The sequence below is a fragment of the Numida meleagris genome, chromosome 2 (genome assembly GCF_002078875.1).
Source record: "Numida meleagris isolate 19003 breed g44 Domestic line chromosome 2, NumMel1.0, whole genome shotgun sequence".
Lineage (NCBI taxonomy): Eukaryota > Metazoa > Chordata > Aves > Galliformes > Numididae > Numida > Numida meleagris.
Genome location: NC_034410.1, coordinates 125,851,767 through 126,118,381, shown reverse-complemented (window position 1 = coordinate 126,118,381; position 266,615 = coordinate 125,851,767). Strand labels below are relative to the sequence as shown.

Genomic DNA, 266,615 nt, shown 5'->3' with positions numbered 1-266,615 from the left:
ATAGAGCTTGTATCCCTGGACCCTGTATCCCTGGAAGCATATATGCTATATAAGATGGTGTGTTGTCACAATAAAGTAGAAGCCGTGAACTCATATTGAGTGTAGAGCTTCCCGCGCTGTGGGGGGTGACCCTGTGGGAAACTTGGGGAGTTTCCCAACACTAGACAAGAAATTTAAACATGAATATGTTTGAAAGAGTGGCTTTTTCTCCTCTTGCTTTCTTCTTTTCTTTCTTCTTGCTGAAGTGAAGCAAGAAAATACTTTAGATACTTTGGGGAGGAGCTTAACTCTAGTTTGTGTAATTTCTGAGGCTTGTTCTGTTAGAAGAATGTATTTTCTTGTGGGATGGTAAGAGATAAGAAAGTTAGTGTTGACACACCACAAACACTCTGAAAGGAGCCTTTCTCTAATTCCCTTGCCAAATACTTTCTCCAGCTGGAGAGTTCTATGTTATGCCTCTTGCATAATGTTTACTAGGTGGTTAAAGTATTTGTTTTGATCTTTTAATATGTTTGTATTACTTAAGATATGTCAATAATTGCTAACTCTACTTCAGCAAAAGAGCACCTGACATACTTCTAAAAAATAGCTGGGATTCTTCATCTGCTGAACTAACCCAGCCACCAGGTCACCCAGGTTAGCTGGTGAGAGGAGAGACTGTTCTGGGAATGGAGTTGTGCTAACTGGCCACATTCATGCCACTGGAGAAATGTTGCCAGAGAATGTTTGTGAGGCCTCACCTTGCAGCTGTAACTCATGGTGGCTGTTTGAGAAGAAAATGCTGACTGTAGTAATCAGCCCTCTTGATTTTTCTTTCTTTTACCCTATTGCTCCACAGCTGAGATGTAGGGTAGGCAAAGAAACAACTACTTCTCAAGCTAGGATAGTGTATTTATTTGGGTAGATGCAAAATCATGTATATTTGCCCTGTCTCCCCCTATGCAACCCGCAGCATGGAAAGTTTGTAGCTCTGTTTAGTGTTGTGTTGCTGCACTCATGTCTTGTGCCTTTCTGAGAATCAGTGTTTATTACCTCAAAGACAGAGCCATGCTCATGTAGTTGTGCGCTTTCACAGGTGTGCCAGTCCCAGCTGAATCAAACACGTAAGGATTGAATGCGTGGCCCATGTACTAGCATTATGGCACTGTGGTTTAGTGATGGGCCTCAGTAGATCAGGCTGATGGTTGGACTTGATAAAGATCTTTTCCAATTTAAATTATTATAGAATAATTGTCTTTCTGAGATATTATAAATATAAGCGCATTTCACATTTTCTGCTGTCGAGAGAGTACTTCTGGATAATTAAATGGTTTAGCAGGGAAACTTCAACCTGAAATGTCACTTCTCTTTTCAGCCAAGCTGTGCTTGTAGACCGGACCATGTACGTTGCAGGACAGATAGGTATAGAACCTTCCAGTGGGCAGCTTGTGCCTGGAGGTGTAAGGGAAGAAGCTAAGCAGGTAAGATGTGTTTTAACAATAAACTTTTAATGGGGTTGGCTTCTGCTTAGTTAAATGTAGACTCATGAAAAATTGAAGAGACGTAGAGAGCATATTGCGTGTCCTCCAAGGTGAGGTAAAAACAAGAAATAATTTAATTCCATCCCTGTCATTTTCTATCCAAACAATCTGGAGGTCAGGGGAACATCTGTAACTCATATAAGAAGGAATCAATATTTTGAATAAAAGTTTGACCCCAGTGTCTGAGTCAGAGAAAGATTTGTTCATCCAGCAGAAGCTGTGAGGTAGTAGATAGGATGAGGTGAAGCTGCATTGTGCATTTCTATCTAATAAATAAATGGTTTAGTATTAGGAGTTTATTACAAGTTACCTTTTTACTAATTCACTTTTTAATCTATTTTTGTTTTTTCTCTGACTGTTGAAGGTGTGCTGGGTGAGCTACAACGTAGAGGTAGCTAGAGTACAACTCATGTTTATATACTTACCTAAATATAACCTAGCTGATACATACAGACTTCTGTCTCATTTCTCATTAGGCACTAAAAAATTTGGGAGAAATCCTGAAAGCTGCAGGCTGTGACTATAGCAATGGTAAGTGCTGATATGAAGGTAGCAAACAAGTGATCAATTACACTTGGATTTAAAAAAAAAAAAAGATAACCTTGAAAATAAATGAAGAAACTGTTTGTAGTGTGCAATTGTTGTCAATAGATAGAGGAAAAGAATTAATGTGCAAGTCTTTATGTGATGGGTATCAGTGAGATAGTGCCTCTCACCTGAAGCTTCTGTCCGTGGTACTATACTTTAACTCAAACTGAAGCAGCTCAGTAGAGGTAAAGCTACAACTGACCATGGGCACTTTAGGCATCCTAGACTTCACTCCAGATAAAAAAAAAAAAAAAGGTCTATGTCTGTGGTGTTCACGTTCTAGGCATGTTCAGTATCTCTTTTTTTTCTTTTTGAGGTGATTCTTATAATGGAGCCAAATTTAGAATTAGTATTGGCTTGGGCAGTCATGGGTAAAAAAAAAAATTGCATAGACTGTCTTCAGATGTTTTATGGACTATTTTGGCAGCAGGTATTATATGATATACTTTCTTTGCCAACACTTTACATACGAAAGCTTGTTTTAATCAATCTTCATCACCTTGGTCCCTTTTAAAAGAATTGGGCTTATAATGAAATCTAAAATGGAAGACCTGTTTTGAAAGCATGTCAAGGATATGCAAGTTTTATCTATTAGATATTCAGTTTTTCTAGGTGGTTCTGCAGGTGGTAGCCCTAATGGTCAATATCTGTTTGCAAAACTTTTCAAAATATTTGAGATAAATGGTTGGAATAAAAGCAAGAAATGCACTGAAGACTTTAAACTTTTGTATAAAAGAGGTACAAATAACTGCAATTAACATAATTTCTAGTTGTGAAGACTACGGTTTTTATGGCCGACATAAAGGACTTCAATGATATGAATGATGTCTACGGACAATGTAAGTAGACTTGCTTCCTTTTTTACCAGTACAGCTTGCAGAATTGATTATATTCATTGTAAGCAAAGCATTTCAATAACTCAGCTAATGTAGTTCCAGATTCTTTGAGATTTCAATAGAAATACAACATGAAAACAAAACATTTATGTGCAAGCACCATGACAAATACAGGCTAATTATGCATAGATTTGTCCTCCCATTCCACTAACTTGCTTCATATGCTGTTTGAACTTCTACACCTTCTAGCCTTGATGGATGCTGTGTTGTCCCTAATGAAATTCTGCTGTAGTTAGCCTTAATATGCTTAATTTCAGATTGTGTATCTTCATTTCTTTAAAATCTGTTTGTGTCTTTGAATAATTTTTGTGTTATTGTGTTGGGAGAAAGCTTACCTTTTATGTAAGGGTAAGCTACCCTGCTGTACTTGGTTAGCCATACATTATTTCATTTCCAAGTTCATGTAAACTGAAGTGAGTGATTAGTGAGCTACGCTGTGCAGAAGAATTTGGGAGTCTATGCACATAAGCTCCTTATTTATATAGTTTTAGGTTTTACTTAGTTAGCAATATCTCATCTTGAATGAAGCCTTTTTAGATGAACAATCTTCTGCATGTCATAATGGTATTGAGTACCTTAAGCAAAGTGAAAACAGATTGGCTGGATACTTAGTTACTTGTTGCCAAAGAGCCCTCCTACCTGTTCTTAAAGAAAGCAATTGTTACTGTTCTTTGGTGTATTAACCTGCCTTGTTCCTGCAGGAACCTGAATGTACCATTTCTGAACTCAGTGTTAACTTTCTCTAGATAAAAAAAAAAACAAACAAGGGGGGTAACAAATGTGAGGAAGGAGGAGTTGGGGAGGAGAGAGCAGAGACAGAAGATTATTTGTCTCATATTCTTGAATTTGAAGCTTGATTGGGTTTTATACAAATGATTTTGAACTGTGTGGTTTATCAAGCAAGTTTAAATGATTGGTGGATTTTTTTTGTTTCAATTACAGTTTTCACATCACGCTTCCCAGTCAGAGCAGCCTTTCAGGTTGCTGCTTTGCCAAAAGTAAGTGTAATTTGCCTACAAAAATGAATTCTGAAAGTCTTTGCTTCTGAAACATTACGACAGCCTTTCTTATTCTGTAACAGCTTTGATTGTGATTATTTCACTGAATATTCTTAAGTATTTAATTTTTGCTTTTAAGTATGTCAGTCTTATTCCTGCATATAAGAGTTCTGAAAATATGAGAGAACCTGGCTGTATAGTGAAAGATGGCTACAGCCCTAGAAATAAGGGTTTCTAATACTTTAGGAAGAACAAAGTGAACTTTTAACATTGCTAAATTAGTAATACAACTATCGGGAATATATAATCTTCAGATGTCGTTCTTTATTCTTATCAGATCATGTTCTATATCCAATTGCTCCATAAAATAGGTATGTTAAGTTCCTAATACGTTTCTCCATTGCTTTCTGACAGGGTGCCCAGATTGAGATTGAAGCTATTGCCATTCAAGGACCCATTCTTGATGTATAAGCGAAGACTGAATATGCTACACCAAGCTTACCTGGAAAGGTGCTTTCTTCTTGATTGTGGCCTTACAGTCTGTAAAATACAAGCTTGCAGTGACTTCTCCAGGCAAAGCCTGACTCCTGTGGGAGTGCTGCTAAAATCGGTTGGGTTTGATTGTAGAACAGGAGCCTTATTTTGTGATGGTATTCAGGTATTAAAGTACACATTTCAGGTGAATGTATGACAGTTACACTGTGGGTGATCAGGACGTGCAAAACTAATTACTTGTTATGGTAGCTTTTTAGCAACAATTTTAAACATGGGAAAACAGTAGAACGCTTGTCTTGGTTAGCATACATTTTCACTTCTGTGTTTTGGGGAAATTTCACTGTATTCATTTCTAAACTGTGTTAAATGCTTTCTTTGCAGAATGGATTAGTGTTGGGACTTGATCACGATTTTTCATACTGAAGCAATTGCTAAACAAGGTGGATATTCATTTCAGAAGGAAGAAAGTGATGCTTCTCCAAAATAACGTCCTCATAGTTATGAATCAGCTGCAAATGAATCTCTACCTGCAACCTTTTTTGTAGTCTCTTTCATAGCAATTCAACATTGATTATACTGTGATTGGGGGGGGTGTCAAAAGGCATTCCAATTGTATGAGGGCGAAGTAACCTGTTTAATGAGAAATAAATAATAATTGCATGTTTAAAAATGTGCTTGTCTCTTCTGGGAACAAACTTTTTTTCTTTTCCTGATTTGGTGCTCCATTACAAAAAATCCCTATCTTGCTTTTTCTTTAAGAAATGATTCAAATCAAAAGGGTAGGTTCATTATCTCTTGCCTAACAGCTCAGGGTGAAAACAAGCCTTCAAGAGAGAAGGCTTTCAGCTCCCCTGGCATTATGGTTCTTGGCATTTCTCTCTCTCATTAAGAGAGAATGAACCTGCTTGGTGTGTTTAAGCAGCTTTGAGAAGTCAGGCTTGTGTTAGTAAGCTATCCCATTCCTCTGCATTTATCTCCTATCTATCTAAGCAAGTAGAAATGGATACCATGTTTTTCAAGAACTAATTTGAAAATTAGCTGACTCTGGTAGAGTTGATTCCCTGTCTTCCCCCCTACAACCATTTACCTAAGCACAGTATTGTTTTCTTTGGAGTAAATGAACAAATTCTCTTTGCTGTCTGAACTTTGAAACAGGAACCTTTGAAAAGTACCTGACTCTTCCACATATAAGCTTTCTACACATGAATGCTATTAGTTGTGGCTTCTCCTTGTTCTCTCGCTCTTTGGCCATACTGTCAACATCTTTTATTTTCTGCAGCTCTGATTTAAGAAGCATTCCCTCCTAAACCCATCTTGGGTGGGCATATGCTCTGCTGGGTGAAACACTGACTGGAGGGCCGGGCCCAAAGAGTTGTGGTCAATGGAGTTAAATCCACTTGGCAGCCAGACACGAGTGGTGACTGTTTCCCCAGGGCTCGGTACTGGGGCTGCTCCTATTCAACATCTCTATCAGTGAGATTGATGAGGGGATTGAGTGTACCCTCAGTAAGTTTGCAGATGACACCAAGTTGGGAGGAAGTGTCCATCTGCTGGAGGGTAGAAAGGCCTTACAGAGGGACCTGGATAGTCTGCATTGATGGGCCAATGTAAACTGTATGAGTTTCAATAGGGCCAAGTGTCGAGTCCTGCACTTTGGTCACAACAACCCCGGCAACCCTATAGGCTTGGGGAGGAGTGGCTGGAAAGCTGCCTGATGGAGAGGGACCTTGCTGTGCTGATGGACAGTCGGCTGAATATGAGCCAGCAGTGTGCCCAGGTGGCCAAGAAGGCCAATGGCCTCCTGGCTTGTATCAGGAATGGTGTGGTGAGCAGGTCTAGGGAAGTAATCCTGCCCCTGTACTCGGCATTGGTGAGGCCTCACCTCGAGCACTGTGTTCACTTTTGGGCACCTCAGTACAGAAGGAACATTGAGGTGCTGGAGCAGGTCCAAAGAAGGGCAACAAGGCTTGTGAAGGGCTTGGAGAATACGCCCTACAAGGAGAGACTAAAGGAACTGGGGCTGTTTAGTCTGGGGAAGAGGAGACTGAGAGCAGACCTCATTGCTCTCTTCAAATACCTGAAAGGTGATTGCAGTGAGAGCGGGGTTGGTCTCTTCTCAGTGGTGACAGGTGATAGGACAAGGGGAAAAGGCCTCAAGTTGCGCCAGGGGAGGTTTAGGTTGGATATCAGGAAAAACTTCTTTACAGAAAGGGTTGTTAAGCACTTGGAATAGGCTCCCCAGGGAGGTGGTTGAGTCACCATTCCTGAATGTGTTTAAAAACCGTTTGGATGTGGTGCTCAGGGACATGGTTTAGCGGTGGGTTTTTAGAGCAATATGGTTAGGTTGCGGTTGGACTTGATGATCTTGAAGGTCCTTTCCAACCTGAGCAATTTTATGATTCTGTGATTCTAAACAAGATCAGACTTATTCAGAATTAGTTGGTAGTAATGTCAATACAACTTTCTAGGACACAGAGCAAATGTTGCTTCATTCTGTCAGGTAAGAATAATACAACGGAGTGGAATTACCTTATTTAAGCAGATTCCTAATTTATATTTTTGTATGTTTCCCCGTTAAAACTTTGGTCACATATAATTGCTTTGTTGCAATATATTTATCTGTTTTGTAGCAGAATTATAGTTCACCTTCAGCAGATTTCAGTAATGTTGAATGTGAGCTAAATTCATCTTTGTATAATAAATAGCAACAGTTATGCCTCACAGCATACTTCATTGTAAGATGCCTGTCTGCCTGCCTGAATTGTGCTGTGCTGCTGCTTTGCTAATCTTAGACCTAACACTAGATGGCAGTTTTGATTTCTATTTATTTTTCCTTCCTGCTGGTGACTCGTCTATTTGTTCATATAGAATCACCAAGATTGGAAAAGACCTCTAAGATCATCCAGTCCAACCATCCACCAATATCTCCCCACTAAACCATGTCCCTCAGTACAACATATACAACAATATAGAACTCCTCTGGGTGTCTTCATTGGTATAAATAGTGTGAATATACTGCTGCTTTCCCCAGAAAGGCTCAGACTGAGCCTGAAATCTAACTGATACATCATTAAAAATATTTATTGTCACTAACTAGGTGCCATTCTGCAGTAAGGAATTAAAATCCACTTTTAGCTCTAAGATTATCTGCCTTTTAGCTGGAGTCCAGATGCATGGTTTCCTGAATGTCTCAGGCCTAAATATGTATTCTTCAGGTACATAAATTATCGAATAACTGAAAGAAACTCTATGTACAGCTGCAACGTAGCAGTTCTAACGAAAACAATCAGCCTTCCACAGATGTTTAAAACTTTATTTTTTTTTAAAGCAGTTGTTATATTTCTTGATTCTATTTTTTTATTTTAAAAAGCAGAGCCATATAATTCCCCAATATGAAATGCAAGTGTTGTGAGTAGTTCTTTGGTCTTGATTCAGCAAAGTATAAAATACTTAATAAATCCAGGTTTAACTGGAATTAAGGTAAGCAGAGCACTTTTTTTTTTGTTTCCTATACTGAGCTGCCAGCATGAAACAAAACGAGGTCCTCTAGTTTTGCAAATGCAAAGCAATTCCTAAATGTGCATGTTCACCCAGGGTTTTCTTTTAGTAGCTTTTTATCTCCTAATGACTATGTTCTCTACAGATTAAACAATGCAAAAATAAAGCTCGGTAGACAATTTCAATAAACTTTGTTCTCTGTTAAAACATATAACAAAACTTAACCTGCCCTAATCTTCTGCTACAAGCACCTTGCTCTTCGTGCAGCCTTCATCTGAAAGAAGTTACGCGTCAAGTAGAAGAGCCAACCTTTCCAAGCCGGATTGCTGAGTATCTGCTGGGATCCTACTACTATGCACGTTTGTCTGCATAGAGCTGGTGGGGTCCAAATTTAACTTCTATAAGGCAGTGGTTTTGGGTAATTGAAACAAAATTCCTACCTTTCTTGTTAGATTGGAGATTTATTCAATCAAGGGTCCTATTCAACACTTAGTGTAGCATCGAATGGTAAGTGCTAGCTTGGATGAAGTTTAAGAGTTAAGATCATCTAGCTTCTGATACACATTTATGAAAATATGTTTTTATTTTGGTTATATTTAAAATAAAAAGCTAAGGTACATTGTACTAGCTCTGGAGGTATATCTTGTAAACAGGTATCGGAACGTATCCTCTGCTCAGCATTTAAGATGAGAAAGCTATTTGATCCACAGGCCAATTTCTGCCCTTGGCAATGCCTGTGATGTCCAGAGGTTTGCAGAAGCAAATAAGTGCACATAGTTTGGCCCTTTATGCATGGTACACATTTTAGTAGCTTATAGACCATAAATACTAGGCCTCAGTGGGACAGTGATTGTCTTATTTCTCAAGGGAGGGATGTTCAGCATAAGCCTAGCATCTGAGTTCTGATCTTGTAATTTATGCAATTAACATTTTGCGCTTAGCACAGTGTCAAGCATATTTCACTTTTTGGGAAGGAAAAGGTAACACAGCTTTCACTTATTGTATTTACAAGATATGTAAGGACTGAAGATGACAGAGAAGGGCTGACCTGCTGAGTCACTGATTGGGTAACCCTCCTCTTGTTTCCAATTAGCATTGTTTCTAATGATTTGAAAAAGTTGAATAAGGAGGTAAGAGTGTAAACTGTCACCTGTCTTCCTTGTAACAAGGGCGGCAGCGAGAGCGATTCTGAGGTGAACAGGTTACCCTGACTCTCGTATCTTCCTATTTCATTTCCAAGCGCTGTCTCTGCTGTTGCTGTTAATGCTACTAGTCTCCGTCACGGAATTGCCATCAGTTTCTGCTTTTAAATCTCTCAATACAGCCAGCCAAACTGCATCTCCAGATCTAACAAGTAACTTGCAAGTAGTCAGCACAGCAGATCCCTGTGTTTGGGAGCTGGGTGGTGCCAGCTCAGGTGCTGGTAGTTGAACCAAATCCCCAGCTGACAGGAGGACGCCAGGCACTGGAACTGCTGAAAGTGGAAGACCCCGGGGTGTATGCCTGCAGGAAGGTGACCTGACATGAAGATAGCTGCAGTCTGAAAAGACTGCTGATACGGAGAAAACCTTAGATGCTGTGATACAGCCGAGAAATATCAGCTAAAGTAAAAAAGGCTGATAGGCCAGGGATATCAATTAAAATAGTTAATGCAAACCAAAGTCAGCTGGAGTCAGGCATGCACACACAGCACAAAATTTAGCTTAGAGGAGATTTTGATAATTTGCTGCTGACAATAAAATTTTTTTAAGTCCTTTTGTACAATAAAGCTAATAAAAATAGCTACATTTGCCCTTCTGAGATGCTTGACCTTTTCTCCATATTCTACTTCTTTATGCCAGAGAATCTGGCAAACAGTCTCCAATAAAATACAGAGTCCCTTTGCATCACTCACCCTCAGATGAAATTTCTACTCTCTATCAGATCCATAACACCAATTATATTTGGGGCCTCTTTTCGACAGGAAATTTGTTTGAAGGTTTTGTCATTCAGCCTCAGCTCCGAAATATTTCCTTAGCATTCTGGCAAAATAACACCATTCCTGAATGTGTGTTTTTCCTAGAGAAATGGGGAAATGGAACAAGGATCTCTCCTATGGGGTCAGGCTTATGTATGTCTCTGGTTAGAAATCTATTTTAGAAGCCAGGAGTGTATGTTAGGAGCTACATCGCTCAAGATGGCGTATTAATCACCACGCGTGTTAACAACTGTGAATTTGTATTTTAAGTGTGCCAGAATTCAGAAAACTAAAATGTTCTCCTCCTAGTTAAAAATGCCCTTTTTTCTCCTTTTAATGAACGTGTTTAAAAATGGAGTTAGCAGAAGACACCTGCTTGCTTGCTGTACATTGTGACCCGTGTATCTTCCACTTTCTGAAAAGCTAACCTTTGCGTTTAGCTACAACCCAGAAAATGGGCAGTTTTGGGTCCTAGTCCTCTGCGTGCAGCACACGCCAGCAGCTCCGTAACTTGGTTGTGCAGGCACTCTGAGGAATTGCCAGCACGTGCAGGAGTTCTCAGGAGTAGGACTTCCCTTTCTGACTTTCTGTTTGCACTACCATTAAAATAAAACTAAAACCACTCTACACTCTGTTCTTTCTCCGACGTAATGCTGGTTGAACATTTCAGAGGTTTGAAGTTAGAACCCTAATTGAAAACTGGATGGTTATACAGCTGTCGGAATCATCCCGCTGTGCTGGCAATGTATGGAAGGCACTCTGTGGCAGGGAGGTGTCAGGTCAGGTACTTTAAACACTTGAAGTCTTGGCAGCTTGACTTCAAAAACATATACATTCTATAAAACCTCTTTTGATGTTTCTTCTTCAGGTTTGTGGCTCCATCTATAAAAGCTCTATTTTCCCAATGCAGCAAAATTTAAAAACTTTTGTGTGGACAGAAGGGCCGGCCCAAGAAGAGGATGTTCATACAGACGTAGCTTCTATTCTTTGTTACTAGCTGTCTCTGAAACACACGGAAAAAAAATAACGTAACGATTAATTTAGGATAAAACTTGGCATTCGATATATCCTACAGGAATTCAAGGTGCAAGTTCCCTGGAAGCATCACAGCATGAAAGGGGCATCTGCTTTTCTCCACGATCTGTAAGGATGCTCTGTCTGGGCTTGAAGCAGCCACATGCAGCTACCAGCTGAGCTTCCTCTTCCCCCACCCCATTCGTGCACAGCCTTCTTCCTCTAGGCTTCGTTTGTGTGAAATCCAGAGAGCCATTCCACACTCTCAGAGTGCTCTCACCGAGCGTTCCCTTGTTCAGAGCTGAAGCTCAGCTACCTTGAAAGCACTGTTTATTTGGTGCTGCGATCAGCTCATATCCTTTCAGTCATATCCTCTCAGAGGCAAAGGCTTGGAATGCTTTTGATCTCTCACAGTGCACGAATGTTTCCATTCCCTTCAGCGATCTTGCTTCCCTGCCCAGAACCTTTAGTTCTTCAATATCCTTTCAAGATGGAAGAATTGCTCCCTTACATAACAGCATCGCAGATGTAAGTGGTCACTGTCCCATTCTTAGTGTTGTTTGCTTTCCTTGCTCACAGCTGTTTGCTGAGCAGTCTGCACTGGCACGCTCCTATCTGAGATGTGCTACAGAGACAGAAGCGGGGCTGCTCTTCCTGCATCCCTAGAAACACTGTTGATGGGAATATTGCCAAGACAAGCAAATGCATAGTGTTTCAATCAAGCTGTAATAACCACATGCAAAATATCTCTTAGTCTTCACTGGAATCTCACTGGGTTCATTTTTTTGAGATCCTTTCTCTACCAGCCCCAGAAGATGGCTTGCAAAACCCTTGCAAAGCCTTTCAGATGTGCGTTTCTAGTCCTGCCCAACAACACCCTGCTGGACCACAGAAGTACTGTGCTTCCCATTTACCTCCCACCAAACCAAACTCTGCGTCCTCACATGGTGAACTCCCAGTGAGCGCAGGATCCTCAGTGAGTGTTGAGGAAGAAGAAATAATTTGCAGAAAGAACGTGGCAACAGAAACGTGAACGTAATTTCAAAGTCTGCTGGAGGGATGGTCCTAGTCCAGACCCCTCACATGATTCCCTTAGCGGCTGTTATGATTCTCCAAAGGCGATTCATTTGCCCTGTCATTTCTGCTCCTCCCCACGTGACTGCGTTTGCTAGGCAATGTGCTTTCATCCAGTGCAACGCTGCTGATTTCAGCTGATAATGAAAATAAGCAGGATGCCCACCATAGAATGGAATCACACGGCAGCGTTAAGGCATTAACCCGTAAAAGCAAGCGTGGCAAATAGTAACGAGCAGAGTCATGATTTTAACTTTGGTTTGTTTTCACAGATTGCACGTTACAGTCTAGCACTCTCCCCAAACGGGGATAACTTACTGTGTACTGCATAAAGATAACCCATGAAAAAAGCATAGTTGTACTTAGCAACCAGCAACAATATTTCTTAACAAGAATAAAAATATTTATGACTGTCTTGTCATAAACTGTAACAAGCAGCGGCCATACCCAGAGACAGGGGCAACAAGATGTGCACACTAGGGACAGCACAGCTTCTGTCTCCTGACCAATAACCCATGCAGTCCTTCCCTCCTCTGTCAACATACCTATCTCTGTCGCCGCTGCGCCATCCACAGCTTCTCCTGTTTCCTCTTCTTTTGTTTCAGGCCCTCCACTTACTATTTGACTGAGCAGCTCAGTTTCCACCTGTTCTCCCGTCTCACCTGGGAACGGTAATGATGGAGATCAAATTAGGATGCTCTGTAAGAGCGGTGCGTGCCCCAGCTCCTTCCTGATTTTGCTTTGGCAGCTCTCCAGCACCCCTCACAGGGGGACTGCACAGAGGTACAGAGCTCGATGGGTCAGCAGGGAGCAACTGGGATGCTCTCCATTGCTTTCTGTCATCCAGGCACATGCCCGTAAAATCCTCCTGAAGCTTTCACAAAGTGCCCTCGGCACTCTCTTCATTACACATCATAAGTACCAGCTCTGTTCAAATCATTTTTTTTCCGTGTTTTGGCTTTTATTTTAGGTACGTGCAGTTTTATTTGCAATGGGAACAAAACAGTAACACGCCACCTGGGCTGCAGCAGGGAAGCTGCTACATAATTCATCTTTACTCACGCAGCTACTAAAGAATAAAGGGAAACAAAACAAGTCCTAAGTTTCTTACACACCAAAGCATAAAAATGGGAAGTCTCTTCATCGCACACCTCATGGAAAGAAAACACACAAAAGTTAACATGCTGTGATTCCACATTATTTCTAGTTTGAAACAAATAAGAGCAAAACTCCATTTCTTGCCCTGCAAACAGCATGAATTGCTCGGTGGCCAAAGCCCCATGACTGATCTCCAGGCAAACATTCAGCTCCAGGTGTCTGTTTGTGCACAGGAGGTCCCACTGCATTGCTCAGCGGGTGCTATTCTGCCTCCAGGGCTGCACCACAAAGCTTGGAAATGGCCATTAATGAAATTGGAGTTTTCAGCTGGGTGAGACTCCATTTTATACAGGTGGGCATCCCACCATTTACTGCTTACATAAAATGAGACTTCATTCCAAACAATAGATTGCCATTTTATGTAGAAGAAAACCTTAAAGTTCTTTTACAAAGAGACATGGGGGAGGTCAATGCTCATGCTCAGCTGCTGGAATGCAGTCAGATTTATGTAGCCAGCTCATCCACAGCAAAGCTCCAGGGTTAAGAAGCAGCATGTGCAATTGGGCTTCCCATAAATCAGTCCATCTGCATTTTGCACATCTTCAGGGTGGATGTGGAGCAAGGAAGTCTACAGATACCATGCTTCTCTGCAGAGAAATACTTCTCGTGTGCTTCACCTGCTTATTCCCTGAAGAACTGCACCCTGGGGAAGTATCTAATTCCTCACTGGGCTCCTTTGTACCACCTAGGAGAAAGCTGATTTCTCCTGTGAAGTGTTCACCTCCTGCAGCCAGACATATGTCCTCAGGGCACCAACCCAAAGAGCACAGCCTGCAGCCTCTGGCCTACGTCCCAAGCTGCCCATCCCCAGGGATCTCTGGGGAGCCCAGCCCCATGTTCCTCCACCCCTGTCTCCATTATGCTTGTTTGGTCGCCACGCTTTTAGGACAGGGTATGCCAAGGGCACATCTAAGAGCTGCTTCTTCCTCTACAGCTAGACATCTACCCTCCAACTTCTTGTGAATAGAGACAGTTGCTTTATAATTAAGTATTATACATAAACTAAGTAATAGAGCTTTTGGTCTTGGCAGATAGGAAGCACTGTGTCTGAGGTACACAGAAACAAGCATTTAAGTGAGGGGTATGGCAGGGCTTCTCACTACTAAGAACACAAAGGGCATGAAATGAAACAGCAGAGCTAACAACTGATTTATTACAGTTTGCATTTGTGAGCCTGAGGCTTCCCCAGCCGCGTCCTTCTGTTCTCTACATTGGACAGACCCCGTGGCCAAAATTCTGGCTCCAGAAGCTCACTAGTGGCTCTCACTAAACTCAGAAGGACCCCCTGACAAGTCTCTGGAGACAGAATTTGGTCTCCTGGGTTTACAAAAGCACAAATATTACCCTCAATTAAGTGGTCCTCTTCAGCAATATGCACTTTCTTGATGATCTCCACCGCAAAGCTGTCACTGCTTTCCACCAGCCCACTGTCCTCTGCCGGTTCCGGTGCTGGTGGCCCAGCATTGTCCCTCAGTGCTGGCAGTGAAGTCCCGGTGCTCTCCTCCCGCCACACAGAGGGCAGCTCCGAGCTCTGCTCCGGTGCTACACGTGGCGGCTCGGTGCCCTCCGGCTCTTCCCGCTCACGGACCGAGTCGATCTGTGGCTCCACAGCTAGAGTCACGGCTGTGGACTCTTCCCCTGGCAGGTGCTCGCCCAATTTCAGCTCCTCAGAGGCCAGGCTCACATCCTCCACTGCATCCAGCTGTGTTTGGTCAGCTATGGTTTCATAACCATCAGCAACTGGGGAGTTCTCCCCCGATGATGCTATCAGTCATGGCAAAGGAAAGAAAGAGAATTACGGAGAGTTGAGCGGGCACTTCAGTTAGGTGAGAAATGGGCCCAGCTGGGCCTGCACCACACAAGCACTGCCTGCCAGAGCTCACACGTGGCTACAGACAGCACTCGCTCACCAGAGCTGCTGCTCTCACACACACCCAGCACAGGCTGTGGACTCTCCTTCTCTGGAAATGCTCAAAACCCGCCTGGATGCTCTCCTGTGCGACCTGCTGTAGGGAGCTGCTGTAGCAGGGGGTTAGACTAGATGATCTCCATCTAACCCGTACGATTCACTGATTCTGTGATGTACAATACAGTTTTACACAAAAAGAATTGACATTTCACCTTAGGGACCTGAAGGGTGCAGAATTTTTCACAGATGATGGGATGCTGTTCCAGAAGCAACTTTTCCTGCCCCAAAGGAAGCACAAGGTCAACGTGCTGAGCAGTGACCGCTGCCCTGGGCACATCTGCTAGTGTCTATGGATGGGCTACAGAGCAAACTCTGGAAATACTCTTCTCAGCCCAGAGTGAGACCATGGCTATTTCTTAAAACAGACATCAGTGGGGATTTTTTTTGTTTTGTTTGTTTTTAAATATTAAACTACCATTGATATTACTTTGTGCAACAAAACATCCAATGACAGGAAGGCTCACCTAAATAAAACTTCTGCTTCTTTCACATCTCATCATCTTACTCAAAGCAATGGGCCTTCTTGGCACGCAAAACTTATGCACAAAGAAATGGCAGAATTGCCCTGACAGGTATTCAGTGACAAATGTTGAAGACTCAGAATGAGCTCTACCTACCTATCAGGTTGGTTTAATCACTTTCTAATTAAATTCAGTTTGATGAGAGCTTGTTTAACCTTCTCAGAAGGAATGTCAGGATCGAAAGATTAGGAGGTCATGCACAAAATTTGTTATGCAATAATTATGAGATCTGGATGAACTGCATTTTCTGGGAAAATTATTACTGTAGTGTCAAAGCCCGTGAGCAGAACTATATGGCAATTTGTATACACACAGATGAGCAGTGAAAATAAATGTAATACATCTTGAACAGGCTGCTGGAGTACTGCTGCATTTCAGATAAGCTCACAGCTCTTTTGAGGCATTCAAGCAAAGCAGCTCCCCAGGAAGCATCGCCGAGTCAGAGTGCCCAGGCACAGGGAGGACAGCTGAACCAGGAGGGGGTGGGACCAGAAAATATGAAGTGTCAGAGACACAGAAAACAACTTGGACTACGGGACATGTAAAATCTTGTTTGTCCTGGGAACAGTGAAACCACCCAAGGGGAGGCTAAGCCCCCACCAGAAAGCATGGAAAGGAGCCAGGCCTCAGGCTCAGCAGGGGCCAGCAGACATCCCAGGTGCTTTCCTTACTCAGCTGCCTCCTGCTCCCAGGGGAGGACCAGAGGAGATCGTGGGGATGCCCAGGGGAGGCCCTCTTCAGCCCACTCAGCTCCCACGGTGACAGTCAGAGGGGAGCAGGCGCTGAGCTGCTTTGTGGTCCTAGCCCTCCTCACTGGCACTGCAATTAATCCGTGTGCCATCTGGATGTCAGCAAAGCTTAGAGCTGCAGGGTGAAACTCCAGGTCTTCAGTGCATCAGTTACTGAGGTGTTGCCATGAGCTGTATTACAGCCTGCTTATAATACTGCATTGGGATTATGCGTGTTACAGCATGAGCAGGCAATAGCTAAATCTGTCAGCTTAACTCCTCTGTGTGATTTTTTCCACCTCGTGATACTTGAAAAACAAAATGTGACAATTCTAAGAATTGGAGGCCATGATTTAAAGAAGGCAGCGCACAGGGTTGTAACACCCCTTAAAGGCCTGAGAAGCACACACACACACACAGCTAAAGGCCCTTTAAGCAAAGATTGGCGGCTGTACAGAGGTGCAGCTATGGTGCATCAGCTGCGTGAGGCAGCCTGCAGTGCACCCATGTAGCAACAGAAGAAGGGGAAATGGCTTTAAACTGGAAGAGGGCAGACTTAGACTGGATATTAGAAAGAAATTCTTTACTGTGAGGGTGGTGAGACACTGGAACTGGTTGCCCAGTGAGGTTGTGGATGCCCTCCCCCTGGAAGCATTCAAAGCCAGGCTGGATGGGGCTGTGAGCAACCTGGACTAGAGGGAGGTGTCCCTGCCTATAGCAGGGGGTTGGAACTAGGTGATCTTAAGAGTCCTTTCCAACCCAAACCATTCTGTGATTCTATATTCCAAGGGGATCTGTGACTGCATGTGTGCCCATCCACTGTACAAATTTCAGCAGCTTCTAGGGCTGAGTAATACTTTGTGAAAGTTACACGCCTCCAAGAACTCTCACTGCAGCCACCCTAAGCAGTGACTACAAAGCACAGAATATGTTAACAGAACAGACTTGATCATTTCATGCGTTATTTCTTATCCTTTTAGACACTTCTCATGCCTTCACCTCGCTTAGCGCCAGGTGGGTGGGGAGCACTGAAAGCCCATGGTCAGAAATAGATGAGCCGTGAGAACGAGCGTGCTATACAGAGTGTTGAACTGGTACTGCCTGTAAAAGAAACGCAACTCCAAAAAACTAGTACTGGGATTCTCCTGTAGCTCCTATAAACACCAGGCCTCTAATTGCATGAATTGGATTATAAAATCCTCTCACACAATGAGACATTTGCACTGCTGGAAAGCCTTGAAACAATTCTCTGCTCTCAAGTGAAACGTGAAGTATTCTCTAATATGGAAAAAGCAAACCCTCCTGGTAATCTGTTCAATACCTTCATCCCCAAGGAGAATGAAAATCTGCAGCCAGCATTCCTACGATGCCATATTGTTTTCTTTAGTTTATCGTCTATAATTTCTGTTTCGGTCATCCTTCATAATTTTCATTTTCCCTGCTGCAGACAATTTCAGCAAATCGCGCATAGAATTCAAGCAGACCACGGCTACAACGCTGTGACTTTTGTCTTTTTTCCCTTTTGAAAGAGCCTCAAATTTTTGTGAGCTAACATCGGTGTAAGGAAATGAGAGATATTTTTTCTGTTGCTAGCACATTTAGAGGCATCTATTTCAAATTCTCCTCCCCTGTTCAACTCAGTTAGAAAACAACTAACACATCCGGCTGGTAAGGGCCCAACAGATGGAATTATTGCAGCTGTAGTAAGAAACTGAGCCTTGTCATTCCCACGACATCAGAGTATGTATTGAGGACTATTCATAACCCATACTAACATGAAAATGGCATTATTTCCCTGTGCAGCACTGCTGCACAAAGCAGCTTTCATCCAGAGGACGAAAGGCAGCAGGACACGGAGCACTGCACAGGTGAACACGACACAGGTAGGACATGAGGAGCATCCTGCCCATCTCTGCAGCGGGGCTGCTCCATGCGCTGGCTTCATAGCAGCACATGCAGCGCTCCCCACACACAACCCACAGCAACAAACCGCAGCACTCCGGGACCAGAAATAGAGAATAAATTGCAGGTGGAAAACGTGGGCGCCGCAGCCAGAATACAGCAGCAGGGAGATACTTAGAACTCAAGGATACAGGAAAGAAATGAGGTAAGTTGAAAAGCGAGCGCATTTTCCAAAGCTGTGTTTGGGATGCAGTTTTTGGAGAGCTCAAGATTGTTACCTGCAAGTTCCTGTAATAACGGCTCCCAAACTTTGTTGGGGAAAAAAATAAAAGGCGAAACATTGCATTTGCAAGACGTCACGGAACTTTTGCAAGGTGTCACGGAAAACCCGAGGGGCTGTTGGCTCCCAGCGGCGTGCGCTCCTAGGAGCCGAGATCCCCTCGGGTTTTCCCCGGCGCCTGTGGGACAAGGGGAGCACCCGGCGCCGCCGCCCGCCCGCCCCCCGGCCCCGCTCACCCCTCGTCGGCGCCCCGCTGCTGCTGGGGGGGTCCTGGGGGCGGCTGCGGGCGCTGCTGGAGCAGCCCATGGCTCTGCAGCTCCGAGGGGAAGGCAGCGGGCGGGGCCGGGGGCGGGGGGGCGAGGAGGGGCAGGGTTCCCGCTGTGCGATCTGTCGAGGGAGCACCGAGAAGTTTTAGCAGGGCGATGTCCGCTCTTTAGTTCTTCTGAACATCCCCAAGGAGGAGACCCCACAGCCTCTGGGCAACCTGTGCCAGTGCTCCGGCACCGCACAGCACAGTAGTGAGTGCTGCCTGGTGCTCGGAGGGAGCCCTGTGCCCATGGCCTCTTGTCCTGGCACTGGGTCCCACAGAATGGAGCTCAGCTCCATCCTCTTAGCACCCTCCCTTCAGGTATTTACAAACATTGAGGAGATTCCCCTCCCCCCCCCCCCCCCCTCCAGTTCTGCTTATGAACCTGAGACTGTAGGCACAGGGGCGAGAATCACAGCACAACCCACATTGGAAGGGACCTCAAAAGATCATCAGGTTCAGACTTCATGGGAAAAAGGAGTCTGGATGAGATTACCTAGCACCCTGTTCAACTGTACCTTCAAATGCTCTAGTGATAGGGATTTGATCAAGTCCGTGGGGTGGTTGTTCCAGTGATTCATAGAATCATAGAATCATTAAAGTTGGAAAAGACCCCAAAGATCATCTAATCCAAGCTCGAACCCATCCCCACCATGCCCACTCACCATGTCCCTCAGTGCCACATCCACAAGGTTCTTGAACACCTCCAGGGACAGCAACTCCACCACTTCCCTGGGCAGCCTATGCCAATACCTTACTACTCTTTCTGAGAATAATTTTTTCCTAATATCCAACCTGAATCACCCCTGTACAACTTAAAGCCACTACCTCTAGTCCTATCACTGTCACCTGGGAGAAGAGGCCAACCCCTACCTCGCCACAACCTCCTTTCAGGCAGTTGTAGGGAGCGATGAGGTCTCCCCTGAACCTCCTCCAGACTGAATAACCTCAATTGCCTCAGCTGCTCCCCATAAGATTTGTGCTCCTGATCCTTCACAGCTTTGTTGCCCTTCTCTGGTCACGCTCCAGAGCCTCCATGTCTTTCTCGTAGCAAGGGGCCCAAAGCTGAACACAGCACTCAAGGTGCAGCCTCACCAGTGCCAAGTACAGAGGGACAGTCACCTCCCTGCTCCTGCTGGCTGCACTGTTTCTGATTCATTGTCCTCGCAGCAACCTGATCTAGCTGTAGGTGTCCCTGTTCATTGCAGAGGAGTTGGTCTAGATGACCTTTAAAGGTCCCTTCCAACCCAAACAATTATATGGTTCTATGATAAAAAAATTCCTTTCTTAGTTAGTGGTCACAAGAGCAGCTCAGCCCTGACCAGCCAGTGAATAGCAGCAGGATGGGGCCACCTGCACTTATGCTGTTCACGGGCTCTGGCAGCGGTGCGTGGAGGTGCTGCTGAAGGCACAGATCTGCCTGTGTCCTCTGTGTCTGTGTGCACACACACAGCAACTGTTCAGCCTGCAGTTCCCAAAGACATTCCCGGATGGCAAAGCCCTCTGGGGTAAGTGGCCACCTGTAACATCCTTGCCATCAGCCTTATGAGTAAAACAAAGCCAACAGGATTTTTAGATCTGGATACAGGCAATTCAGCAGGAGTCCACGGGGCTCAGAACTTTTGTAGAGAAAGGATGAAAAATGTCATACACTTGCCCACATAAGCAAGTCCAGTGTAAAGCATCATTTCTTAGAGTAGGTGGTCAAGCCACCAAAACAGATTCATTATGTACTAGGCCCTGAGAAAAAAAGGGGGGCAGTTACATTCTGCTCCTTCTCGTTCTTGAGTTTTGTCCCTGCTTCTCTCCATTTCCCAACCAAAGGTAAGTGGTGTAGAACACACCTGCCATCCATCTTACTAAACGGTGCAGAAGTGAATTCCAGATTTACCTGGGCCAGAGAGAGAGGACACTTGTGGGCATGCATCAGCAGCTGATAGGGCTCGCTGAGAGGGACAGGGTTCCTTCCGCACTTTGCGTTCTCTTAACAGACCTTGGGTAGGGCACAGAAATAATCCAGGGCTTAGGAATGGCTTGGAGGGTTTGGCAGCAGCTCCTGAAATGAGGCTCTGGGGAGACCTCATTGTGGCCTTCCAGTACTTGAAGGGAGAGTATAAACAGGAGGGGGAATGACTGTTTACATGGGTTGATAGCGACAGGACAAGGGGGAATGGTTTTAAGCTGAGACAGGGGAGACGTAGGTTAGATATTAGGAGGAAGTTTTTCACACAGAGGGTGGTGCCACACTGGAACAGGTTGCCCAGGGAGGTTGTGGATGCCCCATCCTTGGAGGCATTCAAGGCCAGGCTGGACGTGGCTCTGGGCAGCCTGGTCTAGTGGTTGGTGACTCTGCCCAAGGCAGGGGGTTTACACTCAATGATGTTGGAGGTCCTTTTCAACCCAGGCCATTCGATGATACGATATGATATGAAATCACTAAAGGACAACGTGGTGCTCTTTCTCCCCTCCTCCCAAGTAATGGGTTTTCAGCAGGAAGATGGAACACGAGGGCTGGAGGCGGAGGCAGGCAGGACAGGGTTGCAGCCCAACAACTGGCTCCTCCAGGATGAGGCAAACGTGGTGAAGCAGCTCTGGGACGTGTGGAGGCAGGAGCTGAAGTGACACAGCAGTCGAGGGGATCCGTGCCACCGCCACGTGCTGCTTCAGGCCTGGATGACATGTGCCCTCTGCAGAAATATGGAACAGAAAAGGATACAAGGTGCCTAGGCGTGGTGGGTGGTTGGAGAAGTTTTGGGCACGAAGGGGAGAGGGCATGGGAGCAAGGGTTACGGCAGCAGCACCAACAAGCTATGCTTGTGCTTGTGCTGAGCCCCAGGTGACCCAGCAGCTGCAGCACTGTGTTGGCAGATGGAAATCCATCACAGCCTTCCCCCAGCCAGGGCACCTCCCCACTGGCTTCCTGCCACCTCCAACTTGAGCCGTCCTGCTGTGTCCCTAAATGAAGGCAGTACCCAAGCAGCAAAAAAAAACAACTGTTGACGATACACAAACTAAACAATCACCTCGAATGACTTATTTTTACAAAGGAAAATAATGTGTTTTATTCAGAAATATATATCAGGGAATTAAAATGTAAACCGTGAGTGTCCAGTAATAGCTATAGCTCCAGGTAAAGCAATAAATACCTATGTCCTGCTTTCCTTGAGCAGGAAGACACTGCTAAAGGCAATCTTTGTAAAGACTGACAACAAGGTCCTGGCAGTTTTTAAGTTCTTCAGGCCAAAGCTCCATGATCAGACTTGTGTCACTCATTCTGGAGCTAACAGCTGTTCATAATTTTGAGTATTTTAGACAAGATTCTTACTGCAAATGTAAATCCGTGTCTACCTTCTGATCTCTGAAAAAACACATCCACATCCTGGGACTTAGTAAATCACAGTAGACTTTTCAAAATGGTATATTATTAATGAAATTTCTTTTTCAAACTGACTCCTTTTCTCAACTCTTTGGCTATTCTTTCCCAAAAGAACAGTACTGAGCAGGCAATAAAATATTCTAGATAGTTACTGTGGGAGCCAAATTTTCCATGGATGCAGATTTGTGTAGCTCCACTTGCATCTGCTCTGTGATGGTCACTTATGAACTGCAGAAAACTGCCTCCTGAAACACAACTCTTTATTTTGCCTGGGAGGGCAATGGCTGAGAATCTGAAGATCTTTTTTAGTGGCACTCTTTAAGATTGCTATATACATATATTTTCTTTTTGTATGCATGTGTTTATATATATATACACACACGTGTATACACACTCCTTAACATCCTTTCACAGACTAAAAGCATACCCAAGGGGTGCAGCTATCCAGACAGTCATGACAGTATTTAACCTCAAGATTTTCCCTGTAGTCTAATGAGGTAACCTTTCTTTGCTCAGCCCATTTTCCTCTATAGCTCCTTTCCTTCCTTCCTTCCTTCCTTTCTTCCTTCCTTTCTCATGGTTAAGTCATCGGAAGGATGGCTGAGATTTGAATACTAATTCCACAGACCTGTACATTACTTGGATTCCAAATTCCCAGCGGTCTGAAACAAAGATCTGTATTTATTTGCCTGACAATGAAGGGGATAGTTCAGTGCATGACCCTGTGAAAATTGGATGAACATGTTTGAATTTGCTATAATATGTGATTATTATCAGACAACATAGTCTGTCACTTTTAATAGCCCTGACAAGTGCAAAAGAATGCAGGTGTTCACATAAAGTTGTTATATAACTGTGCAGAGATTTTGATAGGGCTAAAAATGTAGGAGAGGGTAGGACCACATCTTTGCATATTTTGCATTATTATTTAGGTGATGACACACTGTCTACAAGAGAATACATAATTAGTGCTCTGACCTTTTTTCTTAGTGCCTCACTTTACTCTCATACGATTACATGTAATTTTTAGAAAAGCAGGGCAACTACTCTACTAGAAAGTTGATGGTACAATTATCATTGCATTTGAGGGGGCAATGTCTCATGTTCTACAACATAGGGAACGAGCTGCTTTGGGAATTCTCTGCACAAACACACGTGCCTGTGCTGCACAGACAGGTCCAGTTTTGCACAGTGCAGCCAGTACTTACTGCTTGCAGCTCAGCTGCTGCAAGAGACCACATCCATGACCTTAGGCAGCTCCATCTGTGAAGGAAAACCTGTTAATTTGCCTGTGCTTCCTCAAGGATGTGTACACACTGCTACCATTGCTTGCACTGCAGTTTTATGATATGCTGGTGCCAGGGGCATGTGACATCAGTAGGTCCCCACCTTGCTCTTTTGCCTTCCCCCTCCCCAGGTGCTCCTCCCACCCACAGAACGACATCCCATCACTGCTGTCAGCACCACTGTGGGACAGCGTTATGAAATGATTACTGGTTTCAGTCAAAAACAACTCTGAAAAAAAGAAAGCAAGCTCAGGGTGGGAACTCCTTTTGCTGCCATCTGTACTGAGATTGATGTACCATGAAGTTATAGCCCCAGCTAAAGCAGAGCAATGACTCATGACTCAGTAATTTGCAATCAGAAGTCCAGAATCAAAGAAAATGAGGTTTCTTTATGATCTTGCATAGTTTTCTTCTTCTAGATCACTTAGAATTCCTCAGATGCACTAGGTTTGTTGCATTTTTCTCCAGGGCTCAAATGATGAAGGCACTCTCCAGTTTTTTAGATGGGTCAGTGCTCCACCAGTGACTTTTCTCCTACATCTCTTACTCTGCTCATTTATGTCTCCAAATACCTCTACCTGGTGTTTTCTTACACAGTCCAATTATATGTGAAGAGGAAGTTGGTGAGACACCTTGAGGACCACTGCCATCAGAGTATAGCACGTACCCATCCCCATCCGTTCAAGCTGCTGACAATTAGCAAAACAGTGACCATATAATAAAGAACTTTCAAGATGCCAAAGCCTTTCCTTACTTCTCAAGTTGCCTTCATCTGACTTGAAACAGCCCTTTGGACTTATAAAGGACATTCTATGGACCACAGACTCTCAGGAGGTGCCTTCGCAGCTACACAAGGGAGATCTGGGGTGTGAGGGACAAGTGGAAGCACCAATTTCTGCACGTGTTTCCCAGATTTCTTCCAAGTCCCTTCCAACCCAAGTCGTCCTATGATTCTGCAATCTAGGGCCACAACTTGGGTCCCAATGACTGAAGTCTCCGATGGAAAGTTCTTTCAGAAAGGCATTTTTTGGTTTGTTTGTTTGCTTTCTTTAAAAATGCGACGTTGGAAAGAACTAGTTTTACAAGCTCTTAAGTATTACATTACTCCTAATTTGAGCTGAGGTTGCAAAGGACACATTTGCAGACAGCTCCCTCTCCTGGAGCTGTGGGGCTTCCAAATTTTGCAAGAAGACATAAGCCATGGGTGTCCAACCTTTTGGCTTGCCTGAGCAAGTCAGGTTTTTTTGGCGATTTTCTGTTTGCTAACCCTTTCAGGGCTGTAAACCCACACTTAGATGAGAATGTTTTGAAATTATTTCGAAGTATGAAATATACAAATGTGTTTCAGATTTTATCATAAAACATTTAACTTTTTATTTTCACACACACAAAAAATGTGGCTGCTAAATAGACAATTCTGTGAATTTACAAATTCTGAGAAAAAGTAAATAAATGTAGGTTATAGTGTGTGTCCTCTGGAAACCCACCTTTAGCGTGGCTGGATTAGCAAACTGACAGGTGTTTGCTTAGGTGATGATTACTTGTGTATTGCCCCCACGTGGTTCCACTGGGGATATGTATCACTGAGAAGGCTGTTCTTTCATAAATATTTGGAGAGGCATGTGAGCATATACCAGAAAAAAATCAGTGCGGAGGTAGCTATACTAGTAGAAAGGTGTATCAACGTAGTAAGACAAATGATTTCAATTTGTTAATCAAAATAATCTACATTAATAGTAAGTGAATGCAGTATATTTTGGCTTTGCTTTTTAGTTAGTTACTACATAACGCATGTTGACAAAGGCATCAAACTTTCTAAACCCAAGAAACACAACGTTCTGCCATGCTTACACAAACTTAGGCAAATGTAGAAAAGCTTTTATGCTAGTTTTGTTGTTTCAGCCATCACAAAGCATGTATGTTGGGGTTCACACCATAGAATCATAGAATGGCCTGGGTTAGAAGGGACCTCAAAGATCATCTAGTTCCAATGCCCTGCCATGGGCAGGGTTGCCACCCACCAGATCAGGCTGCCCAGGGCACGATCCAACCTGGTTTTGAACGTCCCCAGGGATGGGGCACCCACAGATTCTCAGCAGCCTCTGTCAGCACCCCACCACAATGTTGTATACATTGCAGTACATTCTATGAGTGTGAAGTCTTATCAGCAGAATCATACAATCATAGAATCCCTAGCGTTGGAAGGGACCTCTGACGGCCATCTAGTCCAACTCCTCTGCAACGAACAGGGGCATCCTCAGCTAGATCAGGTTGCCCAGGGCCTGATCAGCCTTGCCCTGAAAGTCTCCAGGGATGGGGCATCAACCACATCCCTGGGAAACCTGTTCCAGTGCCTCACCACCCTCACTGTAAGAGACTTTTTCCTTGTATCTAACCTAAACCTACCCTCTTTGAGCTTGAAACCATCTCCCCTTGTTCAGTCACCACAGATCCTGCTAAAGAGTCTGTCCCCTTGTTTCCTGGTGCTCCCCTTTAGATACTGAAAGGCCATTATCATGTCGTCTTGCAGCCTTCTCTTCTCCAGGCTCAACAGCCCCAGCTCTCTCAGCCTGTCCTTGTAGGAGAGGTGTTGCATCCTTTGGATCATTTCTGTGGCCCTCCTCTGGATGTGCTCCAACAGGTCCACGTCTCTCCTGTACTGAGGACTCCACATCTGGATGCGGTACTCCAGGTGAGCCCTCACCAGCACAGAGTAGAGGGGCAGGATCACTTCCCTCACCCTGGTGGCCATGCTACTTTTGATGCAGCCCAGGGTACGGCTGGCCTTCTGGGCTGCAAGGGCATGTTGCTGGCTCAGGTCCAGCTTGCTATCCACCCCTCTGGGGAGGGAGACAGCACTGTGCCCAGCCACGTGGCCCTGCTGAGGAAGGCGGACTGGAGGCATCTTTGCCTCAAATAAAAAGCCAAATTAATGAAACGTGCCCAAACCCAAACCAGCCAACACGAGGGGTCTCTACCCCAGAGCTACCCGTATGCAGTAGCACACAAAACACCCAGGATTCAACACTCAGCAGGAGCTGCATTTCACAAGTGCCATCCTCACAGGGAAGGGAGACACCTGGAGCTCTGCTCTGCAAGGGGCTTCCTGGACTGGTTCTTGAAGTTTCCCACCAGCCTATAAAGAAGCAAAATGGCTCTGTGAAACACGGAGAATTGTACGCAGGGTAAGCAAGCAGTAACATCACTCTGCCTACTGAATCCCAACATCCACAACACATAAGCCCCCACACAAAACCCCACCCCCCCTAGTGGCGGCGGTGCGCAGGCGCCTTTGCAGCAGGAGCAGCAGCAGGAAGGCGTGTGGAAGCTTTCGCGAGAAGTGCCGCGTAGAAGTTCTCGCGAGAGGTGGCGCGGGGATAGGCGGCGCCCGCCGGCTGCTTGCTCCTTTCTGGCGGCCCGGCCATCTTGGTGGCGCGTGTCCGGTGAGTGGGGCTCGGCCGGGCGGGCCCGAGGAGCCACTGCTGAGCGCTAACCCGACCCTCCGCTCCTCCTGTCTTCCAGGTACCGCCTGACTCAACGCCAGGCAGCGACAATGGTGGCCGCAAAGAAGACGGTGAGTGGGAGCGGGCCGCGTGTGGCCTCACGTGGCGGCGGCCCGGCCTCCGCCGACGGCGGGCGCCGCGCTCGGTGGTGCGGCGGTGGGGCCGGGGCGCTCTGCCGGGCCTGAGGTGGGATGGGGCGGAGCGGGCCCGCGCATGGCCCGAGGCGGGGGCGGCGGGGGGACCTGGGAGCAGCCTGAAGCGCCTGTCGCGGCCCTCTGGGCCCGGGCTGTACCTCTGAGCGTAGCGCTGCAGCTGCTCGTTGCCTGCTTGTCTGTACTCAGTTCTCTCCTGTGCAGCATCCTAACTGCTCCTGGGGTCCCTGCCCCAGCCGGAGGCGAGGGGGGCTGCAGCTCTTTTCCTGACATGGTCAAAGGGTGTTAGAGTTCAGACTTCAGTTTCCTGCTGTGTTGTAGTCTTAAATCTTAAAGCTATTGTACCGAGCATGAGTTGCGTATGAGCTGATGGTATTCGTTATTCCTTATTGGCTGTCACGCTCCTCTTGGAGGGTCCGCACCTTCTGCATGTGGTTGTTTCTACCAACCAGTGGCGTGCTTATTAGTGCATGCCCTGCAAAGTGGCAAATGTGAAACGTGGCTCAGGTTTAGAAGTCAGAGGTAGTTTATGCTTGGATGTGACTAGCTGAGCTTTGCAAAGGCACGATAAATACATCACTGGGTAATGTAGGTGGTAGTGACAATGCTTTTCATTACCAAGTAATGGGTAAAGAGGTATTTTGTGAAGTTGGCAAACACAGTATCAGCATTGTGCTTATCCACAAGCTTTCTCATAATCATATGGTGTGCTGACTCTTTTATTCTGCATTGCAAATAATTGGGACAAGGTTGCGTGTGGTTGGAATTTCTTCACCTTACGTCCTCTGCCACTTTGTGAAAGGTAAAGTAACATGTAATGAAACTCTTCTACTTATTTATTTTTCCAGAAAAAGTCCCTGGAGTCCATAAACTCCAGGCTTCAGCTGGTTATGAAAAGCGGTAAATACGTGCTAGGATACAAACAGACTCTGAAAATGATTCGGCAAGGGAAAGCCAAGTTGGTCATCCTGGCCAACAACTGTCCCGCTTTGAGGTAAGCAGATGTATGAGAAAAATTCTTCTTAAAAACTAAAGCAGGTGTTGTATAGAAATACAGCATGTGACTCATGCGAGCTGGTAACACAGAATAGCTCGTAGACGTACTCCATAGTACTGTGAAATAAACATGATGAGTTGTTTGGTGTATACAGATTTTAGGTCTGGATGTGTGACAGTACCTTCCAGCTGTTGTATAGTTTTCTAATACAGAGTTCACCTTGCAGAAGATTCTGTAAGCTTTTTCACTCTGTCACAGCGTAGGTTCATACCTGATGTGGGAACTGTCCCTGCACGTGACACAGGGTTGGAGCTAAGTGATCTTCATGGTCCCTTCCAACCTAAGCCTTCTGTGGAAGTATACTGGGACTCAATTCCTGATTTTTTCAAAGTTGGAGACTGGAAAATAATTTTCCAAGAAGGAAAAACTAGTAATTGATTGCAGTTTAAAATGTTTGAAGCACACTAAATTTGCTGTTCTAGGAGAATGAAGTCTTAAGTAATTTTCATCTCCTGACACAGTCCTCAGTTAACTTCTGGTCCCTTTCTGTCACCAGTGAGTATCAACAGATTAAAGAAACTGCAGATGCAGAAAAAACAACGTAAGTGCTTGAGAAATGGAGAGACTGTTATAACACACATTAAGTGTGTTTTTTCTGGGTAGGCAGGAAAAGTCTGCAGGGTTTAAGTATAATTAAGCTGCTTTTGTTGTATAGTCAGCCAAATTGTTTGTCAGTACTTTAATACCCAGTTTTTGAATTTTAGAAAATCAGAGATTGAATACTACGCCATGCTTGCAAAGACTGGTGTCCATCATTATAGCGGCAACAACATTGAATTGGGCACAGCTTGTGGGAAATACTACAGAGTGTGCACGCTGGCTATTATTGACCCAGGTACGTGTCTCCTGCCATATAATGAACAAATTGGGTATGTAGCAGTGGTTCCTGCACTCACCTGTGAGTAGCAGTGCTTAGCAAGTGAAGTGCGGAGGTATGGTCATGCTTTGTCATAGCTCTCCTTTGGGTTTAACTGTGATCTATTCTTATTTTGTTAGTCCAAGAATTAGCTTCTTACATTTGCATATGGCTCCTTTTACTGTTGAACTTTGTTAGTCTAGGATCTTGGTAAAATAGACTGCTGGATTGTGAGTTGTCTTGTATATACACAAGGAATAAGCTGTATGCAGATGGATACTAATCCAGTACTGGAGTTGAAAATCATATTCATTGTTAAAATTTTAAATCTACGCGTAATTACTGTGGCTTGGTAGCACTCTTTGTGCCAGAGAATTGTTCAAGTTCCTTCTCGAGTCTGCTAATCAGGTGATTTCCTATCTTTCTTGCAAAATCTTGGGAGAGAATCAAATTTATCTTCCATTGTTCAATTTGACCAAAAGCATCCTGATTCGGTGCACACACAGATTTCTGTTTCAGCTACTCCCAAATGTTGCCCAAGTAACATCAGTTTAAATTCCCTGTTTCTAAAGAAACCTTTATTTATCTTGTTGGTATTCTGATAGAAGCTGTAAGCTTAAGTGTAAGGTAAAGAACTGGAACTTAGCCTTTCTGCTGTGTAGTACGATGCGAATATTCTCGCTGTCCTGATATTCTCGTGATCAGGGGAGGCTAGACATTCGCTAGATTAAAACTATGCATTGTGTCCTCCAGGACTAGACTGTTGCTCTAGTACTGGCTTTTTAAATGCTAGTGACAGATACGTAATTATCATAAGCATATCGTGTATGGATTAGCAAAAATCAGAAGTATTTTTTATCAAGTCATCACTGTAGGGTCATTTGAAATTTTTTTTTGGCTTATTTCTGGGAATGGATCTTTCTGCAGATCTTCTTGTAATAATGTGTTTTTGTTTTACAGGTGACTCTGACATCATTAGAAGCATGCCAGAACAAACCAGTGAGAAGTAAATGCTGTAAAGATGGTCTTTCTACAATAAAACTGGTTTCAGATCCATTTTAAGAAAAATTTGTATTGTATTATACTTCTGCTGGTTTTAGAGAACAAACTATATAAATGAAGATTCGTTACCACTGCTGTCTGTCTTGTTCTGTTAGAAGTAACCTTCACAGGACAAAACTTGTCTGTTGCTTACTGTAGAAGTTGATCTTCAGTAGTAAGACCTGACCATGGTAAGTATGGTATCAAATCCCAACAGGCTGTGGCCTTCTTATTTTCTGGAGTGCTAATGGGAAAACAAGTTGTTACGAGGCAGTGGCAAATTAGGGATGTTGGTGGGAGACCCCAGAGGATTTAATTTTTTTTTAACATTTACTTTTTTAAACCTAGTGAGTCATAAACTATTAATGCAAATTCCTCTATTTATCTCTTCCTTCCAAGAGAATATGTATGTCAGATACAAATAAACTAGCTGCTAGACATGATGTATAACATTACATCTTCAGTAAGACACCAAATTAACATCTCCACATTGGTCTGAAGTCAGTACCTTTTTTTTTTTAAAAAAAAAAAAAACCAAACAACTTTCTGAATGCTCTGTGGTAGTGTCAGATTAAGGTAGTGTTCTCAAGTCACTGTTGATGAGGATGTTGGTATCTTCTGGATTTCTGCCTTTTAATTTTTTTTGCAACTGCAGTTTCAGTCTGTTACTGCTAGTGACTACTAAATGGGGTGTTAGCACTTTGCTGATGTGTGGTTAAAGGAACACTTAATGACAGTTACTGTGAACCAGCAGCCCTGAAAAACTTGCATTCTATTTTCTGAAGTACATTAAAACACGAGGTGGTTTTTTCTACACATGTGCAGTCATTCGATCATCAGTGATCACTTAAATCTAATTTTGCTGCAACTCTTATCTGTTTCTGGTGTGGAATGGATGAAGTTGTGTATTTCAAGTTCGAGACGGTAAAGAGGCAAACCAGCACATGAAGCCAAGAAGGAATAGCTGGAGTCTGCATTGTTAAACTCCAGCTTTGTATCAGTTCAGTAAACAGTTGGGGTACTGTTGTCAGTAAAAATAAACCTAGGAGAAGAGAGCCTCTGCTGCTAAGGGCGTAGAAGTAAAACTTCAGTTGGCCTTAAGATGCTTCCAGAATGGCTGGAAGCAATTTGCTGTTTCATTTTCACATTAGTGTTTGACAAATGTGCAGCTAGTTTTATTGCCCAAGGAATGTCTTCATAATTAAAATACTAGTTGTATTCAGGAAAGTTAAGAATCACTGAATGCTGACCAAGGCCTGTAAGAGGGAAATATAATCTGGTCTGGATCTGGTAAGAGAAATAGTACTTGGGACTTCAGATTGTGATACTCTGATAACCCAACTGGTTTCCCACTTTATGTCCATCACAATTTCAACACAGAGGTATAAATCTGTATTTTTACTTCCAACTGATTTCTGTAGTCTGCACATGTTGGAAAGAATGGATGAAACCTAATTGCTGTGAATGCACTGTTCTGTTTTTATGTGTGTGTATATATATACATACACATAGTCGCACAGATAGGATGCTTGAAATAGCAACAGAGCGAGTGGAGGAGGGAAGTACAGAAAAGCAAGCCAAATAAATTCATAGCTTAAAAATACTTCAAAACATGGAGTTTTCACATGAAAAAATAACAGCATTTTAATGTTTTGCATAGCTTCTTTTGGCTAAGTTCTACTTAATGAGAATTTCTGCTAGTTGCTAAACTTTTTTATACATAAACTTTCAAAACTTATCTGCAATCAATGCAAGACAGAACACGTGTATTAGATGCAGGGCTCAAAAATACTTTTTTTAACTTTATACAAGGATTTGTTATTTTACTTTGAACGGATTTAACAAAATAGCTCTCACAACATTGTATGTATAAATACACAGTGTCATATACGCTTTAAATTCTGATCAGTATTTTAGTCTGTTTTCCAAGTCTTCCATTCTCTTTGTCATTTCTTCCAGTAGATAAAAGTTAAGGAAACAGCTAATGACAGTATGGAGTAATAATAAAAAGTGTCAGGTGTCCGATGAGTCAGATGTTGCTGAGCATGACGTTTCTGCTAGAGCCCAGATGATGCACACTGACTTGGGTTTTTAAACGTTACGCTCAGCCTGAGCTTTACTATGAGTGTACATCAGCATATTCCCAGTTTATGAACAGGTGGATGAACATTTGGACAGTGTTGGGTCTGGAGCACAAGTCCTATGGGCAGCAGCTGAGGGAATGGGATTGTTCAGTCTGGAGAAGAAGAGGCTCAGGGGAGACTTTCCCTCTACAGCTGCCTGAATGGTGGTCGTGGCAAGGTAGGGGTTGGCCTCTTGTCCTGCCTAACTAGCAATAGGACTATAGGGAATGGCCTCAAGTTGCACTGGGGCGATTCAGATTGGACATTAGGGAAAAACAACTCTGAAAGACTGGTCAGGCGCTGGAATGGGGGCTGTCCAGGGAAGTGGTGGAGTCACTGTCCCTGGTGGTATTCAAGAAACGTTTAGATTTTGTACTGAGGGATGTGGTTTAGTGGGAAATACTGGTGAAAGGTAGATGGTTGGACTGGATGATGATCTTGGAGGTCTTTTTCAACCTCGGTAATTCTATGATTCTAGTGCTTATAGCGTAATTCTTAGACATCTTCAAGAAAACCATCTAGGTGGAGGTCTTAAGGTACTAGTAAAGGTTACCCTGCAGGCAAGACCCTGGAGGGCTCTGTTAGCCTGAGTCTGGACAGACAAACTCCACAGTACCTCAGTCTGAAGCTATTCTCTAGGAAGCACACAAATAAGTGCTCATACATCACTGCACTTTTTGCAGAAAGTGCTTATTGATCATGTACATGGTTCTGAGAAGACTTAACCAGAAGGTGTGATGTATTCTTACTAACTGATTACGCAGAAGCAGGTTTTATGAAGAAAACCCAGGAGTTTGCTGTGTAAGTACTGTATGGCACAAAATACTGGAGAAACTCATTGCCAGCTGCTATTTTCCCAAGCCCAGATGGATATTAAAGATAATATCATAAAGGCTACTGTACTAGCAGCTCCCTTGAAAAGACAGTCTAGCTTGTAGAGAGAGGGCTATCAGTCTGTACTTAACTCCTTCTGTATGTATTCATGCAAAATTAATTAGACTGCATGTCCTCTGATTCGTCTTCATTGGGAATTTTACTTTAAATGCCTTACTATATCTGGTGCTTCCCCTAGCAGTCCAGAAGGGAAATACCTCCTGATCCCTGTAGCTACTAAATGTTCTTTTGTTGTTATCTGAAGTAAACAAAGCAAAGAGTGTTAGGCTTGATTTTTGACCACTCATTTCTTTGCTGATCCTGAAGATATTTACTGTTAGAAATTATGAAAAGTTAAGATCCTTATTAATATGTTGGTCCCTTCTATGAAGGAGAAGGAGATCTAAAGTCTTAAGAGCCTTGCTTCTTGGAGATTTAGTAGTTCAGCTTTCATCCCAGTATGTTGATTTGAGCCATAGAGGCAGCTTAGACTTGAGGGGTTATAATTACTTTTAACTTGTTCCTTTTGTCTTATACATAAGAAACATTCTGAAAGGATATATCGCTGCGTGAGTTTTCTTACTTCGTTGGTTGCGTAGTTCTGGAACGTCACAAAGTTTTCACATTTGCATTGGTCTTTCGAAGTTTTTGCTGAAAAACAGTCAAGCATAGACAAAATACTGAATAAATCCACTGGACTGAGAGAGGGAAAGACAAAGACTTCTAAATGCAGAACAAGTTTAATAATACAGCTCCCTGTTCTCAAAACAGGTCAACGTCTGCAGGAATGCCATGGGGCAGATTTTGTAAATACTGAAAAATAGTGCACAGCACTCCTTAAAGACCAGTCAGAATTACCTAAATAAAGATCCTAATTACCTGTTGTTCTTGTTGAGTGAGTGTGACTGTCTTCAAAAATATACTTATGCTGTATTGCAAGACTGGGACAGGCAAGGACATCTGTGATTTCTACTGTGGTTGATTCAGGTCCTGCAGGAAACCCCCCAAAAGTCTAAAAATCATACCCACTTAATGATACGGTATTTTTGCTACTCGCATGCAGAATTCTCCTTAATTAGGGGGTAATCTTACTGATTGCAGTGAGGATCATTCATAGGAGAGGACTAGCAATACAAAGATGTGAAGGAACCAAGCTGTTAGGCTGTATTTACTGCGTATGTGATTTAAGCTGTGGGTTGCAGAACTGAAAGGGAGTTGTGAAGGCTCCTGTGAGAAAGAGAAGGGATTGAAAGCTGAACATGCTTCACAGAAATCATGCACAGTGTTGAAATAGAAGTTTCCCCTTGAAATAATTCATTTGGTTGGTATAAAAAGGGAGCATGCAGCCATGCATTTATTACAGTGGATCTCAAATTTTCTGTATTAGAAGCAGATCTGAATTGCAGAAAAGAACGCGTGGCTTTTTGGGGGAGTGGGGTGGGCAATGCAGTTCTCCCGTAAGTGAATGGTTAGGGCTCTCTGCAGAAGAAGCCATGGTGAGGCAGCTTAGCAATGATTGGGCTGACTGGGGACACAGCAGGACACTGAGTTAAAAGAGCCAACCTGATGACTGTGGATTAGTCCTATGGAGCCTTCCAGATGACAGATCTTGCTGGTGAGCTGAATCTCTCAAGGCTGGCAGAAAGAAATTGTCAATTAAATGAGATCACAGAAGGGACAAAAAGGATGTAATTGCCTAGAAAAGGATATGTTTCTTACTTGGTCTTTCACCATACACGGAGATTGCCTTGTGCCTGTTCAGGCTTCAAGAGGTCCAGTGTTGATGGACTCAGCCCTTGGCTACACACCAGGACTCACCTTTCAACTTGACTACTGGAGCTCTTCCAGAACTGGAAGTGCTTTACGAGTAGATTAATAGTGGCTAAACAGTTTGAAATCACAGCAACCTATGTTGGGTCCTTCCGGGGAAAGTTCTTGCATATTGCGTTGTTATCCATCAGTCCTTTGGGGGAACTGAATAAAAACTGCTTACAGAAGGATGAAATCTCATTGTTTTCCCCTTTATAAGGAAGTTGGAAGTGTTTGGTCAGAAGGGAGTAGTAGCTTCTGTACTTTTTCTAGTAATTGTAGTGGATTAAAGGTTTCTAGCTCAAGAAGCACAGACTTCAGACATTTATTTATTAGTTAAAGGGTGTCTTGGCAGAAATGCAAATGTCTTTGTAGGTACAACCACCTCAAAGGTCATTCTGCACGCTGCCTGTTTCCTGCCACAAGAGGGCAATGTAGAGGTAGCTTTTGTTTCTGAGTTCTTTTCTACAAAACTAAATGCTTTACTTTCAGTTAATTTTAGAGCTCTTAGGGGCCCAGATGAACTGGAAAGTGCACATTTAACATCTTCACACTTTGATCAGCTATGCTGGGGGGGAGTGGATGTGAGTGTTTGAAACTCCCTTCCTCCTGATTTTGCAGTATGTGCCCAAAGTTTCTTCACTGAAAGTGGATGCATAAGGGGAAAGGTGATTGATAGTACAATTTGCTGTTGTGCCGTCAAGATGCAGAAGGCAGATGGAAGATTCTTCTGGACCTGTTTGCTGTAGCTATTGGGAGCTCTACTACTATCGGTCCAGTGAGTTTTGACAAATATACAATAATATGCAGATGTATTAAACTGCACTGGGAAACAGATGACACACTTAAGGTGGAAACTGGAATGGCTCAGCGCAAGGAACGGGGAATGAACAGAGAGAAGAGTGACTGAATAAGGAGACTAGAGTTCACTGGGCAGAAATACAGCATTTATATTTATTAAAAAGCATGACTGGGAGCTTGCTTGATGGAACACCGAGATCTCAGAGAAAATAGTCCAAGGTAGAGATATGTGGGATGAGATCACGAAGCAAAGAAGAAACAAACGAGGTGAGGAGTCTAGCATAAGGATGAGCAACTAGGAATGAGGATGGTGAAATTCCATGTGTAGGAGGGAAAAAACAGGTAAGGTGAACCTTGAGTATTTGACACCAGGTAATGGATGGCCCCATAAGTTGCTTAAGAGCTGTAGGCTAATAAGACTGTCTAGGGTAGAAGGACTGACATAGAAAGTCTGAGCTATGGACGCTTAGGATTCGGATGTAAGACAGGGAAGAAACAAGACTGAGATACATTGGTAGAGATGGGGCAGAATGTTTCTAGTTTGGGATTGAAATTGGGTATTTCAGAAACTCCTCTTCACGCTTCAGAAACTAGTTTGGACCTGAAGAATTCTGTTCTCATCACTTCTGTCAAAGCGGTAAATAATCAGACAAGTACAGACAGGCTGCTAAATAGTAAGTGAGTCCTTTGATGAAGTCAGTGCAGTGAACATAAATATTCAATTTTGTTGGGGAAACCATGCTAAACTTCAGTGCTTGTTTCTGGTGTTCTCTTTTGGAACAAAACCTAAATACTATGTTAGGAAAAAGCCCATGAGAAAGTGTTTTCCAAAGCAGTCGTAACGATGTGCAATTTGAAAGAACAGAATGTTAACCAGCAGGCTGTTGAGTGCTGTCATCTGATCAGGGCTGGGCTCTTGTGACAAACATGCATCTAACCATGTAATTAAGGGCTCTCATAACACACAGAACATGGGTAAAAAGGCAACCACGATGAGTGCCTACTGTATCTGATATTGCTGTAGCTTCGTCAGTGCTTCCAGCCATATGAGAACTGAATGTTAACAGAGGCAATGAATGGGACCCTTCCAACTGAATTACTCTTATTAATAAATAATAGAAGAGAAAAACACATTTTCATAACTAGTCATTGAGAATAATTAATAGTAATCAGCAGCTATTCTACAGAGCTGATGCTTTCTTGCCGAGTAAAAGGAGAAAGCCTTACCCCAAAACAGATTTGGAGGGCTTCTGCTTTGCTTAGAAACAGGCAGGGACTGGGGATGAGAGGCTTTGTCAGTGGAGTCCATGTCTGGGCTGCAGACAAGTTCAGAGGGCCTCTCACTGCCCTTATATGATGGTGCCTTAGAATACTGCTCTTGCAAAGGAGGGGAAACAATTAGGTCCAGGGGAAAAACTGACAGGACAAAATGAACTTCCAGCTTGTGTAACAGGTTTGGAGGCAGAATTTCTGGTGGAGTGAGTAGATGAGCAATACGTAGTTTTGGAGCGTCCAGAAAAATAACCAGCTGGCTAAGTCCAGAGTTATCCACAGGTGTGAGGCACTGCCTAGAGGTGAGCCAGGAGGAGGCAGGCAGAAGCTCTGAAGCACCAGCTCTGCCCTGCTACTAGAGGTGCAAAAAACTGCCACAAAGGGGCAGAATTTACTTATTTTTCATACTCTGAGTAATGTATTTAAAAAAAATTACAGCTGCTAAATACTGTTGTGGGTACCTGAAGGATGCATTTCCGTCACTGAGCTCTGGGGTGTGCTAATGAGTGAGAATCATTATACCAGCTGCCAGATAATTTTGTCTTTGGCATCTCCCCAGGCTTTTAAGATGACATGCTGTCATCAGTAGATTATCCGCCTAGTAAGAAAGTTAATGAACAGACTTGGTTTCATGTTATCATAGTATTTTGAAAGTTGAAAATTTCAGAAAGATTGAGCTCGAAGATTCTTATGACTAAGAGAAGCCCAGAAAATATACAAACAAGGAATATTCTCACATTCTTTTTTTTTCTGATTCTTGGTATCTGAATGAGGAAGAAATGCACTGTTGCTTGCCAGCCAATTGTATATAGTAACACTAAGGAGTAAAGTAAAACATCTTTGCATTTAATTCCAAGAAAAAACAACCAAATAAAAGCAGTGAAAATTGAACCGTCCTGTACTAGTGCTGAGCTCAACATTATTCACTGTGACATATCTGTGTTTTGTTCCGAGTATAAATGTGAATGTTCTAATAATACTCAGTGCTGGGAGCATGTGAGTAGAAGTGACACACAGTTCTCTCTCTGGCTGTAACAGCTTTAATCCCAGCTCACATTCCCCCTTTCCTTTGCAAGACATCAGCTGGGAATGTTTAGAGAGAGGCTGGCTGTGCCAAAATGAGGAAGGGTGCTTTCTGCAACAAACCTGTATTTGTGGAGCAAAACTTGGAGCATACGTACAACTACGATCTGCTCTTTTTAGCTCTGAATGTATATTCAATGAACTATTTTTCATGTTCTATAAATATGCACTACATATCTTGATAGTTTGTTCTATGTTTTTGGGTTTTTTTTTTTTTTGCTATTGAGCTTAAGAGCAATTTATATTTTCCATTAAGACTTTATACATCCATTATTTTCCCACATTCCTAATGAACCAGATCACGCTGGTTTGGCAGGGTGGGGTTCAGCGCTCTGATGACTTAAGCGTAGCAAAAAGAAAGAGGAGGAAGCAATTAATTCTTCTGAGCATAGGAGTGTTCATTTTATACAAGTGTTAAGAAAATAAAGGAAAAGGAATTCTGTACCTTTACCTAGTTGTAGATTAGGTGTATATATTCCTTACATATCGAAAGGCAGAAAAATCACCATGAGTGACTGATGCCTGGCAATGTCTTACACCAATCATCTCCGCTATGACAGAAGTCACTGTGAATAAAACTACCTGCTCCTTTAGCCTGCAAAAGAAATCTATAAACATGCATTCCTCTTCTATCTCATTCAAAGTGGAATACTGTTACCTTCACAGATTTGAACTTTCAGCTCTTCGCTTATGTCCTCCATTGCTGTGAAATCCTCAGCGTAAAAGAGATGTTTATATGATGGCTCAGAAGCAATTTCCAGCAGTTCTTCTTCAATTGCTTTTCCTATTCCAATGGCATAGATAATTATACCTAGATTCAAAAGAAATTGCATATAATTATTACATCAGCAGTTCTAAACCCTTGTTCCTCCATGAAAGGAAAATATGAGTATTAGTCATTTCAGAAAGAGAGCAGGAGAGCATGAGAAATGTATATGTGCCATATATCTTGAAAATTGTGTTTGAAGAGGCTTAATATGCTTCTGTTATTTACAAGACATTTAGAAACTCACTGATTTTCTGTAATTCAGAAGATATATAGAGAGTTTCTTGGCCACTACTCGTAGTAAAAGAACCAAGAAAGAATACTGCAAAACATCCAAGAAAATCAGTTGCACACAGTCCAGCTGGAGGTCAGTAACTAGCCATGTACCCCAGGAGCCAATACTGGGTCCAGCCCTATTTAACACTTCCATTATGGATCTAGATAATGAGTCAGAGCATGCCCTCAGCAAGTTTGCGAACAATGCAAAACTGGCAGCACTGGCCAATAAGCCAGAGGGTCATGCTGCCATCCATAGAGATCTCAGCAGGCTGAAGAGGTGGGCTTGCAGGAACCTTATGAAGTTCAACAAGGAGAAGCACAAACCTGCACCTGAGGAGGCACCAGGACATGCTGGGAGCACCCAGTTGGGAGCAACTCTGCAGAAAAGGGCCTGGGAGTCCTCCTCAACACCAAGCTGAACATAGTCAGCAATGTGTCCCTGCTGCTATGAAGGTGAATGGTATCCAGGGCTGTGTTAGGCGAAGTGTTGCCATTAGGTTGAAGGAGGTGAACCTTTGCTCAGCCCTGGTGAGGCCACACCTATAGCAGTGGGGCCAGTTGTGGGGCCACCGGTACGAGAGAGACATGGACATACTGGAGAGAGTTGAGCAAAGAGCCTGAGCACGATTAAGGGACAGGAGCGCTTCTCTCACAAGGAAATACTGAGAAAGCCGGGACTCTTCAGCCTGGAGAAGGATCGGGGGAGATCTCGTCAGTGTCTGCCTGAAGGGAGGAGGCAACGATGGAGCCATGCTCCTTCTGGTGGTGCTTGGTGACAAGACAAGAGCATATGAATAGAGAGTGAAACACAGGAGCTCCCCTCTGAACATCAGGAACAATTTTTTTACTCTGCAGGTGACTGAGCACTGGCACAGCTTATCCACAGGCAGTGGAGTATTCCTCCTTGGAGATTTTCAAAAGCCACATGGCCCTCGTCCTGGGCAGCCTCCTCTGGGGCTGGGCCAGACAACTCCAGAGGTCCTTTCCAACCTCAAACTTTCTGTGATTCTGTGCATCACACAAATCAGCCTACTGGTTGTACTGACGGTTCCTAGTTTGTGCGTGTCTTTATGTAGGGTGTGTGCAATAAAGCTACTTCTTGGCTTGATGGGGAGACCTGTTACATGCCAGCAAACGGGTCAGAATCTTGAAAGATACCAGTCATTTTTTAGAAAAATATAAGTATTTAGTTTTTCACCAGAATTCTCAGAGTAAATTGATACTTATTTCTTTCGTTCTAAGTGATGAGCTTGGAGGCACAGCAAAGGCACCCAAACCTATGAGGGTAAGAAGAGCAGGGGGAAGGAATCAAACTGTGGGTCTAGGAAAGAAAAGCCCTTACAGCAGAGCTGCTCCATACAGGCACCTCCCTTGCAGAGGAGCTAAGGAGAAAATAAAAGAGGATTTTTACTTTTCCTAACCCTGATAGCAGGGCATGAGGAAGTGGTTCACAATCCTCTCATTGGACGGATGATAAGCAATGAGTAGAAAATGTGGTGATCTTTAATATCCCCCTTTTCAGCTTTTATCCATGGATGCTTTTATTCTTGTGAACATATGATTTGACACAACATTTCTCTTTACATTACTTCTGTTAGAAAATGTCCACCGCTAGTATTGATTTTTTGATTCATAATACTGCAATTAACTTTGTTTCAAGTTCTTTTATAAGATGTCAGAAAAATACTGACTTCTCAGTTGTTTGCTTTAAGATAACACTTAGGATAAAAAGGTCTGATATTTCTTTATTATTACTGAGTAATAATAGCCACACACTCACTGAATTGCAACTTTAACCTTCTTGCTGAAGGATCTTGGGCCTGATAACACCATCAAACACACATTTTCCAACCTGTGCAACCTGGTCTAGGGAGCCTGCCTTGTCAGGGGAGTTGGACTCAATGATCTCTAGAGGTCCCTTCCAGCCCTTACAATTCTGTGATTCTATGAAATCTTCAACATTTTGCTCAGGTATCTCCTTATTCTTGTCATGAATCTGCCTACAACTGCAGTTGAATCAGAAAAGTAGAACATTCACCAGAAGCTTATTCAGTTTCACAAGTGGACCAGTCATGCTGAAGTCTGCTGCTTTCTAAAGGCTTGGAGATATCACTGATAAAACATTCATGGCCAATTTTATGCTCAGCATCACTACACTGCCTACACTGCAGTTACACAGGAGATGGATTTGGCCTGTGGTGTAAATCGTTTGGAGCTGAGGTTTCATTCAGCAAGGAAGGTTGACTTAGTATTGTTTTCCTTCAGTCCTGTAAATTCTCCATGTACTCTCCCAGACCACACTATTTAGTGAATTTTGTTTTTAATTTTGAAGAATACTTGGTTTATATTTCATTGCAACTTTGTTAACACATACTCTTATCATATCCTTTTCTTCATAGAAAGAATTATCAGTCCTGATCAAGGCTATAGTATTCATACATCACCAGGATTGTTATATCAAGTCAATAAAACAAAAACAAAAAATACATGTGGCATCTTCTAAAGTCTGATTGTATTCTCTGTGTTGTAGGCCATTAGTCTTTGTACTTAATGCAATTTCTCAGAACACAGAAAACGCTTTGCAAAGAAAGAAGGGATCCTTCATTTTCTTGAAAAGCTTTGAAAAGTTTCAGTAATCTCTGCTGAATGGCTGTAAAGTTTTGATTTGTGGTGCAGGTGTCCTAGATGAGAGTTTTCTGTCCCAAACATATTTTGTATGAAAGGCCAGCACCTTTGAGTTACTTTTCAGCATGATCTGTCATGCTGGAAGGCAGCACTGAAGCTGTATGCATATGAAAGGACAACCCTTCTTCCTTCCAGAACACCACCAGCACTTAAAATTAGTTAAAATACATCATATAAATAAGTAAAGATATAATCAATTATTAAATTATTAAACAATGTACACTTCTCAGGAGAAGGGTAGATTTCTGCATTTTGAAGAGACAGGGTTGGTTGTTTTTTTTTAATTAGTGTCTTTTTACTGTTAGAATTTTTGATGAATTTGCCAGTGTTCTCTGTATCAAGTATCTACTCACAGGGAAATGCATGGCATGCCACTTGAGTAGACCTGCAGATGGCACAGAACCCCAGCAGTGAGGCACTCAGCATTAGTCCCACAGTAGGAACGACAGAGCCTTGTAGCAAAGGCTCCTGTGAACACCAAAGATCTGATATTCTGCTACAGTGGTCACTGAACTAGCCAGACTGCTGTGGCAAACTCTATCTTGATTAGAAGATACTGTAACACATCTGTACTATTACCACATCTTATTTATCACAGTATTTACCCTTCTGAAAGAATCAAAAGACATCTCCACTCACCGCTTCGCTTCGCTCTAGCAGCCCACTCAGAGACTTCATCTTGGGCTCGTCCATCCGTAAACACAATGGAGATTCGAGGGATGTTTGCTGAAAATGGTCTGGCCCCTTCTGTTTCCGTGAAGCTTCTCTCAAACATTTGCTTCAGGGCCAGTCCTGTCATGGAACCTCGCCCCATATATTTCATTTGTGATACAGCTTTCTTCATGTCTTTGGCTGAGCTAAACTGTCTTAATGTAAACTCTGTGCGGACTTCAGAGGAATACTGAAGCAAACCAACTCGAGCAGCCTTGGGTGAAATCTCAAGTGTATCCAATATTCCTGAGACAAATTGTTTTACAATTTCAAAATTATCCTCTCCGAGACTTTTTGATCCATCAATCACAAACACCAGGTCAACTGGGCCTTCAGTGCATCCTACAAAATAAGCAAAAGTATTCAGATAATGAAAAAACTGCACAAAGCTGAAAACAGGACTGTATGAACACAGACATACCTGGAGTACCTTGTTCCTGGCTCAGCCAACCTTGCAGCGTGTCTAGAGCCGTTTGTGTACAGTCAGTATCAAAAGCTAAGAGTGTGCCAATGGCCAAGAGGATTTAACAATAATCTAACCACAGTGACTATCAATCTATTTGTCACTTTGTAGATTACAACAACTCTTAAAAATACTGCACTTTTTTTAAGAGTTTGCAGTGGATTAGATTTTTAACCACATCTTAAGAATGACTGCTAAGTGGAGAAAACTGTGTAGCTGAAGAACATTGTTAGGATACAGAAACAGAGTTTCCATTATTTTCTTCTAGGGATAGGCCAGTATGTTAACTTTACCTTCGTGCAGATGACCAACACTGAAATAAAGAGAACTGCTGAAGCTGCCTTTGTACTGCTGAAGTAGCAAAAATGTAAAGACGGTACAAAAAAATGAGTTGCTGAAGCTACACATATATAAAAGATGAAAATCTAGAAGTCATGTTTAGAGTTGCAGGAAAGAATGAGTCCAGAGCCAAAGAGCTCAGCGAACGCTGAGAGAGAAGGGTTATGTAGAATGCCCTACAGTTTAGGATTAGGTTCAGGTCTGGGGACAGAATATGGACAATGCTCATGTTTTTATAGAACAAAGTTAAATCTCTAATGGCAGAGAAACAGCTAAAAAATTAAAGGTGAGGCAGTAAATGCTAGAAGGGCTTCTAGCTGTTAATGTTGGATCAAAATGGTTTACATACTTTGCTTGTAACTATTCATTGCTGAAATTAACTTTTTCTGTTTTACCCACTGAAGCTGGGAGACAATCCAGGAGAGACTGACAAGTTTGCAGTTCTCGTACTTGGTAAGTGCGTATGCAAAATTCAAAGCAGTTTGTAAGCGTTCTGATTTGACTGCAGAAAGTACTGAAGACATCTGTTACCAAGTCAGTGGTAGGAATAAGGAATTTTCATTAACATTTGGACTCTTCCTCTTAGACAACAGCCTTTTTAGAACTACTGTCCAAGAATTCCTCCTTCCTCCCTGCAGTCATCTGAAGAAACAACATGTCATGTAGTAAAGTAATGGTAATACACTGACTATCAGAGCCATTACAATATCACTACATATGTAAAGATACGGCAACAGTTCATGGTGAGCTGTGTTAATTACAGCTGAGATCAGTCACAAGCATGTTTTGGTAATAATATGCTCCTCAAGTAAGGCATCCATTTTTGCAGAATAAATGTTTTTACTGAGCTCCAGTAGAAGAGTTTCTCCTCCAGGAATTAAAAGAGTGATGCAGTAAATGCATATAATGTTCTAAGCATGTCATATTAAAATGTAAGAATAAAGTACACATTTCTTGATAATAAAATTTCATTCTTTTTTCTTGACGTTTGGGAAGGATTATTATTGTACTTGATGCTATATGAAAACAACTGTTCCAATTCATTAGTTTTTTGCTTACAAGAACACCAAGATAAATTGCTCAATCATTTTCTATCACACTCACATACGCTTCGGGCTTTCGAATATCAGTTTTGAAGTGAGGCTTTTGAAGTGAGGTCAAGTAACTTTAACACTCAAAGAAACAATTTCTTTCCAAATAAAACGTACTTACTTCTGCAGGTTTTCTGATCCTCTTTTAGTACATATCCCTCCTGACATTTGCAGATGTATGAATCATCATTATTAACACAAATATGTTCACAACCATGGACAACTGATTTGCAGACATCTTTGCCTATGAAAAATTGAAATATTTATACATATTCTGTTTAAAATATTTATAAATTCAAACACTCCAAACACAACATTTAAAGAACACATGTCACAGTAGAACATCTTTGCTTTTTTTTTCTGTAGCAATGCTGAAGAATGGCTGACAGACATATTGTTACTTACTTCGACATGTTTTTCCATCTTGTCGCAGGACAAATCCCTCATGGCACTGACAGCTGTACGAATTGTTATTATTAAGGCACACATGTTCACAGCCATGGTCAATGGACTTACACAGGTCTTTATCTGAGAATCATTAACAGAATTTCCTTATTAGATCTGTTCTTAAATGCAAAGCTGGCATGAGCCAGTTTTGAGAAAAATTAAGTCTGTAATCACTTTAATGACTGGAAGGACATATTCCCCATAAAAGTTTTAGGTACTCACTCCTGCATGTTTTCCTGTCTCTCCTCAGTATAAATCCCTTGTGGCACTGACACGTGTATGAATCACCAGCTGGAACACAGACATGTTCACAACCGTGGTTGACCGTTTTGCAGATATTTTTACCTGGGAGTAATGAAATTATATTTAGCACAGTTAGCTACATAAATGGCTTTCACAAAATATAGAAAACTATAACAATAATCTTCCATGAAGGAGCTCATTTCCAAGAAACTGACTTCATGTTATTCTGTGAAGCTGATTGTTAAAGACACAAAGAACAGACTATATAAGTAATACATTTCATTAACAGACCAGAAACTACATAATGAAGACTAAACTACTTACTTCTACAAGTTTTCCCATCTTCCCTCAGTATAAAGTCATCATGACACTTGCAGATATAGGAATCATCAGTGTTAACACAAATATGTTCACAGCCATGGTTAACTGATTTGCAAACATCTTTATCTGAGGAAAGCAGACAGAGTTTGCTAGGTGAGGTTATTTAGGGAGAGATAATATATTTTATTAACCAGCTCAAGTAGTTAGGAATCACAAATAAACATATATGCACAGTCACAGCCACAACACTTAAAAGACTTAACACTTAAAACCAAAAAAATGTTTTTATGGCTCAGGCTACTCACATTTACATGTCTTTCCATCTTCCTTCAGTATGAAATTTTCGTGACACTTGCACATGTAGGATTCATCCAAATTCACACAAACCTGTTCACAGCCATGGTTGACTGAATTGCAAATATCCTTGTCTGCCATCAAAAGAGTTGGTAGTTAACATACATCAGCAGAGGCCTTGATTATGTGTATAGTTCGTCAAATTAAGTTCTCATGCTACATACTTTTGCAGGTTTTCCCATCTTCTCTCAGTAGAAATCCATCATGGCATTTGCAAATATATGAATCATCAGTATTAATACAAACATGTTCACAGCCATGGTTGACTGACTTGCAAAGATCTTTATCTGAGAACAGATGACAGCTCTTGCTAGTTAATAAAGTTCTATACGAGCTTGAATTGCAGATAAAAAGTATGCTGATAAATATCAGACTACTTACTTCTGCAAGTTTTTCCATCTTCTCTTAGCAGGAATCCCTCCCGACACTTACAAATAAATTTATCGCCAGCATTAACACAGGCATGTTCACAGCCATGGTTGACTGATTTGCAAATATCCTTGCCTGGAAACAGATAAAATTTAATGCAGTTTTCTAGTTAAACTTTTTTTTTTTTATTTTTAACAAGACTGCAGGGGTAATCCCATCAGCAAAGAAATATGGAAGCACGCGCACTGAAAGCTAGTCAAAGGACTGACAGCTTAGCTCACATGAGGCATGAGTTCTTTACTATCTAAGCAGAAAGAACTACATGGTTTGGATGGTCTCCCACTGACATTGAATCATTTCAGGATCAATCTGACTAGATTAAGACGGAGGACCTTACACTGACAGCAGGAAGAGTAAAAGAAGGAATAATTTAGTATAGTTGTTTAGCAAAAATTCATGCCATTAAAAACAAAACTGAACAAAAAACCACAGGACATGAAGCAAAGCATTTCTTTAGGATTCATACATCAATGCTAAGAATCTGCATAAGCAAAACCCAGGAGAGTAGGGACTAATCATTGAAGGGGATAAAGAAAACCCAACCAGTATTGCTGAAAACTGATGAGAGGATTTCTGTGAGTGCAGTGTTAAAGCCAATAGCTCATAACCTCTTCAAGAAGAATAGAGAAGGAGAAAGTAGAAGAGGAAGTCAACCCATCTATCAGCTTTCTCTGTTCCTTTCTCACTGCAACAAAAAAAGAAAATATTCTCAATTGCTAATCCAGAACTACCTTTACACAGGAAGTACAACTGTGGATGCTTCTAACAGCAATGTTCAGATTTGTCAGAATTACAGAATCATATTCCAAATTGGAAATGACCCTTAACAGTCATCAAGTCCATCTCTCAGCTCCACATAGGACCACCCAAAATTCAAACCCTGTGTCTGAGGGCGCTGTCCATATCCTCTCTGAACCCCGCAGCTCGGGGCCGTGCCCACCGCCCTCTGGAGCAGAACCTGTCCCTAGCCCCCACCCGCCCCTCCTCTGACACAGCTCCATGCCGTTCCCTCGGGCCCTGTCGCTGTCACAGAGAGCAGAGCTCAGCGCTGCCCCTCCACTCCCTGCGAGGAGCTGCAGCCGCCATGAGGCCTCCCCTCAGCTCCTCTGCTCTGGGCCGCACAAACTCAGCGGCCTCAGCACTCCTCATACAGCTTGCCCTCTAGAACCTTCACCACCTTCACTGCCTTCCTTTGGACACTCTTAAATGGCTTTATGTCTTATATTGTGGTGCCCGAACCTGCATCCAGTGCTTGGGGTGAGGCTGCACAGCGCAGAGCAGAACAGGACACCCCCTCCCCTCACCCGCTGACAATGCTTGGCCTGGTGCACCCCAGGGTACGGTTGCCCCTGTGGCTGCCAGGGTACACTTCAGACTCACATTCAACTTGCCATTACCCTGAACCCCCAGATCCTTTTCTGCTGGGCTGCTCTTCAGCCTCCTGTTCTCCATTCTGTACATACATGCAGAGTTGCTCCATCTCAGGGGCAGAATTCAGCACTTTCTCTTGTTAAACTCAGCATTGGTGATTGGTTGGTGATCGCCCAGCCTTCCAACTTGTCAACACCTCTCTGCAAGGTCTCTCTGCCCTCGAGGAAGTCAACAGTTCTTCCTAATTTAGTATCATATGCAAACTTATTTAGTACACATTCAAGTCCTGTGTCCAGATCACTTACAGAAGCACTGAGAAGAACTGGCCATAAATTGGAGTCCTTTGGAACCCCACTAGTGACTGGCCACCAGCCTGATGTAACTCCATTTATTATAACATTTTGAGCCCAACCTGTCTGTCCGTTGTTCACCCTTCACATTACATTTTTGTCTAGCTGAACATCTTGTCCAGAAGGATAATGTGAGAAAGCTTATTGAAAGCCTTGCTGAAATCCAGAAATATCACATCAACTGGATTATCCTGATTCTTAGCAATCAGCAAAAAAACCAATTAGGCTTAATGTGTTGAAAAAAATTATTTTTTCACAAGAACTTCAGCCTGAGGTGCATTACTTGAAGGGCTCAGGCTGCCAATACAAAAATTTCAAAAAATACTACAGTGGACAATCTTCTAGCTCAACAAGCATTACATTCAAGGCATAACCATCTCAACTAGATCCCATTCCAGTAGGTAAAAAAGAAATGATTGTAGAGGTAAAAATTAGCATTAGTTAGCATCAGCTTATGCACAGCTGTGTGCAAGATTTGTTATTTTCAAACAGAATGAAATATAAACCAGCAACAGACATAGTTTTACTTGAAAAGGATAAGTTTTATATAGCTGAAAGCAACTGTGAGCCAAAGTGCTTTGTGATTGGAGGTGGAATAATTTAAACAAAAGTGAATGATGACTGTACTATTAAATCTTGTTTTACAAGATTCCTCCAGAAAAAAACCTGCAGTCATCTAAAAAGAATACCAGAATAGTTAAAAAAGGAACAGAAATTGAAATAGAATACGGCTATAAGATTTGAATAATGAATGAAAGGAAAATTCACATTATTTAGTGAAAATGAAAATATGTGAAATTTGAAACACTGAAATGACAAGATACAGGACAAAGGAATGCACAGCCAACAAAATAAAGGACAGTATGTTATATAAAAGGTGTTTGGAACAAAAACCATTCTAACAATATATTGTTAATTAGTAGGTAGAAATAGTAGAATTGTCAATCTTAAGCAGAAAAGGTAAAAATATTTAGTACAGTCAGATCTGAATTTTTGAAATAGGTTACAGGTGATATTGTTTGAATGAAGAGTTTCATCAGTTGAGAAGTAGGTCACACAGCATCTACTGAAGAAATAGCAGTAACTCCAGATCACTTGCAGCCAAGAGCTGTAAAAAGAGCTGGCTGAATAACACTTTGGATGCTTAGTATTATTTTTCATTATCTCCTGGAACTCCATGGAAGCCCCAAAACACTAAGGAGTTTCCATCCCCAGTGCATACATACACTGTTTGAAAAGGATACTGTGTTCACTGCAAGCCTGTCAGCTTGACATTAATCTGCATTCAAACAACGGAATAGATAAATGTGGACTTTGATTTAGAGAAAATCAAAGAAAGAAAAGTATTCAAGATGATATTATGAAAAAAATAGGTCCCGGATAAGTAAATAAGAATCTTTTTAATTGATTATGAGGCTGGTTCATAATGCTCAGGGAATTCATGTTAACAGAGAATTCAGTAAGGCATCAGTCCTATGCTCAAGATTAAACCTTGGCATAGTCTAAAAATGAAGTTCACATTTTAAAATGTTCATTCTGACCTTAAAATTGGTTCATTTTCTGAAATACGTTTTTAATTCAAACAATAATCTTATTATCTATAGAGGACTATGTTCCACTCTGACCACCATGAATCAGTGAATAATTCCCTAGCAGAAGGGAGATTAGATTTCTTCTTTTATTCATAAGCAACTTACTTCGGCACGTTTTCCCATCTTGCCTCAGTACAAATCCGTCATGGCACTGGCAAGTATATGAGTCATCACTATTAACACAAAGATGTTCGCAGCCATGATTGACTGATTTGCAGATGTCCTTACCTAGGAATAATTTAGATTTTGTTTACTAGAGTTTAATAATTGAGAACATTTCAAAAAATGTAAAGACTAAGAGTATTAAGTTCCTAGTAAAATAAAGAATCTATCCTCCTTTTGGTCAGGTAGAATTACAACACAACATGCTTCTTCAGTGACTCCTGAGTGAGAAAGTTACAGTAATGTCAATAACTTACTTTTACATGTTTTCTCATCTTCCCTCAATACAAAACCCTCATAACACTGGCAGATGTATGAATTATCAGTGTTCACACAAACATGCTCACAGCCATGGTCAACAGAATTGCAAACGTCTTTATCTAGAAAAAAATAAGAGTGCCAGTATTTAAAACATGTCTACAAATGCCCAGATTAGAAAGGAAATCTATTAAAGATAAGCATACTTACTTCTACATGTTTTTCCATCTTCTCTTAGTGCAAATCCCTCGTAACACTGGCAGATATATGACTCATCAGCATTAACACAAACATGTTCACAGCCATGGTCAACTGAACTGCAAATGTCTTTATCTGAGAATAGTTGATGGTTTTTGGTTAAAGCACATCTTCAATGTATACATCATGCAGGGAGAAGTAATAGCTTTTATTAGGTTTACTGATACATATATATCAGTATATATATATATTCAAAGAAAGGGACAAAAATTTAGGCAGAAACCACTACTAACTCTTGGTACCTGAAAAATTGTAGGGTTTTTTTTGTTTGTTTGTTTGTTTGTTTGTTTTGTCTCCAGTCATATCAGTTTGGCTAGTAAAGTATACTGTTACTGTTCACTGAGTCTCTTAAAGCTTTTAGCAGGTATAACAATATTAATTCCACATTGTGAGTAAGTTATGGAAGTGTTATTAGTTAAAACATTTCCACAAATCTACATACTATAGATAGAAGTCTACCAGAATACTTACTTCTGCATGTTTTCCCATCTTCTCTCAATAGGAAACCTTCGTGACACTCGCAAGCGTAAGAGTCATCTTTGTTAACACAAATATGCTCACAGCCATGGCTGATTGATTTGCAGATGTCCTGTCCTGGGAATTAGTTAAATATAGATACAGTTTGGAATGATAATGTGTTCAAAAATGTAGAGATCAAAAGGATGTTTTCTAGTGAGAAGTGAAAAACACCTTTCTTTCCTTGACTAATGCATGTGCAAAAATGTTCTATATATACACGGGTTACTCACTTCTGCATGTTTTCCCATCATCTCTCAATATGAATCCTTCACGGCACTTGCAGATGTAAGAATTGTCAGTACTAACACAAACATGCTCACAGCCATGGTTGACTGATTTGCAGACATTTTTACCTGAGAATAAATTAACAGATAAAGAATTATGTTAGTTAAGGGCAAGATGGTCAGTCTTACAGCTTCCACTTACTGAAATTCTTGTCCTTGCTGGTATTCTGGACTCAATTTTGAAAATCATTTACAGCACCTACTGTCAGTTTTTATTGTACAAAGAGCTAAATCTTTCTTCTTCAATTTTTACAACTTTATTATTAAGGAAAAGTGCACTGCTTTGGTTCCAGAGTTTATATCATTTCATGTGTCCCCATCATGCAGGTTAATGCCCCACAAGGATTTCCAAAAGCATTTAAATCCCACATCCACATTTCAAGTAAACTTTCTGGTGAAAAACAGATCTTTCCATCACCATATTTTTATCTTCAATAATAAACCTGCCCAAATCTGTGATAGTTATGCTTTCTTTCCCTGGAGTTAAGTTCAGATGGTATTTGTCATTTTTCTGTACACTAAAATTACAAAAGCTCAGTGTATGTAGTATTTAAATGTAATGAAAAACAAATTGTATGATCCTGCTGTAGACTGTTGGAAAACTGTCAGCTGTAACTGGTTGAGCAAATGTTAAGTGAGCTTTTCTGATGTGTGATTTAGTTACAGTTTATATTTCAATATAAAATAAAATAACATCCATTCATTAATATTGGATAAACTAAAAACCTTCTTACTTTCACTTTCTTCCCCACATCCTTTGTTTTCCCGCAAGGGCTGCTGCATGGAAACAAAATTTCACTTGCTTTTGCAATATCAAGCTGTAACTACTTCCTGAGACAAACAAAATTTATCACTGTTCACATGGACTAACGAAGTAGGGTGTTGATGTGATATATGTAATAAAAAACTGATAAATGCTACACAAAACTGATACCACAGAGCTTTTTTTTTGTCATGTCCATGTCTGGATTACTTAAACATATTTTTTTTAATGTTATTTAACAGAAGATGTTGATGGAAATTTTGGATATGACTGGCGTTATAGTTACAGAATAATTTATGCCTGTGTTTTCCAAAGATTTGTCCACAGTTCTTCTCCAGTAACTTAGCGTGCACTCTCATATCAGAAAAAAATTTTTTATACATCTGTCATTCATCATAACTACATTTTATAGCCAAATGTATAATGCAATTATGATATCCATTTTGCAATCAACCTTATCTCACACTGGGCAAAGGAATGAATATTCCATTAGTACTGAAGGCTTCTTCATGCTGTGTAAGTATTTTGAAATGTTACATATTTTTGCCTTGATTTGAGAAGAAAACTACAGTTGTCTGATATAAGGATGTAAGCTGGAATAAAATTATTTTGGATCCACAGCAGACCAGTGTGTGTTTAGGCACAGTTACTTTTTATACATTCCAGACATTTAAGGAGTGACTCAAGTACCTAAAAGTATGTACTCAGTGCCACTTCAGATGCCCTTGAGCATCCAAGACATCAACATACTGCTGGCAAACATGACACCAAAGGGAAAACTGTGAGCTTCTGGAATCCTAGAGCATATAAAATGCAATTGGAAAGCAATATTTAAGCAATCAAATCTCACCCTACAGACTTTTTACTTTACGTGTAATAAAGATCTAATATTGACTTGCTGAATAACTTACGTTTACATGTTTTCCCATCATTCCGAAGCCTGTATCCTTCAAAACACTGACAAGTGTAAGATTTGTCACCATTTATACACAAATGTTCACAGCCATGATCACTCAGAGCACAATAGTCAACTCCTGCAGGAGCAATTGAAGTTATTGAAAAAATTAACAATTAAACCATCATTTCTAGTATTTGCATGGCATATAAGCAACAATCCTGTCCCTTATCTGGTAATACATATACATATACCTTCAATTAAATTTAAGAGGGCCCTGTGGTATACTTTGCATTAATTGCTGTAAGTGGAGTTGAGAATGTTTAGCATAGCTCAACAGAATCCAGGTCTCAGTACTCACAGACTGAATTACAAGAACCTGACACTTTAACAATGTTTTTATAAAAGACAGGAGCAATGACAGAATAGCTACCTCGTGAACCTCCTTCAAAGACGGTCTCTAAATGATCTGATGTAAACATGGCAGGCAGAAAATCCTTCTGGAACCTCAGTAATCTTTGGCTTAGGCTAATCAAGCTTTTGCAAAGAATTGCAAATGACAAGACCTATCGAATATGGTCCACTTTTTTCTTTTCCTAAGGGTTTCTTCTTTGAAGTACCAGGACATAATACTCCCACGATTCTGCAGGCAGCACTGACGAATTTTTATAGGCTACACACACAGTGTCACTCTTTTTTTTTTATTTGTCAGAGAAGAAATCTGTTTACCACTCAGGTGTTCTCCCAGATGTGATACCTGTGTTAAGATACCTGTGCCTCTGTATATGACACCAGTGTTGTGATTCCCAGACGTTTTCCTCTTAGGAGTGGTAAATGTTAAATGCTAATCCCTTCCACTCAGCTGCTTGTTCAGGGTATCACAAAGTGCCAAAAAAAACTTTTCATGATAGTCTAAAAAAACCATGAGGTTTCAGCAACTCACCTGGAGCTCAGGAATAAGACATCCTACACCTAAACAAATATTAGGAGAGGGATACATGGGCAAGAAGTGTTCAAAATCTCTCCATTTTATTGCATGGAGGGATTCTAGAAGCCACTGCATGTTTTTAATGCTGCTGCTGGGTCGCCAGCTACAGCCTGGAGGAAAATGACTGAATGGAAAATAAAAACAACAACCCATGCCTATTTTTACTACAAAGGAAAAGCAGATTTTCCATTCACAAGTTGACAAAACTCTTAAAAATACAGTTTGTCTATTTCTAATTTTTCAGTGGTTCTTTTAGGTAATATTCAAATTATTTCTAGTAGACCCCAACCCCCTTATATGTACATTACAATATGTGCATTACTATCTGCCTCTTTTTAGAGGGTCACAGTGACAAAAGCAAAATCTGCCAAGAGATTGGGTGGGACTAAAAAGCGTAGTACAGAGGCAAAGACAAAGCTAAAGGCAAAGGCAGATTGATTTTCCTCACTTTTCCTGAAATCATTATTGTGTCAACTTGATTTCTGTTAAAACTGTGTTGCCCAAGTGCCAGTAAAGGAGCAAACTCTGCAGCTGTTCCAAAGCTCAACACGCTTGAAAAATAACATACCTCCACAATCTATAGAAAAGGTGGCCAAAACTCTCTCATCAAAGAGAACTGGTCCAGGAAAAATGAAGGCAAAATACACTTACATTCCTCTTTTCCTGGCCCCTTCTGTATATTATTTTTTCCAGTGATGGAGGTAGTTTGTGAAACCACAATGATTCTCAATGACCATTTGATTCATAAAGGGTGGAGAGCTGTCAGGACAACTTTTATTCACTTACTAAGGGCTCACATGCAAACTGTTAAGCTGTATGAGACTCACACTTCTCCTGTCTCAGACCAGATAATGTATTTTGCCTGGGAGATGCTGCTGTCAAGATGACCTGTCAGTCTGACACAACTGCCATGTGTCTGAAAAACTGTCCTCATCACCTGGGGATGCACAGATCTCCCAAAACTTTTCAGAAAACACTAGGATTTACAGACATATTGACAAGCATCCTTTCCTAAGTCCTTTTTCTTTCCATGCTTGTGTTCAAAACATTATTAAGCTATTTTTGAAATGTAGTCTGTGAGAATAAATTGAAATACAGAATCACAGAATGGTTTGGGTTGGAAGGGACTCAAAATGCCATCTAGCTAGCTCCAAACCCCCTTCCAACTAGGTAAGGTTGCTCAAAGCTCCAACCAACCTGGCCTTGAACACCCGCCATCTAGGGATGGGGCGCCCAAAACTTTTCTGGGCAACCTGTTCCAGCACCTCACCATGCTCACAGTAAATAATTTCTTCCTTATATTTTATCTAAACCTATCCTCTTTCAGTTTAAAACCATTACTCCTTGTTCTGTCACTACACTCCATGAGAGTCCCTCTCTAGCATTCTGGAGATCCCCTTTAGGTACTGAACAACACAAGCTCTCTCAGTCTGTCTTAATGGAAGAGGTGCTCCAGCCCTCTGATCATCCTCATGACCCTCCTCTGGACTTGCTCTGGCCCATGTCTTTCTCATGCTGCAGGCTCCAGAGCTGAGTGCAGTATTCCAATAGGGTCTCGCAAGAGTGAAGCAGAGAAAATCTCATACTGAGCTTTTCATACACCTGTACTTCTAGGTCCTTCACCTCAGAGCTGCTCTCTATCCAATCACTGCCCAGCCTATATTCATGTTTGGGATTTTCCTGATGCAGGTTCAGGACCTTGCACTTGACCTTGTTGAACTTCAGAAGGTTTGCACAGGCCCACCTCTGGAGCCTGTCCACATCCCTCTGGATAGCATTCCTTCCCTCACCCTGCAGGTGTGTCCTCTTCCCTGTGTGAAAACAGAAACCTTTCCCACATGGGCTGAGATCAAGCATATTCTCAGATGACTTACGTGTGCAGGTTTTTAGGTCCTCATTGATGACAAATCCTTCAGAGCACTGACAGACGTAGGAGTCATCAGTATTTAGGCACAGTTGCTCACAACCATGATTGCTTTCTGCACAGTGGTCCACTCCTATTATTTATGTTAGTAATTGAAGAAAGCACATTTTTTTTAGATACATACACTACAAAACTGTAGTTGATGCATAATGCCCTTGCAGAGCAAGGGAAAAAGGTCAGTACACTTTTTTAATTTATGTAGTATCTCCATCTATTTGAATAAACTGAGTTAATTAACAACACCTAAGTGAAATGAATACAACAACTCCACACAGCAAACAACAAACTTGATAGAGCACAGATTTCCTTCGCCAAACTAATGCAAAGTGGAGTAGAGGGAGAGTCTTGAGGCCCTGCCTGGTATTACCCACAGGATCACACTTTCCTTCTTTAAAAAAACAAGACTCTCTTTTGTTCACCATAAAATTGCCTCAAAGAGAAAGAATGGGATTGTCTTAACATGTGTAATTTATTTGTTTTTCCTATTTTTATTCCAGTTATAACTAAGATAAAACAATATTTTTTGAATCTTGTATGAAACTGGTTCATAGAACAGAGAGCAAAGCTGTAGGCTGAGATACGTGCACTTGCAAATGTACCGTGTAATCTGCTGACTCTGTAAGTACAGAAAAAGCACATTTTAGGAAAAAAACTTTATACTGAACTTTCTCATAGCATTTTATTCCTGACTTGTTAACGACTATTTTTGGTTGTATAGGCTCAAATCACTTTAGCTTAACTTGATCAAATGTAGTCAAGTACCTTCAGGCATGAACAGTCTCATATGTTTCTATTTGCAAATCATTTACAGATGTGACCAGACACGTCTGTCTACATAAAAAACAACAACAAAAAAGCAACAAACCTACACTTAATATAGATTTACTTAGTTTTAAATATTGACATCTATTTGTTTATTTAACTAGGCAGTGACTTTGCAGGACTCCAAGAAGTCGGTCCAGATTTCCCATTATACATAAACAGAGATAACATTGGCTTAAACAAGTGAAGCTGAGGTGTAAGTTTTTACTAGTTAAAGCAAGTTCCAGCTGGAACAGTCTCTTTATTCCAAGGACTTATATCATCATGAAGAGGCTTGTGTAACTTCTTGGATCACACAAAAAATGTGGGAAAAAAAGAGTAGTTTGGCACCATCTTTTACAATACGAACACCTACACTAATATTAATTTTAACATTGAAATACTTTCGTTTCTTATGCAGAATCTCTTAACACATGCTTTCAGGGAACGGGGTACTCACAAAGCTGCCAATTTCCATGTTTTAGAAAAAAGTATAACTGTAAACTTGTTCATCATGTGTGCCTCATTACATTTAAATTTTTTTTTTCTATTTTCAACAATTGTAAGAAGGAAGATAAGGGGAAGGGAGAGGGGAAAGGTCTATATTAAAAAAACAGACAACTAGTGTCTTGCGATATATTTTAGATATTCAGCTTGTGATAGCCTAAAAACATAATTGTTGAAATGTTTTGAGCTCTTGCAACGCATCCAAGTTTCCTTAAATATGGCCTTATCACAAACAGTTTATTTAAAAATTATTAATCCCTGGCCTATAAACTATTTTTAATTTAATTGACAGCGTTCCTTTGGCAATGTATGTCACTAGTACATTAGGCAAAAATGCTACTGACACTTTACATGCTATGCAAAGTAGTTCTCTGAAAAAAAAAGTATTTTCTGAAAACTAGATCATAGAATCATAGAATCATAGAATTAGCTAGGTTGGAAAAGACCTACAAGATCTTCCAGTCCAACCATCCACCTACCACCAATAACCCCACTAAACTGTGTCTCTCAACACAACGTCTAAACATTCCTTGAGCACCTCCAGGGACGGTGACTCAACCACCTCCCTGGGCAGCCCATTCCAGCGCCTGACCACTCTTTCAGAAAAGTAATATTTCCTAACATCCAGCCTGAATCTCCCCTGGTGGAACTTGAGGCCATTCCCCCTTGTCCTGTCACCAGTTACAAGAGAGAAGAGGCCGACCCCCAGCTCACTGCAACCTCCCTTCAGGTAGTTATAGAGAGCGATGAGGTCTCCCCTGAGCCTCCTCTTCTCCAGACTGAACAATCCCAGCTCCCTCAGCCGCTCCTCATAAGGCCTGTGCTCCAGACCCCTCACCAGCTTCGTTGCCCTCCTCTGAACACGCTCCAGGGCCTCAATGTCTTTCATGCAGAGAGGGGCCCAAAACTGGACACAGTACTCGAGAAGCGGCCTCACCAGGGCTGAGTACAGAGGGACAATGACTTCCCTACTCCTACTGGCAACACTATTTCTGATACAAGCCAGGATGCCATTGGCCATTGGCCTTCTTGGCCACCTGGGCACAGTGCTTGCTCATGCTCAGCCGAGCATTGACCAATACCGCCAGCTCCGTTTCTTCAACACAATCTTCCAGCCACTCTGCCCCAGGGCTGTAGTGTTGCCTGGGGCTGTTGTGGCCAAAAGATGACAGCAAGTGGGCAATGGTGTTGGTGTTTTCTGGTGCAGTGCTGGTCCTTTAGTAACATTCTTATTAATAGAGGACACTTTATCAAACAGATTGATGAAAGTGTAAACATAAGGGAGAAGGAAGTTTCTATGCATTTCTACATATTGTATCTCTAACATATGTTAGTTTTCTGTGTGCTGCAGTTTTAATAGCACATAGCAATGACACAGATATTTAGACTAAGCTTTGCTTTTATGTTAGACACCACAGCTGAACAACTTTTCCCATTTATTAGGACTGGAGAAAATGACACCTTAGTTCCATGTTGAATGTGGGATCTTACTACAGCATTACTTCACTAGAGCTCATTCATGGCTGGCTACAGAAGCATAAGTTTGCGTAACTCAGGAAGATGTCAGAAAGGACTCAGGAGCATTTTCTTGTTCTAGTCACACCTCACCCCACTGCACTAACAAGTTGCTGCAGTTCATGAGACACTAATTTCCGCATGTATTGCCATCACGTCGTAGGGCATATCCAGGATGACATTTGCATACAAATGACTCTTCCAAATTAACACATTCATGTTCACAGTCATGCCGACCTAACTCACAGATATTTACTTACAGATAGAGAAAAATGCTAAAGAATTCAGACCAGTCAGGAAAGTTTCTGAAGTAAAACAGCTTAGAAAAACTCACTTTCCTTAAATGGTACCATCTATGATCTGCACAACTTTTAAAGCTGTGTACATCTGATAGTGACTTGAGGATCTAAGAGCTGTCTGCGAATACTTGGTTAGGCAAGACTGAGCTTAGACTTTACAGTCCTGCTCCTGCAGTCATTAGAATCGATGCTCTCTGGTGGAGGAGGAATGCCTGGTCATCAATAATGTTTTTTTCCTGATTTTATGAAGAGGGCTTAAGATTTACAGCCAAATCCAAAAACCCCTAAAGTTAAGGAAAAGTACCCCAGTTTTTCCTTAATTCTCAATTAAATCCTAGGCAATACGTATTCAAGACAATACAGTCCTTTTGCTCCTATACTCACCAAGGCACATCCATTCTATAAAAACCTGAATATGTTAAAATACCCTATAAATATTAAAAGCAAGAACAGCTTACAAACAGCACTGTATAGACAATGGCGCTTCTTAGAAAGCATCTCTAAGACTGAAAGAAAACATAGTTTCAAAAATATATACAAGTTATAAGCATCTAGAGATATAATTATGTTGCTCTAATCAAGATTCCTATTTGTAGAATATCATCAGTACAACCCCACCCCCACCCCCCTGGACTCAGTCACCAGATCAAGCTAGTTCTTTTTTGACAGCATTACACTGAAGACCTGTTGTGACTCTGAGTCCCCGCTCAGGAAGAGCTGTAACACAAAAAGTCTTTGTGAAAAAAATAATATGTGTAATTGGTTTATAATCCTAACATTGCCGAGGCTGTTTACACAGTTTGAAGGAAACTGTATGGGGTTTCATGTTTGATTTTAAGTTGCTTACCGTAACTACATTACAATCTATTACTTACAGCCAATGAGGTATATCTGTCCTTGGCTAAAAACAACAGAGCAAAGCAAGGTGAAATTAAAAATAAAACCAAAAACTAAACAAAACTATTTGTCACTTCAAGACGAGGTCACAAAGCTTCAAAAAGAGTAATAAACTTCTTGGTCTCGAGCTGCTGTGGTTCCTTTATTACTCCTCAGGTTTTACTGAATCTCTCCTAAAAATGTTTAATATACAATCTACTCTACAAAACAGCAAACTGGGTATTTTTCCAACATGAACAGCTCAGGTAAAATTCAAGTTTATAAAGAAAGATTTGTTTCAACCTTTACTATAGAGAAAACTTTCACCCTTTCAGAAAGCAGAGCATTTACAGAAGGTTTAAGAAATCAAAGCAGATGAACTTCACTACGTCCAAAAGATTACTCACTTTTGCATGTTTTCTTATCTGGATTAAGTCTAAACCCTTCTTGGCATCGACAAAAATAGGAATCATCTGTATTAACACATTCCTGTTCACAGCCGTGGTCCTGAAGAGCACAGTAGTCTGGTCCTAAATGGGAAGAACTTATGTCAGTGATGAATGTAATTCCCCAGAAATAGGCTAGGTAAAAACCATTTACCTAATTTTCTTTTCTTTAGTTTTTTTTTTTTTTTTTCCCATATGCATCATTTGTAACTTTTAGCATATTGTTTCAAATTGTGAAAATAAAATGTTCATCTTTTAAAATATCTGCTATACTTACGTATACCAGCTGTGCATACTTAAATGAATTCTTGGAAAACACATGTACTACATGCAGTACAGAAGTTAGAAAATTAAATATTTTTGAACATTTTGTGGCTCAGTCCCATATACAGTCTCATCAAAACTGCCTTTTCGTTTAACTTAGAGGAGGTTTGATATAATCTGCAACATACTTGCAAATTATTATTCCCAGAGATAGTTAGCTTCCTAAAGAAGAACCTATTCTTGTATGAGTGGTGATCTAACACAACTGAGCCTTTATACATGATGAAAGCATTCACCAATAATAAACCAAGCAGTAGTAGTGGCTGAAGTGCTCTTAACAGTTAACTCAGTAGCTAGGAATTACCTCTGCCTTCCTCACCAATAATCTGAGTCTACCTCTCTCTTCAACTGTAAGGAAACATGGCTTACTAAATGTTAGTTTTATTTACGCTTAGATTCAGGATACACATTTTAAATGAGAATGACTACACATTTTTGCACATTCCTCTCTGACTGCTGCTTCTGAATCAATCTCTATTGCCTACTACATCCAGACACTTTGACTCTTCCTTAGTTGCACCCTGATGGAATTTTCTCCCTTAATTTTAAACTAATCTGAAGTATTTATAACAAAAGAGAAGGCAGTTAAAACGGCAACTGAATTGTGTGATACAAAGTTGTGAGAAGCCTTGTCTGTAGCCTCCACCCCTTGATTTGGGAGCTGCATTTAATGTTAGGCTCTTGCCCGTTCTTGCCTGAATTATGTTATTAGCATGCCTGCGCATACAAAGGCGTTGCACATCTTATCCTGACCTACTTGATTTCCAGGATTGGCCTTGGACATGTCTTTACACTATGGACTTGTCAGATGGTCACTGAACTGTTGGCCGAGTCTGGGTACTGTCATAAGAACTGCTCAGTTCTTATTTTGGCATTGTGGGACTTGAAGGACCTCTCCGAGAGATTACAGTCTCTGCTTGTCTTATAGTCATTCTTGGATCTCAGTTTGCATTCCCTTGTGTAGCCGTGCGCTGTTAATAAACGATCTCCTCCATTCCATATAGATCCAACATAAAACCATAGATATGCCCAGATTGTTTCTAGTTGTCAACGGTTTACGGGTGTTTGGCCCGGTTCCGTGACGAAGGGGACGGGGGACCCACAGGCCCACGCCCTGGGAAAAGGGGAAAAGGGTAAGGAGATAGCCCTGAGAGCAAAGAACAGCGGCAACAATCTGAGGAGAAACAAACTAATTTACTAAATAAGATATTGGAATGCAAAACAACACACTATAATACAATATAATTACAATTTGAGCTGATAAATCCAATACAGAGAGAGAGAATGTCCCAAAATCAAGGTAGGCCTTACTCTACTACCGACGATAAGACGGCTGGAGAGCGAGGTGCTGCCAAGACGAGAGACGGCGGAAAAAGGGACGAGGTCTTGAGATCTGCAATTTTTTATACTGCGAGCTTTTATCTTTTCCCTCCGGCTGGAAAATGGTAACAGAGGAGCAAAGTACCGTGGGGACTGTAGTAGTCCTTCTCTTCTGAGAACCAGGTACATTCATTACATGATGTTATGATGTGGAATACCAATAACCAAAAATCATAAAACCACGACACTAGTCAAGAACAGTAGGGAAATGACGTTAGGAATGTGGTGGCGGAGTCTTTTAGCCCATCTGAACAAAAGGATGTAGGAGATCACTTTTTCTAAAAATAGCTAGCAGAAGGCTCCAACTGACATGTTTTTGTTCAGGCTGGAAATTTCAACCATCCGAACACCTTTGGGAAAGGTAAGATACCATTATACAGACAATTCAGAACGTTCCTGCACAATCATGGGGATGATTCCCTAATACAAATTCTGGATGGCTAACATTCTGCTTGACTTAGTGCTATGACCGTGAGATGACTGAGCTCACAATCCAGAATGATGGGAGAAGAAACAACATAATTTGGACTCTGGATTTTACAAGCTCATATTTCAGCTTATTCAGGGAGTTGCTAAGAAGAATCCTCTGAGAAAGAGCCAGGAGGAGAAAAGGAGCCCAGGAGAGCCAAATGATTTTTAAAGAAAACGTACTATGAACTCAGGAACAAACGACCCTTTTATGCTGGAAAATCTGCTTAGCTGATTAAGGAACTTCTCAATAAACTAAAACACAAAAAGGGAGAATAGTAGAGGGAGAAAGAAGGAAAAAAATCTGGCTGGACCTATCACTACTGAAATACACTAATGGTAGTATGAAGGGAGTCTACAAATATTCTAGCAGCAATAAGAAAGTCAGAGAAAACATGGTTCTGTTGGTGGCTAGGGGAACAACCTGATAAGCAATACAGAAAAAAGAAAGAGGGAAAAAAAAAAAAGCTTCTTTAATTCCTGGTTCCCAGAGGCAAAGTGTATTTCCAGACTTCCATGTATAATGGCACAGTTTGGGAAGGAGAGGGAGAAGCCAGACAGTTTAAAGTCTCCTTAGAGAAGGTGGATCCATTGCCAGGGAGTGGTAGAAAAGCCAGCTCATCTGATTACAAGGTCACTGTCTATCACGGATGAAAATTGAGAGACTAAGAGAGGTCCCTGATAAGTGAAAAAAGCTGCCATTACACTCATCTTTAAAAAATGCAAGACACAGGAAACTGTAGACCAATTAGCACCATTTCATTTCCAGGATCATGGGGCACATCCTCTCAGAACCAATTTCCAAATACATGAAGGACAAGAAGATAAACAGGAATAGTCAACATGGACTTAACGAAGGCAAATCATGCCCGACCAACCCAATTGCCTTCAATCGTGTAACTACCAGGTCTGTGGACAAAGGGAGATAGTGCGTATAACATCCCCTGACACTACTAAAGCTCTTGATGCTGTCTCCCACAGCACGCTCACTTGGGAGCTGAGGAGGTATAGGCCAGAAGAAAAGACTGTTAGAGTGAAAATTTTCCAAGCCACCATCCTGAAAGGGTAGTGATGTACGGCTTCATGTTTGGCTGGTTGCTGATAGTGTCCAAAGTACCACAAAGGGACAGTACTGGGGGGCACACTGCTAAAATCTTAATTAGTGACAGACAGATGATGACACAAGGTGCACCCTCTTCAAATCTGTGGATGACACGAAATTAGGGATAGCGACTGTAAGCAAGCAGCAGTACAGAGAAACCTTGATAAACTTTAAAATTGAACCAACACAAGTCTTAAGTTCAGCAACAATTGCGAAGTTCTATATCTGAGGTGGAAACACTCCTTAGGTTGCACAGACTGAAACAAAACCTGCTGCCAGTGAGCAGCATGGGCCAGCTGCTCCCTAAGAGAAAGGGAATCAAGGGCAACAATAGAGCAGGGCAGGACAGGGGTCTTGCCAACCATGCACTACCCTGAAGTACCTGAATGAGTTCAGCAGGACAGGACTGTAAATGGTAGCCAAGTTTAATCAAGGAGTACACATCATATGACAAGTTCATGGTGATAAGGCAGGTATAACATCAAGCCAGGAAGCCAATCCATATGTCAGGATCAGGTGAGGGTACCACTGGTGAGTGAGCCAGGGTCTGACACAGCCCAGTGATCACAGGTCAGGTCTGCAGTGGTAGAGCAAGGCCACAGTCAAGCTAGGAAGTCAATCTGTAGGTCAGGATCTGGATCAGTGAGTGCTACTGCCAGGCTCAGGCTTATGCATTTCTGGAAATCAGCATGTCTAAGCATCACTGGGGAAGGAACTGAGAGCTCCAGGAGGAGTTGAAATAAGGTTTCTAGGATATAGGCAGGGGTGAGAAGAAGGCCCTGAGGAGGGTGGGCAGGTCCATGAAGACCTGCTGATGCCACAAGGACCATAATGGTAGCTGAGTAGCAGCTGTAATGGAAAGTGCCTTGGGATTTATTGTGAATGCGATCTTGAATTCAAGCTAACAATGTAATCTTACTGCAAATAAAGCAAACCTCACATTGGAACACACAGGTGAAGCACAGCAAGCAGAAATTACTACCTTGCCTCCACTCAGCTCTGGTGAGGTTGCATTGATATACACTGTCCAGTTCTGGAACAGTACTTCCCCACCCAGTTAAAGGCAATAAACTCAAGAGGGCTCAACAAAAGCCTACTAAAGTTGTCCAGGGCATTGTGCACATGACTTGTTCAGAGTGACTGAGGATTCCTGTCTTACCTAGCCTGGTGAAGAAGAAGACTATGTCATTACAAAGGTAGCGGAACTAAACCCTTCTTGGTAGTGTCAGATGATAAAACAAGGATCAATGGTCACAACCTGCAGCTTGGGTGATTCAGGTTTGGCAAGAGGAAAATGTTTTTCACTGGAAAGACAGTCCAGCAGTGGAACTGGCTGCACAGACAGGCTGTTGATTCTCCATTGGAGCTTTCCGAGATTCAATTAGACAAAGCCACAGTTGACCTGATCTATGGTCTGTGGCAGCTCCACTTTAAGAAGAAGGCTAAAGTAGATGACTTCCAGAGATCCTGTCCAATCAACATCTGAAAGCTTTCATGCTTGTAACATAAAAACAGCAGCACATGATCAGACTGAAAGTCTACATAGCCCAGTGTCCTGTCTCCACCAGTAGGTAATAATTAAAGCAGAGGACAGAGATAGGACAGGCCTGAAATACTACTTTGGCAGAACATTCTTTCAGCTTCCAGAGTCTATGGCTCATCAAGTTAAACAGGTTAAAGTAATTCGGAGGATTAGACAACAAGCTACAAACAATTCAAGACACATAAAATATCATATAAAAGATGCAGTTTGAAGGTCTTTAATCAGTTCAAATTGGGAGAGAAAATATTGAATAAAATTCCCATTCTTGATTTGAAGGAATTCACAAGAATTTTTGCTTGGGCTGTGGAATGCACTTACACCATACTAGATTTCCAAAACATATGGATATGAAGTACAAGAGAATTCAGCCACCTCTTGGCTGACAGATAATTGACAAATGGGCTGCTTCATACAAGCTACAAGCAACATGAACCGGTTTCAAGTGTAATCTGTCCCCTGGCGATGAAGGAAATTCATCTTTCTGAACTCTGTAGATCTACAAATCAGGTGTCTAGTCTGGCAAAACATCTAGCTTCCTACATAGTCAAGAAAAACACAGACAGAGGTATGACACCTTCTGGAAGTACGTGTCTCTTTTTCAGGATCATGAGGTCAGACGTAAAGTTTGAATTAGACATTTTCTTTCTGAATATTAAGTGAAATAGGTATCAAGTGTAATGCCCAGAGCAGTCTAAAGGATAACTTAGTCTCTCAAGATAAAGACTGAAATGCCCCCTGTAAAAACACAGAAATGCAGTGCTATCTTTAGGATTTTTTTTTTTTTTTGAGAAAATTGGTTCTTCTCATTATTAGATAACACCGGCTAAATTTATCACTGGTGTCAGCAATTCCACTCATCTAAAAACTAATGGGGTTTGTCTGCTTACAAATGCAACAGTAAGGTGTAGTTACCACGGTCTGTCTTTACGAGAAAAAAGTCAACTAGGAATGTATATCAAGGTTTTCCCTTTGTATTTCCTGAACTTCATTATGACATTAAACTCTATGGAGGTTTTAGCTTGTTTACCCGATTAAGGGAAACTTTGGCAAGAGTATTTTTTGGTCTGTAAGTTCTCTTCCACTTTATATCTCCTCCAACTCTGGTAACTTTTGAACATGTTAGCCCAGTGTCAATTAAATTTGAGAAACAAGCAAACCTCTGAAGTTACTACAATCTGGTAGAAATATGGAAGCTTTGTAGAGGCTACTCATTTTCCCAGAGATACCTTTGGCACAAGGTATCAAAGAACACACCATGGAAGAAAATCCATAGGATAATAGGATGCAATGTCTCTTCTGATGTGGAACTATTCACTGTGTTTAATTTTAGCAACCAAGATGATTACAAATCGTCTTGTACAGCCTTGTTTACCTAGGTAGGGAGATGATATTCTAAACGAAAAATCTGGATAATCAAAGAGACTATGCAAGACAAAGCTTTTGGCTCATACTGTTGGAACAGGAGCCTGTTCATAGAAGGGGCCTCTCCACCTATTCACTCCTCATAAAAACAAACTACCGCGCAAAACAACTTTAATTACTTTTACGACGTTTGGCTTCAAGGGCACTCCATCATTTTCTATACCCAACATATTATTCAGTGTTCCCAGGAACAGTGAGAACTGGAATGAAGGAGTACATACTGTTCATAATTAAACCTTATCACAACTTACTCCTGCAAGTTCTTTTGTCTGGATTTAAAATGAACCCTGGGTGGCATCTACAGTAATAGGAGTCCTCGGTGTTAACACATTCATGTTGGCAACCTTGATTATCCACAACACAGTAGTCTACAACTGAAAAAGAACAAGAACAACATCTGTAATTAGAAAAACAAAATTAGAACTATTATACATAGAGATTACAGTACTAGTTACACACAGTAGCTTCAGGAGAAGGAAAAGCTGACATAATTTTTGTCCCGAAGAGCCTTTCTGCAAAAAGCAGTGCACTTTAAATTAAATTTCATATGAGTCCCAGATTATTTCTCCTACTTTCTGAACATTTATCAACTCTGTCAGGAACCTTCTCACTGTGTTTTCTCAAATCTGGAAACCATGCCTCATTCATTAACTCCGTCCAGATCTTCATACTGTAGACCAGCAAGTAGCAGAATTTATTTTATTTAGTTTTGTCTTCTGTCTCTCCAGATCCAGCCCTGGAATTGCTCTGATTTTCTTTAATTCCTTCCTAGTTGTATTAGTTATCAAGACCTGTCCCAGTAGCCTGAATATATAGAATACTGATAGCAATACCTTCTACCTTCAGAATATATACCTATTAAATCAGGTGCAGCTACGAAGCCTGAGAGCTTTAGCTGATTTCCACTGCTATTTTGTTTATATAACGCCTTTTGTAGGATAGAAATAAAACACTGTTAGTCTAGTCACATATTTTGTAAGTCTGGTCATCTATTACACAAATCCATATTTGCAAGATAGGTTGCCAAAAGGGTATTAATGTAATACTTTAGAGTTTACTCAGACTTCATTTGAAAGCGCTAAGGAAGTAAAATTAATTTTGTTCTTTTACTTCTTTACAGGTTAAGCTGTTTCTTTACACAGAAAGCCCTTGAAGAAATCAAAGAAAAGTCACAAAGCAGGTGCCCTGCCCCCCAAAAGCTGCCAGGCCCACATTAGGCAAGTTTACTTGATTCCTTCCACAGAAGGCAGTAATGCATCCAACTTCACACAGATGTTTAATGAGACAGTTTCCCCATCTTTGCCAACTGAGTAATATTTTTTATTACTCTATACTCTATACTGCTGACCCTCCCAAACTGCTTATAAGAGTGACGAGTTTGTTTTAATTAAATCAATTTTTTTTCTCTCTAATAGTCCTCCCTTTGCAAACAATGCACACTCAGGTGCGCTAAGATATTAGTTAAGGTCATCTAGTCAGGAAAGTAAATAACCTAGATAGTTACCTTGGAAGAGCTTCTTTTAAGCCTTTGGAATACTTGTGCTGAATCAAGCCAAATTAGATTTCTTACTGGCTAATGTGTAAACATTTTCCTGGCAACTACATTCCTGTTTCCACACCGAATAGCTTCATGTAAAAATGTATTTGCTGCATATCTATTTCAAGGATCTAACGTGTCATATAATTAGTCAGCTTTTCTCTTACATTCATTCTAACCAAGTGCACATTTTCAAGTGTTTTAGGAGACACATTAGCAAATAAGTAAGCCAAAGAATACATAATTTTTTTCTATATATCATCATCCCTAAGAAATAGCCCATATAAATCACCTCCTCCTCTGCATTTAAACTTTAGTGAACATGCAATTCTACCACAATACCTGTAACTGCCCAACTAATGATTATGAAGTTGAGAGGCAACTAAATAGGTCAACAAGTCTTAGAATCCTTTATGAGCAACATATTAACTGTGTGCAGTTGCTAATGTACTTCAAGTACAAAAGGTGTGGAAAAAAAAAACAAAAAAACCAACACAACTTGAAATAAATAATTCATACAAAGTACTGATTTTTCCAAGCTTGCTTTGTTCCACGTATATTCATTCTGGGAGCCTCCTACTTGCAAAAGTAGGTTTGTTGGCCTCTAACAATAATGAGCACAGCAATTTAAATAAAGCCTTTCTACTGACACAATTAGAAAGTCACAATATTCTCCTGACAGTTGCTTTTGGAGATAGGTATTTATCTTTCCACTCCCTCCTCAAGCCCTTATTCCATGCAGGCTTATCCTTGCATAGTGGCATTAGTAATCTGCCTGCAACTTAATTTCACTTTCAGCTTCACATTTCATTTTGGTAGTACTTGCTTAGAAGTGAAACTTGTCAAAAGCCTGTCAATCAGCAAGTTGCCAGTGGACTTACATCTTCCAGAAAAAATTGGGAAGAATTATAAATTTGCATTTCATATACTGAAGCACTGTAACCCTACTGTAAATATACAAAATCTATATAAGACCAAAGCAGAGTGATCTTTTCCTCATTTTTGTTGTTTTATTATTTTCATATTTCTGTACTGTCATGATATTGAAACCAGAATGTAAACACTTAATGTTAACCATGACTATTTCAATATCATCTTTTTCTAAAAGAATGACTTAATGGCATTTTGCACAAGCGAGCAATGAATCCAGCTGTCATCTCCCCAGGTTTGTTCCACCATGTTTTTCTTGCTTAGAAGTAGTTACTAAGTGGTGAGAGCCATCTTTCACTTCCAGTTACCAGTTCCACACTCTGGCTGCTCATGTTGTCCTCACTGATCTGCAGGCAGCACAAATCACCCTTCTCTGGTATTGCTGTTTTACTACTAATGTTTATATAGGTTTCTCAGGCTTAAGAGAATGAAATAAGTTAGAGAAAAGGGTAGAATAAAGCCTATTAAGAAATGGTAACGTTAAGTAAAAGCAGAGAAGAATGAAAAGTAAAGTGGGGAGGGAGGAGACTAATAGAAGACCAATTAACACCTAGAAACAAGCCAAAAAATGCAGCAGTGCCAGGACTGCTGACAGGTGCCAGCAGCCAAATCACTGACAGGTGAAGAAAGCCCAAATTCAACAGCTGCAGCAGTATCATAGACAGTCCACCAGTGCCAGGAAAGACAGCAACACCAAGAGATGGAGAGAGTGAGACTAGGACTGAGAAGACTGCCTGCTCAGCAGCATAATGGAGAAAGAAGGGCTCATCACCACCATACTTGAACTGACAGGATTTCGATCATATAAAAGACAGTTAACCTGAAAAGCTGTTTAAAAAGGCAGATGATGGTGCTCTCCTGGACATAATTACTATGGAAAATAGTGTTTAATCTATACATTTTTCATAAACTGTGTGTTCCTAACACTCAGACTACTTGCTTGTCGATTCAGTGGTCACTTTAAATGGATGCGTTGTAAACTCCTGTTGTGAGATTTTATTTCATTATTGCCATCAAGGTAACTGGCTGACAGCTTTGTCAATAAAACAATTAACATTGCCTTTGGTCCTTAACTAGGGAAATTAGCCCCTCAGAAAAGAGGAAGAAAACAAAATAGTAATAACAGCTGATGACACGAAGTATGAATATGAATATGAACTACGGATACAAGAACCTGCCAAGAGAAGTCATGAATATTCTGTTTCAGATTACATTTACATCAATGGCAGAGAAATGTCTGACCTTTACACAGGTGAAGGGCATGAGGATTAGCTACGGTTAGTGGATGAACTGGATGTAGAAATGTAGGACGTAACATCTAACAGGCCTTCTTGTCTAAACATCCATAGTTAGCTGCATTTTCAAAACATTTCAATTTCAGAAAGCAGGTACTTAAAATGATACATGAGTGCTCAAATTATGCTGAGGTTAAATTATGTGAAGACATGTAAACACTCGTACATTGAGACAGTGACACCACAAGTAAGGGAAGGTTTTCAGGGGATAAGTATAGAGTTGATTTTCTCATGTCATCCCAAGTTTCATGTTATTCTAAATCTGAAAAAACTTCAAAACCTCATTTTTGTGTCCCACATGAACATACGAGCAGAATGTTCAATTTCATAAATAAATTCTATTTTGCACCTCAAAATAGGATTATTCTGCAAGAGAATCATTCTGTGAAGGTACTAGGAGAGAGACTGTATTACATTAGAGTTCTTAAAAAACCCTCAAGAAAGTGTAAACTGTTGGAGGCTGTTTTTCCTGGTAATTTGTAGTGGCTTGTGGCAAGACTTGGGCCAGGCTTGGATTTACTTCCATGGAAATTCAGCATGTGTTTGAAATTCAGCATGAATTTAAGTGCTTGCCTGAAGAGAATGCCTAACAAATAAAGCATTTTTCTTTAAAGACTCTCTAGATTATTATGTATGAGAGTCTGTGTGTGTGTGAGTGCGAGTGCGTGAGTGTTTGATTCTAGAAGTTACTATTTTCCTGAAATGTATGGGCTGAAATGTTTATGAGAAGAGTGATAGCCTAAAGAAATAGAACATCTTAAAAATATTTACTGTGTATTAATGGGGAAGGAGTAAGAAGTGAGATACATGTATGGTAATAATGTTTTCCTTCAAAAGTTATATTTTTATTAGTTGTAAGTGATATTGTATATCATGTCAGTACACTGTTGGTCACCTGTATGGGTATACAATAAAACGTTAGGTACGTAGTTTCAAGACAGTAGTGTTACTTGCTGTGTGAAATTATAAGCAAAGGCCTAAAAACATGCCAATATATATTTTTCCATATTTACCACTCATGTGAGAGAAGAGAACTTCCCATCAGTTTTAAGTCTAAACTGGTCACTGCTTTACATTTAACTTCCCTTTGGTCTGTGTCAAGAGATAAACACAAATTGCTAAACACTCACCAACACAATTCTTTCCGTCTGCATCAAGCTCATACCCTTCATAACACTGACAGACATAAGACCCAGGTGTGTTCACACAAATCTGCTCACAGTTATGCTTCTCCACAGCACAAAGGTCTTGAGCTACAAGAGAGAATGGCACAAATATGAAGTTGTTTGACTTTCTATATTGCACAGGTTGACTATAGATTGAAAATAAACTTCAGGAAGCTATGAAGAGCTCTTTAGAATTGAGCTCATTGTAACACGGAACATGCCAATATTCCGTCAAATAGAGAAGCTCTTACACCAGTGAGAACTACTCAAAGCTGAGGAGCTCATTCCTTCCACTGAAGGCAACGACAATTACTGGGCCACTGATACTTAGTAGATTTGCTTGAGAGTACGTTTCTCCAGGCTTACTTCATTTTTATTGAAAAGTCATTTTTGTATTTGTGGCTTTTTTTTTTTTCCCTTTTGTGTTCAACCTCCCTAATAAGCGATGAGGATGGAAAAGGAAAGAAAATGAAAATGAAGCACCAAAAGATTCATCAGTATTTCACTTCTGGGTTCTTTCCGTTTCACGCAAAATACAGTTACAAGTTACTCCTCCCAAGCAACAAGTCTCATTAGAAAAATTACCACAGCAAAAGAGGTCAGTTCAGTTCCTGGTGTAATGATGCACATTTGTCCTTTAAAATAGACTAAATAGAGTAGCTTTCTGAGAATCCCAAGTTTCTACAGTGAAATCCCTGGACGGCAGAGTACTTTGTGTTGCTCAGGATCAGGCCTGGAAACTACTCAACACATAATTATAATTTACAGCTACAAAAAAAGCATCTGGAATATGTTTAAGGAAACTAGCCAAACAAATACTAATTTTATTTTATAGCTCTCTGCTTCATATTATGTGGCATGATGAACAGCATAAACAGTAATTTGAATGTCTTGTTCCAATATAAGCATCCAAAAATAAGTAATTTTTTTCAGTCATATATGCTCTTTTGTACTATTCTGCGTATTAACATAAGATTTAAGCGTAACTATAAAAGAAGGAAAGAGATTAAACTAAACAAGCAGTGCAACGAGCATAGAACAGCCAATATCTGACATAGCCACTCTTCTCTAGAAAAGTTAGATCAGAGTTGGTAAAAGGAGCAACAGGAGGTTTTCATCCCTGCATGAATGCAAAACCACCTCAATGATTTCTACCTTTTACATGAATGCAAAACCATCTAAATGACACAAATGCAAGAATATTTTATGTTGAACAAAGGAACATTTTTTTCCTGATTTTGTTCTGGAAGATAGATGTGTTGAACTTTTTTTTTTCCTTTCATGTGGAATGCAACAAATCACAAATATAGCAATTTTTTTTCCTTCCACGCAGTACTGAAATGCATGAGGTAACAAAACTACCATCCACTCAAAGAGGAACGCCCTTTTCTAGCCTGGAGCAAAGTTGTTAATTCACTGCTGATTTAAGCCATTTGGTTAAGGGCTTTAAAGAACTGAACAGTGACACATAAAAAAGGGCTCCAAAAATTGAAAAGAATACATATTTATGTACATACAGTTCATTTTTTATTCATTGTTTAATTTAATAAGTATTAAAATATACATGTGAGGAAACTATTCATGAATGAGCTAACAAGTACAACCAAAACTTAGATAAATACATCTGTTTTATGTTGATCATGTACTGCACTAAACATCAATATAGTGTAGATTTATTTTACTTAGAGGTCAAGTGAAGAACATGTTGTCCTGTGCACTGGTGAAAAAATAAGAAACATATGAAAGTAATGAACATGGTCACAGATTTTGGGTTCTTCTATTGCTACTCTTCACACTCCCTCGAGAAATAAGCTGTCCAGTTTGTCCTGCTTTGGTCCCCTTTGCTCATGAATTCTGTTACTTCTCTGAGCTTTTATCCTGTTTTAATTAATATAAACTATTTATATAGTTTATAATCTAATCTTAGATTTTGAATGCAATTGCTAAAACTAGCTTATAGTTCGGTAATGTAGAAAAATAGGCTACAAACACATGGAATGACTCGCATCCCTTTTATATTTAGCAAACTCAGATCCACTATCATCTGGTTGATGATCAAAACAAGCATATAGTCAAGCACATCGTGTGCGATAGGTAAATACGGAAGATTGTGTCATAACAAGAAATTTTAAATAAGAAAAGTAAAGCAGTGAGATTTGAAAAGTTGTATAGAAGCAACACATTGAGAGCTACTATGCATGGGTCATCAGAAGGAAAACTCCACACAATTCCAAAACTCTCTTGGAAATTAATCCGTAATTTGCAGCAGTGCAGTCACTATAAGATGAACTACTGGCTAATAAAAACAATGAAAATATAACACAATACAACAGAAGACACAATAAACTATTTTTTCATACTTGCAATTAAAATTTTCTCTATTTTTTACCCTTAGTTGAAATTTGTTTTCCAGTTTTGCCAGTATTATTATCCAAATTCAGTTGTCCAAACTGATGTTGGAGGTGAGGACAGAAAAAAATGTGTAAGAAGAAATCTTAAAAAAAAGGAGAGATTTTGTATTTTAAGTAAATTCCAGAATGTTGAAAGAAAAATAATTCTTCCTTCATTTTTTTTTTTTTGTACAAGAAAATCTAGAGCACAAAGGGAGTTTAAAACAAAGGTTTAAAGGACACATAACTTTTACATGAGAAGCATTTTAAAAGGGGAAAAGTGGAAAGAAGAAGTTAGGGAATATTAGTGAAATATGCCTGCATAGTTGGAGCCTCCATTTGGGATTCCAACCACTCATTTTTGGAAGCACGAATGCATGGTAGTATAGAGAACAGGCTCTATAAAAACTGTTGTCACTGTTCTCATCTTGGCTCAGCTGCTAAACCAAGCAATAATTAGAAAATATTTCAGATTACATTTAATGTTTTTTGCTTCTTCTTAAGGAAACAAAAGCCTGAATAAACATAGAAATAAATGTTCAATAAATTGTTGAAACTTAACACTAAACACAATTCAGACAGCTGTGTATGACAAATATCTACACTTGATAAGGGATGCTGGTGAGAAGGGAAAAGAAAACAGTGATTCTTCAAACTAGCTCATCCTGTGGCTCAACACCACAGTAGGTAAACAATTCAAAAGCAGTTTCCTCCTATAATCCAAAGGATCTGAACATTTCTCCATACACCAGCAAAAATCACCACACAATTCCAGTGCTGACATCCTCTTGTCCCCATCTCTAGTTGCTGAGGCTCTGACTAAAACCGTGTCCCACTGCAGATGTCAGAACTCTAATACTCAAGCTGCAGAGTCCTCTCAGATACTGACATATTCCCATTGTTTCAGTCATCATAAAGGAGACAAAGAACCCTTTAATCCCAAACTATTCAGTTAAGATGTTGAGCATACAAGGGCAGGATGTGAGCCTGCATCATTCCCCTCATTACAAAATTACATATTGTGAGGGGGACATCCTTTCCCTCACCGTGATGGTTGTCTTTTATTCAAAAGACATTTTTCAAAATAATTCTTCCGACTAAAATCAGTTTGGCAAATTTGGTTTGAACCCATGGAGTTTTGTGGGGTAAGGAACTGCATTTTTAGCAAGCGTATTTTTCACAAGTAATAAAAAAGATTACCTCACAATTAATTTAAAATAATTGTGGATAGAGAAATGAATTTGGCATACCTTTCTCACGTAGTCTGCTGTTAATCACAATGAAGCAAGACAAAATGGACAAAAGAAATACTGCTTACAAAGATCATAATTAAACTGAAAGACAGTTGTTACTATGAACTGTATAGTTAAAGCCAATTACTTAAAAGAAAACAATATTTTAATAGAAGAAATGAGAGCACAAGAGATACTTTTGAAACTCTTTTCTGAAAGATTGTAAGGTTATACTTCAAGCAGAGGTTAGGAAGAGTTTTCCAGAATGGCACATTATGTCCCAGTTTTCTAGTATGAGGTTTATTGTGCCTTTCTGTGCCACTTAGGAACAGCAACCAGTAGGTTACCATCGAGACAGGTTACTAAAGTAGTTGGGATCATTTAATATGAGATGATGAAACAGTTCTTTCTTTGAGTGTTGTTTCATTCTTGAACTTACTACATCAATAAAATTCAAATGCAACTTTATGTAGTTACGGTGCACTAGTGCAGAGTCACATAAAATAATTAGCTTAATGTATTTCACAAAGGCTTACAAGAACTTCATGAAAAAAAAAAAACAAGAAATACAACTTCACTTTTTTAGACTCTTTGTGATTATCATTAATCATGCAATGAGTTCAGTTCTTCTTTATGAACCCAACTCAAACCGCAGATGTGAAATGCTTTTAAGGGGTACAAGAAAGAATAGTTAAGAAAGATAACATACTGCTGCAAGTCTTCTGGTCAGCGTTCAGGATGTAACCTTGTTTACATCTGCATACATAGGAGCCAGGGGTATTTATGCAGAAATGATCACAGCGATGCTCAGCTATGCTGCACATATGGGGCACTGAAAGAAAAAATAAGAGGTTATTAATCACTGGGCTTGCTTATTCGTTGTCATAACTCAATAATAAATGGTTTAATACACTTTACTGAAGTCATTTTTAAAAAGTGAATTAAATGCCAACCGTCAAGACAAAAATGGAAGCTTAAGCCTACATTCGAGTGTAAAAAAAAATCCTTACCAAACATAATTATATTTTTATTCCTAATAAAAATAGGAATTTATATATTATCTGTCTGGTTGACATTGGTGACATCCTTTTGGACATGAAATTACTTGTGGAAGAGAGATACAAACAACAACAAAAAATTACAACAGAGCATCTCGAAACACTAATTACTTGTTGGTTCCATGAAAACAATGAAACAGGCACCACATTCAAAATTAGAAAATAAGTGTAATTTAATTCCAAATTGTTCTAGAGAACATTTAATTTCCTGAACGAAGTACCCCACAGCACAACACTAAAAAAGAACGACTGGAAAAAAAAAAGATGAAGAATCTTGCTTGCCAATTTATTAATTTTGAGGAATGTTTGGCAAGATATGACCACAGTGAAGTCAAGCATCTCCAAAACTCAATAAGAGGAAGTTGAGCTGAGCTACACTCCAGAGTGTAACTGTTCCTGAGCCTATTTTTTTTAATCTGTTCACATTTTATGTCTGTAACAGCAAGTAGTAAAATGCAACAGACTGTGAGAGGAAGAAAAAAAAAGTGGATCTATTCTGCCAAATTCACTACTTAGCTATTTTTTTCCATATCAGATTTTCTGTGGGGAATTAATAAATCTCATTGACTTTTTTCTTCCACTAGAGCATTGCTGGTATGTCATTCCTATAATAAACAGGTGAATTGTTCTCAGAGAACAATGTGTGGAAAATAATCTGCTTTTCTCAAAAACAATTAGAGATCGATACGCTCATTATGCTGCTAGGTTGGCAAATATCAAAATTTATGGAATAGATATTCGACAGTAATTGTCTAGCAGCCACAATAAAAGCCTAATAAATAACTTCACATGTCGTATGTGTGGAACTTTTGTGAAAAAAAAAAATAATCGTCTTGAGATACGTACTCTTTACTGAGTCTTTGGAACAGTTACCAGAGTTATGCATTCATTGCTAATACACAAACCACCACAATTCCCAAATCTCTTAATCAGCCTTTTTGAACTCATTTTCTGCCATAATGAAACATCTCAAGTACTTTTATCTGTGTGAATGCATAACTGCTGGTATGTCTGGTCTCTTCATCCTTCTGCCTTTCTAAAAGTAAAGTTCATGAACTCTGATACTTTCTAAAGGGAAGTTTTATCCTGGCTATATTTCGCTAGTTTTCAACATCAGGTACAGTTTATTATGACCAAAGAGGCACTTAAAATATGACGGATTAAAAATGTAATAATTTCAACAGTTTATGTATCAGAAGATCTCACCATATTCCTCCATAATATTCCTCCGTAATATTCCTCCAAAAACAGTCAGACCTCCAGTATCAAATCATGTAAGGTTGTAAAATAAGAGTACTCAAAAATGGAAGGGGAGGGGGAAAAAATGCATCCCCTGCAACTGAGTTCCTTCTGAGAATGTATTGCTGCTACTTGTTATCAACGTCAGATATCACATAATTATTTTTTTTTCTGCAAGGTGTCTCTGCTGCACCCATTTAAAAAGCAGGGTGGCTCTGGGCGTCAGTCAGACTTCTGTGGTGAAAGAGGCTGTTGTATGTACAACTTCTGCATGATTTGTTGTAGGAGCTGTTTGGTGGACAAAGCCAGGGACTGAAATAGTAGAAAGGACTGTATGGTTTTGGAATTTGAATGTGAATTAGATTTTACCCCCACATTTGTCACAAGTTCCCTGTTTGACTTTGGACAAGATAATAATACCAGTATCTTCAGCACCACATCAACCTTCTTACGCTGTGTTTTCAGCTATAAATACTTGCAACTGGATTTGCAAGAATGCAGGGCTCTTAGCTGCAAGTGATGGGTGTAGAGTTGAGGCAGATATATTCCATCATGCTAAAAATGCTAACTGCTCCAGCAAATCAGACCATTGAGTGCCCTCAATCAAAGTTTTAAAGTTAGTGGACAATGCTGACAGTTTTAGCCCTGATTCTGTTTTTGTTCCTCAAGTATAAAACGAGGATGACACCACTATCTATGTTAGGAGAATAATAAATAATAATAATAATAAATATCTATGTTAGGAGAATTGCTTCTGACTGCTCCAGCCCAACTTCTTTGTCTTTCTCACTCTTCTTTTATTCACTCTCCACCTCCTTTCCTGGATTCTGTCTCCAATTCTGTGTACTTTCTGAATTTTCATCCTCTCTCACTCCTCATGCTTCTGATTTCCTATGATATTGCTTCCTTTTACTTCACCTTGCTGACTGGCAATAGAAAGAGGTCCATGGGGTCCCCTGGCCTCAACTGTTGTTTCTGGCACCACTGAATCTTTAGAAGCCAGATGCAGCAACCACAGGGAAAGCCCACTCAGTTTAAATGGATTCTTCTGAGAATTTAGTTGCTAAGAACCGGGGAATCCCTGCTATTCATGGGGTAACAGTGGCTATTTCGGTTTACTTTTATTTTGTCCACAGAGCTTTATCACTCGGAAAAATTCTTCTCTTACCTTCATAGGAACCATGAATACATAGATATAAGGATAGTCCAAATACAAGGATAACTGAAGAGTCCAGATCTTTTCCTAAGGCATGAAGCCTAGCAGATCATGACTAGAGGGGTGCCTTGAACTGCTCCAGGAAAGAACCAAGGCGTCCAAGGTACAGTGAATCTCTCTGGGATCACACTGGCGACAACTTCTAAAAGCTAACCACATTTCCTGGGAGGAGCCTAGGTGTTCCAGGGAGCAGGGGTTATGAGATGCCTAGATCTTCTCTTGACGGCAAGTTGAATCTAGTCAGCAGTGTGCCCTAGCAGCCTAAATGGCCTACCGAATCCAGGGGTGCGCCAGCCAAGCACTGCCAGCGGGTGAGGGGAGGGCTTGTCCCACTTTGCCCTGCGCTGTGTGGCCTCACCTCGAGCACTGGGTGGGGGTTTGGGCACCAAGATACAAGAATAACATAAAACCAATAGACAGCATCCACAGGAGGGCAGTGAAGATGGAGAAGGGTCTGGAGGGCAAGACATACAAGGAGCACGGATGCCCCTGTGTTTGTGCAGCCCAGAGCAGAGGAGCTGAGGGGAGGCCTCATGGCGGCTGCAGCTCCTCACAGGGAGCGGAGGGGCAGCGCTGAGCTCTGCTCTCTGTGAGAGCGACAGGGCCCGAGGGGACGGCATGGAGCTGTGTCAGGGGAGGGTCAGGTTAGTTGATAGGAAAAGGTTCTTCACTAGAGGGTGGTAGATACTGCAACAGGCTCCCCAGGGCAGTGAGGACAGCCCCACGCTGCCGGAGTTCAAGAAGCGTCTGGACAATCCTCTCCTCTAAGACATAAGTTTGAATTCTGGGTGGGGCTGTGTGGAGCAAGGAGATGGACTTCACGATCCTTATGGATTCCTTCCAAGTTGAGATATTCTATGATTCTACAAAATTCAGCAAGCTGAACACTGCTTCACAGCCCATACTCAAGAAAACATAACAGATCCTATCTGACACACAGTTCTTTAAGTTGAAATCCATTGAATGCTGGCACCTTAAATTCTTTGTTGAACTTGGCTTGGGTTTGTAAGTGGTTGTTTTGGATCTCACCTTCAGTTCTTGAAACAGCAAATGTTGTGGAGGCATTCCCTTAAAAAGGGAAGCAGCAGCAATCCTTGTGACCTCCATACTCCTCCATCTGCAGGGTGAATGGTTTTATTGAGGATCATGTCTATTTGGATTAAAGGTGAACTACAAAACTTTAATACATTTACCGGGCACTGCTTAGTCAGAAAAAAAGGAGTAAGTAGTACTTGCACTGGATTTGTTTCTAAAATGCTATTAAAAATCCAATAACATTGAATTTTATATCATTTGCTATCTGTTCCATTTAAGCTCTCAGTCCATGCTTATTTTACTTTTTTTTTTTTGTTTTTTAAATATACCTTACGCCAGCTAATAATATGGCAAGTTAAAAACAGGAAAAAATCTATTATCTGATGATTGTCTGTGATGGTATCTTGTGCTGATGCAGTTCAGCTGGAGCTCTGTTGCTCTTTGAAACAATTTTGGAAAAGACCAAGTAAGGAAAATTTTCCAGACTACCCTGACAATAAGCCTCAGTTCTTTCCTGGCAAAACCATCCCTAGAGATGATCGAGCATTCGATATCATCATGCATTCATTTTCTGGACTCTGCTGGAAATGCTTTCATGCCAAATCTGTATGAGGATCCTTCAAACCTATCTCAGGAAAAACTAAAATTATATTAAGTACCCAGATTGGAATAAAATGAGTTATGCATGACACTGTATTTGTAAAGGGTAATTTTCTATCTGGGAATTACAGATGGAAGTGATTTCACTATTGTAAATCAATACCTATTAAAATATTATTTACTTTATGGTATGAATGAAAATCATGGTAAAGGCTTTTCCTAACTTTTTATATTTAAAGTGGATAGAATACAAATGCTACCGTATATTTGTATACTTGTGTCTCTCTTCCAGTCACAAGGCATTCTAAGAGATAATTGTTTGCATTTAATTAATACAAATTTGGATGAGGAATACCATGAACCCCACAGAATCTTTTTAATAACAAATAACCAACAATTTTTATCAGTCTGAAGTGACAGTACTAACAGAAATCAATTTCAAAATCAATAGATGAAACAACTTATCTAAAATAGCAATGAATAGGAAAGTCATGGTATGTGTGTTTGTCTGCCTGCTTACTATCACTAGGAATTATATTTTACAGCACTGAGCAGTAGAATTAGCTTTTCCCCATATGTATGATTGTTCTGAATACTGCCTGGTTAGTTTCCCTTTTTTTCAGTGTACATATTCTAACAGATTAGGTTCCATATTAAACAACATAAAAATTACTGACATTGCATGCCTTTTCTTTTTTTTCCTGTGTTTTACTTTCTTCCATGCATTCAAACCAATATATAAAAACCTTACCACAAAGTTTAGTCTGGAAGACAGAGGTCAGTGTTTCAATCTGACTGAAATTAGCAACCAGAAAGATGTGCTCTTCATGTGGCTCACTCCCAATGGACTTGAGTGTGTTCATATCCACTCTTCCCACTCCAATGGCAAAAATCAGAATTCCAGAGTTGCGAGCTTTAGCAGCAATTTCTGCCACTGGATCCTGCGGTCTCCCATCTGTCACTATCATGATAATGCGAGGCACATTTTGGTTCAGAGGTCGAGCTCCTTCTGACTCTGAAAATGCGATGTTCACAGCATACTGGATAGCCAGTCCCGTCATGGTGCCGGTCGCCAGGTGCATCATTCTCCTCACCGCTCTCTCAATCTCCTGCTTCCTCCTAAATGTCTTCAGAGAGAACTCATGTTTGACAGTGCTGCCATACTGAATCAGGCCTACTCGAGTGGCATCTGGACTGATGTCCAGGAACTGCAAGATCGTTAAAATGAACTCCTTCACTTTTTCAAAGTCATAAGGACGTACGCTGCGAGAGCTGTCAATGATGAAGACAAGGTCCAGACGTTTGTTGTTACAAGTATTTTCTAGAAGACAAAATGAAAACAAAAATACAAGAATTTTTAAATGCAGATCAGATTACTTTGACCTGAAGTGTCAAAAATTGTCCCTCTCTACTCTGTCCTTGTGAGGCCTCATCTGGAGTACTGAGCACAGGTCTGGGGCCCCCAGCACAGGAAAGGTACAGAATTTTTCAAGAGGGCCCAGAGGAGGGCCACAAAGATGATCATGGGGCTGGAGCACCTCTCCTATGAAGACAGGCTGAGAGAGGTGGGCTCATACAGTCTGGAGAACAGAAGGCTACGAGGAGACATCGTGATAGCCTTACAGTATTTAAAGAGAAATTATAAACAGGAAGGAAATCAACTTTTTACACAGGTAGATAGTAATAGGACAAGGGGAAATGGTTTTAAAGGAGGGAAGATTTAGATTAGATGTCAGGGGGAAGTTTTTCACTGAGAGGATGGTGAGGTGCTGAAATAGGTTGCCCAGAAACGTTGGGGATGCCCCGTGCATGGAGGTGTTCAAGACCAGGTGGGGTTCTGGGCAACCTGATCCAGTAGTTGATCTAGCAGTTGGCAACCTGCGGCAGAGGGATTGGAACCTGATGATCCTTGAGGTATCTTCCAACCCAAGCCATTCTATAAGTCTGTGAAAGATGCTAAGTAAACACCGTGCCAAGAGTTGGACAAATACAGGAAAAACAGGAAATGCTAGAATTAATGCTACTTGGCTAATCTGAATTTGGTCTCTGGTTAATGAGAGTATCTGCCTGTTACATGATCAGCAGATTAGTTTTTTATGAGATCAGTGCTCAGAATGGGCACTGTTGAGATTCTGAACTCATACCCCACATGTGATGGAAATCCTCTCAGAATTACATGGCTATTACTTCAGTGGGCTGCACCTTAATGCTTTTTGTTGTGGGGCCTACAAATTCAGAAATCCTAATCAGATAACACTCTGATGACATTAGGTAGTATTAGTCCTTCATTACAAACAAGGAAACAGTCACAGAGAAATACAGGTCAAAAGTATCTGGTAATTGGAGTGAATGAGATACGAAGGAACTGATTTTTCATGGAACTTGGCATGAAAGAGCACTTTGCATGTACAAAGTACAGCTCTCAATGACGTCAACTGCAGCTGTGAGTGCTCAGCACTTCTGCAAATCATACCCCATGATTTCAAACACATAATTAATGGCCATCTGGGAAAACTCGAGTCTATTGGACTAGCTCAGCATCACACAAATTCTGGGGCTGCATCAGAGATAAAATCCACTTTTCTACAATGGCGTTCAATTCGGAAAAAAAGACCGCCCATACACTTCCTGTCATTTTCTGTTTCAATCATCAACAAGGCCTTTTTTTTTTTCCAAGAGCCACAGAGATACCACAGAGTATGGCTGTATCTGAAAACTGCATAGACAGGCAGACCAAGCTGCCATGGCTAACAACAATCATGGCTGCCTTCTGAGCTTGCTACAAGCTTTTGGAAGCCCTAGATACACTAACTGGCTCCTGCTCAGCATCCAATGCAGATACACGCAAGTTGCATCATGAGGATGGATAAGGATTGACCATTCACTGGCTTTTCCTGCAGAGAAAGCCAGCACATGGTAGGCTTGAAGCAAGCAGGGGGATGTGAGCTCTGAGCCTTGCCACAGAAGGCTGTGTATGGTAAAAGTTTAAAAGGAATCTGAAGGACTTAATGGGATGCTGTTGATGAGAAATCAACTGAGGTTTAATAGAACAATTAAAGGTAGTAAGAATCCTCATCAAACTAGAGTAGCAACCTCCTCTCATTAAAGTAACTCTAACCAGAAATCTCCCTTTCTGTACAACCCAATTTAGTTCCCAGAGCACTCTTAGCCAACTTGTGCATTAAATAAGGCAATTGCCCTGTGGAAAAAAAGCAGTTGTTTGATTGTATAATTAAAGGTCATGTCATACAGCACAAGTACAAGTGGGCCAATCAAAGACTCGATTGGAACAACATCTGTCTGCAGACAAGCCTTTACATGAGCTCGCTTGTGACTGCTGATGAATGCTAACCATGTATTCCTGCCAAGGCAAGGGGTGAGAAAGATGCCTATTTTTCACTTGCTAACTCAGAAGCCTCTTTCATAGATTACCGAGAACATTTGTGGGCATAGAATAAAAATGCTCTTTGCTGACAATAAAAATGGCCGCTTGGATTTATTCATATGCAGTCTACAGTATGGCTTTATTCATAAGCGTAGGAATATGCTCAAGTTGCTTATTCTTTCAAAATCAGAGGATGTTGAGCGCAAGCCAAACTGAGCAGAATAAAACTCCAGTTTTAATGGGATACAGATATCCTGACATGCTGTCTTCCATCTTACGATGTCAATTTCGTATCTGAGTATTAATTACTCTTACTAATATTCCAGCACAGTTATAATATAAACACTAAAATAAGATTTAAGGGAGCAGGAAGGGTGAAAAAGTTAATTACAGAAAGAAGGCTGTCTATGAAGGGAAATAGAGGAGGGAGAAGGGTAAAATCACTGTTATTTTACTTCCCATAAAAATGAAAGCCTTCCTGTTGAATACTTTTGAATTTCAGGGAGGATTTTTTATTTCAATATATAGATTTGGATCCCAGTCTGAGGAGACTCAGCTCCTTAATTTGAAGTGGCACATGAAAAAGGGAGGGAAAAAATCTGGATAGCATTTTTGTACAGTACTACAAGAAATAAAGCCCATTTTGCTAAATTACTTATGCAGAAGAATATAGTAAGTGGGTTGCTCTGAAAGTAATGCCTCCTATTTAGTCCCATGGAAACTACAACAGGTGCAAACAGCATAATAAGACTATTTAATACAGCAAAGTCTCAGCTACAAACACTATTTTTCAACATAGCCACCACCATTAGCCTATTCGTGCAGATGAGCTGATCAAGACAAACTTCATTTAGTAGTGTGACAGCTGTACATGGCCATCCAGAACACGGCTTGTCTTTCACATTGCTGTCACCACTGCTGAAATTCACCACCCACCGCCTCACTGTGCCCACATCAACTTCTTGATCTTCTCAATAAATGTTCATCAAATGGCAATAAATGTCAATGAGTGCAATTTTTTTTCTGCAAAGAGGAATTCAATCACCTTTACTTCACATACACTTCCACATCAGATGCCATTCTGTCAGACTGCCCCTCTGCTGACATTTGTCACACAGCAACAACATGTAACAGAATACTGACGGGAAGGTTCAATCTCTACTGCAATACGATCAACATCTGCCTCTGATACTGTGGGCCAACACAATAAAATAGGAGGTATTACTTTCGGAGCATCCCTTGTATATTTCTGAACTACTTTCACTAGAAAAATCCTGCCTATAGAAATGTGAAACATTTCAAAATAAAAAAAAAATCTTTAAAGTCACAGTCTTCTTCTAGGGATTTTTAATAACCTTGTAATTATTAATTGTGATTCAGATGACCCAGGTTCATAAAACTCAGTGTAAATCTTTCACCAAGCAAAACTCCAGCTGGGTGGTACTTTAAGGAGTGGCAATCAGTAATGGCTAACAGAGATGAACACTAACTCCCTCAGACAAACTTTCCATGCTACCTTTTAAGAAGTTCCACAGATTTGCACTTGCCCTGTAAACTATAACCTCTTCCTCCTACCAGCTTTTATGTTTAAACAAAACTTTTTCACAACTTTGGCAAATGTCCTCAAGTCCCAATGAAATTCCTTTCCACTCTTCTTATGAGAAGTGACACATTCATTGAAAAGAGCTACTCATCCAGAAACTGACAAAGTTAGCACAGATTTTGAGTTGACAATGCAGAAGTTAAAAAAAAACCCTAGAAGTGTGAATTATATTATCCAAAACTCCAAGGCTTTTGGAAAGACAAGGGCAGCAAACTAAAGGTCAGGTCAAGAGTAAATGTGTTCTCCTCCACTCAATATACAGTTTATCTAGAAATGAGTTACTGTCATGTCACCTCTGCAAAATGAACAATGGTTCTCCCTTAATTAATCCAGCTGGGATCCACTCCAGCGTGAGGGAGTATTCCTGGGCATAAGAACTGAATCTTCTATGCTGTTGAAAGATTAGAATGGTTCCTGGTATTGTTTGGCCTAGGAGAATTAACATTTTTTCAAATAACACTCAGGCATGATATGGGAATAAGCATGAGCCAGGGTCCCATCCTAACAGGCCATATGGATACAAGCACTCTGCAAGGTTAGGATCTATCAGTCAATAGTATCGGTGCAGGCTGTGTTATCCCACTGGTCTCAGTGCCAGAGAGCAGACTATGACACATGCTAAGCTGTACTCACAGCATTAAATTCACTTTCTCACTAAAGCAGTGGCCACATCCCTGCTGGGAATAAACCCCAGTCCCCCGTAACCTTTGCATCACGCACAGGGACTGTTTGGGGAGTGCTGATCAACATGGGCCAGAGTCTGCTCTAGCAACTGAACAACAACAGAGGAATCCCAATGCCCAAGAATGTCCTCTGGCACTGTTTCATTCATCAGCATCCTCAAACATTTCCATTTTGGGACATTCAAGCTGAACATATTCAAAGGCCCCAAGTTTCAGATGCTGATTTTTCAAAGTTTTTTGCAGGCCAACTCTCTTGAAAAGTTTGTTGAGAATGGAGTTATTTATTTCCTATTGCTGTCCTATAGATCTGTGATGCTTTAATGTATTTTATAATATGGATAGAACTTATTTGATAATGTGGACCTTTATACTAACAAATGAGACAGATAACTGTCAAAGACAGCTAATGCTGCATGAAAAGCAAAAAGAGGTTAGCTCCATTTGGTAAACACTACAGCAACTTTAAGATATTTAGACAATAAAAAAACTAATTTATAACACGTAAATACTAGTTCCATGAAGACTTTTGCTATAAACTAAGACAACTTAAGCAAAAAAAAGGAAAGATGAGATCAGTTAAGAAAAAATGAGATCATAGAAAAATTATTGCCTAAGTAGGCAATGCATTAATGACAATTTGAAGACTCGGTATATTGTATCTACATCACTGTGGAGTGAGGTAAGAAATACAAAAATTACACCGCATGTGAGACTGCCAGCAATAACACCACATTTATTTTTAGACTTTTATCTTTGTCTGAGTAACAGAACAAAGGTCTTCACTTCAATAAAAGAGGAGATAACTATTCTCCCAGCTAGCATATTATAAAACTTCTTTGTACATTTCACTTCTTTGTCATTTTATTATTTCATTTTCCTCTCAGCCTTGCTTGCACTTCTTTTCTTCACAACTTTATTCTTTATAAACTTTGGTATGACTCTTAGCAAATTTGTTGTAAACTTAAGAACTTGTTGGTATTGAATATTCTTAAAATTCCAGAATTCTGGTTATACGTGGCTAAACATCCAGCCAGAAAGATTGGGTTTGACAGGTGACTCAGATATTTCCAAAAGCTTTCTCAGTTCAACAAGAAGGTTTGACCTTCTTGCTGTACAATCATATATGTAAACAATACTCAAATTTGCAATTCATTCATAAATATATCAAGAGCAAAGCACTCTGATGGGAAGAAAGACATATGTACATATTACCTACATATACCTTCTAAGAAACCGCAGTAGCTTCATTTACAAGGTCCAGGCATGAAGTACACAGCAGTAAACATTGTTCCTGTTTGGAAAACACATTTTGTGGCTGTTGCCAGGAATAGATGAAAAATACCAATAATTCCAAACACTTCCTGGCTCTGGTGAGATTTTTTTTGCAAGTAACTTCCACACTTTGCTTTGTGGTAGGTTTCAGATACGATCTTACCTACCTCCTGAAGTTGGTGTTAGGAACTGCTGAGTACCCTCTCATCTGGCACACGTATGTCCTGAACTTGGTTGTTCAGGTGACTCCACTTCTTTCCAGCTGTGGAATAGACCGTGAGTCCAAGACCTGCTCTCATACTCCCTGGCCCCATTCTTGCTCTGAGCTGTTTCCCAAACTCACAAGCCTCTGGCACTAGCCCAAAGATTCATTATGAGTTTGGCAATTCACCCACTCCTCCTTACAAATTTCTTCATCTGGGAACATTCTCCAGATACAACGCAGCCTCTAGACATCTCTTTATTGACTCTGACAAAATCTTTTTTGAACTTCTAGAATTTCTGGGAGAACTGTACAGCAGTAGGCTCTTATCCACAAATTTCCATTTCTCCTACATGCAAGTGCTCCATTATTCATCACATGAGGAGGTGCCTTACCTTGCTCACTATTTCTATTACTTCCCTGTCGCCTTTTCCAAAATAACAAAGTCATTATTACTATAAAGTTTCATCTAATCCCAGGGTCCCAAAGTGACTCCTAATACTTCTCCATTTCTTTACTGAGACTGGTGTTGTCTCTGGTATGAAGCCAGTGTTGCTGGGATGCTCTCAACTTTCAACTTTCTCAGTTCTTCTTGCACATTTCATCTGTTCTGAGACAGAAACTGTTGGTTCCCTGCTTTCATAGTCAGGAGGACTGAGGATTGGGGGGGGTTGCTTTCTCTTGCAGGCAGGGGAACACCAGGACAGAAAGATGAAGCATTCTCTTTCTCCTTGAATATGTGAAACTTCTATCTTGCCTCAGACACTGAGGGACACAGAAGTTATTAGGGCAAGAACAGCTAGAAAAAGTAAATAAGCCGCTAGCAGGAGTGTAGAAAATGGAATGAAACAAAGTGACCAAAGAGTTTGTACTCTTTTCCTTTCAGGACACTAGCATAATGTTTTAAAAACTCCTATCCGTACTTTTTTTTAAAGCCGTCCGTGTCTTTGTTTATAGGGAAAGCTGTTAGCAACCTCAACATTACTCACTGATCAGCTGACTTGAAACCACATATTTCTATCCATTGGTAACAGTTTAAGTACTATACTCCTTCCTAGAATAGTTTCAGAAACAGCACCGTGGGTCACTGCCATACACCATCTCCCGCTGCCCCCAAAAATGCATGGGACATCATACCCGCTGGCAAACCATAGTTCTATCAGTTCAGCAGTACTTACGTAAGTAGAAAATCTTCAGATTTCAAAGCAATCTAAAAAGCATGTCTGTTTACCTAATACTGTCCGATGATCCACTCACCCCTATAAAATGAATTGTCCCTTACGTTATGAAAATGCTGTTTCCAAGATTTTCCACGTAATCTTGCATATTTGCTTTTTTTAATGGTTAAGCTGATATGCTTACGATGTAGCCAAAAACACCATACTTCTGAACATTCTGTGTTTATGTTCTTTTTTCGGCCTAATCTTCCTTCAAGATAAAATACTCAGGGGAAGCTTTGGTTTTGAGCTCTCTGAGAATACACATACAAAATGGAGCTTGTAATTTTACTTAGCATGTGTCAAGACACGTTAGTTTTTCACACAGAAGTGGCAATTCACAGTAACTTGTGGGGGTTGTAACAAACAATTTCAGAAACACAAAGCATTTGCAGTTTGGTACATGACTCAGTTTTTTTCTGGAGCAACAGATATTCTTTTCTCCATGTGGAAAACTTATACATCACTTTAAAAAACAAAGGAAAAGGAAAAAAGAGGGAAAAAAGAGCATAAGAAAATGAAACAAAAAAAAGAGAGAAGGGAGGAAGAAGGAGAAAGGCAAAAGGAAGAAAGAGAAAGAAAAGACAGTAACATAAAGGCTTTGTTACAGGAAATAATTATACAGAGGAAATACTTATACATTACACTCATGCAATACCAAAGTTATGCACAAATAGAAAATTCCTTGTACTGCTAGAAATATGATACCATATATAACATTAATTACTGAATTGCACTTTAAGTGGCTGAAATGTGAATGCTATTTTGATGCAAGACTTGAAAATTAATAATGAAATCTAAATACAACAGTTGGCAAGCATAACAGTGTTATGTGGCTAGAAATTGCTAATCCGAATAAAACCCCAAACTTTCCGATCCCTGTAACAGCTGGCTGCATATGAGTGTCTTCAGAATAGGACACAAATCCCTGAAGTCTGTCGCTGTCCCACAAGTCTCACAAGCTGGGCCTGTTTAAGGGGTAACAGCTTCCGCAGGGAACAGCTGACTGGGCAGGGATCCGGCCTCCACTCACATCTTGCTTCTCATCCTCCAGGTCCCCTACTAAGAGGAGGCACAGCCTTAGTACCAGTTACATTACCGAGCCTCAGAGCTACAGAGAAAGGGTCTTTTACCTCCAACCAAACCCAGAAGCCTAAGAGGGTGGGGGAATCTGGGCAAGTGCCACTCCTGCTAGTGCTTCAGACCCAGCCAGGTACGTTAAGGACACCAGCTATTGCAGGGAAGAGGTTGACAGCTGAGATATTAAGATAAAAGCTGAAGCTTGAAGCCTTGGCATAAAGGACATGAGAGACCTCTCAGCTATCACTGCCGGAAAGCAAAGCACGCAATTGCCAATACTCCACTATGACACAATGACTGCACCTGAACATCTCAGAGGGAAGAAACTGGTGATTTCACAGACTGTAAAATGCTTCGCTCTCTCTTTCCAAATATAATATATCTATATTTATATGGCAATTTTATGTTTTGATTAGTGAGAGTCTAAACTTATAAGAATTTGATTACCTTGTAACCTTATAAAAGTTTGGTTAACTCTTAATTAGAAAAGGATTTCAGTTATATTTTAACTAAATATGTGATAATTCAAAAGATGCAATTTGCAACTGCTTCCGGCCTTTACCTACTGCCTGAAATAGCTTTAATCTCCTCAAATATAACACCAGCATATCATGTCAAAAACATGATGCAGTTGTCATGACACTATTCTGACTTCAACTGCAATGCAGACTTCAGTTGCAATGACTCTACTTGATGTCTGTGAGGATAAAAAAAAAAAAACTTGGAAGAACTGCAGTTATGAAGAAATAACATGAACACACGCTGAGGCTGTAAATAAGATTCCTACAGCAGCTGTCATGTGGTTCAGAAGCCCACATTAGCAGGATTTAGAGATCTCTGGACAGCCCTTAGAGTATAAATGTACAATGAACTCAATCAAAACTAAACAAATCTTTTCTGCACTGCACAGAAGCATTACAGACTGCACTCACTTTCATCATATATTTTCCCTTCTTATTTGTGGCTAAAATTTAAACCTGTAAGGTTAACCTGACAATGCTCTAGAGCCCTAAAGCTACATACACACAAGCTTAAGAACTCGGTTGGATATAAGGATGCTTGGAATAATTTTTACAGACTGTAGCAGTGATTCATAAATTTAGAGAGCACTGTGTAATTCATTACTTCCCTTCGTATCATTACTGAAACCACATACACACAACCAAAAGATAAATCATTATATATTTTGCTGCAAAATGTAATTCAACATAGAGACACTTGAGCTCAGCAGCAGTTTCTACTGAACAGGGGCCAAGTACATTTCCCTCCTGGCCTCCTTTCCCCTCCCTTTCAGTTTTTTTGCAGTATCAGTAAATCTCTTGTAGTTTCTTTCTTCTAGTACCATATAGGAATGCTTCCTGGATTAGCTTTATCACTCACTCATGTAATAATTTTCAAAAACCGGTAGGTGCATGTTTTAGGTGTAAATTCCTAAAGATCAGATAGAATGTAATTGCTTAGAATATTATTCCGTAACTTATTAAATTATTCCCATGCGTCCACTTCAGAGCTCTCCAAAGAAACATGTCCATGTGACATGAAATATATGATCAGTTTAAAGTTTACAAGATCAGAGTTCACAAAAAAAACCCCACACTTGTGGGTTCTGCACAGTTTCGAAGTTTTTTGAAGCTTTGCCTTCTTTTACAATAAATGCCTAAAATGTGGTAGGAACATCTCGGTGCCTCCCTCCAACCCTCTCCATCCTCCCCTAATACACAACATCAAGCATATCTTGCAAGGACTGGGCATTTGTCACTTCTGAACACACAACCTGCTGAAAGATGCTGTGGCCAGCTGCTGTGGCCCAGAAATCACAGAATGGTAACCACCACTCTGGGCAAGTGATACAGATCTTGGTCAATCAGTCCATGTAAGTGCAGAGGTCCATCTCAGTTACACCTGAAGGAAATGCAATAGACAGCATTTTATATTCAAAAACATGTAGCCAAGTGTATTTACATTACTGCTTTTCTTCAGTATCCAAAAGCAAAGCTAAGCTGGCAAACTGTGCTTTCACTGATCTGTGTGTAATCTAACAAAGCAGCTGCACTCAGCAGGAACAACAATTTCGTCAGACAGCTCAGTAAAAACTCTTCAGAGCTCTAACAAAACCCTTGAAAGAGAAGATTCTAAAGCAAAAAGATTAATTTCCTTTAAGGTACCAGGATAAGCCAAAATATCCAATACTCAGGATCAAATTACTGATGAGAGGAAAGAGAACACAAATTTTAGTTTATGTATCGCTTGAGAGGGGATTGCCCTCTGCTTCAGGAAAGACAGATTCCATGGGCCACCCCTTCTCTTTCTGTTATTTCACAAGGACGTGCAGGACCACGGAAACGATCCTTTAAAACACAAATACCTTGCATTAAAATACTGATCTGCATCAACTTAATACACATTCTGTGAATACAAGAAATACACATATATTTTCTAACCCTAAACCAATTACACTTATTCTAGAGCTAACACGCTGCAAGGAAGATTTAAGACAATATCAACAAAGTAAATTCAATCAGCACAGTTGACAAGTTTTAAATACGCAGGGGTTTGCTTCAGGATTTAAAGAAAGGAGTGAAAAGTCAAACCTATCCAAAGCAGATTGGCTTTCAAAGGCCACACTGAGTGTTCCAAATGCTTTATGTCCAATTGATGCCTAAACAAGATATCAAATTTTAATGGAAATCACTAGCTACGGTAATAATTTTGAACAATGATAACCAATGTTAAGATCTAGAAAAATGAGAACCATACACACTGAGGTTTAGCAGAAAGACGATAAGAAAAACACAGAAAAGACATAGCTCAATTCTTCTGAAAGTTTCCTTAAAACGTAACCTATTAGCCCTAACAAGATAATTAAGTAGTCTACGAAGTATAAGTGTACGGCTGCCAAAAGTCAAATTGATCTCAGTTTTGCTTGATCCCAAAGGACTAGTACACATATTTGGACAATCCCACAGGACTTTTAGTCTGTTCCATTTTGCTTATTTATATCCCAAGTCTCCCGCAGCAAGGACTTTTACTTCTGTACATAGCCACTACCCATACTCTACCAATAAATACCTGCCATAGCATTATACTTCAGTTTTAAAAACTGTTAAAATAAAACCGAATAAAATTATTTTGATGCTACTTAATACTCACATGGCATAATCCCGCATTTTAGTCCTAAAAACACAGAGAGCTCCACCCAACAAAAAAATCCCAAACTCCTGAACTTTTATTGCTTTTCCATGTATCTGTTGGTTCTTTGCAGCTACATTGCTCATTTTTGCCTGCTAACCAAGTCTTTCCACAACTGCAGCAATTGCCATTGCCACTACTATTTACTATATGCATGTTACGCAGAATGGTATGGCTTTTAATCCCTGCTAAATTACTTGAAGTCTGGAGTGATTTTATTGAGTGATGTCACTGAGATCATGATTTGGCCCCGTTCTTTCTCATGTCGTTTAAAGAACGCTGCAGCTTTCGAGCACAGTGGCACGCATTTTACACATTCTGTTCTTTGCAGAGAGGCACGTTTTGACTTTGCCACTGTTTATATGCAACTGCTGAATTTGAAGCAGGTGACCTAATTTACTGTAACAGAATGCAATGCCCAAGAGTCTGATTCCAAACTGCCACGTACTTTTATGAGCTGGACCAGAGACTGTCCCAAGTCTCTTGCATCATTTAGTGTCTAGAAACAGTTCTTTCAGCAAGATCTGCCAGAACTGTTTGCATCCTGCATATGCCAAACTGAACAGGGATCCACAATTTTGTAGGGACCACAAAATTACTTGACTTTTAAAAGAAGAAAGAAGTAATTTAATCTATGCATTTTGATTTAATATCAAGAGCTAGTTCTTTCCATTCTTTTCCACAATTCAAAATATGAAAAAGGGACTATAAAAGTAATCTTATAAAATCAGGGAAAAAAATAAAGGAAGTTGAGAAACATTATACTTTTCATTTTCTCCACACAGCACCTTACTATTGCATTCATTTTCTTGGGAAATAGGTGATTCATTTCTTAAAATAATAAGTTAACTTAGGATATTTGCTGAAGACTCTGAAAGTTTCAGGAAGGGCTGCCATTTAATCTCGTTTTTGAGTTTAGGATCCTAGAAAGATCTTGCTGAATAAGGTGCGAATGGAGGTGTTTCTCTTGCTGTTCCACATCCGTGCCTTCTGATGGGCTACGTCTCCAGAGCTGTGCTTTTCAGCACCCAGTTGCAGAACTCCAAGTGTCTCAAGACCACATCAACTAGTTCTGAGACAGTAAGAAACCTGTTGTCATTTGGCTTAAATTCGTTCTACAGGAATTGAAAACCTCTGGGTTTAAGTTAAGTCATGCCAAATTGTGAATGGTACTTTACATAACTTCACACGTTTAAAGGATCACATTTTGTCTGAAGAAGAGTTTAACTCTGGCAAAACCTACTGCTCTCCTCCCTGTCACACGTTCTTCCATGTTCTGCCATTGTTTCTTCTTTCTTCCCAGGACATTTCACATTCCTGATGTTCACCTAGGTTAGGTGACAGGCATAAGGAGGCAGACCACTTAACATCTCCTGGCTGGAGAGAGATATTTAGTGAGATCTACTACTAACATGCATCATGAAGCCCTAATGATGGCCCTTGTCTGAAGTTAACTCCATGCTATTTTTCTATAATCTGAGTTTGTGATTTACCCACTCACTTAAAACAGTGAGCAAAGGAAAATGATTCTAAGTCATGAACAGTCTGCAGATGAAAAAATTGACCCAGCAAACCTCCTGAAGTACAGATAATGAGTGTTTTAAAATACGACAGCCACAAACTAACTGTCAGATCCCGTTGTCAGCTTTCTGGCAAAACAGTAAAAATGAGCTACTCCTTATAAACAAAATTAACCTGACAGAATGAAGGGATTAACATTAAGTAATTTAGTAAGAAGCCCCATTTCAACAGCTACTGATTTCAATTCAGACACCATTTTTATCCAGTACAAGAATCATAAAGCAAACACTTATTTCATGGCAGCTACATAAAGAAAATCTAGTATCCCAAAAGTAAACACCTTCTTTCAAGAGCTGCTAAATCAACAAACTCTCATATTCATTCCTGCCTGCAAATGACAGTCTTCTTTTTTATTATGAACTAACTCAGCCAAGGTTTAGCCAACTGCTCGTACTTTTTATTATCTCTGTAATTGAAATTGCTTTTAGCGGTGGTGGTGGCTTCTTTGTTGTTGTTTTTTGCGCTTTTTGCAACTTACCTAGTAGAGATTGAGAGTTAACATCCCTTCTTCGGGTAAAATGTCCTCTGGGGAGATCTTTTGCCATGACAGCGACAGTGGAAAGCAGAGTGTGCCCAAACAGCACAAAGCAGCATGCAATCATTGTCTTCATTTTCAAGAAGTAGAGGGACATTCAAGGATGCAAAACTGCAATAGAGGAGATGGGCTCTGTAATTAGACAAAAAGATATACTGTAACCATTTCAACCATCCAGCTGCATTGCTTCCCTCTCATCACGTGCCAACACACACATATACAGACATACCCCCACTTTCAAGAAACCAGATCTACAAAGTAGCAGTTAGCAGAACTCGCATAGTGCTTATTAATGTTGTTAATTCAAGTTTGTAATTAACATTTTAAGTTTATTAACTCACACAATCATTGGTAAAAATAATTTCTAAAGCAAGGAAAGAACTTTCAGTGAGCTTGTCAGCCTAAATGGACTTGAGGACACAAATGTATTCATTATTCATTATATATATTCATTATTCAAATATCATTCAAATATATTCATTATTCTACTTGGCAGTCCATGCAGTATGTATTTTTTTCAAGTTCTTGTAGCCTGAGAGATCCATGCTTCAGAAAATTTCAGAACATAAAACAAGAGAAAGGAATATATTCCAGAAACAGCAACTATGAATGCGAACTGGTGACCGCTCACACTTCTCTTCCAGAAGACTGTCCTTTACTGCCAGCAGTGTGCCCTGGTGGCCAAGAAGGCCAATGGCATCCTGGGGTGCATTAAAAAGAGCGTGGCCAGCAGGTCAAGGGAGGTGATCTTCTCCCTCTACTCTGCCCTGGTCAGGCTTCACCTGGAGTACTGTGTCTAGTTCTGGGCTCCCCGGTACAAAAAAGACAGGAATCTCCTGGAGAGAGTCAAGCGGAGGGCCACAAAGATGATAGAGGGCCTGGAGCACCTCTCACATAAGGAAAGGCTGAGCGATCTGGGTCTGTTCAGCCTTGAGAAAAGACAACTCAGGGGAGACCTGATTAATGTCTATAAATATCTAAGGTGCGGGAGGCAAAGGGATGAGGCCAGACTCTTCTCAGTGGGACAAGGGGAAATGGCCACAAACTGAAGCATAGGAAGTTCCACACAAATGTGTGGAAGAACTTCTTCACAGTGAGGGTGATGGGAGCACTGGAACAGGCTGCCCAGAGAGGTTGTGGAGTCTCCTATGGAGATATTCAAGACCCGCCCGGACGCCTACCAGTGCAATCTGGTCTAGGGAGCCTGCTTTGCAGCGGGGTTGGACTCAACGATCTCTAGAGGTCCCTTCCAGCCCCTACAATTCTGTGATTCTGTGAAGATAAGTGTGCAGATGGAACCTCATTATTCCAGGAGAAGAATAAGACTGGTGATGAGCTTGCCAATTAAGATGTTTTTTCATACAGAACAACAAATTTTTTTACAAGAAAAGAAGTTTGCTAGGGGCACCATCAAAAGCCACGGCTGACTCTGCCCATGAGCAGAGAGCTAAGATTCACTTTCTAGCCATGTCCCCTGTAGCTGACATCATGAGATGTTTTGCTTTCCCCTAAATCATTGTTGTCATGTGTTGTGAAGAGAACATCTCACAGGATCTAGGTTTGCCCTGGAATGGTGATATGATGAAGTTTGGTCAAAAGCTGCTCTAGGTATGCAAAAGATGGATAAAAGCACTCATATTCGTAAAAACCAGGATGGCTCCACATAAAACTGAGTGGCAACTTTAAAAATAGTGTATATTTTTATAGCAGGTCTTGGTCAAGTAACTAAGATGCTGAAAACAGTTTTAATAGAGTCCTAAGCTCAATAAGCAGAATGATACTAAGCTACCCATCCACAACAGAAAACAACTAAATGCCCTGGTTCCACAAGAGAATTAGATTTTTTTTCCATGAGGTATTCCTTGACAGAATACACAATGCTGTGTAAACATTTTCTAATAAAAAGATTTTTATGCAAGATTCTTAAGTCTATCTCTCATAACCATTACACATTGAGCTATTTTTCTGTGTATCAATCTATTTTTCCTTTTGTGTATCCTACTCAGCATTCCCAAATATGAACACAATGGTGTATACGCCACAGAGCAATATAAAGGAAGCCTTTACCCTCAAAATGCCCAACTGTGCTTAAATATTCATAAAACTCAGTAACAGGAAATACATACTGTAAGAACTTTCAAAATAGGGAAGAGGTTTATGTAAATAGCAGTCACTTGTAATAGTTGCCACAAAACTGCAAGCATTTGGAGCCCTAGCAGCATGGGCAGCTGGACAGTGTTACTGGTAGAGCAATTCCAGTGCTCTAGGCAGAAACAGATGGACACTGCGAACAGCACGCACCTTTCAAAACGGGACAACATCCACTTGGAAGCAACAGTATTTACTGCTGGAGATGACTGCTGAAACCTTCTCCCAGGTTGTCCTTTCATTCTGCAGGACACCAGCAACAAACAGAGCTCTGCAAGAGAGCCTCCTGTCTTCTGGTACATTGTTTAAGGACACGAGGCAATTAGCTTCAAGGATACACGCCAGTTCTAGTACATTGTTTTAGAAACACATAAGCCACGCTCAGAAAGCCAAGAAAAGTAGATTAATGCTTCTCATAACTACTTGCAAGGCTTTCACAGGAACCAGGCATGAACAACTCATTCAAAAGGGCTATGGGGCTTTTAATTATTAGTGGCATAACTCATCCCCGCTTCGTATCGCCTTCCTATCCAGCCTGAACAGTTGTGGAGCCCAGGCTAATCTCTAAGTAAAGCCATTTCACCTGTTCCTGAAGGCACGTTAATGGAGGAGCAACAATGCTGTGGCAGAGTACCTTCACAGTGCATTGCTCAACCATCCTGAAAGTAAAGGAAACTATGACAAAGGAATCAGTAAGGACATTGTACCAGCTCTGCAAAGTACCCCCAGCTGAACTCTGCCATTTTGCCACCTAAGAGAGTTTACACCTTTCCATCTTCTTCTTCTTTTTTTTTTTACATTTCATAACAATTTCAAATCCACCTCTGTCCACAAGTGACTTCAGAAATCAGAAAAAGAATGTGTGTGCTTTGAACATTTGAATTCTATTAGAAAAATCTTAATATGGCATGCCAATATCGCATGATTCACTGACTAGATAAACCAAAATGCCTAACTAATCACTCATTAGCTGTCACTGAATTCTGAAAGGTATTAAAAAAGCAGAAAATGTTCAATTTTGCATGATTTCAATCAATCACTTGTGGAAAGCTAGGGGCACCACAGAAACAGAAGAACTAAAGGGAAGAACTGAATAGCAGTACCTAGTTTTCTGGGGATCTTTTAATTCAAACAGCATAACTTCTATCGCTCAATAGTATGTCACTTTACTTTAGAAAATGTAGATCCCTAGATCTCAATACCCTTACTAGTCTGATAATCAGAAAGCAAGCTTTCTTACGGCTCCACCACAAAAGATCCAAATCTCATAAAGAAAAGAAATAATAAATGTCCTATTATCAAAGTACTCCTACCCTCACAAGCAGTTTTAAACTGTTTCAAAAGAAAGCGATTTTTTACAGAGGAGAGCTTTCACAGAAGCATGGAACTGCAGGGGTTGGAAGGGACCTCAAGAGATCATTGAGTCCAACCCCCCTGCTAAAGCAGGTACCCTACAATAGGTGGCACAGGTAGGCATCCAGACGGGCCGTGAATAACTCCATAGGAGACTCTACAACCTCTCTGGGCAACCTGTTCCCGTGCTCAGCCACCCTTTATTTGCCACATCCAACAAGCATTGATATACATGGATAATCTAAAATAGAAATTAACGGGAAATTACATCAATTTTCAACTTAAAAATAATAAAAAAAAATTCCCAAATCCAAAAGCTGTGTATGTGATAGAAGGCACCACTGATCCAAGCCTACGTTCATCTTTTTTCCACCCTTTAACCCAAACTGAAAACATCTATGCTGTTTTCCAGAGGCGATGGCAGCCTTGACTCGGGTGCTTTGCTCAAGTTCCAGGTACATTCTTGTGTCTGTCCTGCCTGCATTTTTACATGACCAGTTTGCATTGTGGTTGTACAGCTCCTTTGCCCACAGCCCTCCCACGGTTCTGTTTATTTTCTGGGTTTTCTGCAAAGTCTGCTGTCTTCACTTGAGATGCTGGATGGCGTTTGCTGCACCACACTTGGTATTTAACACCTCATCTTCCCAGCAGGCTAAGCCAGACTGCTGGCACAACCCTTTGCAGCATCACGTAGCTGACTAACCCATGCTCTCCCAAGCTAAGAGCAAGCTCCTGTAGCTACAAACACTTACTTTTAGTAGCTACCTGGAAAATATGTTTCAAGCGCTTCATTTCCAGCTGCTGGCTCAGCTGGAATAAAAAATATTTATCAGGAGACAACTCAGTTTGGCTGACCCCAAACCAAGCTGTTGTATGACAAACATCCCAAAAACCTCTAAAGCAAAAGACATCAAGAAGCAGCATTCATTCTCCTTTTCAGGTTTGCCTTGTTCTCCAACTGGCTGCTAGGTAAGAGCTCAACATTTCCAAGGCATTTTCTTATCAATTTTATCTGTGCTTACTCAGCCATATGCCAATGCTACTGAATGATTTTTGATACTCTCTAATACGTTTTCAAATTTCATGAATTACAGTGCAAGAATGTTGAAAAATGAAATTGTGACTTCATCCTTCAGATGCATATTTCCTTCAATGGACAACACTCAATCAATACAAGCCTGTTTCTATCGTTCAAAATACCTTTCTGTGGAAGTCTTCTCAGAACCAATTAATGGCTGTGTTTTGAACAGAGATGCTACTAACTTTTCAGTGCCAGGAGCGATGTATCAATGACCTTCTCTATTGCATGGTGCATGTTATAAATGTTTGTTCTCTTTCCTGTGTTAACTCTTAACAAGAGAAGAGATGCTCTGTGGTTCATGTCAGTGTTCTTCAGTCAGTCAGTGTTCTTCCATCTCTTACACCACTTTAGGGAAATTTATTTCACACAAATAATTAGGAAACCCTTCCTCTGATCTTGAAAGCCACAAAGGCTACAACTTTTTCACTTGGGTACCCTTTTCATTTAGTTCTTCACTGGTCAGATCATGCTGAAAAACAAACTAGGAAAGCAGGGTAGTAAAATGTAATAAAAAGAAGCTCATGCTTCTTGCTCCTCTGGGGAGTCTCAATCCTCACCTTGTGGTACAAGTTCCTTTCCAAGGCTGAATCAGACACAAGTCCACAGACCCTTACCTCTCCACCTTCTCCAGCTGCTACCAGAACTGGCTCAATTCACAGGAGCAATTAATTCTCAGCAGTGACCCAGGACTTTAACACCTTTATTAATTGCAGAAAGCACCCCCTCTCTTGAACCTTTTATAGCTTTTCATCATTGCTGAGAAGGAAAAGGAAGACAAAAAGGGACCACAGGTAGCAATTATTGCTACAGAGGTTGCCTTCAGCTTTCATTGTTCGATAGTTAAGATACACTTACTTTCATCAAGCCACCAGGATATTTAACTTCAGTATTTTTAGAATCATAGAATCATACAATTATTTGAGTTGGAAGGAACCTTCAAAAGTCATCTAGTCCAACTCCCCTGCAATGAGCAGGGACACCTACAATTAGATCAGGTTGCTCAGAGCCCCATCCAGCCTGACCTTGAATGCCTTCAGGGACAGGGCATCAATCACATCTCTGGGCAACCTGTTCCAGTGCCTCATCACCCTTAATGTAAAAAAACCTTCTTCCTTACATCCAATCTAAATCTCCCCTCTTTTAGTTTGAAACCATTTCCCCTTGTACTATCACAACATACCCTGCTAAAGAGTCTGTCTCCTTCTTTCCTATAGCCCCCTTTAAATACTGAAAGGCCGCTCTCAGGTCTCCCCAGAGCCTTCTCTTCTCTCAGGCTGAACAGTCCCAGCTCTCTCAGCCTGTCCCATAGGGAAGTTGTTCCACCCCTTTGATCATTTTTGTAGCCCTCCTCTGGACGTGCTCTGACAGGTCTATCTCTCTCTGGCACTGAGAACTCCACATCTGGATGCAGTACTCCAGGTAAGGCCTCACCAGCACAGAGTAGAGGGGCAGGACCACCTCCCTTACCCTGCTGGCCATGCTTCTTTTGATACAGCCCTTGGTTGGCTTTCTGGGCTGCAAGGGCACATTGCTGGCTCATGACCAGCTTGACATCCACCAGTACTTCCAAGTCCTTCTCAGCAAGGCTGTGCCCCATCCTTACAGCCTCCAGCTTGTACTGATAGCAGGGGTTGCCATGACCCAGGTTAAAGACCTTGCACTTTGCTTGATTGAACCTCATGAGGCTCACCTGGGCCCACTGTTCAAGCCTGTCTGGGTCTCTCTGGATGACATACCATCCCTCAGGTGTGTCAACCACACCATGCAGCTTGATGTCATCCTCAAAATTGCTGAGGATGCACTCTATCCCACTGTTGATGTCACTGATGAAGATATTAAAGAGCACTGGCTCCAGTACTGCTCCCTAAGGGACACCACTTGTCACCGATCTCCATCCAGACATTGAGCCACTGACCACCACTCTATGGGTACAATGTTCCAACAATGCAACCAGTTTCTTGTTCACTGAAGAGTCCACTCAGCAAATCCATACTTTCCAATTTGGAGAGAAGGATGTTATAGGGAAGGGGGTTAAAAGTGGCTCTTCCCTTAGCCACTGATGCAGTTACATCATCATAAAAAAGTACAAGGTTGATCAGGCCGGACCTGCCCCTGGTGAAGCCGTGCTGGTTATCTCCTATCACATCCTCTCTTCCCTGTGCCTTAGCATATATTCCCAAGGGTCTGCTCCATGCTCTTCCCTGACACAGAGGTGAGGCTAACAGGTCAGCAGCTCCCTGGGTCATCCTTTCTACCCTTCTTAAAAATGGGTGCTATATTGCCTTTTTTCCAGTCACCAGGGACTTCATCTGACTGCCATGACTTTTCAAATACGATCTAGTGCAGCTTGGCAACTATGTTAGCAAATTCCCTCAGGACTCTGGGATGCATCTCATCAAGACCCACAGACTGGATGTTCACGTTCCACAGGCAGACATAAATCTGATCTTTGCTTACAGTGGAAGGGGCAATGCTCCCCCAGTTCCCACCTTCTGAACCATCTACCCGAGGGCTGTGTGTAGAGCAGTCACTGGTGAAGACTGAGGGAAAGAAGCTGTTGAATACCTCAGCCTTCTCTTTGTCCATTGTTACTAGCCCACCTGCGCTGCTCACTAGGGAGGGCATGCCCACCTGGACTTTCCTTTTCCAGTTGATGTATCTATAGAAGCCTTTATCATCCTTCTTTGTGCCCCTTGCAAAGTTCAGTTCCAGCTGGGCATTGGCCTTCCTGACCCTATCCCTACACAGCCCAGCAGCATCCCTATGCTTCTCCCAGGTTACCTGTTCCCACTTCCACTTTATGTTATAAAGACCATAAATGCATAAAAGGGAAAACGCTCTCAAGTTCTTTCAGTATTCATTATCCACCCATTTTTAAGATAACAGCAAACTGTGATTAAAGAAAGAACTTGTACTGAAGTTAAAGAAACTGCAAGCGATCAATGTAAGCCAATAAAATCAGAGTCCCCATTCTCAATCTGGGAAGCACAGTGAGCTACTTGGAAAACCAATCAGCCCTAATAACATGCAAGCCGCAAAACATCTAATGCTCGATCCCCATTGCCTCAGATCTTTAAAAAAAATAAAAAAACAACAACAAAAAAGTCAGCAGACACTTTACAGCCCCGTTAACTATCAGTTAGAACATGTTCCAAGGTATTTCCCTACCACAAGCCAGCACATGCATTACCAGTCCATTACTCATTAAAATCACTGTGTGTGGCATAGATGTCAGGACACGTTATTAATAGTTTCCTCCATCTTTCTGGACCGGACTGCTGACACAGGCATTTTCCAGTCTGAGAAATAGTTATAGAATCCCTCAGAGCATAGGAAAATTTCTGCCCTAGCTATGCAGGTGTTGCATGGAGGCAGCTGGAGGATATTTATCACATAAGCAGAAGAACATTCTTGCCTTCACCCCTACAAAGGAGCACATTACTGTCATCCCGTTCCATTAAAGATAAGCTGGATTTTCCATGACTCTTTACAGCACAAGCAGGTCTTCGCTAGGCTCAGGAGAATAGCACAGGTAGAACTCCCCTAAAACCATGGTTGTAAAACACAAATCGCTGACACAGTTAAATTATTAAGAGGGAACAAGGCTACAGGTGCTCTAAGTTTGCAAATTTCTCTCCTCCCCAATCCTGATGGCAGGCACCACCACGAATACAAGAGTGTGAGAACCTACCCAGGATGGCACCAAGCCCTGGAAAGCAGCACTCCCTTGTTAACACATTCATTAGCTCCTTCTAGGTGGTTAACTTAGGCCATTTGTGCTGTCAATAGCATCAAAGAATTTGGGAAATCCATTATCTAAAAGTACATTAGTAAATGAGGTGTATTCTCAGACAAAAAAATCCAAATGCAAGTAGCTTTCATAACAGCACTGCAAGCCACCACAATGACAAAACTGCTGATTTGGCAACATCAAGTCCTTTACCCATCTAAGATAATGAGCGTCCAGACAATAAGAGTAACCCAAGTCTGCGGTGGGTTCAGACCAAAAGTTGTGTACCTAATTATTCCGACTGCTGCTACAATAAAACCAGAATAATAAATAATAAAACCAAAATGGCAGGGGGCTTAAATACATCACATTTGTAAACAGTAAAGGGAAGATCCAGAACAGGGCAGTTTCTAGAAGGGAGGTGAATGACATCAGGTGGTCAGCCAAATCTTGCCACAAACCCAGCATTGTGCAGGAGTTCCCGTATGCAGTGTGGCTCAAGTGCTGCAGAATACATAAAGGAGACCACATTCTGGAAGCTGTCAGAGGAGCGCTGTGGGTGGGAGAGAACAGCTTGCCTATTCAAGCACTGAAGTCAGACACACGCACACATCTTAATGAGTGTGCAGACCAAAACATACAGCATATCAGGAAAAGCAAAGATCAGCACACTGATTCTACATTACATTTTACAGTGAGGTGCAATTATTATAGTAGGACTTCTACACAATGGGTTTTATTATCTACAGAGCTTAGAGTACTTTTGCTTCATGTATAAATTAATTTGCTACAACTAACGAAATAAGGAACACCAGGGGATCTATTAGTTATTTTTTTAACTCTTTCATCTAAATCACATATAGGCTTATTGATATCACTGAGGTAAAAGTAGTAAGTATCAAATCACAGAGTCAAAGAATAATTGAGGTAAGAAGGGAACACTGAGGTCATCAGATCCGACCCCTGCTCAGAGCTAAAGATCATTTCAATAATTCCAGAAACTTGCCATACAAAAGTTAACAATGACGTTGTAAAACAGTGCCCCCACAGTATGGTTTACTCCGCAGAGTTTCCAGTGGTCAGACAGAAAGCTTTAGCACTGGGAATTTTCACTTTATGACAGCATCAATCTCTGCGTTACAATTCCTTCAGCTGCCACTTGGACAATAGACCTTTTCATTATCATGTTCTTTAGGGGCAGACTTACTTGTACTTTCTGGTTCTGAATCATATCTAGACATCAGAGTTTCCACTAAGTTTGCAGATGAGCAGTGTGGCAAAACTGAGAAATTTCACTTTTACAACTCTGAGTAGGTACTTATATGAAACCATACATTATATGACATACAATATGTATGTGAGCTGCTGAATTTTGTCTCTGTGAAGACCATAATGGAGTGTGACTAACTGCAAACAGAAAGTTTTTCTTATTAAAAGAAAAGACACCATAGTTCTAAAAAATATTTGCAAACCCACACTGACCTCAGTACCAGCACTAGTGTAAAACAGTAATTTGGGGATAGAAAACACTCCGTTCCCAATACTCCTTACTTGCAATGAACACACAACCTAACAATGAGTACACTATATAAAAAGAGTTTGTTAATGATGTCCAGATTATAATTACATAGCAGAGGATAGTGCTTTACCCTCCCATGGAGACAGTTTAAAAGTCATAAGAGAGTATTTAGATCTGATTAGCCTTTCCCTCGTTCACATGCACTGATTAAAACATCTTTATGGTTACAGCTGGGTCCCAGCTCATAAGCCCTAAAGTGCGTGTGGGTTTGTTTGTGAGAAATCCCAGTGAAGTCAATGGAAAGATTCACGTAAAGTAATTGTATGAATATTGTCTGCAGGGTGTAGGCTCTCAGCCTTATGTAATTAAGTGCTACCTTTCCTTACGATATAAAATAAATCAAATTTAATTCCAGTACTTGAAGGGAGCTTATAAGTTGGAAGGGGACCAACTTTTTACACGGTATAATAGAGACAGGACAAGAGGGAATGGCTTTAAACTAAAAGAATGGACATTTAGGTTAGTTGTTAGTAAGAAATTCTTTACCCAGAGGGCAGTGAGGCACTGGCACAGGTTGCATGCAGAACCTGCAGATGCCTCATTGCTGGAGGTGTTCAAGGCCAGGTTGGATGCGGTCCTGGGCAGTATGATCTAGTGGTGGGAAGCCCTGCTCGTGGCAGGGGTGTTGGAACTGAATGACCTTTAAGGTCCCTTCCAGCTTAAGCCGTTCTATGATTCTATGATTCAAAGATATACCTATATTAATGTATAGCCCATGAGAAAAAGCTTAAAAGTCTGTTATTTAAAGCTGCCATATCTATGTGAATAGATCAAGTTTCAGGACTTTGCTAAAAATGCCGTGTGTATTTCATTAAGTTCTAGATCTACAAATTTATGATGGGATCCTGTATGACAATTTCTTCTCACATTGTCAGCTGCCTGACAGTAGCACTGCAATAACACAGCATGCCACCTTTCCAGATCTCAGTCAGGATCACTGACCCCATGAACAACAGCAGGAAAAGAAAACCCAGGCATTTAGGAAGAGATACAGGTTGGGCATTTATCACAGGTACTGGTTGGGAGGAGAATGGCTTGAGAGCAGCCCTGAGGAGAAGGATTTGGAGGTGCTGACTGATGAAAGATTCAACATGAGCCAGCAATGTGTGCTTGCAGCCCAGAAGGCCAACTGTATCCTGGGTTGCATCAAGAGAAGTGCGACCAGCAGGTCAACAGAGGTGATTCTGCCCCTCTACTCTGCTTTTGTGAGACCCCACCTGGAGTTCTATGTCCAGTTCTGGGGACCCCAACACAAGAAGGACATGGAGCTGCTGAGCGGGTCCATAGGAGGACAGGCTGAGAGAGATGGGGCTCTCCAGCCTGCAGAAGAGAAAGCTCCAAGGAGACCTTATAGTGGCCTTCCAGTACCTAAAGGGGGCCCACAGGAAAGCTAGAGAGGGACTTTTTATAAGGGCAGGTAGCAAAATAACAAGGGGAAATGGCTTTAAACTGGAAGAGGATAGATTTGGACTAGATATTAGGAAGAAATTCTTTACTGTGAGGGTGGTGAGACACCAGAACAGGTTGCCCAGAGAAGTTGTGGATGTCCCCTCCCTGGAGGCATTCAAGGCCAGGCTGGATGGGGCTCTGAGAAACGTGATCTAGAGGGAGGGGTCCCTGCCTATTGCAGGGGGTTGGAACTAGATGATCTTAAAGGTCCCTTCCAACCCAAACCATTCTGTGATTCTATGAGGTATTCCATAGATCAGGAGGTTGCAGTCTTCCCTCTGAGCCAGCACTATCAAGCATCACGGCACAGGTCAGTCTGACACTCAAAGTAGTGTCTTCTAAAACAGCCATATGTGCTCGTTAAAGATGCCACAACAACCTCTGTGAGGCTGCAGAGCACCACCCGGGCTGGGTCTCCAGGGCAGGTCCATGGCACGCATCGAGCCCCGCTGCCCTTTCCGTCCAGTCACACTGCCCCCGAGCAGTGCTCCCGGCCCTACCTGCGGGGCTGCACGCCGCTGGTCCTGCTGCAGGCCAGCAAAGCACCTGCGGGCTGCTCACTGCAAACCTTCCGAGGTAAAGTCTGGCCCCAAGTCTGCACTGATTGTAAAATACACTTTTTCCTCTTACAGCACATGCTATACGAGCTAGCGAAACATGCACGGGGAACAGGGCATCCGGAAAATTTCCTCAGCCCCACGCACTCCGAAGGGAAACCCTCCAGCGCGGCTCTCCGAAGGACCTGCTCTTCGAGCCACCCGCACCCCGCAAGGCCCCCTGCCTCCCTCGGCCCGCCGCCGCAGCCCCCGGCTCGACCGCCCTCACCCGGCGGGGCCCCAGGGCAGGACCGTCCCTCCGCGGCGCGGGGCCCCGGGCCGGGGGTAGCAGCTGCTGTGCCGCTCCCCGGAGCGCCAGGGCAGGGCAGGGCAGCGCGGACCTTACCTGCGGGCTGCGGGGCCGCTCTCCCGGGCGGCGGGCAGCGACCAGCAGCAAGCGCGGGAGCCTCCTCCCCTCAGCGCGGCCCCGGACAGCGCTCCCCCTCCCGCCCCCCCGGGAGCGCCGCGGGCTGAGGGGAGCCGCCGCCTCCCGGGCAGCCCCGAGCGGAGGAAGCCCCAGGGGAGGGAGCAGCCTGGCTGGCGAAAGGCTGCGCCGGGAGGCGCGGCCCGCTCCCCTCAGGCAACTCTTGCTCTTTCCCGCCCGTCTCGTGAGGGCCGGGGCTCCCAGCGCCCTGAGGGACGCGGTCCCGCTCCTGCCCGCCCGCCCCGCCAGGCACGGGGCTGCCCTCCCGCCTGACGCGAGGGACGGAGCGGGGCCAGCAGCGCTCACGTCGACCCCGTCCTTCCCGCCTCTCCGCTGAGGGACGCGAGCTCCCGGCCGCGGTGTCCCCGTCTCATCCCTCCGCCAGCCCCTCGCCCGCCGCCGTCAGACCTGGCCCTGCCCCAGCCGAGGGGCTCTCCCCGCAGCACGAGAACGCGGAGCCTCCGCCGGCAGAGTGTGGGTCCGCGCTGCCTTCCAGGGAAGCCTACCAAGGGACACGTTGGGGAATGGAAATCCCATTCCCCGCACGCTGGGCCTCCGGGGCCAAGGCAAACAGTCCCCGGTGAATCATGCGGTGTGTCCGCCCCTGCCCGAGCTTGGAGGAGTCCCCTCAGGGAAAATGCTGCAATAAGCGGTGGAATAAGCGAGTCGGGTGCAGGGGGACACCGCTGCTGAGCTGGCCCCGCAGCTTCACCGTCCAGATGGAGAAAGCAGAGAGTGGCGTTTGTATCAGTAGTTTTATGGCCCTAAAATCACTAAGCCTTGCAACTCCAAGAACCATGTTGCATGGAGTGCCAGACAAGTCAGATGTGGTTTGTGCCTCCCAGTGCCGCTCAAATGATGGGCAGACTTGGAAATCAGCAGAAGTAACTTTGGTGAGTTTGGCAAAGCACAAGGAATAGTATACAAAATCTGATCCCTGGGAAGAGAGGTGCGGATGACAAGTGTATCTCAAACTGAGAGGGGCTGGATTCACCCCATCTATCCTGTTGAGCTCCTGAGACTCTCCTGTAGCTAGGGGGAAGGGAAAAAATGAAAATACAAACTAGCAGTCCTGCTGATAAACATGAGAAACCCAGCAAAGCCAAATACAGTTCGCACGTTCTGTAATGTGGCATAAAAAGAGGCCCCAGCCCTGACACCATTCATGTAAGCTCCAAATGCAGAATCTGTATCCCAAAGATTTTACTGTGCTGTTGCTGGACAAGCCATGAGCAAGAATATCTCTGTGGTCTCTGTTCCATATAAAAAGGCATTTTATTCTCTAGATTTTTATTTAATATTATCTATCAACTTTTCTATGTATAAAATAAGGTATCAAATGTTTTGTGTATTCTCGTTACAAATTCTCACCATCTCTTTGCTACTTGTCCTTCCTTGAGTGATAAGCTACACTTCTCCACTCCCACCATGTTATTTCTACTTACAGGAGAAATGTTTCCTCATGTTCATTCCAGTTTGTGACCATTTTCCCTTTTCTTCTTGCTGTGCACTGCTGAAAAGAACCAGGACCCATCCACTTGACAGGCGTCCTTTAGATATTTGTAAGCACTGATAAGATCACCCTTCAATCTTATCCAGGCTGAACAGTGCCAGGTGTCTTGGCCTTTCCTCATAAGGGAGATGCTCCAGGCCCCTAATTATCTTTGTGATCCTCTACTGGATCCTTTCTAGAAGTTCCCTGTCTTTCTTGAACTGAGGAGCCCAGAATTGGACACAGAACTCTAGATGTGGCCTCACCAGGGCAGAGGAGAGGGGGAGGATCAACTCCCTCAACCTGCTGGCCACGCTCTTTCGAATGCACCCCAGGATACTATTGGCATTCTTGGCCACAAGAGAACACTGCTGGTTCGTGGCAAACATGTTGTCCACTAGGACACTCAGGTCTTTCTCCGCAGAGCTCCTTTCCAGCAGGTCAGCCCTTAACCTGTACTTAAGCATGGAAAAAGGGGAACAAGCATGTACTTATTCCTTCCCATGTGCAAAACTCTACATGTCCTTGTTGAACCTCATTACGTTCCTCTCCACCCAACTCTCCAGCCTGTCCAGGTCTTGCTGAATGGTAACGAAGCCTTCTGGTGTGTCAGCCACTCCTCCCAGCACTGTATCATCAGCAAACTTGCAGAGGGTGGACTCTATCCCTTCACCCAGATCATTTTTGAAGATGTTGAACAAAACTAGACCCAGTGCTAACCCCTGAGGAACAATACTACTTAAGGCCTCCAGCTAGACTCCGTAACTCTTATCACAACTGAGCACTGTCAGTCAGCCAGTTCTCAATGCACCTCGCTGTCCACTCATCTATCTCACATTTCCTAAGCTTCCCTACAAAGATGTCATGGGAGACAGTGTCAAAAGCTTTGCTGAACTCAAGGTACATAACATCCACTGTTTTCCTTGCATCCTTGATACAGGCAGCTGTGCCTGTTTTCTAGTGGATGGATACTAGGTAATACATGATCTTTCTTTTAATAGTATGACATTTAACCTCACTTTTAATTCTTTCTTTCTTCAGATAATTCAGTCATTTCCAAATGAGATCCTCCTTTGCCTTTCCATTTACAATACCAATTGACTCTTTTATGTTTTGTCAGAAAACTTTCACTTTTGTTAATTTAATGACTGAAAAAAATAAATGTTAATAAGATTCCCAAACTGCCCTTCCAAAAATCACTAATAACTTTTCACTTTGAACACTCCCTCATCCCTTCTCCTATTATTAACTAAGTTCATACTTACCTCACAGTCTTTCTCCTAGTTCCTATTTAAACTAGTAATTTCCCCTGTGGGAATGCTATACTGAAGTTCAGGTAGATGAGATCTACTGCATTTCCTTTTCCCAAAAGTAGCAGGTTAGATGAGCACAGCCTAATGATGAGAAACCAGACCTGCCTTTATCACTTGTCCATGTTTTGCAGCATTTTTATTTATTGTTTGCTTTTTCTATTTTTCCTTTTTTTCTGAAACCAAGAATGCATTTGTACAAATTAAATTACTCCTTTACACAAATTAAGAGCCTCCTAGCTACTGATTGCTTTTAATTGGGCACCATTTCTGATTCAATAGAACTCTTAAGAAAATCTGGCATTATACCCGTGCTGTCATTTGGATAGAAATTGTCAGCTGCCCTTGATGTGAATGTGTTTTAAAGTTCATGTCTCCCTTACTAGCAGCTGCTGCCATTCTTGCTTATTCTACTGCCTTTGTGTTGACTATAATAAAGTATTTGCAGACAGCAAAGTTTTTAGCAAGTCATGTTTCTCAAAGGCCTAGATCAAAGGTTTGTTAGGTTCTATCACAAACAAGAAAATATTAGACCATAGTAAAAAAAAAAAGAAAAAAAGGTTGAAATAAGTACTTTAAAATGGTTGCCAGTGCAATAAAAAGTTTATAGCTTTCATCAGTGGAGTAACTCCATTTTCTTTTATTCACATGCAAGGTCTGAAATGCTCATAAGTAACATAATAAAGATGCTATACTATTAAGTAAGTGTCTTTATTAATCTCTAGGGAAATCAGTCTGTGTTTTCAAGTCACTGAAAGCTTGTATCTGACAGCTCAATGATTGGAAATGTGAAAATGTATGCGTACTAGTAACTGAGAGTTTATAAGCCAGATTGCACTGCCATTAATCAAGCACAATTTACAATGCATAGGCAAATTGAAGTCCATCATTGGAAGCACCAGCCTTAATTAGATGAGATCTCTTTCTTGGGTTCAGTGCTCAATGAAATTAAGCAATCTCCACTGATTCTCGAAGTGCTAGATCTGCGGGTAATTGGTATCTTAAAAAAGATGCAACATAAATTCCTTCTAGTTGCAGAGAGATATTCAAATGACTGCAGTAGCTCAAAAGTGTACTGAATTTATCTGCAGAACCCACTCAGCTACTTTAAGTAGCTGAAACATCATACTGGGATTGCTACTCTGCCAACTATATTCACACACTTTAGTTTTGCCTGTAACTTTCAACATATGTACAATACAATGGTATTTGCAGCACTTCCAGAGGTAATTTAAGCCATGCCCTGAGTGCTCCTGACTTGAGATTTACTCTGATTTCATCTTCAATGAAATTAATTGACGGTATTGCTACTATTAAATTGAAGCAGGCTGTCTTGTAAATGATATAAAGATATAAAGTGACCCAGGAGAAATATATTCTGTTGAAAGGCTGTTGTGGTAAAGACTGTAGCTATTATGAACCAGTTTGGTGTTGATTAAATGTTGCAGATTGAAAACATATTTTCTTCCAGCTGTGGCACTGCTCTCATCCTGGTCCCCAGATAAATCTGACTTGTCAATCACCTCAAGAAGATAAAGGGGTTTGTTCAGGAGGCACCAAAGCCTACCCCGAGCTTAGATGTAAAGGAGATTTGAGTTAAATATGCGTTCAGAAGTTTTGGTGCTTTCCTAAGAATATCATCCCCTTCAAACAGATTTGACTCCTGAAAGACTGGCCCTACAATACCTGGACTTGTGACAGCAGTTCCTGGAGGACTTGGTGCCTTATAGAGAGCATGAAGAAATGTGAGTGAGTGTTTGTTCCCATGGTTGCCAGACCTGATTCAAGGTAAGAGAAGAGAGTAAGGCAGGTCCTTACAGCCCAGGCTGTTCCTGTACTTGCCAGGCTGTGCAGAGGACCCCGAGTGCTGTTCAAGCTTCTATAAGGGTAGGCAACGACTGAACATGTCTAGACACCAGTTTGGGAATAAAATATCTAGATTTTTTTTTAAAGCTTCTACATACCAAAAGAGGCAGAATTTTCCTACACTAATTCATTCCTGAATACATTTATGAATTGCTTTGCAAGAGCATTCCTTTGTTACTCAAAATATTGCCAGCAAGAAAAAAAACCCTTACAAGACTTTATCAAATGTGAAAGGGATGCAGGATCGCAGGAAGTCAGCTTGTTTCTATCTGATTTTTCTAACTTCAGGTTTCTGCCACTGAGTTCTGTTAACTTTTGTTGGTTACATGGAAGACACCTTTTATTAAAGGTTTGTTCCCTATGTATGTACTTACTTATATGGTGTCCTTAAGTCACCTCTTAAATCCGAGTTATTAAAGCCATTGCATTTTCTGAATTTTTTTGCTTGGTGGCATATTTTCCAACTCTCTAATGACTCTTTCAGGTCTTCACTAATTCACTCCAATCTTTTTTAACATTTTTCTTGAATTACTTACAGCCCTAAGTTATGGGCAAGACATAACCTGACCTTTTTTTGCCTTTTTATTGATGATTTATGCTCTTTAAGGTAACGGATTAAGAATTTTAAGCACCATGTCATCAAAAACTGATCCTTGCAGAATTTCTCTTGAAATGCTGAGAATTCTTTGCTTATATGTAGCTGAGATTTATCAGCTGTTTTGCAATCTATCTCATCTGTGAAATGCCGTCCCTACATCATTCTAGTTCTCTAGTCAAAATATTATACTGTATCAGGTGAAGTGCCTAAGAAATGACCAAGTGTATAATGTTTGCACTCAGACCCACACTGAACCATTCCATAGCTCCATTAAAAAAGAAAGTTTGAGAAGGTCTGTTTTCCCAAGCAGTCCTGTGTTCCATTATCAGTTTTCAGAGTGCACCAAATCACGGAATTATAGAAAAAGTTATAGAGGAGATGACCTAAAAAATCCCCAGGGACGGTATTCAGCCTCTTTAGGTTACAACTTTGTATGATGGATATTCTATTATGCATGTAGTCTAAAAGTTCTAATTCAGAAACTCTCCAAAATGTGCTTTTTGAATACCACTATTGACAGTGGCATTTGCCAATATTTTGGCTTTGCACCAGGCCACTGTGCTTTTAAAGACTGAAGAGAAAGATAACTTTGTTGTGGTGAAAGCACAGAAGATGAAAGATTACTTGAAAATACTACTCTGTGACTGAAGCTATAGCATATCTTAAATAATGTCATGTCTTCCTAGTGATGTAAAAAAATTCCTCAAGCTCCCTGCCCCCAAATATCTGGAAAATCCGTCCAAATGCAAGATTAGATTTCAGAGAAAAAGCTAAATCACAGTAAAAGAAAAACTGTGTGATGCCAAAGCTCTGTAGTAACCTCTTAGTGTAGCTTGTAGTTGTGGTAAACCTGTTTGGGTAGTAAACTGAATCCAACCCAAACCCATTCCAACTCAAAGGAAAAGTTACAGACTCACAGTAAAATGGATAAACTCTTTTTGCTTCAAAAGCAAAGTAGAATCAACTATAGACTTTGCAGTCTGTGATACATATAATGGAGAAAAGCAAGATATAAACTAAAAAACGTCCAGAAAAGACACTGTGTGTTGATTGTATGTAGACATCACAAACACGTGATAAAGAATTGTATCACAAAAATTTCCCAGCTTGTAATTCTACCTGGTGAAGGTGAAGCTGTTCTTCCTCCACCTCTCTCCTTTTTCCAAATGCCAGTGTTTGTAACCCATCCTCAGACTGCTTGTGCAAAATGAGCTGGTCCCAGCTCGAATCGCATGGCCTCTGCTGCCCTGGAGACTCTTGTACTGTGTGTCGTACCGATTGGTGCTAATAGGAATACAGCAGTTACAGCCAAGTTTTTCTGATATCCATGTTTTGCAAGATCTGCTCTTCTTGACCCCTGGAGCACTCATAGTGTCTGTTCAGCATAATGATACATCACCTGTATTGGTCTTTATTTTTGCGAAGTACCATGTCAGGTTTTATATCCAGGTTGAAAAATTGAATTGCAAAGAGAGGAAAGAGCAATCAGAAGTTCACAGTCAATTATGTATTATGTTGTGCTATGGGCCTTTTTTTTCCCCTGCTAATTCACAAGATTAATAACAACAACAACAATAATGATAGTAATAACCATAAATAAAGTATACTTTTGAAATGGAAACCAACTAGTGTTCCTAGGATGAAAATCTGGCTATAAATATTTGTTAAAAGGAAAACATTTCCATTAGAAAAAAAGAAGCAGAATTCTGTATTTTGGGGGAAAAAGAACAACAAATTGCTGTACCTACTAGTTTCCTTCATTAAAAGCATTTTGAACTTTTTCTTAAGTTACTTTTTCTTTATGAAAAACGAAGAAGCAGGATCACACTATAGGAAGAAACTTAGGCTAGCCTGTGTAACTGATAAACTTAATTTCATCCTTGGTTCTAATACAGCGAAGGAAATGAAACCAATTCCAATTTTGTAACAATTTGATGAGGAGAAAAATTCATGAACTCACAAAAGGTAAATATTTACAACTAGTTGCCAGCTCTCACCTTTGGTCCTGAACTTCTATTGCCCTCGCTGTCCTCAGGCGAGCACTTCTGATACTGCCAAGAATGACCTCATCAATATAAATAGGACCAATCTCCAGAATGCCCCACCAATTTGTTGTTTATCTATCAGTCTTAGACTGGTGTATGGGTGATATGCAAAACATAACTGTAAATGTTACAAAATATGACTGAAAAGCTGTAAGACACAGGACATCTGTTTGTGCAGGCCAAAAGATCTGCCATCCATAAGGCAGAATGTGCCTGTCTGATTGGGATGGTATCTGTATCTGAGAGCACCTAACCCACCCTGATACTGAATGTCTCAGGGGATTGGTGCTAAGTCTGCCAGTGCTGGACCTCTGTCTCCAGTTGCATCCTTGCCCCCGTTGTCATGAATGAATCTGAAATGGGGCACTTTGGAGGGAGACGATCTCCTCAGAGTTCCTACTGACGAAGCAAAAGAAGTCTCAAAAAATCTTTCAAGCCCACAAAAAAAAAAAAAAAAAGATTTTTTTTATATACCCAGACATAGTCTACATGAAAAGAGAATAGATAGAACTATAAGCAGGATGCATTTAGGTACTGGAATGATGCCCAGATTCTGGGCTGAAAAACTGTGTGGCTCGTCCCTGCTACTCCTGGTCACGCTGACCTGAAAGAGCAAGCGGAGCCCTCTGGAATGGCTGCAGCTCCCTCTCCCAGGGCAGCCCCGCAGCTCCTCTGCTGGCTAGCCCTGCCACATCCCTGACTCATCTCCTCGCTGCTCAGTCAGCCTTCCAAGCCACCCGCTGTTCTCATCTCAGGCCAATTACTTAAGTCCAGTTTTGGCTACTAAGGACAGAGACATTTCGTGACTTTTTCAGAACACTCTTGATTGAAAGGTTTGAATAAACTGAAAGTAAACAAAGTAAGATACACACTGAATATCATGTTATTTCTTCACTTAAACTACTGCTGTAGCTCATTGTCTAGGATTTTTTTTTTTTTTTTTTTTTTGTAGAACAGCCTTTTTGCTTTGAAATGACTTAGTATATGCTGGCTAAGTGGCAATGGGGCTGCACTCCTGTTGCTCCGGCACCTTGTTCTGCTGGAGGTAGGCAGGCTGCAGGCAGAAGGTCACAGATCTGCCTTCCACACCCTGTTGAGCTATTCCGCTGAAAAACTGGCCACGTTGCAGAACCATTTTGGGTCAAATCCATGGGTGTGGGGCCATCGCTTACAAATACCAGAGTCCTTCCCTGAAAGGATTCTAATCCTGATTTATCAGAGCCCAGCCTCTCTTTAGATAGCTGTGGCTGCTGTTTAGATTTCTCTGAGCTGTGAAATGAGACAGTGCGGGAACATCTCCCTAGCCACAGGAGCCAACATCTTGCAAGAAATATTTTTTCATGATACCTGACTGCAAATTCTGCACCTACTATAAACATATAAATGGGGAGGATATAACTTAGCTCCAGAGTAGCAGCCACTAAATAAATGCTTGGAGTCTTCTGTCAAACTAGACAGTTTGGTAGGAATTTAATCAATGTTCCCTTAGATTTAGCAAAAGACATCTGTAGATGTCTTCACGTTACAACTAAGACGAAGATATTATCCATTCCAGTGATGAAAATTTGCAACAGAGCTGGTATAACAGCCTACATGAAAGGATACAGGAGCAATTATATTTATTTCCCCCTGACCATAGGAGAAAGAGAGCGCATCAACCAACCAGGTTTGTAGCAGTGAATCTCTCAATGCAACAACACCTTCCCTCTGTGCTGTTTAAAGAGTATACTTTTTTTTTTCCCTCTGCTTCCTTGCCAAGCATTTCTCTGGCTGTAAATCAGTCTGATATGGCCTTTGGTAAGATATCAATTCTGGACTGTTTTCAGAGACCGAAGGTTTTCCCAAAGGAATACAGATAGGTTAACATCTAAAACAATGGTTGTTAATTCTTAGAAAATATCGTGTACTTACAAGTGTCACGCTACTGGGTCACCATTATGAATGAATTCCCCTTTACTTTCCCCAGTATGATGCACAGATGTGTGTTTGAGAAAGGCAAGCTACACTGTTCCATTAGGAATAAGAGCGTCAGGCACAGATGAGAGAAATGGAATTTATGGTTTAGCATGTGTCAACTTTGTGAAGCCTACGATGCTTTGAAACTGAACTTTAAAAAAAATTAAAGATTTCAGCAAAAGATCTACTTACATTTCTGCTATTGTCAAAGTTTAGATTGTTATTTTCTGGCTTTGGCTTCTTATATATGGTGTTCCATATCAACATACCCTGAAAAAATCTTCTTACCTTTCCTCAGTTACCAGATGTTATCATTAATAAACTGCTATACTAGAGTTTAAGGTAAGAAAATAGGAGACACTTTGAGTAAATGTGTATTCCTAATATCTAGGGGATGGGGACAAGTGCATGGAATGGTAAGAAAAGCGCTGTTAGAAACAAGCAGTTCCCAAAGCTCCCAGAATCCTAACAAGCTAGGTTTTTAATGGGTTTGTGATCACAGATGACTATTAAAAATGAATTACAGACAAGCTGTGGTGTGAATTCCCCAGGCTTAGACTCAGAAATGGAGAATGATTTCAACAACTGAGGACAAAAAACCTTCAGCTGGGGTTCACATCTCTTCCTATGACCCTGAGAATCCAGCTTTTCCTTGGGAGTGGGGTAACTCATCTCCTATACGTGTCCTCCGATATATCAGCAGAGCTGAACTTACGCTGCATTATCTGCTCCCTCCTACCTGTCTGTCTACACTATGTGCTGAAATGTCATGGTTTTGACACCATAACCTGTGACCCCTTTAACTCAAATCGGCCCAAATCTGAATGATACAAGGAGAAATGACAGGAGTACATACACATTCAGTCACACTCATGCATGTATGGTGTAAATGAAGAGGTCTTGTTTTTTCAGTCAGACAAGCTAACATCTACAGAAATTTCATGTGAATTAGCACAACATTATCCCCATAACAATGTGCAGAAAAGGAAGCCACAGCTTTCAGTATAGCTCAGTATAGCCCTGTTCTGTATAACACACTTCATCAGACTTGGAAAACTGCCTGCAGTTCTGGACAACAAACCAAAAGCTTCAATTATCTCTTGTTTTTATTGTACAATAAATTATCTGATAAACTTCCTGTTCTTTTCTCTGCTTATACAGTACAGAGGAAAAGGTGGTTGTTTAGCTCATTTACAGAGCAAATGTCAGAGCAAAACATGTCAGATTGATTGGAGAGGAATTCGTGTAGGTTTGTTCTTGGAAGTCCAGCAAAAATGATTTCCACACTCATGAGGAAACGCCCCTTTATTGTAGAGAAGTTTGTATACACAGATGTGATGTATTTACAACCAGCTTTTCTCAAACAGATGGTTATTTAAAATCCTTCACAAATCTGTCAAGAATGAAAGAAAATGAAGGTCAGAAGCCCAACCAGCCAGCCCAACCCTCAAATTCAGATAAATTCCCAAAGATAACTGCATCTAGGTAGGAGATAATGGAGTTATTCTGAAGGAAGCAATAGGGTTGTGACAGAGATCGATGGATGGACTTCAGGATGGGTTTGGTCAAAATCATTGCTTATTTTGATCCCAGAGTGAACGAACTACAGTGTAAAATGCCAAAAGGCAGATTGGGACCTGCATTTTCCCAGAGGTGTGGTAGAAGAGTCTGATTCTTCCTTCCATGGCCTACGCAAGGATAGGTCACAGTGAGAACCTCTGTGAAAAGAAGTTGGTCCTGCATTCCCCTGGAAAGCTCTTTTCCAGAAAAAGGCAGGAAAAGCTCCACTCTCCTTTGGGCTGCAGAATAGTGTCAATGCACTGAGGGCGAGAACAGGTGTCCTCCTTGGAAAGGGCACGGACTCCCATGCCAGCCCAGTCACAGGGAGAGGGCAGCTTGGGTCCTTCTGGTACCCCTCCCAACTGTGGTCCACCTCTGCACTGCCCTTTCCCTGTGCGCAGTGGCATCAGCCTGTTTGATCACCCCGAAAGGAGAGGAGGCACCAGAGGGAGGAGTGATGAGAGGTAGAGACACGCATTTTATTTCCTTGCCCTGATGCTTTTCAATTAAAAGGATAACCTTCATCAACAACAAAAAAGTTACATGTGCAGGAGGCACTTCTCTGGGGAGCAAAAAAATACCTCACACAAGCATTCATGGATGGATGAGTCCCGTGAGAAGAACTCTCAGCATTACCAGTTCAGTTACAAAAGGAATCTAAAACCCCTATGTTGGTATACATGAGAAATACGCTAAAAATATCTGCTAATGCTCAGTGAAATTACATGCATAAGTTTCCCATCGGTTGGGAGCATATATCTTAGAATCTGCATAATTTACTTCACACTCAACACAACGCTGCGATATTTACAGGCACATTCCAATAGGAAAACATTTGCATATCGAGTGTGAAAGATGCAGCTTTGTCACCTAACCATGGGGCTTTAAAAACAGGGATCTTGTGACCTCAAAATGCTATCTGAGAAGTTTCTAGAGAGGAAAAGGGTGTATAGGCAGGAAGAGAAAATCACCAGTTGGTAAGAACTTCTGTTTTGAACATTAGAATAGTTGCAGGATGGGACAAGGTGAGTCCTGCTGGACAAGTTCTGACTTGTTAGACATCACAGAGTACTTTGTGTACTCTGATTTCCTATACCTATTTTTCCCTAATAGATTGGCTTCTCTCTAGCCAGGTGACAATAGTGTGCAAAACTCCTTGCAATCATCACCTTTCATAGGATAATAATAATTTTTTGCAGAACAGGAATGAAGCTGATTGTCACTTTTCGGACTTGATCTGTATTCTGAAGGTCAAATTGGGCATCTGAGAAAAACGTGCAATGCTTTGGAATTTTTATAAATTAAAAAAAAAAAAAAAAAGGAAATTACTCTCTGAACCTGTTTGATCTGTTTGATAATGCAAAGTCCTGCATTCTCTATGACTGTATGTCAGACATGGTGGTCAAAGCTATTCAGTGACTACTGTAACCTTATCGCTACCCAGAATTGTTCTGAAACTAGTTCAGCACACAACTGTAGTTGCAGCAAATTATTAAAACTATCTACAGAATTTTAATCGTACAATTTAGGTTTCAATATGTCAGCGGAACAGCAATGTATAACCCATAGATGTTGAAACATAGAAGTGAAATTATCAAACTATTGCTCCAATATCTGAAAAGTAAAGCTATCCTCCCTAGGTATACAACTCCCTCTTGCTTATGCTGACACATAAGGTGGTGGTGGATCTTTAGCAGCTCCGTTTGCAGGATCATCATATGGTGGCAACAGCACCTGCAGGAAAGGAGAAAAAGGTTATATTGTCAAAAAAGGATTTTCTTCAATGTATCAGTGACAGTAGCTGCTTATTCTGCAGCTGCCCTCTGTCTGGAGAGCTTGAACCACATCTCTTGGAAGAGTGCTCAGGCTCCTAAGCCAGAGTGCGAAAAGTCCCCCGAGCCTCTCTGAAAACTCACTGGAATAGCTAAGAATTACTTTGGGGTGGTGAGAAGGAAAGAAAATTGAAAACAAGTTACCCAATGTCTCAATAAATCTCCACTTTTGTGCTTCAGGGGCTCTCAGCTGTGAGAGGGAAGATGTGCATTCCCATAAGCCCCTCCAGTAAATACTTCAACATCTGATAGAAATTAAGGCAGCTTTAATCATATATCAGCCCATCAGCCAGGAGGCCAGGCAGCTCCCTAGGACGTGGGAGATGCAAGTTCAAACCACACAGGGCAGATGAGGAATTTGAACCAAGGTTTCTGCTTCTTTAAGCCAGTATGCTAGCTATCGTGCAACTTTTAATGACATGAGCACTGACAGTAAGTAGCTTGCATGTAAAAAAGTGACAGAGCACTTGGTCTGTGAATCCCAGTAGGAACTGAGGGTAAAATAGATGTCTAAACAAAGATATAGTTTGCATTCCCTAAAATATATCAATAGTGTGTAAAAACAAGTCATGGTGCACTGGCAGAGATACTTTACACAGTTGAAGATCAATTATTTGTAATGGAATTTCCAAATTTATCAACATCCCTTCTTGGTCATTAAAGGGCACATGAAGCTAAATGTCTAAACATGCACAGGGAAAAACCTGACTCCACTAAAGTCAAAGGAAATTTTGCCACAAGAGGATTTCTTCAGCTTTTAAATAAGTTGATAATCTGCTTTCTTCAAAGAAACATTCACAGTCACTTAGCTTGGACATCATCCACAGCATATTAAAATCAGTGGGAATCTTTCTATAGATTTAAATAGACTTTGGATCTGTTATTTGTAGGATGGTTCCAAGCGTGATTCATATAATACTTATGTGAGTTTACAAACACGCACTGATGACAGTGTTCAAGTACATCTGTGCACATGTTCACTGGGTTACAAAACAGACACCTTGGCATCTTCTGCTCTTAACAAAAAAGTTTCACTATTTAGAAAAGGAAATTGTCAGCCATTGCTCTTTATTAATACCATATGTTTGAGCCTCTAAATGTGATATATGATGCATACATCAACTACTACATCTAAAAAGCTCTGTATTATAAAGCATTTAATAAATAATGTCAAGTTGAAAGGGTGTAAACAATTTATGGCAGACCACTTATCTAATTATATTATAACAACATATAGAACTTTATATAAATATTGTGATAAAAATCCTAAGTATATATTACAGTGTAACCTCAGTAAATCACCCTGCTAGAACACGTAAACCATGAAGAACACTTAAACTGAGTTCTTCTCCCTAGTGCTGACCATTAGTTTAATAGTCTTAGGTCTCTGGTAAAATCCTTTTGTTTCTAAAAAAAGGCACCATTTCTAAAATGTACAGAAGCATATTCATTAGCATTATGAAACAATGTAATTTGTAATTAAATTTAATCAAGTTCACTTTGAGATGAGTTACCTTTCTCTGTACTTCTGTAATGCTCTGCCCCAAACTGTTGTCTATTTCTTTCAAGTTCAGCATCCATTTCACCAGACATAATAAGAAATTACAGCAGATTCATTCCAAAAAGTTGTCAATTTTCCAGATCTGTTAGTTAATTAATAAAGAACAATACCTCTCCCTGTGCCCCAATCCTCTCTCTTTCTGATCAGTTATAGAATCGTAAAATAATTAAGGTTGGAAAGACCACTAAGATCATCTAGTCCAACAATCAACCCATGGCTGTGAGCGCTCTAGACCATGCCACTCAGTGTGACATCTGCCCTCTTCTTGAACACTTTCCTGGGCAGCCTATTCCAATACCTCACCACACTTTCTGAGAAGAAATTCTTCCTAATATCCAACCTGAACCTCCCCTGGTGCAACTTAAAGCCATTACCTCTCGTCACCTAGGAGAAGAGGCTGACCCCCACCTCACCACAGCCTCCTTTCAGGCAGCTGTAGGGAGCGATAAGGTCCCCCTGAGCCTCCTCTTCTCCAGACTGAACAATCCCAGTTCCCTCAGCTGGTCCCCATAAATCTTGAGCTCCAGACACCTCACTAACTTTGCTGCCCTTCTCCGGACACTCTCCAGGGCCTTGATGTCTTTCTTGTAGTGAGGGGCCCAAAACAACCCAGCACTTGAGGTGTGGCCCCACCAGTGCAGAGTACAGAGGGGTGATCACCTCCCTGCTCCTGCTGGCTGCACTATTTCTGACACAAGCCATGATGCCGTTGGCCTTCTTGGCCACCTGGGCACACTGTTGGCTCATGTTCAGCGGGCTGTCAACTAACACTCCCAGGTCCTTTTTCTCCATGCAGCTTTCCAGCCACTCTGCGTCAGGCCTCTAGCAGTGCATGGGGTTGTGGCCAAGCTGCAGGACCTGGCACTTGGTCTTGTTAAAGCTAAAACATCTGTGGTTACATCAAAATCAGTACTCTACCAACATGATTACTGTAATTTGCAATAGGTTTCCTGAAGGACTTGCTTTTTCACTCCCTTCTCTCTTGTACAAAATGAAATCCATCAGGTAGGAGAAGAGCTTCCTAGCAAGGCTTTTTACCATTCTCTGGGGAGATGAGTGTTCTGCTTTGTTCTATGGACCCATAACTCATACGTATGTCACTGACCCCAAGCAGCTGTATCAAATGCTTTCTCGACAGTTTTGTAAGAAGTGAGAGGAGATAGGAGCACCTACAGGAGCCACTTTGGAGAAGCCATTGGCCATATCCTAAGGCATCTGAACTTCTATAGGAATATTCAAGGCGTACAGGCTATTAACTGGGGAGGCTACTAAAGAGATCCAGAAGTTTTGCATTAAATTATCTACAGTGTAAGGCTAAAGAGTGTTTGCAAATGTCTGTAAGGCTTATAGTCACTTCATTGCTGGTAAGGGTTATTTATCTTAAGTGTTCCACCAGTGATGAATTTACAGGCTTACTCCCCACAGGTTTTTGCGTTTAACTATTCAAATACCACAACCTTGCATTTCTTTGACATGAACAGAATCGTGAGCTATAAAAAAGAATGACTGTAGAATAAGCAGAATTCAAAATTACTTCCTTTGCCTTTGCTAGCAGTATTTGAGTTATTAAAAAAAAATGTATGGGATGTTTAATAATGTTTAATATGAATGAACATGATGGACAAAACTTGGAGGAGAGCAGACAGTTTACGGAATACATGGCACCATCTGGGACCCCAAGTATACCACTTTGTTAGAATAGTAAAGGTTTTTAAACATAATTTAACTGTTTTACTTTCAGTCAATATGTTTTTGTTACTGTTACTTAATCATTTGCCAGCTGAATGAATATAAAAGCTGTATTATCTCATCTTTTAATTACTTACTCTTGAAATGGTTACAAAAATCCCAATGAAAAGAGAATTCCATTCAAATTTTAATGTTTTAATTTATACCAAACTAGATAAAATGAAAATCTGGATCTTGACATTTTTCTCATGTCTTATCTTAATTTTAAATCTCAGTGTTGTATAATGGAAGCAGGTAGGTGCCTTGGTCATAAACTGCTTGGTTATTCCAGCAAAACGTGCTCTCCAAAGACCTAAAATGGAAGCCAGAAATTGAGTGAAGGGGTGAATTCAGAAGCTGGAGAAGTATACGGAAACTCTCTATTCAGCCTTATCTGAGAACCTAATTAGAATGGGCACCTAGCCTAAAATAATTAATGAATGACAAACGTATAAGCATACTTTAGGTCCATGGTATCCCCAAGGCAGAATATGCACTAAGGCATCTGAAGCATTTTGCTTCCTACATTTGAGCATTTCATTGCCTGTTCATTGCTCTGGAACTAATGTTTACAGAATATTTGAGGTTGTCACTTGAAAGTTACTAAAATGAGGAAATACAGAGGCCTCCCATTTTATGGAACTCAGTGATTCCTGTGAAGCAAAACCCTGGACTTTAATGGCTGGACCAGCTAGCACATTTGTAAGGTTAGGCTTCGGTCCCATTGGATGCCTAAAACCTAGAGGAAAAAAGCTCCTAACTTCTTTCACAACACCTATAACTGTATTTAAGAAGCACATAGGGTTGTAATATCATCCTTTAATATGCAGCCAGAAAAGGAGGTGACATTACTCGCTGTTTGTATAATGTGACAAAAACATTGCCCAGAGACTGTAAGATCGGAACTGTAAGGGCTCCCAGACCAACAGGATTCAAACTCACATCTCCCGTTTCTCAGATGAATTTCTCAGACACAAGGTTATCATTTAGGCTGGAAAGGCCATTTCCCACCCTTCTGTTGTCACAGCAAAGCCAAGTATGAAAGAATCCATGGGAAAGGAAGGAAATAAGAGAAAGCGTGGCTCTGTAGCCCCATAGTTAGTACTTAGGTGAGATGGAGAGTCCTGAGTGCTGGGCTTTGCTCCCAGTGCCATTTAAGCATTTGGTAATAAGCAGTCTTGCTTTATAGTATGCAGAAGTAATCCAGAAGTAACTCATAAGAAATCCTGGTCCTTACTTAGCTGGTGTCATCCTACTTATTTGGATAATTGTATTACATAAGCTTCTCTCTGTTATAAAGAACATGACCTTCACTGGAAGAAATAATTACCATACGAGTTTCCCAATAGCTATAGCACATTCAGTTAATATAATCATATGTCATTTCTTATTTTTTACATCCTAGTTAATCTGTTTGGGGAGAATAAGTTTTTAAAGTCATTACTTAGAAACATGCCTAAAAAAAAACAGAGGCAAATATTTGTAGATTCAAATGGTTTGGAATTAATCTTTGCCCAAAGTCTTTTGAGGGGAGGGAATTGCATCATTTCAATAATCCTTCCATATTTTTTGCAGCTGTTTCCCCATTAACCTGAACTTTCACTAGGCAGTTTTCTTTCTTCAGCATTTGTGCAAGTTCTCTCATATTGCTACATGTATTCCAGTTTTAACTCAAGATCTTGGATCTGTTTGGCGTCTAGTACATTTGTAGAGGACAAAATGTGCTTAGTCCTGTGTGAGTAAACTTAAATATTTGAGTAATCAATTATTTCTGCATTCTTGAGAGCCTGACCCACAACTCATTGAACTCGATAGAAATCTTTGGATCACATTTTCGCCAAAGCCATGTGTATTCTTCTCTGAGTGGAAGGGTACAGTTATCACAAAACAGCTTCTGGTTTGAACTGTATTTGGGCTGGCAACTACGTGAAACCTTTGTGAGTCCCCACAGCAAAATACCTTGCTGGTGTCTTGTTAGAAACAAACACTGTTAGAGACAGCTCTACAATACTTTTCTCAGACACTTTCTAGAACAGATATATATGTGCTCGAATATGCCAAAAAAGCTATAGATTAAAAATTTCTGTGGTAAGTGCTGATGGTGGTACTCAGCATTCCAGATGTTTTCTCAAACTTTAGCTTCCAGACACATTAGCCCTTCAATCTCCAGTCCGTAAACCCAGGATTATTATATAAAATATTGAATAAATTTGGAAAACAATCTTCTGTGTATCAACCAGGATAGATGAAAAAATTGTAACACATACAAATTTACTGTAAAATAATTTAAATTCTGATTTTTAATATATGAAAGGAAATGGAGCCAGCTGCTGTCCAGTGTTTGAGAATTCTTCCTGCAGCATGAACAAGACCCACCCCTACTTACTGAGATGAGTGATGTGTTCTGGGACTGGCCCTATGAATCCTCTGCGCTTCAAGAACTGTGCTGTGAAATGCAGAGTATCACTTCCTCACAAATCTGTGAGGAATACGTGCTTGGATTCTACTTCATAAACAAGTGATTATCTTCCAGTTCTCTATCACCCAGGGGAGCACTTCCATGGCACAGCAACTTCCAGATTTACTGTTAAAGAGCCTGTGAGGCAATGTGAATACATTTCAGGGGCTCACAGCAAACAATACCTAAAAGCTATTCAGTAAAAGTCCAATCCTTCATGCGAAAGGACTTCACACTACATCAATACACAATACATAAACAGGAACATATGACAATGCACGATTGAGTAGAATTAAGGTAATCGCTACAGCAATCCAGTCCTGACCCTGTCTTGGAACTTTTGAGTTTTAACAAATAATTTGACTTTCTCATAGAAAGATTTCCCATTTGTAAAGCAAGAATATTATTTGAAACATCTTGAAAGGTATTGCAAATCTTAAGACAGATTTCATAGAATCACTTGGGAAGGGATTGGAAAGGACATTAAAGATCATCTAGTTCCAGCCCTGTGCCATAAGCAGAGCTGCCACCCACCAGTCCAGCCTGCCAAGGGCCCCATTCAAACTGGCCTTGAATGCCTCCAGGGGTGGAGCACCCACAACTTCTCTGGGCAGCCTGTGTCAGTGCCTCACCACCCTCAAGAGTAAAAAATTTCTTCTTAATGTCTAAACTAAATCTTCCCTCTTTCAGTTTAAATCCATTCCCCCTTGTCCTATCACTATCTACCTGTGTAAAAAGTTGGTCCCCCTCCTGCTCGTATGCTTCCTTCAAGTATTGGAAGATCACAGTGTGGTCTCCCTGGAGCTGTCTCTTCTCGAAGCTAAAAAAGCCCCCAACCTTTCTTTGTAGGAGAGGTGCTCCAGCCCTCTGATCATCTTTGTGGCCCTCCTCTGGACCTGCTCCAACAGCTCCATATCTTTTCTGTGCTAGGGGTCCCAGGCCTGGACACAGTACTCCAGAAGGGGCCTCACAAGGGCAGCGCAGAAGGGACAATCCCCTCTCTCTCCCTGCTGTCCACCCCTCTTTTGATGCAGCCCAGGATACTGTCAGCCTTCTGGGCTGCAAGAGCACACTGCTGTCTCATGTCCAGCTTTTCATCCATCAGGACCACTAAGTCAATTTAAAACCCTCTTGGGTGAAACTTGCATAAAACAGTATGAGACAGGGACTGAACTATGGATATACTTACAATGTAAGTATATATATTTAGAGATAATTTGACCTGTACTTGGAAATGTTTACCCCCACCGCCTCATCACAGCCACCGTACACTGCAGTACATCTCATCCTCCTGCAGCAGTGGCCTCTGCTTCCCAGACACCCAGGCCATAACCAGGAATCTCTACCAGAGGCTCATGCAAATTTCATGACAATAGTAAATAACTGTCTCACACAGCTGATGTAAAAAGTATCAGTAGGTACAGGCCTTCCTTCCTGTTTAATTAGGGAGGGAGAGTAACCACAAAGTGAATAGTGGTAGCCAGACAGAGAGTATGGCAGTGCCAGAGCAGGAATCACAAAGTGCTGTGGGGTAAAAGTGCTGAACCACAGGAATTTCCTCGTCCAGGAACCTCTGTCCAGCATGCAGTCCCAGCACAGCAATGGGAGGAGAGCTGGCACAGGCTGCAGGCTGACATAAAGCATTACTGCATGTCTTCTTGGCTATGGCTGGCCTTTTAGCCATTTCCTTCCTGAATTCAGGATGAAGTTTCTCCTCAGAATGGTACGGGGCTGATGCATCAGGTTCAGGGATAACTTTAGTGTGATCTGAAGCTTCAAGCAGCACAAGCCCAGTTGCACTTGTCCTCCACTCTGGCTTCATTTCAACTAAGTGATCCCATCACCTATCTGTACCAGTCCAAGGATGTAAAAGTACAGGCTGATAAATGTACATGTGTTACTGTTCTGTGGTCTGATGGAATTTTCAGACCAGAAAATGTTGCCTAATCACATTTTCTAATTTCATGTTGACTTCTCTGCTTTCCTGTGATTCACCCAGTCAAGAGGAGAGGGATTTCCTTCCACAGCTGTGGTGCCATGAGAAGCCATTAACTGCAGCCTAGATCACTTTCAGCTTCAGGGAAGCAAGCAAGCAGTCTACAAACAGCACAAAGCCCTGCAGCTGTGGAGGAACAGCCACAGGCACTAGAACATGCAGGGAGCACCTAGCTGGGAGCAGCTCTGCAGAAAAGAGCTGGGGGTCCTGGTGGACACCAAGTTGAACACGAGCCAGCAACATGCCCTTGCTGCTAAGAAGGCCAATGGTATTCTGGGCTGCATTAGGCAAAGTTTTGCCAGCAGGTCAAAAGAAGTGATCCTATCTACTCAGCACTGGTGGAGACCACACCTGGAGTGCTTTGTCTAGTTCTGGGCCCATCCAGAGTGATGTGGACATACTGGAAAATGTCCAATGCAAGTCCACCAACATGCTGCAGATTCCAGAGCACCTCTCCTGTTAGGAGAGGCTGAGAGAGCTGGAACTGCTCAGTCTGGAGAAAAGGAGGCTCAGGGGGATCTCATCGATGTCTGTATCTGAAGGAAGAGTGCCAAGAGGATGGAGCCAGGCTCCTTTCAGTAGTGCCCAGTGCCAGGACCAGAGGCCATGGGCACAAACTGGAGCACAGGGGCTCCCTCTGAGCACCAGACATCACTGCTGTGCTGTGCAGTGCTGGAGCACTGGCACAGGTTGCCCAGAGGCTGTGGGGTCTCCTCCCTGGAAACCTTCAGAAGCGGCCTGGTCATGGGCCTGGGCCTCCTGCTCTGGGTGTCCCTGCTGGAGCAGGGGTGGGCCAGATGGCCCAGAGGGCCCTGCCAGCCTCAGCCATCCTGGGATTCTGTAATCTAGGTGCTATATAAAAAAATACCTTTTTGGTTTGCTATGAAATCTGCCACTTGATATTTTATTGAATTTCCCCTACTTCTTTTGCTAAGGCAGAGAGACATTTTTCCTCTTTTACCCTCTTTGCCATTTGTGATTTTAAAGACCTCTGTCACATTCTTGTCTTGTTCTGTTTCTCTTCCAACTGAGGACCCTCACTCCCCTGCAGGGCAGTCTTCACTTAATTCTGTAATACTAAGTAACTTACTTGGCAGTTTTGAGTCCAGGATGAAGGAGATTTCCAAGATCAGGCACATTAGAGTAGCAGGAAAGGTGCTCGAGAGGGAGGTGACCTCGATCTGAATGAAGTTCCCTTCACACTCAGGAGACTGCCAGGCATTTTCCCCTACCTGACTTCTGCTCTTCCAGTTGAGATCAACTACACCATGGAAGCAATTCTTTGCTGCTTATAAATATCTGCGTCTGAGTTGGCTGTTTACAGTGTAAACGGCTGCTCTGGTCACATGAGTGCAATCAAAGGAACCCCTTCTGAGGAGCATAGAGAGTGCTGTTTACAAAAATCTTCCCATCTGCCTATTTCTCCTTCCTCTGACTCCAGATGAATGATCTCTGGATACGGAGCCAGAGTTTCATATCAGTGCCAGACAGCATTAAGGATCTCTGGATACAGAGTCAGAGTTTAATATCAGTGCCAGATAGCATTTAATATCAAATGAGAAATGTTTTACTTTGCTGTATTCACGGATGTGCTTGCTTGAAAAGTTTGCCCAAAATGTTCTAGTTAATTACTATTGGTCTAAGTGTTTCATGATTCACTGTCTGTCAAATCCCAGGAAACCTTCCTCTCAGCATGGAGGAAGTATTGTCATGTTTATATGTATGCATTTCCATTGGAAACCACACTAGAACGGTTGCAGATGGAATAACTGGAAGCAGACTAGCTTGGAGACAACTTATAACTCCAGTCAGTGAAAAAGTAGGCCTCAGTGCTGCAAAATCCTCTGTATGGAGTTAGAGTTGATAGTTTTTTACTTTTCACAAAACTGCTTATTTATTTATAATTTATTATTATTTAAGCCACCAGCTCTCCAAGACACTGTCTGAGAAACTTTACATGAGTTTATGTATTTCTACAATGAAACAAAGCAGTGTTTTCAGCACTGCAGATAGATGAATAAATGTATGTATTACTAGGGCACGGCAATATTTAGAAACAGATTGTGATTGCTCTTGCATGGGAAGAAAATTGGATTGAGGAAGATATTGTCTATTTTTTCATCATGCACAACCTCATAAAAGTCATCCAGAATAATGATGTAATTATCCTCTCTGTTCAAAGCATGGAGCAATAGAGTACCTCAGGACACAAAAGCCTTTCTGCATCTTGGCCAGCCCTCTGCTGCCGCATCTCCCGTTGTGCGTCATGATCTCGTGTGGACAGAGCTCATCATTCATGCTTTCAAAATGCATTTACTGGATGAGCATGTGATTCCTAAGGGGGTACTGCATTGCATGTCACCAGTACTGATGACTTGGAGAAGTACATTATGGCTCAGTGTAACAAATGGTTGATGTGCTGTCCTGAGTGCACAGGCTGTGAGAGCACACTAATCTTTCAATGGACATTTTTATTACTAACATCCACCTCCAATCTTGTGCCCTCTTATGATTACATTTGCTCCCACTCAAGAGTTTACAAGATAAAGTTAACCTATGGATAGCTCTCAAGGGGCAGCCAAATTGTTTAATAGCAATGGTCATCTCCCAGGAGTGTTGTTATCAGATATGCATGCACTACAGATACTGCTGGAAAGGCTTCCATCTTCTGTTTATCACACCAGATGGACCGTTTTTCTTTCTCTATCTGCCTAGGGATGTGGGGTGATCCAACACTCATCTTTGGACACCACAACAGAGAGATAGGCCAATTGTAAAATTTGGAGGTAGATTTTGAAATCTCATAACATTTGGGAGCAGTAAGATGTGGGAGTTTGAGATGTCCAGTTCTGTCTTCCATAAGTATTTCTCACTAATTACTATTTTTATACAAGCACATTCTTTTTGTGGCACTAATAATATTGCCATACAAAATACGATTTGTCTTGTACAATGTGCTTAGGCATTTCCTAGTGAAAGCAGAAGGAAAGTCCTTGTTTATAACAGAATTACTGTAATACCGCATTAAGACTACAAATCACCTGTGTCACGAAAGGTGATGAAATGACAGCTTGAAGGAAAAGTCTTAGTTTATGTAGAAATCTGTTAATATTAGTAAATCACATTTGTAAAGCACCTGTCAACCAGAAGCTCTCATGAATTTTTTTAAATTTTTTTAAAATCTGGCACATGACTGATAGTTCAGCCATTCTGGAGTTAAGGAGGGTTCGCTACAGCGTTCATTTAAATCAGATCTCACTTTCCTCACTGCTCATAAGACAGAAGACTGAGACCGTGAGTGCTGTGCAGCCCCAGACAGGCTGCAGTGGAGGAAGGAAGCCCTGTGTCCATAAAGAGTCCTGAGGGAGGCTTGGCAAGAACGCAGTTGCTCTACTGGAAGCTCTCGCCTTTATGGAAAATGAATACAGACTGGACAAACGGTCCAGAATTCACCAGAAGCTGCTCACTGCAGGAAGTCAGTCTTCCAGATAACTGTCACACCCTCAGCAAAACAATGGCAGCTGCATACTCCTCCATGATAGCTGAACTTTAGTGCAATCTCTAGGAGAACAATGCCACCTACTGAACCACCAGCAACAGCATCTCCCTCCCACCCAGCTTACAGCTGATGTTATTTCTGCCTCTGCATAGCTTATGGTGTTGAGTAAGTTGGAGCACAGGGGCTCAGAGCTAGAACAAGTGGGACATGCAGGGAGCTGCTTGCCCACTTGGCAATGGCTCGGCTCGCTCTGAGCAAGGGGATGTGATGCAAATCTAGCAGGGTGAGATGGCTTTGGAGCTGAAGGCTGCCTCACAGAAGGGTAGGGCTTCTAGGGCCAACCCAGTGGCCCCACTACTCTTCCCAGTTTGAACTGTATTTGCTGGGGTGTAGTCAGGCTTCCTCCGTGCTTCGTTACACTGTGTAACTACACAGGATTGAGCCTGACCTGAAAAATTGTATGTCCATGTATTGTTGGCAATAAGGATTTAAGCTGTCACCATTTTTTCTCCACACTGATACTTATCCTCAGAATTATAATGAAGACTTGGACTCATTTTCTGAAGCCTACAAAAAAGCAGCTGTCAGATGGCAGTGAATCAAGCCTGCTAGAAAAACGGTCTGTAAAGAAACACTGTCACTTTATAAACACTTTTTTTTCCCTACATTGCAACACTCTGAATTAGTGAATTCAAAAAAATGTGGAAGAACTAAATTACACATCTCCTCTTCGCATTTTTCTTTAATTATGAACAATGAAAACAGATCTATCTCTTTCTAATGCAAACCTCATAATGTTTTTTTTTTAATGCATTAGAGTAATTCCAGTATTTGAGCTGCAAATATCACTAGATATATTTTGTTTGATTGAAATAAGACTATATTGACAAAAACAGATAAACATGTTTTTTTATCTTGTATTTTTACTTGCAAGTAAATGTAAATGTAGTGATTGTAAAGAGAAATGAAAATGTTTTGGAAGCCTTATTATTAATCTTAGGAAAGCATTTGCCTAATATTGACACTGTTGACAGCTAGTTCCAAGCAGCACAGCTGACTTCTGACAGCAGGCACCTGGAAATAGGTGAGACCTATAACAATAAGTTCGATGAGCAAATAGCACTAAGCAACAGAGCAAACAGACAGCATGAAGCAATTCAGCAGAGAATGCTGGATTCTAAGAAAATATCCTTACATAAACAAGGAAGTATTGGAAGAAAGAGCTGATTATAGATAATAAGAAGATGGGGATGTCGGAAAAAAAAAAAAGGAAGAAGCAACACAATCTCTTCATTAAGGCTTAAGGACAACTGACAAGGGATAAGACTTCACTGCAGGTGGAAAGTGAAATGCTGGAGCAGCCGAGTAGCTGTCTGTGGGAAGTAATAGACTGTTCATACTTTTCTGCAACTGAGAATCAAACAGAAGAAGCAGAAGTGCTCACACACATTCGAGAGATGTGAGTGCTGGCATCCACATGGGACTTGAGCCCTTTGAAGATTCTCTGATTAAAGACGTTGCTGTGGGAATGTACAATTTGAGGTTCTTCTGCAGAACAGATCCAGCCTTTGAAAACACTTTCAGGTCTCACATAGACTATTACATGTGGCTATTAATTAATCACCCGTTTTACTTCAAGTGCTGGGCAGATCTGCTTGCATCCTTTTTATTTCCTTCTTCTTGCCTCCGCTTCTTCTTCTCTGCCTCCCTCTTTACCTGCTTTCTTCTTGCAGGTTTTATCAGTTACCACCAGGAAAGATGCGAATTCCTCTGCTTGCACTCAACTGGGGCTCTGAGAAGGGCTCAGAGGCTCAGTCATGCCAGCAGCATTTGTGATGTGTGCTCACTTTAAAGTATGCTTGTGGTTGCTATTCAGTGGAAAAAGCTGCCTCTGATCTAGTGGCCCAGCCATAACGTCGTGCATACAAACCACTGTGCAAGGCAAGCTACCTAGTGAGAGCTGCCATGTTTCTGGGATTTTTATGATGTGTTATGGAAAAAAAACTTTAAAGAAGCAATTTTCTTAAAGACGCCTTCCATTCAGGCTAGTACCTTCTCAAAACTGAGTCAGTATTTGGAAATCACAGGTCCCAAAGATCCTCTCAGAAACAAACATTCTTGTGTGTGGTATGTCTGTTTCTGGGCTCCCTCTCACACTTTTGCCTGTTTAATTGGCATGAGTCTAAGGGTCCTTCTCTCCTTCTGTACATAAACTAATCACCTTCCACACATGCATTACACAATAACATGAAGACTGGCTCTTCCAACCTCCTGCTGAGAGGAATCATCCAGCAGGAAAGAAAGACCTAACTGCACTGTTTAAACAGGTCTCCCATTGCTTTGGGAAAGGGTGAACAAAGGAAAGTGTTGGCAGATTAATTACAGACTACTTGGTTGATGTCATGTCAACAGAAGGAATATGTCTGTGCGAAAAAAAAAGCAAATAGCTCATTAACCATTGCAGATAAATGCGTGTCAGATAGGATTCACTGGAGTGATTCAGTAAAGTATGTAAGGAACTAAATCCCAGTTTGAGGAGAGATATTTCCACCTTTACAGCTCACTGGCAGCATGACTGGAGATGAAACTTCCATTGATTAGCTACAGTGAGGGTTAAAAACAAACAAAATGAAATCCCCTGATTGTCCAAGAGCACAAAGGAGCTATTCATGCTACAGAGAACAAATAACTTTGTATAATCTTCTGCACTCATAAATTGGCAGTATCTCCAAACTGGACCATCATTTCCATGGCGCTGCTGTCACAGTTTAAATTAGTGTAGAAACAGATCTTCATCTGTGGTGTGCTCAAAGCAGTTGGCAGAAAAAGCAATCCCAGATTGAGAAAGGAGAAAAATACGTCTTCAGGTTACTGTGGTTCATTGTGTGGGAGCCACCTTACTGCCATGCCAAAATCTCTTGCAGTATTGGAATAAAGCTTGGAGGAGGGAGATGATGACATGTTCCTGAGCAACTCTGATGCTGCTGTGACTAAGTTACAGAACTTAGTCACTGGATCTCCATTATCTCCACAGCTGGACCTATCATTATCACCCCTTGGCACATAAAGTGACGTCTTCCCATCAGCTGGGGTCCCCAGCCCAGCACTCACTGGTCCCTGAGCTGGCTGGCATGGAGCCAAGCTGGGTGCACTCCTGTGTTGTCAAGCTTAGATGAAGGGCCACAGGAAAAGGGTGTCTCACCTAACGCAGTTAACAGGAATATCCTGTTCACAACCAGCAGTGGATAGGACATGCCTTTGTTCCAGATGGAAGCTTGCAAAAAGTATGGCTTAAACCACTTAACACTGTGTGACAAAAATCAGATTATCTGGTAGCCAATAACTGCAGCTACCAGGTTAGTTACAGTTCACATCTGTGAGCGCTGTTTTTAAGATCAGGGAAAACTAACTGGAAATTTCTGTGCTAGGAATTTCCCCCTAAGATCAGTCTACATTTAGCTTGTTTTCACATTTTAAGTTACATGAGAATTAAACAGTAAAAAGGAGGGAGAGAAACAAGTCCAATCCCATATTTAAACTTAGATTTTCACTTCTGTTTGTACAGATTGCTACTGTTTCAGCTAATGCAGATGACAAGCATATACATATATAAACAGAAAACAAAAAGCTATCACCAAATACAATATGCCCTATAGATAAAACCTACAGATCTGGCGGAATTCAGGTGGCAGGTTTGAGTCAAAAAATTATAGATTTCCTCTGAAGCAGAGAGCAGAGAAGGACCCAAATTTTTAAAGAAACTTGTAGTTTATAATTTAAGGGCATGTTAGGGTGAGGGGCCCTGTGAAAAGAATTCTCCCAGCATCAAAGAGAATAAAAACGCATTGTTTTATACACTTCAGTGTGGAAGGAATGTTATACAGTTCAACAGACAACAGTGACCTATCAGAACACTTCTAAATTTCTTGAGGTTTCTTCAAGAATCCTAAAATCTCAAAAGTCCTCAGCACTCAACTTTCCAAGCCCCATTCTTCCACACTTCATTTTGATATTTCTTTTTTCCAGCTGTTTTAAGGTCATTTTTAAAAATTACATGAAATGGAATTTTTGCTTTCACTCTATGCATCGGAAAAAAAAATCTTTTCCAGTCCACCATTTGAGGGATAGAGGGAGGACATAATCTTGAATCTTCTGATTCAAAATGGAGATTGGAGAGGATTTAGCCCTACAAACTCTGTTATTTTTTGCTGAATTTTAGCACTACACAGAAGAGAAAAAGTCTGCTCAGGAGCACATCACCTCTTCCATCACATCCCTGAGAGCACTGCACTGGCAGGTGTCCATGGAGTTTGTCAGGGAAGGATGTGCATAAGGTGGAAAGAGACCGTGAAACTTTGAGGTGAAGGAACTGTAGAGAAGCAGTCAGACACGGGTTTGACTGAGTCTGGCTGTCATCCCAAAACCTAGGCAAATAGTGACTCTCTGTCCTCTCGCTCCTTTGGCTGGGCCTGAGAAACTGTTCCCTAGCAGCAGCACAGCTCTTCAGCACTCCTGTACTCCTGAACTAGAATTTTGTGGTGAAAGTGATGGTTAGCTGAGAAATCCCAACCAGTGCTTTCCACAGGACCTGATCTAAGGTCGTTGCATTGAGCTTACTTACAAGGAATGAACAAAAATACATCATAGCTGACAGCAAGAAATTCTGACCATAGTCACATGAATAAAATGTAGATATTGAGGAAGGACGAAGAGTCCAGTGGTCAGGCCACTAGCCAAGGGTGTGCAGCCTTTCCCAAAACCTGCCTCTGCCAGAGCTGTCTTGTAAGATCAAGATAAGCAAAGTTAAATTAAAATCTCAGTGCAAGAATATGCTATCTGTATAAAAGGATAAAAGGGCTTTCTTTCCTCACAGAAACACTTAGAAGGAATTTAAAGATGAGAAGGAAGCTCAGATTCCTTTGGTAGTTATATGCACAATTACAGGGTAACTACGGAAGTACTGAGAGAAGTTGTAGTAACCACATATCTCTGAAAACCAAAGTCTTCTGCTTTGCAAAGGCAGCAGTGGAATATGTGGTTTTAACACAGGTTTTAAGAAGCCTTGGTAGGTTGAGTTTTTTAAGATAGCTCAGCTGGCATTTTGCCACCAGTGAGCCTGCCAGCTCTGTGGCTTGTGTAGTTAGCAATGTTTGAAGATGAGTTACAGCTACCCATAGGCTGAACAAAGGAGTTATCAAAATCATTTCACATAAAACTCCTGGTTTTACTCAAAGTAGATTCCCCTAACAAAAGTCATAATATTTCTTAGTTTTCAATAAATCCATTTTTAAACTTAAATGTCCTAGTTGCCAGCTCTGATCATAGCCTGTAAAATTTCTTATACTTTTATTAAAGCTCCAGATACTGCAGACAAATGCAAGAGTTACTGCTTTCATGCGCGAGCAGTTGTAGTTTCCTAGCCTTTGTGGCTGCACAGAAAATCACTCATTCTAATGCTTTTAAATTGTTGACCTAATGTCTCAGTGTGTGGAGACCACACATGCTTCCAGAAAACCTGAGGGAGACAATCCTGAAATTCCACCTAGGTGATCCAAAGAACCAAGCTCATGCTGCTGTCATTGTGTTCTACAAATTACGCAAAGACCTTCAGCACATAAACTAGTGGATTCACCCAGGGACTGATTTGGCACAGTGCCCTCCATGTGTGGCTTGGGTGGAACCATCTGGTAGCTCCATAGAGATCACTGCAAACACAGCTAGCTCTTTCTGGGGACTCCTTCTTCCTTCTTGCTCCTTTCCTTCAGTGCCTTCTATAACCAGCAAGACATCACTTAGCAGTAGCATTCTGCACATAATCCATGAGCACTGAACTGCTATAAAGTGAACTGACATTTGCCATCCTTTGTGGTTAAAATTCATTTCTTAACTTTTTTCATGCTGCCACTTCATTCTGTCTCCTTACTATGCAAAACCTATGATGTACTGAGAGATGGATCACTGAACTTGTGTTGCTTTTTAGACACTCTGTGATGGTGCTAAGAATGACACCAAGTGCTGAGTGTCTTAAATCACAGTTTCTATAACTACATCCACATTTCACAGCAGGTGTAGACAATGGCATGCCTGGTTCCTAATCATGCCCTGCACTGTGTAGATCATAGCTTCAGCTGGGACATTCCATGGGATTGTCTTCCAGGCTGAATGGCCCAGTTGTGTTCCTCACAGTGTATGGGGGGGTTGTGCCATCTCATAGCTTAATAAGGGATTATCACACAGCTGGAGAGCTCAGGGCTGGCAGCATTCCTGGGATGATGAAGTCAGCCGTAGTTGATGTTTAACACATATTCTTTAGACTATATACATAAAACTGGTATTTTAGCAACAGGTGTCATTTCAACCACAGAGCACCAGGCTGTTAAATCACAAGCCTAAACGAAACCAATGGATGAGGACTCTCAAAAGAATTAAGATGGTTAACTGAGGAGTCAGAAATAAACAGACAATGAAGATATCAAACACAATATTAGACAAAGGTTTTCTCTGTGGTCTAACATCCTTACCGCAGTGTCGTTGGTGGTAATGTACACCAACACTTCTGAGTTGTTCCTGCCATTAATGTATCGATAACAATTCCACACGCAGCTTATCAAGTAACCCTGTAAAGAGAAGGGATTTATCATTATGTACAGAAAATAAACCACATATATTTTCATGCCATAGATTTGTGCAAATTTTAACCTGGACTGAGTAAAAGCCCTGGCTTGGCATTAAGAACAGGAGGAGAGCATGAATACTGCAAGTTCCATGCAAATGAATAGGGAGAAAAAGGTAGGTGTGATTCTCAAGCTTTCTTTTAGTACTGATATTTTAGCCTCCTGACTCTTTGTTCAGTGTCTTTATGAAAGGCCGTATTACAAAGGAAGCTTTCCATGATGTTCTTTTAAGTTGTGTGCTTGCCTTAGTCTTGTGATTACAAGGAACAGACACAGAAAGAACAGGCAGAGCAGTGTGGAGTGAGCTGGGCTCTTCAGAGCTCCATCTACAAAGCAGGGCAGATAAACAATAAAATACTAATATAAATATGAATATGAGCCTGCTTGCTGCAGTGGCTGTAAGCATGTCTAGGAATTCAGCAAGTCATCTGATATCAAACCTCATAGTGGGCAGGAGTTTATGGAGACTTGGGTTGGACTGAGAGAGCTGCTCCATTTAGGCAGAGATACCACAGACGAGATGTATCCGAGTGGAATTTACTATTCCAGATACTTAATATTAAAGCATACTTAGTATTGACTGATTTTTTTGAAAAGAAACATCAGTTTCTTTGGGCTTGAATATAAGCAAAATAACATCATTTTGTGTACATAGCCCCCACTTTACTTAAATGAGCAGGTCACATATGCAGGCTTTCTTTCCTATGCCTCTCTAAATACAGAGATACGTGAGTTCAGTTAGACACCTCATTACTATGCATGAGATACTGCACACTACCGGGGTGAGTTTTAAAATATAAAATGAATGTACACATGAGATCAGGTGTTGCAGATACAGAATGCCTCATGGACAGTAGTAAAATTTAAACAGAAATCACTTTCGGGTTCCTCCGTGGTAAGGCTGTTAAGCATCATTGCTGGGTGTTAGAGGTACTAGAAAGTTGAAGCAAACCCCAGTAAAAAGAGTGCAAGCAGACTAGAGACTGAAGCATCATCAAGCAAATTACAGGAATCCCTCTCTGTTTTGCAAGTGGAAGCCTGGCTGGTGACTACATGATGATCCCATAAACCATGTGCATTTTTTCAATACTCCACTTAATCTGAAATTAAACCAATGTATTACATATAACTGAAAGGGCCAAGAGTCTTCTTATTCTTGCCCGACCAGAGAAAATTGCCAGTGTAAAAATATTCTGAAATCTGAAATGATTACTGTCCTTTTAACCTTTATTAGAAATATATCAGTATCAAACAAACAAACAAAAAAAAAAAAACCCAAGAAGAAGTTATGGTAGCAATAATCCTACCACAGGATCATAAACTCCTGTTTTTGCTGTTTTTGTTCTTGGAGCTCACTTGGCTCAGGATAACACTGCTGCCTGGCAAAGAACTAGGAGTCTTCAGCTCCTTTTAAAATGGTTAGGAAAAGTGCACACATCCAGCAGCTCCTCTGCCAGCAGGAGAAATTCCAGTCTGGCCAGCAGAGAGGAGCAAAGTGGCTGGAAGAGAGAGGAGACAAGAACACATGTGGACCAGCTGGACTCAGATCCTCGGCATGCCAGGAGCAAGCCTGGTAGAGCCGGGCTAAGCAGTTATCTCTGGAGCTTTCTGCTTCTCAGATAGCCACACACAGCAGCGATGAAAACAATCTGTTTTGATAATGCCCATCTTAAATCTTTACTTAGCAGGTTCTGCGTATTAGTTCTTCCAGAAACCTAGTGTATGCAAGTTAAACTGCCAGCACTGATTGGATTTGCATGTGTATCTCTCTTGAGTGAGTCATATTTTGTGACTCACTTGCACTGATGACCTTCCAAAAACCTTCTTATCCTCTTCAGCTGCCCTGCGCTTCCTTCCCCTCCAGAGCTGTTTCATACGAGCTGTTTTTTAGGATACCACATGACTCACAGATCACTTGCCTGCAGATCAGGAAGAGGTTTTTTTTTTTTTTTTTTCAGTGGGACTGAGCTGGCTGGAATCCAGTAAGTTTGCTTCCTCTTCTTTATGGCCCTAGATGACTTGGGGGTGTTACTTTCTACCATCAAATGAGGAGGACAAGAGATGTCTGAGTGAGCTGAGTGCTGAGGGGAGGTGAGGCAGGCTCTGCAGCCCGAGCTGTGGGCTACGTGAGCCACAGCCTACTGCAACAAGATGTGTAGGAACACGTAAATGAAGAACTGTGTCTCTTTCCAGAATTAAGTAGCAATACCACTGTTGCTACTTACAAACAATAAGAAGTCCTTCAGCGGCTTTCAGTGCTCAGATACCCTGCACTGAGAAAGGCATAAGAGCTGGTAGAGAGCAGAGCGCTGAATGCAAGACACTTCTGTGGAGACACAGCACATCTTTGCAAGAAACACGTGCACAGTAAGGCTGCTTATTTGCAAACCAACCTCTACGCTCCTTCTGTTCAAAATCAAACTGAGGGAAGCTCCATTTCAGATAATGCAGTCTCCTTGGGGAAAAGCTATCAAGAGATTTATTTTTGAATTCTTTCATTCTGTCATATGTGGTGAACATATCATAGAATCACAGCATCATAGGATATCCTGAGTTGGAAGGAACCCACAAGGATCACTGAGTCCAGCTCCTGGCTTCACACGGGACCACCCAAAATTCAAACCCAGGGTCTGGGAGTGGTGTCCAAATGCTCCCTGAACTCTTGCACTCAGGGCCATGCCCACTGCCCTATGCAGCCTGTTCCATGCCCACCGCCCTCTGGTGCAGAACCTGTCCCTAACCCCCACCCGCCCCTCCCCTGACACAGCTCCATGCCGTTCCCTCGGGCCCTGTCGCTGTCACAGAGAGCAGAGCTCAGCGCTGCCCCTCCACTCCCTGTGAGGAACTGCAGCCACCATGAGGCCTCCCCTCAGCTCCTCTGCTCTGGGCTGCACAAACCCAGGGGACTCAGCCACTCCTCATATGTCTTACCCATATTTTACCTCATTATGTACACACAGAGCTGCTCCAGCTTCCAGCTCAAGTTCTAGCCTTGCAACCTGAATGCATGGCTGTTTCTTAGAGGATGAGGTCCACTTTAGCTCTTAGAGTGAAGATGCTGTCAGTCAGCACGCACCCCAGAGCTGGTAACATAGAAGCTTATCAGTTTTCTCCTGGGAAACTTCTGTTCACATTCAGAATTGGCCTTATGTAAAGGTCATCGGATCTCTCCTGTTGAGCACAAAATGTGGTGAGCACTACCCTTTCCCATCTGCTGAGGTCCACCAGGGATGGTCCCATTCCCAGTCTCACCAGTCTGTACAGACAGCTTATGGGCGTATCACAGAGACCAGGATAATACTCTGTTTGCTGACACTGTCTCGCTGAAATGGAACGCCTTTAGGCTGCCTATTCCTACCTACTTTAAGCAAAAGAAAGGCCAACGAGGAGGAGGAGAAAAGGCCATCCTCTGCAGCCCCAGAGTGCTCAGAGAAGCCTGGGGGAAGACTTTATTTTGGCTGTGTTTGCGCTCACCAGGCTCAGGCTGACTTGGGCTTGGGGGCTTTGCCCTGGCTGGGGAAGGCAGGCTGAAACCCCAGGGTTTCTGTCTCAGCAGCTGAGGCTGTCAGGGGAAACCAAGGCCCCATTCACCAAAGCAGCTGCAGAGAGGGGTGCAGTCCAAAAGCTGCCGTGCTTTATATGCTTCAAATATGCTATTTGAAGTTCTGTGTACATACTTTTATACTGCTGGATGTCCTTCCTCAGCCAGATAGGAAAGATCTATGTTTCATGGTATGTAACTTCGATTCTGTTTCTAAACAGACAGTAAGTGGTATAACACATTTTGGTCTGCTCTGCAAAAGACTCTGCCTTGGCATGAAATATTCATCTATCCATCCATTCATCCATTTGAAATATCTGTTAGCTGCTTGGGATCCAAGTGAATCTTGAGAGCTGTAAAGACAAGTGCCTGTGTGTGGTGGGCTGTCTCTCATTCTTACTATCCTCTTTTGTCCCTCCTTTTCACAGTTTCATGCACAAAGCACAAAACCACTATCTAATACGTGTATATTTTGATTTCTGCTCATGGATGTTTTCCTTTACATGTAGCTGCACCCCAAATGACAGTGTTCTGATACCAAATATTTCTGATGAATTATCTGATTCTGTTTCACATTCCCCACCAGCTGAATGCAACTTTTCCTAGTGCAGCTTTTCCTAGGTTACAATATATTAGTTTCTCTCTTTATTCCTAGTCCAGCTCCAGACGGAGTGGGAGCAAAAGCATATTTTTATGCACAGCACCTTTTCAGTTTCACTATAAAAACCTGGTACCATCTGTTAAGTCTATCAGTGATAAAGTGTGATGCATGTGATAGTGTCCAGCTTTCTTTTCATGTAGCAGACTCCAAAAATCTACATAACAGCTTTTCTGGAAAGACAAGAAATTCAAATTAAAATGCTAACTTGAATTTAGTGTGTGTTTCTGTGTGAGTCATATATTTGTGACTCATTTGCACAATAACATATTGCTAGAATGAACATTAAGAAAAGCAATAGTCTGTAATATTCCTGGTCGCAAAGAGCTTTAATACAAGAATGGAATATTAACTAATATTTCAATCTAAAAAGCCACTTATTCTCTTTGAAAAAGATACGTTAGCAACTTTAAAATAGAACAACTTTTTTTGCACTATTTATTTCTCAAGATTTCTTTTTTTGCATAGCAGTTATTTTTTGCTATTCCAATTTTATTTGCATTTCTTCTATAATCATAGAATCATAGAATGGCTTGGGTTGGAAGGGACCTCAAGGATCATCTAGTTCCAATGCCCTGCCATGGGCAGGGTTACCAACCACTAGATCAGACTGCACAAGAACCCATCATGCCTGGCCTTGAACGCCTCCAGGGATGGGGCATCCACAGCTTCTCTGGGCAACCTGTACCAGAGCCTCACCACCCTCAGAGTGAAGAATTTCTTCCTAACATCTAAACTAAATCTTCCCTCTTTCAGTTTAAATCCATTCCTTCTTGTCCTATCACTGCCTACCTGTGTAAAAAATCAGTCCCAGGTACAGACATGAGGCTTACCAGCCTGTAGTTCCCCAGGTCTTCCTTTCTCCCTTTCTTAAAAATAGGAGTGAAGTTTCCCTTTTTCCAGTCACTGGAGACTTCACTCAACAGCCACTTTAAAATATGATGGAGGGTGGCTTAGCAACCACACCAAACAGCTCCTTCAGGATCCTGGAATACATATCGTTCACCCCCATAGATTTGTATACATTCAGCCTCATGAGGTGGTCTTGGACTTGCTTCACTTTTACACTGGGAGGGATTGCGCTCTTCCAATCCTGGCTTGGAAGTTCAGGGACATGAGAGTGGTGGGAAGCCTGACAGGCAGTGAAGATCAAGGCAAAGTACTCATTATGTACCTCAGCCTTCTCCACATCTGAGGAGTTTGAAATATCCTTGTCATACTTATTTAATGAAACACCCAACCCACCTGGGATAAAAACATGACATTCATATCCAAGAGTTTTAAAGAGCAGATTCCTTTTGAAATCTAGAAGATCTACATGTTTATTATGGACAAAGCCAAAAGGCTAAATTGTATTTATAAATCACAAAATAAAACTAGATATTACCTCCAACGCTATATTAAAATATCTTAATCCCCATTTTTTTTTTGGTCACAATAACTTTCCCTGTTTGTGCTGTGTGGAAGAAGCATCCCATCCCGGCTCTTCAGGATGTCTCTAACCTCATGTGTAGCTGCTCTGCAGAGGAAGATCAAGAGCTGCTCTGACATGAAACTAACGGCAATTACATCATCATTCCCTGTTCCCTTTTGCCATCCCAGGGACAATCATAGAATCATAGCATGGTTTGGGTTGGAAGAGACCTTTAAGATCACCTAGTTTCAACCCCCTGCTATAGGCAGGGACACCTCCCTCTAGACCAGGTTGCTCAAAGCCCCATCCAGCCTGGCCTTGAATGCTTCCAGGGAGGAGGCATCCACAACCTCACTGGGCAACCTGTTCCAGTGTCTCACCACCTTCACAGTAAAGAATTTCTTCCTAAAATCTAGTCTAAATCTACCCTCTTCCAGTTTAAAGCCATTTCTCCTCATCCTGTCCCTACCAGCCATTATAAAAAGTCCCTCCCCAGCTTTCCTGTAGACCCCTTCAGGTACTGGAAGGCCACTATAAGGTCTCCTTGGAGCTTTCTCTTCTCCGGGCTGAAGAGTCCCAGCTCTCTTAGCCTGTCTGAGGAGGTGCTCTAGCCCTCTGATCATCTTTGTGTCTCTCCTCTGCTCAACCACTCCATGTCCTTGTGTTGGGGGTCCCAGAACTGGACACAGTACTCCATGTGGGGTCTCACAAGAGCAGAGGGGCAGAATCACTTCCCTCAGTCTGCTGGTCACACTTCTCTTGATGCAACCCACAATACAGTTGGCCTTCTGGGCTGCAAGTGCACATTGCTGGCTCATGTTGAATCTTTCATCAGCCATCAGAAACACCCCCAAATCCTTCTCCTCAGGGCTGCTCTCAAGCCATTCTCTGCCCAGCCTGTATCTGTGCTTGGGATTGCCCTGACCCAGGTGCAGGACCTTGCACTTCGCCTTGCTGAACTTCATGAGGTTGGCATGGGCCCTCCTCTCAAGCCTGTCCAGGTCCCTCTGGATGGCATCCCTTCCCTCTAGCGTGTTGGCTGCACCACTCAGCTTAGTGTCAGTTCAAAACTTGCTGAGGGTGCACTCAATCCCACTGTCCATGTCGCCTACAAAGATGTGAACTAACATCGGTCCCAGCACTGATCCCTCAGGAACATCACTTGTCACCGGTCTCCACTTGGACATTGAGTCGTTGACTGCAACTCTCTGAGTGTGACCATTCAGCCAATTTCTTATCCAGTAGATATCCATCTCGATGGTCCATCCATCAAATCCATTTTTCTCCAATTTAGCTACTAGGATGTCATGTGGAACAGTGTCAAACAGCGCAAGCTCAAGTAGATGTCAGTTGCTCTTCCTTTATCCACTGAGGCTGTAACTCCATCACAAAAGACCATGGCCACCAAGTTTGTCAGGCATGACTTGCCCTTGGTGAAGCCATGTTGGTTACCACCAATCACCTCATCTTTATTTTCCACGTGCGTTGCTAGGGCCTTCAGGAGGATCTGTTCCATGATCTTGCCAGGCACAGAAGTGAGAGTTACTGGCCTGTAGTTCCCTGGATCTTCTTTGTTTCCCTTCTTGAAAATGGGCGTTATGTTTCCCCTTTTCCAATCAGTGGGAACTTCACCAGACTGCCATGACCTTTAAAATATGGATAGAGGCTTCGCAACTTCATCCACCAATCCTCTGTGCTGTCACTCCCAGAGGGTCTGTTTGGATCTATTTAACTGCACCTTTCTCAGCTGATTTTTTCCCTATTGTGAATGACATTGAAAAACAAACGTGACTAGATCTTCATTCCCTTTCCCCAATATTTTATGAATGTATTGAAGCATGTGTCTCCCACTGTAAAAACTGATGATTTACCCTTTATTTCCTAGCCACATTATATGGGAGGATCCCCACGTATCTTAGGGTGTTGTGGGTTTTTTTGTTGTTTTTGTTTGTTTGTTTCTTTTTTTAAGCCTTTGATGAGAGGCTCTGCCAAACGCCTTTTGAAAAACCAAGAAGTTTGTATCAGTAGTCTCTCCTTTGTCAACTCCTTCAATGAATTTATGTGTCATGAGCTCTCCCTACAAGCATCATGCCTCCCCATTCTGGCTTGTATTTCATCTGTTTATCTGTGACTTTTTCTGCTTTTTTTCCTCAGTGTCTATTACTTCGTTTTGTGCAGCTGTCATACTGCCTGGGCTGTGTCTTTGAAGCCAGGACACTCAGAGGGGACAATTCACCCTTGACCAGAAGTAGAATTTATACAAGTAATGAACTTACCTTAAAAGCTAAAATGATGCTTATGAAAAGGAGTATAATCACAACCAGACATGTAGGGTTCACAGACATGATCTCTTCCTTGTAGGGAAAGTTGCTGGGCTGCAGAAGTAAAAGTAAGCAAAACAATGTAAGTTAATCTTATGAATCACTTAAGAAACATCCAAGTACTGCAGTCTATAATTAATAGCTTACAAAACTTGCTGTGATCTACTAAATCAGTAGCTCTCTGTGCCAATAGCCAGCTTCAGTAAGTCTGGTTGGGACAGGTGCTGCAAAGGCTCAGCTTGCCAAATGTTCCCCAGAGCGCTGAGGATTTGCTTTTTGCTTTATTCCTGTTTTGGGTGTTTTTTTTTTCCCCACAATGGTTTTGTAACAGACAGAGATTAACCCTCTGGAGGATTTGCAGCAAGAAATCTCTTCTCTTGAGCAATGGTGGGCAAGTTCTTCTCTTACAAAGTGCAGGCTATCTTGTCCTGGCTGTGCTTGCCAAAGACCAGTTGCAGCTCTTTCCAAAAATCAAAGGAAAAGACTGGACAGCACAATCCTATCACCTAAATATCTGATCAAAAGACACTGTCTGTATTCAACTCCATCTTCTTTTAGCTAAATTTGGACTAATTCCCCCAGGAGCACTTGTTAGTGCTGCTGTTTGAGTATATGACCTGATGCTTTCCCCGTAGAAATGGACGTGTGGGCCCTACAGGGGAGTCAACTCGTGATTATAAATCTGAATGAGCTCCAGAGACTTCTGTTATCTTGTTTATGAAATGGAAGCAACAACATCCATCCTTAGATGATTTATGATTGTGTAACACTTCAGGACCACTGGCTGCAAAACCACCTCTAAAAATGCTTTGCTATATTTGCTATTGCTTAAAGAAAACATTCTTTAAATTGAACATTCCAAATTGTTTTGAAATATCGCCACACATGAGTTCCTGTTCCAGATGGAATAAACCATTGTTCACAGATAGATAGAGCTCTCTCCACAAGACAGCTCTGTGGCAGCAGCATACATAACTGCATGCATTAGCTCCTTCTTCACACAACCCCCTTCTTCCTTACAGACCAAATTACTTAAGCAGGCCAGCTCTGCATCCTTGTCAGGACAATTAACTAGACACCAAGTTACAACTGTACTCTTGGCAACGATGGTGAAAATCCAACATAATCCCATAATGCCCCTTGTACCAGAACTCAGCCCAGCACTTCAGGAAATTCTCTTTTTTTTTTTTTTTTTGGACAGCTGTTAGTAAGAATAGCTCTTTATTTAGCGCTTCCATGAACTGTTCAGAGTGATTAACATCAACAGTGGCTGCAACCATTTGCAGATAACTGTTACATAAGCACATTTTCCGCTCTTGACAGAAATGTTTCTGTTAATGTACTGAATTCCACGGCTGGAGTTTTTTATCACATTATTTTTTTTGTTGAGGTACAGCTTTTGTAGGAAACCAGCTTGCTATAATTCAATAAGTTACTTTTTTTTTTTTTCCACACAACATATACAATGGATATGGTCACCCACAAACCAAGAAAGCCAAGAGTGTATGGTGGAAACAACCACTGGGTGGCTTGAAACATATCCTGTCCCCCATGCCACTGCCCATAACACTATGTTAGGTCTCGAAAAACAGGACAACATGGTACCCCAAACAGAATTGATTCAGATAATGGAACTCATTTTAAAAACACCCTCATAAACACGTGGGCCAAAAATCATGGCATTAAATGGATATATCATATCCCTACCATGCACCAGCTTCTGGGAAAACTGAATGATACACTGGACTGTTGAAAACCATGCTGAAACCAATGGGTGGCGGAACATTCAAACATTGGGATAAACATCTAGCAGAAGCCATTTGGTTAGTCAATACTTGAGGGTCTGCCAGTCAAGATAGCCCTGCCCAATCCAGCCTTGTACGTACTGTAGAAGGGGATAAGGTCCCTGTAGTATACGTCAAGAACATACTGGGGAAAACTGTGGGTCATCCCAGCCTTGGGCAAGGGCAAGCCAGTTCATGGGGTTGCTTTTGCTCAGGAATCTGTATTTACTTGGTGGATAATGCAAGAAAATGGGAATAATCAACGTATATCTCAGAGTAACTTGACGCTGAGAGAAAACAGTCAGTAGTTACATGTATACATGTATGTAATGTTAATTACTGCTACTTGATTTGTATGTGCATATATATTGTGTTGTACAATTTAAGCATGATGTAATGATATGGAATAAGGAGTGAATATTATCCTGGTTTTATCAGTATTCCATTTCATGACATCATGCAGAAGGGTGCAGAGGCACAGTGCACTGCGGAGCTGTGTTCTCTAGCAGTTTCATGTGAGCTCCAAGAGGAAGATACATTGAGATGAACAAACTACTATTCCCAGGAGTCTCCAGTGTTCCCTACATGATCTCCGATTCCGGGTCGTGGGGTGAACTGCCCTTCCAGTTTCTGGCAGCACAGCGAGCAGAATGGTCAAAACTTCCCTCTCTCCCATTTTACTTGTCTTATTAATTGTAATTCTTTTTCTTATTATTATCTTACATTCTTCTACTATTTATAGTAATTTTTAAATCTCTCCTTATCATAATTGGGTTGTTTTTTTTCCTTTTCCCTGAGAGGAGGATGGGAGGCTGAAAAGGGCCTTCCCCTCCCCTTTTCCTGTTGCACTTGAAACCGCAACACCCAGAAACCAAGAAAGCAAAAGTGTATGCCAAGAAAAGATGCACTGAAAAGCAAAACCAAACCTTATATGCAGAAAAATTAAGTACTGCAGCCACAGCTGACTCTACTGTTTGCAGGAGTGAGGCCATACACTAGGTTAGAAAGCCCAGTCAGTCAGGGGCAGTCCCAGTAAAACTGCCTGAAAAGGCTAATTTTAGAACTGACCTACCATTAAAAACTAGTTAGAATAGTTTCTGAGTGTAATAGAAACCTCCTAGCGAGGCTTTCCTCCTCAGATGCTCTGGCTTTGGGAACCAGTCTCTCATCTAAGAGGGACAACTGAATGCTGGGATTTTGACCACAACACGACGGGTTCTTTCCAGACATCAGCACAACTGAGATTTGCATGAGGGAAAGAGGAGGGTGGGAAAATGACCAAAGAAGCTCCTGAAACCTCAAAGAGCAAGAACATCTGCCAGAGCTGTGAGTCCTGGCCAAGTCAGGGAAGAGCACATCCCTTACATCAGCGGTGCTTCAGGTGAAAGGACAGTAAATAAACACAGAAAGCTGGGAGAGTATGTGAAGAGCAAATACTGCAGCTTGTGTCATCCACACTCAGCTATCTGGGTATCTTTCCTGATGTGAGGTGACAACAAATCCCACATGGGGGCTATCCCCATCAACAGATACCCATAAGGTCTTGGTGCAGAGTGTGAAAAATGAAGCCAGATCCTAGCAAAGAGGATCTAAAGGAGCATAATGAAGATGGTGAAGGGTCTAGAAGGCAAGATGCATGAGGAGTGACTGAGGCTCCTGGATTTGTGCAGCCCAGAGCAGAGGAGCTGAGGGGAGGCCTCATGGCGGCTGCAGCTCCTCACAGGGAGTGGAGGGGCAGCGCTGAGCTCTGCTCTCTGTGACAGCGACAGGGCCCGAGGGAACGGCATGGAGCTGTGTCAGGGGAGGGGCGGGTGGGGGTTAGGGACAGGTTCTTGGGCACAGGAGGCTGGCTGGACGTGGAAGAGGCTCTCAAAGGGAGTGGTCACAGCAAGCTGCCGGAGTTCAGGAAACATTTGGACAATGCTTTCAGACATAGGGTTTGAATTTTGGGCGGACCTGCATGGAGCCAGAAGTTGGACTTGATGATTCTTGTAGGTCCCTTCCAACCTGGAATATTCCGTGATTTTGTGATTCCTCCTGGGGCTTCCCTGCTTTCTGCGTGAGAGGAAAAACTTTCAGAGCTGGGATGAATGGCCCAGAGCCATGGGTCAACACGGAAGTTCCTTTTGTTTGCTACTGAGGCTGGTTACACCTACCAACAAGAAGATATGTAATACTGGCTTGCCCAGACAGGCTGAGGAACCACTTGATCTTGACTCATAACCACAAACCCCTTCAGTGTGGTAGGAAGAATAATTTATAAAACCCGCAGAGTTTAGCAAAGAATCAGGAAAGATAACTGGAAACATCTCAGCTGGCTCCAGTACCAAAAGCGGATCAGATGAATCAAAAACCCATTATCCTCTGCTGATGCTGCAGTGATGAGCTCAAACACTAGTATGGATGTATGAAGTTGGAAGAGACAAATTCTTTTCCTGTATAAGGGGCTTGTTCAGCCATGGAGAAACCAGGAGCTGAAATCTTGCTGCAGAGATGGTCCTGGGCACCAGGGTCAGACCAAAAGTTTGGCAAATGCGCGGGTACCTTTACTTCAGGGAACAACTCAGTGTCAAACATTGTGCAAGGTCTGATGAAGCTAAAAGAGACATATGGCTTGATGGGAAAATGTACAATCCATCATCGGAAATGCAGGAGGGATTTTGCAGCAAGATGTTGTGAAAATTCCTACGCAAACAAGAAGTACTTGTAGTGGTGTGGCACTGGCATGCTGTAGTCTTAACTAATGTGTCATTCATAACCTTGTCATAGACACTGAACACATTGCATACATAATAATATACCTGTAAACTTTCAATTAAAAATAATTACTGCTTATACATAGCAAAGCTCTATTAGATTCTTCAAAATAAGCTAAAATTTGCATAGCAAGTATTTGGCGTCATTATTGGACAAACGCACAACAGAAAGCCCAAGCATGAAGTCCCTTCTAATTCCCTCTTGTACAATCTCCTATGCTTTCCTTCCTTTTGGATCTCAAAAAATCTGTTGTAAAAAATGGTGTGGATTCTCAATCAGCAGTTACAGTCCTCAGATAATTATATCTTATAGAACTGAAAAAACCAGTAATATGTCTGTAGAATCTTTGAAACCCTGCTATGAAGTTAATTGTACCTCTCTGGAATTATAAAATGGTATTAAAAATGTCAGAAAGTGTCAGAAAGAATATTCCTCTATTAAGCTTTAGTTTATGGGAATCATTTCTCTAGGTTTAATCTTTTATATTCTCTAGACCTTTCCCTTAGGATTTAAAAGCATGGCTGATACAACCATAACTGTTAGACATCAGCATTGCAGCCATTTAGTATACCTCAAAATTTTCTTTAGATGACCTCAAAAAGATCTATACTTTAATAAAAAAAACAATGTCGTGTAACTCAGTTGCACACTAGCCTGTTCTGCACCTCTTGTTCAATTCATTACGTATACTGATATCAGATGATAGAAGATGAAGTGTTTAGTTTTAAGGTTTTAGAAAGCACATATATCAAAGTGTTATTTGAGGTGAAGAAATAAAATGTGCTTTAGGTCAAACTGCTTTAGGCCTCTACTGCTCCAAGAATGGAAAAGATTTTTGTTTTATATATGCAATATTTATGATATGTGAAGATTTTTTTTTTTTTTTTTGCTTTTCTAGAGACACCGATAACAAACAAGACAACTTCAGAAGGTTTCAAGACACGTCATCTCCACAGCACATTTGAAATGATAGCTGTAACATCTACTTATTTCACATCACCCTTCACGCTAACATGCTCTTGCAATGTATAGGATTTGAGTGGCACACCTGTGTGAAGCTGGGTACTAATAGCCAACACAAAGTTTCCAAAGACACTTGCAGCCCTTGCAGGCTGACGTTACAAAACAGCCTGTGCTCTATGTTTGGCAATTGCAACACTTTTAGCTAGGGCTCTGCCTACCCTATTGATACATACCTATTTAACCTCTTTCTAAAAGTACATAGAGGGTTTTAGAGTAGCTTCTAACTCACTGCTGGTAGACTCAAATCTGATACATGTGCACCATAATGAATAGATAGAATAATTACAGATAATAACATAGAGAAGTAGAAGTGATTAAAAATACGGGGGTTTGACCTTAGGGTAAGAAAGTAATGTTCTTCCATGGCTGCCAAATGTATTCTATTACTTAAGGAATAAGCTCTTCCAGATATTCAATCATGGATTTGAAGAATGATTGGGATTTCTCATTTCCCTTATGAAACTCTGCTCTCTGCAACATCAATCCCCGTATTCAAAGTAGTTTTAGAGGAAAAAAAAAAAAACAGTAGGGTTGCCAGGAAGAAACACAGTCCACTCCCTTGCTTTTTTGCCTTGCTTGGCAGGCCTCTGCAAAGAGAAAGAGGGCAAGATGTTCCTAACATTATTTATAAATCATCAGGAGTGATCACATGCAATTGGCATGACTCAGATTTCACCTGGGGGGATATAGGTATTAACTGCAATCTTACTTTGAGCATGGTGTATAAGACTACAGACTTCTCTACTGGGAGTATTACTAAAAGGTAGAGGAACATGTCTGTGGGTGCAAGCCTGTATAACAGTATTTGACACTGCACCGATAGCATTATTGCTAAAAACTGGAAAAGTTTGGTTTTACTTTCATCTTATTCTGCCACTAAAATCCCACATATTGCAAAAGCAACTCTGTTATCATTAGATATCTGAGCTTCAATGAACATGTTTGCTTCTTCCTACTCAAGAGTGTATTTGCTAAATTCGTCACCAAATGTGACAAACTTTTGCCAACAGATATGGGCTTCCATGTGAGGGTCCCAGAGATTTCTGCTAAGATACCTGTGCTAAGGATCATGGCCCAGATACAGGAGGGTTAAACAGCTTCAAAATTTCGTTATACAGTTGGCATTACTGTACAAAATTCACCATGGCCCTACCTAGCTTTTGAAATTCACTAATCTCTGCTATGAATGACAAAATAGAAATGATTCCTTGTTTCTAACTGAACTTAACCAGACCAGCTTTTAGCTATTGATAATTATCATTATCATTATTTCAATAGCCTTTTAATATCTACTTATTCTGCATATGAAAACTATAATGGCATCACCTTTTGATCTCCTTTCTTGACAAATTAAGTGGGAAAAGCTGGTTATATGTCATCATACTGCAATATATCCAGCTTTTAAATGGCTTACAGAGGAACTTTTCTGCATGTTAAAAATCAGAGACACAAGAAATATTTAGGCACATCCAATGACAACAACAGAGCAGTAAAAAAAAAAAAAAAAGGAGACTTGTCATTTAGTTCCCCAGTTTATTTACAGAATCCCAGGTGCAGTTGCTATAACATAAGCTCATCTGTATTCCTTCTATTCCTTTTTTTTAAAATGTATTTACATTTAGCAATGTAGCACATATTGCTGAATGAACTCAGGCTCCAGTCAGTGTGGATCACAAGGTAATGCCTCTGTCCATACGGTTATTTATCACAGAATCATAGAATCATAGAATTGCTCAGGTTGGAAAGGACCTTCAAGATCACCAAGTCCAACCGCAACCTAACCATACTGCTCTAACAACCCACCACTAAATCATGTCCCCGAGCACCACATCCAAACTGTTTTTAAACACATTCAGGAATGGTGACTCAACCACCTCCCTGGGGAGCCTGTTCCAGTGCTTAACAACCCTTTCTGTAAAGAAGTTTTTCCTGATATCCAACCTAAACCTTCCTTGGTGCAACTTGTGGCCATTTCCTCTTGTCCTGTCACCTGTCACCACTGAGAAGAGACCAACCCCGCTCTCACTGCAATCACCTTTCAGGTATTTGAAGAGAGCAATGAGGTCTCCCCTCATTCTCCTCTTCCCCAGATTAAACAGCCCCAGTTCCTTTAGTCTCTCCTCATAGGGCGTATTCTCCAAGCCCTTCACAAGCCTTGTTGCCCTTCTTTGGACCTGCTCCAGCACCTCAACGTCCTTTCTGTACTGAGGCGCCCAAAACTGAACACAGTACTCGAGGTGAGGCCTCAACAATGCTGAGTTCAGGGGCAGGATGACTTCCCTAGTCCTGCTCACCACACCATTCCTGATACAAGACAGGATGCCATTGGCCTTCTTGGCCACCTGGGCACACTGCTGGCTCATATTCAGCTGACTGTCCGTCAGCACACCAAGGTGTGCCACTTTCCAGCCACTCCTCCCCAAGTATGTAGGGTTGCCTGGGGTTGTTGTGACCAAAGTGCAGGACCCGACACTTGGCCCTGTTGAAACTCATATGGTTTACCTTGGCCCATGGATGCAGTCTGTCCAGGTCAATTTACATCTCAGTTAGTCTCTGTGTCAGCCACAAGTTTTATTAGACATGATTTTTGCTGAGAAAAGTCACATCTGGGAAATGCAGAGATGTTTTCACTTTGGGCAATGCAGTGTACCTACAGTATTTCAGAGCATGACAAACAAGAGCTAGATTAGGCTCCTGCTCTCAACCTCCCATAAAGGACTTGATCCCTCCAGACAGTGACTTAGAGAAGTTCTCTCCCATGGCTGGTGTTAGCCCTGGTGAACAGCCCTTTGGGCACCAAGGTTGTTAACAGAAGTCAAGTTGGGTTGAGACCTTGCTCAACCCCAAATAAAAACCCATTGGAAGATGTTTCGTTTGACTACAACCCTTTCCCATCTGCCGGCTAACCTGTTCTAATCCATTTGATACATCCTTTATTAATCAAGGGTTTCACTGATGCTCTATCATGCCGTGAAGTCAAATGTCTTACAAAAATCTATTATATCTCGTGAAACTGTGCTGGCAGACATTAATCATATTGCTCTGTCTTAATCCTTTATCAATTGACTCTCATCTCAGTATTGCTGTTACTGTGCTTGGTAGCAATGTCAGGCTAATCAGCCTGTAATTATCCTGGAAATCCCCCTTGCCCTTCTGAACACAGACAGTTTAGTGCTCATGAAGCACAATCTCACTGCTCATCCACAAGATGATTCACAACCACAAGACAAAGATCCATGCAACCAGATAGTTTAACACACTGGAGTACAAATTAGCTGGGTTTATTCATTTAAAAACTGTGTGTTCAGAGTGAAAACTCTCCTGACTCTCAGCAAATAAAAGTACTTCAAAAACCCTGGCCATGTAAACACATTATATTGCTTGTTTCCAAATGCAGAGCAGAAATAGCTAGTAAATACTTCCTCCTTTTTTGCATCAGTATTTTTATCACCTCTGCCCAACAAATGGCCTCTCCTTGCACTAGAATTTTTTCTTTTTCATCTCTAATATACTTATAAATAATCCTTTGCCCTTTCCAGTTACAGATTTTTTTCTCTGAGGTTGTAAGTTATTTTTTAACCTCCAGTAACTTTTAATGAAGGTTTCATTAATTTGAGTTATCCAAAAATAAAACACGTCAACAACATGAAGAATTCTTCACAGGAGATTAGGTCTCCAGCTTTCTTGAAGTCACACGGGAGGACTCTGCTTCATGCCCCAGTGTACCTCAGGAAAAGCGTCATGGAAGAAAACACAAGTATATGTGCACAGCAGATGGTGGCTGCACTGAACAGAAGGGAAAAATGTGTCTTTCTTGGAGTAATTAGTAATGCATTGGAGCTGTTAGGAATGTAGGCTGAAACAGCAACATGGATCACAAAGTGATTTGCTGCACAATTTCCAGTATCCTCTGGGGCCTGCTTGTTGTGCTTTGTTTATGGAAGGGCCTAGCAGCAGGAATGACAGTGCTGACCTGCTGATTTTTAGGGAATTGGCTGTCCTTTGCCTTCTTGGTGAGCCAGCTCCAGATGTGGCACCCAGCAAGAAGAGCAGGATCTTTTCAATGTGCAGCTCTCTGCCTGCTCCCAAGGCTGCTGCTTTCCCCCTTGCATTCTCCCAGAGGGACCAACATTAAGCAAAACCCAGTTACAACGAGCCCCTGGAATGGAGACTGTGAGCTGCAGAACTGCAGCTGGTTGTGCAGCCACATGGCCCCTCAGCTGCCACAGAAGTGGGGCTGGCACTGACCCAAGTGAGGGACTGCAGGCAAAAGGTAAACAGGAGGGCTCCTGCTTTAATTTGCTCTTTCCCAGTCCTCTCTCTGAACATCTTTTGAATTGTTCCTTTGCTTCTATTCCAATGCAGCACTGGCTGTGAAGGCAGGTGGGTGTTAAGTAAGGTGCATCATAACAGGCCCCTGATGTATCCCATCTCCTGCTGGCTTGTCACACTGCCTCTTCCCACAGATTTGTGTGGCCATTTATCTGCCAGCTGCTGCTCATTATCTGTTATTTATAATGCTCAAGCTGGTTTTACATCCACGTAACAAAGTTCACAGCCAAACTAATCTGCATTCAAGTTCTCAAGGCAGATTTTCAGAGATGGCTGCAGGGTTAGGTTCTACAACTCTGCAACTCCATCTGAACCCATCTGGGCATGGCCCTGAAACAAAAGATGTTCTTATCTTCGCTGTAGGGGATAGTAATCACATCCTGTAGGTTCACTCACTGCTGACTATGGATGTCTGGTTTAAGTAGAACATGACAAGAATACCTCTATTTGTCCCTAAAACAGACCAACAATTTTTCCTAGCAAAAACAAACCTGTCTAGAATCAAACTCCTGCTTAATGAAATCTGTGTTAAAGCCACCAAATTCATTCAAAGGAGCAACAAAACATCCCTGATATAGCACCAAAAATAAGTCACTGGATATGAACACAGTAACTTTGAATCCAGAAGCAATCACTTACTACCTATCTCTTACAATGATTCTCGTTCTAAATGAAATGGTGCTGAGAACTTCCACAGCACTCTAAGACTCCCGAACTCGGCACAAACATTGTAATAAGTTAGTAATGTAACTTGCAAGGATATTGAATATAGATGAAAAGTCTCAAACTGAGAGGACTGTTGAAGGACTGCCTAGGAAGTCAGCAGTGAACTATTGGCTAGAAATACAGGACAAACTGAGCACAGTTCTCCCCTAAGCCCCAAGAGACTTGTGAATATCAGGTTGTTTACCAGCTGGTGAAGGTAGTCCTGAATTGTGCTGGGATAGACAAGTACACTGATGGCAACCAACGTGTTGAGAGCAAAGTCAAAGATCTGGTAACAGAAGAAAGGGATGATCCAAGCCGCATGTTGCTGGAAAGGAAATAAAAAGTCATCAGCTACAAGCTAAAATGGAGGGATATATATCTTTCTGCACTAAAACCTAAGGAATATTTGACAGAATGCAGTGTTACATTTCATGAAGCTGTAAAAGAAAATACATTGTAAAATCAGCTAAAGGAAATACAATATTCAGCCAAAAGAGTTGGCCAGGCCAGCTTGGCTGCTGAACTGCTGCAGTATGTGTGGTGCAAGTCCCACAGCTTGTTATACTGGGACATTTAAAAACCACAGGAGAATTTCTTTTTTTCCCTAATAAATAGGATTAGTACTGGGACAAACCACAGGCATGAGAGGTGAATGGGAAAAAATTCCGTTAATTTTGGTAGGAACAAGAGTCAGTTCTCTGAATTCACAGCTTGCCCAGAGCTTACTTGTGTTTGAAAGTGCAGACAGTAAATACAAGTGGGCAGCTGTCCTGCCTTCAGAGCAGGGCCGTGTAATACCACTGATGTAAGCAACAAGCTCTGCCACCTCTTTGTTTTTTCTCTTAATTTTCTGCTAAAGAAGACATTGTTAAAAACATTCTTAATTTGTTTTCTATAGGCTTGTATACTTCGCTTAATTCACATCTTTATGGAGTATAATGAATTACCTTATACGCGCCATATGTAGCCATTGCACAAATCAGAATCATAAGTAGAGAAATTGCTGTGGCAATGCACATATCTGAAAGAGAAACATATGAGTGATTGCAGAAAAATTCAGAGCTTGATTCAGTTATTTTGCCACTTGCTTAGTGATGAGCATCCCGAAGGGCAGGATGGGACATGTGCGTGGGTGGTGATGAGCCAGATACATTGCCCAGCTATTGCTGAAGGAAACCTCTAGCTCCTATGGGAAACCTTCGAAATACAAGATGCAAAGACAGTGATTACTCTGCACAAGCCTCCATAGCTTTGATAAGGCTGTGAATAGTTTCATTTTTTTTCCAAAGGATTTTCAAATATCTGGGGAATAATTGGCAAGAAGACTATTTTGCCTGTGGTGATGACATCAGTAGTCAAAAAGTGTCTGTGCAGAACTTAAAATGTGACCATTGTGGATAAATCAGATCTTGCCAGACACTGGAGCTCAGCAGGAGCTGGCTGCCTGGCGGTTACCAGGCCTTTGGCTACTTTTATACTCTGTACCCAACTCTGCCTGCAGTGAGACAGCTCTTGGCATCAGGACATGCAGCTGAAGGCTGTCTGTTCCACGTGGACCAGCAGGAACCACTGTCACATCTTTGCGCATGGTTGCAGACATGCCTCTCAGATGAGAGAAGATCACAGGCTGAGAAAGGAGGTCTGTATTGAGCTAAAAAGCTAAGTTCAGATTAATCTTGGGGAGATCAGGATGTTCTCATTATCATAGTATCATAGAATGGCTTGGGTCTACCCAGTTCCAACCCACCACTTTAGGCTGCCCAGGGCCCCACCTGACCTGGCCTTGAATGCCTCCAGGGATGGGACATCCAAAGCTTCTCTGGGCAGCTTGTGCCAGCTCATCTAACATCTAACCTAAATCTCCCCTCTTTTAGTCTAAAATTATTCATTATTAATTATTGCCGGTTCTATTTTGCAACTAACCTAAAGGATGACCAAGCTGCCATGGATCTGGAAAAACAAACAAAAAAAACCAACACAAAGACAACAACAAACACCAAAGAGAGAATGCACAGTACGGCTTGTTTTTGCAGTAATAGCTAACATGAACAATTGATCACATCTCTCTAAATACTTCAGCAAAGCAGAAACATATATTTAAAAGAAAGACTAGACAAGGCTGTTAGAGGCATCTTACAAAAGACATGAAGTATTTGAAACTTTCATTTCAACCACGAATATTACAGAGATGCACAGTTTATTAATGAAGATGTATATCTACCAGGAAAGGTAAAGTGGTAAAGGAAGCAAAATATTCTTTAAGGTTTTGATTGGAGTAATTACAGGAATCCTATATTTTTCCTCTATTGCTGCTCAGCTTTCAATTAACTTTTCATTAGACTTAAGAAATTTCTAAGCCATGAAGCGTTGGAAGGAGATCCTGGGGGGGAAAAATCACATACGTTTGGTCTTTTCCTAGATACCTCCCATACATCATCATCAGCCTTCTTCAGAATGCCACAAATGAGAGACTGTATTTCTGAACCTGCCCTTACAGTAACTTTGGGAGTGCAACTGAACTTTGCAAGTACATTTCAGAGGCTATGCCCAAAGATAAGATAGGAAGCCATGCATTTAGGACATGATTTTTTTCAGGTCCTAGTACTGAAAGTATCTGTGAGATGCCTGCAGTCCACCGTGCTGTAACCAGGTGCGTTTGGACTGCTTGCCTTAAGGAGGTATTTGATGGACTTGAGAAACACAAATACTGTGTTCAAGCTGTTCATTACCCATCACTGCCTGATTTTGGAGGTATCTGAAGTGTGACAATGCCTCCCTTTGACCATAATGCTCTCAAGACACCTAATTCCAGCACACGCCAGGGAGCATCCTACAGCAGGGGACAGTCCCTTCACCTCCCTGCAAGGATGACCCTAAATGGCCTGATCTGGACAGGGGCAGCAGAAGAGACACTACTGCAGGCTACTTCCTAATATCATAGATTGAGTTGGAAGGGACCCATAAAGGTCATCTAGTCCAACTCCCCTGCAGTGAGCAGGGACACCTACAGCTCGATCAGGTTGCTCAGAGCCCCATCCAGCCTGACCTTGAATGTCTCAGGGATGCGGCATCCACCACCTCTCTAGGCAACCTGTTCCAGTGCTTCACCACCCTTATTGTAAAAGATTTCTTCCTTATGTCCAATCTAGCTCTCCCTTTTATAATTTGAAACCATTTCCCTTTGTTCTGTCACAAAAGACCTTGTTAAAGAGTCTGTCTCCTTTCTTACACCCTCTTTAAATACTGAAAGGTCGCTATTGGGTCTCTCCAGCACCTTCTCTTCTCCAGGTGGAACAGCCCCAGCTCTCAGCCTGTCCTTGTAGGAGAGGTGTTCCACCCCTTGGATCATTTTGTGGCTCTCCTCTGGATGTGTTCTAACAGGCCTACATCTCTCCTGGACTGAGGACTCCACATCTGGACACAGTACTCCAGGTGTGATCTCACCAGATTAGAGCTACCACCAGCCTCACACTGGAGCTCTGGTCCCACACACTTGTGCTCCCTGCTGCCTCTCTAGCTGTGCATGGACATGCCTAGCCCTCTTTGGAACAAGATGGTTCTTTCTCATTCAAGACTTCATGAGGATTTTTGAGCTGCTGCACTGGGGTCAATTAGTGAGAATGAAAACAGATACGCAGCACACTAAGCAAGATGATAAGTGGCAGGGGGTGGTGAGTTTTTTCCCAGCTGTATTGTATGTCCCATGGCACTCATCTCTAGAAGATTTGTACTTGATGTAGCTTTTGCCCTTCCTTTTGACATAGGGCTCATGCTACACCAGTGATGTTGATGGGGAGGGGCAGGAAAGGCACATGCTCCCCTTTATCCCCCTAGTTCAAGCCTGCTATCTAGGTTTCCTTATAAAAATATTTCTATTTGAATTAAATCTTTTTGTGCTCTGGGTTGCCTATCATGTTCTGCAGGGAGAGTATCCCAACACTCTGCCTGCTGTTCTCCTCAGCTCTGCACAGAGACCACTGCTCATCTCACTTGCACATCCTCAGGCAGAGATACTGGCTAATTTTGACAAAGTTCCCATAGGTTTCTACAGTACATAGGCAGGATTTCAGTCCTAGGTTTCATATGGCTTAGGAAGGACCGCACAAATCTGTGATAGCATGAAGACAGTAAATGAAAACTAGCAATGCTCCTTTCTTGTTTGAGCTGTTAACATGCCAGAATAATAGCCTGCATAGCTGAAGAAGCTGAGCAGGAGTCTTAGGTAAAACCTTCTGGGAAGACAGACTGATTTACAGGGCTCTTTCATCTCCCATGCAGGGATTATTTGGCTTTTACTGGCAAAAACATTGCATTGAACTGCTCACACAATTCTTCACATTTTTTCTAGTCCAACTTCAAGTACGAAAACTCCCCAAGGATCTAAAGAAATAATAAAAACAAAGATGAGACTAAATGTGCTCAGCTAAACAGCCACTAGGGGAGGAAGCCCAAAGCATTCCCTGGTTCCCAGATCATAGAATCATTAAGGTTGGAAAAGATCTCTAAGATCATCTAGTCCAATTGTTGACCCATCACCACTGTGCCCACTAAACTGTGTCCCTCAGTAAAACATCTACACTTTCCTTGAACACCTCCAGTGATGGTGAGTCTATCACCTCCCTGGGCTGCCTGTTCCAATGCATTAACACTCCTTCTGAGAAGACATTTTTCCTGACATCCAACCTGAACCTCCCCTGCAACAACTTAAGGCCATTCCCTCTTGTCTTATTGCTGTTACCTGGGAGAAGTCAACCTCCACCTTTCAGCTAGCTGTAGAGTGATAAAGTCTCTTCTAAGCCTTCTCTTCTCCAGACTAAACAGTCCCAGTTCCTTCAGCTGCTTTCCATAAGATTTGTGCTCCAGACCCTCCACCAGCTTTGTAGTCCACAATGAGCACAGGTGTGGCCTCACTGATGCTGAGTACAGGATCACTTCCCCGGTTCTGCTGACTGAACTGTTTCTGATACAAGCCAGAATGCTGCTGGCCATCTTGGCCACTTAGGCACACAGCTGGCTCATGTTCAGCTGGCTGTTGACTAATACCCCCAGATCCTTTTCCACTGTGCAGCTTTCTAGCCATTCTACCCCAAGCCCAAGTGCAGGACCAGTCACTTGGTCTTGTGAACCTCATACAGTTGGCCTCAGCCTAGTGACCCCAGGCTGTCCAGATCCTTCTGTAGGACTTTCCTACCCTCAGGCAGATCAACACTTCCTCCCAGCTTGCTGTCATCTGCAAATTTACTGGGAGTGCACTCAATCCCCTCATCCAGATCATCAATAACGATATTAAACGAGGTCAGCCCTGTTACTGACCCTTGGGGAATACCACTAGTGACTGGTCACCAGCTGGATTTAACTCCATTCACAACCAGTCTCTGGGCCCAGCCACCCAGCCAGTTTTTCACCCAGTGAAGAAGAATTCAGGAGAATGCTGTAGGAAACAGTCTCTTTGCTAAAGTCTAGGAAGACTACTTCCACAGCCTTTCCCTGATCCACTCGGCAGGTCATGTGGTTATAGAAGGAGATGAGTTTGGTCAAGTAAGACCTGGCTTTCATGAACCATGCTAGCTGGACCTGATTCCTTGGTTGTCCCACATACGCTGTGTGCTTGGACTCAAGATAATCTGCTCTATAACTTTGCCTGATACTCAGGTCAGGCTGACAGGCCTGTAGATCCCCAGATTCTCCTTCCAACCCTTCTTGTAGATAGGTGTCACACTGGCAAGTCTGCAGCCATCTGGGACTTCCCTGGTTGACCAGAACTGCTGATAAATGATGGAAAGTGGCTTGGAAATCATTTCCTCCATCTCCCTCAGGTGATGTCTAGGGGAGGCAGCCAAACCACACACCCTTTCATCCAGCACATCATCTGCTGCACGGCAAGGCCTCCAGGTGTGCTTTTTCCCCATTGCTTCCTTTTCTAGAATAAAAGGAAAAAGCTCTGCCCTACAGCATTTTTCGAAGTGTTCAGGTAAGTACTTCGGCTTAATCGACCAGTTAGTTCAGAGCCCCTGGCAATGCCCTGGGAATCATGTGCAAGCCTAAGTCCTGAAATTAAGGATGAGCAACCATTCATATAAGAACTGGTGCTGCACTGGCATTTTCAAATGTTTCACACTTGACTGGCTCTGGCTCTGAATGTGACAGACAACTAGGACACTTATGGAACAGAAAACTGAAAATTGTCCATAAACAATGCCCAAATGCAGTCATAAAGAAATACGATTACAAATATTGGGTGGAATCCTGGTTTCTTGGAAGTCAAGGACGAATCTGTCATCAATGTCAGGTAACCCCTCGCCTCCAGTATTATGATTCAGCTGATAAGATAATTTCAAGCTGACACTGAGCCTACTTGAGGAGGGTTGGTAAGAGTGTGACAATTTTACATGCAAATTTTACATGTTTGTTTGCTATTGATAAGAGCAACAAAACTAGCAGTGAGAATAAAAGCTACTAATATTTCCATCGTTGTTATAGTTGTCAGCACAAGCACATATAGATAACAATGTTGGGACCTTCATTAGCATTAAACAATGATTTATCTTACTATATTTTTACACATGGTTTCCTATTGAAGTGTTTCTGCACATGCAGCTAACCAAGGAAATATTTACTCAAAAATAGGCAAATAAAAGTAGGGTAAGAGACAGTTTGTCTGATGTTTTATCTCACAAGAAAAGGTCTCCTCAAATTTGAACAAATACAGTCATATTAAAAAAAATAATAATTAAAAAAAAATTATTGCCAGCTATTTCCAGTGGCTGTGAAAGCCTGCAGCCTGATTCAGCTGCCTTACTCAGTAAGGCATGAAACCAGAGGGAGTCAAAGAAGAAAAGGAGACCTTAATTCAAATGTTCGTTTGTAATTAAACTGCCTGGGAAATGTTCCCTTTAATGAATGGAAATGAGGTCACCTGGCCCACAAGCCATCCTTTTACAGTCTTTCAGGGTTCACTTCAGAAGCCTCAATAAAAAATATAAAAAATGCAATTTTCAAGTGTAGATGGAAATCCCCAATGTACTTGATCTGACAGCTATTGCATTACAAAAGAGAATTACTATTTTAAAGCCTTGGGCACTGGCAGGCCTCAGATGTCGGCTATATAAAACCGCACTGACAGACAGTCATTACCAAGGTTAATCTCTGAGAATTAGGACAAGGCAGTCAGTTTTAATATGTCAGAATCAGCTAGGAGTCCATCTGTATCTACGGCAGTCCCTATTTTCTTAAATCCAGTTATATAAAAAGATTTTTAGTGCAAAGTTGTAGGTGCTTTGTCAGTGAAGACACAGTAAAGTAGCAATTGCCCCCTAATATTAAATGTAAGCCTTCGAGGTTTTGATCTGCACTAAAGAACTTGTGGAAATAAGTATCCCTTAACAAATAACCCAGCAGCTCTAACACACAATGGCTGTAATTATTTTCCTCATGCGTGGAGCTATTCCTTTTCCTGCTGATACTTTTATTGACTGCAGCAGGAATGAGGAATGGAGTTGGAGCCTTTTGCTGTAGATGTGTGGTTGTGAGCAGCAAGGCCCCAGTGAAAGTAGTGGGAGCCCTTATTTCAGATTGCAGTGGGAATTACTGAATGTAGCTATCTTCTGAGCAGAAATGCAAATAAACAGATATTTTCATCAAAAAAACATACAGGGGAAAAATTTCCAAATACTACTTAAACAGTTAAAACAAGCCAAGAGGCCAAACACCACCAAATAACTGTCCTGGAAATGAAACTGTCCTGGAAGAAAGAAGTATTTGCAAAGGACAGGAGGTTTTTGCAGCAGAAATAAATGGCCTGCCTCACAGTGCCCTAAAACGGTGTTGAAGATTTGCTATGGCCTTAGGTGTGAGAAGGAGCAGCCCTGTGTTATTGCCATACTTCTGTGACTATGCAGTTAATGTTTACACCTGCATCTATCATGACAGGTTGATGCAACTCATGCCATGTGGACATGGAGGGTGTTCGAAGATGTACAACAGGAATCTAGATGGTACATCTGGACAACACATCCGCATGGTTACAGAAATAGCAGCACATGTTCTTATGCATTGGCAGGCACTACATAGCATGGGACTCAGAGGTCAAAGCTCCCTGAATCTTGCAAAATTCCCCCAGGGCTCTCAGTACTGCACTGAGGGATAACATCTGCATGTCCAGGGCTGGCTCTGCCCTGCCAAGTCAAGGAACAGCACAAGTAGCTGTAAGGCTACTAGCAGGCAACCAGCTTGAACAGTGCCACAAATGCAGCATTCACAATAAAAATGCATCTGTAAGATACCAAGGGAAGGGGATAAAACAACTAAATGACAATAATTACTGAAATGATAGGACAGCTACCTAACTTCTGGAGCAATGAGTGTTCGTGTTCTGATGGTCCGTACTTACTAGCATCATCCATAAATTCAAATTCACCCCCTAATTCGGCACTGGTGAGGTGGTATTGGTCAGGGTCGGTCAGGGCGCTCAGCAGAATCAGCAGTACCACCGAGTTGATGATCTGTGGAGAGGGAGAGGGGAAATGGGTCAGGAAAACAATCCATGAAACAGCTCTGGACAGGATGTCTCCCACTGGCTCTGCTGGCTGAGGCACAGGCTGCTTTCCAACCACAGAACTGTAATATTTCACTAACATCACAGTTATTTTCTCTGGATTTGTGTGAGTTACTCCTTCTCCTTTGGACTCTCTCCTACAACATCAGACAAGTTACCACTGCTCTTTCATCATGAAACATCTTAACATGGCCATTTCAGTTTGTTCTGTCAGAAAAATGAATATCAGTTAAAAACAGTAACTTTGAGATTACTACACATGACTGCTGCAGTGAAGGATTATTAGCAGGACAGAGCTGGAATTGGTGACATGTCCTGTTAAAGTGCTCGATGATCAAGGAGTGGATCATTTGCTGGAAGAGCATGAGTTTTAGAAGAGGCTGTGAATGATGAGCTGGCTTACATGAGCTGTTAAATCAGAAGGCCTTAGAAGGATGGGAGTAGGTGGCACCATGAACCCAATGCCTGATGAACATCTTGAGGCAAAATGTATAGGGGGAAATTCACACCCAGGAAGACTTGGTCTATTAAATGTGGTAAGTGAGTTAAATGCAAGAATACAGTATTTACTGAAAAATTCAGTAGAAACAGATAGCCAGTGACCAGGTATGAGAGGAATGTAAAGGGAGGGAAGAGCTGTATTTTAAAACTAATGTGAACAAAATGTTTATATAACTTTGAATGATGAGGACTAATTGCAGAGAAGAAGATTACTCAGCATGAAATAACACAGCCTGGCTAAAAAATTGTTCTATGGAAGTAGGAAGATAACTGATCAACAGAAAAATAAAGAAAAGAAAGCTGATAATAGAGTGTGCTGGAAAAGATGCGTTTTTATTGCATTGGTTCTCACTTTGAAGTCATCCCAATCTCATCACAGATTACTAACAGCAACAAAAAGGTGTAAGAACACAGGCTATAATAAGACATGAACAGGCTAGAGAATTTCTTGGTAAAGATAAATTCTTTTGATGGGCAAATTCTGTTGAGTTTAGCTGATACAAGAATTATTAGCAATGCTCTTTGAAAAAATTATTATTAGGTTAGACACACAAGACAGGAAAGAACAAGCACAGTTTATACCTTCACAAAGCAAAAAGGCCATAAAAGAATTTCTGACTAGTGTGTTATTCAAGAATAAAATAAATAAATCCAAAACCAGACAATAAAGTGGTGTTAAAAAACTTTACTTAAAATTTGTGTGGTCATAGTATTTTCCATGGGTTTGCCAATGACAAGCTGCATTAATTCATCTTGTTTACCTTCTCTACAGGCAAATGGGCTTTGTGAACAGGGGAAAAGCAGTAGATATCATCTCTTTGCATCTTAGCAGTCCTTTTGACATGATGAGATTCTCATTAGTGAGTTGGGAAAACCTGGTCTGGCCGAAAGCGCAGGAAGGTGAGTGCATGGCCAGCTGGATGGCTGTGATAAAAGAACAGCTCTCGGGGATTCACAGAAGGTCTCTTGAATAGGGTTCTCCAGGATTGTTGAAATACTTGGTATTTCAAGTAACCTGTGCTGAGAACAACAATGAACAAACTGAACATGACTCAGCACCATCCTGGGAGCAGCACGACAGTGGGCAGTGCTGCAGGATCCTGGGCATCAGAAGCACAAGTTATCCTTCTACTTGTCCTCTACAGAGACTCTGCAGGAAGGGCCTAGTCCAAAGTCCTTCAAAAACATACTGGTAAAAACCCCGAGGAGGGTCCTCCAACAGAACAGAGGGTGATTAGATGTCTAAAAGGTGTGACTGGCAGGGAAGAGCTGAAGATGCTTAGTCTAGTGAAGAGAGAAAGACAAGGAAAAGGGGGCAATAAACTCCACATCTGCTGGGAAATGGGTAAAGTAACATATTTAAATTACAGCAAAAGGGAATGTAGGTTGTGCAACTTGCTGAACAGTCAGAACAATCAGGCAGTAGAAGAGATCATCTAGAAGGGTTCAGGAATTCTCATTGCTGCATTTTGTCACAGAACAGTTAGATAGCTTTGTGTTAGGAATGCTGTTAACATAGCCTTGTCTTGTCTTTTTATTCTTGGTTGGTTTTCAAGGCAGGCCAGATGACCATTAAGATTCAAATTAATCTACAGACCTTCTCAATTTTCAGTATTACATATAACTTTATATTGCAATCCAGTTATTGCTTTATACTTCTTTGTGGAAAACCAGAGGACAGATGATGGTAATACATAAATGTTACTTAAAGAGAATGCTCAAAATAAGCAAGTAATCAGAAACTATAAATGTGTATCATGTTGCTATTTAAAGACATGCCAGTTTAATCTTTTGTGCAGACACAGACAGGAAGATTTGTGAAATACTGACCTAGGCATTCTGCTTTCTCCATGCGGATATGCCCAGATTCAGATTACATGTTGGTCAGCATAGTCTTTAAGTCTGTGTACGGAGACACAGGATGTGTTTGTCTGAACTAAAGCCTAGTGCAGTCAGTGGAGTCATTCCAGTGCATCACTTTTATGATTTATCGGGTTTTTATATTCAGATCCTCATAATGATCTATGAGCACCTTCCAACTGTGCTGTCAGCAATGGAAGTGAAGTACAACAAGTGTTTATTTGCTCAACCTCTTTCTCAAGAAAATAAATGTGTGCACAGTTGGATGTATTGCATTTCTTGGGTTTTTTTCTGTTCTTTTGAATGTGAAGCAATCACTGAATTTTGAATAATGCTTTAATGCATACGTTTAATATACCTAAAAACTTACTGATGTAGCCTCTTCCAAGGGCACATCATCAAGGAAAAGAGCACAGGGCGAATCTCTGTTGACATATGTGGCTGCTATGAAAGTTGAAATCTGTTCTAGGAAAGCAAAGGAGGTTTTGTTGCTCTCTCAATAAGGCCAAGATTTCCTTCAAAAGGTTTTACATTCCTTCAGGAACAAATAAAGTAACAATTAATTAACAGTATTTAGAAAGTATTTAACTGTGCAATGTTTCAGCAAGAAACTAAATCCTACAGTTCTTTGATGCGATATGAGGCAAGTCTGCTAGAGGGAACAAACAGTGTTTTAGGATGCAAGGAATCAACCTCACAATTACCACAGCCAGCATCCAGAGTTTGGAAACTACATAATGCACTAAACTTTGAGACCTCTGCCACTGATGAGTTAGCTGTCTTCTCTTCCATGCTGTTTGTTCCCAAGATGAGAAGTGACCCATGGAGATAAAATGCAGAGAAGAGAGAGGTGTATCACTGTGCATCGACACTGTATCAGCAGGTGATGAGGCCATGAATACTGCTATAATTTCAGACACCTCACAGGGCTGTGGGCTGCATGGTATCTATCCCCACTTACCTAAAATAAAAACAGAATCTCCTAAGAGCATGCCATCCATACAGACCTTTTACCAGTACCTAACTCAAGCAAAAGGGAAACGTTCAAGCCAGTGAGTGACACAGATGACTGTAAACACTATAAGAGATGTCAGGAGTTGCAGTGGAGTTCATCCAGTTTACAGTTGCTCTGGTAAAGGAATTTAGAAGAGAAAATACTAAGCTTATTTAATTTGGCACACTGTGCTAAAAATACGCTGATGTTTTTCTGGAACCCCACAGGGTCAGCTCCACGAATATTCTACCAGGCTTCTCCAAAGACTTCCCAATGCAGTGAAGAGAATCCCTCATATTTATAGGAAAAAGTAAGAAGAAAAGTAGCTGCATTTATATTGAGAATTCCATTTATGGCTGAAACCATGCATGTACTTATCTGCACACAGTCCATGTGGTGAAAGATGTACATGTGCTTTTAATTCTGCGTCTCTTTCCCCCTCTGCTCTGGACTCCCACTCCACAAATGGAGCAGCCTCACCTTAAGCACTGTGTGCGGTTTTGGGCACCACAGTATAAAAAGAACACGAAACTATTAGAAAGCCAAACACGATAGTGCTCATTCTCTAGAGGGAAAAAACAAAACAAACAAACAAACAAACAAAAAGCCAAAAACCACATCTTTCTTGCACCTTGAATCTAAACCAAAGACAGGTCTGTGAATATTTTATAATACTTGAATACCTGAAGTCAGTATTACCATTAGAGAGAGAATGTATAGAAAATGTCTAGGTAGGCTACCTTGACAATCTTTAATTTTCTCCATCTACCTTTGCCTTCCCACTGAACATATTTTTCACTTTTTCTCGCACCTTTCTTTTAGCATAGAAGATAATACCAAGACAACTTTTGTTTACCAAGAGAATACAAGAATGTTAGAAAAGAAAAAAAATCAAGTTCAGGATTTATCTTAACAGCTCAAGGAAGATTTGTGCCATTTGGGGTTCCTTTTCCAGACTTCCATGTTAGCACTGATGATTACTTAGGAAGGTTTATGATCTATAGTGCTTTACAGGCAGAATTTTCTATATGTTCTTGTCCTCTCTCTATTAGGCAAACCGTATATATTTTTTTTCTGAATTCTGATTAAGGAGTAAACAAGGAGGCAATTTTGGAAATTAAGTTTTTGTGGATGTCTGACTGCTGTGGAGAGCAGTCAAAGGATGTGAGAAGAAAAGAGGGTTGGTATGTGAACAGCTTCATTATGGATTTCATGCAAGTGGTTCAGTCACCTTCTCTCCCAGGGCACAGGGGAAACAGAAGCTACATCTGTGCATATGCCACTCTGCAGCCTGAACTCTTGAGACATGGCAGAGCAGGACAGTTCTGGCTATCAGAGCAGTTACTTCTCCATCTTCTTTCTGCTATGTAAGCCTTCTGCCTCATGTTAACTGAAGTATATCAACCCTCCAGTTATGGAGGTAGGGAAAAGCTGCAGTTACATTAGTGATGCACAAAATAATGAATGGTTCAAGGAAGGAAACTCAGCTGCACTTGACTGGCTTTTCACCTAGTGTAACAGCCTGAAGGGAAACAGAAAGATGGCCAAGTAAAGTTGGGTTAAAGGGAAATCCTTCACACCTTTCACCAGTGAAATTTGTTAACAGACATTATTACTGAAGATATAAGGAGGAATACAGAGAAGCTGAGAGGTTTTTTCAGGAAATGTATGTGCTTGGTCATATTTCAAGGCATCTTAAAAACGAAATATAAGCTTCAGGTTATTGCCCAAACTTAAAATAATAGAAGAATAAAATAAAATGTCTTCCCTGCACAAGTCATTCTTACTTCTTTATGTGGTTTCTTAAAGTACATTTCTAACTGCTATCTGAAATGCTGCACTGATATTGGGAGAACATTAGTCAGATCAGAAATAGCAATTAAGTCTCCCTTTAATCTGGAGAAGTTAGGGTAAAGTCTGCAATTCCTGTTGCTTACTTCATGACAAGTCAAAGAATGATCCAGGCAAGCTCAAACTAGTCTAGTACAGAATGCATATTAAGGACTTAATACAATAGAAATCTGCATAAAAGTATTTTAATCAGACTTTATATTCAATCTTAGCTTCTATTATTATAAGGACAATAAGCACTGCACTTCAAATTCTGTGCTGATTAAATTGATATAGGAAGTCCAGCATAATTTATCAGCACTCTTCTGTAAAAATGACTCAACAACTGCTGCCTGCCAACCCCTAAAACCCAAACCACAGGAGGCCTGTCACTAATGAAATATGGTAATGACTAAATTTACAAAAGAAAAAATAGATGGGTAGACAGTATATGATGCACACTAGAGATTTCTGTCTCCCTACAGATAGAGTTTAATTTGTTATATACTTAATCTTAGTCCTTTTGTGGTTTAAGGGAATAAGGTATTTATATGTAAATTTATTGGTGGATTCTTTATTACTTTTACATTGTATTTAAAGAAAGTTGAAACTCTGTCTGCTCAAGGTTCTGAAAATGACCGCTGATGCCTTCTACCCAGGACTGGGAAAGTACGATCACATGGAAACATTTGAATTACAGTGTGGATTGACCAGCTCACATTTTCCAACAGATTGCACCTTGGTTCAGGATACCATGGAGAGCTAGGAAAGAATTGGCATGCATTAAAGCCTCATTAGAATAAGTGCTGTTCAAATAGTCATTTGGGATTGGCTGGGTTTCTGCATTTGTTCTTGACTTCTACAAATGGACCTTTGAGCTTACAGGTGACCACAAGAGGTTGAGGGCAGCCCTTCGAGTGATGTGAGCTTGGATACATCCATGAGCCTGAACTTTGATTTGGAATTGTGACAGGATGGCCCAGTACACCCAGGCTGAGTTGGCAGAGGCAGCTGGCCCCAGCGGCTGGCAGGAGTGTCACCCATACCAGCCACAGTGCTGCCTGAGCCCAGACTGACCTCCAGCTCCTCTAGACATGTGCTGCTGCACTGCTGAGAGGAGCATGCCCAGCTTTTGGCAGCAAGTCACATACACCTGCTAAGGCAGAGGTTTGGGTACATAAGAAAGAAGAGGGCATACACCAAAGGATAGTACACCACAGATAATTACTACAACATGATCACATTTATTCAATCTGCTTGGGCACAACTGTTTCATGGCTGGAAAATGCACCTCCACGTGGTGAAAATCTCCCACAAACCTCCATTTCTGCCAAAAACATTCCTCCCGTCTGTATTAAGTAGATTAATGTACCTCCTGATGGAACAAGACCTTGCTCAGCATGAGTCAGGAGTGAAGTGAAAACAGCCACAGCACACTGAAAAGCTCTCCAAGCCAGAGGACTAAGATCACAGGGGCTGGAGCTGACTGCAGGCATATGAAAGAGAGCAGACCCACAGGAGGTCCAGAACAGTGCACTAGGCTCAAGTCCAAATGGCTTCCTCAGTGATGCCTTGCTGGCAGGTTCAGTGCCTCAGATGGACCAGGAGCACCTTCAGCAATGCGCATTGTTCTTTGCTTCCTATTCTGCTCTTCAGACATTTGGGGCTTTGAACCTCAAGTTCAGCTGCAGAGCTGAATAATAACTTAATATAACTTAATAACAATAACTTGCGTGTACATTTTCAGGCCTTGGCCACTTTGAACTTCCATAGTTTTGCAGTCAAATCATGACAGTCAAATCACAATAACATGATAGAGGAAGAAAGCAATAGAGGAAATTAATTCCTGGCTATTTTGCAACATCCGTTCCATATGTCCAGGAATATATAAGACTAATTGCATTTCCACTGACGTCAGTCTAATCAGCAATCAGTTTTCAAAGCGCAATGTGTACTCACTAGAAAATATTAACCTTCAACGGAACTTCTAAACACATTTTACTTGATTAATGTAATACTTCCTCTCCTTTCTGTAACTACTTTCATGATTTTTGTATTACATGTTTAATTTAAACAAAAATAGCATACTGTACTCTTATGTAAATTTAATTCCTCTTAAAACCATCTGTTTTCTCATAGGAGGAAGACAACTATTTACAAAACTTTTCATTTCATGATTTTTTTAATTGGAAAAAAACAGCTGCGTGATTATCCTGGACAACTGATGCAGATTATCAGCTCTACCTGCAATAATTCATACCGTCTGTGAAGAATCCTACTGTGGTATTTGGAGATATAAGAAAACCTGCACACGCAAGGTGATTAGAGCTTAAAGAAGTGCTCAGAAATCCTTGTGTGGTGTTACAGGCTAATAAACAGTTCAGTAAATGCAAGGGCTGTCCAAAAGATGCTTACAAGGAATTTTAGCCCTCTAATACCTTAAAAAAGACTTTAAAACAGGAACATTAATAAACATGCCGATGTGTGACTAAGGGAAGACTGACAAAATGCTATTTCTGCTCCTGTGCGCAACACAGCAAACACACAAAATTGGTTATTGTCACTAAGAACAGAAATATGGGTAATGTAATATACTAGGTACCATGAATCCATCCTTTTTTTCAGATAAACTTTCTGTCCTGTTCATGGATTAATTCTGTCACCCATAGGTGAGCGATTAGGGTCTTTGCAAGTTGTTCTATTGATTGTACAACACAAATTTCTCACAGTGTGGATTTTATTTTTTAATTTAACTGAAGAGGTCCTGAATGAATTGGGATAAGGTGGGATAAGGTCCTACCCAGTAGAAAGCAGCCTGGAATCGTGCATGGTGGGAAGGATTTATTTAAGGAGCTCTCCAGAACACATTCATAAAGCAATTAGCTATTACATTATTTTAAACCATTTCCTTATATCAGTTATATTTGAAATATAAACAGTCCTCCAGAACAGATATGTCTTGTCTGTACTGATGATCAGTGCTGGGCTTTATTCATATCTTATATGCAGACATATGTTTTCAGTTTCTTAAGAAAATACTGTGCAGGTCCTGAGTAGGTATTTACATGCAGAATCACTAATACATTTCATGCTCATCTTGAATAAGATAGTGAAATGGATGTGATTCACTCTAAGAGTAAATACATTGATTCCAGTGTCAGCTGGATACTCAACGTGTGCATCAATGACACAGAGAAAGTAGCATTCATATGCTTCTTTATTCATAAAGAATTCCAGTTTTCCTCTCCACTCTCCTCAAGAACAAGCATGCACACAAAGCAGGAAGACGTCATAAGTTACTTGGGAATATTACTGTTTGTTTGTCTCCCTAAGATTTCAGTGTTTATTTTATGAAAGCAAGTACAGGCAATAAAAAAAAAAGATATCAATGTTTTTATAGACATGGAACTTGAAACGTAAATATTCAGTCATCACAGCCATTTTCACTACAAGAATTGGGCAGCTTGAGTCATTACAGGTTATGTGATGCTCCCTTCACCTGTCAGTGGAGAATTCTCACCTGATGATAGTACTGCATCTCCTGCTAAGGGATGGGAATTAGTCATGTCAGTGGCATCACCCAGCTCTTCCCTGTGAATGTACTGCCCAGGTCTGGGCCACAGAATTGCAGTAACCTGGTGAACCAGCAAGCTCCATTCTGCAAGACTGTGCCACCAGTACCGGACTGTTAGAGGAAGTGGTAAAGGCAGCAGTGCCTGCAGGGTAACCTGCACAACATCGCAGCAACATGACACTGCCACAGCATGGGAAGCGGCATCCTTGGCTGGTACGAAGGAACAGGGGCTTCAGTATGACCATTTGTAGGTAGATGGAGATCTCTTATTGTTAATCAATTTAATTCCATGTAAAAATAAACAAATCTAAATTTCTAAGTAAAACACAGGACCTCAAACTTGTTTTCCTGCAAATTCCACAGCCTGGCCCCAGGATAACAAAGTTCCCCACTACCTTGAATATCAGGGTTTCTAATGGTGCCATTTTCCCCCTTTCACACTTTCAATTTTTTTTTTTATTTTTCAAAATCTCCCAATACTTGCAAGCTTGAAAATAATAATTTATTATTACTATTATTACATTTTATCTTCCTTGAAAGGGCTTTTTCATCCTGTTCAAGTGACATGTACTTACAACACCTTGCTGATGTGAGCAGTCCTAGACTGTTTAAATGTTGCAAGTGTGGGGACAGAGCAGCTTAGAGGACCTTGGCGTAGGTATATTTTGTTTACATGCACAGTTAGTGCTGACCTCTGCTCCCTGCCAACTGAGCCTAGATTTCAGTAATCTTCTAACTGGTATTTAAGCACATCACCATACACGCAGTTTTACACAGGCCTTGAAAAAGAAAATGGAATAAATGTGACCTAGGCACAAAATATGTTTCTTGATATTTTTTTTACAGCAGGTCAAGTGCATTCTAATGATCTCAGCAGAACGTTCAATCTGTAAATCCATCGTACAATGAGGCTATAGTAAGCAGTACTTTTCTTTTGATTTACAGAATAAAAAGGTTACTATCGGTACATTATTTCATCCATTAGGATGCAGTCCCTTTATTAGAAAACTAGAATGCAGACAGAAGCCATTAAACTGTATGCTCAAAGAAAAAAGTCCAGCACTGAAACATCACGACTAGCAATCCATCCTGAGCCTTCCACAAATAGCAGCTCAAACGTCGAAGCCACCCTGGCTAAAAACCTAGGCTTGCTCTATTTATATTCTTCCCACATGTCCTTCAGAGGGTGCTTCAGCAATCTGAATAACTCGCAGTTATAAAAGGTTCTTGCTCTTCCATTAGGTTTTATTTTTAGGCTCCCTCTCAGGGCCCCAGAGGCGGTGCGGAGCTGCGGTTCAGCTCCTGCGGTGCTGGACAGCTCCCGAGGCAGCCCCAGGGGTCCGGGCCACCCCCTTCTGCTGCTTGGCAGCGCTCCTTCTTTCAAAGTTGTTTCTTTTCCTTTTTTTTTTTTTTTATTTTAAACTCCTTCAATTTTTTTTTTCCCTAAAAGTTTCATCTTTCCACTCTGCAAGTCAACTGAAGATAATTGCTGTTGTCCCAGATGGTGCCAGTGGAGCCACTGGGTGTGCAGCGAGCACCATTGCTGTGCGTGGAGCTAGTGGAAAATCCTTCTGTGACACCATCAGCACATATGACACTGGTGTTTCTTTTTTGACTTTTTTTTTTTTTCATGTGTAAAGAAAATGGAGTCTCTACACTCAGGAAGACAACATGCTCTATGTATAAATGCTGTTGCCAAAGGGGATAGTATTCTGACTCATCAATACTGAATGGATCACTTGGAGCTAACCAAACCAACAGCTCTCCCTTGGACTTTAGTACCAGGGGAGTTCAGAACCAAAGTTGCCGATTTCAGCGGCTTTGAACAGCATGCTGATACAAACATCTAGATCAGAACTATGCAACTGGAAGTGACTTTCTTATTTTCCTTCCTTCCCCCCAGTACAACACTATTAAGACTTCTGTGCCCAAAAGTCTTCTGCTTTATTACTTGTGGCCTTATGCTTGACAGGTTACAGAGAAGCATAAAGTTTGTGTTAGTGGGGTGAAAAACAAAGGTAACAGCCATCTGAACTGGTTTCCCAGCTTTTAAAATATATATTAACCCCAGACAGCTTTTATGATCATCATATTTATCTTCAGCATTACAGCACATCTGAAATTCTTCTCCCCAACACAGCACAGCAGTTCCTGAAGTGCAGGGCATTCTGCAGCTCTACAAGCCATAGATGTCAGGAACTTTCCTCTGGCTGATACTTGGCTGCTCCATTCTTTACAAGATATGTTTTACATTGAAGTAACTCAGTGCTCTGTGATAGTATGTATATGGTATGGCGCATGGTGTGTAGTGTAATATTATGTAATGCTATACTATATTAATCTAGACATGATACCAAGAAGACTGTGGCTATACCAAGAAGAAACTACTGAAACACAGTAGTCATAGAAACATTGGTATTCAGAGACCCACTATAGTCTAATATGAAGCAAAGTTAAATATTTATTTTCTAACTATTGATACTTTCCTAACTATCAATACTTCATGAGATCCTTGATAGTGTTTGTGACTGCAGGATGCACGCGTTAGAAGTGCACACAGTGCTCCTTCCCTTATCTGCGTGGGAAAGTGCTCTGACCACACAGCCCCAATGATTCTATCTGCACTCAGCTCCCCTTGCCCTCCACTACTTGTAGGATCCCAATTAAAACCAAAGAGCTAAGACATCATCCCAGAGACACGCACTGTTTTCTTCCACATTTACTCAGAGATGGAATTCTACCTCCTGAAATTATCCTAACTTTTTCTTCTCTAGGAGGATTCCTTTCCTGAATTAATTTCCTGGAAGCATAATGGCAAACAGTATAGAGAATACATATTGGTGTGGTGAAAAAAGCAAAGGGTTTTAATTTCTGACTTTATGCTCATAGCACATTTGTGGTTTGGAGTAATGCAACCAACCAAAATGAATGCAGAGAAAAAATTACCACCAGGCTGGCATTGATTTTTATGTATATGGTATCAAATCACAGTTGATTTTCGGAAATAAAACAATATTTTCTTGTATGACGTGGTAAACCAGACTTTGCAACCAGGGCAGCTATTTACTTGGGGAACTACCTCCTAACTTAGTAAGGAGTAAGGGTAGTAAGTTAGGGAATTCACCTCCTAACTTAGTAAGCAAGCAAAAAGGTTTAGTATTTCTTATCAATATAGTTCAAAAATGCTATTCATAACAGTCTACCTCAAAAATAAAATTATTTATGATATAGGAGAAAGGGCAGAAAGCAACGTGCGCACTGGGATGTTATGAGTTAGTGTCAGTTTGAAGTCATTCAGATACGTGCTCTGAAAAAAATTATAAAAGAATAAGAAGCAAAGCAGGAAGAAGTATAAACCAGGAAATAGCTGATAGTTACATAATAGTATTTTAAAACAAATTTTGCAGAAAAATGGTATGTGAAAGTGGGGCACTGGCTTTTCAACATTAGTTCACAGTAATGAACAAAGTCTAAAGAGCTCTCAGGCTTTTCTTTGTATCTAAGACCAACGGATGCACTTAATTCCCTCTTCCTCAAATATTTTTAGGTCCACTGAAAAGCTAAAAATCAGTGTCCCTGTCTTCGTGGAGCCGACTTGAATTCAGCTGAAGGCATAAAGTAGTAATAAGCATCCTGCAAGGAACGCACAAAGGCTTTCAGGTCATAGTCAAACTTACTGAAACTCTGCTGTGGCTGGGTAAAAAGGGCATCTTTTCAATGCTGCAACTATTACAGATACCACAGTGTGTGGATATCTCATTTAGGTGTTAATCAGGAGCAAGAAATAGCTCAACTGATGTACCATTTTCTAAAACAGTGAAGTATGCATTTTATAGGACATGGGGTATTTTATATGATTTCTGGGACATAAATGTCAACCCAGCCTTTCAATTAAGCTGATTGAATTTATTTAATGAGCCGTCCTACAGTGGAGGCCAGCCCTCCGCTTTTCACTTCCTTCTGAAGGGAATGTCAGTAGTTAGCAAACAAGCCTGGGTCTAATCCGCTTCCGTCTGCAACCATCTGAAAAATGACGCTTGGCAAACAGCTCTGGGTGGTCTTGGCATCTGATGGAGATGGATGTCTCATACCAAGAAGCAGGGAAGGAGAAAGAGGCTGAAGTATATCTACGTAACCTAGAGCGATGAACCGGCTGCTTATTGCCGTGACACGTTTGCAAACACTGCGACTACAGCAGGGCTGGCTCTGGGAAAGCGGCTTTCCTGGCATTGCCACCCAAGGGATTGAGAAAAGATTTTCAGTGGCAGGATTGGGGCTGCAGGCTCTGCATGCCTTCTCCTGAGCCTTCTCCTGGCAGGACAGCCGTGTCCAGCCATTTCTTGGATGGATGGTGGTGACCCATTGAGGCTGTGCCCCAAGGGTCAATTCCTCACTCCCTTCCTTCCTACAGCCTTCCTGGCACCTGCCGCCCACAGCATTCAGCTCTCTGCCGGGCAGACCAAGCTCCAACGACCAGCATTTCTCTGACACTGACTTCCTCACGAAGCAGCGATCAGAGAGGACAGTAGCCGATTTTCAGCAGCCTTCAGGCGGGCTCCGCAGCCGGCCCCAGCGCACCTGGCACCGCAGCCTGAGCTGGGGGAGCCGGCGAAGCCCTGACGCCGGAGGCCCCAGCTGTCACACCTTCACCTCCAGCTCGGGGTGAAGATGTGAACTCAGCTCGTTGTCTGAGACCCTGGCGACCACCTTGCCCCCCCGACCCTAAATACACACGGATTTTATTTCCCAGAGGCTCAGCACCAGCCGGTGCGCGCCCGCGTCACAGCCCCGGGTTAAAGGGAACAGCGAGGAAGCACCGGAGCTCACCCAGCGCCACGGTGCTGGTAACGGGGAGAGGGCTTTCCCCCCACACGCAGCGGGTGGAGCGCAGCCGTGCCGGCCCACGAGACCGAAGGATCCCTCCGCCCCGAGGGGACGCGGGCACGGCGGGGTCGCTTACCAGGTACCAGACGCCGAGAATGATGGTGCCGGTGCGGACATGGCAGCAGAGGCAGCAGCTGTTGGAGTAGAAGCGCGCCCAGGGCGAGCTCAGCATCTCCGCGGCTCTCGGGGCTCTGCGCTCCGCGCCTCTCGCCGCGCTGCTCCGCGAGGGCGGTGCTGGGCCGGGCCGGGACCGCCCCTCCCGGCGGGCGGGACCCGCGGCGACGGCGGCGGCGGGAGGGAGGGGGGAGGCTGAGGCTGAGGCCGTCCCGGGGCGGTCAGTGCAGCCCCGAGGGTCTCGTCGGAGCCGTTCAGCTCCTTGTGTCGTTCTCTCGGGGAAACGCTGCAGAAGATTCTGCCAGGAGGTCTGTATGCCTCGCCTGACCCTAAACGTTATTTTCTGGCACCTGTTTTGGCTACCTACCAAATTACACAATTTATCGTCGAAATATAACACTGGAAAGTACCCAGATTCTTCCCTATATGGTTGCTTCGGGGCTCTTCTTTATTACACACAGACATCTGCACCCAGCAGTGACTCCCAGGTAAAAGCTAACTTGGCGCAGAAGAACGTTTCTGACTATGCCTCATCCCTACCAGTAAAACCACTGTAGTAAATTGGACTAAAATTCCTTTAAGTAAGAACTTTACATAACCTCTATTTTTAGGGGTGGAGACTGGGAAGGAGCAAAGGGGGAAGAGATGGAAACAGGTGTGAAATGGTTTGATGCTGTGCAGCATGGTTGGAGCAGAACACCGGTCTGACCAAGCCCAGTGCCACCACAGCCTGCCCAGTGTTGTCCTGAAATCCTTCCTTACCGGCCTTAGCGCAGTGTGTGAGAGCTGCAAGGAGCAGATGCCAGCTCCTGGTGGCCCGATGTGTGAGCTGTGGGACAGAGCAGAGGCACCAGGGCTGTGGTGTCAGCAGCTGGGGTGAGTGGCGTCTCTTTAATTCCCGTCAATGGCTTTGATCCAATGTCCTCACAAGAGAAAGAATGAGAGGCTGAATGTTAATTCCTTCCAAGTGTTTTCCTGTATAATTATTAACTTCCATTCAAAAATCCTGATGGGAAAGATGAGGAAACGTCAGGGTTTATATCACATTCCCAATTCATAGGGGAAACAATGAAGTCCAATCTGCTCCTTTCTGCTTCTGTTTTTGTGACATCATAGATACTTTGCAGACAGAAGTCCTTGTCCGTACCCTGATGCACTGATAGTCCTTGGCTGGGACACCCAGTAACTTACAGCTGGTTTCTCAAAACTGATTATTTGACATTTTTGTCTGGCTGAGGCATTTGCTCAAGGTTGAAGTTCTGCTTGAAGTTCTGCTTATCTACAACAAACATACTGGGTGTGTTCCCCTTCATGACTTCAAGACTTTAATAAATAAGAGCAACAAGAACAGATATCCTTGAGATAGGGGCACAAATCCAAGGCAGAAACCAATTAGAAAAGACTAGGTGTCCTTAGAAAGCCTGTGCCCAAATATGGATGAAGTGAGTGGGACGCTCCCTAAATGACCACCGAAGACCACCGAAGAGCCCCATGCAAGTGCAGAAGATTCAAGTGTAACGTGTTCTTGCATAATCTTATGAATACATAATAGGTAGCGTGACTTATGTATTAGATAGGCATATTTTGGAAACTATAAGAAATCTATAAATATAACTATATAAACTATAATAACTATATAGCTATATAAACTACATAGAAGACTATAAATAGAAGCCAGTGTGAAGACTCAGCATGCTTGATTTGTGGGGGTGTCCCTGTGCAGAATAGAGCAATGTCTCCTCTCTGAACTCTTGACTTTTGAATGTGTTTCAGGAGATTGGACAATTGACAGCTTGGGGACCCCACCAACCAGCCCCAGCTCACTCCTCCTGCTACTAGAGGCAGCGGCAAAGACAGAGCTGCAAACTGAGTGAAAACAGAAAGAGGCAAGGCAGTAGAAGTGGGGGGGGACCACAACACAGGTTACAACCTGAGGATTACAGTGCTCTGGTGCACAGCAAGCCATTTTTCTCATGGGCAAATGGATTTTTGTAAGACAACGTGACATCTGCAAGTTGAGCATAAAGCTCTCTCTGCAAAAACCTCACCTAGTGGAGAACTTGCTTTTCTGCCTTGGCTCTGGGTGAGTTCCCTGGAAGAAGGCCTGGCTGGCAGGACACCAGCACCAGGCAGCAGTTTCTGGAGGACGCAGTGCTTGGCATCGTGCTGATGTTCTCATTCCAGGGCTGACAAACAGCGCACACAGCCCCCGTGCCACAGGGGCTAGCAGCAGACTAGCAGCAAGGCTGGGCAGCCACTGGGAAATCCACCTGTGCTGCCATACACACCTTTAAAAGCCTTAAAATTACGTGGTCATCTGTGTATTAAGTGAGAAATTCATCAGAAATGGAGGGTTTTGCAAACACACAAAACTTGATCATGGAATCATAGAACGGTTTGGGTTGGAAGGGAGCTTTAAGATCATCTCGTTCCAACCCCCCTGCTGTAGGCAGGGACATCTCCCTCTAGAAGTTTTTTACTGATTTGTTTCAGAGCCCATGTACTACCCCAGCTATAGACCCATAACCACAGCTTTGGTAACTCCCGCCACCGCGTCCTTCACTTTGTGTTATAAAAGAAGAGTCAACAAATAAAAGAAGAAACAACAAATTCTTCTCACAGAGATGACTGTGAATCCACCACATCTGATCTTACACCCAAATGCAGAATGGTGGCAGGCGGTGTTAATGTGCATCAGTGACAGCTTCTGAAATAGATGAGATCTGAATTTTGTCAAGACTTCTAGGGGTACGAGAGGCAATCTGGAACTCTGCCTTCATACACTGAAACTTGAGCAGCATAGCTCCCTTGCTCAGGAAGTGATGTATGTACACTCAATTAAATAAACAGTCCACACTTATTTTAATTGTGTTGAGAAAATATATAACCTTTAAATTCCAGTGGGATCCAAGGTACGGTACGAAAATTCTCCAAGTGATGATTTGATTCTGAAAGTTAAACACCACAGAGGGCAGAACCTTGCCCAGCATTGCTCGGCACGTGTTGGCATGGGCTGCAGCACATTTCCCAGAAGAGAAGTGCAGACTCACAGTTCCCACCCACGCCTCCTTCCATGGGCTGTAAATCCCAACACTCGCTTCATGCAGGACCCTCAGAATGCCCTGAGGGCCACGCCAGCCAGCTGGAGAAGGACCCAGCCCAACTGCTCTTCATTGCCAACGCTTCTCTGGATTGCAAGCTGTCAAAAAAAGGCATATTATTTCCTCCTGCTGTTTACTCTCCTACATGTCCCTGGTGATGTCCTCACTTCAGGGGACAAGTTCTTCCTCCTGCTAGCAGATGCTCTGATCCATTTGGTATTTTCTTGTTCTGTCCAGTGCTCGGTAGAATTGGTTGCTGGTACTCCTGCCAACGTTTTTAATACCTTTCTGACCAATCCTGCTTGGAAGCTGCACATCACTCCCACCTTCTGTCTGCACCCACAGCCTGCAGAGATGGTGGGGCATCACTCAACTGCCCCTGAATAATCCCACTGCACTTCAGCCCAGCACTGCCTGCAGTGCACACAGGGGCAGCTGAAGGAGCCCTCCCAAAGTGCCAATGATTCACTGTGGGATTAGTCTCGTGCTCCAGGGAGAGCAAAGAAGTTAATTGTTCTGTATTTGGCCAGGCTAAGACCAGATAAGGGTTAAACATTGCCCTCAAACCAAGGTCTTGGTTTTGTCTTTTGAGCATAGGACAGGGACAACATTGGGAAATTGCATGTGATTGTAGTAAAGAGTAATTTTAAAGATCAGGTTCTTGTTTGGCCAGGTCCAGAGCCTGTGTTTCAGGATGGCTGCAATGATTTAAGTACTTAGGGCTAGAGAAATAGTTAATGCAATCAAGTTTAAACAAACAAACAAATAGACTTTCTAAAAAAAAAAAATCACCTTCCAATAAATACCCAACACCGATTCTGTGCCACAGAGAAAGACCAGCAATAAAACTGGGCTGCTACTGCAACTCCAAACGGGTTCAAAAGGTCATTCATTCTCCTGGTTTGAGTAAAACAATTCAATATGCGACCTGCATTTTTCTCCAATACATTGCAACTCAAAATAAATTTTAGAGGCATATAGGAAACCTCACACTGACACAGTCTGGGTACAAACACTTACACACAGCTAGACAAATTCCCTTGTTTCAGCACCAAACAATTAATAATAAACTATTACCTGCTCTTTCTTTCTTTCTTTCTTTCTTTCTTTCTTTCTTTCTTTCTTTCTTTCTTTCTTTCTTTCTTTCTTTCTTTCTTTCTTTCTTTCTTTCTTTCTTCCTTTCTTTCTTTCTTTCTTTCTTTCTTTCTTTCTTTCTTTCTTTCTTTCTTTCTTCCTTTCTTTCTTTCTTTCTTTCTTCCTTTCTTTCTTCCTTTAATAATTGTTAAGAGAAACGCTAGGACCTCTTTCATTTCTGGGGCACTTCGTCATGACTGGCCTTACAGGAGACAACATCTCAAATCTCTTAGTCAACTGAAGTACTTAGGATATATTCATTAGTGATGGTGTTTAGTGTTTGCAAGACCAGATCCATTGGGTCACCGTTTTGAAATTCTGTTTTTAAGTCAGATATAATTAAACACATATAATTAAAATATTTTTATATTTTTCATTTGTAAATCAAAAAAATACAGAGCCTAGGTGTTCTCCAAGAAAAGCTCACCTTACTTGCTCCTTCCTTTTTGCCTTTTCTGCTTCAAGAGCCTCTCAGCTTTGCTGTGAAATCTGGAGTTTACCAAGATTGCACTCTTTCTCCCTCCTCCTTGCCTTCCCATTCATGCTAGACTCATCAATGAGTTTTTAGTGTTTGGATGAGAAACAAAACCTCCATGTTACATTCACTAGAAAAGTAAAAAATAGGTTAAGAAATTATCTAGTTCTTTGCCTGCCAGTAGATTTGCAGTTTGGGAACACGTACTGGAAGTGTTTCTTCGGTGTCAGAACTACTATCCACGGGATGCAGTCTCCTCAGAGATATACTTCTTCCTGCATGGAGGAACTCCATCCACAAGTACGTGTCTCATCATGTCCCAGTAACGTCTCCTTCCGTGCCTCTCTTCCATATCTCTTCAGGTGTTTCCTCTGTGTCCTGCCTCTCCCTCCCATGCCTTGTATCTGCTCTTCTTCATATGTTCCTGAATCTTATAGGTATAGGGCTTCATCCAGACCCAAAGAGAACAGTAGACTGTTTTCTTGATGCAGCACGGGCATTTCCTTATTTGTGGAGTTAAATTATGCATCAAATGGATTTGATGTCTTGTAGCTTGTTCCAGTTCTTCTAGCAGCATTAGCTGAGCTCTCATTTTTCCCCTGTACAAGTCTTTGGTTCATGGTGACAGATCTCTAAAGGACCTTTCATCCTTATCTGCCACAGCCTCTCCTTTTTTTTTTTTTTTTTTTTCTGGAAGACTTCTAGTCCTAGCATGTAGGGTGGGAGCAAGGATAATTTTCTGCCCTTCTTGACACTTCTTTCAATGTATATTATGGGATTCTCAACATTATTCTTGGCCATGCTGCTAACTGCATAATTCCTCCAGCAGACTCCTCCAGCAAAAAATACATAGATCCCACCTTGACCAATAGGATGCCACACTGGCAGGCACTGTCATAGACAAGTGGCACACAGCCCACTGAGGAGATACTTTTGGGGTGCCCTCAAAGGGTAGAATTCCTGGTTATGTCATGGTGGGGGTCACCGCACTTTGTGGGATGACCAAAGTCCCAGTATGACAAGATGAGGCCTGGTGGTCCCTCTCATCCTCACAAATCTCCAGTGACAATGAAGACTCACACAAACAGAGATAAAGGGAACAAAGAAATGCTGAATAAACTCATGATAAGGAGGTGCTAGACACCAGCTGAAGCATGAGCTGAGCCCAAGCTCATCACCAGCACCAGATTCATGTTTAACTGGTTTGAAAGGAGTGAACACAGAGCACAAGTAAAGGTATAAGGTATACTTTTGGAACGAGCTACGTATTTCCCTCTTCTATTGAGAAGGGGAGTGAAAGAGCAGCATAGTGAGGCTTGTAGAATACTTAGCTTTCATGCCAAGTATATAGAAGTCTGAAAAGTACATCTTAAGACAGAGCACAATGATACATAAATGACACATTCGTTCTTTGTAGCTTTCTGCACTGCAGCATTTCTATGTCAGTACCTCAGCAATAAAGAACACCAAATTCTCTCTCCTCTTACCTTGGGGAAGCCTGTGAATTGCTGTAATAATTTTAGTTCTCTAAACACAGCTATTGAACCTTACACCCCATCTTGTGCCCAGGAGAGAGGAGGAGCTTTGGTTTTCCCCTTTCTGGCCCAGCACAGTTGGCTGCCAGCCCTGTGCAGGAGGTACCACTGTGGCCATGCTTCTCACAGACGGATTGCTCTCATTCGCAGAACATATGGCCTGAGGAAAGCACCAGGCAGTGTGCTCAGGCACTTTTTGCACAGGTCTTCAAGTCTCACCTGTTTGCCCTTGCATGGTATCCAGTACCTTGTGCCCAGCTAAAGACTAACTTCCTGAGAAGGAACTGGTCTTCATCCAAAGACTGTGAGAAGTGGAGACACCACCACTGATCTTGCCAGCCTGGTTCCACCCATTATCAACTCATCAGCACCTATCAACTTCTGCTCTACAATGAAGTCCCCTCAAAATGTTTTTGTCAGATTGGATTTCTACCAAGCAAACACCCTTTCCAGTCCTTTAAGTACACTTACTGCCTCTCTCAGATCTGCATCTAGGCAGTTTTGTAAGAGCCTCAAAAATCACAGGCATCAGACATGACAGAATTCATTTAATCTATGGATGCATTGTTGGGACTGCTGCCCCAATCCTCTTTGCCACTCAGATTCAGACATCCCAGGATTTACACTTGACCTTTTGCCATGATGCCATAGGGGAAGGTCATGCTTACAGCTTGCTTTATCCTTTTTGCCCCAGATATCTAAAGTAGATGTAGTATTAAACTGACTGATCTGGACGGATACAATCTATCCATAGTCTGCAGCCAATTCTAAAGCATGAAATACAGCATATTAGGATGAGATTCTGGCTGCAGGATAAATAAGTTGTTAAGCTGCCAGCAGTGCCTTACTGCTTGCCAGACTACTTAAACAAAGGAAATGTAAGTGACAGTTTTTAATACTGTGTTGGGTTTGCGGTCAGAGGGGTCACAAGGCTTTTATCGATGGGAGAGGCAGACTTTCCAAGAAAAGCTAATGTACATCAAGGTGTATTTACTTCCTCTTAGCTCCATTAGTTAGATTAGTTAATTTTTAATTTATGACTTCATTCGTGTATTGGCTCAATACTGGGAATTTTGCCAATTTTTATTCCTTTTTTACCTCTATGTGATTACGGGTTTCTCCCCTTCTTGTAAAGGCTTACATCTTTATTTCTGTTAATGCAGAATGATAGATGTTCTCCCCAGTTCTACTTATCAGCTATGTCCTCTTTGCATAGTTCTTAGCATTATTTTCCCTTATATCTAGCAGAAGAAGTGACCATTTTGCCTTTTTTCTCCCATCCTACTGGAACCAGCACCAACTTCTAAGTACAGCCAGGAAGAACTAAAACACCCCTGATTCCATGACTGCATCTCACTGCTGCCCATAACTTACAAAGCAAACACTTCATAGTTTCACCATTTCTCTTACTCAGGTCCCAGAGGTTCCACTTGGAGCCTGCTCAGACTTTCCTCTGATGTGCTTTGTTAATCCATACATTAAACTGTATGCACCAGAAACCTGAGCTATCTATCAACCATCAGCAGCTGTAAAGCAACTAAATAACATCTCCATCATTACTTTGATTATCTGCGGAGTTATTCCTCCTGCTCTTTTTGACATTTGCCATCCACTTGAGCAAACTGGAGGGCTTGCCACACAATTTTCAGTGGCATTCATCACAATGAGAGGTTTCAATTAGTAAATATTGCTTGTATCGGGAAATGCACCTCGGAAAACCAGATTGAAAGCTACAGAAGATGGAGCCACCAACACTGGCTACACATGTTCGTGGCTGAGAGACCTGGGACTCTTCAGTCTGGAGAAAAGAAGGCTGAGAGGGGATCTCATCACTGTTTAAAAACATCCAAAGTGCAGGAGACAAGTTGATGGGGGTAGACCCTTTTCATGGTGTGCAGCAATAGAATAAGAGGCAACGGGCACAAACTGGGACACAGGAGGCTCCATATTAGCACAAAGAACTTTTTTACTTTTTTTTACATTCTGAGAATGACAGAGCACTGGAACAGGATGCCCGGAGATGCTGTGGAGTCTCTTTCACTGGAGATATTCGAAGCCCACCTGGGCGCTTTCCTGCTGTAGGGAACTGCTGTAGCAGGGGATTGGGCTGGGTGATCTCCAGAGGTCCCCTCCAAACCCTACAGTTCTGTGATGTGGGTAAGACAGAAGCTCTCAAGCGCTGTATACTTCATGTTGTCTCTTATAAACAGACACAGATGAAGTTGCTAATGTTCTTCTAATTATAGTAACCAAAGATACCCCTGGCTTCTCTTCACCATGCTCCTCCAAACAACCAAAATGCCCTCTTAGGATCTGTCAAGACAGAACTAAGGTTTAAATAATATGCCTGATATTTCATCTTCCACTTTGTACAGCAAAAGACACTGTAAATAACAATATAATTCTGCCCAAATGGCATTATTTAGCAATTCATCCCCAAGTGCACTATAATTTCAAAACGTCTCACACTCTCACTGCTTTGTCTTTGGATTTTTGCAAAGACACATATTCATAGGTTATCAAAGTCTTTCTGCTAGAGCCCAGATGATGTGCGCTGACTTGGGATGTTAAATGTTATGCTCAGCCTGAGCTTTACTGTGAGTGTACATCAGCATACTCCCAGTTTGTGAACTGATGAATGAACATTTGGGCAGTGTTGGGTCTGGAGCACAAGTCCTATGGGAGCAGCTGAGGGAACTGGGATTGTTCAGTCTGGAGAAGAGGAGGCTCAGGGGAGACCTCATTGCTCTCTACAACTGCCTGAAAGGAGCTTCAGGTGAGGTGGGGGTCAGCCTCTTCTCCCATGAAACTAGTGACAGGACTAGAGGGAATGGCCTCAAGTTACACCAGGAGAGGTTCAGGTTGGATGTTAGGAAAGATTTCTTCTTTGAAAGAATGGTCAGGTGCTGGAATGGGCTGCCCAGGGTGGTGGTGGAATCACCATCCCTGGAGGTGTTAAAGAAACGTTTAGATGTTGTACTGAGGGACATGGTTTTGTGGGGAAATATTGGTGGTAGGTGGACGGTTGGACTGGATGATCTTGGAAGTCTTTTCCAACCTTGGTGATTCTATGATTCTATGAATGTTTAAATCAGTTCTGAAAGCTGAAAGTGCTCTGAAAAAATTCAGTCAATCTAGTTCCCCCACATACCCACTGATCTGCCCCAACATCATCCTGTTACATCCTGCAGACTCCTTATTGCACACACCTAATGCTGTTTTACTTCCTTTCTCAGAGTCCAGCTTCTTCAGCCTGAAGACTTTAAAGCCTCACTGTATCACGTTTTCAACACAGCAGCAACATACTGTGCAAGAGACAAACTGTGGTACTCCGTAGAGTTGTTAGCAGTACATAAAGTCCTATGTAAGAACACCTGATCCAGTAAGATGTTTTCAGCAGCACTGAATGATGAGCCCCAGAAGCCTACTAGCACAAAATCAAGATTGTTAGTGATGCAATTATTAACAGCAAGTTGATATTGCGCTGCACGACTGATGCTTCAACCTGGCAGCAAACAGGTAAAAACTACTTTCTGGTGCGATGCGCACTACTTCTGATGCATGTCACTTCTGATTTCCCACAGCTAGTGTTCAGATGATGTTCTTGTGGAAATCTGAAATGGCAATTACTGGATATACGAACACCAGCCCCCTGTCACAGACACACCTGACTCTGGAAGCCTTCATACCTGCAACTCTGCACAGCATACCAGCAGCCTACTGTTTTTATATTCAAGATAGGGCAATCTTCAGTGTTTTAAAACCTCTAAAAATCACTACATTTGCTATTCTGCATGTCTACTAAGAACTGATAGTAAAAGAAGCACTCCTAAAATACTGTGAAGTTGTTACATTATCAAGCTGCACAACTGGAATGACTTTGAACTGCACCTCTACAATATATGGCCATAACATAGAACGGTATCGATTTTCCAGCTCCAAAGAGCTGAACATCCTGAGCCCACTGCAGAAGAGCACTTAAATACGTACTTATTCATGCAGAGTTCAGCTGAAGCCAAGGTCTGAGATCCTTAGCCTTGCCCCTTTCACAGCACAGAAGACAAAGGTGGTGACAAGAGTTGGACCTTAGACACCAGCATCAGCGTAGAGATCATGTGTTGGTCCACTTCCAAAAAATCCGTATAGAGGCAGTGGCATGGGGACACATTGCCAATACTGGCTGACAGCCTGCTACTGACTTTTCCGGTTCCATTACCAGGGCATCACAACGGCCCAACATCACTGCCTGGATATTACCCTTGTATACATGAATGGCAGCAATCTCTAGGAAAGGTCTATCCGAAAAATTTTCAAAGACCTTGAGATGCTCTGATTTTCCACCCAGGCTAAAGGCCAGCATCACTAGGACAAGATCAGAGCAAAACAGTTCAACCATCAGCCACTGATAACACTACACTGTTTCTTGCAACAGTTGACTCAAAGCGGGCACCGTAGGCAACTGCCCTGTCTTCAGATGTCCCTGGCAAAACTCCACCAGGCCAGGATTGCAGCCTATGTTGTAGTGAATTTGTAGTGTTTGTCCCACGCCCCCATCAGAATGGAGAACTACTGATGAATTACATTCTTCTGGAATTCAGGAGTGTTTGAGCTCTGCTGGTGGTTACAAGAAGAACAAGTTATGCTGCTTTACAGTGTAAAAAAACCACAGTCTTGTAAAGAAGATGGAATCCCCAAACTCACAGCCAAAGCTCTGTAAAGAATAACCTTGAGAAGCACACACAGGATTGCCAGAAAATACAGCTATAGAGAGGTGCTCTGTGCACTCTGCAAGCAAACAAGCAAGTGAAACACACACATCTGGAAAGTCAGGTAGCAGTCATGGAATGTTATATCAGTTTTCTGCTAACAGTGTAGCATTCAGACAATGCAGAACTTAAATATAGATTATTACAATTATGTTGTCAAGGAAAGTCCTCTTCATTCAAATGTAAATTTTTTAGAGGCTTAGTCTGGGAAACCTTCTTCAGGTGTCATTGTTCCTCCCTTTGGGCACAACGTCCAGCTCAGTGGGTCCACTGGACAATGCATCACTGGGTTACCTCACAAAAGAGCTCCTGCATGAAGAACACTCACCATTTGCCAGCTCTGCCGGATGAGAGTTGCACTGGTTTATTTTAAGAGTGTCTGCTCCTCCCCAAGACTGGATGAAGAGTTGGAAGGAAAACATGACAGCTGCAAAAAGTCATTCTTGGCAATGAGATTTTGAGGTTGGGATACTTCAAGCTTGCAGTCAGCCCAATGAAATTACCATGACATTCACACCTGGTCTCAAGATAAGGAACTAATAGGGTGAACCAAGAACGAAGAAAACAAGTTTCTGCGTGTACTGGATCTCCGATAATGCTCAGCTGACAAGGCATAGATTACGATGATGTATAGAGTGTTAACTATTTCAAGCAGCCCTTCCTTTTCCAGACAAGCACACGGTGATAGCGGTTGGCACCAGTACGAAGTACGAACATGGCTGGGATCCCTTCAGGATTTGTTGTCTGCAGATCAAGCGATAAAGGCGAGGGCCGGGAGGAAGGGAATGTAAACTACACAGGCTGAAGTCTGAGTGTATTTTTCTTTCAGTTTTAAAGGCAACAAAGTTTATGGAGCTACTTAATTACAGTGTATAGATGCAAAAAGGAAACTGAACATTATGGTTTCTTTACAGGCAACAAAGTAAAATTGGAAAACTAATTCCATCTTGAAATAGGGCAGTTTTAAATCTGAATGATTTAACATTTGCAGCTGATCTAGAACGCAGCCTGCAGCTCTTCATAAACCCCAATGAAAGTTTTGGGATCATCTTTTCCACCTCAGAAAGATGCTGGTTCACTTTTAGGATTCGCAGATTGTCAGCCAGAAGAGGCCAGCAAAGTGATTGCATGTATGACTACACCTTGCTGACATCACGACTGGATTTGGGGCAGATCTAACTTCCAGCTATGGCAACTCCTTGCGAAAACTCCTTCTGCAGTCATTGTAGGCATCCAACCACAGAGACATTTCAAGTGTAATTTCTGCACGTGTGGATGGGTGAAAACACAAGTTTACCTCTACCTTCACACCGCCTTCAGAGACTTCTGAAAGCAGAAGCAAAACCTGTGCATCTCTTTGGAAATACACCCAGCTTTTCTGGCCCTCAAAGCCAAGGGTCCAGCAGCTGATACATCTCCTATTCTTCCAGTTAACTGACCAACTTCGGAGGTCAATTGATGCTGTATTCAGGATAGGAAACCTTGCTGTCAACTGCAGATGTTTGCAATTATGTTCTTTAAAAAGCATTGCATGAAACACCGAAGCTAGTAGTTTCATGTTAAGAGTTTCAAATTCAGTTTTCCATAAAATGTTCCTTTACTTAATACACCAAAATTAAAGACATCATAGTTGCAGGATGAAGCTGATTTTCAATGAACTTCAGAAATCTTCAGTTCGGTACAACTACACAGCTAATTAAGAAACAGAAGTTCAATTAACTAGGAAGGGATCCTCTACAGACACGAGGCAACATTCAGCAATTCAGCTATGTTTCAATAAGAACAGCCTGGGAACCAGTACTGGTCCAGGGAACAACAGCCCCCAGCCACCACAGTACTGCCACTTCTCCACTTGGCCAGTCCAGTTAGCAGCAGCTCTACTGATACTGCAGGGAAGAAAGCATATGGCTATACCATGCTGCTTTTAGGCTCGTTACTGGCCACGGAGCCCTCTCTGCCCCCAGATTGCTCAGTTTTAACAATAAAAATATTTTAACACTATCTATCTTTAAAAATATAATTCAGATTTGTAGTCTTTCTCTTCCTTTTGGGGCAGAACTGTGCAGAAATCTCTTAGTATTAGCCTGGAAAACTGAATCCATCCTTCACTGGTACACAGCATTCACTAGAAAGAAATTCAAAGATAGGAACAGTTGTAAAAGAGTTGCGCTTTCACAACTGCAGTCTTGACCAGGAATCAACTTCAGTTACGAAAATGCAAAATAACTGATCAATAATATATGAAAGTATACTGGAATTATGTATGCTGATATCATTCCACTGCTGTTACCTAAAGCCTCATTTCACAGACAATCCCACGGCTAGGAACCACGAATTAGGCAGTTTCCAAGGAGATTCCATTCAGTTACAACACAACAGTACTAGAAGTATTTCTATAAAGTTTGAAATGTTTTTAATATGTACATTCTTAGTAAATATCAAAGTAGTGCTTTTCCCTTGCACTTTCTCTTTAGACTTCTAAAAGGGCATCAGAAATACAGTTTTCATCCCCCTCCAAATCAATGCACAGGTTGTTACCTTCGTAACAAACACACATGAATTCTGTACGTCTTCCCCTCCCCACAAAAGGAAAATATGCCATGACTATCCAATTACACATCATCACAACAAGTTTAAGTTACGCATACAAAGAATTCTGGAGTACTCAAAAAAACCCCAACATATCGGATTTATGAAACCATTCCATGCATTCAACAACAAAAAGGAAAAAGAAAAGACTTGTTTCTTTAAATGGTGTTTTTCTATCCCAGTACTGAGGTCTGGATTCAGTGTATCATTAAGAGCAACCACTGCTTGAGTCATAGAAGCATGACAATACATAGATAACCAAGGTTCTACTCACAGACAATATGCTATACTGTTACTACCTCTTCAATGAATGTCAAACAAAGCAAGTTTCGCTTTCTAAGACATTGAAACTGCACATTAAGAAAACAGTAAGAGGTGCTGCTAAATACGTAACAACATTTTGAAAGGAAGGCTGCAGGTTTATATGATCCTGTTTGGGAGCAGCAGTTTATCAGCAGGGTTCCTACCTCGTTTGCTAGTTTCTTTTTTTCCAGAATGACAAGCTTTTCAAGAGCTAGAGTGTACTAACCCAAGAATACCACCAATTGTATCTTGAAGAGACAAAAAATAAAATGTATGCAGCGACTCTTCCTTGGGGCAGTCTCTCTCTTCATGTTTTCTGCAAGAGAAGCCCAGTGCACAACATACAGATTGGAAAGAGACATTTTTGAAAATACATTACAAACCTGAATTCAAAGGGTGTTCTTTCACCTTTACTAAGAAAATGTAAAATTAAAGCATTATTTACATGCATACCACTCTGCACGGTTTTGTAATACCCAATTTGCATGTCTGCCTTCAGATACTCCTTGAAAACTGTACTTCAGCTCTCAATTTAGCTTACACGAGTCAGCCTGACAGGTGTCAGCATCAGGCATTACTCCCTCCCAGCAAATAAATGAGTACTGTTAATATGCTGAATTTACGTTGATAAGTCAGCTTAGAGGGTCACATGTTCCTGATACACAGGCACCAATACCTGTGCAAATTAGTATCCATTTATTAGCAAAGCTGTCCATCAGCAAGGTGCATATTCAGTACAACTAAAACCAGCTTGCTTCATTAACTAATCTTGTCTTGCAGTAGCGTTGAACTGCAGCTCAGTACAGTAAGACAGTGAAAGTTTGTTGACCAGTACCACGTGTTGCAGCTGTTACCAATTCTGCTGGTGGTACGAAAGTAGAAGTCAGTCACTTAGAAACACCTTGGCTCTTTTAGTGAATTTCACCAGGTGATGCTAGTCACCATCCTCAGCAAACAATTTTTATAAAGGCTATTTACAGTGTACATGGCTGAGCATGCACCTTACAGACACAAGCACATCTGTCAGTTTGATACCATGTAGTTACACAGTGCCTGAAAATGACAACACACCTTAAACACCACTTTAATTAACAGTTTCAAGCAGGAAATGTTCTTTATTTTTTTTTTTATAACTGCTATACTTGAATTAATGTTTTTTTTATTTTTTATAAAAACACAAACTCCTGTTCAGAAGTCTAGACATACTCTACACACTACAGGTTAAGGCAGTAAAAAAAAAAAAGTGTTCCTGATAACTGGTCTTGACAATGTCAATTAAAGCTGTCTGAAGCCACTCCAGTTCTCCAACAGATCATTGAAATCCCATTTAATTTGTCAAGTGAAAAAGGTTCAGCTTACTTTGAGTTTTAGTAATAGAGAATAAAACAGAATTGGCTGTGGTAAATTACGAAGTTTTAAGGGAAGAGAACATTTGATTTCAATTCCCCACATGAGTTTAAGAGTTAAAAGTGCTACAATTTTGGATAGGAATTTGAATCAACCAAGAACTACAGAGAATGAAGCAGAAAAACCGATTTTTATGCACATTACTGCAGTCTTAAAATATATATTGTTATCTTCAACAGTTCAAGTAAGGTAATAGTCATTATCAAAAATAACTTCATGGACCATACTTATGTTTCAAATCACATTCTCAAACTTTTAACCCAAAGTAGTTTTATTGTGTTAACCTCATATACAAACCATGAAGGTCTGACTCATACAAATGGTTATGATTTGCACTTGTGATTCCTGTAATAGCTAGCAGACTCGCTAACCGACTTACTTTACTGTAAAGATATGGCAGATTACATATTAAATCAAAGCACTTCGATTTAGGCATGAAACAAATTCAAATGGTTGACATTCTGTGCTTCTACTGCATCACTCACAAGAGAGGCAAGAAACACCCACTATTGTACAGACAAATATGTTACAGAAAACCCTTCCTTGAAATTAACCTTTTACCCGCAGCAGTAGATGAGAATATAATCTGTTGTAAACAGGGCACTGTGTTGTAAAACCAGTTTGTTTTAATTAAGATCTCTCTCCAAAAGTTGGAAAAACAGACTCTTCAGAATGTCTCTCAAATGTAGCATGTTCTGTTTTCTACATTATAAAGTTACTTTCATTTGATTCCTTTTTGAAGATGTTTGTGTTCACAGCAGTTCTGTTTTTAAAAATTGTTTGAAACTTATATAAAATTCTGTACATGTTCACAAATTATTGCATAAACAGCATAATCTTCATGACAGTATTCAGCAACACATGTCCATCTCAGAAGTTCACGTTTCCCTCCTTGCTTTTTTCTTCTTTTTAACTTGTTTGGGCGATTCCCAGCTTTCTTCAGACTTTGCTAGAAAACAAAACATAACTATGGTGTCACAACTAAGAAGATTTACACAGACTTTCAGGATACTCCAGTTTACATCCCATGTTAAGATAAAGCTATTCTTCAACAAGCATGATTTTTGAAGGAGACTACCATTTACTTGTGCCAAATATGAAGTGCCTCTAAAACACAGTTTGCAAACTCCAACCTATTTTTTTCTACCATAAATAAAATGAATGATTTTCTGTAATGTCACCCTTCCAATAAGATGGGACGTGATAGGTTATTTTTTGACAACTAGAAATAATGTAAGTGTACACAACTAACATTAATTGTTCACTTTCATAGGATTTTAACCCCTACGTCAGTGGTTAAACACCTGGAGGTGTTCACAGCCAGGCTGGATGAGGCCCTGGGCAGCCTGACCAAGTAGGTTGCAGCTCTGCCCATGGCAGAAAGGTTGGAACTAGATGGGCTTTAAGGTCCCTTCCGACCCAAGCCATTCTATGCCGACCCCATGACACTTGCATGTCAAAAGATTACTTTTTAAAATAATGTATTATATAAAGCTGTGGTTACATGGAATCCAGAATCAAACAAAGCAGAAGCATAATTTTATTGAAATACATTGCCTTAGAACCTGCTGGCTGCCAGAAGCAGAAAGTCAGGTGAAATATTTTTCTGAATTGCCAAGGCAGGAATTAGTCACAAAAGCCCTCCTATTTCAGAACTACAGCAAAAAGCAGAGAATTGACATATCAGCTGCTTTGTCACAGCAAAGAACTCTGCTCCTGATGGTGAACAGTACAGCCAAATGTCTGTTAAGGACTGGACAAGACCAACAAATGTTTTCAGTCATTCAAGCATATGGAGCTCATTTTCCTTTATGGTGAAAGGACATTTGCCAAACTACTTAAATGAAAGCTAAAATATCACAAGATCAATACATGAAATACATATGTATCTATCTGATGTGCTACTCTACACCCAAACCCCATGGCAAAGCATTGACTATACACACTGTATGGAAAAAAAAAACACCACAAAAAGCCACACCCTAAATCCAGACCAAGGAATTGTAGTGACATACTTACTCTGGGGAGGAGGCACACTGTTTTGCTTAATACTGGGACTAGAAACATCTGTCTCTTGCAGCATCTGTGGCACTTGGGAAGCAATCTTGACAGAATCGCTCTCTGATACAATTACAGATGGCTCAGTAGAAACAGCAAGAGAAGGAGCCTCCTCAGGCTATGTGAAAAAAAGAAAACATTTCCCAAAAGTTTACCACATCGTACATCAGTAAGGCATTCATATACAGTGTTATTTTGGTAGCACACTTAGTTGCTGCTGGGAAGATGGCACTGAAAAATTAAACCAATATTAAAAACCTTTAAAATTCTAATCAAAGCTGCAACACTGACTGCCATCTAGTGCCAACAATTTTAGTTGCATACAAGCAAAGCCACAAAAACTAATTCATCTTAAAAACAAAAACCAAAAGCAACAAAAAAATCATAATGACGTGCAAAGAAAGGGGGGAACAACCTTCAAGTCACTAAAGTGCTAAGAAGATACTAGAATACATATTCAGAATAGATGGAAGACACTGACATACACATTTTGTTTCAAGGCAAATAGGCCAGCTGGTCAGCTTCAATTGTATAACTCAAAAAAAGGAAAATGTTCATATGGTTCAGAAGGCATTTGCAAGCGTTCCTAACAAGTGCTCAAAACACACTGGGCTTATGTTAGAACAGGTATCTATCTGTAAGAGTGGTCAAAATATTTTGCTGAGAGCCACTGTAGGATGAACTCCCAAGAGAAAGATGTTTTGGTATTTTCCAATTATCTGCTCTATTTTGAAGGTTTCCACCAGAGAGCTGAACTGTAACTCTAGCTTACTGTGTGGCACCTACCGGATTTAAAGTACAGTAAAACAGAAGTTGAAGTTAAAAAAAGACATTTCACTAGCAAAAAAATTACTACATGATCCCACAGCAGGTGACCCACTGACAAAAGGCTTCAGAGAAGAATATATTAGAAAATGGAGCATCAGTCAAGAAACAAACCCAAAACTTTAGGATGTTGCTTTAGAATTCATGGCTGTACTTGTGCCACAATAGCAAGAATGTGAAACTATCAGAATGTAACAGTAATGTCTACATCCAGCACTCAGCACAGATGTATGCAGGTCCAAGATTAGCTATCAGTTTGTAGTGTTGTCATCATTAATGTAAGCACATTTTTTTTGTTTATACACTACAAAAGAGCTTTAATAGTTTTAATTAAAAAACAGACAACATATGAACTGAAAAGTTAGAATTTCTATCATCTTTCATGAATAGAGAAGTTTGCTGCATCCTTACATAGCTGATACAAGTCTGATAAGGGAACTACTTTCACAGCATTATGTTAATTATATTTGCCATCTTGAAACCATTACAAACGAAGGACTGCCAACAATCTCTCGATATAAGACTCTTTAGCAGGGTCTGTGGCAATAGAACAAGGGGAAACGGCTTCAAGATCTTCAAGGAAGGGTAGATTTAGGTTAGATATAAGGAAAAGATCTTTTACAGTGAGGATGGTGAGGCACTGGAGCAGGTTTCCCAGGGATGTGGTTGATGCCCCATCCCTGGAGACTTTCAAGGCAAGGCTGGATCAGGCCCTGGGCAACCTGATCTAGCTGTGGTGTCCCTGTTCACTGCAGTGCAGTTGGACTAAATGGCCTTCAGAGATCCCTTCCAACTCTAAGGATTCTATGATCCTATGATTCTATACGAGCTGTGCCTTCTGATGGTATACACCAGAGGTTTTCCTTAGCATGTGCAGTCTAATGTAAAATAAAGGAATGTACTATGTAGGAAAATATTACCAGATTTAAAAAAAAAAAGAAAGAAAGAAGAGCTCCACATCTTCCTGTTTCCGGTCTTCATTAGGATATTCTGAGTAACTACTTTCTGTACTCCAATATCAGTTTTATTTCCCTTGTATTTGGTTCTCATGCTCCTTTCCCTCCTATTTGGTTCTCAGGTTCCAGAATGTTTGCTCAAGAACAGATTATCTTTCTCAGAAACTTAGGTCATCCATTTCAGTCATCAGTTAGAGACTATTTCCAGAGCTTTTTGCAACAGGGAAGTCAAACAACACCAGAAAACCACTGAGCATAAGTGCAATTGCAAGAAAGCCAAATCTGATGTCAAAGGGGCTTGAAAAAGAACTGATAGGTCATCTGCATTGCCAGGTACAATTCATAGATTGCTCTTCATGTTTATCAAATTCAACTCACTTCCAGGGAAGAATTCTTGTTCTTTTTTTAAAACTTTTTTTTTTTTGCCTCCACCTCAAGTTTCATACATCAGTTGTTTCGCAGAATTGCCATTGACTGTAACACAGCTATATATAGACACAATCTATTTGAAAAGATTGAATTTAAGGCTCAGCAACAGGATTGCTTAAGCCTAAAAAACAGCAGTACACAGACCTGGCTTACAACAGGAGCTGATGCCGTTAAACCATGAAGTTGGGACTAAGGTTTTAATAACTAAACAATGAGGTAGTCTGCTGAAACAAAGCTGATATTTGAGAGTGCTGATACTTTGTAAGAAGAAAATTGAACTGCCGATCCAAAGAACTATTATATGTAGTAGAAAAACATTTCTCAAGCTGATTTTATTTCTAAACAGCAAAGGTATCCTTTTGGGATATACCACACTTCTTTCTGAATGCCAAAAAATAAAGCTAAATTGAATTTTTGGCCTACGCATTTTTAGCCTCTAATACAAAGCAATGTATTTGCCCTTAATTTTACTTTTTTTTCTAAAGAACATTTACACACTCACAGGAAAAAAGCCACTTTTGTAACATGAAGATTTGTTGCTGTTCCCCCCCTCCTCCTCCAGGTACAGCTTCAAAGAAGACTTCGCATGAGTCAGACAGAATATGTAGCTGATATTAACCTTGAATAAAGGTTGAACTCAACTTAAATTAAGTAACCACAGTAAAACCATGTTCCAGTGCAGGATACTTAGAACGAGCTAATAACACCTCTGAATGTGCTTCTGGTGGCATGTGTTTTCAATATGCAGTTTCTCTAACTTTTCTTTATTGACTTGCAGCCTCTCATGAAAGACTCTATTCTAATATTTTCATTCACATCTGAAGACCTCGATATCTTCATGTAACAAATGTTTAGTTACTGAAATGAAGAACTCAATATTCTGAGGTACTATCTCACTGGTATTGTTTGTTCTTTATGGAATACAAAACAAATACTACCAGAAATATTAAATATTTTACTTCTTCCTAAAGCGTGATGCTGGTAGGACAACAGTATCTAAAGCAGCTATTTGGAGAAATATTCAAGAACTTGTATTCCCTGTGTTTGTTTAAATTGCAAGCTGAAGCAAATGGTCAGTTTGTGAACTGGTTTAATGACAACTCAGAATCCAGTAAGTTGGTAATTCTTCATTCTGTTTGTAAAAAAGCCATAAAATATGCTAAAGATTACAGTCTTGCACTCTTACCAATTTATTCTTAGGTTTCCAGATTTCAAAGTTTTAACCATTCATTCAAATAAATAAAAAAAACTAACCTTAAAGTAAGATGACTAATGTTTTAGAATATATTGTTTTTCAGAGTGGGCATCTTTGTAAAAAAAAAAAAAAAACTCGTAACTGACCTGTACCTAATAAAACTCAACCTTCATATTAATAAATGTAATCTGAAGCAGTATTCTTACAGTAACACCATCATACACAAATTAATGTTTCAATACATCTTGAACACTCCTACCTTAGCTGGTTCACTAGTACTTATGGTCTTCAGAGAAAAAACTATTTCCTGCTGTGGTTGAGCTTTTGAGGTATTCTCATGAAATTCCTCTCCAGCTTCTCTGTCCAGTTCTTCAGTGTCCTACCAAGCGGAAGGGGAAACGGAAGCCTTTTACTATTTGATATTTAACTAGAAAGCTTGATAGGAATTATCTTTTACAATTGTTGTGAGAAGCTCAGACTAAAAACACGACAATCACAAGAAGCAAATCTGAAGTAAGTATGAGTGAAGTAATGCCTTCTCCCCTCCAACTTACCTAGCCAGTCAGATTCAGCTGAGAATTTACTTTTTTTGTAAAGAACTTAAGTTATGAATGGCTGTCACCACAAGCAGAAAAGCAGCATCTATTCTGAGCATGTCCAAACAAAAGATTTTTCCTATTTGAAAAGTACTTGATTTCATCCATTCAAACATGCTTCAATTGCCAAGTGCAAACTGCTCTTGCTATTTACACAATAAATGTGTTTCAAAGTAATTCTTCAAAAACTATTTAAAAATAATTCAAAGCTCTAGTCATCCTCAGTTTGCACATAGTATCCATCTAATTCAAACCTGACCTGCATAGCATACCCGCACTCACACAGTTGAGTACCAACACCTTTAACATTTCATGTAAATTAATCTCACGCACACTTACCTCTTAACTTGCAAAAGAGTAGTAGACTATACAATAAATAAATTTTATCTTCCTCTGATTTTGTGAATTCCTCACAAACTGATTTGCAGACTATCGCGATCTTATTCCATTTACCTGTGAAGGAGAGCTAGCTTCTTCACCCTGCTTCTTCTTTTTCTTCTTCTTTTTCTTGGACTTCCCACTTGCAGAACTCTGAAGAACTGGCTCTGCTTTTTCTCTTTCATTATCTAAAGCCTTAAATGCAGAAATAAGATATTTAACATCCTTTCTATATGCTATACATAAATTACTAGCTACAAGGTCTATAACTGCCTATAAAAGTGGAAGTAAGTGAACACAATCTTATCTGTTCATTTTGGAAAGACCACATTCTTTATGTGCTCTCTAAAAGCCTAACTACAGGAGCTGGGAATGAAAAATGCAGCAGAGAACAACGTACTGGTGGCACAGAAATGCTGCTTTTCTCAACTTTTTTTTTTTGGCGTGTGAAGTATTTATGAGGAGAGATCCAAATCCTCGATTAGTACACAATGAAAGATAATATCTTACATTACGGTGAGACAGCAAGATTTGACATGGAGCTAACTGGTTTCTATTTTACCCATTAGCAATATCCATCATTACACATTAACAAAACTATGATGCTCTTATCAGTCTACAAGAGATGAGAGATTACCTTTATCATCACCTTTAAGTTACTTTAAGAAATGGCAGTGGTAAGGGCAAAGTCTTGGTGCTAGGGAGAAAATATCACCTTTTACCTTCTGAACATTAGATAAAGCCTCTTCAGGCTGTGGAACAGAAGCAACTTTTTCTTCATCTACCCAGTTTCCCCACTCTTCTGCCGGTGCATTCCAATCAGAGCTAGGATCAGCAGAAGAAAGTCCATCTACAAAGATTAAGAAGATTTTCAGGAATGTTTTTGTACTTTAGAGGTGCTCTTTGAGACTTAAAAAATAATTAAAAAAAATACTACGCAGAGAACTCTCTCTGATACCAAGATATAAAGAGGCATTTCCCTGTATTTCTGAAAAATTTAAGTACTTTAATAATAAGATGAAGACTTAGGCAAATAAGAAGTCAGTTTTGATGCCTTTGACAACCTGTTTAGTAGAAAGCTATAGCAAGCTTATTTCAAAACTGAACGGCTTGTAAACCATGATATAAACACAAAATGAAAGACTATCAGCAAAAATATTTCTTGCCCTCAGCCTATACCAAATGTGAAGGTGCAAACAGTCTGCCAGCTACAGCAGAATTAAATTTAAACATTTAAAAACTTACATCAAAAGAAAAAGCAGTAATTAAACCAATTACCTTTACTAGCAAACTTTCTCAAACCAAAAGTACAGTAGAATTCTAAGATTACTTAGGACTTTTTTTTTCCATCTCTTGCTATCATGTAAAAACTTTACCTCAACTTAATACTTCCACTTTGAAGCACTCACACTAAAATCAACTGATTTGAAAGAAATCACTATGCAATGTAACAATTAATAAGCTTTATCTACTGTCCCACCATTAGTTCCTTAAAGAAAAAATAATATTTTTGATAAAATGTAAAAATTCAGTTTCTGCACATGCAGCTAACTTCCTTGTATTGAATCTGATAAACCAGCAAGGTATATATATCTATCACTTAGAGTTGAAGTGCACTAATAGGAATAGGTAAGTAATGAAAGTTCAATTACTTGGTATCTATGAATAAACTACTTGATTAAAAGAAGGTGTAGCCACGAACATTCTATGCTCAGAAACGTGAACAAACTATTACTCTTACGATGTAAAACTGATCACTTCCAAATGTCTAATTGAAATGTGCTTCCCTCACCCTTAAACCTGATAGAAAACAAATTTTTGTTATGATTTGGTATCTGCCAAAATCAGCAGAATCAAAGACTGCAACAAGTAGTTTTACTTTTGAAGTCATTAAACAAGACATTGTTTTTTGAGAGAAGGTAACACGCAAGGCAGCTTTGGTCAGTTTGCTGACCAAGTTTTTAGGTCAGTGAGGCAATGACATTGGTTTTGTTAAACAAACGTTCTCGTACTTTACTGAATAAAGATATCCATTACAAGGCAATTCAAAAAGCAAACACCACAAAACTTTCCTCATGGGTGTGGTTCCAGTAATAGGTATTTCGCTAAGACTAACTTCACTACATTACTCCTACTAACCCTACTATGACCCTTGTCTAGAGAGGCTGGGAAAAACAAGTATATTCTGAAATTAGCAAGGAGGGAGAAGAATAAACAAAGCGTTTATGTTTACAACCTACAAGTAAATTAAGCACACGCAGGATAGAAATCACTGCCTTTACACACAAGAACTTCCAAATGCTTACTAAACAAGGAATTAAGACTAAAAATAAGAGTTAAGTCTTCGGTGAAGTACAAATATGTAAAGGCAAACTCAAATTACTCAACTAACACATGATCGCAACTGGCTAATGCAAGTAGCTAATAAGTATGTACGCTGTAGAGTGGTGGCAATTACAATTTTTGTTAATGAATATTTTAGAGGAACATACTTAACCCAGACCATTCATCATCAACAGGGGGCTGAGTGTGACTTAAATCCCACGGAAAATCAGAAGTACCAGCCTGAGAAACCGGTTCACTGTTGGATCCTGAAAGGGAACAAATGAAGTTGTACTTGTAAGTTGCAAGCTTCCTGAATCATCTTAGATAAAGAAATACAAAGCAAAGTAGCAAAGGAAGACAGAAGACTCAAAAACAAACAGAGTCTGATTCTAAAGACTGTACAGTGCAGGAAAACTACAAGCTCTTCAAAATTAAATATTTCAAAAAACCAAGGAACTGGAAGATGCAAAGTCAGTAGACTATGGGGAAAAAAGGAGGTAATACAGATGAACCTTTTTAACAGCTTTTTTTTTTCCCCCTCAGTATTCTCTCCTAACTGCTTGTCACACAGCCCTCAAATGTTTGGTTTGGTAGGAGGGGATTGGGGAAGCAACGTCCCTCCCACTGTAAGCAAAGATGAGGTTAACGACCATCTGAAGAACCTGAACATCCACAAATCTATGGGTCCCAATGAGATGCATCCCAGAGCCCTGAGGGAATTAACTGATGTAGCTGCCTGACGTTTGAAAAGTTGTGGCAATCAAGCAAAGTCCTTGCTGACTGGAAAAAAGGAAACATCACACCTATTTTTAAGATGGGTAAAAATGATGAACCCAGGAACTACCAATCTGTCAGTCTCACCTCTGTGCCAGAAAAGATCATGGAGCAGATCCTCCAGGAAGCAATGCTAAGGTACATGGAAGACAGGGAGGTGATATGGGAGAAGCATGGCTTTACCAACAGCAAATCCTGCTTGACCAACCTAGTGGCCTTCTATGATGGTGTCACTCGGACAAAGGAAGAGCCACTGATGTCATCTACCTGGACTTCAGTAAGGCCTTTGACATGGTACCCCACAACATCCTTCTCTCCAAATTGGAAAGATATGGATTTGATGGGTGGACTGTTCGATGGATGACAAACTGGCCGCAGGATCAAGTCCAGAGAGTGGTGGCCAATGGTTCCATGTCCGGATGGAGATGAGTGGTATCCCCCTGGGGTCAGAGCTGGGGTTGCTACTCTTTAATATCTTCATCAGTGACAACGACAGTGGGGTCAAGTGCACCTTCAAGCAAGTTTGATGATGACACCAAGCTGTGGGGTGAGGTTGACACACCAGAGGGACAGGATGCCATCCAGAAGGACCTAGACAGGCTTGAGCAGTGGGCCCAGGTGAACCTCATGAGGTTTAACAAATCCAAACGCAAGGTCTTATACCTGGGTTGAGGCAACCCCTTTTAACTAATACAAACTGGGGGATCAAAGGATTGAGTGCAGCCCTGCTGAAAAAGACCTGGGGGTACTGATGGATGGGAAGCTGGACATGAGTCAGCAGTGCGCTCTCACCGCCCAGAAAGCCAACTGTATCCTGGGCTGCATCAAAAGAAGCATGGCCAGCAGGGCAAGGGAGGTGATCCTGCCCCTCTACTCTGCAATGGCGAGGCCTCACCTGGAGTGCTGCATCCAGATGTAGAGTCCTCAGTACAGGAGAGACATAGACCTGTTGGAGCGTGTTCAGAGGAGAGCCACAAATATGATCCAAGGGATGGAACACCTCTCCTATGAGGACAGGCTGAGTGAACTGGGGCTGTTCAGCTTGGAAAACGGAAGGCTCTGAGGTGACCTAATAGCAGCCTTTCTATATCTCAAGGAGAGCTACAGGAAAGAATGGGACAGACTCTTTAGTAAGGTCCGCGGTGACGCAAGGGGAAATGGCTTCAGGCTTAAAGAGGGTAGATTTTGGTTGGATATGAGGAAGAAGTCTTTTACAGCAAGGGTGGTGAGGCACTGGAACAGGTTGCCCAGAGATGCAGTGGATGCCCTACCCCTGGAGACTTTCAAGGCTGAATCAAGACCTTGGCAACCTGATCTGGCTGTGGTGCTCCTATTCATTGCAGGGGAGTTGGACTAGATGGCCTTCAGAGGTCTCTTTCAACTTTAAGGATTCTATGATTCTATGAATAATAGCATTCTGTAAGACTTGCAGCAGTCTCCTCAAAATGGAAAACAATGAAATTTTATTGACTGTAAAGTTAATCACCTTGTGCAACTTCAAACATTGATAGAGAGTAGCCTAAAAGAAAAAAACTACCAGAAAAACTTATCATTTGCATCACAGATATAGCAATTAAATTATTCACTACTAAGAATCCAATCCTCAGTTCAAGTAAAAGTTTCCAGAAGCATAAAGACAGCATGACAAACAGCAAAGCCAATACCAGCTATGATAATAAGAAGTGTTAGACGTTTAATGTAGTTATTTAAAGAAAAATAGGACAAACAGAAACAATTTAGAAAAAAACAAAAAGCTCAATTGTGAGACTGGAAGAAATTAACAAATTTTATGATGAGCCTTATTTTTGAAATGAAGTTTAGCTAGCTAAATACGGTCCTATCTGGTTCTCTCTGATCTATCAACTCTTCTGTAAAAGATACCTCAAATGACAGGAATCTTGCCACGTTCTCATCTTTTGCCAGCTGGTCTCAACAGTAAGCAGTAAATATTCATTAGTATGGAATTATGACACTGTTGGCTGATGTGCATCAAAGATGATGAATATACTTCACTTTCTTTATGCTTCTCTCTGAACACAAGTTGGAACTATGCTATTGCAGATGCATCTCAGATCAGTCTTTCCCACTTTAGTAACTGAATTTTTTTAAGTTTCAAAGTAGCAACTGAACTTGTATTCAAGTGGCTCTCTTGGGAAATCAAATTTTATTAAAATTGTTTGTCTTAAGCAAAAGGTCTTAATTGTATAAGCTTTCATTAAGTGAACTACTTACAGAAAGCATGGTGAATTGGACCTTAGCATTTATGACTTCTTTGTTATACTGGCACAGAAGTGCACAGAGATTGAAGCACTTGTGAGCTATAAGACAACAAGCTCCAGTTCCACAGTTTAAAGACTGCAAACTGCAATACGAGTAAACACAGCCTAAGTGCATGAGCACTTGGCTAGCTACTTCCTAAAAGAAAATAGTCACGCGAAGCTCCAAGGTAATTGGAGTAAGCAAGCAAGAGCAGAAAACCTGACATACAATTCCTTTATTGCGTAATAAATCACTGTAGCACTTATGTCAGTAGTTTAACACACAAGATTTGTTAGGAAGCCAGGTTTGCACTCTGCAGCGATTTCACCCTTTAAAACAAGAAAACTCTGCAGTTCAGCTTTCTCATCCATCCTGAAGAGCAAGGACTCAGGAATTCTATGGAACACATTTTTCAAGTAGCACTTCAGTTTCATGAAGGAAAACAAAATGAACAAACCAACAATCAATGAACAACAAAATCCCTCAAAATTCTGGGTAAACAGACCTTCCTAGAAAGCAATTTTCAGATCTTCATCTTGAGATGTAGCAATACCAACCTTTTAATTATCAATTTAGAAGTTACTTTATTGCATTATTTGAGCATAATAAGAAAAAAAAGCTTTCCAGACTTTCACAAAGCAGGTCTTCTACTTGCTTACATTTACCACTACTTTTTCAAAGGACAATTGGGAAAAGATACAAATTAATAACGTTTGGCAAATTCTATTTCCATCTGGCAAGGAAGTAGAGAGGAGGACCTTTGGAAGCATATACATACCAGAAACTCCAGGAGTTAATCCAAAAGAAGAGAAAGAAGTAGAATTCTGTTCAGAGGTATTAATCCTTGCATCTACCTTCCAAGCATCTGTGGGGAAGTACAGAGGGGTAAAAAAAAACAAAAGAAAACCAACAGCTTCACACTGCTGGCAATGTTGAAGAAGTTAGCTATTTAATGATGAATAGGGTGAGAGAAACAGGAAGTTCCAGTCATGTTAACATTCTATCAAACTGAATTATTTTGATTATTAATGATACAATCAGTGCTGATAGAAGTCTGAATGTGTGAACATTCAGCTTAAAGTAATTTTCAAACTAAGATCTTCCTCTCTCTACAGCCTTCTCTATACGTAACATAAGTTTTTTTCTATACATAAACGCATAACAGAGGAAAAGTAGATTGTGTTTTGAGCCCCACACTGCTGTAATTTTCCCCCACTATTATCACCTGAGTTATTAAAAAGCTTACATTAGTTCTGTAGATGACATCTAGCTTTCAGAAAATTGCTTATCTGTTGTATCTTTGACAAACAGGAGATTCCGATTAAAGAAACCGAGACATATTTGATTGACTCTGAAGCGTAAAGCAGAAAACAAGACAAAGTAACCAGTGGCACAACTGTGTCAAAAGAAACAGATGGTTAGACCCTGATTATGAATAAAAGCTACCAGGAGTTCAACAAGCTACAAAACAGAATAAATCAGGATGGAAGGGACCTCAGAAGGTTCCTAGTACACCCTCCTCCTCAACACACAGTCAGCTCTGAGGTCATACCAGGCTGCACAGCATTCTATCCAGCTGGGCATCAAAACCTTTCAAGGATGAAGACTGGTTACGTCTTCATCCTTACGCAGCCGTGCGAGGGCTGCTTCAAAGTAATGTCTCCTATTTATTATGTTGGCCCATGATGTCAGAGGCACACATTGGTGGTATGGCAGTAGAGGATGAACCTTCCCACCAATATTCCCTTACATTTTCTTGCCGTGGGTCAGGTGGCAGCAGAGAGGCAGTCTGACAAAACAGCATTTGACATGGTAGCGCATATGAAGCAAAGGTGTGTCACTGAATTTCTCCATGCCAAAAAAATTGCACCCACTGACACTTGTACATTCATCAAGCATCTATATTTCAGCAATGGCAAAAGCGACATGAAAGACAAGCCACATTCAGCTGCATCCAGCTCATCTACAGGAATTAGCTAACAGTAGTGACTATGTTGAAAAATAGCATTTTGTGGCTGGGACTTTGCTCTACCAAACAGTGTTATTGTACTCTTTGTGCCTGAAGTAGTTTCCATGGAAATAAATAGGAAGCATTACTTTTGGAGCAACCTACATACAATGTCTTGTGAGGAAGAAGTTTCTGCTTCCATTCAGTCTAAACCTCTCATTTCAGTTTATGTCTGTTGACTCATCTTCCTACCATACACTGTATGGTAGGCTCCGTTTTCTCAATAACACCTCACAGGTTCTGGAAGGCTGCTGCTACGTCTTCCTGAAGCCTTCCTTTTCCCAGACAAGAAAAGCCTCATCCCCTTAACTTCTCCTCACAGGGCAAGTGCTCCAACAACTGACCATTTCTGAGTCTGCTGCATTTGTTCATCAGTATCCTTTCTGTACAGGGAAGCCCCCACACTGGGCACAGTATTCCAGATTAGGTCCAAGAAGGGCTTAGTAGAAAGGGATAATTACTACCGCAATTGACTGACTCCTGTTAATACAGCCCTGAACGCTGCTGGTTCAGGCCCATGGCCAGCTGGCTCATGTCCATCCTTGTGTCCAACAGTTCCCCCTTTTTCCAAGGAAACTGCTCCCCAGACCATCATTCCCCAGCTCAGGATTCCTCCTTCCCAGGTGCAGCACTTCACATTATATTCGTCCTTGTTCAAGTTTGGTTGGTGCATTCCACCAGTCAGTTTAGGTCCCTCCGGATGGTACCCCTGATCTGGACGGCATCAGCTGGTTCCTCAAGGTTTTCTGTAATCTGGGAATGTGATGCAAGTTGCACTCCATCTCCTCCAGATTGTTTAAAAAGATGATAAAACCCTGTGATATTCCACTGTCAGCCTCCAGGCAAAGTATCATCTTTGAACCCCCCAACCTGGTTACAGAACATACTGTGAGAGACAGTATTGAAAGCATTACTGGAATTATGATAAAAGGACTGCTCTCCCTTCATCCACAAATCCTGCCATTTTACCAGAAGCAGATCAGCCTGGTCAAACATGATCTGTTCTCCATAACATAACAAAACAAGAACAAGATGTTCAGTCAGTAAGAAACATTGTATTAGAATACAAAGTACCGTCTGATAATGATAGGATACAGGAGAAGGTTATAAACAAAAAGAAGGGAAATTTAGATAAGATGTCGGGGGAAATTTTCCACTGAGAGGACGGTGAGGTGCTAGAACAGGCTGCCCAGGAAAGCTGTGGATGCCACATCTCTAAAGGTGTTCAAGGCCAGACAGACTGGGGCCCTGGGCAATTTGATTGTGCCTGATTAAGTGATTAGCAACCCTGTCCATGGCAGGGGGTTTAGAACTAGATGATCTTTGAGGCCCCTTCCAACCCAAGCCATTCTGTGATCGAAAGCAGAATACAACTATCTGGAATACAAAGAAGTACCACAAAAACCAAAACACACCCTTGCTTCAACTTGGCAACAATAAAGCTTCCAATAGAATATCAAGTCCAGTTTCAGGGACCACACTTCAAGGTATGAGGGACAAATGAAATCTGTCTAGACTTACAGCAGTGTTTCTGACCACAGAAGAACAATGACTTCCAGAAGCAACTAGGATCATTTAGACTGAACAGTGGGAAGGACAATATTACAGTATCTACTAAGTAAAAAGGCTGCTCCACAGACAAATGAAAAAATCTCTTATTATTCAGGACAGTATAAGCAACGAAGGCTAAACATTGTTCTGCAAAAGACTGAAAAGCAATTTCTAATAGGAAAAGAAATCAGTGAAATGCCAAGAGTCTGCCACAAGAGCTAAACACTCTTCATTCCTGAAACATAAACAAATGTCTGCGAAAGACAACTAATTGATTTGATTGTGTCGTATGAACAGAACATATCAATGTTCTAAGAAATGCTTTAAAAAGTTACATTCCACTAAGACTTACTATGCATTTTCATAATTTTAGGAAAACAATTAAAAAATGGTTCCTACAAAGCAATAAAATTATTTCAGACTAATTCCAAAAACACAGTTAAGCTGTAATCAGAAACATAGATCAGAACTTACCACAAACATAAAATGCTTCATTCACATTTCACTAGACCATTCAATTATTATTTTAATATAGAGGCATAAAGCTATTCAAAAGATTCATTACTAAAAATTATGTAAGAATGCTTAAGTGACGTTAATTTTTCTCAGAACAGCTTACCAATGGGAGTGAACAAAGAACGCTCTTTCCAGGGCCTGCTCACCAGGGTTACACCCCAGTCCTTTCCATTCCCATTAGCATCTCCAGTGTCTTGGGCCCAGGCAGATGTCTCAGTCTTCCTCTTCCCAGCTGTAGCTGAGGAAACAGGTGTCCATTTTTCCTCCCCTACACCAATCTGTGAGGAGATTTTTACAGGCTTCTCATTCCAGCTTCCACCATTTACTGTATGGCTTTCATTTAATCCTGGGGAAACTTCAATAAAAGCATAATAAAAATATTATTTAAAATACAAACTGGACAAATAATTAAAATATAACATACATGCACACAGACTTAACAATAAAAAAAGTGAACAACAGCTTTGCTACACCAGCGTGATAAAGAGCTGCTACTCTGCCTCAGCTGATTTTCCTGTTCAAACAATATGCACTAACTTGAAGAGTGGTTAAAAAAATAGCACCAACCACCTCCTTCCTGTGACCCCCCTCCTTATAAGGTAGTACCCTTATTAGTGCCTTTTTTATTTATTTGTTTTAAATTCAACAACAAAAGGGGTAATTTCTCTTACAGACCAAGGTGATCTGATGATTTGTAGAGTCTCATGTACCGAACAGAGAGTGATTGCTATTTAGTAACTATGGTAACATACAACAGTTCTCTAAGCACAAAGAGAAAGAAATGACCAAGGAATAGAAAACGCTTTCTGAATGCTATGTGGAAATTACTAGAAGCATAGCTATCATTAACTAGAATCCATCAAACTTAGAAGGAAAAGAACATGGTACTCTCTCACTACAGTAAGAGATCACAAGTCTTGACCTACAACAGTCTACTGTGCTGCGGAATTACTAGTCAAAGCAAGTTTCATATGTGCTTTCAGGACCCATCTCCTAAACATTTCTCAAAGGGCCCTATATATCACTTTTTTTTTTTATTTGTATATCAAGAGCGTAACACAAATACTCAGCTAAGAAGTGACACACAATTAAGTCAGCATAACATGTCCACAAAAGCTACAGACAAAATATTTTATTCCATGAATAAATTCCGCTCAGGCAGCAAAAAGACATTCAAGGCAGCATCACTGGCAAGGAAATTATTTGCTGAGTTGTGACCACGCATTCCTAGACAAATCCTATTTCCAAACACAGACACCTGTAATATCCCAATCCCTCTATCCAGAACTACTGCTCTTTCTCTACATAACTCCAGAGCTGTTACACTCTGTGAATAAGCACCCTCACAGGAAGGCAACAACAAAAATAGCAAATACACAGAAACTGTAGCGTAGCTGGTAAAGCAACTGTTTTGCAACCTTACAAGAAGACAGGTGAAGTCCTAAAGCAAAAACTTGATTATTCTGTTTATCAAACTGTTCTCGCATCACTTACATATGCTTTCTGTACAATCAGCAACTTTTCACAGAAGCTACACAAAACTTAAGGTTGGAATGGAACTCTGGGAGTCACTTAATTCCACCTTCTGCTAACTTCTGTACAGTTAATTTCAAAGTTTCATCACTCTACTCAAGTTCTGGAAATCATAAAGTCTGAGAGTTCAAAGCATCTATGGGCAAACTTACTAAGGCCCAATCAGAATATTCCTCACTGCATCTTCAGTCATTATCTCCTATCCTATCATTATGCTTCTCTGAAGCTCTGAAGACTGTGGCTCCTCCTTTCTGAGCTATGGTCCAGGAAGTTAACACGTGAATCAAAGCTCTCAAGAACTAGCAGTGATGCACATTCTGGACCTGGCTGCTTTTAACTGCTCATTTGCTGACTTGCTTAAAACACAGTGACTGCTCTTGGTTAAAGAAATACTACTAGTGTTGGCTATAAGAAACAATCACCTTTGTTCACAATGCTAAATTTTAATCACCGCTATGTCGCTGGCTCTTATCAAAAAGCCATTAAGATTCACCACTCAAATCATAGCCAAATACTGGCAAGCACACGCATGGCAAGCACAGTCATTCTCAAAATGAATGCATTTACAGCATGGTTCTCAAAGGAGAATGGAAAGAGCTGAATAACCCAAGCACACATAACCTGCAATGAGTGCAAACTCTACAAAAATCAAGACTGTTATCTTTGAAACACATTAACATATATTAATTCTTTGAGACAGCAACTCATTAACAGAAAAAAAAAGTGACTGAGTTTGAAAAGCCAGCATGAGGGATTTTTAACCGGAGCTTGAGAATAAGCTTTACTGTTTTGTAAGTAACACTCTGTAAGCCTATAGCAGATAATCTGCATGAAAGTTCTAGGCACTTTTTGTTTTATACACCCTGATAGATGTAAGGAGACTGCTTCCACCATCTTAAGAGGTACGTGCAACTTAGAAAAATAACATCTGCACAGCCAAAAAAGCCAGCTGTATAATAGAGTTCTAGATTAGTAACCACACAACATCCTGCACTGACAACGTTTTCACTTCTGTAAAACACTTTTCCAGTTAATTAGGATGCCTAGCAATGAAAACCTTTTACCTTGTGGAACTGATGACTCCCCCTTTGAAGATTTAGAGCTGCTAACTTGCACATTCAGAAGAGTATCACCTGGATAAGAGGTAGGAGACAGAGCTAGAGTACGTTGTTGCAAAGAGCAACAAATACCCTGAGAGTATTCATCATTGATATCTTAAGAAAACACAATTATCAGTACCTCAAAGTAAATGAAGCTATCTCCAGGGAACTCAAGAACAAAAATAATGCCCTATTTTTCATATTGTTGATTCTTATAGACGGATTAAACACTCAAAAGCAATTTAGGGCCCATACAGTGACTAACTGCACATTTCAAAGAATTCTAGCTATAGCTTTCCTAAGAATGAGGAGCAGAAATCTAAAACAGAAGATGTCATTTTTCCAGCCAAGGGCAGCTCTAAGTATTTCAGATGCATAAAGCTATTTCTAACTTTTATCTTACCATGAGAACATGAGACATAACTGATTCTTTTCATATTGACCTGGTACAGTGATACACAAGAACATATGCACAAGGGACTCTGCCTAGAGAGGTTACAGTAGTCACGTATTGCCAGAAATACAGACAGCTGGAGTTATTTGGAGTTATATATAAAAATAAAGAAAACTGGAGACAACTGATCCAGTTTTCAAAAAGCAAGCCACTTAGTCAACGGGCAACCAAACGTCAGTTAAGAAAAACCATTAAAGCATGCAAGTTTCAATATGTTACAAAGTACCAGACAGTAGCTAGGCTCAGTCTTCTTGTCACTTTGCTAGAACATCAAGTTTCAGCAAATCAAAGAGCCAAGTGCATCACAGGTTAAAAGTATGCCACAAAGCTAAACTGTGTCTGTATTCTTTTAGCTTCTTAAGCCACTTTTCAGCTACAGCCAAATACGAATTCCTATGCCTACACACTGTTAAAACCCATGCAACTTTCTGAAACAGCAGCAGCCACAGAAGCTAAAGCCTACATTTCCTTATTGAAACCTTAGCTGCTATAACTGACTACTGAACTTCAGCCAGATGCACCCCACCATCATGAATCACTTTAACGCAGGTACTAATAAACTAGAAATTGAAACAAAAGTCTACATGTTAAGCAGTGAATGATCTGGGTAGAGAACTCATAGGCATAATCTTGCCACGAGGAAGTAACGAATAATCTGATAAGTTGGTGCTGGCTGCAACAGTGCTGTGGGTGAGTTTGAAGTTTCCAGGAACATAAAGCTCAGAGTCAGTGGAGCACAAATACAGGAGCGGAGACATATGGCCTGCCTCTGCCATTTACCCAAAACGTCTTTCCCTGAGCTCTCCCACACGAGTGGCTCAAAAAATAGTATTTCTGCACAATGAAAACTAATCTTCACATGGCTTAAAATAATTTTCTCAAGAGTTACATCTCCAAATATACCAACTATACTTCCAAAACAGTCACTATTTAAGCATGCAAGTGTTTTCTACAATTTTTTTTTTTTAAGAGATCTTTATAAACTATCATACCTTTATTTTTTCTGAGACCAACTGGAAGCGATGGTGGGGGCATCAGTTGTTCAATGGATACAGCAGCTGTGTTTTCTGTCCCTTGGAGATTTGATTCTCCTGAGCCACCATCAGTCATCACCTTGTCTCGTTTACGCTGCTGACGCTTTTCTCTGTTACTGATTTTTGTTTCCCAGGTTCCTAAAATGTCCCCCAAAGTGAAAACATCACAAAGTTAGAGAGCAAAAATGATAGTTTTACCTCGTTTCATATCAAGCTGAAGTCTGAAAACAGGTTCAGTTTAAAAAAGAAAATCACAGATGTAGCAGTCAACTTCAGCATTAGTCTGAGAAAACAAATGAGCGGCCAAAGGTAAGTGTTGTTCTGGATGCAATGCAATAAATCTGTTTCACAAAGCAAACATGGATAAAATGGGCTATTATTTGCGACTACGCTCAGTTTCTGTAAGTTTAACAACTTCAACTGTTTTTCTTACAATTGAACTATTGTGCTCAATACCTTCATCGGCTTCCTTTCCATCTAGACGTGACACATCTGTAGCTGTTTTAGCATCACCCTTTGATTTCTTTTTCTTCTTTGACTAGGAAAAGAAAAAAAAAGCATAATCTTAATTACTTAGTGAACACTTCCTACAGCAATTTAGAATTTTCAAAAAAAAAAACCCAAACCCAAAAAACAGTCAAAAGAACAGGGGCAAATTTGAATAGATTTTCCTTAACAACTTTCTGTGCGGACAGTTGAAAGTGACAAGTGTACTAAACAATACTGATTCCTAGCCCTAAATTAAGATTGGTGAGGGACATGAAAGACTTGTGCAAACGTCAGGAACAAGCACTTATCCTGCAGAGTACAAATCCCAGGGGAAGAAGTTACGCCAATAGTGTTCTAATCACAGAGGAATATGAACTGTTCGGCAGACAGATCCCACTCTGACAAAATCTGAATACAGATCTACGTGAAGAATAAAAGAATGCCAGTGACATCTTTAAAAAAAAAAAAGTGCTAAGAGAATTCCATCACGGAAAGTGACTTCAAAACTGCAATTGTGATTACAGCCTGTACAATATATATACAACTTGTTTGCTTATATCAAGGTTTCTGCTGTCACTGCTTCTTGGCTATACAGGCAGAGGTACATGAATAGCAACAGAGATGACAACATTTGCCAGCAATTTTGGTGCAACAGGTAACAATACACAACGTTGAAAAGACAATTTTGAGAGGGAAAAAAAAGCTAAAAATGACACAAGTATCAGGAGGGAGTATAATATAGAAAAGCCCTGGAGTTTAATCTTTTGATAAGCTAAAATGATGACAAAATGATTTGCCTGCCTTCTCAGAAAGAAAATACAATGCCAAAAAGCTTTTCAATCTAGTGAAGAACTACCAGATTAATCTGAATGAAAAAAAAAATATAAGTCGTTAAAGAAAACAAGCTACCTACTCAAATTAAGGCCCAGCTTTCACTGATTCACATTTCTGGTACGACTATTTTAATAACAGTATTCCAAGTATACCAGTGTCTTTCTGGACATTCAGAGCAAGTCTAATGACTGGGCAATGGCTAACTGCCAGCTCTTCACTTGAGTTCAGACTACATGATTTGCAAGTCTTTGATATACTCTTTTTGAATCTCTCTCTCTCTCTAGGATTGGTAACAACTAAGTTAACACCACAGCTGCAGCAGATATCCTATGACTCCAAAAGGCTCTGCAATGTACATGCCTTTGAGTTAGCACATCCCAAAACAATCATATAGCTTCAACATAGGTACTGAAAGTAGCAGAGCTTGTTGGTGCAGCACCACAGCTAATAAAAATGCTACTGGTCGTATGGAGTGCTGTGCCAACACACCTGCAGCACTTATAAAAGTGACTAAAGCAGTGAACTCACTGCTTACTGCATAATAGGCATGCAAACAGAATTATCTCCCATATTTGCTCAGCAGACTACATTTACCCACATACTGGCTATTTAACTTCTGAAAAGTCTCCAAAAAGAGTAGAGCCAGTTTCAAAAGCAACCTGTGAAGAACTGGTTCCAAAAACATGAACAGCCCAGATTTTTGCCTGAGCACCTTCCAAGTAAAGAATTAAAAATGACAGCAGACAACATGAAAAATTATTATGATTTGCTTCTTTCAACTTAATTTGAAAGGAGAGGTTGGGGACTTCATTGTACGTTCATCTTCCATTCTGAGCTACATTGAAAATGGAAGTTGAGGTCTTAAAATCTCACGTCCACAAAGCCATCACTGCTCATCTGTCCTCTGACACTAAAGGAACACATTTGTGATGTCTTCTGATCTTTCAGACAGCTGTTTAAGATGACTGCTTCTCTAAGTTATAACTGCAGTTTCTTAACTAACTTGATTCTACAGAGATAGAAATTTCACACTTCTCATGAAAACTTTAATAGTTTTGAAAACAAGGACTGCTTTTTAAAAAGTCAATAACTTAAATATTGAAGAGATACTTGCTTGCTTAGCCTCAGTCCCTAGAACTGAATCTCTGAAGCTAGAGAACTATAATTAGGTACCATTTACTCATTACCTGCCAAAGGGAGTGGTGTAACAGTCACTATTATCCTGGTAACAAACTGACTGCCAAAGGTTAAAGACATTAAAGGTTCTTGAGCAGACGAGTCAATCACTTTGCAGAAACCCTATTCATTCAAAGTGTCAGCTTCTGCAACACAGAAAGCTGCCAGTGTTGGGTCTACCACCAGCCAAAGAGCACATGAGGAACTTGGCAGGCTGGCCAAAACTTAGGTCTGTAAAACAAATGCTCTCACCCCAGCCCCACAACTCACAAGAACAAACTATAGAAAAATAAGCCTTTCTTCTTCATCCCCAATGGACTGTTTATATCTAGTATTCAAGACAAGGCAGTTTTGTGTATTTGGAAACAGAACTGGCAATGAAGTTTTAAGATCTTATAGTCTCATCAGAAAATACTTTTGTTGATTCTTTTAAAGTTTCATATACTAAAAACTAAAAAAAAACCTCTATACCACGCAAGTCACTAAAATGGAAAAAAGGGAAGAAGCTATTCAGTGTCGAAACAATGAACTGTATGAAACAACCACAACTGAGACACTATCCAACGCTTCCCCTCCTCACAAAGCAGAACAAGAAGTGGCAACTGTTGTGAAAAAACATGCATGAAACTCACAAGGCTGAAACAGCTAAGAAATATAGAAACATAAATGAAGTGCTGTTTTTCACTAAAAGCAAATATTTAAGTACAGCAGTGATGAAAAAAATCATACTGTTCAGGTCACAGATTATATATATATTCACATCTATCTATGTACATGCGTGCACTGCTTAAATCTCAGCCATCAACTTATACCACCCACCTAAAGCCATACAAAGAAAGAACACCTACACAGGACCCCTAATGTTCTCCTTAGCAGGCATATAATGTTACAAATACAACAGATGCCCTGAGAGGCTTAACCAAATAATTAGATGTCTGTAAAATTACATGTAGCTTTAAGTGAGTATTTGGGGCTGTTCTTAACTGAAGGACAACAATCAATTCCTGAGGCAAATATGCTTTCCCAGGCTTTCTCGAAGTGCTACGAAAACGTAATCTGTTGAATGAGGATAAAAAAAAAAAATCTATGCACTGACTTCACAGAGCCACAGCTTCAATTTAACATTACAAAATTCACATTACTACGCTGACAATTTTACAGTAAGGCTCAAGTTGAGTATTTAAACACCTTACCTACTGGGAAACCCACTTAAGATAAAGTGAAAGTTAAGAATACAAATGTAGTTACTCCTTCAGGATCCCATTTTGTTCTGCCCTTGAAAAAAACCCACAAAGTCAATCTGATATGTGACTCATGGAGAAGAGAACAAAATGTGCAGCATGAAATTTTAAGGCAAAGCCATTTCACAGAGAAGCCTGTTTGCAGTGATGAAAGCCTTCAGAGCTCTATAACAATGGACATGATACAGTTAACTTGTAGGTACGGTTGTGCTTTAGCCAACACACTAACTGCAAAAAAAAAAAAGTCAAGCAACTTAATTAGAATTTGAGTGAGCTAAACTCATTACAATAATGAAATACTGTTTTCTGACTGCTTGAGCATAGTAATTTCTTTTTCCAGTACTCTTTAGTATAGTCAAAGCAAATGCATTTTTGAAGGAAATACTTCAATTCTATTAATTAATGCTCAAATACATCAGATGATTTGAATTATTTTACTTTGTCAAAATATGTGCATATATATTTTTTTTAAACGGTGAATTTTTAATCAGTCCTAAGGGAAACAGGGAAAACAAAGAAAACCAACAACCTTTACCAGATCAGAACAAAACTGACAGCCCAGTCTTCACTGCAGCACAAGCCAGGTTATATATTATGCACAGATTATGAACATATTATGTTCAGAAATCCATGCCAAAAGGAAAATTTCATGATCAACATTAGCAAAAGAATCAAAATAAAATTTTTGGTCAGAGGCCTATCATAAATCCACCAATGTTGCTTAGAAGAGAGAGCACTTATGATAAAGCTACAAGAGATTGGTCCTTAGTGCAAAAAAAAAAAAAAACCACAAACCCAAACATTTTGTATGGCTACCTTCTATATAAAGCTACAGACTATGCTTGGACAAAGATGTTCTAACACAGCTGTTCAATTTGCATAACAAAAAGCTCAAACCAGACTTCAAAGCCCTTATTTGTCACCAGAAATTAAGATCTCCAAACACTAATGGATACGTCTGACAAAAGAAATAAGCAAGCACATGGTCTCAATCCTTTCAATAGTGGTCCCTCAATTGTCGCGCCACTTAACAATACTATCATTACACTGTATCTCCACAGAAGCCAGCAATGATTAAACAAACTTAATTTCCGTAGGTTTAACATTTTCAAGTTGCTAACAACGTTATCAGCGTTTAGCATGGGGGTTTGTTTTGCTTGATGCAAACGTTCCATGATAAGGAACAATCTCAGAAGTTAAGAAAATACCCTTAGCTCTTTCCAACTCATTAGATTAGTGCTCTTCACAGTAAGAAACATGCTCCCTTGCTCCTATATAAGCAACAGGAATTCCAATCACAAACAGAGTTACGTGATATTGAAGTGATGTGCATTAAACTTCCACATTTTCATTTCAAATTCATAACTGACCTTTTCATTCTTCTTTTCTGCATCCAATGGCTGCTTTGTAGTTTCTTTACGGACAGGCTGTATTACTTCCTCCTCGGATACATCAAGGAAAGACCGGCCGTTAGGCTGCATAAACAAGAAGCGTGAATAATAAAACAATGGGAGAAAGCAGAAGCAGCAAAGCTCAACCCACACAATTACCAAAACGCAACTGTTTGTTGACTGAAAAATACCTGTGAGGTTTAGTAAAACACAGGGAATTTTGGATAAGGACTCAAAACCTTCACAGCAATTGCACATTTAACAAAGGTACGAATGAGAATGGAAACAAAGCAGAAGTTTCCTCATTTCATCTCTGTACTCACAGGAATTACTAGTCAAGATGCAAATTTCAAGAAGTTACTGGCTTTTAGAACACCTACACCTGCACGTGCCACAAATTAACTAATTAAATGAACATATTTAGCACTTCTTGGTGGTTCAGGAATGAGCTTGAATTTTCTAAATTACTCCTAGCTTGAAGAAATTTCTGCACTTTATTCTCCAAACCTGTGCATAACCCTCACTTCCTTCACAAGTTCAACTTCATAGAACAGAGATTAGCAGTTAAACACACGGCACGAACAAAGGCTATCCCCATTGTTCTGTTCAGACAGTCAGACTTGAGTAGTCATCATGTTAGCCTACCATTTGCCCCTCACATAGTAATAAAGTGAAGGAAATTGGCATGTATTACTTTCCAAAAGTTTCTATGATAACGAAGTTAAACTCTGCAAAGCCATTAGTCTGACCATCACCTTTGGCAGGAAAAGCAAACGCCTTAGCTTGCCCATTGCCTAAGCAGAAATACAATAATTTAAGTTAACGTTAACAGAAATCTAAGGGTGAAGTTACTGTTCTTGCAGAGACGAAAGAATCTAAAGTATTATCCTGCTAGACATTAACCTAATTGAGTGAAAAGCAATTATCAAAGGTATTAACTGACACCGTGTCTACACAAGCTTCTTGTTATTCATGATTTCTGCAGTGAGCTTTCACTCTAATTTAGGACAATAAGCATAAATAACTACTTCACAGTTGCTTCGCTGTCCGGGGCAAAAGCGTTTCCTGTGCAAAAGATCAATTTAAACGAAGCTTAAACTAATCCGTGTATTATTATTATTTTATTAAAAAAATGAGCTACCTTAACTCTGCATTACACCGCTCCTCAGTTTAACTGGAATTACGTCTTGCCATGTTATATTATGCTTACAGAGCACTCTTGGCATGACCTCACCAGTGCATATGATAGTATTGCTTACTGTAGTCAGCTAGCATGCCAGCTTGTTATTTTGTACCTATCAATAGAAACTGAAAGATCAGGTCACTCAGCTCCTCCTTTGCAATAACCGCCCTTAAATTAGACTTTTTATATCTAGCTTGAACAAGTCCCTCGGCATTCTGAAAATGAAGGACATTTTCTAGATCTGCATTTCAGAACCAGCCAGCAGTTCCCCTCACAAAGCCCCCAGGACAAAGCTCCACAGAGATACGAAGGAGTCGATATTCAGTCTTGGAAAATAACCTGTCGCCAATATCAGTTCTTGAACCTCTCTAATTTCCTCTAGATGCAATACAGTTATGCTGTTAGTGGAGGGATGTCTTTCAATCCATGGCAGTACCCACAATGTTTAAAACTGCAAGCTGAAGGAAGAATGTGAGTTATTCAATGGTGTGTACCTATAGAGCAGATCTGCCACATCTGCTCTCGGAATTGCATCAGAGATGTTAACAGCCTGCTAACTTCTTTTAATTCTACACAGGGCTTTGTTTCGCTTCTTCGGTATAACATATATACCTTCAGCATGAAAATCACTGTCTTTATCAACATTTCAATTGAAGTTTTAATGCTTACATTTCAAAACAAGCAGCCATTTCTCAGAAGAAATAAACTAATTCATACCCATTAAGAACCCTCCAGAAAAACTCACCCACATGACCGCTTAAAACACTGTCTGATCATCTGGTCACATGAACAGCAGCCATCAGAAATAAGTTTAAAAATCTGTACTCTCACGCATTTCTCCCTGAATATTTGTAATATTCGCCTTCTCGGTGGAAGCTTTCCACATTTTATTTCTGCCCACAGATGAATCATAGACTTTTAAGCAAAATCCATGTGACCATTTTTGGATATAACAGTAGCAGAAGCTTCTCCATAGTATTCAAGGGTGTTTCTTTTAAAAGGAAACAACAGCCCAAAAGACGAAGTTTAAAATTTCACACCAATATATATTCAACTTCCATCAACAAAATTAACTCATCCAAACTCTGCAATTTATTATATACCATCTCTTTTTGTCTAACCCAAGCAGCTACAGGGAAGATGTGAAATAATGTCAGAGCAGCAATAATGCTGTCTATAACAACATTCATTTCCAAACTAACTTCCGAACTTGCCTGCTGATCTTAGAACTCCACTGTTTAAATAAACCTTTCTCATCACATATTCCTATTCCCTTTAGAGGGTGTTAAGATAATCCAGAAGTAGAAAAAAAGTATTGCTGAGACTGAGTGCTAAAATGAAAGAATACTGTTCTTTCAACACAGTACAGTGCTATGGACACCTCTGTTCTATACTTAAGAAAGCAATAATGAAACTGCTATCATTTGAGTTTTACAGAGCCTTATTAGCCCAAGTCCTTAGTTACACATTACAGACCTATGCCTACCTACAGTATTTTTGGCCAATGAAAGAATCCATTTACCACTATTTTCTATAAGCTTTTTTTTAAGAAAAAACGAAGCAATTTTCTCTTGAAGCACTGGACAATCCTGCAGCCTTATTTCTCCTGCAATTTGACAGGCACAACACATGAGTATCAGTTGAAAGTATGAAAAAGTCTTTATGTGGCATATTTCTAAGAGCAATAAGTGTAGTCTGAGAAGTTCTTTCAAGGAGGCCAAATAGAAAGCTTTTCACAATGCCTGTACTGAAAGCATGCATTAGCATGCAGCCTTTACTGTGCAGGTACACGTCAACCTATAGGAAATAAATTGCTAGTTTGGTATTTTTCTGCGTGTGTAAAGAGATTTTTTTTTTTTAAACAAGCTATAGCAGAATACAGAAGAAGACTATTCTTAAGTTGCTGAGGCATTTTTCAGATTGTACAGATACCATGTAAGAACAGTTTCCACCTTTTTCTGCTGAAGGTTTAAGAAATGTTAATGAACACTAAACCATTCCAGCTTCATTTTACCTCAGTCTATCCACAGCAAGTAAATAAACAGAACTCCATCGCTGCTACAGCATCCAGTCAACTCAGCGCTACTCCACTAGATTTATTTTACTAAGAATATCACTGACATTGTACAGTACCCATAAAGGAGCTGAATAGAGCTAGATTCATGAAACAAGGCAGTGATACTCCTCCTCGGAAAGGGTAGAGCAAAGAACGTTTCTGATCCTGACTGATGAGAGTTGCACATCACTGTCATACAATGAGCTCGATAACTCTACATTAAAGTAACCCTACAGCTTTTAATTAGACATCTGGAGTGCGCTTTTTAATGCTGCAGACCAGTTGCTCTAAGCTTTCCATAATACCTGTAATGGAAATCTAGACTCTGGTATAGCAAGCCCTCTGGTAAATCTACTGATAATAGGCTTACTCTTTTTCCTCCACAGACCTCATTACCAGCGCCAGAATATACAAAAATACAGGATGAAAACCAACACGCAGCCTTTGGTAGGAATTTTTGTTCCATTTTTAAATTTACAAAGTTCTCTTGTAAGTTTCCCATTGTGAAATTAAGTCAGAAAACACCGCAACATGCAAACACCGGTCAGTCCCTATGAACTTACATTGGGTAACAAGCACGAGGCAGGCCTACTTAACTTCACCACTGATGGAAACTTATTTGCACTGCAGTTAATGATTTAGTTTGTGCATTTTCTTTTGTTGGGCAAGTTGTTTTTTTTCCCCCCAATCTTTGCACGGAAATAATGGTTACAGAGTACTACGAAAATAACTTTTAAAAATCTTGAGAATACAGAATGACAGATTCACAGCTAAAAAACACTTCTACTCTTTTTTGACTGTAAAGCTGTTTGCTCTTACATAGCCTTAACTGTCACTATTTTGAGCTTGAGAAAACCAAGCCTGAAACAACACAAGTATTTATATTCATGAAAAATGTCAGTTAAGTTTACATACAATTAATACAAAGCTTGCTTTCATGAAGCCAGCCCTATACAGCGGAGCACTGTCAAGTTAATAGTGTATTTCTTCATTGCCTTCTGTTGAGACATTTTTCAGCCTCTCCAATCATGACTTGCAAGAGATCACATTTTAACTCCAGTATAAAAACAAAATAAGCAAAATGTGAATTATTTATTTCTGCGATTAGCCTCTATTTCCAAGAGAGTAAAACAGATCTATTAAATCTTTTCACCTTTCAGGAGGGTGAAAAGCACTGCATCTTTAACATGTCTTCTCCAAAATGGAGACCTAGAAACATCTGAAAAATTCTGAATCACGGTGCTTCCTCCTCCTCTCGGTACTCTGTGTTTAACCTCCTGCAACTTGCACAAACAGCTCCAGCAAGTTTCAGTAGTTCACTGCTCAAAGACATCCTGGTGGTGCATGGAGATTTTTGTATTTTTCACAAGAAGCCAAAGCTATAATATCTTAAAAAACCTTCGCAAGCCTCAATATTACCACAGAATCAAACAAATTCCTTTTGTACCTCCTTTTTCTGGTCATAGGCAAACAATTCCAATTTTATAGCGCAAAATATAAGACATGGTTGTAATAGGCAGGGGACATCTGCTGCACTTTCATTCCTATAATCCATTTGGACATAAATAGGATTACAAACATACCAACAAAATAAAAGCTATTGAAACAATTCCTTCAAGTCCCTAAACTATGATTACCAGGAGCCTGAAAAGGACAGCTGATAGTTTCTGTATTCTATTAATTTTGTCATGAAAACACTGTCAAAGGCACAAAACTCCCACTACACATACTGAGAATTAAAAAAGGCAGGAATGATCTGTTTTTAAGGGGCTGCTCAGAGAGATTTCCTTATTAAAGGAGATGATCCTTACTGTAACAACTAAGTCAGGCATATTCCTACCGAGGGAAGCTCACCACCAGATCGACGTTAATGCGTTCTGTTGAAAAGACGCCACAGAACGCCCTAAAGTTTGAATCACTGCAGCATTTACGAGGCTCGTAAAGCCACTGTCTGTACCTGCCTACGCTGCACCTCCTGCCTTGAAATTAAACCAGAAGGAGGTCTCCACTACCAGTTCCTAACCCAGGAAGCCTTTGGGTTAATAACGATTAAGAAAAAAGAGAAATACAAGCGCTGCTTTCGTGTAATGCGTTGGACCATTAGAAAGCTTCGAGAAAGCAGCGATGCATTGCTCACTCACAACCAACACGTCACTCTCGCGCCTCGCTGCCGCTCCGGGCTTTCGAAGCGGCGCGGGGGCAGGGACCCCTCACGCAGGCGATGCCAGCCGGGCTCACGGCCCCCAGCCCCGCAGCCGCCCCTGCCCCAGCTCGCGGCCAGAAGCACCAGGGCGAACCGCTCCCCAGAGCCCGCAGCCGCTCACCCTCGCCGCTTTCTCCGGCAGCTTCTTTTTGTTCCGTTTCTTCTGCTCGTCGCCCTTCAGCAGCCCGGGCCCCGGCCCCGGCGCCCTGCCCTGGCCCCCGCCGGCCGTTAGGGCCGCCACCTCGTCGCCCTTCCTCTCGGCCGCGCTCCGCACCGCCTTCTTGCGGAGACCTCCGCCGCAGGCCGCGGCCAGGAGCAGCCCCAGCAGCGCTAGCCCCATCGCGGCCGGGAGCGCCAGGGCGAGCCAGGTGGGCAGGCCCTGGGGGTCGAGGCCCAGCTCCAGGCCCAGCTCGGCGCGCAGCAGGCCCAGGCCGCCCGACAGCACGTCCCGCACCCGGGCCGCCGTCTCCTCGGCCTGCTGGGCCGCCGCCTCCTGCCAGCCGCCCGTGGCCATCGCGGCCCCTCGCCCCGCGGAGGCCTCAAGCGGGCGCGCTGAGGAGGGAGAGCTCAGGCCGAGCGCATCGCGGCCCCGGGAGAGCCGCCCGGGGGAAACGCGCGGAGCCTACGCGGGACGCGGCCGCCTCTGCTCCGGAGGCGCCCGGTCTCCTCCTCTTCCTCCTCCCCGCCCTCCGGCCTGCAACAACGTCACCGCCCCGCCGGGCCCCTGCCGCAGCGCGCCGCCGCCATCCCCGCCCCTCAGCAGCCGCCCTCCTCCTCCTCCTCCTTCTCTGCCCGCCTTGCCCTGCCCGGGGCGGAGGCGTTGCGGGGCGGCGGGCGATTTCGACGTGGCAGCCAGCGGGAGGGCCGACCCAGCGCGGAGGGATCCGTGACCTTCCTGCCCAGCGAGCGGCGGGGCTGTTTCTATCCTCGTGAGCCGCCTTTAATTCCCTTCGACCACACCACCTCTCGGATGTCGGTACGCGGAACCCTGGTTTGCGTGTGCTCTCACCACTCCCTGTTCTTGGCCTGTAGATCTTACAGGGTTTTGTTCTTTACGACTTCAAACAGGGAAACCTTCATGGGCCTGCCAAGCCACAGGAGGCTCCGGGGTTTGTGCAACTCCCGAGGTTGAGTCACCAGCCCCGTGAGAGCCCCTCTGGCCCAGAGCTCCGCGCATCCCACACACTGTGTGCGCATTGGCACATGCCCAGTGGTGAATGGAGGGCACCGAAGCGGCCACCGTGCAACCTCAGCGCCATGGGACAGATGTGCTTCTTACTGTGCCTGCACTGGGGCCTTCCAGTAGGCCTTCTCTGGTGCAGAGAACGTTTTCAAAGATGTCACCAAAAAATAGATGTTGTTTTGAAATATTCCAGCAAAGTAAAATGACAACATAGATGTTCTCTAAGAGCCGTGTTTCCTAAGATCTCAACACCCACAACTGGCTTAATAGATGGAATTAAATGTTGAACTTTGTGTAAATATGGCTGAATGCATGGCAATGAGAAGTTTTTGTGTTGTAAGGAACTCCCCAAATTCATTTCCCCATGCACTTTAAAGGTGGGCTCTAAAAAGTGTGACTCCCAGTGCATGTCTTTTTTCAGAAATCTGGTCTCACAGCATCCTTGGTTCCTGCAGAGGCTGGAAACCTCCCCTACGAGGACAGGGTGAGAGAGCTGGCGCTCTTCAGCTTGAAAAAGAGAAGGCTCCAAGGAGACCTTATAGCAGCCTACCAGTACCTGAAGGGGGCCTACAGGAAAGCCGGGGAGGGACTTCTTATATGGGCAGGTAGTGACAGGACAAGGGGAAATGGCTTTAAACTGGAAGAGGGTAGATTTAGACTAGATATTAGGAAGAAATTCTTTACTGTGAGGGTGGTGAGACACTGGAACAGGTTGCCCAGCAAGGTTGTGGACGCCCCCTCCCTGGAAACATTCAAGGCCAGGCTGTTTGGGGCTTTGAGGAACCTGGTCTAGAGGGAGGTGTCCCTGCCTATAGCAGGGGGTTGGAACTAGATGATCTTAAAGGTCCCTTCCAACCCAAACCATTCTATGATTCTATGAAAATTATTACTTAGATAGACATTGATCTATATTGCAGGATTATGGATGTCAGCCCTAGGAGCTGGCACAGTTGGCTTCCTGAGGACTACAGCTTAGCCTTCTGCAGTGGGCGTTGCTGGAAACTAGTGGCGTGCCCCATCTTTTCTATTTGCTACTTTGCTTACAAATAGTGTTGGTCTCTTGAAGTCTGGTAGAAAAATATCCCTACCACAATGAAGATTTAACAGATATTTGAAATACAAATGTAGTAAAATTTGCTTAAACAGCAGAATGATAGATCATGCTGGTTTTGTATGCTGATAATTTAATTGTAAAGTCAGTATATTTTTTCATACACAAGTACTTACATAATTTTAAATTCCATAGTTTTTAGTAAAGCGCTCTTAAAGTGCTCTTAAGTTTAGGCTTTTTTATGATGTCACCTTTAAACTGGCAATCAAGTGCTACTTTTCTGAAGGAGTACAGTTTGGAATGAAAAGTATTGCTGAAAGGAGTGGTAGCAACTAACTATTTTGGTAATAGACCTTTATATCCTTCTAGAAGGTTAATTAAAAGCCACTATACTTCGTTTTCTATGCTTTTATGCTTCAGCATGGACTATGCGCTTGTTTTGGAAAGCATTAACTATCAAGGTACAGGCTGTTGCAGAACTCAGCCACCCTAAATTGCCAAATAAATTCCTATTCTGTAAGGAGTTTCTTTGTTTCTGATGCTTCCCTACATAACTAGAGGTGGCAGAACAGCAATCACGTTGAATTATAGAATTTTTAACTGAAGTTGGAAGAGACCCATAAGGAGCATTGACTCCGGCTTCTGGCTCCACACAGGACCATCCAAAAATCAGACGATCATTCAGTATGGATGTTTTTAAAAGCACGAGTTGTAGGACGTAGATTTAGTTCATTTTTACATTCTATAGGCAAGGAAACACTGCAAGAACCTTCAAAGTACAGGTGATTGAGTTTAAGGCCATCTGAAGTTTTTTAAATGTGGCCCCGTGGCACCATCGAGTGGCAGCACCGTGAATAGCAGTGCAGTCATAGGAAACCGATTGACGGAAAACAGGTAGTAGATTCCCCGCGAACATAACCTATTTCAGATTGCTTGAGATGATGAAATACAGTAATCTAAAGTTAACAATCTCTTTATTCTGAACTAATGTGATACATTAGCAAGTAGACGTGAAATTTGTAGCAGATTGAAATGTTTTGAAGAAAATTTTGGTGACATTAAAAGTGGCAGAAACTTACGTACTGCTCTGACTATATACATCAAAGAAAGAAAACTAAAGGAAACGTTCAATTTCATACTAATTTCCATACTAACAGCAGCTTAACATTAATCTTAGAATCTCTTAATGGATTTGACCGAAGCTACCCCAAGGAATCTTTCCGGCAGTGCTGATTATAAAACATTTCTCATATCATTCTTCAAAGAATCAGAGCAGAACATTGAGCAACGCGTTCCATTACAAGAGAGAATATAATGACAAAACCAGAAAGAATAAAGATAAAACTTAGTCTTTTTTTGTTGTTGTAATCTCTCTTCTGCCTGTAAATGTTCCTTGTTTTACCACAACTGTTATTAGACATCGCCTATGTAATGCCTTTCCATGGCTCTAAGCATAAAAGGAAAATGATTATAACAAAATTTAAACTAGCAGAAAAGTTTTATGGAGGAGTTCAAAGAAGATATGCAAAAAATATTTAAATCTCAGTACCTGATCTTTGATGTGGTATGTAGAAAAACTACTGCACCCTGTAGTGTACTGTGCCCAATTCACTGCAAATCCTAAGGATTTCTTTATCCTGAAGTAAGGAAAAGTTCTCCAGTCCAACAACCATTATCCTTGGCAACGTTAACAAATAACCATAAAAGGGTTGGGCAGTCTGCATACAGAATTCTGCCCAGAGAAATTACTCATCTGGGTCACAGCTGTGTGCCTTGGACTAAGGCTTGGCTCAGGCTGAAGATTAGGGTTAAGGTTAGGGTTAGGAACAGTAGAGTCATTACATCTAGATGTGTGCTTTGGATGGAGCTACAGAGGGTGGTCAAAAAGGGGTAGTCCACAGAAAGAATTATTCCCTGGGACCTTTTACATCTGGGCTGTGGTTGGGCATGCTGGGGAAGGCTCAGCTGATGACTAATGTCAGGGTTAGTGCTGGTGCTACAGAGTAAGGGATAGGCTGCAAAAATAATTCTTCTCTGAGATCTTTTTCATCTGGATGCTATCTTGGAGTTTGAAGCAAATGCTAAACATATCCTTTACATTCATACTAAGAGTTTTTAGGGGTCAGAGTCTAGAGCTGAAAAAGAGTTGCCATAGGAATTTTCTTCTGAGATCTTGATCATGTTGACTACAACTTGGAGTCTTTGGTCATCTCAGTTGATGTTGGGTGTTAGAGCTCAGGCTATAGTTAGGCTTTGAGAAGTTTCTCACATGGGTGATGGTTAGGGGCCTTGGGCTAAGTCTCAGTTCTTATTGTTAGGGTCCTGGTCATGTTTAGGTCTGGGAAAAGGGAGAACATCTAAAGCTCTGTTTGTAGTGGGATTGGAAAGGGCAAGGGACAGCAGGGATCAAAGGAATTGTTTTCTGAAGGCATAGTCCATGTCTGCGGTTTTTGGGCTCAGCTGACGCCTATGTTTGGGGTAAGAGTTAGAAGAGAAACAGAGACTTCCAGCAGTAATTGTCTGGCAGTGATCTACCAAGGTGAAGAGGAGGGTATCAGAAGTGTTCTCCTTTCAGATCTTTTTGACCTAAGCCATGGCTGGGATCTTATGCTGAGCCTTGGTTGACGTGAGGACATACTAATCTGGGCTATAGTCTCATTCAACATATAGATTAAGATTTAAGTTAAGGTTAGAGATACAAAGCTCTAGTTCGAATGGATTTCAAAAGAGACTGCAAAGGGATGAAGTGGTGTGCAGATAAAATTAATGCCTGAGACCAGGCTTCTCTGGGCAAAGCCTGGAGTTACTGTGCTGAGTTTCAGCCATAGCACGAGCTCAGGCTGAGAGAGTTTGTGTTTGGAAAGAGAGAAGGCAGGGAGTGAGGCAGAAAAAGGCCTGTCAAGGGGGGGGAATGGAAATAGAATTCTCACCTGAGGATATATTAGTTTGGGCCATAGCTGAGGTATTTCAGGCTGAGACTCCACCAGCAAGTAGGTTTAGGGTTGAGAGACGAAACACAGGGCTCAATTTGAAGAGAATCTTGAAAGCAGCTGTTGAAGGAAGGTGTAGGCTGTGAAAATATATAAAATAAAATGTAAAAAAATACTTGTGCCCTGAGGTTTTGTTCATCTGGGCTGTGATTGGGTGACCTGGTCTAAATCTTAGTGACCTCCTGTTCTCATAGTAGTGAATGATTTCGGTAAGTCTGGAGACAGTTTGAGTTCTCTTACTGCAGTGCCTCAAAAGGATTTCTTTCCCACCCAATGAAGTAGGCATTTCAGTTAAAGGATGAGTATTCCATACCCTGCTTTTACCTTGGAAATTCAATTCATTTATTTTTCCTATTGACATGTTCACCTTTCTGGGCTGACACAGAGTCTAACATCAAAAATTACTGCTAAGGAATACTGTCTTCTTCAAAGAATTTGTAAATTTTAGATTATTTTTCATGATAGCTCATGTTCTTCTGCATAACCATATCATGCAAATATAGAAACATTCTGACAAAAATTGTAACCTTAATTCCCTGTATGAGGTATAAGTCTCTTCTCATTAAACCTTTGACATAAATAGTGTGTAGCCATCAAAACTAAATTGTTGTTATGACTGATAGAGCTCATGAGTGTCTTGGGAGGTGAAAAACACTTTGGCAGACTGTTCGTTTCCAAATTTCTATCAGCATTAAGCACTGAGAAAAATAAATATGCAAAGACTTGCTACCCGGCTGTGAAAAAAAGTTCAAATTAACACAAAGCAAACATGGAATTATGGGCCTATTAACTTGTATCTGTGGTTATACAAAATTGTTTTCTGTATTTTTTCAAGTGAACATTACATATCCCTTGGTCTTCTAACATTTATCTTTGGAGAGTTTTCACAGCTTCATTTTGTAGGCAAGGCAGTTTTCCTAACAGAGCATTTCAATCAAGAAGTGGTTGCTGTTCGTACAGATGGAACTGAGTTGGCTTGAAATCATGTGCTTCATTTATTAGCAATGCAATTACAGAATCAAAGTGTGCAGGCTCATTTGTGCAATTACCCTGTTGCACTACAGTCTGCATTGCTGAGTCTCCAGTGCTGTCAGTAGCTGAGCCAGCCAGTAACAGAAGCAGCAGGGACATCAGCACTCAGACCTGCTCAACCTCTTTTAGTTGTTTCTCTGGATTCTACCCTAAATAATGGTGTTATAGGCATGGGCTGGTTTCTACAATTCTGACCGAGAATTAACTGGGAATATTCAAAAATACCAAATGTTATCAGGAAACTGCCTTTCAAGGAAATGACAGTCCCTAAGGGAAGTGTCTCAATTTTAGCTTAATGTGCTGTAGCTGGGGTTCCCATAGGAAACTGGATCTGCTCCTGAATCAGTGTCCTATATAGCAGGTTGCTGTGAAGCCTGAGCACCCTTGGCTATGGTCTAAGATTACCACAGAGAAAACCTGAGAAAGCAGCTGTATTCTTGGAAACCCAGAAAACACTTGTCTGAGCTAGAATGTCATGAGGTTTCAGTGCCTTTTCTAGTAGAGGGAAGCTGTGTAGTCCTTTGGGAGGAGGAAAAAAACAGTCAGTCATGAAGCTATGAATAATACATGGAGCATATGTGGATTCAATCTGCACCGTCAGTGCTAAGTCTGGCATTTCCCAACTTTTGGGTACTTGATTTGGCATTCTTAGCTATTCTTAATGTGAGAATTTCCATGCCAATTAGACTTTTTAGAAAATCAAATAGGAAAATAAAGTCTACCTAATCATAAAATATACTTCAGATTGAAATTATTCCTGTGCAGAGGCCTTACTGAAAAACACAGCTTCATTTAAAATTCCCTGATGACTGATTTTCTGAAAGATCACCCAGAAGGATTTGTCTGTAGAACTCAGTAAAATGACCCCAGGGCTGGCTTCAGTCATGCTGCCCAGATCTCTTATGTCCATACTGACTAGATCATGCCTCCAAGTTTTATTAGGGTACCATGTGATGTGCCTGTGACACTAAGACATCATAACTGCTATTTTTAAAAATTATTATTATTTTTAGGTCAAACTCTCTAAAACATTGTGAGAGCTGAATTGCAGCTTACCAGAGTGAGTTTATATAGAATGAAATTGAGGGGTGCACTGTGTGCTTTGCTGTGGACCTTAAGGTTCTGTGAAGATGTTTGGACCGTGAAGACCACAGGTTGGAGGAAGGCAAACTTTATAAAACAATGCTTGCAGTAAACTGCTCTGAGCACTCTGCCTGCATTGTCATGGAATCACAGAGTGGTTGAGGCTGGAAGGGACCTGTGAACATCATCCAGCCCAACCTACCTACTGAAGCAGGGCCATCTAGACCAGGTTACAACCTGCAGCAAGTTCTTCTGGTTGGAAAGTTAGTTGCAATGGTCTGAAACAAAGCCTGGTTGCAAACTGGTGGTTAAGGACCGTGAATGCTCGAAGTAAATTATTCACGTTTACTCTTTGTATTTATCTGTCTGTCCAAAATGTAACATAGGTACTGAGAAGTGTTTATTTTTGAAAATTTCCTCCTCAACATTGGCCAAGTTCAATGTGAAAGTCCAAAGCAGACATGAAAGAGGCCATCTAGATTTCTGTGAGGTTTCATGCGTTAACTTCCAGGCCAATGCTTCTTGTGAATTATGTGTTCATTACTTAAAGGTTCCATGTGTGGTTTTGATCTGAACCAGAGCACTACTATACAAAACACACATATTTAAAATTACACTGTAAATTAAGGTTGGAGGGGCCCATCTATTCCCATTCCTCACTCGCAACAGGACCGATTATGAAGTTTGATCAGGTTGCTCAGCTTCGTCCAGTCAGATTTTGAAAATCTCCAAGAACAGAGATTTTTCAGGTTCTCTGGTTTCAGACTCCAGGAGTGGGCCAGACTTGTGGAAAATGTTATCTTTGAATCCAAATGGAATTTCCTGTGGTGCAGCCTGCTGCCGTTATCTCTTGTCTTTCTGGTGTGCTCTTCTGATAAGCGTTGGGCTGTCTTCTTTGCAGCTCTTCTTTATTTAGCTGAAGACAATGATTAATTCCTCTTTAGTCATCTCTTCTAACCAAAATCAACCTTCTTCTATATCATACTCTCTAGCCTTCTAGGTACTGGTAAAATACTGAGAAAATAGTGAATTTTATACCGAGAAAGCAGTCTTACAGAGCCTACAAATCAGTAAATAATCATTACTATAAATAAAGTGAAGGCTGGAAATTAATAGGCATTTTGGATTGAACCAGAACAGAGGGGACAATGACAAAAAGCCAATACTGGCCAAAATGTGGAATGTTTCTTTTTTCCTGTTTCATTTAGAGCTACCTCTTTTTCTTAGTCTTGTTTTCATTTTAGCTTAGGCTATTTTCAAAATGAGAAAATGTTCTCTTGAAAGAAAAAATCTTAGTTTAAAGCTTTTGGCATTCCTGAATAAGAATATTTTGCTTTATTGCAAAGAAGTTGAACTGTTTCAGCCTGTATAGATTTTCCAGTCTGTCTTCTAGCTAAAACTACTGGTCAGCAGTTTGACTCAAATTCATGAACACTTTCCTTTAGTTCTATTTTTATCAAATTCACTAATAATTGATTCCGCTGTATGTTGAACTTTAAGAAGCATTTTATAGTTTCCAAAAGGTGAAAAGGCCTAACCATTTCACTAAAAAAAAGGAAAATGTAACAAGTCACAGACGTTTGATTCTAGATATTTTTTGAAGGATGCCCATGATGATGAACTGATAGGACAGAGATGCTGCAGACTGTTCACCAAATTTATGAGCAGCATCCTAGCTTTCTACCTGCAATGCCTATTGAGTCTGACTTTAAGAAACTTTTACATATTCTTGTCTTCTTTTTTTCAATTTTATTTCTAAGTTGCTTTGAGATTATACAAAATACTCAGTTGCCTAGTCTAAAGACTAGCTTTTATGATACTTAGTTTTCTTACATGTCATTCATGGAGAGTATTCAACAATTGCTGCCCCATTTTTACTGTGTCTAAAATAGACATTCTATTTCCTGCATTAAAGTTATACTCTCAAATCCTCTCATGAAGTGTGGGATATTCTTTGGGGAATTATACTGCACAATAATAAGAAAGTATTCTCAGGATATCAGCAGTCTGTGTGCATTAGGGAAGAAATAACAGATGCTTAAAAATCTTTACAAGACTATGGACCCATATTAAAATCCAAGGTGATGCAATTATGCAGATGCCAAAGTGCCTCTAACAGTTACATGCAATTCCTAATGCTGATGTCTGGATAATCATTTAAACTATTTGTTTTTATGGTGAGCATTTTTTTCTCAAAGTTCTCTGGGATAAATCTTTCTAAAATACTGCATTTCTTGCAGTAGCACTTGGACAGTAATGAAGAGACTTTTTGAAAGGCCGATAGATGCTTCATTTATTCAGCAGGGCACAAATGACATTCCTTGTGCTCCACACTGGTTATGGGTGTTTTTACCAATATTCTGGACCTCTTCTTTCTGCTGTCTTGTCCTCAACCTCATCTGTCCACCCTCTGACTTACCTTCCTCTATTCCATCCTGTTCCCCTGCATCTTGCCCTGTTTTTCATTCCCTGGTATGCCTGCACTCTTGCTCTTTACTAATTCCATGGTCTGTGAACTCTTTGTCTGATTTTTTTTTCATTAAACATATCTCAATGAAGTATATAAGATAACTGAACAAGAAACAAGAACTAAAACACGGTATAGTTAAAATGTCTGTTGGCCTTTACTCCAGTTACTGCATTATATTGCATCTTGCTTTTATTCTGTCTGTGTTACAGTGCAAATTCTTCAGGGCAAAACAATACCTTTTTTGACGTATCTTTACCTCTTGTTTATAGGTTCTGGTATGCTGGAGTCCTGTTCATGATGCACTATGGGACATCACTGCATTGTTGCTTTTGGTAACTGTTTTAAAACCTGAATGGATCAGTCTGGCTGGGAAAAGCATAAAAGAGGCTCCATCTGCTCCATATGTTAGCAAAGAACAACATCCCGAGATAAAGAAAGAACATTTGACTTGGTGTACTCTGTCTTTGGCTCTTCCTTAGAGATCTCATATGTGTCTTGGCTGCTAAGAAGCACTTGGCACATTTCCAGCCTGCTTGGGTTTTCTGTGTGAGCCTGAAAAAAAAATACGGCAGAAATCAAATGAGCTGTTGGAACTGTCTTCTCCTGAAGAAGGTGAGAACCAGAGTATTTAATTCTCAGAAAAGTGGAGAAGATGCTGTGGTGCTGGTGAAGGGCAGATTTGGACAAGCAAGAATAATAGAGACTTACAGTGTCAGGAAATGGTCTGGGATGACAAAGAAACCCCACCCCTTTCATCTGGTCCCTGAGCTCCCTTCATTATCCTCAGCCATGGCAGCAACTTGCAATCCACTGGGGTATAGGGGAGAGTGAGAGCTTCATTAGTAGTAATGATGACTCTAAAAATGGCTTATTTCCTTGTATTATCTGGAATCATAATTAGTTATGTGACATTTTGCCACGGACTGGGAGCACTGTATGTGGTTGTTAACGTGCTGCAGTAAAGCATTTGAAGATGGGATTTCCAAGATTGCATCCATTTGATTTTGTCTGCTGTGAGAATGTCAGCATCTTTATCCAGCACTAATGAATGATGCATGTCACTTAGAAAGCTTTTCACCATGGTGTCCAGTGGAAAGTATTCCAGGCCTTACAGCAACGTTCTCAGCCAGAAGCCAGTGGAAGAACTCACACTGCTTCTATGCTTTCTGAAGGTGCAGAAGTGCAAAGGGAACAAAATGGGCAGAAATGTGACTGCTTAGGGGATCCTTGGATAGTCCAAGTTCTTTACCTGCTTATAATTTTTATGGTGCAGTGAGTTACCATCATGGGAACCCACTCATATGTGCTGTGTACAATCAGAACAACAAGACAGTTTCTGCCTCTGAGACATTATTTATGATAAATCTTCTTAGGGATCTTCTATCCTTTCTATGAGGTCTGACAGTATGTACTGAACATGTAATCATAGAATCATAGAATCATTAAGGTTTAAAAAAAACCTCTAAGATCATCTAGTCTAACCATCTACTTAGCATCACTTGTACCCCCTAAACCATGTCCCTAAGTACTACATCTACCCTTTCTTTAAACACCTCCAGGGATGGTGACACCATCGCCTCCCTGGGCGTCCTGCTCCAATGCCTGACCATTCTTTCTGAGAAGAAATGTTTCCTAATATCCAACCTGAACATCCCCTGGCACAACCTGAGGCAATTTCCTCTTGTTCTATCGCTGTTACCTGGAAGAAGAGGCTGATCCCCATCTCTCCACATGCTCCTTTCAGATCTTTGTAGAGAGTGATAATATCTCCCTTGAGCCTCCTCTTCCACAGACTGAACAATCCCAGTTTTTTCACCTGCTCCCCATAAGACTTGTGCTCCAGACCCCTCGCAGCTTCATTGCCCTGCTCTGAACATGCTTCAGGGCCTCCATGTCTTTCTTGTAGTGAGAGGTCTGAAACTGAACACAGCAATATAGGTGCAGCCTCACTGAAGCTGAGTACAGGGGGATAATCACCTCCCTGGTCCTGCTGGCTGCACTATTTCTGATACAATCCAGGATGCCACCTGGGCACACCATTGCCTCATGTTCAGCTGAGTGTCGACCAACATCTGCAGACCTTTTCCTCCACACATCTTACCAGCCACTCTTCTCCAAATCTGTAGCGCTGCCTGGGGTTATTGTGGTCAAAGTGCAGGACCCAGCACTTGGTCTTCTTGAACGTCATCCCATTGGTCTCAGCCCAGTGATTCATCCTGTCCAGATCCCTCTGAGGGGTCTTCCTACTCTCAGGCAGATTGACACCTCCCTGCAACTTGGTGCTATCTGCAAATTTACTGAGGGTGCACTCAATTCCCACATCCAAATGATCAATAAAGAAATTAAACAGGGATTTAATCAAGATATTAAACCCCCAATACTGACCCCTTAGGGAACACCACTGGTGACCAGTAACCAATTGGATTTAACTCCATTCACCACCACTCTGGGCCCAGCCCTTCAGCCAGTTTTTTAGTCAGCAAAAAGTATACTTGATCATGCCATCCAAGGCCACAGACACAGCATGCAGAAACCTGGGGCCCTGTGCACTGCAGCCAATTCTCTCACCTGGGTACTTGGTGGTTTCTTTCAGAAATTGGCACCTTGTCCTTGTCCCTTTTGAATTCCTCTCTCGATTTCAGCACCTCTGCACCTTTGGAAATATGGTCTTATGATAGCAAGTGAAAGGAATTAAAGACAAACTTCTCAGATAACAAGGAATTTAAATAGTCCTTAATGGAGAGCTTGCCAAAACCATGAAATCATGTCATGAAGAAAAGTGTCACAAATGATCCCATTGAGCTCGACATGGAGCTTTGTGTTGGCATGTGCCTGTGAACTGAAGCTCAAACATCAAGAAACTGGGCTACGGAGAGGCAGGAGCAAGTTCCAAGTGAGTCTCAGAAGCCTTTTTTTTAGCTCGGTCTCAATGCTGCCAGCTGAGAGGGGGAGGGAGCAATGTTGTACATGGGAAAAAAAAATACATCTCCCCACGTTTGAAGTATATTTGCATAGTTTGGATTATGTCTTCCTGACACCAGCTCGGGAGAGTGAAATCAATTTTTGATCCTTAAAAAAAGAAAGAAGGAAAATATTTTGAACATGTCAGTTTTTGTCTTTCTGATTTTGTTCCTCCTGACACTAATTAGCTCCAGCATGTAAGACAGAGCAACTATTGCACAGCACCGCTATTTCTGGGCACTACGCAGCAACACCACAGAACTCTCTTTGCACTCACATGAACCTGGCAGGAACAGGCAAGGGCAGATTGAAAAAAAATGAAAGAAGATAGCTTAGAATGTAGACGGGGTTGAAAAAACCCAGGTTTTGACCACTCAGGAAAGGTTTGGTGCCTGGGAACCTTTGCCACCAGAAAGCAAGGGAAGCCTTTAAGTACACACATCACCCACTTAGTTTAAAAGACTTCCTTGTGTATCACTGAATAACATGGGCTGTTCTTTCACATTTGTTCTAAATCCAGGCTGAAGAGACTGAAGATCAGTTGTGGAAGCTTTAGTAAGGCTCTCTAAAAATTATACCCCAGTACACATGAAATATTTTAAATATTTGAATTCTTTTTCCTTTATAACTAGTTAGCAAAACAGGCATTTTTACAAGATGTTAGAGACTTTATGTGCGTTTTTTTTCAGGGAGCAGTGAGTCAGTACATGCTCCAGCTCCACTAATCCACAGTATTTTGCACATGACTAAGTTTCTCCTGTTCTGATACATATTTGATATTTTCACTTGCTCTCATGGAAATTGGCTTTGTCACTACAGTCTTTGGAGGGTAATAACTCCTATTCTAACCATGATTGTGAAAATCCAAAAGTGGTGGAAGATGAACTGTCTATCAGGAGTGCGCCCCTGAGACCAGTGTGGTGCTCTTCAAAATGATGAGCAAACTGATGTGGAATTCCTGCAATTGGATCTCTCAGGAAAACTCCTGCATGGCCACAAACACAGTGGGATCTACACATGCTGATGCTTGCTGCCATCTGCCCACAGCTGGAAGCATGAAAATATTTGAGCTTCATCTTTAAGATAACATGTAAGAGAAGCATCTCTACAGTGTGTTGTGGCGGTGAGTCACCGTGTCTTACCTCCCATTCTGTGAAGAAAAGAGAGAATGGGCAACTTTCCTGAGGTAACTGGTAAAGACAGTGATGTGAGATGAAATATGGCAGCCACTACTTCACAACACATCTTGGCCAGCAAATACCAAAGTTTCTTTTACTGTATTAGCAGTAAATGTGCCATCAGAGCAGATCAGTGAAATGAGGGGAAAAGATGACACATATTCACATGGTTTAGAGATACGAGGGTGGATAGCGATAGGACAAGGGGGAATGGTTTTAAACTGAGACAGGGGAGATTTAGGTTAGATATTAGGAGGAAGTTTTTCACTCAGAGGGTGGTGACGCGCTGGAACAGGTTGCCCAAGGAGGTTGTGGATGCCCCATCCCTGGAGGCATTCAAGGCCAGGCTGGACGTGGCTCTGGGCAGCCTGGTCTAGTGGTTGGCGACCCTGCACTCAGCAGAGGGGTTGAAACTTGATGATCTTTGAGGTCCTTTTCAACCCAGGCCATTCTATGATTCTATGATAGCCAGCCTTCAGCCCAGTCATCATACATGATCCACCAAGACATACATCCCACATTGCTCAGGGAATCTTGAAATAAATGGTAGCTGGGAATACTCAGTCTGACAGATTTCTCTAGCCAGTATTAATCTCTGTTTCATCTATCCTAGCTCCTCATTTAGTCTTTATTCCTTAGCTTCCCCATTCACAATGATTTTCAGTCTCTTCCTTTAGATTCTTATCCAATCTCAGCTTCTCATTTGTGTGTCTTTTCCTAGACATTTTTCACTATTTCAGCTGTATCTGATTACTAGTTAAACCCATCTCCCTTTCACACCTCCTTCCTACCAACATATTTGTTCAATCTTAAATTCCTCTAGATGCCTGCTATGAATATTCCCATCTCAGTGCTCACAGCGCTTTGGCAACCTCTTCTAACTTTCCTTTCTTGTGCTACCATGCTATGCCATGCCATGCCACCCATACCACAGCATTCCTGCCCCGAGCAGCTCCCCTTTTCTCTCCCCGATCACCAAGACCCAGTGTTGTGGCTGCTGAGAGTACATCCTTGCTCTCAGATCCCATGCACAAACTTTGTCCAGCAACAACAAAGCTCAGAGCCAGAAACGTGGGGGAAGTCGTGTACAGTCGGAGGCTGGAGCCTGTCAAGTGGATGGAGTCTTGGAGAGTTTAATTCAAAACTGAAGTTTCTACTGAAAACATATGTTATGCACAGGCTCCAAGTTTTATAGCGTGGCCAAATTTTGGTCAAATTTTGTGAGGATAGCAAGACGTTAATCTCCAATAAACAGGCCACCCAGCTTGCAAAGAGGAAGTCCCTGTACCAAAGGATGAGTGCACTACAGCTATTTAGAGAAAAGCCTACCAGAATTTTTTAACGCGGTCAAAACAATGCATTTTTTTTTCCTCATTTGTGCTTTCAGAAACAGCTGAAAGCTTTACACTGAAGTTTTCCAGAAGAGTGTCCTGAGGCAAATATCCAGCATGGAAAATTCCAAACTGAACAATTAATGTGTGGTAAAAGTATATGCAACAGATAGCAGGGCCACGGGTTGAGAAGTGTGCGGTAGAAGTCCTAGTAGCCCAACTCCAAGCTGCCTGTACTACCTGGGCTGCTTACCACTGCTCACCCAAGGGCAGCAAAGGCAGCGTGCAATCTCTGTTAGCTCAGCATTGTTTCTAACCTTTCTCTCCATTCATTTGCATCATGGAAATATGAATTTGAATTCTAACTGGAATAGTTTCAATTGCACTATGAAGCACGGCCAAATAACAGTGTTCTGTGAAAATCTCAGAAAAACTTATTGCAAAAGTCCATCTGTATGGAACATATATCTGTGCAACAGCAGCCATTTGTATTATTAATAACATTACAGGAACACTGGGTTTGATTCCCTCCTAAAATCACCACGTTTAACTTACATACTTCTTTACTCATGTTAAAAAAAGAAAGGAGAGAAGACTGAGGCCCTTTTCTCTTTGAATGTGCAGTATTGCTGTACACTATTAACACTGTTTCTGGCAAATACTTGCAGAGTGGATAGAGGAGGATTGTTCTGTCAAAATCGTATGAATACAAACATGTTTTTGGTGGTGTTTATGAGCTAAAATGAGAGCAGTGTGGGATCCCGTACAGAGCAATGGGTCAGGGCTTAAACCAAATCTCCAGTCCTCTGCCATGGGATTGCCCTGTGACTCATTTTCCCCCTGGTAAACAACGTGTGAAAGTCTCTGTTATGTCACATTAAGTTTCACTTTCTCAGATTCTTCCAGAATCCTATCAGTTCAGTTTCCCTGTGTCTGGCCACCTGACCAAATCGTACCAACCTCATCAGTGCTAGCAAACGTCCCTCCAGCAGATGGCAGATACTGCTCATCCAATGTAACCTCGGCACCCTGCTCAGGCCGTCAGCTCTGGGACCTCGATCACAAATAAAACAGGAGCTAAATCTTCCATGTACATGCGTTTCAAAATGATTTTGATTAAAGCATAGTTAAATTTTGGCATACTTTTTTATGTAGCACAGTATTACTAGATGTATGCTTCTCTTTCTTTATGATTTCTTGGAAAAATACTTAAGCGAAGCAATGGTAAGTGATCTAGCTGTTGAAAACCAACTTTTCTTAGTTGGGTATGTTTATGGCATTTGAGTATGAACATTTCCTGCTACTGAATCACATGGATTGCTACTGATAATGTAAATTAATATCTGAATTCTTTCAGACCAAAATACAACTGGGTGTTTTTTTAACAGAGGCAGCTCATACAAATCTGGCCAATATACAGCAGATTTCAAAACCTGATATGCTTTACAGTAAATCTTGAAAGTGAGTCTATTTTTACTGCCATTCTTCCTACTATACTCATTAATTCCCTCTCTCCCTTATTTAAGTCCAGAAAGTCAGAGGAGTTACAGTGAAGTTCACCTCGTGGTGTAAGAAGCTGACAGAGAACTCTAATTTCAGTAACGTGTTTCATTGTATTATTTCTTGTCCATTGCTTAAGAAAAATCTTCCAGCTGGAGAAAGACAGGGCAAAAGAAAAAGCAGGAGATAGCTAGGTATCTGCAGTCAAAATTCTGTGACCTCTCTTGTACACTCTGAATTATTTTCCATATCTGAGCTGCAGTATCAAAGCCCATCTTCTATAGGAATTATATCCAACCTGCTTTCTGTACACCTAGACTTTTATTCAGGAGCCATTCAGCTGAGAAAACCAGAACTTTTCTTGCTCAGTGTCCTAGGCATGGTATGCTAAGAAAACTATAACAGTATTATGATTTTTTTGACTGAGGGTTGGATTTCTTTTTTCTTTGCTGTCTGGGTCTTGTTGCATGGTAGTCTCAGAGGCCATTTCATTCCGGTCTTTTATTTTAAGTTTTCTTCATTCATGTTTCTGATCTTGTCTTCAGAAAGACACTCTTCAGAGAATGATCATCTTCTGAAAGGATAGAGATAATTCCTAAGCAGTGTCATCACCTCTGAAAAGAAATGTTACACTGATGATTAATATTTATATTGAAGTGCTCCATGAACACCTAGAAATAAACAGAATGAAAATAAAACATCTTAATTCTGATGAGAAATCTCTTGGCAAAACTAGATCATACCAGATGATGTTTTATTTATATTATTACTATTATTATTGTTTATATTATACGATTGATGTTATTATTATGTGGGTAGAAGTTTCACCCACACTTAATGTTGAATCCATTTCATCCACCAAAAATAACCACGAAGAAACTGTAAAGGATTTTCCCATTGATTATCCAGCATAAGCCTGAGTGACACAACAGCTATTTATGTTGAAAGCAATTTAATCAGAATAAGAGTTTCACAATTTGCTTTTGAAATAAAGGTATTTCCTACAAGGTATGTGCCAAAGGCTAAGAACTGAAGCCATGAGCAAGTCCTGTTTTCTCCTGCTTTGTGGCTAGCAGGGATGAATATCTCCAGCATAACCTTTAACCCTTTCCAAAGTCCTCCTTCCAGACCAGTGTGAAATATAGCATGAAGTGTTTAGTAATGCCTACATCAGTATGTAACATTGAACTGTTAGACTTCGAAGATGGATAAGAAGACAAACAGTATTTCTAGGTTATATGTGCAGTCAGATGGGGGACTCAAGTAGCAAGGAATGCACTGTTGGTCTTCTTGCACCATACAGTTTCTTGTACAATATGATTTCTGTGAAGAATTGGCAGCAAATGACAATTGGTCATAAAATGCCTTCTCAGGAGCCAGTATACTTGCAAAATATTTTCTTTCATTCTTCTATACATACTGTGTTGCTGTGTCATTGCTCTGATAAGGACCAGATTTGTTTGGGTTTTGGTCTGTTTTGTTAAGAGCTAATTGTTGTGTGCTCCTTACCTTTCGAGTGTCTGGAAGGAGAGAAAGACAAAGGAGAGGAAAAAGATAAAGCCTGCCTGCCTAAACACTTCTTATCTTCCCTTCTTCCCTCTTCATTGCTGTAGGTATTGGCTGTCTGAAACATAAACATTTTCATGCATAAGGTAAAACAACAATCCTCTCCTTAGATTCTTGATCTTAGGAGTGGTAATTTTTCTTTCTTCTAGAATGAAAACATATAAGCTTGATGTGGCATAAATAGTGCTATATGTAACACATTAATCGTTTCTCCTCTATTCATCTATGCAGACCGAGGCATGAAAGAATACAGCAGAAAAACAGCAGTAAAAACGAGAAACTACTGAGGTTTAAATCTGATTTAGCACTGCTGGCAGTTCTGCTCTGTGGGATTACAGCCAGCATTACTTTACATAAATTTACTTACACTATCTGATTTATAAAAGTAACTTGGAAATTGGTTGTGTCCTGGACTTTTGCTTTAGGCATGGGTTCTCCTAAGCACAAAGCTCCCCTATCCCTGCATTGCTGGTACTTTATGTACAGTATTTCCCAGGTTGAGAATGCACAGGAGTGAAGACTGGTGGGGAAAGGGCAATCTGAGCCCAGTTGTGATTTAGCACGAAGTATGAAAAATGCAGTCTGAATCCAGTTGGATGCAGCAGGAGAGAGACCGCTCTTGTTGGAGTATCTGAGTTTGCACAGAGGCAGGCTTGAGTTTCTCAGCCGTGCTGCAAAGCACTGTAATCATCAGACATCCACATTCCCTTTCATTAATAGCTCCCATGGGAGATAGGTACCTAAAAACTTTGAAGGTCTGTGTCTACGGTGTCGTCATCTTGGTTTCTCCAGTACTGAGGATAACTGCATTTTCTTAATGAATAGGACTGTGAGGACTGTGAAGCACTCAGTTTCCAATGCAGAAGGATATTTAAAGAACATGGAAAGTGAGTTCTCATTCTTTATGGTGGTATTTTTATAAATCGAAATAGAACATTTGGAACTGAGCTCTGTAAATGAATTTGTACAGCAACTGCCATAATTGAAAAAGATGCTTAAATCAGCCCCAAGTATAAATGCAGAGCATGAAAGCAGATTCGTAAAACTTGTTGAATTTCACTGCGTGCAAATTTTCCACGAAGGCATTTCAGAATTCCGAGTCTCCTGTGAGGGTAACACTGCTCTTCCTCCAGCTGCCCACCCTGCCCTGGTGCCTGTTTCCCATCCAAGCCTCAGATGTGGGGTGTCTTTTCTACGTGCATTTCCAAGAGCTACTATTCCCTTTAAAATTTTCTTTGAAGAAATACCTCAGACACTAGACCCGTGGGACTCTGAGAATGATACAAACCAGCAGAACCATGGAATTACATGAAACGATGTAGCCCAAGTAATCTCTAAAAAAATCTTCCCTGGGTTCTCTGTGCAATTATGAAGTGTTTCTTCTTAATATTTAATTTTGTTTGAGTCTTTAAGACTGTAGCTCCTTGTAGTTACCATGTTGTGCAAGCAGCTATATAAATATTTGCTGTTGTTATTTAACGTTTTTCTTTCTCCTTTTCCATTTGGTCTTCTCCCAGATTAGATTGCAAGTCTCTTAGGGCAGGGACAGCATCTAGCTGTATTTCTGTAGGGCCTGCTGCAAGCAGCTTCATAGGTTTCTACAGCTGTGTAGACATGACTGAAGATATATGGGCCTGTGCTTCTGCTAGGGGCCAGGTGCTACCATCACTTTCTGCAAGAGGTTACAACGAAGAGTCCTCCCAGCACGGTCACAAAGAGGAGAGATGCCCTTCAGAAGAGCCCTGAGCCAGAAGCACAACAGCACCATTACTGCACTGATGAGACTGTTAATCATAGTGTGGAAATGCTTATTTGGTGAACCTAAATGTCAGGTGGAATGTCCTGAGCCTTCATGGAAGTGGCTTTCATGTCCACTTGTTCCAGCAAGGCTGCACTTTCCTGTCACAGTAGAAGATCAGTACCCTGACACTGCTGCTGAGAAATCCTTTCTGACCCTCCCAGACTGTCTAGGAGAGAGGTGCTGGTGAGAAGCAGTCTGTTTGCAGGGTGAGAGGTTGGAGAACGAGCATCGGTCCCAAAGTGCTGAAGGTTTCTGCATAGCCCAGTGGCCTGGGGTCCCCTTGGGGATGCAGAGGCTCATCCCAACCACACTGAAATGTCCCTGACCTCTCACAGAGAGCTGGATCAGGAAGCCATCTTAGCAGAAAACCAGCACTGGAAAATACCAACAGTTGGGTGCTGGTTTAGCTCTCCAGCCTGGTTCATTGTTGAATGACAGAGAGAATCAGTGCAAGAAAATGTTTGAGAGAAACTTGGAAGGTTTGAGAGGAAGGTGTTCTTGCCCTTCTAAGCAGCAGCTGGACAGATGTGCTGCACAGATGCTGAGGCTGTGGAGAAGCTGAAGCACCATCTGTCACTCTACAGGGGACTCCACTGGTCTGGAATGTAGGGATTGTAACTCCCTGTCCTCCCTAGCCTGCCCTCAAACCAGACAACAGGAACATTTGTCCACTCTGTGCTATACAGACAACACACTGCTTTTACCTCAGTGCAGCCCATTGTGAAAAAAATAGCCCCAAGTGTGTTTTTTTGCATCTGCTGTACGTAGAACTACGAATCCATTGCTCTTGCCATCTGTGCTTGTCTGAGAATCTGGTAAAACTGGCATTTGAATTCTCTTCTTAGAAGGGAAAGACGTGTGGGGTCATCCCTGTAATTAGTAAGGTGGCTAATACTCCGAGTTATGTCTACCATTAGTGGCTGGAACACTAGTAAGTATGACTATATCTTTAACCTTCCAACAATAAACATGATGGAAATGGGCATTTCCAGAAATCCATGTGGGGAACTATAGGCTCCCTTAAATGAGCTGAGAAGAGAGAAATAAAATTGTGCCTGAAGAATCACAACACAAAGAAAACCAGAAGAAAATACATTTGCTGGTCCCCATGTTGGACTGCATCCAATGGATGTCACCAGCATCCAAAGGAGGTTTCTCACATCCCAGGTCTCTAGAGCTGCTGCCCTCCTACAGGCTCTGAAAACTCTAAAAAATGTCAGCTGCCATGCTCCTGACACTCACAACTCTGTTTACATTGCAGGAGGAATATTGAGAACTATGTTTGGTGTTCAGTGTTTCCATACTAACTGAGTTGCCTACATGGCCACAACTCCACACTACTACTGCTTCCTGACCTGCTGATGGCACTCATACTTTCATTCATTTCCAGGATCCTCCAGCACGAGCTCCTGTGTGCTTCATCATCCTCCTGTCTCTCTCTACCCTTCACATTCTTGTTCCCAGTACTCCAGCTTCTCTGAATGCAACTGAGAACAAAGCTATAAAATGAAGATATTTGTTTCTATCTAAACTCTATTTTCAAAGATAAAATTCACTGCTTCTGTGCAAAAGCAAGCAAGCTATCAACCAACCAAACAAAAAAACCAGCTGCCTTTAATACTGTAAACTTTTAAACCTTTTAAAATATGTCAATGCCTGACATTGAATCCACTTTCATTTAAAGTTAGGGCATGTGTATGGGGGTGGAGTAGTGTTCTGGTACACAGAGTTTGTAACAGAAACAAAGAGAAACCAACACCAGTGGGACAAGCACAAACCACAGCACAGTCCAAAGCAACTCCACTTCATACTCCATTTTGTAATCCCTAACTTTTTATCTTTCATCCTGTTTGTAAATTCACTTATTCAAGTCTGCAAGTACTTACACTTTTCATAGCTTTCCACATGGAAGACACGTGACTGAAAGATGGGGGTTGAGGCCCTGATCCTTTGACACTTACCATTGGGTGTGGCAAGAGGTCCCCGGGATCTGCGAAAAGTGCATGTTTTTACAGGACTGTGACCCTAAAATGTAAGAGCTTCAGAACAGGGCATGTGTTCCATTTGTTTTGAAAATGCTATGGTGTTGTGCAGTTAAATAGAAGTGATGCATGATAGTGGTCATAGCATTGCTATTCATGAAGTAATTGTGGTCATGTTTTCCTTAAAATGTTGTATTTAACCAATACCCCTCATTACATTATGCTGTAACTTCTGATTGTGTTCTCAAAATGATACCCTATGTAAGAAGTGTTCAGTGCCTCCTCTCCTCCTTTACATAGTGGCAATGAACTTGGGCAACTCTAAAGAGTAGAAAGCATTAGAAAGGCCAGCACTACCTACACAGACATGCCATTGCATGAAGGCCTGGGCTGCCTTTGTTCTGCAAGTTATGAGCTCATGTGTCAACATGGGAAAACAGATGTTTAAGTGAAAAAAATAAGGAAAATGCAGAATGAGGAATACATCCAAGTTCCTTTGGCATTTGTTCAGGTGTTCCACGGACTGAGCTAATGGTGATCATGCGGACTTGCTGATTATCATTGGAGTCAGATGGTCTTGTAACTGTTAAAAGAAAAAAGCAATTTTACTCTATGCGTACGTCTTTAATTCACTGCTGTGCTTAATTAAAATAGTCTTTGGCTGTTTATTATGAGAAGGTTAGAAGTTAATTGACAGAATGCACTTAATCATTTTCTGTGGAATAAAAAGTTGTGTCATCTCATTAATAGAAAATGATCAGATCTCTTCTTTTCCTCTATCAAGACGGAAGGCCTGACTTGGGCTCTGCTCCTCAGGAGGTCATCTGTGCAAAACAGCAGCACCTCCTGCACATTTCAGTGCAGACATTATGCTCAATCTGCAAAGCTCTGTGAAATCATTTCATATTTTGTTCACTGATGGACACCCTCCAGTCCCAACTTTTACTTACCCTTGAATGAAGTGTTGCCACGATTTCTTTTTTGCTTCAAGAGATGTGTCCTTTTGTTGCCTTCATTTCCTCCATCTGATCCTGTGTTACTAGCTACTTGTAACTTCATGGCCCATGGTGTGATGTGCCATGTCTCTGTCTACAAAACCAACATATTCCCAAAGAGTCATTTTTTATAGGCATGTTATTTTCATCTTCCCATGGACTATTTTTCTTTTGTTGCCTTAAGCTGCTATTTTGCAGGATGATTCACATATTTGCTTTCTCTGACAGGAGTGTAAAATATTCAGTTAGATATCAAATATTACTTTTTCTTCTCTTGCTCTCAGCTTTAACGAGCAAACAGAACTTTCTATCTCAAGGAATCACTTTTATTATGACTTTGGGACCCCATTTTGCCAGTTCCTGGTCCTCCTACACTTCTCTCAGACAACATTCAGATAGTATCTCTCTACGTTCCATGGAACATTTTGCTAGAAAATTATATTAAAGCCATTAACTAGATTTCAGTCTTTAGACTGGAGAGTTTCATGCAGCAAACCTTGCTGAGTTTTCTGAAAATTGTGAATCTGCTAGCTGCCAAGGGTTGTTAATTGCCTGTGCTATCTAAGTTTATGCTGAGGAATTGCTTAGGTACATCTACAAAATGTAATAATAGAATAATCTGATAAGGCCTCTCTTGCTAAACTGTTTGCCAAAAGATGTGTTTATAGTATTACTTCAACATTCTTTCATTTTATTAATTTCATTATTAAGTCATTTTTACCCAATACAATTCATCTTGACCTTAAAATGAAATGGAAACAAATAGTGCCAGAAGTAAAAGTCAACAAGGGAAGGATGATACATGGCTTTCATCCATTTGTCCGGGGAAACAAGATTAAGGGCTAGGTTTTCAGCTGTGCTAAGGCAGTGCTCAGCCCAGCTGAGAGGGGTGGGGGAGCATGGCTGTGAGCTGCTTTGTCTCTTCTTCCAGGGAAAATACAGTTTCCAGACAAACTGGGACTTAGCATCTACTAGACCTGCACTTTCCCACACCACCGTGCCTACTAGCAACACACTGTTCTTCTGAGCTTTCTAATTTTTTGTTTTTGGTTTGTGTCTCCAGCTTGACAACATCTCTTTCCTTTTTACCACCACCTGACTGGCCTCATCTCCTGGCAGCTGTCAGTGCCAAGATGCCCCATCTCCTCTGGATCTGGGGCAGAAAGCTAGAAGCCAGCGAAGATTTTGTCTAAATTGAGAGTAATGATAACAGATTTACCAGCTACATCTAAATTGCCTTCAGGGCCATGTCCACAAGGTCTCCTCCTCTCTCTGTCTGCCCAAAGCCCTTTACGGAGTTCTTCCTAGCTGGTATACTACTGTTTTAAAACTTGGTGCTTGTTTCCTTGGTTCTTATTGATAGGTATTTTGATGAGTAGCCCAATGCCATCACCCAGAAAGTGGCTGAAGTCACATTGCAGTTTCTATTTGGAGAGCTGGCAGCATTAGAGGCTGAAGCACCTCTCCTATGAGGAAAGGCTGTGAGAGCCAGGCTTGTTCAGCCTGGAGAAGAGAAGGCTCTAAGGAGACCTCATTGTGTCCTTCTAATACTGAAAGGGAGCTTATAAACAGGAGGGAGACTGGCTATTTACATGGACAGATAGTGATAGGACAAGAAGGAATGGTTTTAAGCTGAAAGAGGGGAGATTTATGTTAGATAATAGGAGGAAATATTTTACTCAGAGGGCAGTGAGGCACTGGCACAGGCTGCCCAAAGAAGATGTGGATGTCCCATCCCTGGAGGCGTTCAAGGCCAGGTTGGATGGGGCTCTGGGGACTGATCTAATGGGAGGTGTCCCTGCCCAAGCAGGGGGGGTTGGAACTCCTTGGGGTCCCTTGCAAGCCGTTCTATGATTCTATGATTAGAAAACCAGACAGGGTTGGACAGTCTGACCAGTCGAGATGTGTGCTGGGTGGAAACCTCCTTTCAGTTCAAAACTGGAGTGTAGTTCCTTCAGGATATCTGAAATGGTGAACTAATAAAGGCCAAAGTTGCAAGAAATCTCTGCTTCACCCTCCCTTCAAAGGCTGGCCAACAGTGTGCTCCAGCCTGCTGGGAGAGATGTTCCTCTTCTGTTGCCATAGATTATCCAGCACACAAAGTCTGTATTGAGGATGTGATTAGTTCTTAAGTGCTCAAAGATGTAAAGCACTGAAAAGCTTCCCAAATGCCAGTGTAAAAGGATTTATTCCCAGATGGCAGAGAATGAAGAAATAAAGTGCTAATCATCATCTAAGGATGAAATCCATCTTATCTCGAGAAGAAAGAGTAAAGAGCCTTGGTGGAGGAAAATTCCAGGATGAATCCTTTCTCCTCCTACCTGAAGGGCAGCTGCATACTGATTTACAGCACTGTCAATGATATTTTTATGGAAAATGCCCTCATGTGACATGGCTATAGGATTCAAAAGAAAGCTGTCGATTTCCCTATGCTACTTACTCTTTTTCAGCTCCTCCTTTTCTAAAGTGGAACTGTACAGTTTCAGCTACTCCTGGAGACTCTCTGGCCACAGGATGAATGGGGGTTGTGTTTCAACCTAAATGATCTCATATAATAAACTACTAAAAGCTGGTTTTAATCAAAGAATTAGAGAGAATGAGAATGCTGACAGACAACTTGATGAACCTTCTCAAATTTCTTTTACAATATTGATTTGGTTCCAGTTTCTCATTTACGACATTTACTTGTTGTATACATAAACTATTTCTGAAACAGTTGGAGTCTTACAGTTAGCCACACAACCCAAAAGCAAATTCCAGAGCTCTGTTTTCAGCAAGAACATTGTTGTGGATAGAAAAAAGCAGTGATGTCAGAGATTTAATATGACAAAGAAGGAACAGCTCACAAATAAAATTTGAAGAACTTTGGTGAGACTGTAGTTACCAATACCACCAAAGAAGTCAGCCCTGTACATGAAAGTGAAGCAGCCAAAGATTACCTGGTGTTGGATCTGGTTTATTGACACTGGAGATATGCATCACCGATGAGTATGAAGAACTGGATACACCTAACCTAGGCAACTTTTCTATGACAGATGGAGAAGTTATTCAAAGAATATATAAGAAAGGATAAGCAGGAGATGTTTTTTTCCTTGGTAGGTAGGTTATTTTCCTTCCAACCTTTGGAATTCAGATCAACTAAAATGTAAATGATAAAGGCACCTGAAGGCATCTCTCTGTAACAGGTGTGGACATCACTCAAGGAATTTTTAATACTTAGCTGTGGGTGAGAGAATGAGAGAAAATCAGAACTACCTTCAGCGTTCAAGGGTACTATTTATTTTTAATTAACAAATGCTATTTATTAAAGTAGCTGGTAATGGGATTCTGACTGATAATAAAACTGGAATATTATTCAATTTTTCTATTGACTGGAAAATAGGAAAGGCATCTGTGCACAGACCAGTTTGCATCTAGATCTTAACTATGGACCTTGAGTGATAACCTTTCTGTGTTATCCTTCGGTGTTAATATGGAATGTTATTTCCCAAACACAGGAGTTAAAGATGTACCTTAAGGAATACTTCAAATAGGGTAACAGAGCTGCAAATGAAATTAGCAACATTCTTATGTAATCTTGTTGAGTGATAACTTAGAGATTTCAAGGAAGATGCATGGAAACTGTTCCATTATTATATCCATATACATGTTAATTGAACTTTTATTTGCTTAGAAAACTAAATGAAAAGCAGTAGCTTAAGATAAAGGATCAAATTAACTACTCCTCTGAGAAAGATTTTTCCCTAAGCAACTTTATTAAGCCTAGAAATAACTGCATTTTTGACAAGCTAATGACAAAAAAGGCACACAGAGACAGATCCTGAGGCACAGGAGCATGGAGAGCTGACATGCTAAAGGACTACAGTGGTATTGGTATCAAGAGTGTTTTAGTCCCATAGATTCACTGATACTAAAATTTAGTAAAAATACTTTTTTTTCCCCCTGCAAAGTTATTTTTTGTCCATTCAAGAGAATACATTACTCTTATAGTTCTTGGGATGACAATAACAGCAGTTAACTAACAAACCATCAGCACTGATAAAGTATTTCTGCAGAAACAATAGCCATTCATTTCATGGTCTTCACAACATCCTATGAGCCAACTTCATTTTGTGTAAATCTACAGGGGTTGCACCAGGAATAGAGCTTGGTCTTGTGTTTTCCACTTTTTCAGTTGGCTGCCAAGCAGCAGGCAGCAGGCAGTAAGCACTCAGAACAGACCCTTGTATAACATAGCAGTTGTGGGTCCAACTCAACTGGTGGTGCACGTGCGGAACTCCTGCCATTGCTGGAAACCTAACCTGAGTCAGGAGTGGAGGTCTGTGTAACTTCTCCCATCTACAGAAGAGGAATTTTAGCTTTAAGCCATCTTGGAAAGAAAACAAAATCTACAACAACAACGGAAGAACCACCTAAGAAGAGTAATTATACACTAGCAACAAACTGATTGCAGGAGAATTCCTTGCTTAGAATTGAGACTGTCTTTGGAATCTCATTGCTCCTAATCTGTTCTCCTCAGTGGATGGAGGTAGAGCAAAAACCTTTCTTTCAGAAGATCCAGGCATTTCTTCTCTCCGCTTAATATTTTGAGACGGAGAAAATGGGGAGCAGTTGCTGAAACATCAGAATGGTATGGGCATGAGACATTGAGTAAGCAATTTCATCTACACAGCATACAACAAAGCCATAAGAGATACTCATTTGTGTGCTGAAAGCAGAGGACATGTCAGTGTGGCACTGCACTTGTGCCAGTTTGTTAACAGAGCTACTGTGCCCTGGCTTCAAGCTAGGTTGCTGCCATTGGCACAAGGCATCTCGCTCCGCAGAACAGAGTAGAAATAAACCTGAGAGCACAGCAGAACTCCTGACCAGATTTTTATGACCATGGGCTGATGTTCAGGAAAACACTCTAAAGGAAATTTCAGGTTCAGTTTCAGCAACACTGGAGGCAAATATTTTGCCTTGACCCAAAAGGTGTCTTGGGCACACACTCATAAAGCCTCTGCCTTTCCATGTAGGAAAAAAACCACCACAAATTAAGAGGAGATAAGTATGTTGAATTGATTAAAAAAAATAAAACAAACAAGCAAAAAAAAAAAACCCAAGAAATTGTGGCTTCATATTTTGGGTTTGAGTCCTACATTTTTTTTTGTTGTTGTTGTTGGTTTCATACGTCAGTTAGAAGAGGGTTAGGAGGTTCTTCCTGGAACTGCTGAATATCTTGTGTTACAGCTCCGGAAAAGTTCCTTGTTTGTTTGCCACTCTTTCCAGCTCAATATTATGGTGTAACAGATGGGTTCAATAACAGAAATTGGCAATCAAGAGATGTGAACCATGGGGTGTGGGGGACTTAACTGTTACTGTGGCTTGTGAGGGAAAATATTATGTCTTATATGTCAATAGCTTTTCTAGAGGGCAGGATTTTGTTACCTGGCTTAAAAGGTACACCACAGTTTTTTTCTGACCTCACTGCTCTTGAGAGTGACTGATCTTTTCAGTCCCCTTGGAAGCTGGAGAATGGCAATAGGTTTACAGCTTAATCTCCTGGTCACTAACCTGGTCAGTGCGTGAAGAGAAGGATGAAGGGTGTGAGACATCCCATCCAGTCTGCAAGCTACCTCTACCTAATGCTCTCCATAAGTGTCATGATTGTTGATGTCTGTCATCCTGGGCATGACTTCCTTTGTATGCTTCTGCATGTATTTAAGCCCTTGTCTTCCCCGGCTGGAAGCTTACAGCTGCTGGTGACATGTCAGCCTGTACGTGCTCTCTGTTCTTGTGAGCTGCCTGAACTGCTCCAGTCTGAACTGCAAGAGAAATAAAATCTTCAGGACTGTACCTATGTCAACCAGCACTCCCTCTGCAGCCTGGGACTGTGCAGCTATACAGGGCTTGCAGCTGGTCTGTGTTCCACACCTCTGAGCCACTGCAGGACTAGAATAAGATGATGTTTTTAAGACACTTGTCGCTAAAAATAATATTGTTTTCTTAATAAACCAGAATCAATTTAATGAATTCTCATGTACTTTCTGTGCAGGACATGATCAAGAAATGCGTTTTCAGGTATCACCTACTTTTTCTTATCAAGGAGGGCATTTTAGTTCTTCAGCTTCATTCTGTGTCACCTGAGCAGCTGTTACCACCTCAGCAGTATGCAGCCCCCAGGAGCAGAACTAAAACAACATTTATTTTCTGTAGAAAGAGTAGGCGCTGAGGCTACTTTAAAGAAAATAGTCTCTGAAGTTGTGGAAGGGAAAGGTCAACATCTAATTTAGAAGAGCTTGTGATCCTTATAGAAGCCTGTTTCTGTTGCATAGTCTTTTATACTCAGCCAAATTTGATGCAGTTACAAGGACCCTGCAGAAACACTCTTGCGATTTGTTGTTGTTGAGATACCGACTATCGAGCTGTTCCTTTTGACTTTGACATGAACAAGCAAAAATTTCAGCTAGCACAGCAAACTCTCTGTGTGAAGCTCATCTGATCTGTGTTGTGCCGCTGCACGTTATGTGATGTGATTATCAAAAATCTGCAGAACCACTGAGCATTGATTCACTGTAAACTAGGAATAATGAAAGAGTTCTTAGAGTCGTATAGCAAAGGTACAAAGGCATTCCAGGATTTGGTAATCGATTCCTCCTACTCCAATGAAGATGCAAACTGCTTAAACTAGAGAATAGCATTCTTCCAGCCATCAGCTCTCCCTTTTCCATGGGTTATCTCATTTGTAGGTTACAGATGCCAGGAGTACAGAGGTACCTTGGCTGGCTCCTTGCTCTGCGAAGCCTTAGCATGGTTAGGATGGCAGCAAGCATCTCAGATGCCTTGTGCTGCTGCTGGTGTTGATCTTGCAAGACCTGCAAGCTGTGCCTTAGACCGCACTGAGAACTGACTATGTCATCACGTAAAGGTGGTCAAAGCATTAAGGATTGCCTGTAAAGAGTATTATCATAAGGGGTCTAGAAATTCTGGGTTCAGCACTTGCACAAGCAGTTCTGCAGGCTGATGTCCTGAATAAGCTCATTGGGCTTGTATGTAGTGACCCTTTCATCCCCTATAGTGAGTCCAATGGCTCCACACCTGAGCTATGAGGCCTAGTGGTCCTGCAAGTGCAAAACAGAGCTGCTGTCCCCACTGTGTTAAGTTTCGATGAATACAGAGATCAACAGCAAGCAGATGGCTTCTAAATGACACAGAGGAGGCCAAGTCATAGAAGGAGAACTCAGGTGTACTTTCCCAGCCACTTGTAGCTTCTTGGTCACTTGTACTGGGAGAAGACATGGAGAGCAAATGAGTCAGGCTGCTCCACTTCGTCAGACTTTTTGAAGCCAGAGAAGTATTTTTTAAGTCAGAAAATGTTCAGGCTACATTTGCCAGATGAAGGCATTAAAGCCATCATTTCTTCAGCTTTCTTGCTCATGGCTCTTTCCTGAAAGCACTGACATCTTTATTCATTAGCTTGTTCACAACCTATTGCATGGCCATAACTGGCTGGTTGTTTCTTTCCATTGCCACAGCCTCTTCTCCTGCAGACATCTTGCTGTAGGAGTCTAGATTTACCCTGGAAGAAACCGGCAAAGAGCTAGCATGAATTTAAATGTGTATTCCTTGAGATGTGGTGAAACAGCTCGCAACAAATTAAAAGCACTTTCACATAAGCTGTAGCAATATCAGCCACTAACATTCCAGAGCCCTTCACTTCTCCAGCCAAAGGTGCCTGCTTAAATTGCTAATTAGCTTTCTCTTGTTATAATTTTTTTGACTTAAAAACTGCGCAAAAGTATTTTTCAGACCTGTTCTAGTTGCCATAGCATCCATCACTGCACAGTGCTGCTCGACTTCTGCCCATTTCATTATCAGCTATAACCATAATGTTTTGAGAAAAAAAATAGTTTTGAATGAAACACAGAATACAAAATAAGAAGGCCATAATAAAGGCTCAAATAAATCCCTTATCTGGCAGCATACTGAAAGTATCTTGATTCCTGGCACAGCAAATATGCTGTGGAGTTCACTCTTCATTAAAAAGCACAGGCAACCACAGTACCAGGATGTGGGCAGTCTTAAAGTCTAATGTGTACATTTATGCAGATACAGTCTTCTGGGAACCAGCTTGTTTTAATCATAAAAGAACCCTTCAAGTAAATTTAATGAGGAGTTAGTTGAGGAATTTATTCTGAAACTTTAAACTATGTGTAAATTCCTGAGGATCAAATTAAGTTGAAGGTAAATAATATTCAGAATGGTGTTTCAGTCAAGGCTGCCTAAAAGCTGGAGACACAAAGATCCTGCTAAGAGAACGTTTCTTTTCCAGTTAGAGACTTCTTTAAGGAGCCCAGACAGATGCCATATGCTGATGGTAAAACAACATCTTTCACAATGTGACATTTGGAGCCTGCTCAAGAGATCGCTCATTTTTGTCTTTTCTAAGGTTGCCACCTTTAAAATAAATGCCAAACAGTTATGAACTAGAAAAAGAATAATTGCCAATAGTTATAGGTGTCATCAGTGATGAAACATCCCTAAGCAGATGTTTTGCTTTACATGCGGGGAAGTTCAGGATAAAAAAACCACAACACTGTGCAAAGGACAACTGTGTCAAGGATGCTTTGAAAAACATTTTCTCATGGATTGTGGTGATTTGCCTTCTTAAAGGTAGGAGGATCTTGCTTTGAGCTCTTCTTGTCTCGATGAAGTGGTGCTTGGTTTACATTCTTCGTACATTCGATAAGAATGGTGAACTTGAAGATATTTTGTTTAATATCTGTTGGGTCCCTTTATTTCTTGGATGATCTGAAGTCTAATTAGAGGTACGTCAGTGGAAAAAACACACACGTGCTTTCGTGTGAGCACAATACCCCTTGTTTGCCTCTCATTTTTTCTGCATATGGTGGATTATCCCCCTGGATGGTGTTAGCAATATACATTGCCTGGTGTTTCCCAGAAGGACATTGTCATTTAATGCACAATTCTTAAACAAAGAAATATTTTCTTATAGTGCCATAAATGCAGGATACGGATTTTATGCATATCTGATTATATGTGGAACATATATGGACTGTATCTTGGCCTTATCTCTTCATGAGTATTTTTGCAGTGTTCAGAAACTTTTCAAGCATATTAGAGGACCAAAAAAGAAAGAAAGATGCCTCCAACCTAAATAAAAAGGATCCCCCTCTCCTTCAAACACACCGGAGTAACTTGTATAAGAAATTACACAGAATGTGTAAGCCAGTCTTTACAGGGCTAAAGTCCTAGTTTCAGAGTAAATGTAATGAGAAGGTAGCAGTGTGGGAAAGAAGAACAGTAGAAGAAGAAAGTGTTGGCTCAAGCAGATGCTCATGTTGTCGCTCCATAGAAAACAGTCTGAATAATTATTTCCTTTATTTTGTCTAGAATCTTGCAAATTCTTATACTGGTGAGCAACTTTATACATATGAGTAGTTCCATTCAATTCAAGACACAAACTCATTATGAAAGGATAAATACAGATATGCCCATAAGACTACCAACTTAAACTGCATGAGCTTGTTTCTATTTTGTGTGTCACTTCACATACTGGTGATCACCAGAAAAAAATCGTGAAGGAAAAATATGAGGAAATTCACACCATTTGATTTGTGAGGGTGAAGTAGAATCAGAATACCTTGAGTTGGAAGCGACCCTGAAAGGTCACCTAGTCCAACCCTCCTGCAATGAGCAGGGAAACCTACAGCTAGATCAGGGTGCTCAGAGCCCCTCCAGCCTGACCTTGAATGTCTCCAATGACAGGACATCCACCACTTCTCTAGGCAACTTGTTACAGTGCTTCACCAACTTCACCACCCTTATTTTAAAGAACTTTTTCCTTATGTCCTATCTAATCTCTCCTCTTTTAGTTTGAAAACATTTCCCCTTGTCCTATCACAACAGAACCTGTTAAATACTGTCCCCTTCCTTCTTACAGCACCCCTTTAGGTACTGAAAGGCCTCTACCAGGTCACCTTGGAGCCTTCTCTTCTCCAGGCTGAACAGCCCCAGCTCTCTCAGCCCAACCTCTCTCAGCCTCCACCTCCGGATGCTGTTCTCCAAAATAAATCCAGGAGGCAGAGCTCTAACAAGAGGGAGAGCCTTTCAGAAATGTATGACTGAAAGGGATGATGAAGAAACGCTGGTTTGCAAAAAACAGAAAAATGGGACTCAGAGGGTAACGAATGTTTGAGGTACGTAGAGGTTCTTGCTATGAAAGTTTCTAATATGGATCTAAGCACTGTAATGAGACTAAAAAGATGAGCATCATGATTGTGGGTACTCCTATAGTAAAAGGCAGTCAAAAGGAAGATAATTTAAAGTGCAATAGAAATACTTGTGGTACAAAAAGGTTTAAAGAGTATACTATGTTTCCAGAGAAGGCAGGCAGGCATCAGATGATCTGGTTATAAAACAGAGACAACTTTCCCCACAGAGAGCTTTGAGCTTTTGTCAGAAAATCAAATAACATGGATAAAAAGGCTTACAGCTGAACGTTAGTGCTTTTCCAACCAAAATAATGATTTTTTTAAGAAAAATGTTAAATCTCCAAGCATTTTAACTTAAGTTGAAATATCACTTTCATGTAGGAAGAAATCTGTGGTATGCTGAAACCCAAAGGAAGTGCAGGTGACAACTATGTCAGAAAAATCACATCCTAAATTGCTATGACATGCTATCTGGTTCTCAGAAGCTTTAATTTGCAAAAGAGAAATGCAGAGCTGGTCATGGCCATGATGAGGTTTCTGCTCCCAGCTGGCTTCCCACTACGATCTCAGGGATGGCTGAACTCTTGGTGGCCGGGTAATGAGAATAACCTCCCAAGCAATGACACCCCCAGCCAACAAAGAGCCCTCAGATGGCAAATGATGACTTTTCCTGGTATTCCTTCCCACTCAATGAGTGATATGCTAGTTATGAAGGTCTGGCTTAGGGAATTCCCCCTGCAACAAGAGTGCCTTTCTTGGGGGCAGCCTTGGTAGTGCTGTCTCTAGCTACCTGTCCCCCCTCACTGTCTGCATGAATCTCCAGCTCACCCAGAAGTTACTGAATTGCTGCCAACATTACCCTGACATATTAAATAAAATCAAATTTTAATGCTGATTTACACTGGCACATTACAGTGTAACAACAGGAGTTCCTCTGCTGCTTCACCAAGAACTGACATTTTGCTGAGATGGGAGTCCCTCAGAGATGGATGAGTGGGAGAGCTCATAGCTGAACCCCCACAGCATCCCAAAGCAAACCATTCTGAAATCTGAACTCATTGACTTGATTCTCATGGAGAATGGCTTTCTGCTCTTGAGTGAATCTTACAAAGCCTCTTCTACGTTTGCCTCTCTTTCACAGGTATTGTAAGGATTAGTTATTTAATAGAAATGCAATGTTCAGAATGTGCTATTCTTTCCGTCTTCATGGTAATTCAAAGATTGTCCATGCTGAGATTTTTCAGTGGAGTTTTATTTATGGTGGTGGTTTTGTGGCAGTGAAGCCTTATTACTACATCTTGAATTGGGACCAAAGAAAGTGGTGAATATTTGAGAAAAAATGCAGTAGGAGAAGCTCTCTCACTCTTTGAATGAAACCATTAGAATAATGACAGTTTTTTCTTTTTGGTTGTAGGTTTATATCCATTTACAATCCAGTCTTTCAAGAACAGTTCAATGCTTGCCTGTCCACTGGCACAGAAGTCTATCTCCCCGTACCACCCTTAGCCATGCTTGGAGTCATAAGGAGCAGCTGAAGTCCTTCTTTGAGGTTCCTAAAGCTAGGTTGTCCTCTCCTTTTGCTACCATCGCTGGAGAGAGCTCTGACAGCCTAACATGGGACTGCGATGAAGGTGCCTTCCAGACCACAGGCTGAGTGTCATGCTGGCTTGTGGGTTGCATTCCTGGCATGGGGGTAGAGGGCCTTCATGGATCTGCACCTTAAAGTTGAGCTTTATCTGTGTGTAGAGAGCTTCCATGAAGCTTATACACTACCTAATTGTCACAGGGAAGTCTTTTAATGTTCAGGTCTTTGCATAATAGATAACTACTGAATGTGAGTGAAGCAAATTAACTGTAACTACAAAGCAGGGGACTTCCTAATGTTGACTCAAGCTATGTTGGGGGTGGTAAGAATATTTTGTCATAGTTCTGTGAACTAGTAGATAAAAAACAATTGACTTCCAATGTTTTCTAAATGTTCAGATTCCTCCTAAATGAGCTCCATTAACACTGAGACGCTGAGATTGGTTAATTGTGGCTGTTGAGATGTTGCAAATTATCCTTCCTATGGCTGGTTTAATTAAAACACCTGCTTTCTAGTTTGTCATGTCATTATTGCACCTGTTTATTCCACACAAATACAAATTATTATGAAAGAAAACTTTTTCTTTCTTTGAACTGTTTTAAGTCAGCAAGATTAAATTGCAAAACTGTATCTGGAGGTACTGAGTCTGCAAATCTGTTCATTAACATGTGCATGCCTAGAATATCCAAATTCTGTTGTAAGATGTGCCTCTTTGTAGCTAAACAGGAAAAGATATCCAACTGCTTAGCAGTTCTTTGATACAATCAGATTCTATTCAATCTATCTCTGATTTTAAAAGCAAACCCTGGAAGGCAAGTGGGGGGAGTTTTGTTGCTTCTTTCAGTTCAAACTCTTCAAATATCAGCTTCACTATTTAGTCTACAGTAATGCTGTTCAGCCACAGAAAATAATGTTTCTCTCTGGCCTTCTAGCCAGAGAGTTTCTTTCACCTTTGCCTTGGATTATGTTTCTGTGATGTAAAGAAATTATTTTTCTTGGCTCATCTCCAATTTATTTCACTTTCTCTCAATATTTCTTACCAGAAGCATTTCTAAAAGGCTTATCCTGACTGCCTTGCATTTTCTGCAATCAGTGATACCAGACAGACCACTAGTTTTGTTTATTTCAGGTAACTCACAGGTATGGGATTAGAGACAGCCTCCAGTCATGGAGTATCCATCAGCATCTCTGCCTTGTATAATGTTCACCTGCTTCTGTCTTTCCACAGCTCAGCATCTGGCAGTGCAGCCTAGCAGAAAACACTCAGTTCCATCGCTTTCCTCAGCATTTCTCTTAGTCAGGGTTAGTGAGGGCTGTCCGTATACACTTCTTTGAGTCCTCTGCCTTCAGGGAAACTGCAATTTTTTTCTATCTTCTTGCTTTCAGCACTAAAAAAGCTCACAATTAAGATAAACGTAAGTGGTTTTAGCTAGAAAAAAATGGTATTAGCTGGATTAGACCAGACTTTAGACGTAAGACTGGAAACTAAATTCACATACACAGAAACTCACATAATTTAAGTATATCAAATACTTGTATTTAGTCAACATCTTTTACCTAGTATTTGAAGGTTTAGTCTGTTATCACATGTATGTATTCACTGTCCAGAGCTGTGTTTGCTTATCCTTTGAGCAACCCTTGATTTGAAATGTGAGCCTTACTTGGGATCCTGTCCACTAGGATGGGGCCATGCCTTCCTAGGAAGCCCTGCTGCCTTCTGAATTCTGCTTTTTTTGCTGTTCTCACTCTTGATGCTTTAGGAGTCAGGTTTGGGGATTCAGGTACAAATGAACCCAGTGACTTTATGGGAGGAAACTTACGGTGATCCCTTCTTTTACTCTTGTTTATTCTAGTGGTTTATGAATGCTTTATGAGATACCGTTGGCTCCTCCTTAAGGCAGACACAAAAATTACTTCATTTGTTCTGTCCAGAAGCTCAAAGCCCTTTGGCAGTCGTAAAATATATTAAATATATAAATCATTAGTTATATAAAACATCTGGCATGTTACAATTATAGACAGCATACACAAGACATTATTTATGTAAACATTAGTCTTGGTATGTAATTGCTCTGTATGGATATATCCATGAGTCCAACTTTCTGAGTACAGTTTTTATTAACTTTGTATGAGTTCGATTTCTTTACCTTTGATCTAGGGAGATTTTGAGCAGTAGTTATTTACTTTATTCTCTCCATGTTGGGTATATCATAGATGGCAATAATTCAGAAATGCTTACTTGAAGTAACTGGTGTGTTTCTATTGCTAACAGAGTGGACTATTAAGTCTGCAAGCACACCAGTTTTGAATGTAAGTTACTATACTGCTGGTTTATAATGAGTCAAGTGAGTATGAATTTATTTTCCTAAGCTTAGATGTCCATCCTTTGTCTTTAACTTGCAATATGAGTCTGAGTTCTCTGTAACAGACAACACAGATCCTTACCCCACTGACAAGTGAAAAGCAAGTGCTTTCAGCACCAGTAGGCTATATTTCACTCAGAAAAGAAAGGGAGAGTGATTATACTGAGATAATTGTGAAAATCTGGACATATGATCACTATAGTCTTGACTGTGTAGACACAACCTGTCAGAGTGGATCATTTCACTTCTGCTGAAGGATCTAACCCACCATCCCATAGGAACTGCAGTCCCAACTATCATTTTTGGACAGTTTTAAGATTTTTATAGTAAATATATTTTGTCCCACTGTTATTTGAATGGAATTTGTTATACTCTGTTTCTATAATCTGACTGTCTCAAGCTCATTCAACTTTATTTCTGCTGCAGTGAGTAGAAGTCAAGAAGAGCTTTTCTACAGCCCTAGAGCAAAAAAAAAAAAATCCACAACACTATTAATTTCAGCAGTGCAATATTCTGTTTAAGGTCTGCTAGTTCTTCTACTATACCTTTAACAACTTTAATTGCTGCTTGAATTTCAGGCACCGTGGACTATGATTCAGAGATACTGTTCTCCATGTCAGCTTTTGGGAAGCTGACAAGTGTGTCTTTCCCCATTTTATTGTTTATTGGCTGCTCACTCAGAGTCAATGCCAGTCTTAGAAATGAAAGATCCTTCATTTCTCTTGGGAGAAGAGATTTCAATATCGGAAGAACCTCTTGAGAACTACTTGCTTCTTTAATATATAGATTATTTTTGGTCTACTTGTTTATTCTCTATAGTTTTCTCCCTTCTCTATCAGTAAGCACTGATGAAAACAGTCTTCAAAGAAAATAATTTGTTCTCTCTTGTACTCAATTTCTCTCCACATCTTCAAAACAGTAACATTTTATTCCCAACTGAACTGAATTGGATACAAGCAGTTTAGACAAAGGAATGTTTTTTGTTTTATGTGTTCAAGTGAAATAAGACAAACAGGCAGTTTAAACAGCTTCCTTCTTTCCTGGTGCTTCTTTCTACTTTTCCCTCAAGCAGTTTTCCTCAAAAGATTTTTTTTTAACTTAACTTAAGGCCATAGAATGGATAAACAATTTATTTAAACATAGAAGATGGAAGGGAGCAATACATGACCAGCTCTTATGATAGAGGGAAGCCACCAGTGCTAGATTCTAGTGTACTAGAATTTGACTGATCAACTTGTTCATAGATGGTTTGGAAAGGTAGTGAACAAGGTGACAAAAGTTGCTAGTGTAGCATTTATTTAGGATAGCACAGATATGCACAGCCTGGTGAATTGCAGCAAGACTGTAAAACCCAACGGAACTGAGCAACAAAATGCCAGATGAAACTCAACATGCATACAATGTAATGTGATTCATAGGGGGAAGAAAAGAATTCTAACTTTGCACAAAGGCTCTAAAAATTACTTTTCATGAGCATGGATTTTGTTGTTATGATTGACAGTTCAATGAAAGCATTGGTTAAGTGCTGTATGGTATTCAAAAAAAATTTTTAAAAAATCAAGCATTTGTGACCAAATAAATGGTATAAGGAAAGGGTAAGAAGAGGGCAACAAGAATAATGAAAGATACGGAAAACTCCTGTAAACATGACAGTTGATTTAGCTGAAAGTTCGACATGAGGGAATGACATTACAGGGAAAATATATTTAAGATGTACGGAATCATCACAGGGAAAAGGTGGTTGTTCTTTTATTGTTCACTGCCTCTTTACATGCCAGAAGTAGGGTTTGAAAGTGCAGCTTATGGGAGCCAGGGTCAGAGAAAAAAATAGGACCTGATTATTCACACAAGTAGAAGTAGGTCTGTGGAACTCCTCGATAAGTGACATTGTGGATGCAAGAAATCTCTATACATGCTATTGAAAACTTGACAAATATTTTAATGGTAGAGAGAACAGCTGGGTGTTTCCAACTACAGAGATTCAAGATTAAATGATCAAAACCATAGAAGGTTAAACACAAAGCAGATTACTCCCAGCAGTGCCAGCCATTCCAAGAAGGTGGCCAGGAAGCTCTACTCAGCAATGCAACAGGATGAATGAAATGGTGAAATAAAAACTGTATCCAGAACTGCAAGATTCTGGAGGAACCACCAGGAGTTGTAGTTTGGTGCATTTGCTGTACCCCTGAAGAGGGTTTCTCTCCTACTGCAGAAGGGATATGAATCAGACCAGAAAAAATGCCTTTTTCTACATCTTCCTAGAAGACGCTCCAAATTAGGCGACCATCAAGTCACAAAAACAGTTCTAAGAGTGGGATGGCCCATGAGGTTTCCTCGTCATCTTTTGGTGGCAAGAGTCAGCTTAAATAAATAATTAATCAGTTGTGGAGAATATCTGTGAAGCCTGTACAAGACTGTTTGGAGGGTGTGCTAGATTGCTGGACTTCCAGCCTTAGTTCCTTCCCACCATTGTGGGAATGGAGAGAAGACAATTTTGGAATTGTTCCCAGTCTTCCAGGACAAATTGTGTGAAGCTACATCCTTGTCAATTCAGATGCAGGATCAAGAGATAATTTGTCCTCCTACATCAGCTTAATGGAAAGAATCAAGATAAGGTCATTGAATCAAGAAAAGGTGATTGCTGTTCATTGCATAATATATTAGGGTGTCTCATCGAACTTTTCATCTGTGAAGTTTCTTTTGTTAATATTCTTCTGTTATGTACATCCAGGTACGTCAATGAGTGATGAAACTCCCTGACAATCAGCAGCCATTCCCACTGCTGATTTCTGATTCATGGATACTGCGTTCAGTTCTCTGATACCGAGGCAAAATTTTTATGCCTCTTAACATTCTCTGTTAAGAATATTGCCCCAGTTGTATTGCTGGCTTCTACAGGCTACACACTTCCTTCCTCAGCCAACTTTCAGTGCCAGTGCTCTTTCTTTTTATTTCTCATTTCTATTAAACATGAAAGACCATCCATTAGAGATGTTACCAGCTACTTCCATCAAAAAGATTAGGATTTGGAAACAGACACACAAGGAAAATAGAAGAATTACTTAGCATTATATACCTAAATCCAGTGTGCAGTTGTGTAATTACTATTACCCATCACGATCATAAAGATCTCCAAGGATATATAATTAATTCATAACATAATAGCCATTTAATTTCTGCAGTACTCTACCCAATGATTCAATGCAGTACTGAGCTAACGTCAGCGTGGCATTTACAGTAGATTTTCTGTTTACAGGCTGAAAATATTCCCTGAGGAAGAATTGTGGATTTGGGTTATCAATGAGTGTTAGCAGCTCTAATGCACATTTATTCCTTCATTCTGGCAGCAGACAACATGCTTAAAGACCTAGATTTGTCTACATAAATTACTAAGACTACAAACAAACTTCACACTGATCATTTTCATCTGATGGGAACTTCTCCCATAAAAAGCCTAAAGTCCTGTTTTTCAGAAATGTCTGTTGGAGGCTTCTTCGATGACACCTCAATTCAGAAGGCTGCAGCACCACTGTTCAAAATATGAGAAGATCCCAGGCCATGGCTGTAAGAAGAATTCTTTTCATGATGTTTTAGTCCTGATCCGCAGTGATAGTGCAAAGAAATCTCGTGCCCAGAGGACATATCTGGGAAATATCCCTTGGGAGCCCTCTTTAATCAGCATACCCAGAGTTACCTAATAACTATCAGTCCATAAAACTACTTATAATCTGTGCATCAATACAAGTAAAGCCAGGCAGTGGGAACAAAAAAAGCTAATTTCAAGGCTCCAGCTGTTGTACTGGATACTCCTATGCCTGGTAGATATAAATGACCTGGGGCACTGCAGTGTCACCACTTTTTTGACATATCGTCAGGTATCCAGTATGGGCTGATGGCTGCTGTGTTGCACATCTGGACTCAATGAACTGATGGAGTTGAAGGAGGGGGTACCTGGCACCCTCTGCCCCAGCAACATGGGCACCAATCTTGGGGGACAAAGGAAAACCTGACAGCTCTTGGCAGGACAGGGAACACTGACAGGACAGACAAGTAATTGAATGTGCCTGCTTCCATATAAAAGGGGAGAACTTGGTATCTCTAGCTGCCCTAGCAATTGTGTGGTTAAACTATTATTTTCCTGTTTTCAAGATAAAAGCCACGGACTCCCACTGATTTCAATGGCAACTCAGTAATTCGGTGCTGTTGAAAGTCTTCAGCTGCCAGAAGGGTTTCATGTCTGTCTCTAAAGCTCAGATCTTTCAGTGTATTTAAACATCCTGGCTGATATGTATTTAAATGCACATAAGATCTATTCCTAAAAGGTTTGCTTGTAGAAAGTCTGGAGAAGACAGTAGATGAGACCTATGAGCTGTGACATTTTCCACACAAAACTACTTCACATGTGTTACTGCAGTGGCCAGCAGCTCACATTTTTTGTTAATTATCAGAGTAGTCATTACGGATTAAGATCAATCTTCTCCCTGTGCTTTTGTAAATAGATATTTCCAATTTAATGCTTTTTGACTGGACAATTATTTTCCTCTTGTTCTATTTCCCCTCTTATTTTTCTTTTCTTTCTTCTTTCCTTTTCCTGCTGTCTTGTGAGGGTCTTGTGGCAGATCTGCAGTTCTTTCTGCTGTGCTCCCATTGCACCCATGGAAATTTCTTACCCCATGATTGCCTCTCCAGATTCTTTCACTGTATGGCAATTGCTAATCGAACAGAAAAGCTGCTTGTTCTCCCACAGGGTCATGTTGCAAAGTCCATAGTGTGCACTCTGGATGGATTTCCTGGCAGAAAGGGTGTATATCAGACACAGAAGAGCAAAGGGGCTTTTCCCCTACAAGTGGACAATCTGGTGTTAGTCACCCAATGATAGACTCGGCACCAAGCATGAGATGAAGGCAGGAAG

At 41.2% G+C, this 266,615-nt stretch overlaps 6 protein-coding genes across 16 annotated transcripts in view; 2 read left to right on the top strand and 4 right to left on the bottom strand.

Moving 5' to 3' along the window:
• The window catches only part of RIDA (reactive intermediate imine deaminase A homolog), an 8,840-nt gene extending 3,673 nt beyond the window's left edge, over positions 1-5,167 (top strand). The window contains exons 2-7 of the mRNA XM_021386250.1: positions 1,355-1,460; positions 1,997-2,051; positions 2,879-2,947; positions 3,947-4,002; positions 4,417-4,512; positions 4,879-5,167. Of these exons, the coding sequence (XP_021241925.1) occupies positions 1,355-1,460; positions 1,997-2,051; positions 2,879-2,947; positions 3,947-4,002; positions 4,417-4,473 (343 nt within the window). The 3' untranslated portion in view covers positions 4,474-4,512; positions 4,879-5,167. The remainder of the gene's footprint in view (positions 1-1,354; positions 1,461-1,996; positions 2,052-2,878; positions 2,948-3,946; positions 4,003-4,416; positions 4,513-4,878) is intronic.
• Positions 8,084-18,927, bottom strand: ERICH5 (glutamate rich 5). Its single transcript, XM_021388603.1, has 4 exons — positions 18,835-18,927; positions 14,543-14,962; positions 12,586-12,702; positions 8,084-10,955 (listed from the first exon to the last, which is right to left on the bottom strand). The coding sequence occupies exons 1-4, from the start codon at positions 18,902-18,904 to the stop codon at positions 10,933-10,935; spliced, it is 630 nt and encodes a 209-aa protein (XP_021244278.1). The 5' UTR covers positions 18,905-18,927; the 3' UTR covers positions 8,084-10,932.
• RPL30 (ribosomal protein L30) lies at positions 26,905-30,266 on the top strand. Of its 2 annotated transcripts, XM_021386999.1 has the most exons (5): positions 26,905-27,010; positions 27,090-27,141; positions 28,071-28,216; positions 28,984-29,114; positions 30,096-30,266. In XM_021386999.1, the coding sequence occupies exons 2-5, from the start codon at positions 27,121-27,123 to the stop codon at positions 30,143-30,145; spliced, it is 348 nt and encodes a 115-aa protein (XP_021242674.1). In that variant the 5' UTR covers positions 26,905-27,010; positions 27,090-27,120; the 3' UTR covers positions 30,146-30,266. The 2 variants fall into 2 exon arrangements, with proteins under 2 accessions (XP_021242674.1, XP_021242675.1); XM_021387000.1 differs by having other exon boundaries at positions 26,960-27,141.
• MATN2 (matrilin 2) lies at positions 31,790-107,662 on the bottom strand. 8 transcript variants are annotated; one of them, XM_021386990.1, is made up of 27 exons: positions 107,040-107,487; positions 94,701-94,889; positions 80,762-81,331; positions 75,572-75,694; positions 71,205-71,327; positions 66,564-66,686; positions 60,035-60,157; positions 55,580-55,702; positions 52,734-52,856; positions 51,006-51,128; positions 50,728-50,850; positions 50,209-50,331; positions 49,998-50,120; positions 49,684-49,806; positions 46,218-46,340; positions 46,001-46,123; positions 45,788-45,910; positions 45,486-45,608; positions 45,141-45,263; positions 44,877-44,999; positions 44,593-44,715; positions 42,507-42,920; positions 38,796-38,948; positions 34,736-34,807; positions 34,052-34,162; positions 33,734-33,823; positions 31,790-32,134 (listed from the first exon to the last, which is right to left on the bottom strand). In XM_021386990.1, the coding sequence occupies exons 2-27, from the start codon at positions 94,852-94,854 to the stop codon at positions 32,082-32,084; spliced, it is 3,831 nt and encodes a 1,276-aa protein (XP_021242665.1). In that variant the 5' UTR covers positions 94,855-94,889; positions 107,040-107,487; the 3' UTR covers positions 31,790-32,081. The 8 variants fall into 8 exon arrangements, with proteins under 8 accessions (XP_021242665.1, XP_021242666.1, XP_021242670.1 ...); XM_021386991.1 differs by having other exon boundaries at positions 94,701-94,868; XM_021386993.1 differs by lacking the exon at positions 107,040-107,487 and adding an exon at positions 107,526-107,662 and having other exon boundaries at positions 31,795-32,134; positions 94,701-94,868.
• Positions 117,672-179,075, bottom strand: LAPTM4B (lysosomal protein transmembrane 4 beta). Its single transcript, XM_021386411.1, is given in 9 exon segments — positions 117,672-119,678; positions 137,540-137,635; positions 145,582-145,680; positions 156,433-156,555; positions 157,178-157,251; positions 164,620-164,731; positions 178,504-178,722; positions 178,725-178,870; positions 179,042-179,075. Coding segments are annotated over 9 exon segments (978 nt in total). The 3' UTR covers positions 117,672-119,603.
• MTDH (metadherin) lies at positions 193,528-225,069 on the bottom strand. 3 transcript variants are annotated; one of them, XM_021386604.1, is made up of 13 exons: positions 224,537-225,069; positions 218,953-219,057; positions 214,299-214,380; positions 213,801-213,980; positions 212,319-212,387; positions 209,825-210,076; positions 206,425-206,511; positions 202,781-202,879; positions 201,011-201,138; positions 200,364-200,483; positions 199,574-199,693; positions 195,871-196,027; positions 193,528-194,800 (listed from the first exon to the last, which is right to left on the bottom strand). In XM_021386604.1, exons 1-13 carry the CDS (start codon positions 224,927-224,929, stop codon positions 194,730-194,732), a joined length of 1,863 nt encoding a protein of 620 aa, XP_021242279.1. In that variant the 5' UTR covers positions 224,930-225,069; the 3' UTR covers positions 193,528-194,729. The 3 variants fall into 3 exon arrangements, with proteins under 3 accessions (XP_021242279.1, XP_021242282.1, XP_021242280.1); XM_021386607.1 differs by lacking the exon at positions 206,425-206,511; XM_021386605.1 differs by lacking the exon at positions 212,319-212,387.

What these genes read in the sequence shown, in the direction of transcription:
- RPL30 (XM_021386999.1), top strand. Translation starts at nt 27,121, where the DNA reads ATGGTGGCCGCAAAGAAGACG. An exon ending in TGGTGGCCGCAAAGAAGACG is followed by an intron (nt 27,142 to 28,070) that starts GTGAGTGGGAGC and finishes TTATTTTTCCAG; the next exon opens with AAAAAGTCCCTGGAGTCCAT. An exon ending in GCTGGCTATTATTGACCCAG is followed by an intron (nt 29,115 to 30,095) that starts GTACGTGTCTCC and finishes TTTGTTTTACAG; the next exon opens with GTGACTCTGACATCATTAGA.
- MATN2 (XM_021386993.1), bottom strand. Translation starts at nt 94,854, where the DNA reads ATGTCCCTCTACTTCTTGAAAATGAAGACAATGATTGCATGCTGCTTT. An exon ending in AGATGAGAAAACATGTAAAA is followed by an intron (nt 49,807 to 49,997) that starts GTAAGTTATTGA and finishes AATTATTCCTAG; the next exon opens with GTAAGGACATCTGCAAATCA. An exon ending in AGATGGGAAAACCTGCAAAA is followed by an intron (nt 45,911 to 46,000) that starts GTATGTAGCATG and finishes TTTTGATGGCAG; the next exon opens with ACAAGGATATTTGCAATTCA.
- ERICH5 (XM_021388603.1), bottom strand. Translation starts at nt 18,904, where the DNA reads ATGGGCTGCTCCAGCAGCGCCCGCAGCCGCCCCCAGGACCCCCCCAGC. An exon ending in AGAGGACCACTTAATTGAGG is followed by an intron (nt 12,703 to 14,542) that starts GTAATATTTGTG and finishes TACCGTTCCCAG; the next exon opens with GTGAGACGGGAGAACAGGTG. An exon ending in CGCAGCGGCGACAGAGATAG is followed by an intron (nt 10,956 to 12,585) that starts GTATGTTGACAG and finishes CGTGTGTTTCAG; the next exon opens with AGACAGCTAGTAACAAAGAA.
- MTDH (XM_021386604.1), bottom strand. Translation starts at nt 224,929, where the DNA reads ATGGCCACGGGCGGCTGGCAGGAGGCGGCGGCCCAGCAGGCCGAGGAG. An exon ending in TGCCGGAGAAAGCGGCGAGG is followed by an intron (nt 219,058 to 224,536) that starts GTGAGCGGCTGC and finishes TTGTTTATGCAG; the next exon opens with CCTAACGGCCGGTCTTTCCT. An exon ending in TGGTCTCAGAAAAAATAAAG is followed by an intron (nt 212,388 to 213,800) that starts GTATGATAGTTT and finishes CCTCTTATCCAG; the next exon opens with GTGATACTCTTCTGAATGTG.